A 229,612-nucleotide genomic window follows, 5' to 3' on the forward strand; every position below is an offset into this window, starting at 1 on the left:
GCTGAGGCAAGAGGTGCTGGTGGAGAGGTAAACACCCATCCAGGAGACACACGCATTAGGGCTTCCTATGTAGAAAGGCCAGAGGCCCCCCGGGTCCTGGGCTTCGGGTGGAGAGTTCCACGGCCAGGACAGGCCAGAAGCCCTGGGAGGGCCAAGGCTGGACTGTGGATAGCTGCCTCTTCCCTCCCCAAACCCCAGGCTCAGGCTTCACTCCTTGTGAGGTCCCAGGTGACACCACCTGTCTGTCAGGACACACCTCCATTTTTAAACACTCTGCTGAAGTTCCTGTCTGGCTCAGTGGGAGGTGGGATTACAACCTAGGAGTCCCTCCCTGCTGTGGGCTTTGGGGTGCTTGCTCCTTGCCCCACCACCACCAAGAGAGGAAGCTGAGAGTAAGAGATGGAACTGTGAAACTGGGCAACCGGGGCTTCCCAGACGCCAGGCCACGGACCTTGAATTTGGAAAGACTGGGGCCAGGAGGAGGGGGCTGGCCGCAGAGCGGGAACCGGGCTGTGCCGCGCTCCTCCAATCCCGCAGAGTGCTCCCAAGGAGAGGTGACCTCGAGCGAGAGGACTCCCCAGACTCTAGGCCTGCGGGGAGAAGCCACGGGTTTCCCCCGAGAGCGCCCGGGAGGGTGAAAGTCTGGAGGCGGGCGCTCGGGGCGCGGCCAGGGGCTCGGGGGTGGGGGTGGGGGCGCACTGGCGGGCCTGGCAGGCCTTTGGCTTTTTTTTTTTTCTTGTGCGAACTGCCGGGCAGATGGCTGGGCGGCTGGCTGGGGCCGGGGTCGGGCCCGCGGCGCTGCTGGCTCTGCGCGCTCTGCTGGCTGCCGCGCACCCACAGTGTCTGGACTTCAGGCCGCCCTTCCGGCCGCCGCAGCCGCTGAGCTTCTGCGCGCAGTATTCCTCCTTTGGCTGCTGCACCGCAGAGCAGGACGAGGCGCTGGCCCGGCGCTTCCGGGCTCTGGAGACCCGCATGGACGCCGGGGTGTGGGCGACTTGTGCCGGCTACGCGCTGGACCTGCTGTGCCAGGTGAGCGGGAGCGCGGCGCCGGGGGCACGCGGGCCACTGGTCGATGGGGGTGAGAGGTGGAAAGGCGGGGGCGGAGCGGGGATGGCATCCCCATAAGGGTCTCCCAAAAGGACTCAGGAGTGCGTCCCAGACTCTGAGGGGGTCGCTGGGGTTCAGGGGGGCCCTGGCATCCCCATAGGGGCATCCCCATAAGGACTCAGGGTGGGTCCCAGACTTTGAGGCGATGGCAACCCCACAGGTGCTAGGCTTAGGAGTAGATCTTGGACTTTGGAAGTGATGGCAGCACAGGGGCGAGGGTGAGGAGTGGGTCCCGGACTTTAGAGCTTTGGGGGTCCAAGAGGGAGTGATTTAGCACCAGGCAAGAAGACCGGGACAGCTCTTGTCATTCATTTGCTTTGGGCCTTTTAGGAGGCTCAGTTCCCCTCAGAGTCTTTCTTTTAAAGATTTATTTATTATGTATACAATGTTCTGTCTGTGTGTATACCTGCACGCCAGCAGGGGGAAAACCAGGTATCATTATAGATGGTTGTGAGCCACCATGTGGTTGCTGGGAATTGAACTCAGGACCTTTGGAAGAGCAGCTAGTGCTCTCAGCCCCCTCCCCTCAGAGTCTACAGACTCCTACTCTCTGGGACACCCTGGAAGCTGCCCCAGGGCCCCACCTCAGAGAGCCCTGTCTCTGTCAGGTACCGGGATGGATGAAGGCGGGATTGGAAGGGGATGCAGCTAAGATAAGGGGTGTGACTTTGTCAGCAGCCTTAGGACTGCCTGAGTGTCTCTCAGGGTCAGGGGTGGTGGTGAACCAGGGCCTGCAGTGCCCAAGGTCTTATAGTACCCCCCTTTCTGTTGTGCTGCTGGCCGCTGTCCCCTCTCACCTCCCCTCTGACGGTGGAGCCCTTAGGTCCACACCGAACTACCACTTTCCTTCTGTTGATGTGGACTATCTGACCGCTACCACTGGATCTGCCCGCCTGATCTGATTGCAGGAGCGCCAGCTAGACGCTCCAAGGCTGGCTCTAGACAGTGCAAAGTTCCTGTCCCAGCCAGCAGGGGGCAGCCTAGAGGACAGGACTAAAGGGGCTGACTTGGTTTGATACTACCGCCTCTCCTGACTGTGAACTTGAGAGCTTCACCGTTTGTCTTTCACTTATGTTGTCTTTAAAAGAGGGACCGATCTCCACCCCACATGTCATCCCATGGCGCATAAACGGCACAGGCAGAGTGGTTCAATTGGGGTTTGTAGGTAAATTCCTCTACTGTTTCCTTGCGGTCTTAGAGAGAGAGTGAGGGTCAGGGACCATTTCAGGAAACGTGGGAGCTTACCCAATGGTGACATGGCCCAGTGGTGGGTCAGGAGACCTGAACCACACTCAGTGCTCTAGGTGCTAGGGTCCAGGGGAGACCACGGTGCTCCAGGCTGTTCTGTTCATCTTGTAGTGGGTTCTACCCAGCCACCCCCAAAACTTTGCGCATCCCGAGAGAGCTAGAGGGTAAGCCACCCACCTCTCTTTCCATCCTGAAGGTCCACCTGAACAGCTCATTGGTCTCCCTGCAACATCCAGGCCAATAGCAGGGTCCCTACGCCCAGGCCATGCCTGCTTATAGGGTACTCACCATGTGCTAGGCCCAGCAGGGCGAAGGAGATGGACAGGACCAGGGAGCATGAAGGAGTCCTGAGGCTGTTTGCTGGCAGGAGGCACCTCTTTTTCCTTGGGAGCCTGCCCAAAATGGCCTGAGAACTCTGTGGCAGAACGTCTGCTCATACCTCCAGTGAGTTGTCTCTTGGGGTGACCTCATGTCTGAACTGAGCTTGCATCAGGCTGTCTGCCAAGGCTGTGGTGTGGTTCCCTTGAGGGGGCTCTGGGAGAGTGTGGGGGTGCCACCCTCACTGCCACCAATCCCAAGGACTGGAGCCTTGCCTACAGGTTTCTGTCAGTGATCATTCAAGCCTCACAGCTGTCTTGTGGAGGAGGCAGGAGGCTCTTTCCTGAGGCTTTGCCCTCCGCTGGGAAAATGTGTCAGGCAATGGTGGCACACAGCAACCTCAGCGTGGCTGACTTCTCGGTAGCTGGGTGCCTGAGTTCATCAGCAGGACTTACCTGAAGAGCAACCTGTGAGGGTGTTTAGCAGACATGTCCCCAGGGCCAGCGAGGAGTTGGTTCTGTGTTGCTGGACCCAGAGGCAGCTGGCAAGTCACAGTCTTAGCCTCAAAAGCCTCTCCATTCATTTCAGGAGACAGACAGACAGACAGGCAGGTGGACATGCAACCAAGAGACGATCCCAAGGTACCAGGGCAAGTAGCGAAAAGCCCTCAACAATCTGGTACAGCCTGGAAGAGTGACCATTGAGTTACTCCCTCAGGGTCCATTTTATTTGAACACTCACTGAGCAAACACATGGAGTCTCAGTTTATTGCTCCCAGCAACTCTTTGGCGTTCTTGTCCCCTTTTATAGATGGTGACATTGGTGCAGAGAGGTAAGGAGTTCGCCAAAGATCACACACAGAACACAAACTCTGGCTCCAAAGCCCTTCATGGAACCACCTCATAACACTGCCCCCTGCCCCGAAGCCAAACTGTGTGCTGGATCCTGGGGTGCCTGTCCTCCAGGGCCTCGCAGTCTGTGGGTGGACAAGCAGGCAAAGAGAAAATTGAGTCCTGGCCAGGCAGAGCAGTCAAGCCCTCCTCCCTTCTCCCCACCCCTCTGGTGAAGCAGAGGTGATGGCAGAAGAGGAGCATGGCTTCCCGGAGTAACAGACAACCAGGAGAAGAATATCTGTATGAGTCAGAGATAGAGTGTCATGGACACCGGAGGGGCAGGAGTCTGCCCTGGGAAAAGGAGGAAGGAGGAGACTTGTGGGGTGGGCCCTGCCTCGTGAATAGGAGTTTGCCAGCTGTGGAAGTGAGGGAGGAAGGAATGTCCCACAGAAGGAACACTGTGTACAAGACTCCTCTTTCCTGGTGGGGGTGGGGAGGGGTGGGGTGGGGTAGGTGAGATACCTTTGGGACTCAAGGCCATGAGTCATGACTGTCAGAGAGACTGGTCTTTGGCAACCTTGGGGCCGGCAGGTGGCAGGTGTCTTGTTCCCGTGGGTGTTTCACTGCCCACCGTACCTGGACATGAGGTCCGGTGACTGCCCACCCTCTCTGTCAGCAGCAACTAATGTTCCGTATTGTCATTTACTAACTCTGGGTGGCTCTGGTCTGAGCCCCACTTTCACATCATGTGTAAGGAAGAATAGGGAGAGCACGTGTAATGGACTGCTGGACTCAGTGGTCAGTATTCGGGTACATGCCAAGGTCCTCAGGAGGTCCCCAGAGCCCCTGTGCCGACGTTTTGGCTGAGTTTTAACAAGGAAAGGGCTATCAGGTCATGTCTTGTCTCTACTGTGTCTTTGGAGCCAAGGCCAGTGCCTGGTATGGTCTGTATCCATCAGAGACCAGTCTAGTGAAGCGTTGGAGAGAGCAGAAGGCTGGGGTGAGTCCCGCTCTGGCCAGTTCTGGGCGTGTGGTCACTGTTAGCCCCAGGTCCTCATCTATAACACTGGGGTCACAGTGACACTGCCCCATAGAGAGAGACGGAAGCCTGTGGGTACACAGTCCTCTCAGGTCTCCCCTTTGGCCACTGCTGGCCCAAAATAGCATCCAGAGGATCATGGGAGAGTGGGCCCTGCGTAGTCCAAGGTTTGGCCATCTGGCCTGGCACACACAGCGCAGAGCGGAGCATAGGAGATATGACACCTCAGACAGGGACGGTGACTGACAGCAGGGCCTCTTAGCTTGTCAGGTGGGACTCAGCCTACAGCAGCGGAGGGACCAGGGGCCGGGCCGGGGATGACTGAAGCTGTAAAGGGAGGGAGCCCTGGCCTGGAGGTCAGCTGTCCGCCTGCTTTCCAGCGAGGTCTCCTGCTACAGCCCAGCCTGGGTTCCTGGTGAGAGCAGGTGGCACAGCTGACATTGGCTGCTCTGTCTAGGAATTGCATCTCTAAGTCCTCTGGGGATCCAGAGCTGAGTAGCCCTGGGGCTTGGGGGAATGGCAGCAGGGGTCTGTCACCGCAGAGAGAAAAGCAACCACAGCGTGAAGGGGACTCCACAAGAGGGTTCTCAAGGAACTGGGTTTGTTTGTTTGTTTGTTTGTTTGTTTGTTCTGAGAGTTTTGCTGCAGGCAGGGCAGGGAGATGGTCTGGTAAGGGGTCATGTGACTTATTCCAACAAGACCAGCTTCAGGGTAGGACGGTCTGGGGCAGGGTGGAGGGTGGGCACATTAGCGGCCCCCACACTCCTGCTTGTGGTCACAGACTTGCTCCCTGAGGCGGTGACTTTCCTCTCATGTGGTATCATCGGGGGTCTGAGTGGGCTCTGCAGCACCCCACTAGTGGGGAAGCCTGCACGGCAGAAAAAGTGGTTACTTCTCCCTTCCGAGGGCAGAGCCAGCCGGGGAGAGGCCCCTGGAAGTCTTTCTGGTCTGGCAGCACCCAAGGAGATTCGCTAATCTCACAGAATTCTGAGCTGTAGCTCCAGTGAGGAGAGCTGCAGGGTCCCGCTGGGAGGAACTGAGTCTGAGGGCAGGATAGATGGGGTGTGTGTGTGGGGGTATCCTGGGAGACACAGGCCTGGGCTCAGCCCAAAGTCATGCAGGTGCTGTGCACGTGTTTGCTGTCTAGTTATGGAGATGGTAGGGCAGACGGGAGACCAGACCCAGACGCCACTAACCTGAGCACATCACTGAATAACACGGGAGCCCCCCCACCTCAGTCCACCCCCCCACCAGTGAAATAATCATAAACATTAAATGATAATCGATGTGCGAGTGTTTTGACACGGGGCACTGTGGTTGCCGAGGTAAAACAGTTTTCACTGTCCCCCCACTGTTTGCTGTGCCCTGGGTGCCCTGGGTTTATGTGAGGGTCTAGGATACAGCACTGAAGAAGAGCAGAAATTCTTGCCCTGACAGAACGCACACTCTGAAGAAGATAGGCATTAGGACTGAAGGCTCATGGTAAATGCTGGGGCTCTGATTTGCTAAGTAGTCAGAGGTCAGGAGCAATGGAGAGGAGGCCTGCAGGGGGACGGTCAGATCTCAGCAGGTGACCCTTGAGTGGGGACACAAGCTGAGCAGGCGTGAGCGCCCCTCCCAGCATCTCTGAGCCCTCCTGTCTCTGCAGGAATGCTCGCCCTACGCAGCCCACCTCTACGACGCGGAGGACCCGGCCACCCCCCTGCGGACAGTGCCTGGCCTGTGCGAGGATTACTGCCTCGACATGTGGCAGCCCTGCCGAGGCCTCTTCCGTTACCTCTCCCCTGACCGTGAACTCTGGGCCCTGGAGAGCAACCGGGCCAAATTATGCCGCTACCTGTCCCTAGAGGACACTGACTACTGCTTCCCAAGCCTGCTGGTCAACGAGAACCTGAACTCGAACCTGGGCCGCGTAGTGGCTGATGCCAAGGGCTGCCTGCAGCTGTGTCTGGAGGAGGTGGCCAACGGGCTTCGGAACCCCGTCGCCATGGTACACGCTGGGGACGGCAGCCACCGCTTCTTCGTGGCCGAGCAGGTGGGGCTGGTGTGGACCTACCTGCCCGACCGCTCGCGCCTGGAGAAGCCCTTCCTGAATGTGAGCCAGGCGGTGCTCACGTCACCCTGGGAAGGGGATGAGCGCGGCTTCCTCGGCCTTGCCTTCCACCCCCGCTACCCACGTCCCAGGAGGCTCTACGTCTACTACTCTGTGGGGGTTGGCTTCCGAGAGTGGATCCGTATCAGCGAGTTCAGAGTCTCGGAGGATGATGAGAACACCGTGGATCACAGCTCAGAGAGGTGGCTTCCCCGGAGCCCCAGCCCAGGGAGGGCCGCGTGGTCACGTGGGAGGCCGCGTGACCCACACTGCTGTGGCTGTGGGAGCCTGTCCGTCTTGAGTACTGTGACTATTCAACAGCCCCACACCGGGTGGGGTGGGCTGCTGAATCACTTGCTCTGGGGCCTGGAGAGCAATGATTTTGCAAAACAGGCACGACGCGGGGCCATGTCCGACCCCTGCTTCTGACCTCCTTAGGCCAGACGCTTCTCTGCTGTTCTGCCGCAGGCTCTGGAGAGTGATTTCATCTGACTCACACAACTGAATGAGGTCATAGCTCAGAGGGGGAAGTGACCTCTCAGGTCACACAGCTAGGAAGCATCCAAGCTGGAGCCCTGGTCTCTCTACAGAGGTGCATCCAAGGGCGTGCTGGGCTGTGGTCTCTGTCTGTCTGTCTGTCTGTCTCTATCGGCCTCTCTGTCTGTCTCTCTCTGCCTCTGTCTCTCTGCCTGTCTCTCTCTCTCTCCAGGGTCTTGTGTAGCCCAAGCTGGCCTGGAACCAGCCAAGACTGGTTCTCTGTCTTTACCTTTCAAGTACAGGAATTACAGGCATTGGTGACCATGTCCGGCTTTTACCCTATTTAAACTGCTCCTACCTCTAGGTCCCCAGTGCCTGCAGAACCTACTTGCTAATATTTATGTCCCAACTGTTTCAGAGGGGAGTTGACCTGGCTTGGTCACCCTGCTCCAGAGGCTCTCCCAGGCAGAAGCAGATACTGAAAATAAGAGTCTTGGCTGTTAAGAGTGTTGGAAGTGGGGCTGGAGAGATGGCTCAGCAATTGAGAGTACTGACTGCTCTTCCAGAGAACTGGTTCAATTCCCAGCAACCACATGGCAGCTCACAACTGTCTGTAACTCCAAGATCTGACACTCTCACACAGACATAAATGCAGGCAAAACGCTAATGCACATAAAATAAATATAATAAAGAAATAAAACTAAATCTTAAAAAAAAAAAAAAAAAGGACAGCCCGGGGAAGGTGGCATTGAGCCTGGACCACCGGAGAAAGTTGCCTCCTTCTATGGCTAGAGGGATCCAGGGAGAAATGAGGTGGTGCTGCATCCCCAGAATTGTGGGGTAGGAAGGTCTGGTTGGGGGGCGGGGAACATAACCAAAGCCATGGGGGAAGGGCAGAGATGTTGCCAGAAACACAAACAAAACACCAGCCCCACACCTGCCTCTCCTAATGCCCTCTATTGGCTGATACTGTTCAGCTGGCAAAGGACCATGGAAATGTAGTTCAGAGATGCTGCCTGCCCCTACCCCCAAGTAAAGAGCAAGTTAGAGCAACGCTAGGATCAGGTGTGTTGGTAAAACCATGTGCTGGATGAACCTGTGAACTGTTAACATTGACCTATAAAAAAAGAGAAACAACCCAAAACCATAGCATTGAGGTTAATAGACATCTGTCTCTGGCAGCCAGATTCAAAAAGAGAAGACAGAATTTTCATGATTACACCCAAGCCTGGGAGACTACTTCTCAATGGGAGAAGATTTATTCCATGGACCTGACAGAAGAGAGATGGAGGATGAAAGCATGTGTCTCCAATAGTGGCCTAAAAAGTGACTTGTGATAGAAACAGAAGTTGGAAATTGAGAGTGCTTGCTCCATGTCCTATAACTGCAGCAGGTAGGAAGTGGAGGCAATAAGATCAGGGGCATCAGGAGTTCAACGCCATTCTTGGCTACCTAGCATGTTCTAGGCTAGCGGAGCTACCAGAGACCCTGTCTTTAAAATATAAAATAAAATTGGGTGTGGTGGCACATTCCTTTAGTCCCAGCACTGTGGAGTCAGAGGCAGGTGGATTTCTGTGAGTTCAAGGCCACCTTGGTCTACATAGTGAGTTCCAGAGCATCCGGGGATATATAGGGAGATCATGCCTAAAAACAAACAAGCGACAAACAAGAAATCCTGGAGCTGAAGAGACAGCTCCATGGTAAAGAGCATCTCTGGCTCTTTTCTGGAGGTTCTGAGTTCAGTTTCCAGCACCCACATGGAACAGCTCATAACAGCCCATAAGTCCAGTGCCAGGGGCTCTGCTGCCCTCTTCCGGTACCAGGGCATCTGCATACACGTACACACAAGTAAAAAGAAAATAAATTACTAAAAAATCTTTAAAAACACAAAGTATTGCATGTTTTAGACAGGGCCTTCAATGAGGGTCCTCCAGGCACAGGACACAACACAGAGCTGGACTCGCTCACTCCGAGGGAGAAGTTGTCACGGTTGGCAGGTGGGCAGGGCCAGGAGTGAGCCATCATTGGTACCCAGGTCAGTTGTCAGTGTCTTCCCATGGCTGGAGGTGGGTGACCAGCAGTCTGAGCTGGCGTCTGTTTGGGGGACCCTGTGGGACTCTAGAAGGGTCACATGCATCTGCCTCACCACGGAAAAGAACCAGTCAAGACCTGCTTCTAATGACCTGGTCTCTCTGTGTCTGTTGTTTCTTTTGTTTATTCCTGCTTTGTTTTTATAAGGTTAGCGCAGTGGCAAGTCTTGTTGAACCTGGTTATTTTGGGAGTCTTTTTTTTTTTCCTATGTGAGGGGATTTAGTACAGAGACTTAACCATGTGGTAGGGAGAGGGCTACGGAAGGGAGAGCCGGTGACCTGAGAACTCCAGCTGCTGTATGTAGTTGCTGCTGGGGTGGAGGAGCCACCTGTGGGAGTCTGCGTGGCCACTCTTGTATCTCTGCGCCTGCTGCTTCTCAGGACACAGACTGGCAGTGTCTTCCTTCCTCTTGCCTTCCCCCGTCCATGACAAAGCCCTAATGGGAAGCCAGCTGTAGGCCTACAGTAAAGGTTTCCTCCAGTGGCAGTAAGAGGGCCCACTATCCCGAGAAGCTCATCCTAACGATCAAGGGTGCATGTCAAATGGGCTCTGGTCACCAGATGGGGTGTGGGAAACAGGATATAGTAATGGGGAAGTTGATGACCTTCCTTAGGGTACCAGGTTAGAAAGCAGTTGAGAAACACTAGCCAGAGTCCTGCTCCCAGTTCTGAGGCTGATGGCCTGTGTGCCCTGAAGTGGGTCATTCATCTAGGTCCTTCCTTGACACGGTGAAGTGGATCATCCCTAAAGGTCCTTGTGAAAATAAATAACACATTACAAGTGCTCTGGAGTCTTCCCCGCTGCCGTGTGGCGTCTAAAAAAACATTTTACTGCTATTTTGTGGTTACCGTTTTGAGTGTGTTTTTATTGAAGGGGAACTTGTCTCTGTCTAGGATAATCCTGGAGATTGAAGAACCAGCCTCTAACCACAATGGGGGCCAGCTGCTCTTTGGGGATGACGGCTACCTCTACATCTTTACGGGAGATGGCGGCATGGCAGGAGACCCCTTTGGGAAGTTTGGAAATGCGCAAAACAAGTACGCCCTGCTTTCGCTTGGCTGAGGCTTCTGTGTGCACACAGAGCTGCTTGAAGTGTTTCCGGAGGGCAAGCTTCCGTCCCCGCCCCACGGAGCAGGGTGGTGGCCTGCAGATAGCTGGGACCCCGGCTCAGTCACCTACCCCCATTGATTAGCGAGGACGATGGAGACTTGTCATGAGGAAAGGAGGTGCCAGCAGTTGCCAAGGGTCAGGCACAGTGCCCCTTGTCACAGACTCATTAGAGGTGGCAGCAGTGAGCGTTGGAAGATGGGGTTTTCTCCGAGGCGAACGCTGGCCTGTGGGCCTTGCTGGAGTCATAATAAATGGGGACAGGTGGAGGACAGGCTGGAGCAGAGTTTATTCCCATGAGAGACCCACACGCGGTCTCACCTTCACTTCTCTGTTTCCCGGTCTAAGCCAATGGCTCGGCCTCCTCCTCCTTCCACGTGTGTGAGCATGCGCATCGACATGCCTCAGGAAGCAAGTACACAGGGTAGTGCAGGAGGCCCAGACAGCCGTTCCCGTTCCTTTAGTGAATATTCGAAGCCTCTTTTGGTCCAGAAAGTAGCAATCGTGGGGATGTGTGGATTGCAGCTTGCGGCGTATGCATTCCGGTGGACAGTGAGAAACACCCCAGCTTTTCACTTTGCCCACGTTCTTGGAGCTGAAGCTGAGAAGCTAGATGAGGATTCGTGGATGATTGAGCAGACGTTCAAAGTGTCAGTTTGCTGTTGGGAGTTTCTGCCTGTAGATCCTGGAGCTGGATGTGGGGTGAAGATGGGGGCCTGGGGTGCCCGGCCCCGGGAATGAACCATTGCCACTGGTGTGCCTGTCACTGTGATGGGACACTTGTGAGGTGTTGCTAGTGAGGGAAACACTGGGTTCTAATGCTCCGTGTCAGTGACAGCTCCACAAATGTGAAACACCAGCGCAACAGCTCTGCTGGGCAGGCCGGAGGGTGGGCCAGCCCTCAAGTGCTAACAGAGAGGTGGCATTGGGTTGGCACAGCAGGCACCACCATGAAGAGTGTGCTCCCGGTCTGCTAACTCCAGGTATCTCCCAGAGAGCGGTTCGAAACCTTCTTAGTGCTGAGACCCTTTAATACAGTCCCTCATGTTGTGGTGACCCCCAACCATAAAATTGTTCCGTTGCTTCTTCATAACTGCTGTTTTGCTACTGTAATGAGCTCTAATGTGAACATCTGGTATCTGGGATATTTGATCGGAGAGTCCCCCAAAGGGGTCACGACTCACAGGTTGAGAACCACTGTTCTGTATGTTTCCCGTTGCGGACCACTGCGTTAATGGATCAGTGAAGCCGACAGCCACTTCCCCTTTCCCCACCCCCCACACGGAGCTGCCAGGAAGTTACAGCAGCACGCTGTCTCCCTTCCCCGCTAAACTTGGTACCCTTTGCTATATCTGCCTTTGATGGCCTGCGCTGGTTCAATGGCCCGACACCTAGTGGTGCTCCCACTGTGGGAGCACCCGGCTGGGTGAGAAAGACGTAAATACGAATTCTTTCTCTAGCACAATCGTCGCCTTACAGGACAGCTGTGAACAGCAGCACGCACGACATCAGGGCTTGGGATCGTGGAGTTCCATAAGCAGCTGTGGTGAAATGCTTGGGTTTCTAGGTACTTTGGAGTGACAAGCTGGGCGGCGGCGGCTTGTCGTAGCTCAGGTCTATAAAGGGCAGCTCTGACCTGAAAGGCAGGCGAGCTGTGAGGAGGCAGCGCAGCCCTAGGTGTTGGGTCAGGGCTTCCAGCCAGGCTTGCCGCAGTGAGCGCGCGAGACGGGAGGGTGTGCCCAGAGGCAGGTGGCCGAGCAGGGCTTGGGCTGAGCGAGCGAGCGGGGTGTGGGGTGTGGGGTGTGGGGTGCGCCTCCTCCTCGCCTCCTGCGCAGACCCATCCTAACCAGCCTGCGCTCTCCGCCCCGCTCGCAGGTCGGCGCTGCTGGGCAAGGTGCTTCGCCTCGACGTGGACCACAAGGAGCGCGGCCTGCCCTACGCGATCCCTCCGGATAACCCGTTCGTGGACGACCCGGGAGCGCGGCCCGAGGTCTATGCCCTGGGTGTGCGCAATATGTGGCGCTGCTCCTTCGACCGCGGAGACCCAAGGTCTGGCGCCGGCCGCGGGCGCCTGTTCTGCGGGGACGTGGGCCAGAACAAGTACGAGGAGGTGGACCTGGTGGAAAGGGGCCGCAACTACGGCTGGCGAGCTCGCGAGGGCTTCGAGTGCTACGACCGCAAGCTGTGCGCCAACGCCTCCCTCGGTGACCGCGCCCCTGGGGGCCTCCGAGCGGGCTCTGTCCGCTCCCCTCCCCCCCCAGCTAGACCTGCCCCTCCCCTCCCCAGCTCAGACCCTCGACACGATGTAGATCCAGCCCGACCCATCCCATCCTCTTGGGGACTCCCACCTCGGATCGGCATAACTCCAGAACCCCAAACCAAACCAACCTGCCATGCCCCGCTCCTCCCTGGGTGCGTAGACTGAGATCTGCTCCGTTTCTCTGGGGACTCCACCGAGTGGTCCCATAGGAGACCTCCCTCCTCCCTCCGTCCCGGGACACCCTACCACACTTCCTCATCTCCATCTAGTACTGTCCCTGCCTCTTTCATCTGACCGGCTTTCCCCACTCCAGACCCTCCCTTCAAAACCTGCCTGTACTTTAGGGGACCCTTCAAGCAATGCATTAGGCCCCTTCTCACAATACCCCCCCTAAAAATACGGTATGCCCCTTCCCTGTTCAGGCCATTTCACACCATCTCAGGGTGTGGCTCAGCGCGGCTTGCGAAGCGAAGCACAGGATGAACCCACTTTCTCATCTGCCCCTCAGATGATGTGCTGCCGATTTTCGCCTACCCGCACAAGCTGGGCAAATCAGTCACGGGGGGCTACGTGTACCGGGGTTGCGAGTACCCCAACCTCAACGGCCTCTACATATTTGGCGATTTCATGAGCGGGTAAGTGGTCTACATGGCCTATGCTCTCCCTGTCTGGTAAAAAGGAGAGTGTTTGTATGTGTGTGCTTAGGAGTGGGCCGGATCTCTTCCTTAGTGAGAAAGTCCCGGGCATTTTTAGAAGTGATCAGTAGAATGAGCAGGTACGTGCGAAGACGGTCAGGTGGATGGCGTGGATGGAAGCATGAATGACTGGGCCGGACAGGTGGACGAATGGACGAATGGGTGTGGGAATAACTGGATGGATGGGTAGACAGATGGAATCCCTTGTGCAATATACTAGCCGTGACCTCCTCTTCCTTTGCAGAAGACTGATGTCCCTCCGAGAGAACCCAGAGACAGGCCAGTGGAGGTACAGTGAGGTCTGCATGGGCCGTGGGCAGACCTGTGCCTTCCCAGGCCTCATCAACAACTACTACCCGCATATTATCTCCTTTGCAGAGGATGAGGCTGGTGAGCATCCAGAGATCCCCCCCACCTTCTCCCCAAGCTTGAGACTGTCACCACCAACCCTGGTCACTCCACTGGCCTCTGACGGGAAGGAAGCTTAAGCGGGAAATGACTTTCATGCTGGGGAAGGGCGTGTTCTGGGGCTGGGCTTTTCCTTGTGCCCTGGGATCTGTTCCTGAACTTCCCCTTTCTTATCTGGAAAATGGAAGTGGCCATCCTCCACCCCCACGGAGGAGTAGATGGGAGAGCTAGAGACATGGGTGCAAGTCCCGAGAGTCAGAAGGAAAGATGTGGAATATGGAAGGTAGGCAGGTCAGAGAGCAGCCGGGTTCCTGATGGCAAGTGTGCTTGAGCCGGTGAGGGAGCAGCTAATGCTGACTGCTGTTACCGTTCCAAAGCAGGCAGACAGCCTTCTGGCCTGTCACCGGACCTCACATTCCGGCCCCTCTTGGTTTTGATGCAGGGGACAGAGGGGGAAGGGAGGGGAGCAGGCTAGAATCCCACCCCAGCGTCCTGCCTTTGTCCTCGGCCCTGGGATTGTTCCTTGACAAAAGGCCAGGGGCCCCTAGCAGGCCTTGGTGCAGGCTTCTTGAAGTTTCCAGGCAACGCTCACCGCGGCCTTTGGAGGGGTATCCCCTGCAGGGCCCAGTGCCCAAAGCCCCTGGGGGGCCTAGTCTGGGAAACCTTTGTTGAAATGACAACCTCCCCACCTACCCCCACCCCACCCTCATTAGAATGTGAGTTTCCCAAAGGGCAGCCCCAGCTTCTGCCTCACCAAGGTCCTTAATCTCTCTGAGCCCTTGGAAGCCTTTTCTTTGGGTTCGGTAGGGGGTTAACACGATTTAGAAGTAGCGTCCCTCCTCCCTAGAGTCTAGGAGGAAAGTGCAGTTCTCAAGGGCCCTTCCTCAGTCCTTTGAGTGACACAGAGTGACAGAAAACCAGGAGGAGGCACATGTGAGCTGGCCAGTCCTGGATCATGAAAATACCAGCGCTGGCAGGCAAGGCATAACAGCTTCTCCTGGCTCCTGGCCATTTAGCTGTGTTTTGGACATATCTGACGATGTTAAAAAAAAAAAAAAAAACTCTGCTGCCCCAGTAACCTTAAGGGGCATTTGCAGCACAGAAACCAAGAGGACAGGGTCACCCAGGCAGCCCTGGCAGCTTGTGCATACACGGGCTGTGGGGGGACCAAGCTCTGAGACCGCCATGGCCGACAGACTAGGCCTGGTCGAACCCCATCTGAGCCGGGAGCAGGATAATGCTGGATGGAGCTGGGAGCCTCTATGGGGCTAGGTAGGATGAGAGGTCAGGGAGCTGTGCTGCCATGAATAGAGGCATGCTGAGGTGTTCGTCGGTGGGGTCGGGGCCTCCCTCTGAGCCTGAGGGGCCTGCCTACACTTTCTTGAGGTGGCACACACACTCATCGCCTTGTTCCCTGTTCAAAGGGGAGCTGTACTTCATGTCCACGGGTGTGCCTAGCGCCACAGCCGCACACGGGGTCATCTACAAAGTGATCGACCCCTCCAGGTGAGTCCCTGAACTCCCCCCTCCATCTTTCACCTCCTCCCACCTCCTCTTCCTGCCTCAGCTCTCGCTGTGAGGCCCTCTCCTTGGTTCAAGGCCCGCAGTGACTCCTGAGTACAAGCCCTCTCAGCTCCCCATGGCGCGAATGCTGAGATGAGTCACAGGCCGGGCCCTAACTGTTGGCAGCATGCACAGCAGGTAGAAACCCGTACCCTGTGGGTGCCTTCCTTCCCTGACTCACTTTCCCTCCTGACCCCCCTGGCCCTTCCTCCCTCATCATCACTTGGCTTTGGGATTGTCTGTCACGTGTCCAGACTCTCCAGGATGAAGGCTGTGTCTCCTCACCCTAGTCATACCCCTCAGGTCCCAGGAATGGCACAGAGCGACATGACATTAGGGTGTGGTTAATGAATGACTACTAATGGTCTTTGTAGAACCCATTCCTAGCTTATAAATTTTTGCTTCTCCGTCAGAGTAGCCAATCACCCTGAATGCCCAGACACTAGGTTTAGAGAAGTTCTAAAACACACACTGAACGTAAAAATTTGTTTTCCAGCCAGACACAGCAGTATACACTCGTAACCCCAGCAATTTAGGAGGCTGGGAAAGGAAGACTGCAAGTTTCAGGCCAGCTTCTGAGAGTTCTAGGCTAGCCTAGGGAATTTCCTAAGATCCAGTCTCAAATTAAAAGTGTGTGTGCGGGGCTGGAGAGATGGCTCAATGGTTAAGAGCACTGCCTGTTCTTCCAAAGGACCTGGGCTCATTTCCCAGCACCCACATGGCAGCTCGCAACTGTCTGTAATGCAAATTCCAAGGGATCTGACATCCTCACACTAATGCACATAAAATTAAATGAATTATTAAAAAGTGCATGTATGGGGGTAGTGTGTGTATCTGTGTATGCAATGTGTGTGGTATGGGTGTATGTAGGTATATGTGTTTGCATGTGGGGGTGCACATATGTGGCCAGGAGTTAACAAGGTTGAGTGTCTCCCTCTTCTGCTTATAGGTTGAGGCGGGGCCTTTCTCTTGAACCTTATAACGGGGTAGTCTGGCTAACCAGCTTGCTGCAGGGGCTCCCTGTCTCCACTTGGGATTACAAGCAGGTTATAACCCCAACTTGCCTTCCGTGGGTGCTGCCCAGCTCCGGTCCTCACTCCTGTGTATACCCTGAATCGCCTCCCTGGCTCCAGATTAGGGTGTCTCTATTGTGTATCTCTGATTGTCCTTAAGTTCTCTATACAGACCAGGCTGCCCTGAACTCAGAGATCCACCTGCCTCCTCCTCCCAAGTGCTGGGATTCAAGGTGTGTGCCATTATGCCTGGTCCATTGGCGTTTCTTTCAGTCTAGGCTGGCTTTGAACCCCTCAGGCTTCTGCCTCTAACTCCCAGATGCTGTCATGCCCAGTACATGCTCCTTCTTGATCTCAGAACCCCATATCTCATTTAATTAGCATGTTTTCATAGCTCCAGTGGTTTGCAGTCTCCAGCAGCAGCTTCTCAGACTTCTTGCTCCTCACATTGAGTGTGCGTTGTCTTAAATCATGACTTATGAAAGTACAGACTGACAATTAATGACATAATGTCTTATCACATAAGCACCGTCCCTCCCCTTATATGCCTCCATCTTGTTCCCCCTAAGGTCCCATCCACGTCTGTATCTGTAACCTCATACTTGGACCACAGTCAGCTTTTACCTCATTTGCTTGTCCCCGAGGAGTGTCATTGTCTGCACATGGCACCATCCCTCTGAAAAGGGTGCTGGTCACCGTCTGCAGGGTCACTCAGCCATTGTCATCTTTCATGGTTCTTGGAAGTAAAGGTTATTTTCACTTAAAAAACAAACACTGGGGCTGGAGAGTTGGCTTCATGGTTAAGAACACTGGCTGCTCTTCCAGAGGACCTGGGTTCAGTTCCTGGCTTCCACATGATGGCTCACAACCATGTGAAGCCAGTTTCAGGGACCGGACCAGATGCCCTTCTGCCCTCTGCTGGCACTGAGGTCATGTGGTGCACAGATGTACATATAGCAAAACATTTATACGTATAAAACAAAAACTTTTTTTAAAAATAAAAAAGTGCTTCCTTAAGGACCTGTCATTATGCTGAGCATCTCATTCCTGTCAGATGGCAACCTAGCTGCTTTCTGACCTTTGATTTTGCAACACCCTCTCCCTCTTGTCCCTATGTGTGGAGAAAGGACCTGGCAGGGCTTTGGTATTTTCTTGCTCAAAGTCCTGAGGCAGGCAGAAGTGGGTGGGGCTCCTCCCCTGTTCCCACGTTCTCCTCCATTTTATTTTTCTCTTTTGGAAGAAGTATGTCTCCTGACATCTATACCTCAGAGGCCTGGTAGCAGACATATGGAAAAGAAAGACAGGGAGGAAGGCCCAGGGGTCACAGCTCACTGCCTGAACAGAACCACTATGCGGTTTTGTGGTGTGGTATACAAAGATTTTTTTAAAAATATATATAATTTCCTTAAGAGAGACAACATCTCCCCTGCTTCCCAGATTTGCCTAAAACGCAGACTCAGTGAGAGGTCAGAGTAGAGATGGTCTCATCCCCAGCTTTGAGAAGTCTGTGTGCCTTGTAAGAGGTGTATGTCTCTTCCTGTGCCAAGTCTATCTGGGGGCGACCTCATCATGTGGCTATTTCAATTCCAGGCTGATGGAAACCCCATTGAAGTCCTGGACCCACGTGGGGCAGTCTTGGAACAGGGTCGGACCCATTCAAAGAATCACAGATCAACAGCCAAAAACTAATTAAGATGGAATTCTGGTCCTTGTGTTTCTGCAGGCTGGGGAAGGAGCCTGATGACACCCTGGCAACCTTTCTCAGCCTCTTTTCTCTGAACCACAGACCCCAAGACTGTACTGGGCCTGCTGCAGCCAGCTTCCCACGACACCTCTCTTCTGCCCACTACGTCTTTAAGCTTGCCTGACTATCTTCACGTTTCTTCCTGGCCTATGTATCACCAGAAACCCAGAAACCAGAAGCAGGGAGAGAGACTCTTAAAGGCCTGGGGTGGAAGGGTTGAGCAGGAATGGGGAAGTGCAAGAATGAGGTGAGCAAAGCGGTGAGGGGCTTCGGGGTAGTGTGGCAGGACTACGGTAGCTGGACTGTTGTCCCTGATCACACCTCTCTGGCCCCTACCCTCTTTGCCTCGCCAAAATGGAAGGAGACGGGGTGGAGGTGGGGGTGTGGTGTGAGAGTAGGGGATGCTCAAGGCTGCCTCCCAATTCTGATCTTCTGTGTGTGTGTGTGTTGGCAGACGGGCGCCTCCAGGGAAGTGTAAAATACACCCTGCTCAGGTGAAGGCAAAGAGCCGCCTCATCCCCTTTGTGCCCAAGGAAAGTGAGTATTTTCTACTGGAAAAGGGGGGCTCCCACTACCCCTCAGGTCAGCCCGAGGCTCCAGAGGGACCTAGAATGCTCTCACAGCCTCTACACCTAGGACCATGTCTGACACCTATGAGAGATGCAGTGTCAATGGAATATAAGCACAATGGGTCTTGTTTGACAGATCTAGGTCCAGGCAACCCCTGGATGTAGGGAGGCAACCCCAAGAGGGTACAAACAGAGGATAGCTGTGTCGGGCAAGGCATGCTCAAGGCTCTTGGGAGGACATCCATCTGTGAGTAAGGGGGTGGGAGCATTTGGGCTGGGTCTTCCATAGTTCCATTTTGTCCCTTTTGGCTTAGGACAGAGAGAGCCATGAGCAAACCCTGTGTTCTGAAGGTTATTCAAGGCTGTGAATGACTGTCTGGGCATGGAGTCTTGCAAAAGGGGAGCAGGGGCTGCTCCATTGGGTCCAGTCTAGGCACAAACAGTGGCTTGGTATAGTCAGATCTTTTGTATACCAAGAGATGAAGGAAATCCATATGTCTATCCATCTGCTCATCCATTCATCCACTTTCCATCCATTGGCCCATCAGTCATCCATTCACTCACAAATTCGCCCATCCATCTATTCACCCATCCATTCATCAATCCACCTATCACCATCCATGTACCTACTTGCCCAACCTTCCCATTCATCCATCCACTCATCCATTCATATACCAGTGTATCCATTCATTTATCCATCTACTCACTCAGAAATCCATCATCATCATCATTCATCTACCCATCCATGATTCATCTAGCCACCCATCCATCCAAACATCAACTCATCTATCCACCTATCCAGTCAAACAATCCATCCATCCATCCATCCATCCATCTAGAAAACCATTATCCATCCATCTAGTGATTCGTTCGTTCATCCTGCTATCGTCCGTCCAACAATCCATCTGTCTTAGAGTTTCTATTGCTTTGACAAAACACCACAATCCAAAGCAACAAAGTGTTTATTTTCATTTACAACTTGCAGGTCACAGTCCATCTCACTGAGAGAAATCAGGGCAGGAACTCAATGCAGGACCTAGAGGCAGGCACTGAAGCAGAGGCCATGAAAGAACACTGCTCACTGGCTTGTTTGCTCATGGCTTGCTCAGACTGCTTTTTTATATAACTGAGGACCACTCGCCCAGGGTTGGCACCACCCACAGGGGGATGGGCCGTTCCACATTACACATTAATCAAGAAAATGCCTCACAGACTTGCCAATCTCCCCTCCCCCTCCCCAAAGACAAGGTTTCTCTGTGTAGCCCTGGCTGTCCTGGAACTCATTCTGAAGGTTTTGCTAGCTTCATCTTCTATGTGGAAGTTGGCTTCTTCATGGAAAACAGAGGGCAGGAAGCAATGAGTCCTTTGCTCCTGTAAGCTGTCCCACTTCTCCCTTACTGTGCCCGAATTTCAGGGTCTTTCCACTTACTCCTAGAGGACACCTGGAAAAGCGTGGGCCAGTCCGCAGCAGCGGATTGGCCAGGTGCCTGCTTGCCAACCAGGGCTTCCTGACCGCCGAAGCTCCTGACACAGCACTAGGCTATCCTGCTCAGGGGTCAGGGTGATCCATCAGACACAGCTGGCTCCCAAGAGGCACCCTAATCTTAGGGTCTGAGTGGAGCCGGACTAGGCATCTTCCTTAGAATCTGTTTTCCCGGCACAGGCTGGGGATTGCGTGGATGGAGAGCAGAACTAGGCAGGACAGCCAGTTCCCTCTGACCCCTGGCCTTTCCTCTGTGCAGAGTTCATCCGGACGCCTGAGAGCACTCCTCGCCCCACAGCCCGCGCTCCCACCAAGGCGCCCCGCCGCAGGCGCCCCACGGCCGCTCCCCGAGCACCCACCCCGCGGCCCACAAAGCCCGCGAGGCCCACCCGGCGACCAGGGGCCCGAAAGGGAAACGGACGACGGCGGGGACGTCCGAGCACCGCGGTCCCCGCACCCCAGAACGGCTCGGTGCGCCTGGTACGGCCCGCGGGCCTGAGCCCCGGCCGCGGCCGCGTGGAAGTGTTCGTAGGCGGACAGTGGGGCACGGTGTGCGACGACGCCTGGGACACCAAGGCAGCCGCGGTGGTGTGTCGCCAGCTGGGCTTCGCGCACGCGGTGCGAGCAGCCAAGCGCGCCGAGTTCGGCGAGGGCCGCGCGCTGCCGATCCTGCTGGACGATGTTCGCTGCGCCGGCAGCGAGCGCAACCTGCTGGAGTGCGCGCACGCCGGCGTGGGCACGCATAACTGCAAGCACGAAGAGGACGCTGGCGTCGAGTGCAGCCACCAGGACCCGGACATGTAGCCTGGCCTCTGCCGCCTGGCTGTGCCACCCTGCGAGGATGGAGCCTGGGGTGGCCCCTTGGGTCTGCGGGCGCCTGGTGCAGCAGGCACCATGGTGAAGGGTCCAAGGTGTGGTTCATCTGGACGTGACCTCTGTGTCTGTGTGCGTGTGGGTGAACGTGTGGGTGAGCGTGTTGGTGTGTGTGTGTATGTGTGAGTGTGTGTGAGTGTGTGAGTGTGTGTGTGTGAGTGTGTGTGTGTGTGTGAGTGTGTGTGTGTGTGTGAGTGTGTGAGTGTGTGTGAGTGAGTGTGTGTGAGTGTGTGTGTGTGAGTGTGTGTGTGTGTGTGAGTGTGTGTGTGTGTGTGAGTGTGTGTGTGTGTGTGTGTGTGTGTGTGTGTTTGGTTGGTGAACGAGATCACTTACCTGCCAGCACTTTGGAGAGCGCGGGCAGGCACTGTTCAGGAACAGCACCCTGTAGGGAGGCTGGTTGCTTTACAGTGTCAGACTGAGGGAAGGAGCTGGCCAGCCCTCCCCCTGCCAGGGCCGAGTGACAGGCACCAGAACAGCAGAAGCGTGGCCTGAGAATCATGGCCAGAGTGCGAGCAGATAAGGCAGTCCAAGGCACCGCAGAAACGAACGGGCAGTTGGAGAGCCAAAGAAGGGTCTCAAAGGACCAGGAGGCTGTGGCCATTTGCTACCCACCAGGGATCAGGCTGAAAGGGATCAAGCAAGCACCCATGAGAAGCCATTTGACACTCCCTGCAGGCAGGCACCCCGGGGAGGCTGCTGGTTCCCCTCCATCATTGAAGCCTGACTCTCACCTATTCCTGTTGAGAGCCCTTAGGCTCACACTCTGCTCCCTTCAGCCTCTGAGTCCCAGGTGGGGATGCAGCATGGGGAGGGGCTCTCCTTTCTTCCTCTTCTGTCTCCATCACCTCCTAGGGGATCCTCAGATTCCTCAGCCCCCATCTGAGAGTAGCCTTTGGGGCCATCAAGACTACTCATTATGGCTGTGTCAACCACTTGACTATTCACAACCCTTCCCTCTCTCCTCTTATCCCCCCCCCCACATCCCCGGAAGCTGAGTTACAAGGTGAGGGGCCCCAAATGAAGAGGGTAGGGCCTGCTGCTTCTCTCCCTGCTCTGTAGGAAGAGGGAACAGTGTTAGGCCTCACCGGTGACTTTGTCTGGTGCCTGGAGCAAGTTCTGGATAGCTGTACTTAGTTAGCATCAGAGAGGGGCAGGGCTGGGGAAACAGATGAGTCACCGGTCAGGGAGAACAGGATGTGGCCCTTGTCTGGCAGCTATGGCCAGGACTCAGGGTGAGGCTCCTGACCCAAGCTTTGCAGGAAGAAGTCATCCCTGCGCCGAGTTCTGATCCGAACGGGCCTGAGTGGTGTTCCAGGCAGAGCAATGGGTGCGGCCTCGGGCTTGGTGACGTCTGCCCCTGTTCATTGCAGCTTCGGAGGGACCTTGAGGGTCACCCTGCCTGCTCTGCAACTCAGGAGGCTGGCTGTTCTCGGAAGTAAAAGAAAAATTACAGACAGCAAAGGAAAACATCTGGAGCAAAGCTGTGCAGCCACAATACTGGGAAGCCGGGGAGCCCGTGTCCTGTGTCTTCGCAGTGCAGTTCTTGGGGGGGGGGCAGAGTGTCTACACAGTCTATCCTGGTTATTGGCAGGAGGAGGAGGAAGAGGAGGAGGAAGTTCAGGTGTGAAGGACAGTGTGCTGAGCAGGTATGCTTGGGCTGGCAGGACTGGCTGAGAAGGTTCTTTCAACCTTGAGCTCCCAAAACACCTGTGTCCACCTCTTAACACATTAGACTAGAAGGCAGCGAGGGTTCTAGTCCTTGCTGTGTGGCCTGAGGTCGGCCAGTCACTTAACTTCTCTGAGCCTCATGGGGAAAATGGAGGTAGTCAATAGGACTTCTGAATAAAGAAAAATAAATAAATAAAAAATAAAGGTAGCATTCCAGATGCATTCCAGAATATGAATCTTCTGAACGGAAAGCTCGGTATTGATTTGGTGACATTGATGCTGGCAGCTGCCAGCTGTGTTAGGTAGGAAGGCATGCCACGTGGAGGGACTGGCATCAGGGTGGCGGAGGAAGAAACAGGCAAAATGAGAAAAGTGAGTCCCTGCAAGATGACACGGAGGACTCTAGCCTTCCAGCCTGGTGTCCGGCCTCTCACCCTCTTCTCGGTGAAGAACCAGCCTTTATGCAGAACTTGCTGCCTGCCAGGTTCTTCAGGTGTGTTAGCCCCCAACCCGATGCCCTCTCCCCCTGCATGTTCAACATCACCATCCCTCCGTCCCCACGGTGCCTGTAAACTGGTGTCCAGGGCTTTGGAGAACTGAGGCTCAGGTCTCAGTGGCTCCCCCGTCCCTCTTCTCCCTCAGGCAGTAGCTCCAGGTCCCCCTTTGCTACACCTCCCCAGTGGTGACTGCTGGGAAATGGCACCCTATGGGGGTTGTTCTGACTAGTTCTTACTCTAGCTTAACCCTAGCTAGCAGAGTCGTCTGAGAAGTGGGAACCCAGGCTGAGAAAATGCACCCACCAGATAGGCATGCAGGAAAGCCTGTCGGGCATTTTCTGGATTAATGATTGATGAGCGAGGGCCCAGCCCACTGTGGTGGTATCACCCCTGGGAGGGTGGTCCTGGATGGTATAAGAGAGCAGGCTGAGCAAACCACCGTGGGGGGGAAAGCAAGCTGCTGAGCAGTGTTCCTCCTTGGCCTCTACATCGGTTCTGTGTCCAGGCTCCTGATGTGAGTTCCTGCCCTGACTTCCCTTGGTGAGATGTAAGCTTAAACGGTTTCCCCCGAAGTCACATCTGGTCCTGGTTTCACCACAGCAACGTAAATCCTAACCAAGACAGGGAACATGTGGGAGCTTGCAGAAACTCCACACGGGCAGCAGGCCCCGTCTCCATGTTGACTCAGGTCTGGCAAGGGCCAGGGTTTGTTGTTTGAGTTCCTGTGTGATGGATGCTGTGACCTGAGGGCCACGCCGTGGGTTGCTGTCTGTGTTCTGTTGCCCAGTGGAAGCATGGGAGCCGTGGAGGCAATTCAAGTTTCCAGAAGCATATTAAAAGAGGAAAATATTTTTATGGCTGTGGTGCACACTTTTAACCCCAGCCCTCGGGAGGCAGAGGCATCTCTGAGTTCGAGGTGAGCCTGGTTTACAGGTCGAATTCCAGGACAGCCGAAGTGGCACAGAGAAAGCCAGACTTGAACACAACAAACAAAAATGTTATTTCATGTGTATTGGTGTTTTGTATGCACGCATGTGTGTGTACTACCTGTGTGCATGGTATCGCTGAGGCCAGAAGAGGGCAGGAGGGCCTCTGAAGCTGGGGTTACAGATGGTTATGAGCCACCATGTCGGTGCTGGGAATCAAACCTGGGTCCTCTAGAAGAGCCAGCCAATGCTCCTAACTGCCCACCCACCTCTCCGGTCGCCCCAGCGATGGTGTGATGGGATTGGGAGTCTGGCAGACCCCTGGTAGATCACTGGCCAGCTAGCCGAGGCTACTCGATGAAATTCCAGGCCATCAAGGGACCCTGTCTCAGGAAACAAGATGCTGAGAACTGAGAGCTGAGGCTGTCCTCTTGATCTCCAAATGCACGGGCACCCCACCACCACCACCACACAAAGGATCCGAGACTTTAAGGCAACTTCTGCTGGGCTGGAGAGATGCTGGGCTCCGCACTTGAGAGCCCTTACTGCCCAGTGACTGTGGCACAGGCCCCAGCGCCCAGCTAGCACGCCACCACCCTGTTCACACCTGGACCCACAGTGCCAGGAGGGAACAGAAGAGAGGACTGCCGGCCGTTGCTGGAGTCTAGCTGAGAAAATGTGAGTGCCAGGTTCAGGGAGAGACTCTGTCTCAAAGGAATAGGCGGTGAGAGTGATGGAGGACACCTGCTGCTCTTTTTTTGCTACACACACACACACACACACACACACACACACACACACTGGTGCTCACACACACGAATATACACATGCACAAATTCTGGCTATTAAATTTCTGAAATCCGGTGAGTATTTCACACACATGCTTATCCCAAATTGGACTATTCCCTTATCAAGTGGTAGTCTCATTCCGTCTGTGGCTACCCCATGGTACTAGTATGGTCCTGGTGTAGACCTCAGGGAAGGGCCAGGTGGCAGGCAGTGCGCTCTGCTGGCCATTGGCCACCTGCTCAGTGAGAGGGCAGTCGTCAGTGCTGACTCCTAGGGCCTTGGTGAGCAGCTTGTGTCTCACAATAACTACAGGAGAGTTAGTTAGGGGCACCACTGGGGACGGAGGGAGGCCTGTGAGCAAAGTGGCTGCGCCGTCTGGGCGTCCGGGGCAGGAACGCTAGTGACACGCCTCAGCCTGGAAGAGCGCAGACATGGTGGGGTGAGCTGGCCTTGCAGAGCTGGAGGTCACCAGTGTTGCCTGATGGGTCGGAGAATATTGTTACCTCCCCACTTCCTTAGCCTGTCCTGTGTGGCCCATCTCAGACCATGGCCAGAGTCACCCAGAAGCTGGCCTTGCCTCCAGGGGGTCTCCCCTCAGAATCTAGACAGTCAGGTGAGCTCCACTCGGCTTGGGGTGTCTACTAAGCTCAAGGTGGGGCTTCATAACTGGCCTCCTAAGATGACCGAGCATGCCGCTCTGCCCGCCCCGCCCCCCAAAACTGGTAATTGTTTTGTGTATTTACATACAAGCGTCTTTCCACTAAGCTAGATTTTTTAAGACAGTGTCTTAAGTTGCCCAGGCCGGCCTTGAACTCTCAAGGCCTAGAACTTTTTGAGACAGGGTCTCTATGTAGTCCCGGCCTGCTCTGCCTTCCGAGCGCTGAGATTCAAGGGGTGCCTCGCTCGGCTGGCCCAGCTAACCTAGAACTTTTGATCCTTCTTCCTGTGCGCACCACTATGCCCCTCGCCTTTTTTTTTTTTTTTTTTTTCTTTCTAGTCTCTAACTCACCTGAAAGGCTGCAGGAACCCTCACCCGTCTCGCAGCCTCATTCTCTTCCTCCACACCGGCCCCTCAGTTCAGGACCTTTCCCATATGGCTAAACTAGATTGGCTGACCTTTCTGTGCCCCCAAGTAGGGCCACCCGAGGTCCCGGCAGCACCTGCGACGGCCGCTCGCTACCACACGGGGGCGCGGTGGCAAGCCACGTCCCCCGGTGCCATTCAGAGGCCAGCGCCCGGCTGGACGCTTGGCTTCCTGACCTGCTCAGGCTGCGGTGGCCGCTCCAGGCCGAAATCAGGCCTCTTCGGCGTCGAGCACAGCTCCTAGAGCTCTTTCTCTGTCACCCCGCAGCTCACGCATCCTGCCCTGTCCTACCTGAGGGCTGGTCCTGTTATACCTGTAAATGTTTTCCTGTCTTTAGACCCCTCCAGGACTCCAAGGTGGGGTAGTCAGAAATCCAGCTTCCTCTGCGGTCTTCAGAACCCCCCACTCCCCAACCCCGGGCTCTTTATCTAGTCTAGGAGAGTGCGCATCTGGCATCCACTGCTGGCCACACTGACCGCCTCCCCCCGCCCCCCCAGCGCCTCCCCGGGATCTGAAACTCGGAAGTGAGACTCCTGCGGCGCGCTGTGCGCTGACACCAGATGAGAAGGCGAAGCACACCCCGGGACGGTGCTATGGACCATCACCCTCACTCAGGATCAGCGTTTCCCAGGGCCTGGGGGCTCCTGCATTCCGCTGGGATCTTGTCCGCCGCCTCCGGGCGGACGCTGGCGCACGGCAGGCGCATGGCAGGCGCACGGCTGGCGCAGGGCTTGCACCGACTGGCAGTGAAGGCGCAGCACGAGGACGTTGGGGATGATCAACTTTGGGGCGCTGGGGTTCCAGGGAGATGTTTGGGAACAATCAGCGTAAGAAAGGCGTTGGAGGGCCGGGATAGGGTGTTTAGAAGGTTTGCACGAGAAAGGAAAAGGCCTGGCACCGCACGCGGAGAGGCACTTGAAGGGACCAAAGGGGCGGAGCCGGCGGGCAGGATTTGCGCTGCAGCCGGGGCAGCGTGCGCTCAGGAAGCGAGGTTGCCAAGACAACGCGTTCTGGGCGGGGCCGACTTGGGGGCGGAGCCTGAGCTCAAGGGCGGAGAGAAGGGACCGGGTCTTGGAGGCTGAGCCGAAAGCGAGGCCGTGATTGGCGAACACCTCTTGCTCTGGGCGGGAACGGCGTGGAGGCTGGGGAGGGGCCTGAGGGAGGGCGTGGCTTTGCGGGGGCGGGTCCTGCAAGCTGGAGCCGGAGGCGGAGACGTGGTTGGCGGGTCCTCGTGCCCGGGGCGTGGTCGAGCCGGCGGGGGCGGAGCCGAGCGGCGGGGGCGGTGCTGGCGAGCGCGGGGCCTGGGGCCGAGGCGGCGCGCGGCGCTGACAGCTAGTCGGTCGCGGCCTCCGGCCCCCTTGGCACCCGGTGCCCACCCAGGCCGGGCCCGGAGCCATGAGCCCCGGGCTGCTCCTGCTCGGCAGTGCCGTCCTGCTCGCCTTCGGCCTCTGCTGCACCTTCGTGCATCGCGCTCGCAGCCGCTATGAGCACATCCCCGGGCCGCCGCGGCCCAGGTGAGCGGGGGTGGGGGCGGGGGCATGGCTGGGGCGCTCGATCGTGGGGGGGTTGGGGACCGCGTATGAGCCAGCGTCCGGGCCAAGGGTCCAGCCTGGTCTTGGTCGCGCGGCCAGCTCGAAGACGCAGGCCCGGAGAGGGGCGCTAACTATTCTTAGTAACAAATTACTCACAGCCGCAGCAGCAGCTGGGCGCCCACCGCGCTTGGCTGGGCCGCACAAATGTGACGGCAGCGACAGTCCTGTCAGGTAGGCGCTGTTGTTACCCCATCGTTCAGACCAGCAGACTGAGTCGCGCGAGGCGAAGTCACCTGCCCAAGGTCACACAGTTGGTAAGCCTAGATTTAAACCGAGGTCAGCCTGCTTTTAAAGTGGGCGCTGCTAACTTTAGGACTTGGACAGGACCTACGTGTCCAAGCACAGAACACTGCGCTTCCGTCACGTTTCCCAGTGTCTACGTTTCTGTCCTGGGACATTCCACTTGTCCTCAGTATTTCTAGTCCATTTTTGGCCCTTACCCACTTTACCAATGGCCCCCAATCAAAAACTAACATTTATTTATTTTTTCTTTTTCTTTCCTTGTTTGGAGACAAGGTGTCTCCACATAGCCCTAGCTGTCTTGGAACTCACTTTGTAGACCAGGCTGGCCTCAAACTCACAGAGGTCTTCTTGCCTCTGCCTCCTGAGTGCTGGGATTAAAGGGGTGTGCCACCATGGTGGGCAAAAGCTTCCTGAAGCTTAAGAGGAGATGTGTTATGGCAGTGTCCCAGGGGCTTCCCATCACTTTACAACTGAAAGACACAGTTCCACATGAACTTGCATGGCCTGCAAGGCCCCCGCTGAGTTCACAGGCCCACTCAATACCTGTCCCCTCTTGCCGCTTCTGCATCCTGGTGGTGGCCCCTAGCCTGCCGGTCCCTTGCATCCCTTCATTGGATCTCTCTGTTCCCTTTCTCAGGCCTGTGGAAGGTATCTTCTTGATCCCACAGCAAGCAGGCTGTCTCCAGTCACGCTGTGTGAAGGCCGCCCGGCCCTGGGCTGCTTGTAGCTGTGCCTCCTTCTTCCCACCTGTTGACTCTCCCCACGCCAGAATGTGTGCCCGAGGAGGGCGGAGCTGTTGTGTTTGCTTGTGTATCCCCGGTGCCTGGCATCTTACACGTTCACAACAAATGCTTGTTGAGTGAGAAAATAAACGTTAGTATTAGACACACTTTTAAGACCTCTGGACGAGAGCATTCTGGAAGGTACCTTCTTCAGCATGGCAGCCTGAATTCCGGTTTGTGGACTCAAGAGTGACCCCTGTGGCCGGTAGCATGGGGAGGCAACTCTTCCCTCCCCTTGTCTCTCTGCCCTTCCTATGCCCTCTTTTTGACCTTGGGGGGAGTCTCCCCGGGACCATTTTTGTCTTGCTTAGCACTTATGTCTTTCACTCCACCTCAATAGGCTTTCCTCCAGCCTACATGGCTTGACTGGACTGCTATCTCCTCAGAGAGGGGGCCGTTCTGTTGGACCCCTGAATGTATGTAGTCATCCCATAGATCCTTAAGTCGCTGCCACCTCCCGCTAGGTGTCTGTCTTGTCGGTGTTTTGCCCCTCAGAATCTGTCACAGGCACAGGTTCAGAGTCGGATGGTAGAGTATCCAGGTTCTGTTTCCAAGCCATCTATCCAGAGTTCAGAAATAAGCAAGCTTCTGCTGCTGTTCTGATAGTGGCTTCGGGCCTTTCAGACCTGCTTGGGCCTGTGTCTGGAGGAGGCAGAACTGAACTCTGTCTACCCTCTCTTTAAAAGATGATATAATGTGCACACTTTGAAATCTGCCTTCTGAGAGTGTTTAGCCGAGCCACAGAGTTGCATAACCATCATTAGTGGTTCCAGAACATCTCCATCACCCCTAGGAAGAAATCCTGTATCCGTTGTCTAGCACGCCCTGTCCGCCTGCCCCAGCGGCCCTAGTCTGCATCTGTCTCCATGGCTGGCCTGTACTGGACACTTTATGTAAACGGAGGCGTACAATCTGGGACCCTTTCTCTCTGCCGTTCACTTAGCATAGTGTTTCCTAGGGCCGTCTATGTAGCAATATGTTTCTGTCTTAGTCTGCTTCTATTGCTGTGATAAAACACCACGAGTGAAAGGAATTTGGGGAGAAAGGGGCGTACTTCACCTTGAGGGTTACAGTCCGTCATCTGGGGAAGGCAAGTGAGGAACTTGAAGCAGGGGTCCAGAGTTGGGAACTGAAGCAGAGACCATGGGGGGGGGGTGCTGCTTTGTGGTTTGCTCCCCACAGCCCGTTCAGCCTGCTTTCTTACACCACCCAGAACGCCTGCCTAGGGATGGCACCACCCACAGTGGGTGGGTCCCCCACATCGATCACTGACCAGGAAAATGCCCCCCCACAGGGCCTATAGGCTACTTTCGCTGGAGGCATTCTCTGAATTGAGTTTTTTTTTCTTCTCAGATGACCCTCGCTTGTGTTAAGTTGACAAAAGCCAAACAAACAGCTCTAGCAAGAACAATCTGTATCTCTCCTTCTATGCTCTCCCTCTCCATCTCTTACACCAGAGCATACCTGTGACTTACAGGTTGGTTGAGGACAGAGCCCTGTGAGGAAGCTGACCAGGCTCTTTGGTAATGCATAAATTCAAAGATTTTGGATTCCAAATGGGTTGGTGGTCAAATATAAAACTAAACAAAATGAAAGTTCTGGAACATCTAGCCCAAATGAGAAGCCCCGGCTCGCAAACTGACCGGCCACCCCAAGGCTGATGGGAAGGAAACCCGTGGAACAGTGTCAGTCCTTTGGTGTTCCAGAGCTGATCCAGCCTGCGAGGAGCCTGTGCCTGCAAGAGGCAGCTGCGGCACCCCCACCCTGCCCTCCATCCTCCTTGCTCTGCAGGAGGCCCTCCCCCAACCTGCCTTCTCCACTTCAAGTGCAGCATCCCACTGCTCTGATCTGTGCGAGGGCTGAAGACGTAAGCCCCGCATTCGGATCCTACACAAATGCTTTCTGCTTCTTTATTTCTCCCTTCCTGCTGTAAATGCCATGAGGCCCTGCTCTCCTGGGACTGTGCAGCAACACAACTTGACAATGAGGGGTCCTCTTTGACCTGATTTGTTATTCTTTTTTGGAGGGGATAGATATCTTGACGTTGTCTTTTGGATGGTCTGATGGAGGCAGTGTTAGCTTTTTTTTCTCCCCACTCAGACTTGCTGGTTCATGAGCTGTCTAGGATGGGGACTAGTCCACAAAACACAGACAGGGCTCAGTCGTGGGAGAGCCCCACTCCTGACCCTGGTGGGTGGTGCCATCCAGTGGGCTTTGAGTTCTCAGCTGAGCATTTGGTATCTCTGGCGCAGGACACACTCATGGGTCTTACCTGCACACACCTGTGGTGCACAGCCTGCTCCTCAACCCCTGTGGGGACATCCCTCTGGTGGTCTCACTGTGGCCCCTGCTCTTTTAGCGCCCAAATCCATAGAACCCTTGGATCCCCAGTTGGGCAGTCACTCTTATGGGAAAGTGGGTGTTCTGGCAAGTGCTGCCCTGCCTGCTCCCCATAGCCTGCCCTGCCTTATGTAATCTGTCACCAGGGCTATGACAAGTGGCCTCTGAGTGTGGGGTCCCAGTGCTCACCTTAATCTTTTTTTACCTGCTGTATCGGGGGCGGGGTCCTCCTGCTCGGCTTCTCTCTTGTGCCCCCTGCTGGTGCCAGAAGGAACAGCCCTTAGTTCCCTTCTCCGGTCTTCCCAGGTTGCTGTTGAGTCAGGTGTAGGCCCAGGAGGGGAAAGAGGACCCACGCTCACAGAGGTGACTCAAAACTGAGAACATTCACTTCCGTTCGTATAGTTCTAGGAGGGATGCATGTAGGATTCTGCGAGTACAGCCCGCAGTGCGTGGCGTCTGGAGCTCACCTTTCTCCAAGGCACCTTACCGGAAGTGACCCAAGTTGCCCTACACGTTCCTGCTCCAGTACATTCACCCACCCCCTCTCCAGGCGGTTTTCTTGCCTTCTCTCAGCCCGGATACCTCCCCCTCCAATCGCATGCTCAGTTTTTATTCTCGCCTCCTCCTTCCCCCAGCAAATAGAGCAACTGGGGAGAAATTCCTGCCCTGGCATCCGCTGCCACAGCTGCCCACCCCTACCCCCCAGCCCACGGGCTCCTTCCAGCTGCTCTTGCGTGTGGCCACTGATGCCTTGACCAAGGCCAGCCCGTCCCTCTGACACAGTGGCCCTGACCCTGCGGTACTTCCCCCCTGCCTACCCCACTGGTTTTCTTCTGTATCTCCCCCATCTTTATGTAACACTCTACACCAATCTCTGCCTTGAAAAAGCCCATCTCTCCTCCTCTTGTCCTCCCCCCCTCCAGCTTCTGCCCCCTGCAGCAAGCCCTTTAAGCAGACCCTGCCCATGGGACTCCAGTCTCCCTCCCACCAGCTTTTGAACTCACTCCCATCTAGTTTTGGCCTCTCTGCTCATGTTGCTGAAGCCAATGCCAGCCTCAGGTGCCAACCTTACAGCCCTAACCCACACCCCTGCCCTCAAACACTGGGGCATCTTCTCTGCTCCTACCTGGTGGCACCTACTCAGTGTCCTTTTTGCTTTGTGACCTTGTCATGATGCTCCAGCCCTTGAGCCCTCTTTTTCTGTTCCAATGCATCCCTATGGCTTCAGCTGGATACAGACTGGAACATGGCACCTCACTTTGAGCCCTCAGTCCTGTGTTTAGCATGGATTGTCCTCTGGACTCCTCTGATTCCCATTCAGTGGTTCTCAATCTTCCTAACGATGTGACCCTTTAATCCAGTTCCTCCTGTTGTGATGACTCCCCAACCATAAAATTATTTTCCTTGCTACTTCGTAACTGAACTTTTGCTTCTGTTATGAATCTTAATGTAAATATCTGATATGCAGGATGTCTCATATTCGACCCCTATGGGATTTGTGACCCACAGGTTGGTGAACCACTGCTGTAAGCCCTCCTTTTTGGTTCATTGGCTGGTACAAACTAGTGGGTCCAGCTGCCTATCTCGGCTGTTGGTCCTGTGACAAGAACAGCAAGCAGCTCATGGGATCAGGTTTGGGGATATGGATATAGAAAGAATTTAAGCCAAAAAGTGAGGAACCTTTGGGAAACTGAGGCACAGCTTCCCTTGTAACTCTTGGTGCTTGTGTGAGGAAGCAGGGCCATCAATGAGGCTCCTCTTTAAGGCAGAACCAGAGAAGGGTAAAGGCCTCTATGCTGAGCCGCTTGCTGACCCACACCTTCCACCTCGCTCTGTCTCCATCCCTGCTGACTCTGCCCTGCTCTGTTGCTCTTATCCTCTCATTCCCACTGGCCGATGCTGCCTTGGGCTGCCTTTACTTATAGTGGATAAGACTGATCTACGCAGGAGCAAGTCAGTTCTCTCTGCTTTGTTTACAACGCGCCGGTGACCTGCACCCCACCGAGGTCAAGGTCCACAGTGCCCTCCATCGTCCATCCTCGTACCTTGGTGACTCCACCTTGTGCCACGCTCTTTTCTAGCACCCTGCTTTCACACGTGCTCCTTCTTGCTGTCCAAGCACATACGTAGCTCAGGACCCTGGTACTTGCTGCTCCCCGCGTCAGGAGTGTTCTTCCCCCATAGATCTGTGGCCAGATCTGTCACAGCTTCTGTGTCCCAGATCATAAACCACCTCCATATGTGTGCATGTGTGTGTGTGTGTGTGTGTGTGTGTGTGTGTGTGGTGTGTAGTGTATACATGCATGTGCAGGTAGAGGACAGAGATGTTGGATGTCTTCTTTAACCACTTTATATCTTATTTCTTGAGACAAGGTCTTTCACTAAACCCACAGCTCACCGATTTGGCCACACTGGTAGCCAGTGAGCTCCATCTCCCTAGCATGGGGATTACAGGGTGTTCTGCCATGCCCCCCTCCCTTAACATTGGTGCTTGGAATTAGGACTCAGGCCCTCATGCTTGCATGGCAACTCCATTAACAACTGAATTATCTCTCAGCCCCTGAGCAGAAGGAATGTTCTTCATCTGTATTAAATGTCATCCCCACACACCTGTCCCTATTCCTCTACCACTCTGTCTGTCCATCACCGCCCCATCTCAGCTCTCTAGCCCGGGTTGGTTTCAAACTTTATGTAGTTGAGGATGGACTGACTTCTGATGCTCCTGCCTCCACCTCTCCATCCCGAGTCCTGGGATTACAGATGTGCGCTAGTTTATGTATCTAGTTTATACAGTTCTTGGGGGCAGAACCCAGGGCTTCACAGAGTTGGGCAAGCACCCTACCACCTGCGTCTCATCCCAGCCTCACTGGTTTTCCGTGTCACCTGATCCTCTGGAACTTATTTATTTACTTTCTTTGGGTCTGTCCCTGGGTCCGACGACCTAGAATAAATATTCCAGCTGTAACTTCCCTGCAACCCATTCAAGAGGCTTCAGAGCAAAGAGGGATAAAATGACACAGTGTGTGCATCAAGGTGACAGCAAGCAGGGGTACTTATGGCCTCTGCTCACACTGGAGACTGCGTGCCCTGTCCTGATGAGAAGTCGTGGGGCTCAGCCTAGTGCCTGATGTCCACTCCTGTCTCCACCCGCCCTAAAAACAATAATGGTTATTGTAGTGCGTGACCTAGCCAGGTGATGCTGGGGACCATGGGTATGGCGTAGCATGGGACCTGGCACATGGCTAACATCCTATGAGTGTCAGAGGCCACCGAGTCCTTCCTCAGAGCCAGCCACAGACCTCTGACCAAAGGGACAGAAGCGAGACCGCTCTCTAAGGAAGCATTCAGTACCCATCGGACCAAGCTTTGCACCGTTGGCATTTTGGCCTGCTGCCCTCAAACCAGCACCATGCCTCCCACCCCTTCAGCCTCAGTTCCCAAGAACATCTCCCCCAGTCCTGAGGAGGAGGGCACCCTTGAGGGTGACCGCTATCAGGCCTGACCCCTCTCTCTCTTCTAGCTTCCTTCTCGGACATCTCCCGTACTTTTGGAAAAAGGACGAAGCTTGTGGCCGTGTGCTCCAAGACGTGTTTTTGGATTGGTGAGTCCCAGCTTGTCTCTTGTTGTTCTTGCTCGGGCTCTCTCTTTAGGAGCCTCACTTTGTCTGACCCACCACGAGACTACCTTCACTCCCGGTGCTGCCTTCAGGCCCTCCCAGCTGGGTTCCCCCAGCACCGACCTTACCCAGGCCGCTCCTGCCTCTGCAGCTCCCCTGAGCACAGAGGCAGCTAAGGCAGCAGGAAGCCAAGATTTTCTGCTGACTAACCGAGGAGCCTTAGAGCAGCTGTGAGCATCTCCGAGCCTCAGTTTCCTCATCCACAAACTGGCTTGGAGTGCAGGTGACATTTATTGTCTGGAGTCTTATTTTCTAGCTTTAAAAAACACTTCAAAACATCTCATACTGTTTAATTCCTGGCACAAGTTTTTGTGGGCAGAGGAAAGGATTACAAGTCTTCTTTGATGGATGTGGAAAAGTGAGTTTGTTTAAGGGGGACTTAGCAAGGAGGTAACAACAAAGACAAGATACCCTCAACCCCCAGCCCAGGCCTCCTGAGCCCCAGAAGAAGTCCTTGTGTCTGCAGATGAGTACCTCTTGGAATGGGATGTGTCTGCTGCTCCTGACAGTGGGGACCTACAGAGCCAGGGATGATGGGATTCACACTTCGGGGAACTGACAGTCACTTTGGTCCCCAGGGCTAAGAAGTATGGTCCTGTTGTGAGAGTCAATGTCTTTCACAAAACCTCAGTCATCGTCACGAGTCCTGAATCAGTCAAGGTAAGAGATGGTTCATTGCCATCGGCTTCCCTTTCCCCGGCTGACACTGGTTCCAAGAGACTAGTGTTACCCTTCTAGCCAACCTCCTTTGAGTCCTGATGCATGAGAGGCTTTTCTGTGTCCTCCAACCACCATGGAGGTGTTTAATCTTCCCAGAAGTGGGGCTTGAGCACCCCACTGATACGAGGAGTATGGGCCATATTGGTACCAGGAACAGGCATACACTGTCTACAGGAATGGGCTCAAATCTGAACGCTGACCTGGGGCAACTGACTTCATTACTCTGAGCCTCAGTTTCGTTATCTTTTTATCTTTTTTTTTTAAAGATTTTATTTATTTATTTTATGCATTTATATTAGTGCTCTATCTGCATGTGCACCTGCATGCTAGAAAAGAGCAGTTCAGGGTATAGATGGTTGTAAGCCATCATGTGGTTGCTGGGAATTGAACTCAGGACCTCTGGAAGAGCAGACAGTGCTCTTAACCACTGAGCCTCCTAGTTTCATTATCTTTAAAGTAGAAATGACAGCCTCTTCCAGGGTGGCTTAAGATGGAGCTGAATTTATGTGGGTGAGTCCATGCCCGGCACACAGCAATACCTCAGTAGATGGTGCTGTTCCCACAGTGGTCTTGTGGGTGTGGCTGTCTGCATGCAGGGTGGATGTTGGTGACTCTGGGAGAGGCAAAGTATAACTCAGGATGTATGTGTGTGTGTGTATGTGTGTTTAAGATTTATCTTTATGTGTGCGTGTGTGTGTGTGTGTGTGTGTGTGTGTGTGTGTGTGTGTGTATCTGTATGTGGGAATGCACACGTGAGTGCGCGTGCCTGCAGAATCTAGAACAGGGCTTGTATCCCCTGGAGATGGAGTTACAGGCATTTGTGAGCAACCTGACTCTGGTGCTGGGAATTGAACTCAGGTCTTCTGTCGGACCTTAGCCTCTGAGTCATCTCTCCAGCCCAGGGTTAGTGGCTTTTGTTTTGTACTGCTCTGGTGATGCTGGGGATAAAATCCAAGGCCTGGGGTCTGGAAGAGTCCCAGCACCAAGCTCAACCCCAGCCCTAAACTAGAACATCATGGACACATCAGGAGGCAGGTAGGATAACCATAGCATCAACAACAAAGTTAAAAATCACTTGGAATATGAATTCATTAGAGGCAGGGTACACCTATAATCCTGGTACCCTGGAGACAGAGGCAGGGGTATCTCTATGAGTTCAAAGGCAGCCTGGCCCACAAAGTGAGTTCCAGGTCAGCAAGAGCTACATACAGAGTGAGACCCTGTATTTATGTATTTGTTTTCTCACTTCTCTAGAGAGTGCAGACTTGAGCTTGACAAGCGACTTGCTTGCAGATGAAGCTGGTCTTTTTCCAGCCTCGATGGGAGGTCTGTAGTGTAGGGTAGAACAGACTCCCCTCCAGCGCTGGGCCAGCCCCTCTGAGAGGGAACCTGAGGCCTCTCCTGAGGGCTTCATATCTGCGGTTGGTTTGTTCTGGCAAGGTCAACTTCCACCACTGTGGTGTGTGTGAACCCCAAGACACTCAGAGCCGCCGGATGCCCATCGTTTTGGGTATCTCAGGTTGTGCAGCATCACGCCGTGTTCACACAGCACTCAGGACCCAGCACAGAGGGGTTTTTTCCTACACATCGATCCCCTCCAGGATACTGGCCTAAAACTGCCAGCCTCCCGCAGTCTGCCTGGAGCCTGACCTCTCACTGCCCCACTTAACATGGCTGCTGGGCTATATCTAGGTCTCCTTTAGTGTCTTTGTCCTGGAATTGACTGGGTAGAAAGCTAGGATGGCCCTCGGTCACCACACCCTTCGTTGTCTTGCTTTTCAGTCCTTTTGGTCCACAGTCGTGCATGGCATGACTGAGCATCTGAGACAAGACACTTCAGACTTTCTCTTTTGCCCATTTGTGTGATTATTTGTGGCAGGAGAGTCCCTAGCTGTTAGTACCTCAGTTGTGGCATCAGCAGATGGGGCAGGAGGAAGAAGTAAGGTATGGGGGTTCATTCTCCCTCACCCCTGATGCTCAGCTCAATGGTCAGTAATGGAACCCCAGCATCTGGGACAGCAGGCTGTGGGAGACACATGCTGGTGGCAGCTCAGTGGTGGGGACTCTGGTTTAGCTGAGGAGGAGTCACAAACGTGAGGGACCTTTGAGAGGAGCGGGAAGGAAGGTGGCATTTGCTGTCATGGTCTTGGCTGGGTGGGGTGATGACAGAGCTTGGTTTATAAATTACAGTGTGGGGGAGCTCCCTGGGGTGACTTATGGATTTCCTTTCAGCTGAAAGCTTGGTGTGAGACCCCTGAGGCATAGCCCGCAGAAGGTAGTAGTCCTGGTTGTAGAGAAATTTCCAACTCCTTCCCAGGACTTCTAGGACCAAACTTAGTCTCTAACTGGGCCCCATGGCCTCTGCCATCCACCCCACTTGATACAACATGGCTGGGATGTTCCCTAGGCTCCGAACCTCCTTCAGGCTGGAACTGGCAGTCTCTCCTTTCATGTGGCCTCAGATTGCCTGGTTCAAACCCTGTGTCCACACAGACAATACCTTGCTTCAGTTTTGTTTTGTTTTGTCTTTTGACAGAGTCCAACAGGCTGACCTCAGACTTACTATGTAGCCAAGGATGACCTTGAACTTCTGATCTTCTTGCTTCCATCTGCATGTGCTGACATTGCTGGTGTCCACCACCATGCCCCCTCTGTACAGTGCTGGGGACAGATCCCGGGGCTTGTTGCTCATTAGGCAAACACTGTACAAACTCAGCGCCATCCCAGGTCCCTTGTGCTAGTTTTAAATCCTTGTTTTTCTATTTGCGTATGAGATAAGCATAAAACAGCATGCGTATCTGAGGTTTGATGGGGTAGGAAGGAAAGTGCAGGATGTTGGTGTGTCCTTGGCATTTATTGAGTACTTGCTGTGTACCAGGCACCATTTCAGCTCTCCTGCTGCAGAACTAACTTCCTCTTCACTACAACCTGGAACAGGCAGGCACCTTTAATCATCATCATTATACATGGACCAACAGGGCCAGAGGAAACTCATCCAGGGTGATGGAGTCAACAAATAAGGAGCAGGATGCTGAGCCCGGCTCAAGCCATTCTCTACTGGGCTAGACTGCTTTAGAGGCTGTTGGGTACCATTTATGTTGACATAGCCTTTGAGAGGCAAGATGGCCCTTCCTCTTTTGAGGATGGCTTGGAAGAGATGACAGTGAACCTATTCTGAGGGTCTCTGCTGCATCTCAAAGGCTTCACAGCACCACAGGCCTCTTTCATACTGCTTCAAAAGGCATGGTGTAGGCTCCCATGCCCATTGTGGCTGTGTGGTCATAGGACAGTCCCTCAGCACTTCTGGACCCCTTTCCACATCCCTATACAGACACGCTTCCTGGTATGTGGTCCTGTATCTGTTGCATTCCCTTTGGGGCTGACACTTGGCTAGTGCCAGTGTGCCGAGTACAACCTCTCATGTATTGTGTTGTTTTGGGGGGGATATTTAGAAGTTCCTGATGTCCACCAAGTACAACAAGGACTCCAAGATGTACCGTGCGATTCAGACTGTGTTTGGGGAGAGGTAAGGACCCGAGGAAGGAGGACTCCCCTGGGAACAGCACACGTGATGGCTGCCCTGTGCATGGTGGCCCCATTCTGGTCATTGGCATTTAACACTTCTTTCCTCTCTGGAAGCAGAGAGGGGCATGGAGGGCTTGTTGATGCTGGGACACAGGGTCACATCTATCTATCTATCTATCTATCTATCTATCTATCTATCTATCTATCTCTCTCTCTCTCTCTCTCTCTCTCTGTCTATCTATCTATCCATCCATCTATCTATCTATCATCTATTTAATTATATAAAAATGGCAGGTTTGTAGGATACACATGATGTTCTGAAACACACGTGCTAAATGGACATAACGTCACACTCACTATCTCATACACAGTGACATCTACGATCTGGCTACATCCACAAAATGAGGCAGCCATCACCCCACCTAGTCCCAGAGCCTTTTTCTCAACCCCAAGGTGCCCCCACACCCACTGAGCAGTCCCTCCTGCTCCCCACCTTCCTTCTGGCACCCAGTTCCTGTCTCTTGCAGACTGTTTGGCCAGGGCTTGGTGTCTGAGTGTGACTACGGGCGCTGGTACAAGCAGAGAAGAGTCATGGACTTGGCCTTCAGCCGCAGGTGAGCATGCTGGGATGGGATGGGGGCCCTGTCTGTACAGGGTAGTACTGGTTGAAGAGAGCTCTTTGATGGGGAGGCCACCTTCAGGGACTTCACCCAGCTGAAGGGAAATTTGGGGACATCAGAGGTCAAAAGGAAGAGCTGAGGGGGGGGCTATATGACTGGCTTGGGAACATTAAGGGCTGCATGACCCTAATGGCCAGAGGTGGGGACAAGGAGGAGTCCCTCCTATCCAAAACTGCCTCTCTCAGACTCTGGGTTTCATATTTTATTCACTTTATTTTTTAATTTTTGATGTTACCTTAATTTTTTAAATAACTCTTTTATTGAGTTGTATATCACATTCCATATACTTCACTCATTTAAAATGTATCATCTGACAAATTTTTGGTCTTCAAAGATTTGTGCCACCATCACTCCTTAATTCATATCATACTAACTCTGTCTGGATTATCAACATTCCACACACATGGACTGACACTGTATGTGATCCTTCAGAGTGATGTTTACTTCCTCTTTATTGTTGAACAATGTCCCGCTGCATGGCTACCGTATATATGTCATTTATTCAGTTAGTAGGCGTCGAGTTGTCTCCACTTTGGTGCTATCATGAACAGTGCCACCAGGACACATCAACACAGGCTTTCATGTGAGCACATGCCTTTGTTTCCCTTGGGCCTAAATGCCACTTATAGTCATGAGATAGCAGGCAGAGTTGTGCCTAACATTCTGAGGGAGGTAATGTTTTACTTAGATATAATTTCAGATTTATAGAAAAAATGTATTTTCTTGTGTTGATTTATTGTGGTTAGAACTATGATTTGATTAATAATTTTGTTTTCTGTCTGTCTGTATTCATTTTTATTGTGCCAGGCATGGTGGTGCATTTTATAACTCCAGCACCTGGGAGGCTAAGACAGGAAGACTACAAGTTCTAGGTTAGCCTGGGCTACATGACAAGACCCTGTCTCAAACAAACAAATAAACTGTATCCATATATATGTGTATATGAATCTCTATCTATAGATATTTGTCTGTGCAGATACATACATACATTTGCATTTGCTGTTCATCTATGATATGTGTATAGGTTTATGTAGTTTCCTTTTCTTGTTTTGTTTTTGTTTGTTTGTTTTCCAAGATAGGGTCCCACTACATAGCTCTGGCTATCCTGGAACTCACTATGTAGACCAGCATGGCTTCAACCTACCATGGTCTGTCTGCCTCTTCCTCCCAAGTGCCAGGTGGCACACTGTCTTTGAGCCTGGGCTTGTTTGTAGTCTGCTTGTGATGAGGTTTAGATCTGCCTTCTTATAGAATCACAGTGACATCCCACCCTCCTTCAAGAATCACATATCAAAAAAAAAAAAAAAAAATCACATCTCAGTGTGCATGCTGACAATCTGCCCCAGAGATGTTAACTTTGTTTAGGGGTCAGGGTGAGGGGTCAATCAGGGATTTTGGCTGTGAGATCACTCTAGAATGAATAATCTGTGGGTTCTGTGTAAACATTCACTCCTGAGCCATCCCTGTAGCCTCTTCTATAACCTCTCATCTTCTTCCTTCAATGCATCCTTCTCACCGCCCTGAATAGATATCAATAAAACTTAGACCTATCCAACCCTACTGCTTGGTAGACTTTAGTGGCTCACGAGGAAGGTCAGCCCCTCATCTCTAGTCTGCTCCTATCTTGCTAGCTTCTGGCACCCACCATTCTGTAGCTACCATGTTCTTTTTTTTATACTGTCTCAGTGTACTTTCTCTAGAAAATTCCTACTGCCTATTTGATACCCAGCTGAGATATCCCCTCCATATTCCCACCATAGTTCCTGCCACAGTCAGACAGGGCTGTCTCTCCCACCCATCTCTCTCTCTTGAGATCATGAGTTCCAGAAAGCAGAGAAACCCTTGTCCATAACTTCTGAGCCCACATAGCACCAGATACCCCACAAACTGTCAAAGAATGCCCATGAAAGATGTGAGGAATTGGTGGAGGAATTGAACTTACTGGAATACTGCCAAAGTAAGGATGGAAAGGAATAACAGTGGAGAGTGAGAGCCAGTTACATGAGCTAGCTGAGCTCTATGGTTCCTGCCTTCAGTTATGAGGAGAACACAGACAACAACCAGATGGTTCTAATCATGGGGTCATGACATCAGGATAGAGCCAGTAGGATGGCTCAGCCAGTGGAGACACTTGCCACCAAGCTTGATGACCTGAGTTCAGTTTCTAACTCATGTGTTAGGAGAGAACCAACTCCTGCAAGTTGAATCTTCCACAGTAAATATTGAAAGAGAGAGAGAGAAAGAGAGAGAGAGAGAGAGAGAGAGAGAGAGAGAGAGAGAGAGAAAGAGAGAGAGAGAGAGAAAGCTGGAGGACAGTCTTCATGACTCCTTACTGTGAAGAAGACCCACATCTGATTACTACTACTTTTGTTCCATGCTTCCCAAGGCATTTCAAAGTGTCTCTGGAGGCTGGGGAATGGCTTAGCAGGTCAAGTGCTTCCCATGAGAGCATGAAGACCAGAGTTTATGACCCCCAAGCTAGGTAGGCATGGAGGCCCGCCTGTAATCTCAGTGGATGGAAGATGGATGCAGGAAATCCATAGAGCAAGTTGGCTAGCTAGACTGGCTCAAGCAATGAGCTCTGGATTCAGTGAGAGAGCCCACAGGCGCACAGAAAGTAGAGAACAGTGGAAGAGGACCCCTCCATGCCAACCTCAGGAACCCTCCCCCCTCACTGGCACACACCTGCATGAGCACAGCCACATCTTCACATGTATGTGCTCATGAACCATCCCCTAACCTCTGAGTAAAGAAGGCTGCTGTTCTGAGACACACACAGCACAAAGTGTGCCATCCTGGCCCTCTCAGGTGGCAGCTCAATGGCTGGACATTCATTTGCATTTGGGGGAACTCTCTCACCAGATATTAAGGTCAGATGGCTATTTTATTGTAAACACCTACATTATCAAGCTGTAGGGAAGAGACTTTGGATAGCGAAAGCATTAAGAGGCTGAGTAAGCCCTAACTCAGCCATGAAGGAAAAATAGGAACTGCTAGTGACAGTCTCCAGCCATTCTTCACAGAAAGCCACCGCACACTCTAAACCAAACTGGGAAAGTACACTTCCACTTTCTACTTTTCTAGATTTTAGCTTTACCAGAAGAGCTTGGTCTATTCTTTCCAGAAAAGACTAGAGTGTTGGGACCAGCAAGATGGCTCAGTAGATAAAGGCACTTGCTGCCAAGCCTGGCAACTTGAGTCTGAGTCCTGGGATCCAGCTGGAATCAGAGAACCAGTTCCCACAGGTTGTCCCCCGACTTCCATGTGTGCACCTGTGCATGAATGCGTGGTCAGTGCACACACACACACATACATGATAAATAAACAGATAGATGCTGGAAACAGAAGATTCCTGGGCTGAGCCTGCACCTCATCCCCCTCCTTCCAGCAGCTTACAGCTGTGGCAAGAAAGTCAGCATTGGCCAGCCGCACACTGCCCAAATAGGTCACCTGCCTGTGACTGATAAAACAAACAAACAAAAAAAACCCAAAAACAAAAACAAAGAAACCAAAGTACCCAACCACCCAGTCACCGCATCCCTGCGGAGGGTGTGACCGATGAAGGTAAAACCCAGGTGTCAGCAGCATGTCTTGGTGCTTGAGAGAGAGTGTCCTAAGGACCATCTGGAATGTCCAGGCACTAGTGGGAGGGAGGATGGCAGAGAGACAGGTGCCCAACAGCTGGAGGTGGGCAGGAGCGTTGCTCTTTGAAGGAGGGTGCTTTGGCAGGCAGAAGTCATCAGGGGGCAGAGTCTGCTCCCACCGCCCTGCAGGGGTGGAGTTTTACCTCCCTAAGGGCAATAGTTGCTTCTGAGGTTTTGACTGTGGGGAGGTTGTGTGGAGGGGCCCTCACAGGGAAGGACAAGAGGACTTAGCTGGCCGCAGCCAGGGGAGAGCCATAGCAGCCAGGGAGGCCCCAGAGCAGTAGAGGAGGACAGGGAATCGCCTGTTTTCTTTCCAAATTTAGAAAAAAAAAAGTTCTCTTTGTTTCTCTTTTATACTTGTTGATGTTTTAAAAGCCTCCTATTTGGAAATAATTCCAACTTTCCAGATATATTTCAAGAATAGGAAAGTTTCCGGGCATGGTGGCGCACACTTAGAGTTGCAGCCCTCGGGGAGGCAGAGGCAGGCGGATCTCTGCGACTCTCTACCGAGAGAGTCCAGGACAGCCAAGGCTACACAGAGAATCCCTGCCTCAGAAAAAGAATGTAGGACAAAGGGGGGGTGGCCAGATGGCTCAGTGGTTAAGAGCACTGTGGCTCTTGCCGAGGACCTGGTTGTCCCCTGACCTCCACATGTGCACCCATGCAAATGTATGCCCATGCACAAGTACAAGCACCCACGTGACGGCTCACAAGTACCGAACTCCACTTTCCAGGGGATCTGAGGCTCTCCCCTGGTGTCCACTGGCACCTGGCATGCATTTGGCACACTTACATACGTGCGGACAGAACACATCAAACAAGGATTCAGGAGTCTTAAGAGAGCAGAGCGAACACTACCCATGTCCATTTCCCTCAGATTACTATCCAACATTCAAGCCAGAAACATTTTTCCCTGGTAAGAACTTGGGGGTTTTTGGAAAGTGTGCCATTCCCTGCCCTTCCTGCCTCCCGTGGTGGCTGGTTTTGAGTTTGGAGTGTGCCCTTCCATGCACCTTTCTAAATGCTGTGCCTGGGCATGTCTCAGCGCAGAGAACACGGTGGCCGAGCTTGGGAGCTAAGTTGCAGGTGGCATCTGGGGTCTCATTTCCACTTAGAATGGAATTAGACCACAGCATTAGACTTGGGCACTGGGACTGCTCAGGGACAGGAGCAAAATGGGAAACCAAAGTCTTCAAATGGTGGCGTGGCACAGGAGGGAAGGGGAGTTAAAGGTGCAAACAGAGGGGCATGGGCGGGGGAGCCAGGGCAGCTGTCGGGGACCCCAGAATTTCAGCATTGCCATGTCCCTTTGAAATCAGAATGGAGGCATCACAGTGTCAGAGCACCTACAAAACCATTAAGACGGGGCAAAGGGACAGTGTCTGCTCAGACCTAGGTTCAGCTGTTCTGACCTCAGTCTCAGTCTGGGGGTTGGTTTGGAAGGCAGGCAGGCTCCTCCTGCCTCACTGAGGCTGAACGAAGGGGACAGGGCGGCCAGCCAGTAGACGTCTGTACTGCTTTCCCAGCTCCTTGGTTAGCCTGATGGAGACGTTCAACGAGAAGGCGGAGCAGCTGGTGGAAATCCTAGAAGCCAAGGCTGACGGGCAGACACCGGTGTCCATGCAGGACATGCTGACCTATGCCACTATTGACATCCTGGCCAAGGTGATGGGTGGCACTAGCCGGTGGGGGCATGGGGTGGGGAAGCTGGGGCACAGGGGTTGAGGGTCCACTTCCCTCTTCTTCCTCCTGTAGCGTAGCTGCTCCTCTTCTGCTCTCTGCATTATTTCTATACTTTTTATCTCCTTGGTTATTAAAAGTGACCTAGCATGAGACTGGGGTTCTGACTCTGTCTCCAGAAATGGACTCCCGGAAGTATTGGGACTGGCTTTAGTTGGTCCACCTGGTCAAGGCAAAGGTGGATGTTCTCTGAGGACCCTCCTGTCTTCATCCCTTCTACACCCCTGTGGGGTATGGCTGGGCTGGTCACAGTAGACTTGGGAAACAGGAAGCACAAGGCCAGTCTGAAGGCAGCCAGTGGAGTCATGAACAGTGCCCTGGGCTGTGGGTGTGTGCCACCCCCCACCCCTGAGGAAGGCTGCAGCTCAGGGAGAAACAGCACCGGGCCAGGGAGGAGGCGAAAGCTCTGTCTGCTGAAGCCTCAGGACTTCCCATGGGGTCAGACTCTGCACGGATCACTGTCAGGCGTGGGTGACACAGAACGAGGCCCAGGTCTCCAACTGCATGCACCCGGCTCCGTGCTGTCCCCGTGTCTCTGGGCTTGACCTCAAGCTTCTTCCCCACAGGCAGCCTTTGGGATGGAGACCAGCATGCTGCTGGGCGCCCAGAAGCCCCTGTCCCAGGCGGTGAAGGTCATGCTGGAGGGCATCAGTGCGTCCCGGAACACCCTGGCGAAGGTACTGCCTGTTCCACCCCGTGACCACACCGTGGTTTGCCTCTGCCTGTGCTGAAGCACTGCCTTCAGCGACTTTTTCAGAGTGGGTTCTGTATGCCGGTGTGTCCAAGTGACTTCTGACTCAACATTTGCATGCCTTATCTGAGAGTGGAAGGACAAAATTAGAGTGGCTTACTGTAAGTCGGGAGTTAATTTTTGTCTTGTGTTGACCGATCCCCAAAGCAGGCATTCTAGGGTGCTATGATGACCTCACCATGTCAGATGTTCCTGGATTCTTCTGTCTTTGTGTTCCACTGTCCTCAGCACATCACCTCATTGTCATAAGATGGCTGTTGTAGCTCCAGCTATCACTTCCTTATTCCAGACATGAAGAAGAAGAAAGGGGAAAGGTGATTCCTGAGTCAATCTCCAGGTTCCCTTCTGTTCCTGGGGGCCTTCAGTCTCTGAGCTTGCAGCCCCCAACGCCACCCATTTTTTCAGCCATTGGTTCTACTTCACTTCCCTCTGGTCCCGACTTCTCCTCCTTTCCGAGCAGCCCTAACTGTCTCCCTCCTTTAGGGGCCCTTTCTTCCCAGTGCTGCATGGAGGTGGAAGGGCCTCTCTTCCCATCATTTCCAGGGATTTGGTGCAGGAGGGGGAAGCTCATGCTTGGACCCAGTGTGTCATCTTGTTCTGGTCTTCCTGGCTGCTTGATCTTTTCTAGAATTTTCTCACGTTCTCCCCAGCACGAGGCTGTGTGGATTTCCGGGTGGGGGCTGGGAAGGGAACTGGGGACCCTAAGGGCCGCCTTCAGCTGGGGCTCTCCTTCAGTTCATGCCAGGGAAGAGGAAGCAGCTGCGGGAGATCCGGGAGAGCATCCGCCTGCTGCGCCAGGTGGGGAAGGATTGGGTGCAGCGTCGCCGGGAGGCCCTGAAGAGGGGGGAAGACGTGCCTGCCGACATCCTCACGCAGATTCTCAAAGGTGCGGGATGAGGCGGGGGCACCCGGGAGCAGGCCTGGGAGTGCAGGCTCGGGATGCTCCTGCCCCAGTGTCCAACGCTTCTCACCGTTGGCTCTGCCTCTGGCTTCAGAGAAAATGACGCTCCACGAGCCGGGGGCCCCGGAGACGGGGCTGCCGTGGGGCTGAGCGTGTCCTTGCCTTTCAGCTGAAGAGGGAGCTCAGGATGACGAGGTCCTGCTGGACAACTTTGTCACCTTCTTCATTGCGGGTGCGTAGCTTGTGGTGTGGTTTGGCCCAAGCTTTGCTCTGGGTTCTCAAGCCTGGCCTAGCTCAGGGATTGCCTGAGCCTAGCTCCCCGTAGGGCCGGGGAGAAGAGAGCTTGTTTCCTTGCCTGTGACCCAGGCGGTGATTGGGTTGTTGGGGAAGCTGGCTCCTTCGGCTCAGGAGAGCTTGGCTGTAAATCTAGGCACCCCCATGTCAGGTTTGTTCAGATTTATTAGCTTGGTACAAATGTGTGCAAGAACGTTCATTCATTTGCACACCTCCTGAGTATCATTGCTCACCTAGAAAGCCCCTCCTTACCTTTAGCCATCCGGCAGATACCTCCTCCTCAGGGACCCCCTCAGCGATTGCCCGTCGAGCTTACTAGGCACAAGTAGAAGCCATCCTCAGGTCCAGAGACTTCCTTCTGCCTGCTTCTCCTGGTGTGAGGCTGTAGTTATCCGAGTTGATTGGCGAGGGCCTGCCCCACAGCTGTGAGGCCGCATGGCACGAACACCCTCGCTGCCCTGTGCAGCAGGGACCCGCACAGCTGCGACGAGATGAGCGAGGCTGGGAGGGCGCAGGTGAACGGTGGGGGATCGAGTCACGGTCTCATGGCAGAAGCGGACAGGCGTGTTCTGCTGGGCAGGGGCCTGCCACAGGGGTGGGATGTGTCCAGGTGGGCAGAAGCCCTCCTGAGACCATGTCAGGGCTGGACTGCAGAGTACCATCCCCACACAGGGTCAAAAGCATCTCCGAGGACTGGGGGCCAGCTCGGTTGGTGAACAGCTTGCAAAGCATGAGGAACTGAGTCGGATCACCTGAGTTGGGCACCCACGTAGAAAGGCCGGCAGTCACCTGATATCCCTGTGCAGAGAGTGAAGACAGGGCTCCCTGGGGCTCACTGGCCAGCCAGCTGGCCAGCCTCACCCAGTCAGTGAGCCACACATCAGTGAGAGGTCCTGCCTCAAAAAACAAGGCAGACGGCTCCCCCGGAATGACACCCGAGGATGACCTCTGGTCTGCCCAGACATGCACATACCCATGTGTGCCCCCACACATCCCTGCAAGCACGTTATTCTCCCACATACACACAAAACAGAAGAGTGAAAGTAAAACCACCCCCGAATGGATCCGGGTCCAGTGTGGGGCTCCCAGAGAGCCCAAGCCTCATGTCCCTGCTCTGCCAGCTGGGGCCGCTGCTGTTCTCTATGCTCTCCCCAATTCCCAGGGAGGACGAGCAAGCCTTCCCACCCTCACAGCCCATCCTTGGCCTGTGTGGAGCCATGGAGAGGTCTGCAGCTCACCACAGCTCAGGCAGCCCAGGGCCAGCCATCCTGGCCAATTCGGAGCTGTCCTGGCTGAGAGACCTGAGGAGCAGTTGACCTCCCCTCTCTGTGCCAGCTGTGTGAGGCGGTTGGCCTGTCACTGGTGGCTACCTTGCCTCTCTCAAATGCATGCGTGTGATTCGGTGCCTCTCCCCAGCCAAGTCACCCTTGAAGAGTTTTGGCCCTGTTGACTTGACATGCTGCCTGACCTCAGCTCACCCGAGAAGACCCCTGACCTTTTTGGTTGGGATGGTCTCCTGTCAGTCCCCATGACTGCAGGGGCACCTTCCTTCTTTGGACCTCGGGGGTGAAGAAGGCTTTGGGTGGGCACACAGAAGCCTGGAGCAGCACAGGGCCTTGGGCGCAAACCCTTCCAATTTCAAGCTCTTCCTAGCTTCAGCTTTTTTGAGACAAGGTCCCTGTGTAGAGCAGGCTGACCTAAAACTCAGAGAGATTCACCTGCCTCTGCCTCCTAAGTGCTGGGATTAAAGGTGCGCTCCACCACGCATGTCTCCTTGGCTTTCTTCCCAGTAAAATGGGGACAACTGCGTGGAGGATGGAAGGAACGGCTTTCAGAGCATCTAAGCAGAGGCTTGGGCAGGCTTGCTCACTCACTGGTTAGCAGAGGCCTTGCCAAGACAGACAGACCACCTCCTTCATATCTCAGCCACGGGAGGAGGGAAGCTGCGGGCTCTCAGATGCTACCGAGAACCCGGATTGCAAGGCAGGGTGTGGGCAGCCCCTGCAGTCCCACCCAGAGCTCTCCTTCCTCTTTTAGGTCACGAGACTTCTGCCAACCACCTGGCATTCACGGTGATGGAGCTGTCCCGCCAGCCAGAGATTGTGGCAAGGTATAAAGGTTTGCCCTCGGGAGTGACAAGGGGCTTTTCTGATGTCTTTCCACGAGCTACCTGTCCCCACCTGCCATGGCTGGGATCCTCCGGTGGACCCTGCTCCCCTTCATCCCAGAGACTTTGTCCTTGTTTCCTGTCCCAGGGGCCCTGCTCTCGGCTTTTCTCCTGGAGAACATGTTTCCTCTCCCACAGAAAAGCCACGTGGGATCCTTGATGTAGCTACCACCCTATCCTAGCACCCTACCCAACCCCCGCCGCCCTAGCTCAGCACTGTTTCCTCCAGGTGTTGGCCCCGAATCTTTGTCTGCTAGGAGACCAAGACTTGGGGACCAGCAAGAACTGCGGTCCCATCCCTCCCACTGTGCACAGAGCATCCCAACTGTGGCTGACCACCAGCCCTCGGCAGGACCGAGAAGGGTAGTGGGGGTGGGGGAATGGGACTCGGCACCTTAGCTGGTCAGATTCTAGCTGGCTTCCTTTGCTGGGCACCCTGAGGAGTGCCAGCAAGCAGACAGAGCCATGCACAGAGCCTTAGGAACTCTTGGGGAGGGGAACAAGCCTGTTAGAAGTATTGATGGTCACCAGCCCAAAGGGAAGAAATGAGAGTATAAAACAGCTTGTTGGGGAGTTGGAAGAGATAGCTCAGTGGTTAGGAGCACTGGCTGCTCTTCCAGAGGATCCGGGTTTGATCCAGCACCCACATGGCAGCCCACACCTGTCTGTAACTCTAATTCCAGGATATCCAATGCCCTCTCCTGACCTCCACAGGCATCGCATGCACGTGGTACAGAAACATACATTCAGGCAAAACATCAATATACTCAAAATTTTAAAAAGAGCTTACTGAATTTTAAATAAGCATAGATGTGTTGATATATACGTACATAGATATGCTAGAAATCCGCACTTTGTAGCAGCTTGAGGGGTTGCTCAGTGGCAGAGCACTTGCCTAGCTGTACAAGGCAGGTTCCATCCCAGACGCTGGGAAAATATGTCACATTTGAACTATTTTTAAGCTCAAAGTCCAAGGACACTAAGCGCATTGACACTGTGGTGCAAGCCTGGATACCACCTGACTCCAGGGCCCTTTTCATCCCGACTCAAAACACTGCCCGTTAGACAGCTGCCCTCTTTCAGCCTCCAGCGCACTGACCAATGTAGGTGCCCAGCGAGAAAAGCATCAGCGTGTGTCTGTCTGTGCCCGGGTCCCGTTAACTGCACAGCATCCTCAAGGCTCACGAATGTTGGAGCCCAGGTCAGAACTACCCTCCTTCTTTTTGAAAGTCTAGATCTGGCTCCATCATGCAGATAGAGGAGCCTTGGCTTCTCTGGACATGGTGACACTCAGGCAGCTTCTGTCCTTTGCTGCGCATCAGCGGCAGTGAATACGGGCATGCGCTGTGTCTTCAGTTACCACCTCCAGGGCTTGTGGCTTTACACACCGAGGTGGAATCACTGGGCAATGATTCTGATTCCAGTTCTGTGGGAGCTACACACTGCTTTCCACACGGTTCTACCGCTTTCTGTCCTGATCCACGGTACACTCATATCCCAGCCCCTCCCTGGCTCCACATTATTTGTCATTTTTCTGGCCTTTATATTTTATTTAATCCATATTATATATTTTTATAAATATATATTTACGTGTTATTTATTTATTTCCATTTCCTGCCATCCTGATGGGTGTAAAGTGGTCCAGATCCACGCAAAGGCTGCAGCCTCCTTGGGCCATTTCTGCTGGTGTTTCTGTCCATAGCTTTTTGTCAGTCCACTGTGCTGGGCATTCTCTCTTAAAGGCTATGTGGGGCATGTTCTTTTTCAATGTTGCTTCTGAGCAACAAGCCACAGCAGTGGGTATTTTAAGGTTCCAGGAACCTGGTTCCTAGGTGCTTTTGGATGTGGCCTGGCTGGGACGCAGCTGCCTTTGGCAAGCGGGCAGGCCGCTGTGCTGGTGGGAAGCCTGGGCCTTGCTTTTCCATCTCCCGTCCACTCGTTTCCTTAAAGTGCTGTGGGCGTGTGTTTCTCTCCAGGGCTCAGCTTCTCTGTCTTCCCTGGCAGGCTGCAGGCCGAGGTGGACGAGGTTGTGGGTTCCAAGCGGCACCTGGACTATGAGGATCTGGGGAGACTGCAGTACCTATCCCAGGTGTGCAGCCAGCGTGAGACAGCTCTGGGCAGATGTGGGGGGCGGCCTGCTGCCTCACCGGGCCCTGTTGGAGTCCAAGCTCCCCTGGACTCAATGGCAAGATGGAGATTTCCTCCCACCCCCTGTATATGGCCAGTGTTGGAAGGCAGCCCTTTAGCAAAGGGGGCTGAAATCGCACCTCCAGGCATGGCCCGCCTGGGTCCAAAGCTTTTCACCATCGCCATACAGCTGGCTCAGCATGCCCTTCCCACCCAGCCAAGAACAGGCCTCCCCTGAAGCTCCAGGAGGCCACCGTCCGGGAGGAGAGGGTCCCTGCCTTCTGGTCACACGGTTGCCCCTGTGTCCTGGATTCTGCCCTTCTTTAGACCTCAGTTCCTCCTTTGGTCACATGAGGGGTTGGACTCTATGGAAAGACTAATGTTCTGGGAATCTGGACCGCCCTGGGACAGGGTGTGTGGTCAGTGGGAATGGGATGGGGACAGAACACACTGCTACTGGCCTTGAGGTCTCATGACTTCCCATCATCTTCTTGCATGTCTTCTGCAGGTCCTCAAAGAGTCTCTGAGGCTGTACCCACCAGCATGGGGCACCTTTCGCCTGCTGGAGGAGGAGACCTTGATCGATGGGGTCAGAGTCCCCGGCAACACTCCTCTCCTGGTGCGTGGGGCCCTCGGGTGGGCTGGCCTGTTTGTTTCCGGGGTGGCCAGGCTGGGACTCTCGCTGAGGTCAGGGAAGCCATGGGCCTGTTACCATGATGACACTCGGTTTCCTGGCTGTCCTGTGTCTGCCTTAGTCTTCCTGTGACCGTGTCGGTTTCTGCTTCTCCTCTTTACAAATCCAGCAGACAGGTCTAGAAAGGAAGCATTCCCACACAGCCGCATACCTCGAGGCTTAGTCACTGTCCTGGGGCTCCAGAGCTGGCAGGAGGGAGATATGGGTGCTGCTCCTGATCCCATTTTTTTTTTTTCTGTTTTTATGTGAGTGTGCGCATTATGTGAGGGCACGCCCTTGTGGAGGGTACATGCATGTGCGTGGGCACATGTGTGTGGGATGTATGGATGAACATGGGTGCTCATGGATGTGAGAGTGTGAGGCCAATGTGAGGGTTCACCCTCGGTCTCCCCCCACCTTCCTCATGTGAGTCTCCTCCAAACTCAAACACAGACACGGCTAGGCTCTCTGACCAGCTTACTCTGGGGATTTTTGTCTCTGCCTTCTGAGGCTGGAGTTGCAGCCATGCCCACCCCACATTTTAAGTGGGCTTCGGGGCTCTGAACTCAGGTCCTCATGCTTCCATAGCAAGTGCTTTAACCACTGGGCCAGATCCCCCGTCCCAGCTCCTCACAGCCCGCCCTCCCACTGCCGGCCTCTCTCTTCTGCCCTCGACCTGTTGCATCCAGCTGGAAGGCGAGCAGTTCGGTGGTGCATGCTCCATCCCGCACTCCCGGGGCTCACGTTTGTAATGGCCTCCGAAGCCGCTCACCCATCTCTGTGCGCCACTCTCCCACCCCCATGTAATCACTGTCCTCGGTTCAGCACTTGCCGCTGCCTTGCCTCTGTCTGTGGGTGTGGGTGGAGCCCAATGCCCACGCCATGCCCGTGAGGCCATCTCTGCCAGGGCTATCAGGCATCCACAAGCACAGCAGAGCTGTCTACGAGCAGTGAAGAAGTGAGGAGCGAGGCAGGGTGAGGGTGTGCACAGGGCTTTGACTCTGGTCACCTGTGAGCCTGGTTCATCCCTGCACAGTAGTGGCTGATGGGTACAGAAGTCAGTCTGTTTGTGTGCATGGGACAGTGTTTAGCAACTACCTTAGATGCCCAGCTCAGCACCAGGCTGCTGTTTTCACAGGGAAGTGAGGGGAGTAGGCCCAGCATGGCCAGTGCCCGTGCCCAGTTAGCGGGCACATTGCTTTTCCAGGGCACATAGCCCTTGCACACTCAGGACCTGGAAGGTGTGCCAGCTCCCTCAGAAGGCACCTGGGGTTCAGGCGAAGGTGCCGTCCTAGGACAGTGGTGGGAGCCCCAGCTTCCCCAGCATCTGTCCTGAAAGCTGAAGTGAGCCTTAGGCGAAGGAGGGGCCAGCCTCCGCCCATCAGGAGGAAGGTGCCTCCGAGTACCAGGCCACTTAGTTGCTGGGCGACTTCAGGTAAGTCTCTGAGTCCTGTTATCTCATCTCAATACAGAGGTCACTGTGGCTGCTACTACAGGGCTGTGCCAGGCAAGCGGTGGTCCAGCACACCCGGATGGTCATGGCTGTCACAGTGTCCCCTGTCCTCTTTGAGGTTTTACAGGGGGGCAGTGGAATGTCACACTTATCTGAATAAGCGGAAGGGGACTGTGTTCCGTGTCACCCCTTGGGGGGCTGCAATGGGTTGGGAGGTGTGAGGGGAATGACCTAGGACCCAGAGACAACAGCTCCTTTGCCCGGCAGTTCAGCACCTACGTCATGGGGAGGATGGACACCCACTTTGAAGACCCACTGACTTTCAACCCTGACCGCTTCGGCCCTGGCGCACCTAAGTAAGTCCCTGCCTGAGCTGCTGTGATGGGCTCTGCGGGAGAAGCACCACCACAGAGGCTCCCTGCACCCACAGGAGCCATTTTTCTAGAGCCCTGAGTGAGGGTGTGTGTGTGTGTGAGGGGCATCACACTCAGAGACTCGGGTCACTTGCTGTCTTGGGCTCCTTTTCCGTTACTGGGATACATACTCTGAGAAAACTGCCTCAAGGGGGGAAGGCTTTAGTTCGGCTCACAGTTTGAGGGCACAGCCCATCACAGAAGCAGCAGGGTCCTGAGGCAGCTAGCATGTGGCTCCCTCAGCAAAGAAGCAGAGACAGGGTATGTTTATGCGAGCACTTTCCTCACTCTCTCCATCTTAGACAGCCCAGGATGCCCCGCGCAAAGAACAGGCCACACACTGGGCAGTTTCCCACTCAATGAACGCAATCAAGATAATGGCAGACAGGCATGCCTCCTCTCCGTTCCAGATTCTGCCAAGTTGATGATTAACACTAAGCGCCATACCTGCCCAAGGGCTGGAACCCAGAAGTTTGCCGAGGATGGCTTTGCCCCTGGGTCCAGCCTGGGGAGAGGAAGGACAGTGGTGTGGACATGCACGCTGTACCTTTTACTGACCCTGAAGGACCTCTTTCTCCCACAGGCCGAGGTTCACCTACTTTCCATTCTCCCTGGGCCACCGTTCCTGTATCGGGCAGCAGTTTGCTCAGGTAGGAGGTGTAGGGCCAAGGGAGGGGGAGGGGGAGAAACGCGTGCTGGGGGGGGTCGAGAGTGAGGCTTCGCACACCTGACAGGAGAACTAGAAAGGAGCGCCTATGCAATTCTGCCTCCCCACTGCCTCTCTCTCTCCCTGCGTGCCCTCCCTTTCCTACCCCCTTCATCGTGACTTCACTGCTTCCATTCCTTCCCCTCCCCCTCCTTCCTTCCTGCCCCACAGATGGAGGTGAAGGTCGTTATGGCCAAGCTGCTTCAGAGGATTGAGTTCCGGCTGGTGCCCGGGCAGCGCTTTGGGCTGCAGGAGCAGGCGACACTCAAGCCACTGGACCCAGTGCTGTGCACCCTGAGGCCCCGAGGCTGGCAGCCTGCACCCCCACCTCCACCCTGCTGAGCCCTGGGTACGGTCAGACTCCTTGGACCAGGGCCTCATGGCCCCCATCGCTGCCCATGGCCACCCACTGGCGCCCCTGACTCCTTTTCTGCCACCTTCCATGATGGCTCCTGGCGGGCCCTGTACCCTTGCCTGCTTCACACCCTCAGCGCTTCCTGTTGTCCACTGGCTTTTTAGCCCTCTGGCGGGCCCTGCCTGATCCCAGCTATCACCACCACCGTCATCTCTCCCGAATCTCTGAACTTCTGCACTGGCTACACCCTCAAAAGAGACACCCTAACTCTTGCTCACTCCCTAAAATCTTCAAGTGACACGTCCCCCAGGAAGCCCTCTTTGCTACCCACGGCCGGGCCAGGGTTCCTCCTCTGTGCTCCCTCGGTCACTTGTGCTACCTCTAACACACTGACCACACTGTATTGTGAATGTCTGCTCATGCGACCAGCTGCCCTGCCAGGCTGTGGGTGCCACAGGGCAGGGTCTGTGTGCACTTGGCCTCTGAGGCCCCTGTTGCTAGCTAGGGTCTGGACCAGAGTCCATGCCCAATAAACGTGTGTTGACTGCATGAATGAACGGCCGCCCGGGGCCATGATGCTCTCCTTTCTTCTGGGTGCAACATGGGATGATGAGGTTGATCCCCAAAGAGCCGTCTGCTTACCGAAGGTTCTAGAGAGGCCCAGACAATACCACTGATCAAGATGCCTGCCTGCCACCAGAACGACGGCCCTGCTTTGGGTCCCTATGTCTGCAGCAGGGTGCCGAGTGGCTCTGGGATTACAGAAGAGATCCTGGCATTAAGAACTTGATTTGAGAGGTGTGTGTGTGTGTGTGTGTTGATCCTTGGCCGTTTCTGTAAAAACTGTGGTTGAGCTGGACACCCACACCTACCTCACACCTGCCGACACCTGTATTATACCTACTGACCCAGTCAGAGGAGGCTCTTGTCAGCCCTGGGGTTTGGAGGTTGAGGAAGCCTTTCCTTTTATAGTCTGCCTGGCAGGCTGTGTGCTCTGGGCCAGCCCAGGGGGGTTGGTCCCAGCTCCTCATTTTTCACTGTGTCAGAGAAAAACTGCCCTTACCTCAGCAAGGCCCCTTCTCTACACTGGAGAAGCTGTAGAGCTGTGAGGACCTTTGATATACCCTGTCTTCCTTAGTCCTTGACTTAGCCTTGACTTTCCTCAGGAACAGATGAAGAAGCCAAGGCTTACGGAAGGAGGTGATTTGCTCTGCACAGTTGGGGCCTGGGGAGCATCTGGGAACAGGGGAGCATGTGTCCGGGTTCCTGGCCTGTCCCACCCTAGCCCAGGTTGTGTTGTACAAGTGCTTTGGTCTCAGCTCCTGGGTAGGGGGTTGGGAACACCTCTGGAGCTGCAGGCCAGGTCCCATCCCCCCTCCTGCCTCTCTCTTTCTGGTGCCCTAGCGAGGCTTGGGCAAAGTCACCCCTGACTTGTCATTGCCCCTACCAGCCCTTTCCCACAGCCACTTCGAAGGACTCTGTGTCTCATGTTGTCCTCAGCCCCGTCCTGCTTCTGCCCTACTACAGCCCCACCCCTGCCCGGGGCACCTCTGAAGCTCCCCAGCCTCTCCATGTCAGCTCCTGTTTTCTGCCATGGCTGGGCCTGACCCCCACAGGACAGCACCTCTCTCATCTGAAGGACCTGACTCTTCCAGGATTGTCAAGTTGCACACAATAGCATCCCCTGACTCAGACTGGCAATTGCCAAGCCTGAGTCTTCACATCTTCCTTGCCCCAAGTCCTCCCAGGGGACAGGATATGGAAAAGTCAAGGTCACAGTCATGATGGAGTCAGTTTGCACTAATGACCCTTCACACATGGTGGCCTGTACAGCAGGCCTGGGTTAGATCTCTATGCTGGAATCTAATGGATGGAAAGACAGGACGGGAAGAGCCCTCAGCCATGTCCTGTAGGGAGATGCCCTGCCAAGACCTCCTGAACCACTCTCTACCGCACAGTGGACCTTCTGGGAGGGATAGGGCTCTCAGTCCAGCAGAGGTCAAATCCTGACCCCTCTTGTCACCAGCTTTGGAACTTGCTTTTCAGTTTCCTCATCCAAAACAGAGGAAAGACAGCAGGACTCACTTCTCCAGGCTGCTGGTGCAACTAAGCGCGTTCATGCGTGGGGTGGAGCTTGGCACAGAGCCTGTGATTCCCTAGCTGCTGGCCGTTAGTAGTCTTTATTGCTTGCAGTCCCCAAAGGAGCCACATGGGGCCACCCTGGAGCAGCTCTGCAATGGCCTGATCACCCACTGCCAGGGTGCTCTCCGCCTTCCTCACCCTGCTGGGGGCCTGAGGCAGGGAGGTACCACGTCGGTCTCCTGCTGGTCATCAACCTGGCCCTCGATTTTCAATACGTCGCCTAGATATGGTCCTGGACTGTGGGATGCTTGGAAGGGTGAACCTTACATCAAGAGCCAGCTGAAATTCAGACCACAGATGGGAATCCCCGGCCAGGAATGTATAAAGGGGTGGCCGCAGGCTCTCTCATGCTGCCGTGCCATCCTCTCCAGGGGCAGTGGAGGGTCGCTGCCTCTCTGCTGGCCTCTAGGCAATGGTGACCTTTTCTGAAAGTTCCCTCCCTTGTAAACTTAGACACAAGAATGTGCGTGGGACAAGGGCTCTGAATATATACTCTCCTCCGGTAGGAAGCTTCCAGTATTTGCCTTCTTGGGTAGGCAACTTACACTCCTCCTTCCCCTAGACTTGAGACCCTTTAACAGTGATCGCTCCAGCTCCCAAGTGGACAGAGCGGCTCCCCAGCAAGAGGCATGCTGGGAATTCTTGCTGCTGCTGTGAGGTGGGGGACAAGGGGAGTAAGATCCTCCGAGAGAGCACAATCTAAAGGGAAGTTGAGGGTTCCCCTGGATGCTGGCTCACAAGTAAGCACCGCTTTGCTGTGTTCTGTTCCTGGCTGCAACAGGGGTATCCTGTCTTGCCAGGTGGCCAGCCAGGTTCCAGGGTCTAGCCTGGGTGCGGATGGGAGTCAGAGGAGCTATCTCTCCTTTCCACTCCCTCCTTAGGCCTTGGCTGGGGGGGGGGGGTTAGCCCAAGATTAGAGTATGTGGCCAAGCCCTTTGCTGGCCCGAGTACCAGGGCAAAGGCCTGTCTCTACGAGAGCGACCCCAGGGAAGGCATTAGCAGAGGCAGCCTCAGGGGTCTGTTGAGCCCACCAACATGGCATGTTTGGGTTCAGCCCCCCTGGAATGCGGGTAACGTCCCAGTTCCATAGATGCATCTTAAGGGAGTTTTCCTGTCCCAGAGCCCCAGGCAGAGTGAGGGCCTCAGTATTTAGGTGCTGTGTCCGTGTCCATCCTCTTCCTGCTTTCACCATGAGGTGTGCTAGGGTCCTAATCCAGATGCAAGGGCTTTGACCTGAGAAGCCACAGGCTGCTTCTTCTCCCACCAGGGACACTAGAATAGCTGGACTGGCCTGTTTGACCTAGAGCCTGGAGGACCCCCAGGAGTGTTTTACTTAGGTGCTTGGGCTGGGCCAGAGGGCTGGGTGTATGGAATTAATTTCCAGAACTGTGCTGGGGCACACAGGCGTGTGTGTGTGTGTGTGTGTGTGTGTGTGTACATGCCTGTGGATTTCCCATGTGCACATGCTTCCTGTGGTTGAGCCTCATACATGTAAACCCCTTGTATGTGAACCTATGTGTGTGTGAGCCCCATGGGTACATATTTGTGTCTGGGTCTCTCAGTATCTCTGTATGTCCTCACATGTGCTCTCTTTGCATATAAGACACATGTGAGTCTCCACAGATGTCTGTATGGCCACACGTGTGTGTCTCAGGTTGTGTGCATCTGGATGTGGCTGAGCCTATCCTAGCTGGAGGAGGCATCTGTTCAAATCAGAATTGGTGGAACCTATTGAGAAGCACCGTCCTGGGCTAGACCTCAGCTAGGCAGCCTTCCTCGCATGCCCAGCCCACAATTAGAGGCCAGGCCTCCTCCACAAGGCTTCCTGCTCAGGAAGCATAGCTCTGTCCAGTGCGGACGTGTGCCGGCCTTCAGGTCCCACCCACTGAGATGCCGGGGAGGCTGTGTATTCTCTCAGTCAAGGTCAAGAGAGAAAGGAGGAGATGCTGAATGCCTAAGGCCTGACAGGTCGGATGACCTGGAAGGGAGTGAGTGCCAGGAGGAAAGTGAGGGAGAGTGGGTAGAACGTGGGCCTCCTCTCTGACCATGTCACCCAGGCTGCAGGCCCCGGGCTGGGCCCCACTGATGTCTAGTAAATGACTAGCTCTTCGTACCATTTTCTCTTTCAAAAGCCCCAAACTTCTGCTAACATCTCTCATCCCACTTTCAGATCTGCCATTCTTGGGGTGCCGTGAGGTCTTTCTCACATCAGGCCCTTCTGCTCACCCCAACCCCTAGTCATTTCCTAGGTTTCTGCTGAACAGTTCCCCGTAGAATCCCCCGACTCCCTTGTCCCGCTTTCCTGACCTCAGCCTGTACACCTGCAGCAGCCTGGGCCCCGGGAGACTGTACAGAGCCCTTGGCACAGCCCTGGGCGTGGCCACCGTGCTGACCCCCAGGAACAGTTGTTGGAATTTGTACCAAGTGCTTGTGGGCTCTGAGAGCTGGTGGGCCCAAGAACAGTTAGCTGGAGATGGTCAGCTTCACACGAACTGGCAGAAGCCTGCCTGCACTCATGCAGGTGATCGCCTCACGTGCATATACACATTCTGTGCATTAAAGCACATGTATGTACACATATGCCTGATCACATGAAAGCACATACCCACATCATCGAATACATGCCCTACATACCCTCTGCCAAGCACACATACACACATATGCCCAGTCACCTGCTCACAAATTTCATACATGCAGTGGGCTTGTTTGCTGCTCTTACAGCACCAAGGGCAAGAAATCAAGTTGTTTTTTTTCCCTCCTAACACATGTTCCCACAATAAAGAAAACAGGAAGGGACTTGGAGCCAAGAACAGGAAGAGGAAGTGGCTGTACACAGGAGCCGACGCTGGGCTGTCTCTCTAGGGTGGGATGTGGAGTCAGAGAGCCGGCTCTGTGAAAGGAGGCAGAAGGCTCCTTGTGGCACTTTGGCAACCCCTGCCAGGGAGGCTATCAAGGTTAGGCACGGGCTTGTCCAGTCATCCTGAGGCCCTTATAGAGCTGGCATCAGACCCTCTCTGTGTGTCACCAGGCTCCTTCCAGCCCTGGTCCTGCAGTCTGCCCACCAGGACCGAAAGTGGAGCCTCCTCCCTAAGCCCGTTGTTTACCCATGCTGGGGCCTGCCTCATTCCTGACACCCCGGCTGGGACTGCAGCAATCTCTGGGCCCTTGTGTTGTCAAGGACTCAACCGTCCTGAAATGTGCTCCTGTGAAACGAGCCTGTCCCAGGAGCCCAGAGCAGCAGGTGAGAGCTGAGGCTGTGCACACCTCATGGCAGGGAATAGTGGGACTCTCCCGACCACTAGCCTGGCCTAGGGCCAGCTACACAAGAGGTGTCCATTAGTGCTTCTCCATGTGAAAGGAGAGGGGCACCAAAGCCACAAAACAGGGCAGGTCCCCAGGGGCAGGTCCGACTTCCCAACCTGCCCCTTCTAATGACCACTTCTTTTCTGCCAGCAACCTCCTAATGACCACTCCTTTCCTGGTCTCACCTCCCTGGGGACACAGGTGGTACCTACGGTGACTTTCTGCACACCCCAAACTGTGGGCCCCTGGTACCCTTAATTCCCACTGCCCTTACTTTTCTGCTGCTGTGACAGAACACCAGGACCAAGGCACCTCATAAAAGAAAGCATTTAACTTGGGGCTCACGGCGGCAGAGGGTGAGCGTTCGTGATCATACACAGCAAGGGAGCATGGCAGCAGACAGGTGGGCAGGCATGCTGCTGGAGCAGTAGCTGGGAGTTCACGCCTGATCCACAAGCACAAGGCAGAGCTAAGTGGGAATAACTCGGGCTTTTGAAAACTCGGAGCCCAGCCTCGGTGACACTCCTCCTCCAGTACGGGGGGCGTGTCCACTAATCCTTTCCAAACATGTCCGCCAACTGGGGACCAAGCATTCAAACAGATAAGCCTAAAGTGGGGCAGGGCATTCTTATTCAAACCACCTCAGCCCCAGAGCCAGGGTACCTCCCACCTCTGACTTCTCTCCAGCGCCCACCCTATTTGGCAAGTGCTAGGTAGTTTTGGCAGGGGTCAAGGAAGGAGAGGACTTGCAGGACAGAGGCGATGCAGACCTCATGGTTCTGCAGACAGCCCCAGAGGGTCTGGGTTGGCTTTCTCTTTTATCACTTAAAATTAAGGTCTTAGTTGGAAGGAACCCAGTATGGCCACCAGTGCTGGTTTGCTGGGACTGAGGACACTCCCAGGGTGCAGGCAGGACCTTTGGGGTAAAAAGTGCCGAGCAAACATGATAGCTAGTCACCCTCAAGGGACTCCACAGCTCTCTCTCCAGCCCATCCTGACGCTTGAACTTCCTTGGGATACCTAACCAGGCTGGCCAGCTTTGCTTGCATGCTTCCAATGGTGAAGAGCTCATTACTTTGCTCATCAAAGCAACGAGGAATAGACAAGGGAGCAGTGGGGACAAGGCACTGGCCACAGCGAGGTCAGAGTTTGGGGAGTGCTGTTCAGGGGCAGTGGAGGCACCGTGCCGGGGGGGGGGGGGGGGGGCGGCTGAGCTGTCTCTGGGCAGTTAGAGGAGAGGAGGTGGCAGGTGAGCAGGAGAGAGAACGGAGGGAAAGGGGAAATGCTTGGCATACAGAACAGCATCAAGCAGAACAGAAGACCCCGGACCTTTTGCAGAGTTTGAGTCCCTTTGCTAATCTCTGCTGTACAGCAGGCTGGTGCTGAGTGAGGGTGGGATCCAACTCTTCAGGCCTCCTTCCTCCCTTTTCTTGGGAAGGACTTCCTTTGAAACTTGGTGGCCTCAACTCTCTTTTCTAACTCTCAGAGCCAGGAGGCTCCAGAACCATTTTTTCTGAGGCTCATTGGCCCAGAAATGAGCCAGTATCTACTCCCTCCTCCAGGAAGTTTGCCTGGCTTCTCCTGCCTTGAATGCTTCCCTTCACAGGAAAATATACTTCCTGCCTGGACAGTGACGTCACTGTCAGCCTGTGCTGGGTACCCCAGCCACTCCCCTACTAGGGACTGACACCCCTTTCCTTTGCACCTGCTGGCTCACGTTCCCGGAATGGACACTGTAGCCAGACAACTCTTTCAGGGAAATATGGAAACATTCTCCATCTCTCCAACTAAGTTCCTTCCCAGAGCCACCCTACCCCCTTTTCTTTAAGCTGCTTTGCTTCGAGTATCTCACAATAGGAACAACTCCAGGTGATGTCCCTGGGAGCCCTGTCCCTACACTTGATCTGCCCTACTGCCTTGTGGGAGCCAGGGGGGGACTGAGTTGACTCTTGGTAAAGCATACAGCAGGCACATACTAAGTGCTTGCAGCTGTGTGTTCTCTCAGTTTGTGTCTCCTGTGTGAGCACGGAAGTCACGTCACTTCCAACACGTGTGGAGCAGAAAGCACCCTGTGCGTGTCCAGAAGTGTGGGTGCCCTTGGCTAAACAAAGGCAAGGCTTCCTATGCCTTGGAGACAGACAGCCTGGCTCCAGATCCTGGTTACACCCCTGAGGGCCGGTTTCCCTTTAGGGTCACTTAACCCTGCCTGTGACACGGACCTGATGCGGCTGTCTGGAAGGCAGAATGAAACAAGGGCCGCCGCGCTCTGCGTGCCTCCTGGTGCCAGCGCGCAGTCGCTGGCAGCATCCCTTGATATCCTCCTTCACTAAATGCCCATAAATGGGCCTGGCTTAGTAGGTGGGACCAGACACCAGGAGGGAGGGAACAGGCATTCCATAGTCTCCAGAGCTGGGTTTTCTAGGGACTGGTCCAGCACCCTGGGGTGCCGTGGCTTCTCAGGCAACATTCTGGGGCTGCTGAGGAGAGGCCCCAGGCAGGGGAGGGCAGTGCCTAGATTTATCCACCAATCGCACAGGTTCCTGGCACCCGGAGCACGCTCTTATCTGCCCAGCCCAACATGGGGAGGGGTGGCCAGGCTGGCTGAGGCAGGACACTGCCTAGGGGCCGGACACGGAGCAGTCCCAAGCCAGGCTGGGTGGGTGACGGCTGTTGAGGGCTCTGAGTGTCCCTGCCGGCTGGTGGCCAGCTGGCTGCCCATCTCCCCCACCATGTCGGACGGCGAGGGCCCCTCGGCTGGTGAGTGGCAGTGCTATATTTACCGGCCATGGCTCCGGTTGCAAAGGCAAGGCCTCCGGTCACCAAGGGCACCCGGCCCCCCACGGGCTGCAGGCAGCATTGCAGTGGGGACCCCTTTCCCTTAGCTGGATGCTTGGGAGCTGCAGCCCAGCACAGGCAGTTTGAGTTTCAAAGCTCAGCCCTGGTCGCACCCCCCTGATTTCCTCGCAGGCTTTAGCAGGAAGCTGTACCTCTAGCAAATTCTCAGCCGGGAGAAAGGACAGTGCTGACCACAGGGATCCAGCTGGGGGCCTGGGCTTCAAAGCGGGTGCAGGGTGCGTGGCCTTTGACACCAAATGTAACCGAAGGCATGTCAATATTAGCCTTGGGCACTCTCGTAGCTCAGGTTTCCTGGGATCCTCCGCTGGTTTGAGATCCGCTCCTGAGAACACCTCCCGGGCTGGAGGTGGCTGGGATACATGTGAGAGGAGATTCTGGGCCCTGCCCCCATGCCCTGACGTGTGGTGAGGGTCGGCTGTCTCAAATAGTGGGAACTGAGGAGCCCGTACTGTGGGACTCTGGAGTAAGTGGTCCAGGCTCCGATCTCCAATCTGTCACTTTCAGGTTGTGTGACATGGCTCAACTTCTCTGAGGTTCGGTGTTTTTGGGTGAGAATAAGACCGTGGCTATATACCTAACAGTCTGTGAAAACTGTGACAATGTACAAAGGATCTGCTGGTACCCATGACCACAGTGCTTCCCTTGAGACAGGATGAGTAGGTACCGGGGGGGCTGGTGCTCAGAGGCGCACACGGCCTGGGCATCTCCCCGAAGTGGTGTCCCTGGTAAGACACAACTCAGCTCTGGCCCATAGAGTCTTCATCCTAAACCCTCACCTTGGTGATTCTTAGGCGTTCACAGGCGTGCCAGGCTGTCCCAGGAGGCACTGTGATATCTGATGGACAGCCGGGGCCTGGCTCTGTGTGTGTGTCGGGAGAGAGACACGGGCAAAAGCAGCCCGACCTCTTCTGCTTCCACCGGGTGCCAGCAGAGCTGGCTGCCAAGCCTTGCTGCTGGGGCTGTGTAGGCCACCGGTGCCTGAGGAGCTGCCAGCAGCAGTCTCTGGCTGGCCAGGCCCCACACCTGACACAGACCCGGAATAGCTCTCTCCCCTGCACCGGGGACACAGCCCTCGTTTTAGCAGTTTGTAAGGCCACCCGTAGGTAGAGTATTTCAGGAAGGCTAAGACAATATTTAGCTTGCCAGGGTAATGTGTGGCGCTGAGAATACATGTTTGTGGGCCTGGGGGCCAGGACTGGTCCTCTCTACCCCTTCCTTGACTAGGAGAGGGGTACTGGGCTGGGGTCAGTTCTGGTTTGCTTTGTCCTGGCTCAGCAGAGGCACTGAGCAAGCACCTAGCGTCATTTTCCTGGTTGTAAAAACTGCAATATGGTGGAAGAAAGATAAACTTCCTTATATGAGCCTGACACAGGGCCTTATTTAAGAATATAAACAGGCCCCGCTGAGGAGGCTGAGGCAGAAGGATCTAAAGTCTGAGGCCAGCCTCAGCTACATAGAGAGACCCTGTCTCAAAAAACCAAAACAATAGGAAACCAAACCAAACCAAACACACCTTTCCCCAAATAACAACAAACAAACTGGCCTGCGGGTGCACCGTAGCGGGCTCTGTGCTGGAGTCTCCTGGAGTAAGTGGCCTGACATTCAGGTTTCCCTGGCACTCCAGCAACAGACTCAGGAAGCAGCAGTGGAATCTCCTGGTTGTCCCTAACCACACTCAGGGCCTGTGACAACAGTGTCAACATTCTGGAGACCTGTGAGCCCTTGGTCATAGCTCCACCATTTTTTCATCTATCCCAACGGGCTGGTGAAGGGGCTCTGCTCTTCCTGCAGGAATCCAAAACATGAGCAGTGTGAGGAGCTGTCAGAGAAGGAAGTGAAGGGACTGGGCATTTTGGAACTACTGTCTACTGCCTGGAGGCAAGTGGCATCAACTCTACTGTATAGCTAAGGAAACTGAAGTCCAGAGAGCACATGACATGCCCAAGGTCGTCCAGCTGCTATAGGCTCCAGCAGAGGCTTGAGCTTGGCTCCCACGTTCTCTCTGCTCAGTACCCAGGTTAGGTCCTTATTCCGGGAATGTCATCCTGCCTTTGGTCACACCCCCTTTTTAGAGATAGCTAGGTAGCTCATCACTGCCTCCAATCATCTGGAGCCTGTAAAAAAAAATGTGGTACCTTGTTAGGGCATCCGGAAAATTCCACCCAGAGCGGAGCACAGCAGGCGGCTCAGGCTCTGCGATTTATGGCCTTATGCCTGGGCAGGCAAGCCTGGAGGAGGCTAAGGTTACCCAGGAGTCAGCACTGTATTTATAGCAGGAAGTGCCAGCACACTGAAGGCACAGTCTTTTCGATGCCTGCGTTTTAGACGGGGCTCCACTTCCTGCACGCAGGGGAGACTCGGATGCACCACTTGACCCAGCAAAGCCTTAGCTTCATCACTGGTAAAATGGAGACTTGCCCCATCCTTCATGGGGTCTGCAGTTAACACCTCCTGGACATCTTAGCCCTGAGGGATTTCTTCCGTACATCCCGTCATTCCTGTGTCTGTCTTATGCCACCCAGTCCCTTTCGGTGGAAGGAGCATCCAGGCCTCTGGGCTATCAGTTTCTCTGTGGTTAGGAGGAAAATGAAGCAACCAGTCAACTGTGAGCCATAAGAACAGGCTGCTGCACTATCAGAGCAGTGACTGTGGTCAAACCAGACCAGGGTCCGAATCCCTGCTCTACCACTCAGTAGCTCTGTAGCCTTGGGCAAGTCACACACCTGACGGGTGAACATTTGTCCTGTTAGAGAATGTGGTGTATGTGTAGGGGGTAGTAACTGAGTGTGTGGAGGGGACAGGAACTGAGTGTGTGCCTGCCTTGTGAGTGACCTGTGACCTCCGTGTAGCTTCTTCCGGTTCCGCCGCAGTCCCGCATTCGTACCACGAGACATGGCCACTCTCCATCCGGCTGTTGGGGCTATTTGTTCTTGCAGCATCACCTCCCTTCACAGCCCTCTGCCTCAGCTAAGCAGCCTCGACCTCCTCACAGGCTCTCCTGATAACCCTACATCTTGAAGCCATCTCCCTCAGTTCAGCAGCATCTTCCTAAGAACAGGGCCTGAAGACACGGGGGGAGGGGGACCACCTCCCCCTCACTCGAGACAGGCACACCAGAGACCCGCCATCTTCCTCACCTCGGTCCCTCTGCAGGCACCGACACAGCCCGTACCCCGTCCTCATCCTGGCCCACTCTGTTCTTACTCATTTCTCCCCGGAGGCTGTCCCCCCTCCATCTGTGCTGCCCCGTGCTCCCGTGCGGCTGCGCCGACCTCCGGGGGCACGCCTGGCAGAGCCGTGCCCGCCTTGGATCCTGGCTTCAGAGAGGGACTGAACTAGCCTGGGGTACTCTGAGGACCTGAGCCAAGCTCTCTTGCCTCGTGCCCCTCGTGACACATGAGCATGCTGGCCCCAGAACAGCCAGAGAAGTGGTGAGATCTTCCTGTCCCCAAGGGTTGCAGATGGCCACACAGCCTGGGTGTGTCCTCCTCTGTGGCTGCTGACCGGCTGGTGGACACCCCGCATCAGAGACCATCACATCACAGAGAGGCCAGGGTCGTCGGGGCTTCACTTTAGGGTCTTGGGATGTGGTCGCATGACACTGTGGCCCTGGCCTGTGGCAGCCAGGCCATTATGATGGGACCACATGGTGGCAGAGTGGCTTGCCTCATGGTAGCCAGGAAGTAGAGGGTGTGGGGCGAGGGGATCTCCAGAGCCTGCTGCAGCGACCCACCCTCCTCTGGCTCACTTCCTAGGGACCCACCAGCCTGCTGACAGAACCTTGGACTAGAGGCCAGGATGAGACAGCAAGCTGCATTATTTCTCTGAATCTATTTTATTTATTTTACACGTATATGTGTGTAAGCCCGGGTGTGTGCTGTATGTCCGTGTGGTGATCAGGGGACAGCTTGTGGCAGTTGGTTCTCTCCTCCCACCCTGTGGGCTCCAGGAGTTATACACAGTTCATCAGGCTTGGGGGAAAACGACTTTACCCACTAATACACCCTTCCGGGCGTTGCCTGTGTTTTTATTTTTTCAGTGTGTGTGTGTGTGTGTGTGTGTGTGTGTGTGTGTTAGTGGTGGTGGTGTCAGGGGACAACGTGAAGGCATCAGCTCTCTTAGACTGTGTGGACTCTGGAGATCACGCTCGGCCTGTCAGCTGGGCAGCAAGTGCCTTTACCTCCCGAACCATCTCACCAGCCTCACTTCTCGTATCGTTAAAGGAAATAAAGTTCTTAGCATTTGGACCACAGGCTCCTTTCTTCTTGATATTGTACAGTTCAGGAAAGTCTTGGAACTGTTTGCTGGGCAGCTTTGACCTGTCAGTGTCCACCCAGGCAGTGTCTCAAACCTTTGTAGGTTGCATTTTTATTCGAGGTTGGCACTCATTCAAATGGCCTCTTGGTTTTCACCGGCTGCTCTGAAAGGTGGGACAGCCTGGGTTTGCGGCAGGAAACAAAAGGCAGTGGTTCACAGCAGTGAAGGTTTCTCATTCATACAGCATTCATTCCAGTCCAGTCCAGCCCAGACACAAAAGGGTCCCATACAGACCCACGTTTACAGAGCAGAGCCACCAGCATGGCCCTTCATATGGCCGCACAGGAAGTGACGGGCATGGCTGTTCTGGCATCTCATTGGCCAAAGCATGTCACGTGACATGTATAAAGGCAAGAGGGTCAGTGTTGTGTGAGTGAATGAGAGTAATGATCACCTCCTGTTGACTCTTCCTGCGTTAACATTTTTGGTAACTTTACAGTAATCCACGTTAATTATGAAAAGCTCATAGCGATATGTGTAAACTGGCCAGCAGACAGTCACGATGTAAGTCACGTGACTTTCAACGTGCAAATCACACAAAGCAAGGGGAGGGAATTTTCAAGCCGTCTTGCTCTCCCACAGACGCGAATTTGCACTTAAAAGCAAAAAATATCCACTCGTCTGTTCCCGGACACTTGGGCTGCTTCTGTCTCTTGGCTGTCTTCACGGCGCTGCCTGCGGTGCAGATGTCCCCGAACATACGGATTCCATTTCCCCAGGAGTGAGCTGTCTGGATCAGATGGCGAGCCTATTTTTAAGTTTTTGAGGAACCGGACTGATTTCCATGGCGGCTGGACTAGTTTATATTCCCACCAGCCTCGGATGAGGTCTCCTGCTCCTCTGTAGCCTTCCCGCTTTTTAAATGTGTTGTAGTGTGCATCTGGGTGTGCGCGTGTCTCTGTGTGCCTGCGTGTGCACAGGTGATGTGTGCCTGCGTGTGCACAGGTGATGTGTGCCTGCCTCTCTCTCTCTCTCTGTGTGTACAGATTGGGCACAGGAAAATGATGTATGTGTGTGGGTGTAGGGCGTGCTCCAGCACACATGTGAGCTCAGAGAACAGCTTGAGTCCATTCTTCCCGTTCACCTTTCCATGGGTTCTTGAGGTTGGGTCGGGGTTTTGGGCCTGCATGGCAAGCGTGTTTCTCCCGTGAAGTGGTCCCTCCTGCCATCATCTTCTAGACTCCAGCCATTCTAATGGGCACAAGGCGATGTATTACTGTGGCTTTAGTTTGTTCTGCTCTGGTGATTTCCGGTGCCCAGCGCATGTGCATGGACCTCATGGCTATCTGAGCATCCTCTGAGAAATGCCCGTCAGGTCTGGCTCCTCTCTTCATGGTTGGATTGTTCTGTTCCTAACTGTGGAGCTATTTTGAATTTCTTTCCTTTTTTGTTCATTTTTAATTTAGTCTTGTATAGTTTATGTTTCTGAGACAGGGTCTTACTGTGTAGCTCTGGCTTGGAACTCACTTTGTGAATGAGGCTGGCCTTAAACTCATAGATCTTTTCCTGCCTCTACCTCTGCAGTACTGGGATTAAAGAGATGTATTACCGCTCCTGATGGTTCATTTTTTTTTTTAATTTAATTTTGTTTTGTTTTCCAAGACAGGGTTTTTCTGTGTAGTCTTGGCTGTCCTGGACTTGCTTTGTAGACCAGGCTGGCCTCGAGCTCACAGACATCCACCTGCCTCTACCTCCCTGAGTGCTGGGATTACAGGTGTGCACCACCACACCTGGCTTAATTTATTATTATTTTTTTTAATGAGACAGGGTCTATACTGTAACCCAGGCTGGTCTGTAACTCAGTATGTAGCCCAAGCTAGTCCCAAAATCACTTGCCTCAGCCTACCTCATGCTGGGATTATAGGCATGAACTGTGACATTTGCCTTGACTTTCTTTCTTCTGAGATCTCTCTCTCTCTCCCCCCCCCTCTCTCTCTCTCTGTGTGTGTGTTTGTGTGGTGTGTACGCATGTACATGTGGCTGCCTAAGGTGGTCAGAAAGGGTTATCAGATCTCTTGGAGTTGGAGTTACAGAAGGTCGTGAGCTCCCTGATGTGGGTCCCCTGCGAGAGCTAGCTATGCTCTTAGCCCCTGGGATGGCTTTCCAGCCCGTTGAATTTCTTACGTGTCCTGCATGTTAATCCTTTGTTAGATGTATATAGGTCTTTGGGGACCCTCCCCTGACCTCTGAAGATCCCAGGCTCTAAGGGCTCTCAGGTTGTTACATGAAACGATGAGGTATTTGTGTGCCCATCCCCCGGAGTGCTTCACACCCACTCTCCGCGACTTCCTGGCACACTGCTGGTTAGGGGAGAAATGACCAGGTCGTCTGCACATGCCTAGTAGGTGAGACCTTAGGTCTAACGACGCAGCGCTTGTCAGCTCCGCCGTGATGGTTTGCTTTGGGGACACTCTGTTCCCCGTTGCCTGGGTCCACAGATGCAGCAGGCAGGGACACAGAGGGCTACAAGGCTTCCAAAGTCTTGTTTGCCTTCCCGGGGGTGCTCTCTCTGCCATGTCTATTGTTTCCTTTTGCTCTGCAGCAGCTTGTTCAGGGGGTAGAATCCTGTTTATCTACTTAACGCTTTTGTTATGTATGCTTTTGAGACATTATTAAAAAATCCCTACCCAAAACGCTGTGTACATTGGTGGTGGGCTGTTCCCATGGAATGTTAGTCAGCCATGAAAAAGGAGGAAACGTAGCCACCCGTGACAACATGGAATGGAGTTACATTACCTAACGTGATAAGGAGTCTAGCATCAAAGGACAAGTACTGCGTGATCTCACTGTCATGTGGAGTCTGGAAGCCTTGATCCCTAGATGTAGAATGTGGCGTGGTACTTACCCGCGGCTGGGGCAGGGAGGGGAAGGGGTGGGAGGACATGGACAAGGGAACAGAACCTTAGTGAGATATTCAAGATCTGTGGGACCCACAGTGACTGGCACTAAGGGTAGCCTACCACACACACGGAATACAAAGGAAGTGGGTGATAAGGGCTCTCGGTATTAAGTAGGCAGGCGAGGCAGCCTGTTGGGTCACCCAGCCACTCCTCAGTTACGGGCAGACTTCCGAGCAGTGTCATGCGGCATGCAGTGAATCACACACACACATACACACACACACACACACACACACACACACACACACACACATGACGCCGCTGGCTCGTTTTAGCTGAAAAGAAGAAATCAGAACAGAGACAGGCAGAGAGGTGAGTGCACATCTAGACAGCAGACCACGGGCTAGCCACAGAGGGACCAGACAGAGTTAATCTCAGACCTCTGGTCGCAGAATTGGGAGAAATAAATTCATGTTGTCGAGGAGAAAAGAAAAAGAAAAATTAATTTCGGAAAGATTTGGTTCCAGCACCAGCAAGGAGCTGCGCAGTTTTAGGAAACAGCTCTTGTTGGTCAAGAGCCTCACTTTACCGACATGTCTGCCTCCCCAGCTCTGAAAGCCTCTTTTGGTGTTCAGTTTTTTAGGTACAAAAGAGAGAGTGTGGCAGATGAGGTGTGACCCCAGGGAGCTCAGAAGGAAATGGTTAGAGGGAAATTGTGGGGCAGGTATTCGGAAGCTCCAGGGACAGTCTGTCTTGTGGCTCTGATGGACACGATTGCACACAGTCCGCATCGGAGCCAGGGTCCACAGTGACCACCTCTGCCAGCTGCTATGGCTACAGGCCTGGGGTGCCAGCACTGGGCAGGTAGCACAGAAAGACTAGGAGCTTGTGACCAGCCTGAGCTACTCAGAGTAAAACCCCGTTTCAACTAACTAGCTAACTAACTAACCAACTAGCCAACCAGCCTAACCTTGTTCTGATAGTGCATATACATGTAGCCAAACAGATTCAAATAAAATTTTATAGTTGACCAGAGGGCAGAGCATAACACACCTTGGTTCTTTCTTATTTGATTTAGTTTTCGTTTTTTGAGACAGAGTTTCTCTGTGTAACCCTGGCTGTCCTGGACTCGATTTGTAGACCAGGCTGGCCTCAAACTCACAGAAATCCACCTGCCTCTGCCTCCAGAGTGCTGGGATTAAAGGTGTGTGCCACCATGCCAAGCCTCTACACATCTTGTAACAAGAGAAGGCCTGGCTTCAATAAAGTACAGTTTGCAGGGCTGGGGAGATGGCTCAGTGGGAACAAGCACTTGCTCTTCAAGCATGAGGACTTGAGTGTGAATCCCCAGAGCCCATGTAAAAAGCAAGGCCTGGCTGTATGTCCCCGTAACCCCAACATTGCGGCTGGAGACAAGAGGATCATGGGAGTCGGCTGGATGACTAGCCTAGCAGAAATGGTGAACTCTGGTTCCACGAGAGACCTAGCTCTGGCCTCTGGATGTGTGTGCATCTGATACTGACACACACACACACACACACACACACACACACTCAGTTTTCAGACTACATGATGCTTATGAATACTTCATTAAGAATATATGATGTCACTGGAGATAGGGCTGGAATTGTAGTTGGGGCTGTGAGCTCTGCGCTTGGGACAGAATGTCTCTGCAGTCCTGCACTGGCCCTAATGTCTCTGCAGTCCCTAAGCTAGGGATCTTGCCTCATCATTTCCAGTGGGAAGATGTCAGGAATTGGTACAGTGGCCGCAGGCACCCTTCCAGGCCCCCCAGTCTGACTCTATGGGACTTGCCAAGCCTGTGCTATGAGCCCCCTGCTCCCCGCGTCCTTGTAAAGCCAGGCTTCTGAAGAGCCCTGGGTCTGAAGCTGGAGGCCTGGCCTGGGGCGGGCTTTGTCTTACCTCAGCCTGTCCGGACTCAGGTAAGTCTCTCCTCCAGAGAGCTTACCACAGCTCCTAGCCAGGAGCACAACATAAAGACAAATGCGTCTCTTCCCCCTGCCTGAGCCAGGGCCAGGGAGGTACCCGCAAGCCTCCAGCCACCTGCTGGAGCAGCCGGGGACTGCAGCAGGTCCCTGCTCTGCCCCTTACCCGGAGAAGGCTGAGCAATACCTGTGGCAGTGGGACAGGGCTGCAATGGTGGTGCCTGTGCCACCCCTCCCCCAAAACCCCAGGGCTCACAATTCCTCACAGAGGGAGGCACAAGTGGGACCACACTCCTGTCCTGTGTGCGCACGTGCCCTGCCTGGAGACATTCCTTCCCATCTGTGCTTGCTCATCCAGGTTGTCACAACCCCTTCAGGTGACACGTGTGCACAAGCTCAGACACCTGGGGTGAGCACAATTAGACAGACAGACAGACAGACAGACAGACAGCTAACATTTTCAGGAGAGAAAAACAAAAGCAACCAAAGCACCACCAACAACAAAAACCTGGGGCTGGTGACATAGTTGTAAGGGAAGTATCCGCCATGCTGGCATGGGGACCCGAGTTCTAGCCTCTAGACCCCTTCTGTCCCCCACTGTAGAATGCTGAGGACCCCAACTCTCCCAGAAATGTAGAGGAATTTTTAGAGGATGTTGAGCATTGTCCCAGCCCAAGTCTGTATCGGGGTGCAGCATCACGGGGGTGGGAGGTAGGGAGGCCAAGGGATGCCAGCCGTGGCTCACAGACAGCAGAATCTGAGGGGAGGGCGGGCTGCCTTCTAGGAATGGCCTGTGCTTCGTAGATAGTGGAGAAAGGCCATGGCTCACAGGCCAGGACACTCCAGGGACCCAAGAGCACCCCGTTTGTGTCTGTTGGCCACTCCTGTGTCAGTCAAACCCAGGTTTGCAGCGGATCAGGACTGACCAGGCAAGCTTATGGGCAGGCCTGGGATTTTCTTTACAGAAGGGCCTTGGGGAAAAGGCCAGTCCTGAGGATTCCTAAGAGGAGATGGGAGGACACGCCCAGCTCAGCACCCATGCTTCAAAGGCACCGAGCCTCTGTTCTGCCCTCTGGCAGACATCAGCCAGGTAGAGTGACGAGGCTGCAGGGCCCCGTGGGGACAGCGAGGCCTAGGGAAGTGGATCCCATGCCACAAAACCCCAGGTGGTGTTCCCTGTGCACATTTTGCCCGTTTTCTGTCTTTCCTAAAACTTGCCGAGCGTGTCTCGAAGGCGATGAGTCACAGTGACTCATAGTAAGTACCCTGCCCTTCACCTTGCCCGTTTTGCGGCTGCCACCTGCACCTAGCCCGTACTCAGTGGCGCGCCCACCTCTCTTTCTCCTCAGCCTCTGGCAGCCGGGTCTGCTTCCTGTTCCTGTGGGCTTGCACTCCGAACTGCCCACGTGTGTGCTGTTGGATGCTGAGATCTTAGGGCAGTTTCCAGGTTTGTTGTTGCAGCCAGAATCGTGACATCATTCCGCCTCTGTGCAAATTGCACTGTGTAGCTGACCCGTCCGCTAGCTGACGGCACCGGCTGCCACACCGGGCCGTGCTGAACCTTTAAGGACTCACCCTCCAGACTGTGGCTTCTGGGTACATGTTCTGTGTGCCACTAGCACTGTCTTGGCCCCGCGCTCCCACAGGATATTGTGTGTTCTGATCACTGTCATTCTGGGGAGGATGGGGTGTCATCCCCCTGTGGCACTGACTCTGGCTTCTCTGGTGGCTAAGGCTGCATTTCCTCAGATGCTCACTGGCCAGCCCTTTTTGGCTTTGTGACCTCAAGCCTCAGTTTGCCTACCTGTGTAAGGGGACAAGGACAGTATCTGCCTCCCAAGTTTATGCGATGGTCGGGTCCTGAGGCCAGATGCCCACCAGTGGCCATTGTTGCTTGGAGCTTCAGGCTGCATTAAAGTCCTTCTTTCAAAAGCTGATAGTAGTAGAGAGGGTCAAAGGGGAAGCCAGACACATGGAGGCATGTGTGTGTCCAAAACCCTATTAGAAAGGCCATCAGAGGAGGTGCTGATGGACGTGGCCCAGCCCTGGGTGAGCTTTTCCCAGCTTTGAAGTGCTGCCAGACTGTGGATGGGCAGGCCAAGACAGACACTCCCCGGCGGAATGCCGACGGGCCTGGCTGGCACCAGGCATCTGACAAGGGGAGCTGGTGTGTCCTTCTTATAAATAGTTTGGCCACCCGGGGACTTGCTACACTTGTGCTGCTCGCCGGAGGGCTCTGTAACCAGGAGCACCCTCCCTCCTGTGAGGATGGGCAGCTGTACCCTGTGTTGGGCGGGCTGATTGTGTAGCCGTAACCTGAGCCAGGTGGAGCCTGTCACAGTGGAAACCAATCCACATGGGAACAGCAAGCTTATTAGGAGGCTCCAGGGAACGGAACCAGGCAGGGAGGAGAGTCTCTGAGGGGGGCCTGGGCATTCACTGAGTCTATTCAGTTGAAGGGAAAGTGATACCCTAGGCAGAACTCCTGGCCCTGAGCCAGATGTTCGTAGATACAGCTGCAGACTCAGTGCCAGGCTCATTCTCTGTCCTGGTACTGTATTCTGGGCCAAAAGGGCCACAGGTGGAAAATAGGGAAGGGGGCAGGATGGAGGAACCAGACTGGCCTTAGCACTTGAGTTCTGCCGTGTGACCTATGACCTCTGTCGACAGTTGTCTTGTGTGCAAGGTGAGGCTGATGCCATCTGCTTTGGTTGAGAGGTGAACGGTTCGTATAGGCGCTTACACCCTAATGCTTGCTCTCCAGATGGTTGGCATCACTTTGGGAAGTCTTATGAGGGTGGGGCCTAGCCAGAAGAAGGAGGTTACCTTGAGGGTTAAAATCTAGTCCCGGCTTCTTGTCCCCTTAGTGATCGACCAAGATGTGAGCAAGCCACCTTAGGCTCTTGTTGCCATGGCTGTGAGCGGTCTAGCTTCTGCTCTCCCTCTGTTATGGACTATACCCTCTCAGCAAGCAAATGAAGCTTTCTTCCCTCCAGCTGCTTCTGTCACCAGTACGATGTCTTAGCAGATGGTCTACTCAAAAACAGAGCTGGAGAACTGGGTCCTTTTAGATCAGAGCCCCTAAAACCAGGGCGCCCCGTTTTATATGTGTGACCTGTTGAGACAGGGTCTCAGGAGAAACAGAAAGGAGAGGGGAAAATCAGAAAGGGGTCCCAGATGAAGTCACCCCACCACCACCACCAAGGCAGACGGTCAATAAATGTTTGCTGAATGTTTCCGTGCCAGCCTTATCCCAGAAGGAGCTGTGGGATGCAGATAGCATGAGCACCATGAAGCCGGAGACAAACAGCCAGCCTTTCACGGAGCCTGCAGGCATCAGGTAGATTCAGACCCCAGAATCGACCTTCCTCCTCACTGCTTCCGCACCTCTTACCCTTGCATGGATTGGCTGTGGCCCTGTGTCAGACTACAGCGAATGGAGGACAGAGAGGAAACTTCCCGAAGTTCTGAGGCTGGGGTCTGGAGTTAATGTCCCAGCGTTCAGACCCACCTGTTACAGGCCATCTGCCTCAGGGGAGAAGCCTGCCCATGTACCCTGCAGCTCCGATGGGCCCCTCCCCAGCTTGTTTCTGTGCCTGCCTCCTCTTTCCTGAGCCATCCTGGGACAGAGCCCACTAGGGAAGCTAACACAGTTGCAGTTTCCCTAAGGCTATGGCTGGGGACCCAGGAAGATATCCAGAGGGAGCTCACCTTCTTCCCTAGGTGGCATTGTCCCGGAGACAGCAGCCCCTCCTTGCCCACGACACTCCTTCCTTCTGGCTGCCTCTCCTCCCACTCTCCCTCGTAGCTGAAGGGCATCCTCACCCTGGTTCTACCCCACATCCCCCCACACTGCAGCAGAGTCTTTTTAGTTCTTCTTTGGGCACATAGGGGATGTTTCTACATTTGGAAACATTTTTCTTTTCTTTATTTTTTGTGTGTATATATGTACACATGTATACATATATATAGTGTATGTATGTGTTCACACGTGTGGGTGCACATGTAAGCATGTAGGCAGAGGCCTGAAGCCAAAGTTGAGAGTCTTCTTCAGCTCCTTTCTGCATTATCGATTGAGGCAGGGTCTATCAACAGAACCCACACCCCCATCTCAGGAAAGCTTTGGTGAATGAAGAACCAAGAAATTCCTGGGTGGCTGGGTACAGTGAGGCCTGTAGTCCCAGTTACTCAGAAGACTGAGGCAGGAGTATTTTCTTGGGCCCAGGAGTTCAAGGCCAAACTGGACAAGACAGTATCTAAAACAAAAACCATCTGAGGTAAATGACCTGGACTGTTTGGAATGAGAGAAGCACAACTGGCCTCCAAGTCTGCAGGCCCCACGTTCTCAGCCTCAGCCTTGCTGGCATCCAGACTGCTCTGAACAGTTAGCGACGCTTTGTTGTGGTTACTATAGGACACTTTCGCCTAACATTCACATTGTATTGAGTGTTAGAAACAACTTGGGGATGACTCAGGCAGCAAGGAAGACGGAGTGTGGGCTCTTTAACAACACTACCCTGATTCATGTGAGAGACTGTGGGGTACCTGGAACCCAGCGCCCTACCAACATGGAGGGACCCAGTATAAATGCTTTTTGCTGGCCACTAACAGCTCTGCCCTCTACATTCCCACCCTCCCCGAAAGGTCAGGCCCTTGAAGTAGGAAGCATCTGAGGCAGTTTAGTGCAGAGGTTGACCTGAGGCGCAGAGAAAGAAAGAGGCCCCTAGCCGGCAGTGTGACCTCAGGGCTGGGATTCTGCCGCCCTGCAGCCTCTGGAGCCTGAACCCTGGATGGCCTGTGAACTGCTGCTTGCTAGAGGCAATTGTCTCTGTCTTCCCTACCCCTGGGTCCTCTTTAGAGGGGTTGATTTACAGCCCTGAGAAAGCAGGGTCTGTGGGAGAGGATGCACAGGCCTGGTTCCAGGAAGGGTAGCAGCTGCTGCCCTTAAAACAAAACAACACACATTTTAGGGACCAAGGAGACAACTCAGTAATGTGCTCACTCCATAAGCATGAGGACATGAGTTGGGTCCCCAGAACCTATGTGGAAAGCTGGGCATGGAGACCAAACTGTAATCCCAGCTCTGGGAAGCCGGACGCAGGAAGAGTGCTGTAGCTGGCTGGCCACCATCCCAGCTCCGGGCTTGGTGAGTGACCCCGCCTCAAAAAAACAGGTGGGGAGCCATAGAGAAAGACACCTCATGTCAGCCTCAGGCCTCCATACAACATACTTATACATACACATACACGCACATACACAAGAACGCACAGTACGTTAAAATTCACATTTTAGGGCTCCTGAGCTATGTAAATGGGTAAAGACTTGAGTTTGATTCTTGGAACCCTCTTGACCTCCATGTGCACCCACTGTGACACCCCCCTCATAATAATAAAACAGTTAAATTAAAAAATTGCACCTTTTCAAATAGTGTTTTAAAAGAGTTAAGACTAAATAAAGAGATGAGCTTTAACATCGCACTCCAGGAAGCTGAAAGGCAGAGAGACACAGAGAGCACAGACAGTCCTGGCTTTGCCTCCCAGCTCTGTCACTTGTGGCCTCTGACTGAACCTAAGCCTCAGTTTCCCTGCTTGTATCTGGAGGCCTGTCTCAGGATAATCATGAGAAGGAAGCAGGAAGTACATGAGTGAGCTCATCACAGATAGAGGGGGGTCCACACACACACACACACACACACACACACACACACCCCAGTGCTCCCAGGGGCATGCCCAGCCCAGCCCAGTTTGTGACACTTCAGAGGCTAGAGTCTTCAAGGGGGAATTCTCCACTGGTGTTAAGCATGATCCCTCGAGCCTGGCACACTCCTCTCATGCTCTGCCTCTCTTCAGGAACTTCTAAAGCCTCAGGCCCAGCCCTGCTCCTCGCCCTCTGTGACCGCTAGGGTCAGCTGTCGACTTGACAGAACCTGGAATCAGCTGGGAAATGGGCCTCTAAGCACGCCTGTGAAGGATTATCTCGATTCCATTAGCTGACGTGGGAAGGCCAGTTTTAATTGTGAGGGGGCCACCTGGGCTGGGGTGCAGCCCATATAAAATGAGGACAGCGCGCTGCACACGGGCCTGCTTCCGCCTTTCTCCATGGGGTGGCCGGGGTGGCCAGGGTGTCCTCTTACGGCAGCAGGTAAGGGACATGGAACTGTTCAAGCAGCTGGGGCCGACAGACAGTTCTCATCTCCTGGCTGTGGCCAGCGAAGGCCCTTCTTGCTGGGCTGCCGGGTTACCCCAGGCTAGCTCTTCTTCCCTCTGCTTTCTCCTTTCCTGATGGTGGGGGGAGTCCTCCTTTGTGATAGCCCCTGAGAATCTGCATCTGTGGCTCCTGTCTGCTGTCCCCTACTAGATGACAGTGCCTGAGTGGTAGGGTCTGAGTCTCCCGCTCTCCCCGCGCCTGGCACACAGTAGGTTCAGAATTGTGAAGTCCACCCCTTGATCGTTCCTGTTCCTCCAAAGCCTTTCAGGAAGTTCCTAGAATGAGGAGTCCCCTGCAAGGCCCTTTGCTGGTACACAGCACCCCTCACCCCGGCTGTGGATGGTGTTTTTAGACAAGGACACTGAAGGGTGTGATGGGCAGTGGGGCTGCCAAGGTTCAGTTGCAGGGCTGTGGGGGGTAGGGGGCAGGCCACAGAGCTCTCTATTAAGTATCCCTATGAGGTCAGTGTCGGAGGCCCTCCTTAGCCTCCCTGCCACACTAGGGCCTCCCTGAGTAACAACATCCTTTCTCTGGACTTCTGCGGCCTGGCTTGTAAGTGGGAGGGAAGCCAAAATGGAGTCTCTAAAGTGCCCCAAGCCTGGGGGCGGGGAATCCCAGGGCGTGACCCTGTTCCTTGGTGTCCAGGCATTCCTGCCTGCCACCCCTGGAGACATGGCGTAGCTGTAGCTCCATGGCAGGCCGCAGCATCACCACCCTGGGGGAGCCCCCATCTCGCAACCCTGCCTCCTGCCACACCACAGGGCCATGCGTGATTCTGGACCGGAGTCCTTGTGGGCCCTGGGTGCTCTGTCAGACTTCTAGCTGTGGCCTGCCTGCTTTCTTGTACAGAAGAAGGAGGAAGGGCAATGGCCATAGCATGACCTTTAGGGCTCCCTTTGGTGGCTTTGCATTTTTGCTCTTTGCTGTGGACTTCCATTTGACTGGACTGTATTCAGGACAGAGGCGTGGGTGGGCATGAACTCACTCTTTCCTAATTCTTTTTCGTGGACAGATGACTCAGTTTGGCATAGCCCAGCCTGGGCAGAGCTGGCTGATTCACTGGCCAGTTGTGCAGCCTCACCAGCCTCAGTCTCCCTACCTGGCACTTGGGATCTGTAATACCTACTCCAAAAATTTCTGTCTAGACTTCCCCCGGCCATGCATATGAACCCCAGTATGCAGGAGGGGCCCGTCAAACCCCTGTGCCCTCTGAGCCAGCAGGCACCCGCCTCTAGGCCTTTGCAGGAAGGGACAGGTGGAAGAAAGCTGTAAATCTAACCGGCTGCAATCTCACTAATGGCCGATCTCCCTTTCCCGAGGAGGAGGAGGTCGCGCTTCCTGCACAGGGCCAGGAACAACAGGCCTTTGTCACCCTCCTTTCGGGAACAGGAGGGACCACACAAGCCAAGTCAGGTGTTGGCTCCTTATCTTTCCTGGCAAAGCAGAGCCTCTGGGCCAGGTCCCTGCTGGCAGCCGAAGGGAGGCATGAATAATATAGACGAGGTTGGCACTGGATTCCCAGTCGCCCTTCTGTGTTGTGAGCTGAGGAGGGGGTGAAGCAGAGAGAGGCAGCCTTGGGCAGCCTGAGAGTCTGAGGTCCGCAGCAGCTGAGGGCTGGGTGAGGTGTCTCTACTGAGGGTTACCCTGAAGCCACACCGCGGAGCTACATCTCTGATCCCGCAGGCTGTGACCTTGGGCCTCCTATTCTCGTCGGCAATACCCGCAGTGGTTGTGGCGAGCTGGGAGAGAGTTGGTGCAATGCCAGATGCAGGATAGGCGCCTGGCGGTGGGTGTGAACTGGTCACCCGTGAAGACCAAGTGGAAGCAGAGAAAGGGCTCAGCGCTGAACTGTGCTCGGCACAGGATGTTGCAGTGATGAGGAGACTTAGCTGTGCAGTCGTCCTCTGGCAAGTGCCGGAATGACACCCTAACCCTCGCCTGTTACCGTGCTGCCTACAAGGACCATCTTGGCCCTGGGATGGTTTCTAGGAACAAAGAATCAGGGAATGGAGTTGTGCTGGGGACAGCTTGGCGTACCAAGGAGCCTGTCAGCATGTTTGGGTCCTAGATTTGCGTACCAAAAGTCCCTGCCTATGCTGCCAGGAATGACAACCCCCAATGGCATCAGGGCCCTGGGGGTACCACACGGTGCCAATCACATCTGATCTGAGGGGTGCTGGGGTAGAAGAGTCAAGCAGTATGACCACATCAAGGAAGAAATCACAGGCTGGCAGTCCCTGCCTGGCCCTGATACGGGGTTGTGGGAGAGAGAAGGATGACCAGTCAGGCCACTCCGTCCAGCCCCGTTGTGAGTCACTGGCTGGCTGGAGGCCCGGTCCCAGGCTGAGGGAGGCCTGTGGCTGGACTTCCTGGGGTTAGCAGCTCATCATTACCCTCAGATTCCTGGTGGTTTGTGGCCCCTGGGAGTCAGAATGTAAGAACACAAAGTGGTTGGTTATGTAGTTTTAATCTGTGTAAAAATCCTAAGCACGTTTCTGAAGAGCGCCTGCTTCCTTGCCTTTCCCAGAACAAACCTGAAGCATTGAAGATGACTGGTCTAGGGAGCTTGTTAAAAAAATCACATTGAAGCCAGGTGTGATGCCAGCTTAGTCCCAACTACTATGAGGATGAACTAGGAAGACCTCTTGACCCTTAGAATTCAAGGCTCTCGTGGACAGCATGATGAGACCCTGTACCAAAAGAGTAATGACGGAAGGGACACATTCTGGAGTGGAGAGTCTAATGTCAGAGGCTGTCTGTCTCAAGTGCCGTTGGGCACTTCATTTCTAGAAATGATTTAAAATGTTTGTTTATTTTGTAGCATGTGTGTCCACTTGTAGGGGTGCTGGTCCTGACCTCCATGTGTGGAGGTCAGAGAACATCTTAAAGGAGTTGGGTCTCCCTTCCCACTTGATGGGAGCAGGGGACTGAGCCCAGACAGGCAAGGGCCCTCTCCCTGGCCCTTTCCAACCTTTGGTGGAGACTCCATTCCCCTTGCAAGTCGCTTCCTCAAGGTCCTACCAGAGTCTGCATGCCCAGAGACACACGTATGGTGGTGCTCGTCCACATCAGGTATGGGCATGCTTGTGCCCACATGAATGCTCAGGCATGTACTCGTACAAGCCGGACTAGCTGCGGGATTTGCAGACCCCTGTGTGAAATGAGCATGCGAAAGAACGCTAGAGGATTTCGCAGCACTGGTTCCTCAAACCAGCGGGGGCCTGAGGCTCAGCACAGGTCAATGAAACTGGATCCATGAACACAACCCTCAGAGACGAGTGTACACAGATGAGGAGGAATTCACACGAATGTGCACAAATACCCGCTCGTGCACACACACATGGAGAATTCTCACACACGCTCACAGGCCACAAGGGTTTTCAACATGTTCTTTCACTGGGCTGGGAAGTCTGCTGTTTAGCATTTAATGAGAAGAAATTCAGAGTCGAATCACATGTGAAACGCTTGTAGTGAGACTCAGCAGATGGAACACCCTGTGAATCATTGTCTTGGGTCCCATGTGTAAGGTTTTAATTGGGTTGTGACTAGTTTGGGAAAACTTTTAGGTTTCTTCCACTCCCGAAGCCAAATTCAACCGGTGCTAGTGCATCCACAGCCACGAAGCTTTCTCGATAGACTGTGGACTTAACAGTGTTTGTGAATGTTTGTCTCCTAAAGAAAGAAGAACCTACAGGGTAGCTCTCTCTCTCTCTCTCTCTCTCTCTCTCTCTCTCTCTCTCCCTCCCTCTCTCTCTCCCTCTCTTCCTAGGAGCAAGAAGGAAAGAAACTTAGGCAGGTACAAGGAAGGACCCATGTTTGGAGCCACAGTAAAAACATGTAAAAACGTGGCACACTCACTACCCCCGATGCTGGATTTAGGGAAGAAGGGGGTGGGGGGTGTCAGCAGATTCCTGGAACTGGTTGGTCATCCAGCCTAGCCAACCAGTAAGCTGTAGTTTCAGGGAGAGACCCTGTCTCAACAGATAAGGTCCAGAGCGTTCCAAGAAAGAAACCTTTGACAGTGTGCCAGCCTCGTGCGCAACTGCTGTGCAGATGTCGCCCATGCTCCACTATTTAGAAGCTCCAGGCACACTGCCTGGCATGGCCAATGGTAACGCTGCTCTATTTCTCCAGAGCCAAAGGGTCCTACTGACTGAGACTTATATATGTTCAAGGACACTAAGAGGAAACCCCCACTTTTGAACTCTAGCAGCAGCACAGAGAGGGACTCACTCCAGTCTCAAACAAGAACATCTCAGAGAGGCTGAGAGCCTCAGTCATCTGGATGGTGGAGAGACTGAGGTGGTGCCCTTGGTGGGTGCTGTGGTATCTGAGGCTGAACAGGGCTTATTTTCAGGCTCTGTTACCACGAAGAACATGGAATTCCACCCATCATCATGAGGGTTGCTTTGGGAGGAGAGGCTCAGCATCCCTCCCCCGCAAATGCTGCTCTTGAGCCCCCAGTTTGGATAGCCTTAGGGGTCCAAGGCCCACAGGGGAAGCTTCACTCTTTGGATCTCCCACATTTTAACACAGGCAGGCACACTTTGGGGAATTTTCTTCAAAATGAGTTTCTGAGCCCAAACGTGATGCTGAGGACTGGGGGTCTCTCTGAGGCTGGTCACACTCACACTGGTTCATTATGCAAGGAGCCTTCACAGTGGCAACTGGCCTTGGAAGGCAATGCGCTCATGAATATGCATAGGCTGGTCATCAATTATGCATTCTGTGTCTTCTCTGGGAGAGGCTGAGCAGGGCTGAATGATTTTTAGCCCCAGGCGACAGAAGGCTCACTCATGAGCCCATCCCTTCCTCCATCCCTGCCATCACAATGGACTTGAGGAGCGTGTTAAGTAAGGCCTGGACTCTGGCTTCTGAAGCCGGTGGGCTTTCCTTGGCTGTGGCTACACTGAAGGCCATGGGTGCCAGTATCATACCTGTATCTAATCACTTGATCTCACAGCAACCCACGGGTCACAGCTGCTACTGAGATGTGTGATTTACATGGTCTCCAAAGTAGAGCTTCTCTGGTAGAGGCATCCAGGCACCATGTCAGGGTGAGGCCCAGGTTCTAGCAGTATCAGAGGGAAATGATCAGATTCTCCTAATGCACATGCCTGTGGCTGGGAGAGGGGCCAGCAGTCGGACCTCTGCCTTCCTCTGTCCTTTCATATTTTAAGTCAAAGGTACCGAAGCACACAGACAGGACAGTATTCGACTGTGTTGGCTGTGTGGCATGCGTGGTGGGGGTGTGGCACTCCACAGTTGGGCCTTTCTCTTCCTGCTCATCTTTCTGCATTTCACTGACTTTTACGGTTCTATTGGGAGTGCAGGCCCAGGTGTCAGGTCTCAGTTCTTTGTAAGTCTCCTGGGTGGCTTCAACACCGGCACTGCTATTCACCATTGTGGGTGTGGGCACTCAGCTCTCCTTTCATTCAACCCCCCCAGGAACCTGGAGAGACCTGGTCCAGTACGTACAAACCAGGCTGTGCCCAGAGAGGGGAGGACAGGACTGTCTCATTTAGAAACCCAGCTTTGGGCTTCTTCTTCCACAGCAGGATTTCAGAAAGCTGCCTCCAGATGCTACCTGTCCTCTGGGATTAAGAGCCAAGGATTGGGCTCAGAGCTCTCTAGTGGGGGGTGGGGGGCTTCCAAACATGGGTAAGGAGCCAGATCTCTCCAGACGATTAGTTAAGCCGAGAGAAGAAGAATGAAAGCAGCTACAGACCCTGCACTTGGGATCTGTCCATCAAAGGGCTCCTCCCATTTCCTTCCCTCACTGTCATAGCCACATGCGGCTCTGTTGTTACTTATAGTCATAAGGACTATGGAACCTAAGTCAAACAAGGAGGCTCTCTGCATGCAACTGTCCCCTTCTGTCACGTCAGCCTTACTAAGCAGTCTGTTTGAGAGTTCAGAGGATGTGACTTTTCACCTCCCTCTACCATGTCTCCTTGGTAACCAGTGACCACTACTGCCTGGTCCTTCCTCGACCTGGCCTCCTATAGTATATACAATAGCCCTGTTCTCCCTAAGGGACCCTGAAGACAACCTGGGAGCCATCCTCGTCCCCAAACTCGTGTGAGAGCCTCCAGTGCTAGACTTAGTGCAAGTGAACTTCTCTCTGGACCAGAGTGTGCCTCACTAACCTATCGCGTGGCTGGGCAGCTAGGATCCCATGCTCAGTCAGCAAGTGTAAAGGTGGGCTCAAACATGGACCCTCACCACCCTCCTGTGTGGATTTCCCTTCTGCTCCCATAAAGCCAAGCAAAGCCAAGGAGCCACCAGGAGGCAGGGAGAAAGGAAATAAGAAGCTGTAGACAGGGCCAGAGCGCAAATAAACATTGACAAGGCTCCTGAGTGTTTTCTTCCCACCCGACCACCACCAAAGAGTTTTTGCAAACACTAACTCAGCTCCAAGTCAATGTGACACCACTGACCTAAAACCATTCACACGGGAGATTGCCGTGGTAGGATTTTGATTGATTTTTGTCAGGTATCGAGGGCTCGGCAGGCAGCACACTTTTGAGTGACCCAGAGGAAGGCAGGTGGATGGAGCAGGGGGGTAGGTGTCAAACCCTGGCTGGCAGTCTCCGTTGGATCACTGGGCCTGGCTGCCCTCTTCCAACACAGCCAAGCTGCCCAGAGTGAGTTTGGACAGGAGGCATATTGACCACAGCCACAGTCACCGCTAGCTTGGGCAAGGAAGTGACAGGGAGGCCACAGGATGAGCACAGAAAGTGACCTATGTCAGTTAAAACAGGCAAGAAACTCAGACGATTTGATGGTCACGTGGTCCAGCACCCAGCTTAGCCTGTGGAGGTGACATGACAGGAAAACCAACGACAATCAGAGAAAGACATGGAGGGAGAAATGACACATTCTGATCATGCTGGACAGACAGAACTTTATATAAATCCGCTCCACAAGGGAGCCTTGAACCAGACGGTGACCTTGACTGCCAACGTCTTCCTCTGTCTCACAGTGACAATAATAGCAGTGACCCGGCTGGGTTGTTTCTAAATTTATTTATCTCGTAAACTTTAAAAAATTACAGCACACGGAGTGTTGGTGTTAGAGCTGGTGATGGTCAGTGTTAGAGCTTCATGGATTTCACCAAGTGAGCTCACCTGGTGGGGGAAGGCTCCACGAGAGCTGCCAGCCAACAGGGAGGGGCTTAAGAGGCCCCGCCCCTAGCCCAGAAGCTGTGGGCCCCTGATGGCTGCTGGGGGAGGGAGTTTCCTTCATGGGTGTGGCCCATGGTAGGTTGCCAGTGCCCTAGTAGATGGTCCCACACAATGTACACATGAGGTGTGCAAACTGGATTCACTGTGTTATAAAGAAGAAGCAAAGAGGACGTGAAGTTGGGAGGGGGCTGTGGTAGGGGGGAGAGCTAAGGAGTTGGAGGAGCAGGAGGAGTGTGGAGGGTGAACATGATGAAAGTGCATTGTATACATGTATGAAATTCTCGAAAGGAACACACTAGTTTTAAACCTCTACATTATGGAATCTATCAGAAAAGAAAAAATACCACAGTGCCGGAAGCCCCTCATTTTCCACCAGTCGCCCCATCCCAGGGCGAACACGCTTGGCTTCTGACGTTAGCTTAGTTTTGCTCTTTGTAATGATGACAGCACATGTTGGTAAAGACCTAGAGCCGCTGAGCTCACATGAGTTGCTGATGAACTGTCTGCTGCTAAGGTCTCGTCGGGAGGTAGGGTTGTGTTTGAAGGCTCCATCCATTCTCTGTGGCTAATGAAAGTCCTGGAGTTTGTTGTAACAATGATTTTCTAAAGACGTGGCAAAAAGCATCGTAATGGCAGGCGTGTGTGTGCACATACACACATGGACCATGGACGGACAGACAGACAGATGGATGGACAGATGGAGAGACAGACATAGGAAACCAAAGAGTCTAGGGAGTGACGAAACTTGTACTTTGGTTTTGCTTTTTGCTGTCATGTTTAGTATTATAAAGTATCCCACTATTAACACAGAAAGATCTGAGGAAAACTCTCTTCTCTCTTTACCCCTCTCTATCTCTACTTATCTCTCTCTCTCCATCTTTCTCTCTCCCTCTCTGTGTCTGAGGAAGAATGCTTAAGTTTGTAGATGGATTTGGTTGAATCATTTCTGGGTCAAGTCAGTTTGTTTGTATTAAATAACAAAACAGTCTAAAATGTCAATAGAAACAGGTTGGTTTTTAGTATTTGTTTGTTGGCTTGCTTTCTTTTGTATTTTTGAGACTCACTGTGTAGTCCTGGCTGTCCTGGAACTCCCTGTGTAGACCAGGCTGGCCTCAAACTCTTAGAGAGCTGCCTGCCTCTGCCTCATAAGTGCCAGGCTTAAAGGTGTGCGCCCCCACACCTAGCAAGGCTTTTTCTTTTCATGGCTGCCTCTTCCGAGAGCCATCTTAATCCACTCTTAGAGAAGAGCCCCAGTGGCCTGTCGGTGGACTCTATTCTACCACACGGGTGACAGGAACATTTGGGCATGCAGTCTATTTAAAAACCAGAGCATGAACCAGGGCTGAGTAACATCCCTGGGTACAGTGTGTTCACATGTGTGTGTAGAGGGGCATGTGGAACGTGGGTAGAGAGACAGATCTAAGAGTGTACGCATTTGACACACACACACTTCCTCAGGCAACTGTGGTCGCAGCAGCAGACTCAAGGCGGTTTCTAGTTGGAAGCTAGCAACAGAAGAGACAAAGACCCAGTAGCTTCTTCTAGGATAGTACGCCCAGGAGGAAGTCCTGATGACAGCGCAGACCTCGGCAAGCACTCATGGTAGAGTTCCTCATCGTCAACCCCAGGAGTGTCTGAAGAAACACCCACAAAGTGCTTGAGAGATCCCCAGGACATGTGCTATCCTTCCTGACCACCGTCCAAGGCTCAGCTGTGAGGTTGTCTGAGTGATTTTACCATGGACAGCCTGTTCCTCAGCCTCTTCTCTCACAGCACCTGTGCGAAGTAAGCACGTGCCTGGGTGGCAAAGGGCAGGCTGTCAGGATAGGAGAGATGCTGGGAGGAGTCTGCCTCACGGCACCCCCATACTCCATTCTGCCATGGAAGGAGAGGATGGTTGGCTGCTGAGGATTGGGGCTCCTGAGGGGATGGAGGGTGCTGTGGGCCCAGCTTGGATGTCAGGGCCACCCGTGGTTTCTTACTTCTGTCAGAGAGTGCTGGAGGGGAGGCAGCCTGGAGTGGGGAAGGGAGGGCTGTAAAGGAGAGGGGCAGGGCAGATGGGCAGTTCTTATGGCTGCTTGTTTGCCGTGTGGCATTCTTCTTCTCCCCAATGCTTTCTGTGACCCCCACACGACCATTGAGCAAGGTAGCTTGGGCTTACGTCCTTGCAGACCCTCTCTGCCTCACCCATCCCTTCCTGATAGCACCGCACCCATGGGTTTGCCGTCCTCCCTGACATTTACAGCCAGGCACAGGCCCCCAGCACAGAGAAGCCAAGCAACTTCCCACAGGATTCTAGCTCCATGACTCTGCCTCTCCCAGGCTTCCCTCCTCTGCTCACCACCTAGGCCAACAGTCCAGGCTCTTCATGTTAGGGCGTTAGGCACTGGCTCAGAAGAGTCTCCACTGTCAACTGTGGCCACTTGGTTACAAGTGTACCCACTTGGTCCTTTCCCCCAGGGAAAGCAGAACATTGGCTGCCCCACTGAACGGCCATAATAAATAAATAAATGAATGAATGAATGAATGAATGAATACTGACGGGTCTTGCGTGAGACCCTCAGACTCTCCCTGGTCCATGCCATGATATGGCTGTTAAATCTGCCTACCAGAAAGCCAGATACATCAGAGCTTCTGGGTCCAGGAGAGGTGAGGCAAACTCTGCCTCAGAGCTGAGCCCCCAAACCTCCTGGCTAGGGCTGTGTGTGCCCCATCTCTGGGTAGGGTGCAGGAAGCCAGGGCTGTGTGCTCTGAGTTCCCTTCTGTCTGGCTTCAGAGCTTCTAGGTTGTCTCTTGAGCCACACTGCCCTCACTGTGACAAGAACAGCTGGGTTGTCACATGGAGTTCTAGGGGAGCCTTTCTCAGGCCTCCTGAGAACAAGAGAGTCCTCTGGCTAAGAGCATGAGTCTTAAGGAGGGAAGAGGGTGAGCCATGGCATTACCTAAGCTCTAGAGCCATGGCTCTCAACCTGTGGGTCTCAAACCCTTTCACAGGGGCCGCCTAAGGCCATCGGAAAACAGATGTTTACATTCTGATTCACAGCAGTAATGCAACTACAGTCATGAATTAGCAATGAAAATAATGGTATGGTTGGGTCGCTACCATATTAAACCATACTGAAGGGTCGCAGCATCGAGAACCACTGATAGAGTGTACCGCTTCTATATCAGAAGACCTGGCAGCGTTGCCTCTGGACCAGTCTGAAAGGACTGGTCTCTTGGGGAAAACACAAATGCTTATTTAAAAAAAAAAGAGCTGGTAGATGTCCCATGGTGAAGTCAAAGAGAAATGACCACATGTGCCTGTCCTGTGTTCTGCCCTGAAGTACATGTGTGGCCATGAAGGTGGTGTGTACACAAGAGCCTCAGAGCCCAGCTCCTAGAGAACAATTATGGATATGAAGGGGGCTGTGTCCATAATGTGAACCCCAGAGGCCAGCTGCTAGGGGAAACGTGAGGGAGAGGAAAATAAAAGAGAGCAGAACACCAGGAGGGAGGCTGAGCAGGGTACAGGCCCAGTCCCAGGATGCTAGGCTCACCTTGCTGCACTGACTAAGAACCAAGGCAGAGGGATGGGGTCCCAGGACTTGGTTCTCTCTTCCAGTGAAGCAAGATGGTCCAGCAGCCTGGAGCAAAGCTCCAAAGGAAATCAGTCCCATGGGGGAGGGGAGCCTGGAATCCGTTAGAGCCAACAGAACCAAAACTGAGGTGACTTCCAGGCTGTGTTTAACGTCTGGCGCGCCTTGCAGACTTTGGTGCATCCAATTATTCTGGAGAAATCCTGACCTGCTGGCCTGCCGATCAGCTCCCGGGGCCAGCAGATGCGGCTGATCCAAGCAACAGGCTTTGAGCACCAAGGCATTCTGTAGCACTTTCATGACACCCCCGCCTTGTGGAGCACGGGGAGTGGTGGATAGATGAGGGCTGAGGAGGGTCAGGGTAGATTCCTGGAGGGACATAGGATGTGCTGCTGAGGGCAGAGAGGGAGACGGTCACTGTGGCAAGATGGAGCAGGCATAAACTGCCACGTGAGTCACAGAAAATGCAGGGTGTGCTCTCTTAGGCCCAGGTACTGTGCTTGGAGAATAGAGACACACCTTGGGCCCAAGATTAGGGATGCCTCCTTACAACACATCCCCAAAGAATAAAGCCATGGGAAAGAATAAGAGGGGAGGTGGGTATGCCTTGAATTAAGTTGGTATAGTAGAAAGGGCGAAAAACCCAATGTCTGGTGTCTGTGTCCATCCAGGCTTTTACTGAGGTAGGTGTGGAAACTGCATGCTTCCCAGAATGGTAAGATTGCTGAGGGCAGAACCAACCAAGAAAGAAGTAATGAACCACACTGTCACTGCTAGTCTTGGTTTCAGTTAGTTGAAGACCATTCTGTGCAGCCGCGGTCTCAGGATGGGTGTTTGCTTTTAGCATTGGGGCTGGTTGAGGGCTCCTGCCCTTGGGTTGTCCTTAGCATACTTAACAAGCTTCAAACTGGAGGAATTATGTTACTGGGGACAGGCTTTGAGGCTTCAGAAGACTCTTGCCATTTTGAGTTCTGTGTGTGTGTGTGTCTTTGTGTGTAAGACAAGGACTTACTATGTAGCTCTGTCTGGCATTAAATTCATAGAGATCCTCCAGCCTCTGCTTCCGGAGTACTGGGGTTAAAGCCATGTATCACCATGCCCATATATATATATATATATATATATATTGTATATAATGTATGTGAACATGCCAGAAAAGGGCACCAGATCTCATCATAGATGGTTATAAGCTGACATGTGGTTGCTGGGAATTGAACTCAGGACCTTTGGAAGAACAGCTAGCACTCTTAACCTCTGAGCCATCTCTCCAGCCCAATTTGTAGAGGAATATTAATTCAGAACATGGCTGCTGGGCAAGAGATCACATCCAAAGACCTTCTAGGTCCCTGTGATCTGGCTGGAATACAAACAAGACTTTAATCCAGGAGACAGAGGCCAGCAGATCTGAGTTTAAGGCCAGCCTGGTATAGAGCAAGTTTCAGGTAAAGAAAAGCTTAGATATAGATGTGGTGGTACACACCTTTAATACCAAACAATAAAATTAAAGTTACTTTGTAGAAAGAAGAACCCATGTTTGAAAGTGTTATCTATTTGAGTGACAAAAACAGCGAGGAATCAGAGACAGACTTGGCAAAATAGGAAGGATATGCCCAACTCTAACGAGAAGAGAAGAAAGGGAAGCTGCTTAAGAGACAATACAGAAGAAGGGAACAGTTTTACTGGGACAGTAATAGAAAGTCAGGTTGCAGAAAAAGAATGCAGGTGAAGACGGAATGAGCCACAGAATAAGAAGAAGCCAGAAGGTTAGAGCAGATTGCTGGAGTTAGTTTGAGGCCAAGCAGAGCAACTCAGAGGCCAAGAGAAAATCCAGATTGAATAAGTCTATGGGAAGAGGACTTTGAGCCAGAACAGCTGAGTTGAACCAGCCAGCCCAGAGCTCAGTAAAAACAAGAAAGGGTGAGCTTATTCAGCAGTAAGTCTCAGAGGCTGAAAACATTCCAGGCCTAGGTTAGATTGTACCGAGGCTAGACGCTCTCAGGGCTAGGCAAAGGTTACAATTGAATCAGGCAAATGCAAGTTACTTTTACACTGACTGGTACATTTTTAAAGCAGCGTTGATGACTTCTTGATGAAATGCTTCCCCAACACCACCAAGCCTTTTGACCAAATGTTGCTTGAAAGATCTGTGACCTAGCTGGAAGTGGGTCCAAGCCCGTGTATAGACGTGCATAGCGATGTCTGAACGACTGTGTTATGTTTCTCTATTGGCAGTTCCCTTTTCACCCTCCCCACCTGTTTTTGAAACAGCATCTGATGTAGCCCAGGCTGACCTCAAACAGGCAGGCACCACTACTCCCAGTTTACGTGGTGTTAGGGATCAAACCCAGGGCCTTTTGTATGGAAGCACATATTCTCCAAACTGAGCTACATCCTCAGCCTTGATTAGTAGTTTCTTAGTGAGGTAAAATGCATAACGACACTGGCTAGCTTAACCATTTTTGAGTACACAGCGGAAATAAGCTTAGTGTGAGTAAGAAATTTCTCACTGGTATATAATCATTCTTACCACGGCTTTCCAGAACTGAGTTCATTTTGCAGAAGTGTGAACTCTGACCCCTTTAAACAACAACCACCCATCCCTTCAACACCCAGTCTCTGGTAATTAGTATCCTACTTTCTGTCCTTGACTTTAACCGTGTGAATATGTCACCTTTTACTCAAAGTGTGCCATCTTAGGGTTCATTTGTGTTGCAGCAAATGCTGCCAGGATCTGCCAAGGCTCCCTAGATTTCCCTCGTGCACAGGCCAGATGGCTGTGCCCACTCTTCCTCAATGGCTAGGTACTTGGGCAGTTCCCACCTTTGGCTACTGTGGAGTTACTGTGAACACACGTGGGAAATCTGTTTGCACGCCTGATTCTAGTTCTTTTGGGTATGTATCTGGAAGTGGAATTTCTGGTTCATATTAGACTTTTAGTTTTAATTACTCTGAGGAACTCAACTGATAACTTAAAAATCACACTTAGCTAGAAGCTTTGGGGAAGGGTTTATCAGCCACGGCTTCTGCTGGCCATTCCATCCCAACAACTCCTGCTCTGGAACTTCCCCTGCCCCCCAAACCAGGCTTCAACTCTTCACCACTGGGATTCTACTAGACAACATTAAATGTCCACCCAACTCAACATCAATAATTTGTTTCCCTTGGCAAGGAGTGATGTTTAAAATTTAATGGAGCCAGCAGATTTCCATAACTCTGTGTTGCCAAGCAGCAATCGCGCTAATAAATGGCCATGGCTTTTCTTGTAAGAAGCATTTGCATGGAGCGAGCAGGGCAGCCACTAATGCGGTGAGCCTGGTGCCGGCTCCTCCAGGAAGCGAAGGGCAATCCATCATCTCAGGGGTTTACTTTGAAAAGGCAGCACGTCCCCTGGGAGTCCCCACTTTCCAGAGGTCTCTCTCCCTGCTTCTGCTGATTCATATTCCCATAATTCCTCCAGTGCATAATATTTTCCCATCACCATGGTGACCGTGCGAGAAGAAGGCCTGGAGAGAAACTTCAGAGTTTACTTCATATTTCCACAGCCAAGCTTGGACTTCAGCAGAAAGTGGGCTCTGAGTTTAGAGTGCAAACAAGAGAGGTTCTGTAGCGGATCTTGCTACAGCTGAGCGGGATGGCAAGGCAGGACCCCTGCCTGGTAGCTGGGCCTGGTTCCAGTACTTTCCAGTCATTTTTGTTGGGTGAGGCACCCTTTCTGCACCTCAGTTCCTTTCCCTGTGAACCAGGATGGAGAATGGGAATCAGCTGAGAAAATGCAGGATGTTTGCAAATGATAGTCTTTCTCAAAATAACACAAAATCAAAGTAGTGGTAAAGGAGGCTTGGTCTCGCTTTACTGTTGTTTTCTTTCTTCCTTATGGCTTCCCTCTGCTCATTCACTTGCTCTCACATGCGCACACGCGCATGCACACACACACACTCACACACACACACACACACACACACACACCTGTGGCATCCTACGTGACAAGAACTCCACTTTAAATTTATTCTGAGGCTTCCATTGGGCCACACACACATGACTGTACAGACAGAAGTAAAGAAATTCTTGGGTTTGAATTTGGGTCCAGGACATGCTTGCCAAGTCCAGTTGGCACCAGGCTAGGGGTAGGGGCCAGACAACTGCATCAGGCAGGGGCTGGATCACCCTGATTTGAGGATACACTTTAGGGTTCCCAGTAACTGTGTCTTGGGTGAGGATAGGGACAGTCATCTCTGTAGGTGTGCATTTGGTGTAAGATCCATTCTGACACTGGACAAGGAAAAGGCTTGTCTTAGTAGTGAGGAAGTTTGGTCGTCTCAGCCCCGTGTTAAAGAAAGCCCGCACAAGGGCCTAAGGGTGGGTCACAGGTGGGGCCAAGTGGCAGAAAAAACCTTCTGTGTCATGGGGTGAGAACTCAAAAGGCTTGCAGAGTCTAAGCCAGAGAGGTGGTGTCTAGGGAGGGTTGTTTCAGTACTGTGGAGTTGATGGCACTGCCTTGGAAGAGGAGACTTCAAAACTTCAAAACTGCAGGAAAGAACTTGGGAGAGCCCCAGCTACACCTGGCTTTGGTGCACAGCTTTGCTCAGAGCATTAAAGCGGCAACACTGAATTTACTTACTTATTCTGAATGTGCCTGCATGTTTGCTATCATTTAATACCCTCAGGTGTCAGTCCTCAGTCACTACCCACATTTTTTGTTGTTTTGTTTTGAGACAAGGTATCCCATTGGTTGGGACCTCACCAGGCTAGCTAGGCTGGCCAGTTAGCAAGCCTCTGGGCCTGCCTCTGCAGCGTTGGGGTTATAGGCACAGGCCTATGACTGACTTCTCATTGTTTTTTACCTGGGTTATGGGGAATCAGACTTGGGTCCAAGCAGCTTAAAGTCCTCAATCTAAATGTGAAGACAGGGAAGCCAGCCAGGGAGTGGGAGGGACACTGGCATTCATGCCATCGTGTCTGATTCAGAGGACATGGGCTTCACTCCTTGATCCAGATCCACCCCCAACACGTTTCCCACAATTCCTTTCTTCCTCCTCTACTATTCTGAAACCTTCCCACCTCTCCCTCCACCTTCACTCAATTTGCTCTTTGCTCTGTCTGTTGAGTTGAAACAGCACCTATACTTTGTTTCTCCTCTCCCTCCCTTTCTGTCCCTCATCTTCTCTACTCCTCCCCTTTCTCTCCCTTCCCCTTTTCCCTTCCTTCTGCCCCTCCCTCTCCTCTCCTTTTCTTTCTGATTCCACACCTTTTACTCATCTCTCTTCTGGCTTGCTGTCATTTTCATTGATGTGGGGTCTATCCAGGGCTTCCTTTGACTTCAGACACTGCAATTTTGCTATGTTCACACGATTCTATATAAGAATTCAAATCAATGGCACTTAGTCTGTTCCTAGAGTTATATCAATATTTCAGTTCAAAACATCTCATTAACCCTAAACAGAAAAGCACTCTGGTGGTCAGCCACTCACTTCCTACTCCTGGCATCCACCAGCTCATCTCAAGTCTTTATGGATTTGCTGTTCTCAATGGCCCTGTGTATTCAGGTGTGAGTTAGCCTTCCCTCTCAGTAGGACAAAATAGCCAGTAAAAGTACCTTAAAAGAAGAGAGGTTTATGCTAAAATCTGTACATCTAAAGAAACTAATCAAGAGAGAGGACCCTGACTAAAATGCTCAATCCCCATCCCGAAAGGCAAAGAGGATGGACATCAGAAGAAGAAAACAGGAAACAACCTAGGAACCTGCCACAGAGGGCCTCTGAAAGGCTCTGCCCTGCAGACTATCAAAGCAGATGCTGAGACTTATGGCCAGAGTTGGGCAGAGTGCATGGAATCTTATGTAAGAAGTGGGAAATAGTAAGATCTGGAGAGGACAAGAACCCCACAAGAAGAGCAACAGAACCAGAAAATTTGAACACAGGGGTCTTCCCAGAGACTCATACTCCAACCAAGTACTAGGCATGGAGATAACCTAGAACCCCTGCACAGATGTAGCCCATGGCAGTTTAGTGTCCAAGTGAGTTACATAGTAATGGGAACAGGGACTGCCTCTGACATAATCTGATTGGCCTGCTCTTTGATCACCTCCCCCTGAGAGGGGAACAGCCTTACCAGGCCACAGAAGATGACAATGCAGCCATTCCTGATGTGATCTGATAGACTAAGATCAGAAGGAAGGAGAGGAGGACCTTCCCTTATCAGTGGACTTGGGGAGGGGCATGCGTGAAGAAGGGAGAGGGAGGGTGGGGCCGGGAGGGGAGGAGAAAGGGGCTTATGGGGGGATACAAAGTGAATAAAGTGTAATTAATAAAATTAAATGGAATTTAAAAAAAGAAGAGAGGTTTATTCTGGTTAAAGGAAACACAGTGTATTATCACAGAGAAGGCACGGAGGCTGTACTCCTGGTATTGTGGCCTAACACATCTCAGAGGATCAGGAGGCCAGGAGCTAGAGCTAAGGCCACAAACCCTAAGGCCTTGTATCTGCGAGCGTAGCCCATGCCCGGAAGGCTCCACAGCCTCTCAAAGCAGCTACAGGAGCAGAGTGTTCACACTTCTCAAGTACGAAGAACATCTGAACTGTGCCATGCCCCAAAAGGGAGTCAGGCTCCAAGAAGGGTTTCGTGTCTGCCTCCTTCTATTTTACGTAATGCTTAAACTTCGCCCAGGTTGTAGCTTATATCCATACTTCATCTTTATGGCTGAGCAATACTCCATTGCGTGGACACAATACATTTCGTTCACCCATTCACCAGATGGTAGGTATTTAGATTTTTTCCACTTTTGGGCTATTATGAACAATGATGACAACTAGTTCACTTTTGCATTTTGTACTTTTTGGTTGAGCTGTATTATATTCACATTGATTAGAGCATATTTTCTTTATCGTTACTGAGAACATTTGTTATAATAGCTACTTTAAAATTTTTGTCAAATAACCCAGTATCTGGGTCATTTTAGGATACGTGTGTGCCGCTTGAATTCTCCCTTAAAACTGAGTTGCATTTTTCTGCAGAGAGAGGAGGGAAAGAGTGGGAAGAGAGGAAGAGAGACAGAGAAACAGAGGTACAGAGACACACAGAGAGAGGCAGAGACAGAGATACAGAGAAAGACAGAGATAAGGAAAGACAGAGAAACAGGAACAGAGAGAGAGAATGCCACATATGTGGGTACTTGCAGAGGCCTGGGGAGGGTGTTGGAGCCCTAGCACTAGACAGGCTATTGTGAACCTGGGTCTTCTGAAGGAGCAAAGAGTGGTCTTGGCTGCTGAGCCATCTTTCCAGCCTCAAGTGTTGAAGTTTTTTCTTAGTTTAACTTGGTTAGGCTTAAACTTCAGACTCTGACCTCTGTGGTGGGTTGGGGCTCACATCTTGGTTAAGATTTTAATTTGTGTCAGAATGTGTGTGATCTGGGGATCTGCCAGAGGACCTAGCAGGACTCACCCTCAGGACCTGGGGCTGTGCTTCTCTGGCTCCACCCTTTCTTGGATCACCTCTCCTTCTCCTAGCAAATCCTCTTCCTCCAGGCTCCTCCTCCTTCCCCTGGCTCTTCATTCGCCTGGCTCCACCTCCTTCTCCTGGTTCCACTGGATGGAAGGACAGCAGATCATCTCTTGAAATTTTAGTTGCATCATGCCACAAACGGCCTTAAGAAAAAGTCTCAAAAATGATTCATTATGTGTAGGCTGATCCTCAGATATTTCTTTCTTCATTTTGAGGGTGTTTTTTGAGACAGGCTTTCTCTCTATATCCCTGACTGGCCTTGAACTCAGAAATCCACATGCCTCTGCCTCCTGAGTGCTGGGATTAAAGGCACACCTGTGTGCCTCAAAATTTTCTTAAAATTTATTATTTGATAAACACACATTTTGCTCATTTTGATCATTTTCACAGCCCCATTACTCCCTCTGACCCCCTCCTACTTCCATTGAACCTCCTCTTTCCATCAATTCCTGTTCCAGCTTTAATGCTGTTCTGTGGTAGTGGTGGGTGTTGTTTGCTTGGTTGGTTTTTTGCTTTGTTGTTTTGTTTTTGTGACTCAGTGTTAAGCAGGGTTGCCTGCATGAACACAGGAGAGGGAGGGTGTTTTTCAAAACACAGGTGTCTCACGCATGGCTACACCACTGAAGAAAATGATGTCCTCTCCTCCGCAGCCACAGTTACCTGCCCATAGTTCCTCATGGGGGGCTGAGGCCTTAGGGCACCCTTCCTGTCCGTGCGGGAATGTTGGCAGACCCCCTCTCATACAGGTCTGGTGCAGAGAAGCAGTTTCTGAGAATTCATGGATGCGCTGGCCAGGAGACAGCGCTACAGTGCGCTGTTCCCATTCTCCAGCTGTTCCCTCTTCCCAGATGTTCACTGAGCCCTAGATTGGGGCTTGGGGTGTTCCCTTATTATTTGGTCCAGAGTCTGGAATCCTGAGGGTACCTGTGGATGCACTTGTTCACAGCAGAAGCGGTACAAAGGCCTCTGACTTCACGTTTCTGCCTGTCTTCCTGGGTCTAGTCTGATATTTTTCTGCTCAGTTCCACGTATTTCGCACAGTAGCTGGTGCCTTCAGTCTCTGCTAAATGGATTTTATGGGCCATTAGTGGGTCACAACCTGTGTGTGACCCATGGCTCTCTGCAGCTTGATGGACAAGGGGCAGGTGCTCCTAACGAGGCCCTCACTGAATGAATAAAATGCCCTGTCTCCCCTCCCCACCCATGGCCCAGAAGGCTTCGCATTCCAAGCACGCTGGGTGCAGAATGGTCATGGGCTGTCCCGGAAACAGGGTGTTCCACTGTGTTGCCCATACCCCACCTTCCTCTGGGGCCTATAATGAGCAGAGCCCAAACTCACTCCGGGTTCATTCCTCAACTGGGACAATCCAAAGACTTTCGTAATATCTTGATTTCCCCACACATATTCTCTCTCTCTCTCTCTCTCTCTCTCTCTCTCTCTCTCTCTCTCTCACACACACACACACACACACACACACATACACACACACATATTCATTCAGAGAGGACAAAAGGCTGCCAGCTCCTTATTTTGCTGTTTAAACATGGGCATGCAGTAATGGTGCCTGCCACCTCTAGCCATGGTTTCCTAAATGAAAGGTTATTATTTTAAAAGTTTTATTACATTGCATTTATTTAGAGTGTGTGTGTGTGTGTTGGTGTGTGTGTATGTGTGTGTGCACACTTGTGCACTTTTGCCATAACGCACGTGTAGAAGTTAGAGGATAGCTTGTGGGAGCCAGGTCTCTCTTCCTTGTGGGTACAGGTTTGTCAGGCTTAGCAGCAGGTGCCTTTACCTGCTGGGCCATCTTGCTGGCCCAAGGAAGTTTATTTTGTCATTTCAAATGCCAGATAAACAAACTCAAAGGGAGTCCAAGCCCCTGAATGAAACACTTTTCCTTTCTTGACAAGCTTACCACATGTGTCCCTCACGACATCATGGACAGGCACCAGGAGCCCCCACCCGGCCAGCAGCCTAGGAGAAGCTTCCAGAGTCTCTGCATCAGGTCCATGGAGGGGGAGCATTGCTCAGGACTAAGCCACGGAAAACAAAGGGGTTCCAGATTTCCCCAGGGTAACTCTTCCTGCAGAGGCACGGGGCCTCACTTCCAGAGTCCTCTCTGCTCTGCACAATTCCCAGGCCACAGAGCTCATTTCACTAAGTGCAGCTGGCCCCTGAGGCAGGCCCATCTGCCCTACTTACCACCTCCCAGACACACAGGGTCTTGTGGCAGAGAGCAGGAGCCTGGATGGGAAGAGGAGCCGGCTGGCTGAGGTGACTGCCCGCCCCACCCGCCCAAGACCCTACCCTGTTTCTGGAACAGTCCTGGGGGTCTTCGGGTCCCATTAGAGCCTGCGTAATGGATAGCTTTACTGACGGCCAGGAGGGACATGAGATGCACACAGTCTGCTCATTGTCTGCTCTGCCTCCAGGCTCCCCTTGGAGGAGGGACAGCCGGGTGGCTCACACAGGGCTTGGTGCCTTTCTTCTGCTCCGAGAAGGTTGGGTGAGCATCTATGCGTAACTCCCACCCTCAGTCTGGACTTGTGTGGGGGCTGGGGGGCTGGGCTGGTGTGGGGACCTCTGAACTGTGCTTGGAGAAGGCAGGAAGAACCTGGTCAGGAGAAGCACCCCTGGCATGGCTCTAGGGGAGCCAGAATAGGAGGAAGAACAGAGTGTGTTAGCAGTGAGCAAGAGGGTGTGGGATGGCAGAGCAGAAGGTGAGAATTCTGGGGCCAGGGGACCCTCCCCAGTTCTCAGGATGGCTCTGGTCACAGAGATGGGAGGGCTGGTGACCATAGCCTTCATCCCTGTCCACACTCCTCACCAGGTATTCTTAGACACTCTTGGAACCCAGCAGGACCCAGTCTCAGCTATGGGTTCTGGTTGGCCATGATGGCTATGTAATATTCTGCGTTTGTTTATTGCCTCCCTTCCCCCCAAGGGTGCCTTTCTTTCTTGTACTCAGGCTTGCTCTCTTGAGACCCCTCAGGACCTACCCGCTATGCTCAGTAACTATGCATGGCTGGCATACTAGGGTACCCTGCCAGCACTACACTGCTGGTCCTAGAGAGAATGCTGCTCACTTTTAACAACCCCACGGGGATCCTGTGGAGGATGGGGGTGGGGCGGGGTTGCCCAGCTACACACCTGATGGACACTTTGCAGCCATGGCCATGGGTCCTGCTTGTTTGGGAGGCCACCAAGGGCATTGAGCAGGCTCCTGGGTGCTTTGCTACTCAGGGACAATCTTCTTTGTCCACTCGGGGGCCCTCCCTGGTAGGGCCAAAGCCGAAGATAGAAAAGACAGGGGGAGGGGAGGCTTGCGTCCTCTTGGAAATGAGTTAAGATTTTAATTGCAAATCTCGCAAACCCCACTGACAGCTTGACTTTAAGGGAAAAGACGAGCTAAATTTAAGTTAGCCAGTTAAAGAGCCAAAATGCTGTTTACTAATTAGCTAAAAATGGAAACTAGTCCAGTATTCATGAAGAGCTTTACTGGTTAAAGGGGTGGAGGGGCAGGGGGAGGCAGGGGGTGGGGAGCAGCTTTTTCTTTTCATTCTGTAAGCTACTGAGTACATTCTGTAGTCAGGTGTACATCTTCTGAGGGGGAACTGCCCAAGAGGTGAAGGCAGAGGAGTCACCGGCTTGATCAGGTGCGCCCTAGGTACTGGCAGTGTGGTCCAACTCTGACCATTCTCTGACACCTACAGAGCCTAAAGCAAGGTCACGGGACCATGAGATCCAGGTCCTGCGTGCTGAGAAGTTCAGGGAAGGCAGGAGATGTGCGGAGCAGGGGGAAAGAGGGCCTCTTAGGGTGAGTAGCATTTGAGAGGAGCCTTAAGAGATGGTGACTGGGAAAAGAGGGACAGAGGAAGGCCAAGTCCAGCTGTGAGATGGGAAATGGAGACAAAGACCAGCACGTGGCCCATTTTCCAGGCAGCTAGGCTGACGCATACCAGGCACGGTAAGTTCAGGTAGCCAAAGCCCCGCTGTGGTGGGCTCGCAGGCCCAGATCCCTCTTCATTTGGCCGGGAAGGGACTAGAGTTGAGCATTGACAGGCCAGCTTGCAGTGGAGAAGATAGATTGCCATAACTGGGCTATGTTCTTAATGCAACTAAATATAGCGTTAGAGACAGCAAGCTCTATCACCTATGGAAAAGGTACTGGGATGACCGGAAGGATTATGAAGCAAACACTTTGCACGCTCAGTTAGCACATAAAGAATGTGAATAGTCTCCCTAAGGCAGCATTTGGGAGAAAGAACATTCCCATAGCCTGTTTTTATGCTATAGTTTGTGTGTATTCTTCCAACTGAAACAGATGGGCTTTCTAAACGGCGCCTCTCTTTTTGAGAGTATGTTTTTTTTCCCTGCTGCTTTAAAACGGCACAAAAAAAATGTCCTACTATCGAAAATAAAGTCTTAGCAGGTGACACATCTATTCCCATACATAAGTGTGATACCTGGGTCTATGGTTCTATGAATCCAGACAACCACCTATTGGGGAAAAGGACATATAAAAAGATCAATGTACAGATTTTTTTTTTCTTATCAGCATTCTCTAAATAATACAGCTTCACGGTTCTTTATGTCACACTGACATTGGTAGGATGTGTCATTGGTAGGATGTGTCATTGGTAGGCTGGGGTCGGATGTCAGTGGTAGAGCACTTGCCTGGCATGCTGGGCTCACACCGTCAGCAGGTTGATAGGCACCAGTTCTGGGGAGCCCTGTGGCTCTCTGTTCAGGATTCCTGAGCATATGTGGGCTTTGGTGTTGGCAAGGGGTCTCGAGAGTGTCTCCTGCGTGTAACCAAGCAATGACCACGCACAGACTGTGTGCACTCAGCGCCCTTAACAGATGGAAGGAGAGAAACGATTGTCTCTATAAATGGAGGAAAAGCTAAATCCTGTGGTTCATTGGTGCGGAGTCCCCGAAATGTGTGTGTTTGAGCTCACTGTTGTCACATCTGTTGAAATCCTTGGGTTTCAAAGAAGAGATTGATTTTCTTATCTTATGTGTTTGGGTGTTTTGCCTGCATGGGTGTCTGGGCATCACATGTATGTCTGGTGTCCTCGGAAGCCAAAAGAGGGTGTTGGATCCCCTGGAACTTGAGTTACAGACAGTGGTAAGCTGCCGTGTAGCTGCTACGAATCAAATCTGGGACCTCTGGAAGAGCAGCCAGTGCTCTTAACCGCTGATGTGTCTCCAGCCCTTTGCCAGCTTTTAATTACTGCACCATGAACAATCCAGTGTTGATGGTGGTGATAAAATGGGTGTTGGGCTAAATAATGTTATCTATCTATCTATCTATCTATCTACTAATTATTAGCCCTATAATTATTATGGTGGTATTATTTAACCTGCTATCATAAGCAGATAAGACATAGACATCTGTGGGATTTTAAATTTGCATATTTACCTTGGGCAGGGCTGATGTCATACCTACACTGTCTCAATCACCTCTAAATCCATCTCCCAGTCCCCATCCAATGCCATACATCTTAACCGTTCCTATCTGGGCTACTTTCCATCCATAATTCTAAAAATATTTGTTTATATTTTTTTATCTTGGTTTTTTTTTTTTTGTTTTTGTTTTTTTTTTCATCCATGCCATCCTTGGGGTCCTTCCTCCTAGGCCACGTGGTTCCTTCTCCATGGTAACCTGTCATCGTGTCCTCCTGCCTCCTTTCTTCCCATGCGTTTGTTTCCCATGATTCTCTTGAACTTGAAGCCTGGGAACCTTAACCCTTCCTATCCCATTCTGCCCTGCCCAGGTATAGGCCATTTAATCAGCCATTCAGGTAGGTTTACGAAACAAGGACAGGTGTATCTAGGCAATAACTAGATCTCGAGGGCCAGCTGTTAGCATCCAAATACAAGCATCAGACCAACCTCCGACACAATGTAACGAAGGATGGTATCGCAGTGCCCAGCACATGAGTGATTTCCAGTTTATTGCCATTAGTGACCATTAGTAATACAGTCAGAGTGGGCCCCTCTGTTCTCACACATTGTTAGGCTAACTGCAGATTTGTTCTCCAGCCACCTGTCCTGCTGACACACATGCTTTTCACTAGAATGGCCAACACACAGGCGTGTTTACACACGGATGCATCGGGTGGGAATATTTACCACAGGGCCCCTTGGTCGAGAGCCCTTACCCACATGGTCGTATAACTTCATTCAAGTGAAGCTGAAAGCTGATGAGTTATCACAGACCTTAGAGTTTTGTGCCTCAGTGAGAAGTCTCAGAGATCTGTCACCGCGGCAGTTCTTCTTATTCAAACGAAAGAACAAGGTAGATGGTGCCGGGAGAACGACACCCAGGATTGACCTCTGACCTCCCTGCACCATGTTTGGACTCTATGTTCTACGGATGCCCTTTTCACCCTGATTCTGGACAGCTCCCCCAAGATGAGCAAACTCTCTAATCCCTAAGTGGATCTTTATTTTATTTTTTTTTTTTAAGCTTTCCTGATAGGAATCCAGATTTCTAGCAACTTCACTGCACTTTTCAAAACTCTGCTGCCGAGAGGCAGCCCGGGATGGCATTTTAACTACGTGAAAGTGAATATCAGTCATGTCTTCCAGCGTGGATAGATTCCCGGCCTGTCCACACCGGCTGGAGCAACCATACAGTTTACCATCCCCACCAGAATACTTCAACAAGGCACGAGGAGACCGCTGGCCCTTTGCCAGGACAGAGGCAGGGCCCCGGCTGTCCCAGGCTCACTGTGATGAACATGGCTCTGATATTAGCTGATTGTCTCAGCGGTCAGCCTGTCACATGCCGAGGGCTTCTGTGGAGCCTACAGGCAACACGGCGGAGCAGACAAATGAATGCTTTCTAGCTGAACTCGCCCCGTTGAGACACTGTAAGTTGAAGTTGAAGTTCACGCACGATGTGCTGCGGGGCCTGCATTATTGTACATGGGATATTTACATGTTGACAGCCCCTGGGTAAAAAAATAAATAAATAACTTAAAAAAAGAACAGGAGACCACCTGCAGGTCTGATGGGAAGGTTCGGCAGTTAAAAGTGCACACTGCTCTCGCAGAGGACCCAAGTTCACATCTACCTGTAACTCCAGCCCCAGGGTACACAACACCCTCTTTCAGCATGCGTTGGCATCTTCGCTCACGTACACAAACCCATACACGGGTGTACACATCCTTGAAGATAAAAATAAATCTTAAAAAAAAAAGAAAACAAGCTGCAGATTGCTTTTTAATTTTCCACTTCACTTCAGATATTTCAAAACATGCAAGTTTATTTGATGGATGCAAATCGTTAAGAACTTCTTTGAGTAAGTTTATCTGTGGGAATACGGTGGGTCAGCATTTTTGAACTGAGGCTGTGAGGCTGAGATGGGTGGTGGTAGAAAGGACTGTCTGTGTCTTGGTTGGTGCCTCTCTGACTCCCGACCCTGAGATTCCAAAGGAGTATAGAAGCCACCTCCATAAGATGGGCTGTGGGGGCAATACAGACTCAGGACACTTGGCCTCTGGACAGGAGCCGCCAAGGACTCAGAATGATGGCCTGCATATATAGTCCTTAGCTCTCTGGGTTGTTGTTTTTCCACTAAGGATGAAAATCCTAAACTGAAGGAGCATCCTGCAAGAGCCCATGAAAGGAGAGAGCTGTGGAGGGTCACTCAGTTGCCACCAACACAGTCTCTGGGTTTTGATGAACAGTCTTTAATTTCGTCAGATGGAATTACAGAAAACTGGAAAGGGAGAAAAAAAATTATCATTTACTAAAAAAAAAAAGGAAACATTGGATTCTGGAAAATACGAATGATACATTTTATATTAATATTGGTTCTGAGAAAAGCTTTCAACAGTTTTTTGAAGAGCTAGCGTGGAAATGCTTGGCAGGAAAGGTTGTCATTAAGAGCCAAACACGCCCATTTCCTCTTTTCATGGTCTTACCAGACTAGATCGACGAGGCTGGAGAGGCCTTTCTTGATGTCCTGTGGGTGCTATGGAGGCGACTGGGCTGGCTAAGAAGATATCAGGAGACTCCATCTTTCGCTGGACAAACCCATCAGAGTCTGGATAAACAGATCAGCAGGGAAGTGTCTAGGAGCCATCCCCACATTCTGCCCAGGGCTCTCCCTGCCCACCCCCTGCTCTGCTAGCATGCTTAAGGGTGACAAGAATGAAGGAGGCACCAGAAATTTTCTCACTCTGTATTCACTGCTGTCACAGGGCTGAGAGTTGAAGAGATTTTGGTTGGCTAAAATGATGGATGAAAACCAATAAAATGACATTTAGAGGGAATAAAGATTAATCCAGTCTTTGGATACAAATGAAATAAATTGGCTCAGCACAAGATTAAGAAAATCTGACATTAGTCATTTGAAAAAAAGACTGAGAGGTTTGTGATTGACCATGGGTTCATAGTAAGCCAACATCTATACCCTGTCTATATAATAATAATAATAATAATAATAATAATAACAATAATAACAACAATAATAATAATAAATAGTCAATGTGAACTTCAGTTACATCAATAAAGTCATAGCATCTTGGGTACTCAAGGGCAGTACCTGTCAGGGTCCTGTGAGGTTATCATGGTCTAGGGATGGGCCTCCATGATTGTAAGGAGTCTAGAAACTGTGGACCTGCTGTGTGTCTAGACCCACAAACAGAGATGTTATCCTGAAGAGATGTGTCCTCTCTTCCAGCATTTAAAAGCCTATTGTATGTGATGGAAAACTGTTCATTCATTCATCAGTATTTACAGATGGTCTATTTCACTTAACGTGGTGTCATGGTGAACCTTAGAAGCATATGCTCCAGGAGAGATGGACACAAGCCAGCATCCACTGAGCTCAGGGATGCACAAGCCATTGCGGGGATAGGCGGGATGTGCATGGGGATCCCCGCCCAGGCCTTGCTGAGGGGGTGGCCTTGTTGCTGATGGAAAAGGCAGATAGGCTCTCAGGACAGGGAGAGCTTGCTGGCAAAGTATTCAAGCGGATGGCATGACTGAAAGCTGTGACCAGGAGATCGTAGCTCGCATGGTGTGGCAGGATGTGTTAGATGCCAAACCTGCACTGACCCAAAGACTGCACCTCTCTTTTGGTTAGCCCTGGAGAATGGAGCAGACAGGGCAGATCACCACACATTTCTGAACACATAGAAGCTTCAGGTGTGATGCAGGCAGTCATAAACTAGAATAAAAGTGTCGATGAAGGATGTTTTGGCTAGGACGTCTAGGATAAAAAAATCTTTTTAATCGCTAGGACTGTTCGGTTTTGAAAGGAGCTGAGCATCCGTGTGTCCGGGAGGCTGGAGAACATCCGCTGCATTGTCAGGCAGGCAGGAAGCCACAGGTCGTTACTGATGCTCAGACCCACTCCATTTCTCACTTCAGAGAACATTTATCATGTGTGGGTATAATATATATTTACTTCCACTGTATCACGTACACATCATATATCGTTTTTGAGCCAGGATCTCCCCATGTGGCCCAGGATGACTTCAGCCTTGTGATTCTCCTGCCTCAGCCTCCAAAGTGTGGAGATTAGAACTGTGTCCCCACCATACTTGATTTATATCTTATATTTTAATATCGGGAGTGGGTGCTGGAGTCTGCAGACTAACCCTTGGCTTTGAGATTCTCTGATGACCTCCCGTACCACACAGGGTGACTTTATTGTCTGTGATTCTAGAGATTATAAGGCCAAGGTGAAGGTCAAGGTGTGGGCCGGGGTGCTTCCTCCGAGCACTGTGGAAGACGCTCCTCGTGGCCTGTAGATGCTGTGTTCTGTTTTCATGACCTTCCTTCCTTTCTTTTTCCTTTCTTTCTTTCTTTCTTTCTTTCTTTCTTTCTTTCTTTCTTTCTTTCTTTCTTTCTTTCTTTCTGAGGAGGTGAGGAGGGGTGGTAAATGTTCTCGTGTGTGTGTATGTGTGTGTGTGTGTGTGTGTGTGTGTGTGTGTGTTCGCTTGTGAATGTGCTTATGTAAACACATGGAGGCCAGAAAAGGGAACTGAGTATCAATGGACGTTGTTGTTTTGAGGCAAGAGCTCTCTGTGAGCCTGGAGCTCACAGTTTTTTGTTGTTGTTGTTTTGTTTGTTTGTTTGTTTTTAGTTATATTGGCAGCTATCCAGGCTTAGCAATCCTCTTCTCTCTGCCTCCCTCACTGCTGGGGTTTCAGGCGTGCATGGGACCATGCCTGTTTTTTTTGTTTTGTTTTGTTTTTTTATTTGTTGCTGGGATCTGAACTTTCCTCCTCATTCTTGCCTAGCAAGCACTCTTAACTGTCACGCCACATCTCCAGGCTGCTAGAACATTTTCATCATTCCAAACTGTAACTGTAACCCCAGTAAGCAGCAGCCCCCGAAGCCTCACACCCCAGTGCCTACCAATCCTTCCACCCCCTCGCTGATCCTGACGGCTCTAGGACAGTCATATAAGTGGAAGAACCCTTTGATCCCAAAGGGTTTAGTCACTCGGCACAATGTCCTCAAAGTTCAACTATGCGGCAGCAGGTGTCGGGATTCCTTTCCTTTTAGAGTTGAAATCATATCCCATCCCATGGATACCCTACATTTTGTTAATCCAGCCCATCACCAATGCATACTTGCGTTACCCCACCTTCTGGCTGTTGTACCTGTGCTAGCACGCATGTGGACACAAAATCCCCCCACGTCCCTGCTTCCAGTATATTCACAAAAGGGAAATTTCTGTTTCTTCTTCCTTTTTCTGGTGCCTGCTATGACCAGGTGACTTGGCGTCGTGGCCAGAGGTGATTTGGCCAGGGCTATGCTCTCTGTACAGTCTTACCCCTAAGTGTGGTGCCTGGCACTGGGCAGATATTTTTGGAGACTGTTAAGTGAAACAATGGGCATGCACAGCTCACATTTCGGGATGGTTTTTTTTCTTATTGTTTCTCTGTGAATAAAGGCTACAAAACACCCATTTTTCCTTTCTCCCTCTCTCTCTCTTGTTTCACACATCGCACAAATGCTGTCATTAATCCCACTGAGCACTGTGGTTACATTGTCCTGGTGAGTCTGCCTCATTAATTACAATGACAACATTTTCTGGGCTCAGGTCACAAATTATCTCAAAGTGACGTGGAATAAATAGTCTGTTAAAATGTTTGGGCACAAAAAAATCACACCATATCAATTAAGCCTTTAGAGGTTCTTCTCGAACATTTTAGATCCCTTTTTAAATGCTGTCTAGATTATACCTAATTGACTTAAAATGCATATCCTTCTAATTATTCTAAATTTTGCTTTTGTTTTTAGACCCAGATTTTATGATTGTGGGAAAACTGCAGCTGTTTAATCCCCGAGGTTAAGGGTGTAATCATGATCCTTACTGCCTCAAAAGTGAGAGGCCCGAGTTCTGAATGAACTCTTATTTGTAATTTCACTCTAGTGGAAATAATCTCCTGTAAGAAAATCTCCTGTTCTGGTTCGCCTCTTAACTGGGTGTATTTTTCTTTTCCCATTCCAGTTTTGTTTTGTTTTTTTTCCCATTCTTAGACTTTGGTTGTATCTACCAAATCACACAAAGCCACAAAGTACACCAAACCTGGGACAGTTAAAAAGAATCATCTTTAATACTTTATATATAATTACCATTTTCTTCCCATGTTTACACATCACCTTGTTTTCTCTCTGTATGTGAGTGTCTGCTTGTGCATTTGTGTGTGTGTGTGTGTGTATAAGTTCAGGACTGCAATTGCTATGGTGTGCTATAGAGGTCAGAAGACAACCTTGGGTGTAAGTTCTTGCTTTCACCTTGTTTGAAACAGTTTCTTTTTTATTTTTTCCTTTCTTTCTTTCTTCCTTTCTTGTTGTTTGTTTGGTTTGTTTCTCTGTATAGCACTGACTGTCCTAAAACTGGCTCTGTAGACCCTGGCCTTGAACTCAGAGATCTGCCTCCCTCTGTCTACCAAGTGCTGGGTTTAAAGGCGTGCACTGCAGTTTCTTTTTGTTGTTCACCACTGAACATGCCAGAGTAGCTGGCCCATTAACTCCCACATAGTGCCCGGGTCTGTCTCCCATCTCCTGTAGGAATGCTGGGATTACCAGTGGGAGCTACCACATCTAGTTCTACCTGGCCCTTGGGCATTCACCTCAGGCCCACTTGTGTGTAACCGGTGCTGTAACCACTGAGCCATCTTCCCAGGCCCACACTGCAGCTTTTTATAGCAGCTATCCTATAGGTCATAAAGTATTACTGAAAGCTAGAGGGGAGAAAGCACAAGGCTGGGAGGAGAGCATGGGAAAAGAGAGGTGTTAAATCTCTCCCTTCTGAAACTCCTTCCCTGTAGTAGCTGCTTCTTACAGATGAAGAGGACCCCCCCCCCACTCTGGTAGGGGACAGTGAGGACTCCTAACTGTCAATCACCCTTCCTTGGTCTCATTTCCCTTCCCACCTGTCTGGGACATGCACCTCCACATCCTTACCTGTGGTGTCCAGAAGCCCACCTTCTACCTTCCTCCCTACACTGCTTCTGAACAATGGGGCCGGTCACCTGAGACCTCTGCCACAGTGTGCATGGGTTTTTGTCCAGCCTGGTCCCCCTAGATGCTGCTTTATAGAGAACACAGGACAGTGCCAACCTCCTGGAAGCTCTGCCCTGACAGCTTCCTGAGGCCATTTCCTCTTCTGAGCTGCTGACTTCCTTGCTTGCTCTTTTAGCATTCCCTCCTCTCGGCCTCTCTGATACCAGCACCTCTCCAACTTTCTCCTTGGGAAGGCTCATTCATGATCTCTTTGCCAGTGTCTCCCAGTTCCATCACTACAACTGCCACGGAGTCCCTTTGCTGTCCTCACTTGACCTTCCTCATTCTTGTCCTATAGTTAATTTCCCTGCAGCCCATCCTCCATCTTTCCCCCCCACCCCCACCCCCACCCCCACTCTGACCAACTGTGCCCTTGGTGTCTCATTTGTGGAGCACTTAAGACACATTGAGCTGTTTGACAACTGGCTGTCCAGGTCACACCCAACCCCAGCCCTCCAACCCACCAATCCACAGGTCTGTCTGCCTGAACACTTGCTTTTGTCCATGCTCTCCAGGGTCCAGGCTTTTCTTCCCCTACAGGCTTCTTGTCTGGCCCTTTTCCCTCTGCCCAATCTCATTCCCCATGTGCCTGCAACATGAGCCCCCTCCTTCACATCCAGCCAAACCTCCTGGCCCGCCAGCAGGCCCTGCTCTTCTTTCTGGCATCATTGCCAGCATGGCCCTCCTTCACCCACCTTGCACACTTGAGTCAGCAGCATCTGGAGCCTTTCTGTCTCCACCCTCCAATACTTTCCACTAAATAACCTTGTTTTCTAAGTGTGGTCTCTCAGCTAGGACAGGACCAGGCAGACCCTTCCCTTCTACCTACAGCTTTAAGACAAACCCCATCCCTAGCCTTGTCAACTAATGGAGTGTGCATGTTGGCGGGGGGCGGGGTGGGGGAACACTTCCAGAAAGAGACTTCAGAGCCCCGGAGAGGTCAATACCTAAAACTTCAGAGTTTTACTTCTAGTGGACAGAGCCTACCCTTGGGTTAAGCCTTCCTTTCTCTCCTGCTTGCTCACTGGTCACCTTGGCAACATCTTTATTTCTGGCTGTGGGTAGTGAGATTCAAATCACCAACCAGCTACCACTTGTATGTATAGGCTGGGTGCGTTAATGAGGCTTGGGTTTGTTTCTTTCTTTGGCTGACATTCCCTTCCTCATAGTGAGCCCAGATCTCCGGGTCTGTAAGAAGTTAGCGTAAACTCACAGCGTCATATGGGGCTGGTCACAGGGGGAGGCGGGCGAGTAGCCTCTTTCTGCATCTTCCCCCCCCCGAGGGGGGGGCACAGTTTCTCCTGAAGTTACAAACCCTGAGCTGGAGAACATGCAGACCCGGATGGGACGCTCCTGGTTGGAAGCGGCCCTGAAGGAGGCGCTCTGCCAGAGGCAAGCGCCACTGAGGTCCATGTTTGGTGCTGCAGCTGCCCAGGGCGCAGGGAGAGCGCTTAGGGGACGGAGGGTGGGCAAGAGGTTCCCCGGGGTTCCGGGAAGAGCTGCAAGTGTCCCTTCCCTTCTCGCCCTTTGTCCCCGCGCCACCTCCGAGCATTCTGTCTGGAGATCCCAGGGGCAAGGACCAGGGAGGGGGTCAAGGGTGGGGACCCAGGCGGGACCCAGGCGCGCCCAGCTCTGCGCCCCGCCCGCCACGTCTCCTCCGGGCCACGCCACCGAGGCCGCCCCCTCGCGGGCAGCTCGGGCGCCGGGTGTTCGCTCTCGGCAGCAGCGGGCCCGGGTTGCCATGGTGACCGGCGGCAGCCACAGCAGGGCCGGCCCCAGCGCCAGCGCCGCGGCGGCTCGGCAGGGCGCAGTGTGTGGGTGAGCGCGGCCGGAGCGGGCGCGGCCCGGCCTCAGCATGGAGGACGGCTTCTCCAGCTATAGCAGCCTGTACGACACGTCCTCGCTGCTGCAATTCTGCAACGGTGAGCGCGGGCGGGCGGACGAGGGCACTGGGAGCGAGCGGCGAGGGCCAGGCCGGGCCGCGGGCGAGGCCGCGCCAAGTCGTCCCGGTTCCCGCCGGCGCATTGTGCTGGGGGCCGCGGGGCCGCGCTTCTACCCGGCTGCGGGCTCTCGGGCTCCCCGATGCCCACCCCCGGGGCTCCCGGAGCGGGCGGATCCGTGGTTCCCAGAGCCCCAGCGGATGCAGCGGGCGGAAAGCGCGCGCGGGAGCCCGGGAGCCGGGAGGGCCCCGGCAACCTCAGCGTTCCGGGACGTGTTGCTCTTTCGCTTCCAAACTCACATCTGTTTGGACAGTGTTGGATGCAGAACTCAGCAAACAAACAAATCAATGCTGGAACAAACCCTTTCAGGATGCACGCAGGGCTGGCTGCAGATGGACCTCCAGAATCCTTTGAGGGCCACTTGGATGGAGTCATCACGGTTTTTAAAGTGCTCCAGAGCTCGGCTGGACCTGGCTTAAAAGTGTTAGACCTTATTTAGTTTATGGGATAGTAGATTTTTTTTTCCGGTATGCGTGAGCATATATGCGGCAGTTTTTACAGGGAGAAGACATCCGTCGTTACCAATATGGCATCTTAAAAATATATAGAATCATGCATGCTGTAGAGATTTTTGTAGTCTCTCTAGAGGGGTTGAAAAAGATTTTCCACGGCGCTCTGCATATTTTCTCAGAACATGATGTGCGATAATTCGTGCACAAAAGTTGACCACACGATTTTTCTTTTGCATATTGGGAGTTACTGCTTTATCAGAAGTTTGCTAAAGGGTAAAATGTGGGTTTTACAGAATTTGCTGGAGTGCAGTCAGGATAAAATTTGAATCCCAGACCCTTGAACAACTGGGGAAATTTTACACAGCAGTTGTAATTGTCATCTAGGCAAGCATTTCTTGTAGTACCACCTGTTTGCAACCCGGAGCTGTCTCTGAGCATCTGAGCAGGAAAGAGGAACGGATGTGTTGATTCATTCATAGACTTTCTTTCATTCTTTGTCTGGTGGAGTTTGTCTCTCTCTCTTTTTTTTTTTAATAACTATGCTTAGGTTTTCCAGCTTTTGGTTTTCCTGTGGGGCAGATAGACTGTGTTTGGTACCCCTCTGACCACTGGGATACTCATGGGAATGTTTTTGCTGCCGGGTAGGTTGAATAGATTCTTCAATTAGCACTCTGAATAGTTCCCTTAATTGGCTGATAATCAATCATGTCTAAACAGCTACTTTTGCTGTCCAAGGTAGGTGCAACCTTCAGCATGGTTCTGGTGGAATTCTCCCTGTTGTTTGTGAAAGGCGTGAGGCTCAAAAGAATGATACCCAGGCACAAAGCCTTTGTGGATCCCACCTGTGGGCACATCACCGAGGGTTTGACACTGAGTATGAAAATGGGGACAGGGGTTTGATTAGGGCAGTCCTTTGGAGTGGGTGCCGGGTTTCTTCAGTAGCTCAGTCATGAAGTTGGCTTATGTGTAAGCGTTTTTGGTCTCTTGCCGTCTCTCAATGACAGCTTAGGGGTGTTGGGATGATATCTGGCTGGTGATGAAGATGCTGGAAGGAGGGTGAAAACCAGCACTTACATGCTGAAGAGGGCAACTTGACGAGAAGCAGCTTTAAAATAAAACAGTAATGGTACTTTAAAACAGCAAACGGCTGTTGAATTTGCTTCCCTCAAAGAGTTAACCCTGTGGTAATTAATTTTTGGAGTAACCTTAATGATGAAAGTTTAAAACCAAAGCGATTTGGGGGGACAGACATGGCTGCTATCCAGGGATGTCTTAGGCAACAGATGTGTTGCTCCGAGATTACTCAGTAAGTTTCCATTCAGCGAAAGTAGAAATGAATACCATTCGGTTGATTACGACGATGGTTCAGCTGAAGCAGCAGGTCACAGGGATGCCATCTCAGGGACGACTGAAGGAAGCACCGAGCATTTCATTAGCAGCCTGGGAGGAAAGTCCTCTTGCCTTTTACAGTAGGCATTTACATCACAATGGCCAGGTCCCAGCAGGATGAGCTGTGAACTCACACTTTTCTAATGTCCACCTCACCTCAGAGTGACAGGGATTCCAGAGTCTTAGCTGTCCTGTGTCATCCTCAGAGGAGGCAGCACACACTGGCCGGCTGGACGGTCACGTGACAAGATACAGGTGGGAGATGGCCCATCAATGAGAGATGCTCCCCTTGACAATGAGATTTCCTGCCCCCCCCGCCACACACCCCCACACACTCGGTTTCCAGGGTTTGCTAACTAGGAAGTTCTGAGGATTCCAGGCTCCTGAAGAGGCTGTCCCCCATCACTTAGGAGCCCACTCTCATTTAAGCTGAAATTTTGTACTTTTTTTTTCTTCTAAATATTTAGAATTTGTAAAGTGTATTAGAAATCTCAAACATGTGTGTATGCCTGTATGGGTGCAGACGTGTGTGTGTGTGTGTGTGTGTGTGTGTGTGTGTGTGAATAAATATATGGGTGCAGATGCATGTATGCCTGTGTGTGTATGGGGTAGGTGTGCATGTCTGTATGCACATATGTGGTAGGTACACACATCTGTGTATATGCATGTGAAAGGCAGAGGTTGGCATCTGGAGTCTCTATCACTCTTGGCCCCACTTTTGAGACAGGCTCTTTCTTACTGAGTCTGGGGCTTGCTGTCTTGGCTAGACTGGCCAGCTAGCAATCTTCTACCCCTTGGCTCTGGGCTGACAAGTGTGCGTCACTGCACCTGATTTTTATGTCAGTGCTGGGGATTCAAACTCAGGCCCTCATGCTTGCATGGTTTGCCCACTAAGCCATCTCCTTAGTCCCACAAACTGCTTTTCAATGTTGTAATGGAAACAGTATTGCCAGGCATGGTGGCGCACACCTTTAATCCTGGCACTCGCAGGCAGAGAGGCAGAGGCAGGCAGTCTGTGAGTTCGAGGCCAGTCTAATCTACAGATAGAGTCCAAGACAGCCAAGGCTACACAGAGAAACAAAAAACAAAAAACAAACCTGTTTTGAAAAGTGGACCATAGCTACCCTTTTAAAAAAAAGTTTTTATTTTGTACTGGAGTTTGTGTGTGTGTGTGTGTGTGTGTGTGTGTGTGTGTGTGTGTGTGTGTTTCTCTCTCTGTGTGTACACGTGCAGGCCAGACTATAACTTGGGGAAGTAGGTTCTCTCCTTCTACCGTGTGGGTATCTGGGAAGAAACTCAGGTTCTCAGCCTCGGAGACAAGCGCCTTTGCTCACTGAGCCATCTCATCCACTTTATTTCATTTTTATGATTGTGGGAAGTGAATGCTTTCAGCACACTGGGAAGTTTGCACAGTTAGCAGTCAGTGCACGTTGCCCTAGCCCCTGGCAACCGTTCATTTACTTCCTGTCTCTATAGATTCCAGGTATTTTAAAAGTACGTTTTAAGAGAAGATGCACTTTAATTGTGCACATGTGCATCTCTGTGTGGGGCCATGTGCACAGGAGTGCAGTGCCCGTGGGAGCCAGAGGCGCCAGATCCCTTGCGGCTGGATTTTTGCAAGAGTCTCTGAATTGTCTGACGCGAGCATTGGAGATCAAACTGGGGCCCTCCGCAAGTCCATGCTGTCAACTGCTAAGCCGTCATCTCAGCCCCCCAAACATGTTTTAATTGTCAAATATTAATTACGAATAGTTAAGGGCTTCATTAAGACTATGGTTTTTCTGTTATGGATGCTATACCAACACACACACCTCTGTGTGGACATATGTCCTTACTTTTCTCAGGCAGATAATTAGGCATAGAATTTCCAGGTCATGTGGTAACACTGAGTTTAATATTTTAATGAGCCTATTTGAATTTTCTGCAATATAAATATCAAGCTCTTTTTCTTACATTTGCTGATAAAGCAGTAAGATCCAAGAGAGAATGAAGTGGGAAGGAAATGGAATGTTCTTGCTTTGTACCTGTGGCTCCTTAGATACTTCTGTCTATCGGTGGACACTGCTTGGTTGTTTTCCTAGATGTTGAGAAAAACCTTATCAGGTCCCCTGTGGATCCTGTGTGGATGGACTATGTCTCTTGCCTTCCCCCGGTGGCCAGTGTCTCCCTTTCTTGCTAACGACCATGGCCAGGCAGACTTATTTGAATTGCCTGCTCCAATTTCAATATCACTGTGGGACGACCTTTCCAGATACTGGGAATAATTTTTTCTCATTTTGAAATGGGAATTGTTTTCACTGTTTGCTTGTTTGACTTCAGGTCTCACCCATGCAGCTCTTGCTGTCCTGGAACTCACTGTGTCCACCAGGATGGCCTTTGAACTCAGACATTTGCCTCCCTCTTCCTCCTGAGTGCTGGGATTAAAGGTGTGTACTGCTACATCCAGCTAGAAATTTGTTTTCATTTCCACGCGCTTCTCCTTTAAGAAGTAACAGTGATTTAATATAATATTTTTTAAAAACTTTTTTTTTTTTTGAGTCAGGGTTTTTCTGTCTAGCCTTGGCTGTCCTGGACTTTGTAGACCAGGCTGGCCTTGAACTCACAGAGATCTGCCTGCCTCTGCCTCCCTGAGTGCTGGGATTATAGGCATGTGCTACCACACCTGGCTCATATTTAAAAAAAAAAAAAAAAAAAAAGAATTACATTTCTATTTACTTATGTGTGAGTACGTTTGTGTTCACATGCATGAGTGTTGGGGCCCCTCTGCCATGGTGTGGGAATGAAGATCGCAGGGCAACATGCAAGAGCTGATTCTCTCCTTCCACTCTGTGGGTTCGGGGGGCTGAACTCAGGTCATCAGGCTTAATGACAGTGCCCTTTACTGACTGAGCGGCCTTGGCAGCTCCGTGATAATAATCTCAGCCTCTTCTGATGTCTGTGATACTGGTTGGTGGCTGTCTCTTCACTGTGTCTCTTCCTGGTCACATTTTCAAAATGACCAAGGCTTAAAAATTTTGCCTGGATCTAGTAACGTCTGAGGGAGCCATCTGGACGCTAAGAGGCATCTCCAAGCTCCTGACACACCCTGGTGTACCGTCATGCAGCGACACGGCTCTGATTTAGACGGACTGGGTTGGGTCGGTGGTGGCAAATCAAAAGGAAAAACCTTTTTGGGATAAGTGCAGAGTGAGCGCTCTGCCAGGGGAGGCTCCTAATTGCTGCCCAGGCCCTCCACCCAGGGAGGGCTCTGTAAGTGGACCGCAAGCATTTATGACATTGTAAACAAACCCAAGTGTTTGGGTGGGGAAAAAAATCCCCCAAACTGTGTTTCACTAATTAGTTATTATTTATATCTGGGATAACGAGGGTCCCTTACACCCATCCTTTTAAATTTAAAAGAAACAGTTGGGTGGGCTGCAGGTAAGAAAAGAGAAATAGCATCTTTGTTTCTGCTGTTAACAGTTTGTTCACGCCCTGAAGCTAGTAGTCGAAAAACTCGCATGCCTGACAACATGGAAAACTGCACTTCAGAGCCTTGCGTGCACTGAAGGCATCCTCTCCAGTGACTCAGAATCAGCTTTATTTTGTAATGAGGACATTTTCTTTAATGAACGATTAGCCCTCCTTAAAAAAAAAAAAAAAAAAAATCTAGGCTCAGCAGCACAGTCTGGTATTGGGGAAATGGTCCCAGTGCTTTCAGGGAGATGGCTGATAGGAAAGAGCAGACATCCACCGGACCCTCTCCATGCCCCGAGGTTGCAGGGATGGGAGCCCTCCCAGAGCCCTGACACCGTCCTGCTGGGAGCCGGGATCTTCCCCTGTGAACTGTCTTCAAGGCGGTCAGGTAGAGTGTGTTTCCTCTCCAGAACTGGTTCAGTGGGAGAAGTTCTTGTCTGTGTGCTTTTCTTCAGAAGCATGGTGTTTATTACTCATTCCGTCAGGTGGACGGTGGGTTACGCTCCCCCGTGGTCCTGGTGGGATGTGGGCAATCCGTTGTTGAATGCTGTGTGTGTGCGTGGTGAGCTTGAGGCCTGAGCCGGGGGACCCCATCTCCATACCTCACTACCTGCAAGAAAACGAAACCAGAAAGAGCAGGAGGGCACCTTCGGTTCTGTTTCCTCAGAACTGTGTCCTTTTTTAACAGCACTGTCCTGGGAGAACCCCATGGCTGCTGCGTGCTCCTGAGCTGGTGACAGGTGTCTCTCTTTATCCTGTTAGCTTTTTGGAAAGTGCTTAAACTCTTGGCCTTGAATAATGACTTTTGCAAAGGGGGGAATTTGAGACAGGGTTTTTCTGTGTAGCCTTGGCTGTCCTGGACTTGCTTTGTAGACCAGGCCCTCCTTGAACTCACAGAGATCCACCTGCCTCTGCCTCCCTGAGTGCTGAGATTACAGGAGTGCGCCACTACACCTGGCGGGAATAGTGACCCTTCCTGATGGGAGCAGTCTAGCCTATGATGTATGTGATGGCGGAAGGCCCAGAGCGTCACCACCAGAGCCACACATGCGCAGGCATGGACATGTACATAGATAACACACATGCACAGACATGGACATGTCCACACATAATACACACAAATCTGCACAGACGTGGACATGTGCACATATAACACACAAACATGCACAGACTTGTACATGTACACACATAACACATACATGTGCAGACATGTTCATGTGCAGACATAACACACACAACTATTATCTGCATCACACCTGTGCATGTGCACAGACATGGACTCGTACACACATAACAGGCACCCTGTAGTGTTACATGCATGGTCCCCCTAGACACAGAAGGCTCTTTGTTCCCAGCGGTGGCTGCCCCTCGCTCGGCTGCGGTAGCCGGGCCCTGCTGCATGTGCTCTGAAGGGCCTCCCTAACTCCCGGTCCTGCTCCAGCCTCAGCCCCTCGGTCCATTCCTTTGTGTATTTCACAGGAATGTGGAACCCCACTGTGCCCATTGTCCCACTGTTCCCAGGCCCCAGTGACCCGCTGGGCCCTCCTGCCCTGCCCTTTAGGAAGCCCTACTGTGTTCATGAGGGGCAGAGTGTCAACACTGTTTTCCGTCAACACTGTGGTCCTTAGTGACCACAGAAGGCCTGGCTGGGACGCTAGGGAACTGTGGGAGGGTGCTGCAGGTGTTGGGGTGTCAGGGTGGTCTCCTAAGGAAAGCCCGCTCACTGCTGACCAGTGGGGTGGAGGCAGGAAGGACTCCTCGGACCTGGGAAAGCTCCGGTAGAAAGGGTCTGTAGAGAGTAGGGGGCTTGCCATGAGGCCAGAGACTGGAGCGGAGCTAGACAGTGAGGGGATGCTGGTCAGGAAAACCTGAACAGGCTTTCAGTTTCTCTCTCTCTCTCTCTCTCTCTCTCTCTCTCTCTCTCTTTCTTTCTTAATAGAAATTTCTCTATTTTGCTCATACTGGCCTTGAACTCCCCACCCCACCCCCAAGGTGATCCTCCTGCCTCAGCCTGGGCAGTCACCTCTAGTGGAGAGATTTTTCAGCTCTAAAAGGTCACGATCGGGGAAGTGGAGAGGGTTGGCTGAAAGTGGCTATGGGAGCCTGAGGCTGAAATCCACGGGGAGGGACAGGACGGGTGGGAGAGAGAGAGAGAGAGAGAGAGGGTAAGGTCATCCGCACTGGGTAAAGGTCAGGGAGAGGGAGGCAGGCCGGCACCTGGGCTGTGCATGGCTCCTCTGAGGCAGACACAGGACACAGGAGGATGAGCTGAGAATGCAGTCTGTGAGGGACTTAGATGTGAAGCTCAGACACTGAGTGGCCCCAGGCGAAGGGGCCTGAATGGGAGCTGATACTTTGCCAGCCATGAGCCCAGACAGGAGTTAAATCTACCTCCTGGGCGAGCCCACCTCAAGAAGCACTAGAGCACCCATTCTGAGTGGCAGAGCCCATGGGGCAGCCTGCAGCCCCTCTATGTTTCTCGCTGGCACCCAGGGTCCTCCAGGGTGCACACTTAGGGCTCATCCACCCACCAGCACCTGGGATCCTCAGAGGGGAAGATGCCCTGCTTGACTTACACCCTTCCCAGCTTGGTTCCCAGGGTCTTCTTGGCATTTTAGCCTCTTGGCAGTGCCTGGCACAGGATGGGCTTCCGGAGAATGGCCACTGGGTCTATTCAGGGCTGTGTTGTCCGTGGGGGCGTATACACACCTGGAAACCCTCCCTCCCTGGAGAGCCCCTACACCTGGTCCCATGAGTGTGGGACAGAGACCTCCGAGCACCGTCATCCGGAACATCGCTAGCTGCTGGAGCGTTTGCAGAAAGCCTACGTTGGCTGACGGCCTTAGCGCCTTGTCTGACATAACAGAGCAGCTCTTGGTGAAGGCGGAATCTTTAGCAGGGAAAAGGACTTGGCTGAAACGCCCCCACCCCAGGGAAATTACATAACTAGAATTTTCGGTTCTTAAGGAAATTGCGCTCCGTCTGGGAAGCTGAGTTGGGGACTCTGTCCCGTTGCACCGTCTACGGGACGTTTTAGCCCAGTTGTGGGCATCACAGTTGGAAGGTCTCAGCAACAGCATTTAGTGGTGACTGCACGACACACCCATGCCAAAAACATGGCAGCCACTCCCCAGGGAGTGCAAAGACCTCACAGAGACATGACCACGGAGGCTGTCAGGGCTTCACGGGGGAAGAAGAGTGGGTGCACACTCACACCTCCCAAACACTGAAGTCTGCTTGCTGTGCTGCTCTTTCCTGTCTTGATCGTGCTCTGTCTAGTTGGCATCGTTTCGTGGTATAAAGATGCTTCACTTCGCCTCTTATGCCCAGTTATATCTAATGCCACAGAGGGGCCGTTTACCAAGCAGAGGTCTTGCATTTTGAGGGTAGGGACCGTGTGTCCGGCAGAGTGTGTGCACTCATGCGTGTGGTGGGTGTGTGTGGGGGGTTTACACTTTTGTGTGTTGCTATGTGATGTGTGTGTGTATGTTAGTGTGTGTGTATGCATGTATGTTATGTACGTGTTTGTATGTGTGGTGTGTGCATGCTTATCTATGTGTGTATATATATGTGTTTGTATGTGTGCATGACTGTTTATGTGTTTGTGTGTGGTATGTGTGCGTGAGTGCATGTGTGCGTGCGTGTGTGTGTGTGTGTGTGTGTGTGTGTGTGTGTGTGTTTAGATTTAGCAGGGCAGGAGAGAACAGCCCGCTTTCTCTGGAGTGTGCCTCTACGCATCCGAGTTTGCTTGTGCACTTTGCACATACTCTCTTTGCTGCTCTGATGTGGCCATGCTACCCGAATCCATTTTGGTTGGTGAGGAAACAGGCCCAGCACTTGTTTGCACACTTGCTCCAGGCAAGGCTCAGAGCTGCGGTTGAAGCCCACACACCTCGCTCCAGCTTCTGGGTTGGTGTGCAATGAAGCCGGTCAGGACACGGAATGGCTGTGGACACGAAGGGGGTGAGGACACAGTGTGAGCTGGGCCCAGCCGTGGGGAGCTGATACTCATATCAACTCAGCTCTGCTCGCTGAGTCCCCCCCACACACACACACATCGTGCTCCAGGCTGCCGTGGGCCTCTGCCAACCAGTGGCCATCACTGTGACGAACCCTTCCAGATTGTGAATCAAAACAACCTCTTTTTATAAGTCAACCAACATGGGATTGTATGTTTCGGTAAAAGTAAACCAGTGAAGACAACTGGGTTTTTTTGAGACAGGGTTTCTCTACGGAGCCTGGGCTGTCCTGGACTTGCTTTGTAGAACAGGCTGGCCTTGAACTCACAGACATCCTCCTACCTCTGCCCCCCTGAGTACTGGGATTATAGGTGCGGGCCACCGCCCCTGACTTGTTTGTTCTTAAACTATGCTTCATCTACAGTTTTAGAAATAGAAACCTTACTTATCTCTGAATTCTGAGCAGTCTTGCAGCGTGAGCCTTGGGACAGGGCCCAGGCTCGCCATCTTGCTCAGCTCTTCCATCTGCCTCGTTGACCTTTCCTCCCAGAAACCCTTGGGGCCGGCCATTTGTGCCACTGGGAGTTTCCAAGCATGGCTGACTGTGTCACACATATACCGTCTTACTGCAACCTTGTCCTAGCCCCTCTTGACGCTGCTCTCTCCTCATGCTTCAGAACCCACGGCACACTGTGGGAAGCCCTCCCGAGATGGAATCCGACATGGCTGACTTGGTGTCCACCCTGATCCAGCCAGACCAGGAGCTGCTGGAGGACAGGTGGCTAACTGGCTCGGCCGGGGTGAATCTTCTCAGAGTGGACATGCCTTCAGCATGCTTAGAAGGCTGTAGAATCCCTTGCTCTGTGGCAGAGCAAGCACTTGCCACGCGTGGCTTCCACACCCTGTCCCAAAGACACAAGAAAGAAGGGACAGACCGAGGCTCAGAGTGCTTGCCTAGTGTGTGTGATGCCCTTGGAGAACACCCTGTCTTGAGTGTGTCACTGCCGCTGTAGCCATGTACGGGAGCTTCCGTCCATCCATCTGTCACCTTTACTTCCCACTTTATTCTATTAACCTTCCGACCTTTCTCAGCCAGAGAAAAATGCAGTCATGGCAAAGTGCACATGCCATGGCATGGCCCGTCTAAACCACATTTGAATATGGCTCAGCGACACCAGGTCACTCGGGCCCAATCTGTCCGCAGGACTCTGCTTATCTTCTCTGCTATCTGTCCCCACTAGATAAGGCTCCTTTGTCCTCCCCGCCCCGGCCCCCCATGGTGGCCATTCTACTTGTGACTCTGACCACTGAGGAGCCTCAGGTGAGCACAGTCATGCACCATTGTCTTTTTGTAAATAGTTTGTTCCCCCCAGGATCCCTTTAAGGAACACCCGCCTCCTGAAGTCACGGATTCCAAACCAAGCGCCTAACTAATGATTGGCAGTCTAGCGTGGGGTGGGAGACAGACCCATGCATTCGGCTGTCACGTGACTCGGTTACGTGGACTGGCTCTCACACACTAGCGCACACACACACACACACACACTGAAGGCCCCTTTGCTCAGCCTGCTCAAGGCTGCGCTTTCACCTCTGGATTCTGAGTGGTAAATGAGCTCTATCTGCCAGGACGCTGGGGTGCTGGCTCTGGCACTGGCCTGTCCTGGCCAGCCATCCAGCAGCCGTAGAGGCTTCTTGGTTCAGCAGAGGAGAGACAGGCATCTGAGCTGGGCAGGGGTGTGGGGGCCAGACAGAGATCTTAGTAGTTTAGAGAGCTGATGAGGGGTGCATGTTTGCTAAAGAAATCCCGGAACATCTGCTTTCTGCTCCAGTAGCAAACATTCTCTCTGTGCTAGCTCAGATGCTAAGAAAGGAAACAGCAGATGTAGGACCTGGGACCAGGGAGGATCTGGCTGCGCTCTTGGAATATCTCTGAGTTTCTCTCTCTGTGTGTCTCTCTCTTTTCCCCCTTAAGATTGCTTTTGCACGTTTGGCATAATTTCCTGACACAAATGCCTGATTGGGGCTTCCAGTTTCCAGGGCCATTTAAAGAGATAAGCAGGCGTAAGCTACACGTGCCCCAAATGACTAATCCTTGGGAATTAGCATAAAAGGTGACGTGTTCTGTGTAGGACCTTCTCTGTGACTGACCACAGATAACTTTTCCTGGCCATGGAGATGGGGGCGTAGAGGGGATCAGACTCCATCCAGGCTTTGTCCTACCCCGCTGGGATGGCTATACGACCTGAGAGAACCCGTTGCTCTTTCCTCGACCCTTGGCTGGGTCGAGGGCCTGAAAGAGCAGACCCTATAGAGTCCAGGTGTGAAGAGTGGAACCTTCAGCTGGATGACTTGATAAAGACACCACCGCAAAGGCCGAGCGAGGCATGTGGGCAGCCAAAGGGTTAGAAAGGCGTCCATGCCTGGGGCAGAGGGCCCTTTCCAGACCTGATTCAGACAGGGCCATGCAGATGGAGGCCAGGGCAAGCTGACCCATGTGACCTCACATGGGGAAGCTGGGCTGTCAGTCTCCTGGCTTCATTTTCCCCCTCTCTCCACCTGCTGACTATACCTTGGAGAGGGGGAGGTTACCAGTGCTGAGCTTCACTGTCTAGAACGGAAATGTTGACTTGTCCATGTTCCCAGGCCCATAGGAGACTCGGAGGCCTTACCGTGTCCGGAGCTGTATGTGCCCAGAACGCCATGGCTCTGTGGAATCTGGGGGTTCGTGTGACCGTCCCCACTGCCCCGAGTGCTCCCCTCCCTGTTGATACTTGTAGCGTGAAAACCAGAATTGCAGTCACTCAGAAGGCTAAGCTGGCCTTAATATCGTGAGACGCAGAGGGAATCCTGAGTTAACTGTGCTCATCCTGTGACGGACTGATCTTCCTGATCACTTCGGAGTGGACTCGGCATGTCCAGCCAATGCTCACAGATCATACACACATGAACACATACGTGAACCTGGCAAGAAATAGCATGTACTATGTCGTTTATCTGTTTTTACTCAACATGACCTCCAAGTGCAGGCTAAGCGGTGTGTGCAGCATACAGACCATAATCTGTTCCGTTTCCGGAGGGATTTAGTGAGAGACGAGGACACAGTGTTACATAAGACGCTGTGTTCTTAGCCCAGGGGAGGGCTTGAGCAGTTCTTTGAATAAGGATGACACGCTTTCTTTCAACTAGTTTGCTAAGCTACAACTCCATGTAACTGCAGTGCAAAACAGTCTGCACTGCAGTGCACACGCGCCTGTACGTACACACACACACAGTTGTTTTCAAGATGGGTTCTATGTTGTCTGTGTTGGCCTCGAACTCCTGGGTTCAAGTCCTCCCACCTCAGCCTCCCAAGGGTCAGTGGCTAAAAGGACCTCAAATCTGTTTCACACTTAGCTTTTATAGCCAAACCCTACGGTGATTGAATACTGTTTCATCCCATTTCTCTCACAGACGGCCACTCGGATGTGTTTTCGGTAACTTAGCCAAGGCTGGGGAGTAAAGTCAATGATGGGTCACAAGTCCCCGTGTCCTGACCAAGATCCAGGAGACTCTTTGGACTGCCCCAAGCTGCCTTGGTCTTTGTGCTGTGCTTGCTCTGTGCATCTACATTTGTGTATTTGAGGGGAAACCCATGAGCCTGGTGGCCTTTGTCATCTCAAAGGGAGGCTGGTGCAGGAGGCTCGGGGGTGTGAGTACACAGCAAGGCACTGTCAGAGGGGGCGGAGGGAAGAAGAAAGAGAAAATATGATACAGAAAAATTGCATCTTTTATCCTGACAATTCAGGTAGGGATCCTCCCTCTTAGGCTCTGGAAATTTTTTTGGATTTTCAAGACAGGGTTTCTCTGTGTAGCCTTGGCTATTCTGAACTCGCTTTGTAGACCAGGCTGGAACTCACAGAGATCCGCCTGCCTCTGCCTGCCTGAGTGCTGGGATTACAGGTGCGTGCTACCGAGCCCGGCTCTGAAATTTTTTTTTTTTTTTTTTTAATAATAATGCTTTGTTTTAAGGTCACCAATATTCAAAATTCTGGATAAAACTTATGAAGTTATTTATAGACTCTCACTGTATTTTCTTCTCCTGTTCCTTGGCTCTGGGTGTGCAGGCTCAGCCGGCTGCCCCTGAGCTGCACCCCCACTGCTTTTGGTAGTTTTTATTCGAAGTCAGAGTCTCACCAAGATGCCAGGGTTGGTCTTGAACTTTCGATCTTACTGCCTCTGACTCCTTTTCTTGTGCTCAAGTCAGATGATGGTCAAACTTGACTTTGTCTTCAGACAACACCCTGGGGAGAGCGGAGTGTGGTTTTTCTGTCTTTGAGTCCTCTTCTCCATCTGGCCACTGTGTGAGGTATTTCCAGGCAGCGAGGCCATTGCTGACTTTAGGTTAGAGCAGCCCACACAGGGCAGGTCCAGGGCTTAGATGGAGGAGCCCTGCTCACACCCTGGGAACTTGTTGGAACCACCCACTTGCTGGGTCCCCTTGTTAAAGTCTCTACCTCCTATGGGGCATGGCTGCCGTATCCTGCCCTCCACCTAGGGCAGGGCTTCTCTCCCAGAGGCCTTCACTACATAACCAGCTTCTTGATTCCTCATTGCCCACTTTTCCGTCCTTTCCTCCCCTTCCCCCCCGACCCTCCCCCTTCCCTTCTCCCTCCCTTGCTGCTCCCAATAAACCTGCATTTATATAATAGAGCTTCATCTCTTCATTAGCTCACTCTGTTTTATTTAATCAGTCACTCCCCAGCCAAAGGCTCACCTCATACATCTTGAGTTCCGGCCCACAGCTCCAGAGTCAGGCTGGGTGTCCCTAAGCTGTGATTTCAGACTCAGAGAAATGAAGCATACGGTTTTCAAAGGTTTCTAGTGATCTCTCTTAGTTCAGTACTTCTGCTTGTCCATCATGGCATAGGGTTGGTTTGGCTTTGCTCTGTCTGTGGTGCTGGAGATGGCATCCAGAGAGCTGTTTGTGCAAACCAGTGTGTTCCTACCAAGCATGGTGGCATTGCATAGCCAAATGTGGGGTGTATGGGAAATGGGCAGCAGTAAAAGGTTTCTGAATGTACAACCACCCGATAGTAATTAAAAATCAAACTGGTGATGAACCCAAGGCATCTCTGGCCATGCCCACCAGTGAATGTCACACGGCTTCGCTTGGTTCTGAGTGCACACAGGAGCGCCCTGCATGCCCTCGCCAACATCGCCGGAGGCACCTCAGCTTGCATCGGAGTCTTTTTAGAAAGTACACGAAGCTTTCTGCTTTTACAGAGCTGCACCAGTTTATTAATGAAACACGAAGGCCTTCACTGGCCCCCTCCCATCACTCCTCAGCATGTAAGTGCAAATGCGTGTTTGTGTCACACTGTGCTTAAATGTTTGGCTTTTTAAAAAGTGTTCTCTGAGTTGCTGACTTGAATTTCATTAAAACAAAAATTATTCAATGAATTTTGGCTTAAGGCTAGGACAGAATGTCAAACCACTTCTGAAATGGCCCGGACATGCTGCTCCTGTTTTGTATGATATATTTATAAGAAGCGGCTCCCTCAGCATTGACAGTTATAAAATCAAAATATCAGGTAAGTCTGACAAGTGTTAAAAAGCTGGTTAACTTCCTGAAGTATCAAATTTTCAGCTAAAATTTTATTCTTTACGTAAAAATGAGCACGAGTATCTATCACGTTAGAATGCAAATTTATCTTTGCTTTAGATAAACGGTAAAAAATTGCATGTATGCCAAAGAATTGTTTGAAATAAATTTCTTCCTCAGCTGTCAGAAGGCAGAAGAGGGAACATCTCTATAAGCTTGAAGGCAGCCTAGTCTACATCACAAGTTCCAGGCCAGCCAAGGGTACATGGTGAGACCTTGTCTCAGAAAATAAATGCTTCTCTTCATGATTTACTGTCAGCAAAAGTTTGCTTTCTTTCCTCTTTTATAGCTGGATTTTCCTATATAAAATATAAATAAAAATATATTCTCATTATATACATATATATGTATATGTGTGTGTATATACATATATATATATTAAATCTCTAGTGACAAGGGACCTGGAGTGGGTGGAGTTTAAGGAGTCCTGCTTTATCTAGAACAGCCAGGTGCCTGGAAAGCCGAGCAGGAGCAGCCGATTTGCCAGGCTCATCCTGAGAGAGCAGAGTTCGGGAAGGTCTCACTGACTTTGCTAAATCCATCAGCCCCTTCCTTCCCTCTTGCTTTGTTCAGCAGGAATCTGTGTGTCCACTGTAAACAAAGCCTGGTGTGTGGCCTAAGGAGACGGGATGATTCTTCCCATCTGTCAGCCACACTCCGGAGCTTGGTGGGTGTGGCTCAGCATCCCCCCCCCCCCCCCGCCCAAATTCCTGCAAGGGGCAGGGATTGTATTTTCTACAAATGAGGAACCCTAGCGCTTGGGTGTCCCGGGCCATAGGCAGTTCTGTGCCTGCTGCCTTCCAAAGGCCCTGGAACACAAATGCTGATTTCAGCCTCCTATGGCCTTCTCAAAACTCAACCCCAAACTGATGGCTCTTTGTCACATACACAACCAGGACGGGCCACCTAAAGAGTCACCACCTAAAGAGTGTGCCATGCATTGGGGTTCCTATTTCTCCTAAGTCTGAAGGGAAGTAATCTGGGTGGTTGTTTTGTGAGCGGCAGCCTCCATCTGGTGGCCATGATTCACACACAGATTAATGCATGGTTAACGGTGGAGTGTTTACAATCGGCAGCGCTTCTACGTTCTCCACTCCCAAAGCGATGAGTGTGTGGGTGATGGGTGTGTTCATTAGATTTGATCACTCAACATTGTATGTATGTATATATCAAAGCGTCACAACTTACTCTGTTTATTGTTTAAAAATGAATTATTTATCGATTTAAAAATAATTCATTCAATTGCATGGAAAATTGTTTCCTAGTCTTGCTAGTCTTGTCTGTATTTCTTTCTTCCTTTTTTTTTTTTTTTTTTTTTTTTGAGACAGGGTCTCGTTATGTAGCCCTGGCTAGCCTGGAATTCACTATATAGATCAGGCTATCCTCAAACTCACAGAGATCTGCTTGCCTCTGCCTCTCCAGAGCTGGGACTTAAGACACATGCACTATCACACCCAGACAGTTTTCCTTTCTCTGTCCCTGTATTCAGATGTGTCTGTCCAAGGGCCTCTGATACCTGTTCCTCCTGTCTCACAGGGCTCCTCTCATATGCCAGCAGAGTGAACTTTACATGGCCAAAATGACTGTCATGTCCCTCAGCCGTGCAGTCTTAGGGACCAGCGTCATAGATGCACTGACCCCAGGGGTTCTCATGGGGCACACTGACACTCCCAGAAAACAGCCCCTGTTGCGTTCACTCACCTTAGAGAACCGTGTGCTCCCTCACTTGGGAGTGAACCAGAACTGCTCTTTGTTTTTGATACGATTGAGGGATGGATTGCATGAAATCTTGGCAGTTTAGGCCTACCAGTGCTGTTAGGTGCCTGGCAGCTGGGGCATCGGCTTGCTGCTTTAGTCACCACCTACAGTATGTGGGTGCCTGACTGAGGACATCCATGTGGCTGTGACGTTGTGACCCCCAGATAGGTGGCCATAGGCTGAGGCGTCCAGCCAGCAAGTGTTCCTGCGTCTAACTCACCTGCTGATTTCTTCCTTCAATCCTGTCCAGATGGTGGTTCCTTTCTGACGCACTGTGATTAGGACGTTCTGGTTTACAAACCATCTGCCCTTTGGACGAGCCACACAGCACTGAGGTGTCCGTCCTTTCCCGCCTAGCTATAAACCTCTCTGTGACCCCTCACGGCTGCATAATGCGCTTCCCAGCATGCCTCTGTCCCACTCTTCTCCCCACACAATCGACTCTACAGTCTGGGTCAGAGGGTCCCTCCCTGCAAAGAGACTCACAGCGCCAAGATTTAGGGGAGGTATTTGGAGGGCAGCCTTCTCTGAAGGGAGACCCAAAGCAGGAGTGTTAAGGGAATAGCTTAAGCCTTTGAACAGAAGCTCAGGATAAGTCTAGTCCCTGTGCCCAGCTTTAGTTTTACCCACTCTTCAGGTACACAAAGCCTGTGCTTTGTAAAACAAATCGTTCTTACATGGTTTTGCAGGAAAATGTTTCTGAGTTCAATGAATCTCTTCTCTGAAGCCTTGTTAATGAGGAGAGGTGGTGGCCCAAGGGATTGCAGACCCCCACCCACTGCCAAAAACAAAACAAAACAAAATTTTTCCATACCCAGCAAGCTCCAGAGCCTTTCTCCTCGGGGTGAACACATTGGGGTTGCCCTTTGAAAGGCGTACAGGCTTGACGCAGACTCCTCTCAGCTGCCTTTGCTTGAGGAGCAGTCCTGTTATCTGAGCAGGAGTATGGGGAGGGCCGAACAAGTTCCTCGTGCTTTGCAATGCCAGCCCTGTGGACTTGGTGTTTTTCAATGAGGGCACAACAAAGGCCAGCCATTTGGAAGGGGGACTGGCTTTTGGTTGAAGGGACAAAAATACAAGTGTCTCATCTTTCACATCATAGTCTTCAAGGCAAAATTTTAGATGTCCTGACCTATCTATTTATACAGAAAATACATGAAAATTACAGTTGCAGAAAAAGATTAAAAAAAAAAAAAACAGACAAAAGCAACTATCTTTACCTGTTAAAAAAAACAAAGAGATATGTCAGTTTTGTATACTATACAAATCTGAATCACATGACTTATGGAGGATTCCTTTGACTACAGTGGAATTAGGACCTGAGCTGAGAAAAGTTGAATTTTAGAAGTTTAGAGTCTGTGAGACATCACCTAAGGAACATGCATGACCTGGACCTAGGCCCCCTGCACACATGTGGCCACTGGGCAGCTTGGTCTTCATATGGGGTGCCTGGCACCCTGGTAGGGTGGCTATTTCTAACATGGCCTCTATTGCCTGTTTTTCGATCACTTCCCCCTGGCGGGGCTGCCTTGCCTGGCCTCAGGGGATGAAGATAAACTCAGCCCTGAAGTGATTTGAGGTGCTGGGGAGGGTTGGTATGGGGAGAGGGTGGCTTCCCTTTTCTGGGAGGAAAGGGAGATGGGAAGGGGGCAAACTGGGAGGAAAGGAGGGAGGCGGCACACTTGGGATGTCAAATAAATAAACTAAAATTAAAAAAAAAAGTTTAGGGTCTGAAGAGTTGGCTCAGGGGTTAAGAGCACTTGCAGAGGACCCAGGTTCAATTCCCAGCACCCACATGGAGGTTCACAGCTGTCTGAGGCTCCAGTCCCAGTGAATCTGATGCCCTCTTCTGATTGCCAAGGTGCCCAGGCATGCACATAGTACACCTATACACATGCAAGCAAATCACTCATTCATATAAAATAAAAAAAAGCTAATGTGTTTATGGATATATGTAGGTACTATGTATTTAGATAAAGCTTCACTGTATGACTCAGTCTAGGTCCTCTGCCTCCCCCTCCCACATGCTAGGAAAATAGACATGTACTACCAGAACCCATTTCAAGATTCCATTTCACTGACCGTGAGGTCACCGGTACCGGAGTCAGATGTCAGGGCACACCCTGTCTGCCAGGGAGACCCCTTCTCAGAGGCCTGAGGCTGTCCACTCCTGCACACGTCAGACGCATGTGTGGGACCTGGCCAGTAATGGGGCGAGGAGGGGCATGCAATGGCTTTCAGATGCTCTGTGGCTTTGTAACTTCTGAGAGTTGATCCTGTTCTTTTCCTCAAACAGGAAGAAATGAAAGGGATATGGGGTGTGACGGCATATATCTATAGTTCCAGTACTTGGGAGGATAAGGCTGGCTGATCATGAGTTCAGGATCAGCCCGGGTCATACAGTGAGACCTGTTCAAGAAAAACCAAAACCCAAATAAAGTAAGAGAAGAGATTTGGTGTCGGGGTTCATCACAGAAAGCAACCAGCCATCTGAAAGGAGGCTCAGTCGGTCCATTGCCATTAGAAAGCACCTTTAAGTAATTATAAAACTATAAAAATCAAGACTGAATTGGATTCAGGTGAGGACCAAAGGTGCTCAGACCCTGCAGAGGCTGATGCTCTATTGTCTCTGAGGCTATTGATTCCCCATTGTTCAAAGCGGTGTATCCTGTTCTGCATACACCATAGATTCCATTCCTCCTGACTGTGGCCTGCATCCTCAGCGCAGAAGGGCCAGCATGCATGTGAATCTCGGGGTGGGGGTGGTCACTAGCAGAGACAAATGCCCAGTGAGTGTGTGTGCCAAAATCAGGAACAACTCTGCAGCCCGGCCAGCTGAGAAGGCTCATTGCTGCGGGTGAGGCAGCTGGGAGTGACAGAACCAGGGTCCAAACGGGTTAGATCTAGCACTTTCTTTCAGCGTTCTGCCTCCCAGCTCAGCATTGCCCAACCACTCTGTCATTGGTGAGCCTGACTGGCCCCATGCCAAACCTGTGCACCCTTATTTGAGAGCGCAGCATACTTCTAGTCTAGAAGTGATTAGCAGCGGCTGATCCATTTCCCTCTATAAACAGTGCTTTCTTCTCATTTATCCTTGTTAAAATGACGGTAAGTAGATACTTCTTTTTAGATAGCCAAATTGCAGCCATCCCTACCACTCCCCACAGTCTGGAAGGATGCTTTTGACTGCCTGGCAGGCTTGGAGATTACGTCAAATAAGCCACCAGGGAACAGCAGAGGACAATTTCCAGGTTACTTTTTTGAGTTTTAAATGCTAATGAGATTTCTAGGGTGTCTGACAGTTTCTCTTTCTTCCTCATGATTTAATAGATCGTCACTTTGGGGAGCCTGGCATTGAGTGGGGAAGATGAGAGTTTTGTGTTATGTGGAGAGAGAGGGGTGGTCCTTTAGGGAGAGATGCCTGACAGTCTTAAGGCCAGACTTCACGAAGCAGCACCTGCAGTTGGATGGCTTCTGATGCTCCCAGCACAGATGTCAAAATGCCATTCCGCTTGTCCTCCTGCTAACCTTTTCCACTTAAACGGGGGAATACCCAAGGGCAGGAGGTCTGCCTGGGAATGCTTTTGCTGGAGTCTGACCCCAGTAACTGCAGGCCGCTTGGCACTCCTGTGGTGGAGATAAAGATGCAGGGACTTAGAGGCTCCTCTTCACCAGGTGACCTGTGGACCAGGTAAGAACCAGAGTGAAATGCTTGTCATTCCTGGTCCACAGGATTTCTCCTGATGCAGGCGGATGCCCCATCTGGCCCACGTTTGAAGGCTGTTTGCTGTGTTTGAGGTGAGGTTGAAAGCATAGGTTGGAATGGTGTTAATGGTGGGTGCCAAGTATGAGCTTCATGGTCTGGGGCCACAGTCAGTGTCTAAGAGCAGGAAGGGTTGTGAATCTTTTTTTAAAGGTTTATTTTATTTTTAAGTTTGTGTGCATGCGTGTGTTTGTGTCTGTCTGTCTGTAAACGTGTGTAGGTGTTGTGGGTATCTCTTAACTGCTGAGCTATCTCCACAGCCCTTTTTTTGAGACAGGTATTAAACCTGGGAATCTTGAGAGAAAACCCAGTTCCACAATTTTTGATCTAGTGTGAAGCAAGATGATGGATTCTGGCCATGACCATTTCAGGGTTCCCAGAAAATGGCGAAACCACAAGGCTACCATATTTTCCCTCAGGCTCAATCAGGGGCAAGCAGATATCCTGACATACTTCCTGCCTGCATCCTCACATCCAATCGGGCAAGCATGCATCCATCCTGACACACTTCCTGCCCATTGAGCTCCCACCGACAAGTGATCAGGCGCATCCAGAGCACTTGGGTCAAACAAAGTTGATCATGGGAGCGAAAACCTGAGGTTTGCTATCTCCCACAAACAATAGCCTCCACCACTCCATGAAGTACCTGTCCTTGGGCAAGTGAGGCCTACAGCTTAACTTTGGCCCTTACACAAGGTCCTCTGCAGCCCAGGCTGGCCTTGAGCTCACTGTAGAGCTGAGGATGGCCTTGATCTTCTGATTCTCCACTTGTACCGCTAGAGTTCTGGGATTGCACCACCCACCCCACCTGGTCTACTGGGTGCTTAGGATCAAACCTAGAGCTTTGTGCATGCTGGGCAAGCATGCTACCAACATCTCCAGCCCTTGTTTTTGTTTCTGTGTGTGTGTGTGGTGTGTGCATGACACGGAACATTGGTGGGGGTCAGAGGACAGCTTGAGGCAGTTGGTTTTCCTTCTACCACAGGGGATCCAGCAATCAAACACGGGTGGTTAGGTTCTGCAGCAAGCGTGCCTACCCCCTCTGCCGTCTCCCCGGCCCTCACTCATTCCTGAGAAGCTGATCGCAGAACTTTCTGGTAGGAATAACTGCAGTTTGCCCATCAGCCTATCTCCCGAGGGAAAGTCAGGCTTGCTGAGAGAGCTCTCACACCGGACGGCACTGGGTGCTGTTCCCATGTCGGTGGGCTTGAGGCGTTCCACAAGAGCTTGAACTTGAACAGGGTTGACATTCTGTGCAGCCTCGAGTCACCTGAGGTGAACTTTCATTTGACTGTGAGGAGGCCGCAGGGAAGACTGTAAGCACTTGGTGCCACAGCCCCGTGCCACCCACGGGCACTTCCGCCATCAGTTCAGATGCCAGCATGGTGGAACAGAAGATGATATCTTGGTGTTATTAGGAAAATGTTCTTGACCTTGCTCTTGACCCCTTCCTGAAGGGCCCTCGGGGCAGTGTAAGAGCTGGTGTGTTTAGAATTGCCACTCGGGAGGTTTACAGACGGTGACTTCATGTGGCACATTCCCGGGGATGACTTTACAACCCCACGTGCAGGAGCTTACGACACAAAACATGAACAGTGCCGTTCCCGATTTCTAGGGGCCCTGGCGGACTGTGGACAGGGTCCAGTAAATGGGTCTTATGACCGAGATAAGTACAGAAGACCCTGTGGGATTAGGGGGGCTCCCCAGCTCAGCTTGATCTTCAGGTGCTGCTGTTTGGGGAAGAATCTAACCGGAGCTGAGCCTGGAAGACCAGGAGTAGCTCTAAGTCAGGGACGGAAGGGGTGGGGTGGAGATGGGACAGCGGGGAAGCAGGAGAGGAGACAAAGCGCTCAGCAGTATGCAGTGTTGATGTTTATGATCGACAGGGTGTGGTGACTGATTTGATGATAATCATAAGAAATTGGGAATTAGCCAAAGCTGTATTTAGGTTTATACATTAATGACTAGCTGCTCAGGTTGTTATTCACACAGGGGTAAGGGGTCCTGGGAAGAAAAGTAGAAGCAAGGAAATCTGTTTAACATCATGTCTCACAGACACACACACACACACACACACACACACACACCTACAGCAGATTGGGCTCGAGGCCCCAGCACAGGTGATGGATGAGGTTGTGGACCTGCCAATTGGGGTCACAAAGGATGTGATGGCAGGTCAACAGGCTTAGAAGGAAAGGACACCTAAGCGCTGGGCCTTCCGTGTCCCTCCTACCTATAGGGAAGAACAGAGAAACTAAAACTCCTCAGGAAACCTTCAGAGGTGGCTCAGATGTGCACGCGGTAAGCCTGCCACTCCGTGGTGACCTCTATTTTTGGTCCTGGGTTAACTCCGTCTCTAAGTCTGTACAGGTTAGTTAAATGCCGATCGTGGTTCTACTTCTTCTCCCAGAGGAATAACTTTTTGTTGAGAAGAAGACATTTCTCTTTGCTATCTTTGCTTTCATAGTTACCAGAAGTCTCTCCTTTCTTCTTTTACTAAAAGCATGCTGGTATGCCTGCTGTGACATTGGATGGCCAGGGTAGGAGACACAGGCTCCAGTGAGAGCGGAAGAGAAGAGCTGAAGGCCTTAATTCCCACTGTAGGTTTGGGTGTCAGGGGACTGTCTGTTGGGTGCCCAACCCCAGTGACCCACATCTGCCAGCTAAGCCCTACCTGCTAAAGATCGCACACACACCCCAATAGTTCTGTGCTACTGGCTGGAGCCCACACATTCAAACGCTTGACTGTATGAGGAATGTTTCCGATTCAAAACACTGCAATCTGCCTCTGAATGTTTTCGCTTAGCTTTGCCTGGATGCCATCTTTTGTTATGGTTTTGTTTGTTTGTTGTTTTGCCCGAGTGAGGGTTAACACAGTTCTTCGTTTTATCAGTGTGTTCTGCCTTCACGATTCCCCGCGATAAGCTCTTCGGTGTGTGGTTCTTGCTTGCAGTCGGTGCCAGCGTGCTTCAAGTGCCTGCTCTGTACACTGCAGGGTGGAGGACAGCCAGGATCATGTGCTTCGCTCAGCACATGGCAGCTCGCAGGGCAAGGATTAGCGCAGGCGAGGAGGAAGGATCTGGACCTCGATGCCTCAGAGTTTTTCTGTTTAGTTGGTTGCTGGGCCTCAGCTGGTGCCACACGGGCAATACACATGCCCAAGAAGCAGAGGGCTCTTCCTCACTAACCTGATGTACTTCTGTGAGTTCCTAAGCGAGACTCACAGGCTTCTATCTCAGATAAGGATCTGGGGCAGCTCAGAACCCAAGCTGTGATTTTGCTTTGAGTGACCTCCAAGAAGGGTGATGTTCAAGCGTTGCATCTAAGGCGTTGGTGTGCAGTGGAGTGGAGTGGATGGATTTCAGGAGCTGGGAGGGCTGAGCAGAGAGAGCGGTGCGCTGGCAAGACACAGCGAGGCTGACCTCTCAGCCTCTTGTTACCAAGTCTAACCTGGTCTCTGACCAGGGACCACCTGCTGCAGGTGGTCACACTAGGAGGTGAAAGCAGAGGCTGGGTGCTGGGATTTCAGCCGTGGGCTACGCCCTGGGTTTATGCGGGGGCTGGGATTCAGCTCACAACTTATCCTTCCACAGCTTCTACCCACTGAGCCACCTCCCCAGCTTAGTCAGCGCTTCATGAGTGTGTCAGCGGGCGGCCCTGTTAGAAGAGGCTCATCATTCTTTTCGCCCAGATGCGCTAGCTGTGAGTCCAGTGTTGCGTGGCTCACCCAGGGTGATGGTACTTCAGGCCTTCGGGCTTCCAGAGCTTCACTGTTCACTGCAGGGGCCTCCTGTCCCCTCCAGCTGTAGGGATTCTACCCTGTGAGGAGATGACAAAACGGCATAGGGGCCCTATCTAAAACCCCTCAAGGCTGGTGTCTGCAAGCGCATTCCCATATGCTAATACGTGGGCTTTGTGATGCTTCTGTGGCTAACCACAAGCTGTTCGCAGGAAGAGGCTGTGTGGTGAGGTGGCTGGACCGCTCCCCCAGTGGGGGCAGGGAGGCCAGAAGGCAGGTCCCGGCGCAGCTTCAGAGCTGTCTGCTGACCGGTAGAATACCCGGCCATCAACAGACAGACGGCCTGGTGTGCGGAATGAAAAATATGGCTGCTCATTTTTGAACAAAGGCATTTTACAGCTCTTGTGTCTATGCAGAGAACACACTTCCTCCGCCTCACTTTTCTCAGGTCCGCCTCCTTCCAGGGCTGCTCCATCTCTTTCTTTTTTCTTCAAATTCCACCATGGCTCTAGCGTAATGGTACTTTGAACATTAACTGCAGAAACTATGTACGAGGATGCCGACTCACTTCGTGAATCCTGGTAAATGATGAATGGATACTTGGCATTCAGTTACCTGCACAACGGTAACCATATTTGTAAGGCATATGTCTTCCTTCTTCCTTCCTTCCTTTCTTCCTTCCTCCCTCCCTTCCTTTCTTTTCTTCCTTCCTTCCTTCCTTCCTTCCTTCCTTCCATCCTTCCTTCCTTCCTTCCTTCCTTCCTTCCTTCCTTTCTCTTTCTTTCTTTCTTTCTTTCTTTCTTTCTTTCTTTCTTTCTTTCTTTCTTTCTTTCTTTCTTTCTTTCTTCCTTCTTGAGACCGAGTCTCTCTATGTAGCTCTGGCTATCCTGGAGCTCACTATGTAGACCAAGCTAGCCTGGAACTCACAGAGATAAGCCTGACTGTGCTCCGTGAGCGTTGGGGTTAAACAAAACAAAAAAGAGAAAACATGAACATGCTTTACAACTATTTCTCTATTCTTTAATCTGTCTCCCTCATTCTCTGACCCCATCTTGTAGAGTCCCTTTTGGGCGAGGCATCTAGAGTCGGCTAGCATGGCACGTATGTCTGTTTTGAAATGTCCTTTGTTTTTATCTTTACTATCAGGAAAAGGCGGTTGAACTGTCCCAACTCTTCCACTCATGTCAGTGGTAGAGATGAGCTGTGTGGGACAGATCCTCAAGCCAGAGCACCTACCTTCTCCTGCATCTGTCTTTTCCCTTTGAGTTTATTACATTTTTATTTTCATGTCATTTGGCCCCTACTTTAGGCTGCTGAAGCCTCTCTCTAGCCTTTCTCTGTCCCAGCACCCCCTTCTTTGGCCTACTCTGCCTCACCAGACATGCTGGCTGTCACCAGGCCAATCCATCTGTGTTTTCTGGATCGGCACTGGGTGTCAGTGTGGTGACAAGTGTAGACTCCAGCGGCTCCTGGAGAGCTTTGCCTCCCAGAAGCAGACCAAGGTCCCTTTCCTTTCTGATTGAGACTCGTAATCTTGCCGTGCCTTTGAGTGTCAGCGTGAGGTCGGGGAGTCTGGCTCGTAATGCATAACTAACTTCATTTTATTAGCTGGATTTTTTTTTTCTTTGTAAAACTGGCATTTAGGAGACTCTGGTGGCAGCAGACAGGCCGCTTTTCCTATGCTTGTCCCCGTTCCTGGCCACAGAGGTGGCTACCTCCTGCATGGACAGTGTCAGTCTTGCTCTGGTCACACGGCAGCTTTTTCTCTGCTTGGCACCTTCTGCTGAGCATGGTGCCACGAGGCAGGAGAGCTGGAAGCAGAGCATCTCGGGCTCTGGGTTAGATCTTGCGAGGACTAGATGTGAGGCACCTTCTCAGAGCCTGAACCTTTATGACGCCAGGACATGGCTCCAAGCTGACAATGGTGTTCTTCATAGAAACAAATGCCTCAGTGCGTGTGCATGGACTGTGGGCTCCATGAGCACTGGGGGCCCATTGTGTCCTGTTACACGGATGTGCCGTGGACCTTGGTGTGCTGAGCCCTCTCTAGGTTTGGGGTAGAGAACAGGGAAGAAAACAAGCGGTGGGACTTACTCTCCAGTGCAGTGACTTTGCAGTAGACAGGAGCTTGTGTCCTGAAGATGCAAATATGGCGGCTGCAGGAATAAGTTCTCGAGTTTTAAAGTCCTACTGCAGGACAGCCTTGGGTGCAGCCGACAGGGCATCTGTGTTCTCCCTGTGCTCACACAGGGGTTGACACTGTTCCGGTGGCATGTCCCGGTTGCTCCAGGCTAAAAGCCACAGGCGTGGTTTATTTAGTAGTTCCTAGATGCCAAGGACCTTCGCAGTCAGGCTCTCAGATTCCCATTCTCCTCGACGGACTGTGTCCCCTGCCTTTTTTATTTTGTTTACTGGGTCTGGAAAGAGAATCCAGAGGCCCACACATGCTGGGCAGGCACTGTCTACCCCATCCTATTCCCTACTTTTCACCGAGGCGTGCTCCTGTCTGAAACAAGTTTTTAATGTGAAAGAGCCTTGACTTCATCCTTAATTGCTTTCCACGCACATCTAACTGGACCTCTCTCCTTGCGGCCCATAGCAAGGTTCTGAGAATGTAGCAGAAATATGCACACAAGAGATTGTAGCTAGTCATAAACTCAAGTCAATTTGGATTGAGTCTGTATAGGTGGCACACACACGCACACACACACACACGATTTGCTCCTCAAGTTTACATTAAATAAGGTGAATTCTTACAAGTTCGAACCACCCCTGGGGTGGAGCTATATGGCACAGGCAGCTGGCCACTGTATCGACTGAGCTGCTCTCCCACTTGAATGAAGTGTGCTTGTGTGCACAGACTCTTGGAAAGGGTCAAGACTCACGGTGTGGTATATGCATACCTCAGGGAGGCTGGCTACTCCCCCCTCAGTTCCCCATGGCTCCTGAATAGGAGCATTGTTGGCCCTGACCCACCAGGAGCAGATGCTTCCTTTGTTGAGTCTAGTGACACCATCAACACGTAATGGTAGGAACCATCCCGTGTGGACTCAGGAGACTGTTCTCTGGCATTCTCTTGGAAGAGATCTTCATGACCTTGTTTAACACCTGAAGACAAGGATGCGTCCTCTGCAGGTGTCAGGAGAACCCACTCCTGTCCGTGTTCTCCCCTCCCCTGTGCTACCTGCCACCTCTAGTCAGTCACCTTGGCTGTGGCGATCTTACAGTTCTGTCTGCTGACACAGGGCCACCGCCAGGTTCCACCCGTGTCCCTCCTGTGCAGCCTGTTCTGGAAGCTGCAGCCACATGCGGAAACAGCTTAGACTCACCCTTGGATCCACTGTCTCTCAGCGGTCACTGTCCCTTGCCATCTGATGCCCTGGGTTTTCAACACCATAGTCTGATAACAGTTCCTTTCAGCTATTTAAGATCGATTGTAAATCCAAACCCGGTTATCCCATCATGGCTCAAAGCAAAACTCAACGGCACTTAAAAACAACAAAAAAAGTACTTCCATGATATCAACAAAAGGAACAAAATGTTTTCTCTAAATGAAATGATCACAAAGAAAACAGTAGATACAAGTAAAGCTAAGTTCAAAGGGTCCTTTTTGTTTTGCTTTTGTTTTTGTTTCTTTTCAAAACCGGGTGTCACTATGTAGCTCTGGCTATCCTGGAGCTCACTATGTAGACCAGGCTGGCTTGGAACTCACTTTGTAGACCAGGCTGGCCTTGACCTCACAGGCATCTATCTGCCTCTGTCTGCCTGGGATTAAAGGCATGTGCCACCCTGCCTGACTTCAAACGGCTCATTGTTTGACAGGGACTTAGAGAGATAAATTCTACACGACAGACTCAGATTTCTTGTTCTTACAGGTATTCTGCAGCCAAGCCCGCACTCCCATCTCAGGATGCCTTATGCTGGGAAGCCAGTGAGCTTTGACCATCTAAGCTGCTTTTCTGATTTCTACAAGACAGGCTCTTCCAGGCAAAGGCATACTGTCTAAAACTTATCAGAACTATTAAGAAGATGGTTTTGAAGGTAATATAATACATTGAATAACAGGAGGCTGAGGTAGGTGGAACTCCATGAGTTCAAGGCCAGCCTTCTCTACACAAGGAGTGCCAGGACAGCCAAGGCTATGTGGTGAGAACCTGTCTGAAAAAATAAAACTAAAACCAAAAACTAAAGCAAACAAGAAGCCTTCGAGAGGCAAGATCTTGCCACATTGTCCAGGCTGGGCTCAAATGCTGTGACTCAAACGATCCCTCTGGCTTCGGATCCCCAGTAGCTGAGACTACAGACACACCCAGATGAGCAGTAACTTCTATTTTACTCATATTCCTGAAAGGTTTTGAAACATAGTGTCTAGGACCTTAACTTGACCCTTTTGGATCCTTTCTGTTCCTTGATCAGATGAACAAATGTGAAGACAAATTTAGGGAGTGAACATTTGCAGGAAGCTTTAGACCAAGTCCCCAGTCCTGGCCAAACGTTCACCATCATCCCAGGAAACCCTCTCCCTCCCTCATGCGTTTGTCTTTCTTTACGGTGGGATCGGGCATGACTGTCCATGTGTGTGTTAAAGGGCTCCGTCTTCCTCCGATTTTCTCCCACCCCAGTCCCTTTAGACCAGCTGTTCTCAACCTTCCTAACTCTTTAACACAGCCGTAAAATTATTTTCATTGCTACTTCATAACTGCAATGTAATTTTGCTACTGTTATGAATAGTAATATAAATTTTTGGGAGATAGAGGTTTACCGAAGGCATCATGACCCACATGATTGCTGTTTAGTGTCCTTGTGGCTGACCCAGCACACGGCAAACATTTCAGGGAACCCGATGCCGCCTTAGGAGAACTTTTTTAGCTTGATAGCAACAGTTAGGCAAAACGGTGTGAGAACAGGGGTCAAGATAAAAGAGCTAATAAATTTATCACACACTCCACTGCAGCTGTGCGGAAATGACATCATCAGTTTCCTTCTTTGATTTTTCAGGGGTGTGAACTCATGGAAACCTCGGTCGCTGCTTTTTTTTGTTTTGAAGCCCCGTTCTCTCCTCACCCCATTTGGACCTCGCTCTCGCCTGTCCCTGTGTCATTACTTTTGTCAGCCTTGTGCACTGAGGCAGTGTGGGAACCAGATGTCGCTCTCACATCTGTATTCCTGTGTTTCTGCTGCGGCCATCTGTTCATCAGTCTCTCTGTGCTATATCGAGGGAGCGTTAACAGTTATCTCCGCTCATCTGAGGCAGGGCAAGGCCTGAGAACATGCCACTGAGTTGAGCTGAAGCTTTGTTTGCTTTAAACGCTACACCATGTAGATCAGACGTGGTCACACATTGCTGCTTAGATTGAACCTTTTTTCCTGGCATCTGCTACACTGATCTGCAGCCCCTGCTTGGAAAAGCTCAGGTTACTGTCAGATGTGGGGTCTCTGCTGAAGCTCCTCATACAGACACTGACAGCATCTGTAAAGGGTTGCTGTGAAATCCTTTCATGGCTAATTGTACAATCATTAGCTCATGTGCTTCATGGTGACTGGTCTGAGGTACAGAACACACAGGTAAGTTTCTGTGAACTGACTTTCAGAATCCAAGGACAGCCCCAGCCCAATGATGAGCAGGACTCAGGGTCCAGACCAACTCAAGAGGCCTCTAGGCCTGGAGGGGTAAAGCTGAAATCCTTCAGCCTTTCCCCAGGGCTGTGTATCTCACAGGAAGATCATGTCCTTAAAGTGACAGACATTATGTCACTTCTCCATGCAAAGTGTCTTGTATTCCTTTTGCTATTAGGTCTCAGTACATAAAAAATACTTTTCTGTGAACAATGCATAATATAGAAAGTTAACTTTTATGAGATAGTTTTCTGAAGGTTAAGCAAAGCTTTCTTTTTCGTTATTGCATGTATGATTGGTTGTGAAATGTTAAAACTCAACAAGTGCTTTGTGTGTGTGTGTGTGTGTGTGTGTGTGTGTGTGTGTGTGTGTGTGTACATGTGTACATGGAGGCCAAAGGTTGACATTCTTTTCTGCTTTATATTTTGAGACAGTCTCTGCAATGGTTTGAATGAGAATGGCCCCCATAGTCTTATATATTTAAATATTTGGCTCCCAGTTGGTGGAACTCTTTGTAAAGGATTAGGAGGTGTGGCCTTGCTGGAGGAGGTGTGTCACTATGAGTGGGTTTTGTAGTTTTAAAAGCCCTTGCCAGATCCAATCTCTTTTTCTCTGCCTCTGGCTTGTGGATTGATGCAGTAGCTTGCCTGCCTGCCTGCCTGCTTTTGTCAGCCTTGTGCACTGCAGCAGTGTGGGAACCAGATGTCGCTCTCACATGTATTCCTGTGTTTCTGCTGCGGCCATCTGTTCATCAGTCTCTCTGTGCTATACTGAGGGAGCTGCCAGTCTTTCCACCATGGACTCATCCTCTGAAACTGTAAGCAAGCCCCCAATCAAATGCTTTCTTTTATAATTTGCCTTGGTCATGGTGTCTCTTCACAGCAGTAGAAACACAGCTAAGACAGTCTTGCATTGAACCTGGAGCTCACTGGTTGAACGAGGCTGTCTAGAGATGCACCTAGCTCCATCTCCCCAGCTAGGGATTGCAGATTCTGCTGTACCCCACTTTTACCTGGGTTCTAGGGATGCAAACTGAGGTCTTCATGCTTGCACAGCAAGAACTAGAATTAACCCTCTTCCTGGGTCCCTCCTCCCTGGACTTTTTTTTTTTTCTGAGAACTACCTGTCAGATATTTCAGCAAAGGTATAACTCTATCTTATGCAGTTCCTCATAGTTTTGGAGTGAGGGTTTGTCCTTTTGATAAGCAGCACATCTGATGGAGAACTTAGGGTTTATGACTGGCTTTGCAGCACCATGGCCTTTGAGGAGGTCTGGGAGAGCTGGAAGTTCCCGCCTACTCTCATCTGAGATGTGGTTGACAGCTCAGTGCAAGGATGTCCTTTAGGCAGAGACAAGGCATGGCGCCTCAGAAGCTTTGGTGTGAGGGCCAGTTGATAAAGGGTGAGCATCTTACGTGATAGAGACAGGCCCTAGGTTCATCTTTTAAGATTAATAAGGATACAGGGTGGTGGTGGTGGTACATGCCTGTAATCCCACACTCTGGGAGGCAGAGGCAGGTGGATCTCTGTGAGATCGAGGCCAGCTTGGTCTTCAGAGTGAGTTCCAGGGCAGCCAAGGCTACACAGAGAAACCTTGTCTCAGGAAAAACAACAGCAGCAGCAACAAAAAGATTAAGAAGGACAACATCCCCATTTTTTCGCCTTTTAAGTAGGATGAAACACATCTCAAAAATACTAAATAAATAAATGATAAGATGGAACACTGTCTCAGAAAACTTAGATCGATAGATAAATGGATATAGATAGATAAAAATAAGAAGAAACAGACAAGATACCCTAAGATCTTTTTATGCCATTTTTAATTATTATTATTATTTTTTTTTTACAGCTAGAAAAGTAATTGATTAAACTTAGTTTTTGTAATCATTGGTAGCTGCCTGGGAACAGAGGATAGGCGGAGAGAGCTATAGGGTTGTCTTTTTGTTTCTGGTGTCACAGAGCCTGTGTGGAGTCAGCAGAGTTGCACTGAGCTGGGTGGGAGAGACAGGCTGGTGTGGGAATGTGCTCACCCCTCTTGAGTCCTGCCGCTCTGCACGGCATTCAAGGGTGCACGTCATGTCAACCGCACTGTGTCGAGGCTGTCACCGTGGGCTGAGGAGAAGTGGTTGGTGCCGTCGGTCCGGGTGAGCTCATGGGCTGAGGGCTTCAGTCTGCAGGCTTCAGTCGCCGGAGTTCAGGCCACTGATGTCAGCAATGTCTCCGACGGACCGGGCTTCGCTTTTTGTTGAGATGACAATAACATTAGCAGCAGTGAGCCACACAGAGAGAGCGTTCCTAGCCTGAAAATTTAAAGTATAAAAGGCCGTGCAGTCTGAAACTGCTGGAGCATCAATGTGGTGAATTTTTAGATCTCAGATTGTTTGCCGCGGTCACGCCATAAAACACAAGCCTGAAAAACTTCAGAGCTGGAAACACACCCGGTCCAAACTATTTCAGATAAGGGACATTTCACCTTCATGGGACACATACTACCACTGTGTGAGCGTCTCCAGGCCATGGATGTATTAAGATTAGATGTTAGTGCACGTTGACTTTCATTCTCACGAGAGCACCAGACTTGGAAGAGTTGGGCCTGGAGTGGTTAAGTTCCTTGCCAGGGTTAATGATCAAGGTCAAGAAGCCTAGTGTGTGTGCCTGGACTGCACTCTCTCTACTGTACCTTGCTCCCTCTACACCCTCAGGGTTCCCACTCCTCATAGGAGTGAGAGAGGATCTTACGTCCTAGGCTGACCTTGAACTCGCTCTGTAGCCAAGCCCGACCCCCAACCCCTGATCCTCCTGCCTGCACCTCCTTAGTGCTTGGATTACACACATGGCCATCACACACGGTCTGTGCGGCGCTGGGGGTCAAACCCAGGGCGTCTCTCAGCAGCGTTTCTCAGAACCGTTGGCACAGTGCGAGGACATGCAAATGTGCAGCCTTGAGAACATCTGCTCTTGACCGAGGCTTACAGAGAAGCCACCTGCTCAGGCCTCACCCCTGTGGGCACAGTGCCAGCGTTCTGCGGAGTGGCTGCTGCCCGGAGACAGCCCTTCTACACTGGGAGAGACTTCCTCGCTGGGCCAGTTACACCCCACGCGGGGTAAGCAGAGCCCACGCCGCCCAGGTAAGGAGGTGACCCAGCCAGTGGGTTCCAGTCTTGAAACCCCAAGATGGGCTGGAGCTCGCTTAGTTGGGAGAGTGCTCCTCCAGCATTCACAGAGCCCTGGGTTTGACCCCCAGCACTGTTCAAATCACGTGTGATGGCCATGTCTGTAACCCAGCACTATCGAGGTGGAAGCAGGAGGATCAGGAGTTGAAGGTCATGTTTGCCTACGTGTCAAGTTCAAGGTTATCCTAGGCTACATAAGACCCTCTCTCAAAGACAAATAAACCCCAAAGCAAGGAACGAAAGTGTGGAGAAAGCCTGCTTTTTCCAACAACCCTTCTAACATTACAGGAAAAATGACTAATAGCACATGAAAACTTCCAAGTCCCTAAGATTTATTATTTTGAGATAGGGTTTCTCTGGCTGTCCTGGGCTCACTTTGTAGACCAGACTGGCCTCGAACACATAGAGATCCACCTGCCTCTGCCTCCCAAGTGCCAGGATTAAAAGTGTGGGCCATCACGCCCAGCTTAATATATAAAATAAAAAATACAATAAAGCAACTTTAGAAAAAGATTAGTTTTTATTTTCTGTATGAGTGCCGGCATGATACATGTGCCCTGTTGCATATCAGTATCTGAAGAGGTCAGAAGACGGCATCAGATCCTCTGAAACTGTAGTTAAAGGTGTCGGCGAGCCTGAACCCAGAGGTTCAGGTGTGGGGAACTGAACCCAGATCCTCTGGGAGAGCAGCAAGTGCTCTTAACCCCTGAGTTACCTCTCCAGCTTCTGGGCTCTGTTTTAATGACTCTCCTGGATAAATGTGCAGGAGGCACCAATTCTAAAATCCCTTTAAAGTAGATAGCTTTCAGTGGTTTTATCTGTGGCGCATCCTTGTCCAGCACAGTCTTCTTTGACAGAAATAAGAGAGAACGTTCCTTTTCAAGCTATAGGACCCGGTGATGTGTTTCCCTGTTGGCAACCACTGTGTGGGTCAGCTCTGGGTTATGCTGTTCTCTGTCTAATCTGCTTCCCCGGCTGTATTAAGGGGAAGACGAAGCCTCGAGTGCTGCCAAGCGGTCTCCCAGCCATTACCCGAGGAAACCAAGCTGTCACAGCTGAGCAGGATCTGAAAAGCGCACGGATTATCTCTCAGGGAAACCTCAGCAGGCTCAAAAGCAGAGAATCTCCTTAGAAGACGAGATGCTTCAGTTTTTATTTGTGTTCAGAGGTGGATATTGGGTGTTTTTCGGATTAAAAAAAATATTCAATTATACGTCTTCCTATACAAATTGGATGGTGTGGTTGAAAGTCTGATTTACGCATTTTTGCTCAAGTCTCAGCTGTCCATCCATCCGTCCACCCATCTACCCACCTATTGAGGATATAGCGGTGCTGTTTTCAATTGTGAATTTTAGACCGTCGTCACTCAGCAAGCCATTTCTGTCCTACTCCATGTGTGGAGATACACAGTTCACAGTACAAGTTTGGACCAAACAGGCTTCTGTACTGGGCTGGCTCAGACCCCATTCACAAGTTTGTGCATCTTGTCTAAACACTGTTGTCTGCATAAACAACCCAGAGAGGTCATAGCTGGTCTTTCTGTGTTAGCGTTCATTGACTATAACAGAAGACTTGAGACAATGAACTTCCAGAAAGATGGGGATTATTTAGCTCAGCGTTTGAAACTTCCTGTCCCTGCTTTCTTGGCCCGGCTGCTTTGGGGCTATGGTGACGCAGCATCCTTTGTGGGTGGAGCTCATAGTGGAGTGGACCACTCACTTCCCACCTCATGTCTGGGAAGCAAAAATGGAAAGGAATGGGGAAAAGGTCGAGGCCCCACAATCCTTTGCAAAGGCATGTGTCCAGTGACCTCAGAGGGTCTACCACACCCCAGCCCCAAAAGTTCTGTAGTGCCATCACCCTACCCCCTGAGGTTTAATGCCTGGGCCTCGGTAACAAGCTGTAACATTAGCCTTTCTACTTATAGAGCATATTGTTAATGAAATACTAATTCTTACCTGCACACACACACACACACACACACACACAAATACAAATGTTCAGAGAGAAAGAGCTGGGGCAGTGATGACTCACACCTTTAGTCCCAGCATTCCAGAGGCAGAGGCAGAGGCAGTCAGATCTCTGAGTTCGAGGCCAGCCAGGTCTACAGTGAATTCCAGGACAGCCAGGGCTACACAGAGAAACTCTATCTTGAAAACCCAACCAAACAACCAAACAACCAAATTCAGAAAGGGGCTAGAGACCCAAGTTCAGTTCCCAGCATACAGTGGGCTACTCAATGCTCGGAACTGCCTGTAATGCGGGTTCCAGGGCATCTGAGACCTTCTGCTGGCGCACATACACACCGACATACAGTTACGAGTAGAATGGACTTTTAAAACTATTGAGAGAGTACTCTAGAATTTTGAAAGAAATATTAGATTTGAGTTTACTCAACGTTGTACTAAGGTATTGATAATAACAGCCTATTTCTAGCATACATCTATGCATTAGCATGTGCAAATATATTCTAAATGAAGCAGAATTTGTCTACTGTGACAATAACCGTCTGAGATGGATGCTGGTGCTGTCCCTGCTTTTCTGGTGGAGAAACTGGGGTACCTAGTGAGGAGCAGAGCTGGGATCTGAAGGAATCTGGAATCCAGAGCCAGTACTCTTTGTAATGGAAATTCCACTGGAATTGCCTCCCCTGTTCATTGTGACACAGCTCTTTGCCTCTCTAATTTTAGTTACATGATACTGTTTTTTTTTTTTTTCCTGTTCATTTGCTTTCATCCTGCCTTTATCTTTGTATCTGAAGCGTGTCTTTTGGGCCATTGAGATGGGTCATCAACAGGACTCACATGGTAAAAGGAAGGACCAGCCCCAGGAAAGCTGTCTTCCGACTTCCACATGAATACCATGGCATATACAAGTGTGCTTATCCATATACATACAAATAAAAAAATTTTTAAAGCTCTAAGCCTTAAGGGGAGCTTAAGGTTAGGGTTTCGCTTAAGGTTTTTATTGCTATGACAAAACACTGTGCCCAAGGCAACTTTTAAAAGAAAGTTGAGGTAGCTGTTCCAGAGGGCGAGAGTCTGCGGTGTCTGGAGTGAAGGCGTGACAGCGGTGGCAGCGACAGCGGGTGGCTGGAGCAGCAGTTGAAGGCTCACTTCCTGATCCACAAGGCAGAGAGCACACTGGGAATGGCACTCAGCTCTTGACGCCTCAAAGCCCACCCCCCAGCGACACACCTCCAGCACAGCCACACCTCCTAATCCTTCCCAAACAGTTCCACCAGCTAGGAACCAAGTCCTCAAACATCTGAGCCTATGAGGCCATTCTCATTCACACCACCGCAGGGAAGGTGGCATGGTGGGAATGCCATCAGTGAGGAGGAGGTGAGAGAGACGAGGAAGGTCATGCAGAGCACGGTGGGGGCGACCAGGAGTCCGTACCTCTGTCACGGTGATGTCAAGGTGATGTCCATGGCTGTTACATAGGGGCTTGTTTACCAGACAGATCTGACCACTCGGTGATTTGGCCTTCAAAGAGTGGGACCTCGTTTCTCCAATATGTGCTAATTTGGGAGTGGCACTCTGCATCTGAAGCTTTGAGGGCTGTGTCTGAATTTCATGGAGCTGCCCTCTTGGTGCTGGCACTGTCGCCGTGATCTGGGTACATCTCCATCTGCTAGTACCACGTGGCCACGGTTTGGTGGGGAATCTTGGAGATCCAAAATGGATTTAGGCAGACCTGCTTTGGTTTCAAGAGGCTGAGCAGCTAGCACCCGGATGGGCAGTATGGGCCTCTGACCACAAGGTCCCAGTCAGCTAACACTGTTGGAGGAGGGCTAGAAGGGCAAGCAGAGAACTCCACACTATTGAGAACTTGAAGTAAACAGAGTCTGACCTCACTCACATCCCCGAGGGGCCCTGATACCACCGAATAAGCAAACAAATGGGTTTGCATGTAGATGTCAGTTCAAACATGGCAAGCTCATGGAGAGTGAGGTGCTGGTAATGGAATCAAGAGAAGAAATTCCATAAAGTAAACCGGCCCACGTGACTCTGCCAACAAGGCATTGTCTTAGGTCTGTAGACTGCATCACGTTCAAACAGTGTCCTGGTGCGTGTACAGATCTGGTTGTCACAGGGGAGGGGGTTTATTTCACTCTCCTGACGCTTCTCTTTGCTCTAGATGACAGCGCATCTGCCGCCAGCAGCATGGACGTATCAGACCGCATCGCCTCTCTGGAGCAGCGAGTCCAGATGCAGGAGGATGACATCCAGCTGCTCAAGTCTGCGCTGGCCGACGTGGTTCGGAGGCTGAACATCACGGAGGAGCAACAGGCTGTGCTGAACAGGAAAGGACCGACCAAAGGTGGGTACAATGTGGTGTCTGCAGCAGCATCAGAGATCCCTGCCCCTGCCCGGGTGACTCATCCCCAATCTGACCCCAAACCAAAATGCCCTTAGCCCTGCCCCACTAAACCAATCTCACAAAATTCAACTGCATTTGTTGGCATGCCTTTGGGGAAGCGGGGTTGTCCTGAGTGATGCTGAGGTGCACGTTTGAAGATGATACTTAGGTACTCTTTGAGTCAAGAAAGGGACTGTCCGGATGGACCACTGAGGACAGTTAAGGTTGCTGGGGCAGAGCGAGCTGACAGAGCTTCGGGCCCTGCTGGAGGGTCCGTCTGGAGGGTTTACTGTTATGTCTCATCTCTTCCTGTGCCCTCAGCTTTCATCGAGACACAACAAACTCATGTGGTGTGCAGCAGCCGCTCAGCTAATCTGGGTGTAGATGGGGGAGACTTCCCTTTAGAAAGCTGAGTGCACAGGCATCTAGCTGGCCTGTTTGCTCAGGGTGTACCTTTGGCTGCTTTGGGGACCCTTCTTGTACCCATGGGGATGTAGCCTGTCACAGAGGTCTGTACTAGTAGGTTTCTGCCCAATTCAAGCCATTATTTCCTGCCCCTCCCAGGACACGGCCTACAAAGGCAGTGCTCACGGTAAGTTACTCTGTAGTGACCATGCCTTCAAGTTTCAGAAACAAAAGGTGTCATAAAGCCTGTCACCACACACATGCATTGTCAGTGTCCTGACATTTCTGCCTGACACCTTCTGCCAGAGTTGGTTTTCTGGCTGTCCCATCCAGGCTGTGAGGTTCCTCAGGATAAAATACCCTGAGGTTGTATCGTATAAATGTCCCTTTAGAAATGCTTTTCTTGGCTGGGCATGGTGGTACGCACCTTTATTAATCTCAGCACTCTGGAAGTGGAGGCAGGTGGATCTCTGTGAATTCCAAGACCGTCAGGATGTCACTGAGAGATCCTGTCTCAAAAATAAAAACAGAAACAAAAACAAACCTTTTTTTCTTTCTTTTTTTTTTTTGCCATGGAGATAGCCTCGTTAGTGAGGTGCTTGCCATGCAAGTGTGAAGACCAAAAGATGGTGCTATTGGATGTGGGTTATAGTTATAGATGAGATAACTATAACCCACAAGTTATAGATGAGAACTATAACTTGTGGGTTATAGTTCTAGTGCCAGAGAGGGGGCAGTAGATGGGTTCCTGGGTCTTACTGATTGGCCTAGCCTTCTTGGCAAGCTTTAGGCCAGTGAGAGATCTAGTCTCAAAAACCAAGACGCATGAATTCACACACACATGTTCTCTATATGTCTCTGTCTGTTTTTTGTCTCTCTCTCTCCCTCTCTCTCTGTCGGCTTGGAGGCTTGGGTTGTCACTGAGTTGGGAGAAGGCCGTCTAACACTGACTCTTGTTGGGTTTGCTCAAGCATTGCCTTCTCTACTGCCTGGCTACGTCTCCACTCTGTGGAGAGGGAGCCATTCTTTGTCCTTCATGATACTAGAGGGCAGACCCACATCAGAGGCACATGCTTCCCTTGGCTTTCTATTTTGAACAATTCTTTCCGGTGATCTTTGCTTCTACATTCCAAAGTGGTTGGGGTGTTTCAGACCAGAAACCCGGTTACGTTAGATATTTGTGACCTACCCAACTTTCCACAAATAGATCTGGTGACGACTGTGTCCCAAAGGGTGCCTTAAACGAAGCTTTGGGTTTCTAAACTTTCCTTGTTTTTGAAGAGTAGGGGAAATAACAGACAGGGTTCAGCCAGGGTTTTTATTTTACTTGATGATGAGTGGGACATTTGATCGTTACAGAACCTGAGAGAAATGACTTTTTCAGTTATCTGATGCTTCGCTATACATTGCGTCTGTGAGTGAAAACAGCATCAGTTTGAAAGGTGGGAACTCACACTGGGGAATGAAAGGGAGTCAGGAAAGTGGGAGACATGTCCTGGGGGTTCTGTGGCCTACGCTATGTCATTTGGGGGTCGAGCTCTTAACTGAAGCTCTGGGCCCTGAGCCTGAAGTCTGCAGACAAGTGGGGCTGTGTCCTGGACTGTCGGAGAGCAGAAAAGGTGAGGTGATCAGCGGCATGCATGCCTTGGCCAGCTGCTCCACAGTCCTGCCTGGACTTCTCTGCTATGGTGGATGATAGCCTGGAACTGTGAGCTAAAATGAGCGCTTTCTCCACAAGCTGCTTTTTGTCAGGGTGTTTTGTTTTGTTTTGTTATCACAGCAGTAGAAGCCAAGATGTCGGCTACCTCATCTTCGAGCCTGCTGCGTGCCACACCCTTCGCCAAGGAGTTTCACTTCTTGTTCCTAACCCTCCCAGCGGCCTGCCAGGCAGGCACCGCCAGACTTATTTGATGAGGAACTTGAGGCTTAGAAAGGGTGTTGGCGTATCCACGGCTGATCCGAGCTGGTGGGGAGATCAGCCCTGTCGGCCTCAAGGGTCTCTGCCCTGTGTCCCTCTGAGACCCGGGTTTGCCGCTATCTCATCCTGGAGGGCGTTCCCACCTCAGTATTTGAGGTGCTCCCTTCATCTGAGAAATCCTTCTGTGTCATCCCTGCATTTACCCGGAGGAATGGTTAAGATGTGACTTCAAGACGTTTAACATTTTATGAGGCAGAAGGATCTCTTTTTGTTTTGTTTTGTTTGTTTTTCGAGACAGGGTTTCTCTGTGTAGCCTTGGCTGTCCTGGACTCACTCTGTAGACCAGGCTCGCCTCGAGCTCACAGAGATCCACCTGCCTCTGCCTCCCTGGGATTACAGGCAAGAGCCACCACGCCTGGCTAGAAGGATATCTTCTATCTTAGCGTACCCTGGAAATCATGAATTCATTTCTCCCAGTGATCAGGAGGTGGAAGCTGTGTTGATTCTTTTCTGAGATTTGCGTGGTGTGTGTGTGTGTGTGTGTGCACGTTTGGGTGTCAGGTATGTGTCTATCCTGGAATGCTTGCCTGGATTGTTCTCTGCCATACCTTTTAAAAATGATCCTATTCATATTCTTAAGTTTATGTGTAAATGTGTGTATGTCAGTGTGTGCTTTGTGCATTTGAGTGCAGCTGCCCAAAAAGGCCAAAAGACGAGCGTTGGGTACCCTGAGGCTGCAGTTAGCAGGCAGTTGGTGGTGAGCCACCCAACGTGGATGCTGGTAACTGACCTCAGGTCTTCAGAAAGAGTGGTGCATACTCTTAACCACTGAGCTGTCTCTCCACGTAGTGTTATTGAAATATAATGTGGGCTGATTGGCAAAAACAGGCATCTCTCCACATCTTTGGGGACTGGCTCAGGTCCCTCATATGTAATGGCAAAGTGCATTACGTAGAGCCCACTTGTGGTGAGAATTTCGGTTTCTTTAAAAGCATAAAAACATTATGGGAATATGTTTTTGTTTTCATCCCAGGTGTGGGATGTGGGGCCGCTTCAGGTTATCCACAGCAGCCGATTTGCCTTGTGCTTTAGCAGGGGCGTGATTTTGCCAGCTAAAGCTGGTTTACGATTGGCATGATGCAGACTCTTTAGAGGGTATATTAATGCTAGAGTCCCAAGAGGTGGGGGCTGCTGCTCCCCTGGCTGCCACTGTCTGCTGGATTGCTGGTTGCTGATTGCTGGTTGGAGATATCCCGACGACAAAGATCAAATCAGCCCCAAGGAACTTGACACCCCTAACCAGCAGGAAATAGTCTAATGATCTCAGTGCCCCGTTTCCCCTCTAAGCTTCTTTCTCTCCCACCTAGTTTTGGTGGGTTAGGAGGGAGAGGAGTGGCATAGGGAGGTAGGAAAAAGAACCCAATAAAGTAGCCAAAAGTCCAGTAACACCCACCCCCATCCTTCTTTACAGCTGAAATCCTCCTGTGTCACATGTGATACCTAGTATATTGTAAATGCTATGCGTCCTGTTGTTCAAGATATAATAGCAAGAAAAAAAAAAAACCAAACGACTTTTTAAAAACCATTATCTGTAAAAAAAAAAAAAAGAAAAAAGAAAAAGTATTCAAAAATTAAGAAGTGAAATTAGCATTTAGGGTTTTTTTTTCTTTGAAACTTATAAGTGATTATAAAGGCCCAAATAATGTTCATCTTTGACATACAGGTGGTTACTATCGCAGGAATGAAGGCTGCGGGGTTCTGGGTGGTGTTAATATGTCTGTGTGCATATGTAAACATTCACTAAACTGTTAAAAGTGATTAATATTCTCTTCTGTGGAAGCTGTAACTGCAAGAATGAAGAAAGCACAAATAATAAAGCATTAACTGGCCGTTTTTACCTAAAAAAAAAAAAAACCATTATCTGCCTTCAGTTGGAAGAGCCCACAGGCAATGAACCTGTAGAGTGGAGGTCCGTCCAACTCATGCTCCCTCTATGTGTGTGTGGGCTGGTGACAATGGTTGATGGAGCTGACCTGCTAGTGGGCAGCTGGCTGCATGCAGCATTCTTAGTGTGGACAGCTGGGTCTGCTCCTCTCCGTGCTTTGGGTCCTCCCCAGCCAGCACTTCCTGGAGTCACCACACTTACAGGCTCCCTTGGCTTCCACCTCCCCTTTAGGAGTGAGAGGTAGAGAATGACAGTAAAAGCTCAGGATATTTTTGCCTTTGTCTGATTCTGTGATGATCCATCAACATGGCACTGTCCATCTGCTTGGCGTTGCTGTGTCCCCAGGGCCTCTGGTCTTTTCTGGGTTCTGGTAACTGTTCGCTGCCTCAGCCCTTCAGGGATAGAAGTGGTGACAGTTTATTTCTGTCCCCAAGGGACGCAGTGTTCGGCCTGGGCTTCAGGGCTGGGTGTAGAGTGCATTAAAGCACATGGCTAGAGGGTGGGTGGGTGTGACTCCAGGGCAGTGTCAACCAAAAGCTGCCTTTGAGGAGTCTGCTGATACCTTGCATTAGTCAGGGTTCCCTAGAGGAACAGAACTGATAGGAGGAGTATCAGTTATATGTGGGAAAGGTGTTTATCAGAGTGGCCTACAGGCTGTGGACCAGTTCATCTAACAGCTGCCCACCAACAGAAAGTCCCAGGACCCAGAAGTGGTTCAGTTCACAAGGCTGGATGTCTCAGCTGGGATCCTGAAGAGGCAGACTACAATACCAGGGAAGAAGCAGACGTACTAGCCAGGCAAGAGCAAGCAGGCAAAGAGCAAAAGCTTCTTTTCTTCCATGTCCTCACACAGGCTGCCAGCAGGAGATGTGGCCCGGATTAAAGGTGGAGATTTTCACTTGATCCAGATTAAAAGTGGGTCTTTCCTCGGCCAGGGGTGTTAGAACGCTTCTTTAATCCCAGCACCTGGGGGGTAAAGGCAGGTGGATCTGAGTTTGAGGCCAGCCTGGTCTACAGAATGAGTCTGAAATGCACTGAGAAATCTTGTCTCAAGAAACAAAACAAAACAAAACAAAACAAAACAAAACAAAACAAAAAAAAAAAAACAAAACAAAACAGTGGGTCTTCCCACCTCTGCCGATTTAACAATAATAAGAGAAAATCTCTCACAGTTGTCCCCAGCCGCTTGGATTTTAGTTAATTCCAGATGTCAAGCTGACAACCAAGAACAGCCATCACACCTGATAGGAATCCCGGAGAAGGCCGTGACAGCTAGTATGGTAAAGACGAGAGGACAACCAAGGTTGACAGTGTCTTAGCCAGCTGTTCTCAGTGTGGTCCCCAAAACTACAGAACACTGACAGTGGGGGAGAGGTCGTCTCTGGCCCTCTCCCCTCCCCCTCCTCCAGATTTAGGGCAGTGCTGAAGCAAGCACACCCTCCAGGTCCTCTCACCCCCACCAAGTGGGCAGGATCAGGTGAAGCTAAGCAGCTGGCCACATTAGATCCCCAATCAAGAAACAGAGCATCAAGTACAGGCCACTCCTGAGCCCAACTTCTCTGCTGTTACACGGTCCAGGGTCCCAGCCAGGGGATGGTGCCACCCATAGTGGACAGCTCTTCCCACTTCCTGACAATCCCTTCAGGCATGCCCAGAATCAGGTGATTCCAGATTCTGTCAAGCTCACACTTAACACTAACCATCACGCTTGTGTGGGCTTCAGATTCATGTGTGCTCCAGGCAGTCCGTTTCTTTTTTATCACTGAGGCAGTCTGCTGTTGAATGGACCAGCTTGTTTATTTATCCATTTACCTATGGAAGGAAGGCCATCTTGGTTCCTTCTAGTCTTTGACAATTGTGACTAAAACTGCTATAAACATTTACATGCAGGTCTGTGTAGACATAAGTTTTCAGGCAATTAGGTAAATACTTAGTGTCAGAATGATTACCAGATCATATGGTAAGATTAAATTTAGCTTTGTAAGAAACTGCCAAACTTTATTTTAAAATAGCTGCACCATTTTTCACGCCCATTATCAATAAATGCGGGTTCCTGCGGCCCCCTTCCTGGCTTGCAATTGGTTTTGTTTTGGTTTTGGGATTTCAGCCATTCTAATGATGTATAGAGCTATTTCACTGTTGTTGTTTTACCTTGAATTCCCCAATAACAGTGATGTTAGCTATCTTTGCATGTGTTCACATTTGCCAAGATCTCTAGTGAGGTATCTTTTCTGATTGTTTGTCAATTTTTTTTTAATTGGGCTGTTTGTTTTCTTATTGTTGAATTTTCAGAGTCCTTATTATGCTCTGTACAAGTCCTTTATCAGACTCATAATTATCAGACACAGATTTTCTTCCGAGCTATAATTTGTGCTTCCATCTTCTTTAAATTTCTTTGGCACACTTGTAAAGTTCTTAATGAGGTTCACTTTGTCAATTTTCCCCACATCGGTCAAGCTTTTGATGTTTGTTAGTTTATTTTTTTTTTTATTTTATGTGTAAAGGTATTTTGTCCGCACGTACGTGTGTATGTACCACAAGTATGCCTGGTACCCAAGGAGGTCAGCAAAGGTATTGGACCGTTTGTAACTAGAGCTTCGGATGGGTGTGTGTAGATGTGGGCAATCGAATCCAAGCTCTCTGCAAGAGCAGCAAGTGCTCTTCACCTCCGAGCCATCTCTCCAGCCCCCTTCCCGCCATGATGGTTAGTTTTACCTGTCGACTTGCCGTGACTTAGAATCACCCGAGAAGAGAGCCTCAGTTGAGGAACTGTCTGGGTCAGGTTGGCCATGGCCGTGTCTGTGAGAGATCGTCCTCATCATCGATAGATGACGGGAGACCTGGTCCATTTGGGTATCACCATCTCCTAGGCAGTACGAGAGGATAACGCTGAGAGACAATGCAGAAGCCATGTTGGATCTGTTCCTTTCTCTCTGCCCTCTACTGTGATGTGCCAGGACTACTGTCTGCCTTAACTTCCCCTCAGTGATGGAATGTAGCCTGGAACTGTAAAGCAAATAAACACCTTCTTCATCCATGCTGCTTTTAGTCAGGATGTTCTATCACAGGAACAGAAACAAAAGTAGAACAGTGCCGTATCTTGAACCACAGCAGCTTCATTGAGTTAGGGGTGCAGCTTGGTTGGTCCAGTGCTTATATAGTTTGATTCTCATTAGTGTGTAAGCCTGACACAACAACGTACATCTGCCTGGGAGGCAGGGAGACCAGGAAGTTGAGGCAGTGCAGGCGGAGGAAAAGAGAGGGGGAGGAAGAGGAAGAAGAAGAGGAAGAACAGCTGAAGGAAGAGTAGGAACAGGAGGAGGAGGAGCAGGAGGAGGTCGCTGAGCCCTTCAGTGCTTGCTTCTAGAGATGTTCAGTTTTGTGCTTCCCATTGCTTCTGAGTTAATGTCTGTGTGGAGTGAAGGATGCTCTCTAGGGTCACTATTTACCATTGCTGAAACAGCCCCACCACTGGCCTTCGGACCCATGCCACTCCTGCTAGCTTTTAGAGTTGAAACCATCTCTGGGCAGCCTGCTGTGTGGCTCATTACTGCTGCTGTGGGTTAAGTCCTGACTTCGTACTCTGCTTCTCTTGCAGCGAGACCACTGGGGCAGACCCTGCCACTGAGAAGCACCGTCAACAATGGCACCGTGTTACCAAAGAAACCCAGCGCTTCCCTCCCCTCCCCCTCGGGGTCCAGGAAAGAAATGGCTGTGCCGGTAACCAAAAGGTAGGCTACTTGAAGGACTCCCCCGACTTCTCAAGGCAGAGATCTGGGGGTCTAGAAGGAGCACCTCTTTCTCACAAGGTGCTTGTGGGCTCATCCAAGCTGAGGCTTGTGGAATCCCAGACTTTGACGTGTTGTCATCCATGGAATGGTAACTCAGTTTCTCTGCTTTAGGTTTAAGGTAGGGCTTGTGAAGCCTCAGCCAAAACAGTGGTGTGGCCTTGTATTTCTACTTGCCGTTCTTTATAAAAACAACTGGGACTCCAGCCCACTTCCCTCCATGCAATATAGCAAAAATTCATATTTCCATAGCAACCTTTATGTTTTATTGGTATGATCTGGGTGAACTTTTAAATTGTGCCCAATGAACACAATGAACTATGATGTATCTGAAGACAACACAGATGTCTATTTTCAAGTTTTTGGTGACCTGTTGACTGTTGCATTTCAATGTTTTCTTTTATGATCAGTGTTAATTCTTAGACTGTAGAAAACGAATGCCCATGCATTTTTACAGTAGAGCTAACTTTAAAGAAATTCCTCTGAAACTCCACCTCATAGGTGTGCCATGAGAACATGAGAGCGGGCGGCGAAATGGTGCAATGGCTAAAACATTTTCTATGCAAGCAGCAAGCTCGAGTTCAGAGTTCAGATCCTCGGAGCCCATGTAAATGCTGGGTGGGCGTGGTGGCCAGCGTCTGGAAAGCAGAGACAGGAGCTGCCCAGAGCAAGCTGCTCAGCCAGACTAGCCTTGCCAGTGAGCTCCCAATTCAACCGAGAGGCCCTGCCCCAAGGGAGAAGGTGGAGAGCAACCAATGGAGACTCCTGATTTCAACCTCATGGCTCCACATGGATGTGTGCACACATATAAACACACATAGACACACAAACACACATACCACACCACACACATGCTACACACACACACACACACACACCATACCATACCACACACACAAATGCATCAAACACACACATCATACATACACACACCAAACACACATACATCACACCACACATACACACGCTAAACACACACACACACACACAAACACACTAAACACACATACCACACCACACCATACACTCAAATACATCAAACACACACACCACACACACACACATACACATACACCACACTACACACACAAACACACCTCACCACACACATATACATTATACATACACCCGAATTGTACATACACACACCTCATATACACACGACACCCCACATACACTATATGCCCCCAAGCACACACACCCATACACACAAGAACACCACAACAAACACAAACCACAACACACATTCAACACACATTCAACACACACAGACAACCCCCACACCCTCACCTCCATACCCCCACACCACACTTGCACACACCACATAAAGAACGCAGCAGCAGAACCTCTGGAGCTCACTGGAACACTAGCGGCCTTGGGGACAGGGAGGCTTTGGGGACGGCTGCTGCAGTGCTTGGAGGACCCTGTGGCTGTGGCTGCTGCGGCTGCTGCCTCTGTGCCTCAGGCGGGACTCTAGCCATCACCTTCACTTGTCTGTGTCCTCTAGTTTACTCTTGAGGTCCCTCCCAAGAAGGTGGTCGTGAACCCCAGCCATGTGGCCTGGGTCCGAGGCATGCCCTCATGAGGGGACGCTGTCTCGGCAGAGGTGGGGCGCCTGTGTGGCAGGTGCTGTCGTACGGCCCCCCACCCTACCCCCTTACCCCAGGAAACATGCCAGCATATGGGGGTGCCCCGTGGCTGGCCTGTATCTACTTTACTCCATTCGAGGTAACTGCTCTCTGGGACAGCCCTGACCGTCCCCCATCCCTCAGGTGAGACACAGAGGGGACCCAACAAGACACATGACACATTTTCTCGCCACCCCAGCTTGGTTTTCCATTGCTGGATGAAATGGCTCCAGGGAGAGCCACTTAAGAACACACTTCCAGGTTGCAGGCCTTGGAAAGTCGGGGCAGGACGCAAACCAGCCAGTCACAGCCACAGTCAAGAGCAGAGAGAGAATGAACGCAAGCACGCCTGCCAGGGCGGGCCCATGATAGGGTGAAGCGGCTCTTTCAGCCTGTTACAGAAAATCCCCCTCAGACCCGAACAGCGCAGGCAACTCCCCAGACTCTCTTCTTCACTTTGATTTTGATTGTGTCAAGTTGATAATTAAAACTGACCATCATGACCACTGACAGGTCCATGGGAGGTACCTGTGGGACCTGGGGAGAGAGCTTGGCCCTTGGGGGGCTCTGCTTTTGTTAGGGCCAATGGTGTCATCTGGCTGTCCCGAGTGTTGATAGGTGTTAACTGTAGAGAAAATAAGTACCATGTGAGCAACTTCCGGAAGTTGCTGGTGTTGGCAGCTGGGGTGTGTGCCGAGGTTTGGGGTCGGTGAGGTGAGGAAGAAGTGGGTCATAGTCAGATGAGGAGGAGTTGAAAGGAGGTCGAAGGTCACGAGGCCCAACTGATTTCACATCGTTTCTGTCAGGCCTAAAGCGGCTGTGTCAGTTCTGACCTTTGAAATATGTACAGAACTGATCAGACCATCACGCCCTTCACCAAGCAGAGTCTCCTCCAATTTCAGCCTGTGGAGTTTTGTACATGTTTTTTATCTTCTTGTGATTTTCAAGAAAATTGATTTTACAGTACTTTTTAAAACTTTAAAATGCTGTACTTAGCCACTTTATATCTTTCAACTCTCACTCCAATCATCCTTTTTGTTTTCCGTTTTTTGTTTGTTTATTTTGCTTTTTATATATAACCAACACAAAATGATCTTTGAGTTCTAACTGACATGACAGGATGTCAGTTACTCTTCGACTCTCAAGATGTTAGACCAACAAAATTGACTTTGTTCTGTTAAGTTTCAGGGCTTTGTCTGTTACCTTTTATTGTAAAAACAAACAAACAAACAAACAAAACCCACACAAACACCTAATGTTAAATTTGCCCCCTTAGCCTTTCGGCTGTGTAGTTCGTCAGTGTAGGTCCAGCTCTGGGATTAAATGTGTGGATAACTACAATGTTTTTATTACACTTTTATTTGTTTTTTAATTTATTTGTGTGACTGTGCCTGAGTGTGTGTGTATCATGTCATGGCCTGTTGGTGTCTGTCAAAGGATAACTTGGAGGAGTTGGTTTTTCTCTCCACCATGCGGGTCCCTAGGATGGAACTCTGGCCGTTAGGCTTGGAGGCAGGAACCTCCCCGAACTGTGCCATCTTGCTGGGCCTGTATCTCTTATGATTAGTGATGTACCTCATTTTCTCATATGGCTGTTGACCATTCGTACATCTTCAAAGAAGCCTATCCAACATGTATACTTGACATGTGTGTTAATTTTTTTCATATTTATGCTTCTTGAGACAACATCTTGCTCTATAGGCCAGGCTGTCCTGATACTTGTGGCTCTGCGGCCTCAGTTCCCGTAGCGTTGGGTGGACAGGTGTGCAAACCCACCTACCTGCATTTTACTTGGATTATGTTGTGGTTGTCATGAGACTGGGGAATCTCCTTATGTATCAAATAGTCACTGCTCACTAGGTGTCTGGCGTGCAGGTGTGCTCTGCCATTCCCTAGATCACTCTTCCCTTCTGTTGACCATTTGCTTTGACATCAAGAGCCTTTAAGGACATGCAGATTGCGGTCAGACTGTATTTGCTTTTGCTGTCTATTCAAGAAACCAACAGCAGAGTCCTGCGTTCTACGCCTTCTCCCCTGTATCAACTTTTAGGGGTGTCTAGGTGGTAGGTGTTAATTGAAGGTCATTAGTCACTTCTCAGTTAATTTTTAGATATCAGGTAAAGCAAAGGCCCGCCCTCATTCTTTTGCGTGTGTATTTCCAATGTCCCAGCATTCATTTGTTAAAGAGACTGTCTTTTGTCTGCTGTGTAGTCTTGACATCTTAATTGCCTGTATATGCGAGGGTTTGTTTCTGGATTCTCTCTTCTGAACCACTGGTCCCTGAAACTATCTTGGTTGCCAGCACTACGATGTCTTCATCACTGTGGGTCCATCCTCGGGAAGTGTGAGTCTCTATTCCCTCCCTCGCCCCCATCTTTGGTTTGTTCCAAGAGGTGTTGGTGATGGGGATTGGGATTCGGGGGTCTAAGATGAGCATTAGGACGCACTTTTTATTTCTGCAAGTCTGTGTCCCCGTTTGCCTTTCTGGGCTGTAATAAATGCCATAGGCAACCTGGCAGAGAAAGGGTTTATTTGACTTCCAGTCACAGGCCTTTATCAAAGGAAGCCGGGGCAGGAGTTTAAGGCAGGCACCTGGAGGCAGGAGCTGAAGCAGAGGCCGTGGAGGGGTACTGCTTACTGGCTTGCTCAGCCTGCTTCCTTATACAGCCCAGGACCAAGGCTGGCACTGCCCGTGGTGGGCTGGGCCCTCCCACATCAATCACTAATCAAAAACATACAGGCAAGCAGAGGGGTCACATGCCTTTAATCCCAGGCAGAGGCAGGTGGATCTCTGTGAGTTCAAGGCCAGCCTGGGCTACAGAGTGAATTCCAGAACAGCCAGGGCTACACAAAGAAACACTGTCTCAAAAATAAACAAACAGACAAACAAAAAAGAAAGAAAAGAAACAAAGAATCAAAATGCCTCAAATGTAGACATGCCCACTGGCCTGTCTGATGAAGACAACTCCTCACTTAAGGGTCCCTCTTCCCAGGTGACTAGTGTGGGTTAAGTTGACAAAAATACCCAGCACAACGGCCTTTGAAGTTTTGTAAGGGTTGCACTGAATCCATAGAGTGTTTTAAGTAATATGGCCACTGACTCTCTACTCTACAAGCTTGGATTAATATTTATTTATATTCTAATTAAAATTTATTTATATCTTAATTTTTTTTTCTTTTAGCAAAATTGTATGGTTTCATAGTGTGGATGTCTTTTACCTTCTAGGATAATTTTGCTCCTAAGTAGGTTGCCATTTTAAATGTTGTAATAAGTAAAAATGTTTTCTCCATTTCCTTTCAGATCATAAGGAAATACACCGACTTTTGGGTGTTGATTATTTAATCTTAAAATTTTGTTGAAATTGTTGAATGGTTTTGCCCCCATCCTGCACAGGTCTGGGGACTGACTAGATTGGGGATAGACACACATACACAGAAAATCTGGGTTCAGGTGGTCTCAGCCCTTGTACAGCAAGGCCTCATCTTTGTGGAAGCTTGAGGTGTCCTGTACAGCTCAACAAGGAGGCAGGATTATAGCACAAACACAGATGAACAAGGGAATGAGGTTATTACATACAGATAACCAAGGAATTGGGGTTCTCACGTACGGCTGAACAAGGAGGCAATTTAGCTAATTTTGGTAGGAGCAGTCTTCAGACTGTAAAAATCTGGAGAACAGAGCTGCAGTGAACCTGATCCTCCTTCACTGTCAACATGTGCACTTGGATCTGAGGAAGGCTCCGCCCTGTCACGGGGCTGAGACATTGAGGCCCTTGGCTTGTCTGTGTCTATGACGAGCCCTGTATCTTCACCCAGGACTGCACTCCCTCCCCACAGAGTTTGTGTGTGTGTGCTCTTTTAAGGTTTTGTAGGTATTGTTTTTGTTTTGTTTTGTTTACATGTTAGCACTTGCTGTCTGCAGAGGTGTGCTAATTCTTTTCCACTGTATACCGTCTATTTTTTTTTTCTTGTCTGATTGCTGTGGCAAGGATTTCTAGAACTATGTCAGATACTAGAGGCAACAGTGAACTTTGCTGTTCTTCTCCCACTCTGCAGAGAATGCTTTGAGCCTTCCGTCCTTGCATGTGCTAGCTGTGGTTTCTTGTGTGGCTTCTGCTGGGGGATGGGGCAGTATTTTGTTTCTGTTCCTAGTTCTTTGAATGTCTTTACCACGAAAGGTTTGTTGTGGGGGGGTGTTTTTTGTTTGTTTGTTTTGTTTTTTGATGCTTTTTCTTTTTAAAATTATTTTATTACATTTTATTTATTATTGTTTTGCAGGTGTGTGTGTGCATGCCACAGCATGCATGCAGAAGTTAGAGGACAGCTTGTAGGAATTTGTTTTCTCCTTCTACCATGTGGGTACCACACTTGGTCAAACTCGAGTTTTTAGGCCTAAATGGCAAACATCTTTACCCACTGAGCCACCTCCATGACCCACTGACCCTCAAAGGCTTTTTCTGCGCCAAGACTGTATGGTGTTTGTTCTTCATCGATTAACGTGGTTCTTACATTGTTTGATTTTCATCTGTTGAAACACCTTTGCATTCAAATTTTAAGCCCCAGTTGGCTCTGCTCAATCTCTTAAATATCTTGTTGAATTCAGTTTGCTGGTATTTTTGTTGAGAACTTTTCTTTTTAGTAGATTTTCATGAGGGATAATAGCCTTTTTCTTTCTGGTAGTGTATTTGTCTGGTACCAAAGTGATACGTGTTACATAGAATGAAGTCAGCGCTCTTCTGTCCCCTACAGTCCCAGAGAACTGATGCTAATTATTCTTTGGTTATTTGATAGGAGTCTCCAATGAAGCCAACTGGTCTTGGGCTTTTCCTTTTTCGGGAGGTGTTTTTATTGCTGTTCAGTCTCCTTGCTAATTATAGCTCTGTTCATATTTTTAATTTCTTTACAATTCATTCTTATTAGGTTATGTGTTTCTAGGATCATATCGACTCCCTTGAGGCTCTCCAATTTGCTAGCATGCAATTATTCACAGTAGTCTCCTATAATTCTTTATATTTCTGGGATGACATCAGTTGTAATGGTTATTCTTCATTCACCCTTTAACTGCTTAAACCTCCTCTCTTTTCCTCTCTTAGTTTTACTAAAGGTGTTGGGGTTCTGTTGATCTTTTTATGAAACCAGCTCCTGGTGTTTCAGCTTTTCCTTCCCATCCTTTCTCTGGTTTCTGTCCACGTCTGTGTTAGTTTTTATTGGTTCCTTCCTTCTGCCAACCCCCGGTTTTAAGCGTTCTTGTCTAGTTTGCAGAGGTGTGAGGTGAGGTGGCGGTTGGGTCTTTACCTGTGTTTCAGCCCAGAATGAAGGCTCCTGTGTAGTGAGGGCTGTCAGCAGTATTACCTTAAGAGGAGAAAAGGAAAAGAGAGGGAAGAAGTGGGGGGAATCACAGCTTGTATTCACCATGCTGTGTGCACGCATGTGTGAGGTGCAAGTATATGCGAGTGTGTGCTTGCGTGCGTGTGTGTGCATTAAAACATGCCCTCTCTGCCCTCTTTTTTTTTCTTTCCAACCTTTCCTTCCTACCCCCCCCCCCCCTTTTTTTTAGTACTGGCAATTATTGTGGTACTGGGAATTGATTATTGTGATACCAGGACCTCAAGAATGTTAGGCAATCACTCTACCACTGAGCTTCACTTCCAGCTAGGCTTTTCTTTTTCACTTCTACAAAGCAATCCATCCAATTCCCCATCTCTGCTGTTCTCAGCACAAAGCTTCAGGGTGGAAGTGTGTGGTCTTCTGGACTCAGAGCCGGGTGTGCAGCTCGCTGCGGCTCCTCCAGCTGCCACAGGCTTGCGTGGGTATGCAGACCATTCACCAGGGAGCTGGAGACAGGGACAGCCGCCTCTCGACGTTGTGGTGAAGCAGCTCTCATTAGGAAAGGTTTCTGACAGCAGCAAGAAGCCAGCCAGACGTAACTGAATGAGGAGGTTAAAACAGGGTGAATACAGGGCTCCATAAAGGCATCATGAAGATTGTCGTCGCCATCACAGCTCCAAATGAAGCAAGCTGGGACATCTTGGGGGGGGGGCATGCTGTGTGTGTGTGTTTTCAAGAGAAGACTCTGGGGTGGGGGTGGGGAGGTTAGCCGGGTACTTAAGGACAAAATCCCCTTTGGAAAGCGTCCAGCCCCAGCAGTCAAGCATTGTGTTGCCAATTAAAACTTAGTCTGGGCCTGGGCTCCCTGCTTTGGAATCCTTGGGAACAGGTTTTGTTTCTATTTGTCAGAGGAAAGAGGGCAGAAACATCCATGGAAGACATTGCAGGTCACACCTTGCTCTGTAGGCTTCTGAGGCCATCAATAATAGCGCAAGAAAGAGACAATGGCTCATTGTCTCAGCGAGTTAGCAGAGCAGGACAGGTTGGGGTAGGGGGTGTTAGAGCAGAGATCAAAAGAACAAAACTGGTACAGGCATCATTTTAACATCACTCTGTGCCAGTCTGAGACAGAAGAGTGAAGGAGCTGTTGCTTCCAAACAGCCAACTGCCCTTTGGGAAGACAGCCAGGCTGTTGGCTGTGTGACCTGGCAGAAGTCGTGACAGATACACACGCCACGCAAAGAGCCGAGAAACAAAAATCTGACTTCAGCTGATTTTTAAAAAACAATTATTTCTACACTGGGTATGGCAGCTCAACTCTGGCATCTCAGTTCTTGGGAGCCTGAGACAGTTGGATTGCCACCAACACCAAAGCAGTGGTGGTGGTAGAGGCCCGTCTATGACTTAACTCAGATGTTAAGAGCAACTGGCTGTTCTTCCAAAGGTCCTGAGTTCAATTCCCAGCAATGACATGGTGGCTCACAACCATCTATAGTGAGAGCGGATGGCCTTTTCTGGCCTGCAGGCACACATGCAGACAGAACACTGTATAAATAATAATAATAATAAATCTTAAAGAGTTCCAGGTCTATTGGACTGAGGGGTATGACCTGTTAATTCTAACTCAGATCCCATACAGTGGAAGAGTTAAACAAATTATGGGTTCTGCATATGTTGTCAGCAGCAAAGCAGAGAAGGGCAGGTTATGGTGTTGAGTGGGCAAACACCGAGTGGCCCATGTCTTTATCAGAAACCAAGCAGTTAGCGCCACACAGCACAGGAATATACACAAAGCAAATTAAAAAAAAAAAAACTTTTGAAAGGCGTGGTTTAATCTATATTTATCATGATGTGTTATATAATCTATATTTATAAATAATCTATATTTATCATGATGAGTGAGAAGAACATTTTTAATTTATTAAATTAATAATTATTAATTATTTAATTACTAATTTAATTATTAAATCAATAATTATTAATTATTTAATTACTAATTTAATTATTAAATCAGTCATCTCAGCCTATCAGAATTAGGTGTGTCATCATTTTCAGGACAAACAGCCCATCTGGCTCCCGGCCCTCCACAGCACTCAGCATCTCGTGGAAGCCAATGTCTGGTGTCTGTTGTGTGGGTCACAGTCTTCAATCCATCCTCAGAAACGCTCTGGTCCCAAGCGCTCTGTGTCAGAGCCCCACTAATTTTAAATGTTCAGGGCCTTTTATGAAATTTTGGGAAAAAAAAATTCTTGAGTTCAGATCACCTAATGACAGAAAGGCTGAGGCTTATTATCTCGTCACGAGAAAGAATGTCACACATCTCCACCTAGGAGATTTATTTTTCATGTCTGAGATTCAAATTGGCAAGAATTCTTCAATGCATATATAATGAAATACAAAAGGCCGCTTTCTCTTCAGACTTAGAAGTTGGGGGTCGGGTGTGGGGACAGAGTAGCAGATGGGGAGAAATGCCGAAAACACACAACCCCCCTCCTGCACCCCGAGATGAGCTGTGTTATTGTGAGGCCCAAGCTGGTACCCCTGCCATGGCCCAAATAAGGAGCACTGTTTTCGCTCGCTGTCCAGAGGGACTGTAAGAGCTTTGCTATTCCCCGCTGGCTATTAAAGGTAGCTTCCTGCAGGGAGTCACAGCCCTGCTCTCTCCCGCTGCCCTTGTCGCTGCAATGTCTTGAGGCTTTTGTTTTCTGTCCTTCAGTCTGAGCCCTCCGAAATCCTCTTTAATTCATAAGGGCTCCTGTTCTCAAAAGGAAACGTCTTATTTCATTTTTTTTTTCTACATATAGGACAAAGGTAACTTTTCTTCAAAAAGTTTAACATTTTGATGCAAATGTGGGCATGACAAGTGCCTGAAGGAGCCATGATGGATTATACCCAAGCTGTGTGCGCCAAACATGCTGGCTGCTCGTTCTGCTTGCAGCCTGCCATTGCCTGAGCTTATTACAACGCTTGCGCACTGGGGCTGGAGAGGTGGCTCAGTGGTTAAGAGCGTTGGCTGCTCTGGAAGAGGACCAGCATCCCCGTGGTACCTCACTCTGGTTTCAGGGGACCTGATACCTTCTTCCTGCCTCCACCAAACATTCATGTAGTATACACGTATATACACAGGCAAGCATTTATATGTATAAAATAAAATAAATAATCTAAAAAGCAAGATCCTTGCTCACATTTACACAATTATGTGTACTTTGAATTGATTAATGCCAAGATGAGGGCCCCTTAGATCTGTAATCCTAGATCCCCTCTCTCCAACACGGTGGCTTAATGGCCTCATCTGCGGCCTCCCATCACATACTGGATTTGTAGAAGCCCACTAGATCTGCAGAGCTGGTGTCCCTCAGAGTCCTGAGGGATCAGAGCCCCTCTGGTCTCCCTGTGGGGTGACTAGGGAAGCTTCCTGCAGGAAGGTCCTGGTTAAGTGACAAGTAGAGAGAGCACGGGCTGGAGTCGCTAGCTCAGCCACTCTCAGAAGCTCAGGCAGGTTGCTATATATCCCCAAATTTGTTCTCTCTGTCTGTAAAATGAGGGTGATGATACTCTACAGGGAATGTGTAGGATTTAAGTGGGATAATCTATGTAGCATGGCCAGTGTCCAGTTCCTGTTACCTGCTGTTCCCATCATCAACACCCTGCCGTTTCCTCCAGGCCTGGGTTGGGTTTGGTTAGCGTGTGCGTGTGCCTGTGCCATAGCCTGATAATAGAGGCGCTTTACTGTGCCGCAAGGGTGTCTTATTCAGTTCTTTAAATTGCTGTGAACTTTCCACGAACTCCCACAAGGACACTGCAGAGGCGACACGCTGGGCCTCTTCTTGCTGCTACAGTCTCCCGGTGCCCCTTTGGCGGCTCCCACAGGAGAGCTTCCAGTCCGTACTGGGTACTTGGCAGAAGTGACTCCATGAGCCTCAGCAGCTGATTTTCATCACGGAAGGATGGTAAACTCCAGGCCTAACAGTTTCTCTGATCTTTAGACTGTAATCCTAGGTTTTAGAAAAGCCATGTTGTTCTAAGACATGTCATTTCCTTGTCCCCAAATTGAGCATTCTAAAACAAAGCATGCGCATATGCACACACACACACACACACACACACACAGACAAATGAACAAACCACTGACCTTCGGGCACACCCATGCAGAGCCTCTGTGAGATGCCTGGTGCCGCAGATTCAAAGCTCCTCAGTCACCAGGAAGACCATGTGCAGCGCTCGTTTTTTAAACGAGTCCCTTAAAGCCTCTCCCAACCCCCAACCCTAGGTAGGAGAGAGAAGGTTAGTGGCGAGAGGGGGTGCAGACCCCTTACTTCTCCAAGCTGTTTAGAGTTGAAGTGGTCAATGTGTTCTTTTTGGGGTTCCACCAGTCTCCATCAATAGCAGAAGTAGCCAGCAGACTCCTCCAGGCGCCGCTGCACTGAAATGTTTCTCTCTGTCTCCTCCAAACTGCTGCATGGAAACAGTGCTCTCCGTCTGTCTCCAAGCCGCCACACTGTCCGTCTCCGGGCTCTCCAAACTGCCATGTGCCACACACCACCACCGAACGCCACCACCAAATACCACACTTTCTGGGCTCTCATATTTATCCTCAGAGCCCTAGACCACACCCCTCTCCATGCCACACAAGGAAGGCCGTTACCAGCTGGCAAAGACCACAACTCACAAGAGACAGTTCTCAGCTGTGGACAAACTCATGCCCAAACTAAAACCCCACACTTGGGATTAAAACAAAAACATATTTACATAACATAACTGAGTTTACAAAAAAGCCAAAATGTCCACTACAACCGTATGTGAAAATGATCATGGTCACGGTTACATTTGCGCACTCTGAGAATGCGGTGATTTTTCAAAAGCAAGCCCACTAGGTGACCTTTAAAATCATAACACAAGGTTCTTAGCTGAATGATGCGGAATTACCAAGAAAGAGGGTAGAAGGTGGGGCTGAGGAAGCAATAGACCAAGGGGCAAAAGAGTGGCAAGAAATAAGATGGATGAGTGACAGGAGCTCAGCAGGGGCTGCACGTCCTGGGGCACATGCGGGTGGCTTCTCCCTGGAGTTGGCCCCTAGCAGGGCCCTGCTGCCTTAGGTTCCCTGAGCTCCTGTGCACTACTTTGTGAGATTTGCTGGCTTGATTTCCCTGCATCGGGCATGTTTGTTGAAGCTCCTGAAATACATACAAACACACACAAACACATACATACACACACACACACTTCTCTGTACAGCGCTACCAAGTCCTCTGTCCTGTCTCTCCTACCTGATTCCACAACAGCTTTTCAACCTGCTGAGGACTCACTTTCCTGTAGGGGCTTTTCTCGTTTTCCTCCCTCTTTTCTGGCTCCCTTCCCTACATCTGTGGCCCTGTGACACCCTGATGGCCACCAGGTGAATAGATAGCCCTGTCCACACCATGGCAAGAGTCGCACACTTGTGAATGCAATCGCCAAGCTCCGTGTGTCCATCCGGATCAGCCCCTCTTCCCTTGGCACCTCCACCCCCAGTGGATGCCTCTTCCCTTCTCACAGAGGGCAGAGCACCCCAACTCTACCTGTAGCAGGAGCAGAGAATAAGGCTTCACTGTTTATCCATTTATTTTGTCCTTCTGGGTCTGGGTGAGGCTCTGCCGAGGATGCAGGGCTGACGGGTGGGGTGAGGTCTCAAGGTTGGCCCACAAGGAGGGTAAGGGCTCCCAGAGAAGCCTGTAACAGTCAGGTGCTGGTCTAGGTGAGTGTCGCTGCCTCATGACAGTACCGGAAGTCTGTTGACTGTCGAGCCACAGAAGGGGAAGTGGTTGCTCATGGGTTGTGACTAGGAGTCCATCGTGCATCAGGCTCCTTGAGGGCCTCTTCTCGGTGGCGGCCTGCCGCTTCTGGATGAGTCCTGGTGTGGTACTCAGAGATGAGAAGGCTCTTGTGAGCCCCCTTTATGAAGGCACTAACCTCATTCTTAAGGGCTCACATGCCCTCTTGACCTAATAAGCTCCTGAAGAACCTCACCTTCAGTACTGTGGCACAGAGGGGTCAGAGTTTTAGTGGGGCAAATTGGAGGATGCAAACATTCAGTCCATTGGATGCTCTGAGAGGTGACGCTCAGTCCTCACTGTCCCCTGGCTCTTTGTTTTATCTGTGGGATTTTTCTCTCTCTCTTCTCTCTCTCTCTGTCTCCACCTCTCTCTCTGTGTCTCTGTCACTCTCTGTCACTCTGTCTCTGTCTATCTCTGTATCTCTATGTCTCTCTGTGTCTGTGTCTGTCTGTCTATCTCTCTCTCTGTGTGTATGTATGTATGTATGTATGTATATTTTTTGAGTCAGTTCTCTGTGCAACATCCCTGGCTGTCCTGGAACTCACTTTGAGGACCAGGATGGCCTCTAACCCACAAAAATCCTCCTGTTTTTGCCTCCCAAGTGCTGTGTTCAGAGGTGTGTGCCACCACACCTGGCTGAAATCCCCATGTAATGATTGCTGTGAGTGACAACCATGTATGAGTGTCAGCGACTGAATGAGAGGGTCATGAAAATGTTGGCAAGAGTAAAAGTTTTCTGAATAACCAGCAGCCAAAAAAAAAAAAAAAAAAAAAAATTAACTCAAAATCAAGTGCACAGTGAATCAGAGGTTTCTGGCAGCACTGGCCCTTGCTGTGCTATGTGACTTTGCTGCCGCCTTGGCGCCACGCACACCAAATGCACGCTGCGCTGCGCACAGCACCATGCCTGCAGCGCCAGGACGCTTTGCTTGAAACACCTCCACTCAGGTTCCAGGCTATTCTAGGCCACGAGCTGTGGCGTTTCGCTATAAACAAAGTTCCCTGCTTCTGCGGATGCATAGTGGCTTAATCGGCACTCTTGTTCTCACTGTCCTTCCTTGGCAGGTCAGCGTCTATTGGGTTAGAATGTGTGAGTCTTTAAAATCGCTGTTTGGGTCTAGAGAGATGGGTCAGTGCTTAAGGGCACTTGAAGGATTTGCTCCCCAGTACCCACACTGAGTGGCTTCAACTTCCTGACCTCCAGCACCAGTGGACCCAGTGCCCTCTTCTGGCCTCCAGTGGCTACTGCACACATAGATGGACACACACTCCATGGCGCCTGCACATGTATGTGTGTGTGGACACGAGTGTGTGCACGTGTGCGTGTGTGATACTTCTGTCACTTTGTACTACCTATTTCTGTGAAGTAGAGTTCTTGTCACCAACGGTTACCCAACCAGAATATCAATGGACCCTGAAAACACGGAAGACGCTCTGCGCCCTATAGCGTCAGATACTCAGCCAACATTTAAATATGTCAAAGTAAACAGCCACATTGTTGACATGCAAATTGGCTATCATTTCAGTAAGGGGAAGATCACCTGTATACCAAAGAACTGTTTTAAAATAAACTTAGAGTTTATTAGTGGTAAGCGTTGCATGTGTGTGTCTCTTGTGAGTATCTATAAACTCAGGTTGGGGACAGTATCCCAGGCAAAGGCACAAGTAGGACATGTTCCCGAAGCCTGCCTTCGACTCTGTGGGGATAATTTTGACACACTCAAGCCCTTGCTCGTGCTCTCCCAGGCTTCCAACACTCCAGTCCTGCTCATCACATGTCCTCAAGCTGAGTACCTGTGTGGGCTCAGGCTGTAAATAAAGCTGGTTTGCCTGTGGTAGGTGCTGCTGCCATGACCTGTGCCCCCCGCACCATCTGCATTCGTCCCTGGCATGATTCTGGCTTGAGTTCTCCTGAGCCAGTGCTGTCGTTGCTCTAGTTACCCACTGCTGAGGGATGCCCTGTGCATTGCGGGGCAATCGACAGCGTCTTTGGCCTCTACCCACCACCCCCATAGCAGCCCCCTCCTCTGAGCTGTGGCCAGAAATGCCTCCAGACATGGCCAAATACGTCCTGGGGGACAGTGTCAACCCTGATTAAGCACCACTGATCTAGACTTGAAGTGCCCTCCAAGAGCAGGTTCATGACCTTCAAAGCCCTCCCACAGTATCTTGGGGGTGGGGGGGGTCTTTGGCTCAGTTTTCTCCATGACTCTGGACTGTACCGCTTGCCTCAGTCACAAAGGCACTGAGCAGGGGCATGGATTCCAGCTGACTGAGTGGGAGCCTTTTGATCTCCGTGGGAAGGATCTTGGATGATCCCTTTGTCTTTTAAATGTCTGCATAGCCTGAGTGTGTACCCTAGGCACCCTCAGTGCGCTCAGCAGTAGAAGGACAGTCACGCTATGGAGGCTTCGTTCTCATCTGCCTGCCCTTCCTGCAGCATCAATAGGACCAGCTCTTCTGAACGAGTGTCTCCTGGTGGCCGGAGGGAGAGCTCCGGGGACTCCAAAGGAAGCCGGAACCGCACAGGCTCCACCAGCAGCTCCTCCAGTGGTAAGAAGAACGAGAGGTAAGGAGCGCCCTGCCAGGCAGCGCCTTCCACCATTTTATTACCCAGGGGACAGCTTCACCCAGGGGACAGCTCGGAACATCCCTCTTGATGAGTCAAGCCCCCATCTCAGTGCTAGGCCTTCTGAGTTGCATTAATGGAAAAGAGGAGCAGCTGGCAGTCACAGGTCATGTCTGAGATGATGAAGAAGATGATGGTGAAGATGGTGATGATGATGATGATGAAGCAGTGTCTGAGAAATTAGCCTAGGGAGCAGATCTGAATTCCCCAGTGTGGTACTTCCTATCTCCAATACGCCTTCCCAAATTAATCTTGAAATTAATATTGCTGGAGTGTTTAAAGCTTGTCAGCAATATTTTCTGAGATGGACAGGCTGTTCTTTGACACTCACTCAGGGGCTGTTTTTAGTATGAAGCATCTTCTGTTCTGGGTTCCTGTCCTCCACTTACTCCTAACTCTGAAGTTCCTATGAGTTTAGCGAGTATCTGTAAAACGCAAAAGCTACTTTCCCGAGCCTGTTCTAAGAATGTGTTGGATTGGTGAGGTTCTTGTGCCTTTCTGCCTAGAGTGGGTTTGTTCTTGTTGATTATAGTTTCTCTGTTCAGCAGAGTCCAGAAAGGAGTCTCAGTTTCAGAGGTTAAGCTTGTTTCTGGATGTTCATGTAAGGAGATGGCTGAGTCAGAACACAGTTGGTTCCAAACTACAGGCTGCAAAGCTTCCAAGTTTGAAACTGTGTGCAGACTCAGTCTTGTAAGGGATGCTTAAACTATGTGTCAGTTTTAGCTCCTAAATGGATCTTTGTAAAAGAAGAAGAGGAAGAAGGGGTTGGAGGAAGTGGCAGAGGAGGAGGAGAAGGAAGAACAAGGAAGAGAAGGAGAAATGATAATGGGCCGCAGAGATGGCTGCTCTTTCAGAGGACATGGTTCGATTCCCAGCACCCATGTGGCAGCTCACAATACCCTGTAACTCCAGTTCTAGGACCTCTGACACCTTCTATCTGGGTGCTGTACACTCATGGTGCACAGACAAACATGCAAGCAAAACACCCAAACGCCTAAAATAAGACAAATTTTTAAAATACTGACAGCTCTTTATATGGTACAGTAAGGTGAGTTCACAGTCCACTGACAATTTCAGAAACCATTGCCTCATCTTCTCAGACTATTAGTGCCTCTTTGTAGGGGAAGATTATGCTAATCTTACATTAATCGGGTGGTAAGACCCTGGCAATGAGGCCAGGTGGCCACAGTGGTGGCAGAGTGTGCTGGCCCCAAGGCTGCTCCGAATGATTTCAGGCCAAGATTGGTGCTGATCTGAAATGTCTGTTTTGGCAGGTCTTATGAACATCTGATTTTTATCACGAATTTCCAGAAAGAATCTATGTTGTGTAAAGTCCAGACCTGTTTTATCCTTTAAATCCTATGGCTTTGCTTAATGTGCTGGGTAAATATTTCTACAAAAGATATTTACAAAGGGATTTTTTTGAGAAGTGCCACAGGAAGGAATTTTGATTTGGAAATGAGGGAATGGGAATGTTTGCAAATCATTTTCTAAAAATAATTCTGGCCACTGGCAGTGTCCACTTGAAGCCAAACCATCCATGTCATTGGAATGGAGTGACCACCCAGGCCAGCATGCTGCCAGGGGGCTAGGAGAGAACACTTGGGTTGCCTCTGGCACTGGTGCATACTTTGGGGAGCCTGTTAGGATAGCAGTAGGAGTGATAGGGTCAAGCTGGCAATATGGGCACTGCCTGGCCCAGGTCCCCACATTCTCCTTCCTCTCCCCACATAAGCAGCCTAGAGAGGGCTCCCTGTGGATTCTACCATGACTTCCAGAGGTGAAAACAGGCTGGCTCCTCCCCTCCCTGGGGCTGTCCCCCATCTGAAAATATTTGCCTGTTCAGTGCCTGTAGGCAGTGAGACTGAGTGGAAAGCACGTGAAAAGATCGGGACACCTTCACATTTAAGAGCCTTGGCTTTTCCTCTGGAATCTGACACTCTTGTGCCTCACCCTTTTGACTCTCACAGAGGTGCTAACTGGGAAGAAAATGCCCAATGGTGTACACAGTGCTCCATAAAGGGTCATCTATGTGGGGTGACAGAGCACAGGAGAATAGTGCATGAGGCATCCTGGAATTCTCAGCCATTTCCTCCTCGTGTGTAAAGTGAAGCTGACTGATGACTTCTGAAGTGGCTGCTCTTTCCTTTGGCTTGACAGGTTTAATTACATTTGTACAAATGACCGAGGCCATTGACTACAACCCAGATTCTGACAAGACCTAAGAACGGACGGCCCACGCCACAATCCTCCCAGCTGCCAGCCAGGCACCTGCAGCAGCACACTGACCGCAGAAGGGAGGACTTCCGGCTAGGGAGATTTTGATAATTTCTCCATGGTGGCTGGAGGCGCTCCCACTTCCTCTCAGGACACAGCCTTCGGCACATAAGTAGAAAGGCACTGATGTTGCCCAGAGAACTCGGGCTCTGCCCTGATCTGTGCACTCAAACCTCACACATCAGTAGCCGTAATGCTCAGGGTGTCACACCCCATGTACAAACAAACTATATGCAAGAACGCCACGCCAGGGTCTGTGTTCCTCAACAGTAGTGGGAGCAACCATAGGGCGCTTCTGTATGCATTATGTGACTCTTCGCTCTTGGGAAGAAAGTGTTTGTCAAATCCTGGGCACTCCCCAAATGTAGTCACTTTTTTAGAAGAGGTGTGCGTTTCTCTTTTATTAGGAGCTGTATTCGTTATCATGCCTCCTGTCTTCTGGCTCCCCTATCTCATTTTCTTTACAAGTGATCGGTGGAGTTGACAGTCCTTCTTGTGACTTTGTACAGCCTTCACCTACCATCTTAGACCGTTGAACATGTGAGAGCACGTTGCTTCTAAAGAGCCTCAGAACTGTAACAGCATTTAATCTCTACACTGACAACGCTTCCATTAGAGACAAAAGCAATGTAGGGCAATGTAATATTTTACTTTATGTAATATTCATGGCAAATGAATATTAATAATTACATAATGAGTCTTGTCACCACGAAGTACTTATTAAATTTAAATAGGGAGTCAGCAATAACATTCTGAAAGAATAGTGTGATGTAGCCAGCCAGTAAGGATTTTTTTTTAAACTTTAAGAGTTTTCTATCAGACAAATGGAGTTAGTTGTAAGTTTGTAAGCACAGTTTACATTAGATGTTACTGGACTGAGAAAGTGCTCCCACCATAGCCACCGGTAGAGATGTGTCAACTTCATAATCAAGACACTATGTGTCCAACTTCAACTTGTCCCAGGGGGCTGCTTTTGCAGAGTAGGAACTGTCTAGCTATCTGCTGGAAACGCAGAGTGTCAGTCTTTGGAGTCAACAAACTTGAAGGGAAAAACAACATATTCTCTCGGGCTCAGTGCCTGTCATGCTGAACAACCAGAACCCAGCGGGCAGCCCTGCTGCTCCACAGCAGGGTGAGACCAGCTGTGCCAGGCTTGCCTCCTTCCCAGAGCTGTAACAGGCTGTGGCTTTGGCCTCTGGCGGCTGCTTCCAGTTCCTAAAGGCCCAGTGTCCTCAGCCTGAGGTTCAAAGTTCTTCGGCTGGGGCTCCTCGTCCTCTCCTGGGTCCTGACTTCACAGCTCTCCAGCGTGCCTCTTCCATTTCTCAGAAGGATATTTTCCCCCCTCTCTTTTAGAGTTACAATATTTCACAAGTTATCTGTTTCTAAAATATCCCAAGAGGACTTCAAGGTCTCCTATAGTGTAAGTGGCAACTCAGGACACGCGGTCTACACTCCACATCCCTAACCACATCGCCTTTCGAGGGCACCCTGCAGGCCGTGTGGTTAATCTTGACATCACAGGCCCCTCCTTGGTTTGCTGTATAAGCACAGTCCTGCGTCAGCAGATAGACTAGTCCAGATGTGGGTCCCCACACATCCAGCCAAGTGTGCAGTGTGCTTTACACTGGCAGTACCAGGGTTTTCTTTAACGCACGAGCGCACGCACACGCACACACACGCACACACACACACACACACGCACACACACACACACACACTGTCTAGTAGACATGAGTTGAAAGGCTGTGTGTCACGTTTGCTTTCATGAGTTGAAAGGCTGTGTGTCACGTTTGCTTTCCACACATTCTCCTCACCAGCACAGTGGAAAGATTTTCTTCATCTGAACACCCCTACCAGGCAGCTGTGTGTGTGCGTGTGTGTGTGTGTGTGTGTGTGTGTGTGTGTGTGTGTGTGTGTGTGTTGGGAACTTTAAAAATAAAACCAGGGTTTCACCGATGTGTTTCAGGTTAGCCCACCTGGCCTGGCACTCACAGTCCTGCCTCAGCATTCCAAGTGCTGAGATTACAGAAATGTGCCACCCCATTCAAGCCCAACATGGTTTTTCTCAACCGCTCAGAGCAGCTCAGCATCTGGAACAATGCCAAGGCACCTAGTAGGCGCCTAGAAAACATTTGTTGAGCAAATATATGCTTCTCCATCTTAATGAGACGAGAACAGGTTAAAATGATGGAGCCTGACAGTCGCACGCAAGCTTCAAGCCCAGCTCTCCCACTCTTTGTTCTTTGATCCTAAAGTACTTTAACGGGGCAGGGAGTGGGGTGGGGGATAGATTCTTTAGCACAAAAATATTATCTACCTCACATATGTCACAAGGGTTGAATAAGTTCCCCTCCAGGCCATCCTCCACACTGGGCTGGCCTGCAGTTGTCACATGTAGCTATGATTAACATTGCTCTGTCTCAGGGTATCGGGGTCCATGTTTGCATGTGTTTGATCACAGATCTCCCTACAGCAAAAATGCCTCTCTTCTCGGGGACTGTCCTAGTTTTGTCTCTGTTCCTGTGATAAAAAGCAACTATTTCAGTTCACCATTCCAGGTTAGGGTCCGTCACTTTGGGAAAGTCCCCGTGACAGGAAGTTAAACACTTAGCGTCCACAGTAAGGAGTAGAGAATGTGGGGCAGGAGAGGCGGCTCAGTGGTTAGGAATGCTTTCTGGTCTGGGCAGTGGTGGCACACGCCTTTAGTCCCAGCACTTGGGAGGCAGAAGAAGACGGACCTCTGGATTTGAGGCCAGCCTGGTTTACAGAGTGAGTTCCAGGACAGCTACATAGAAAAACCCTGTCTCAAAAAACCTAAACCAAAAAACGAACAAACGCACAAAAAAGGAGAAAGAAAGAAAAAAAAAAAAAAGAATTTTCTGTTCTTGCTCAGGTTCATTCCTAGCACATACACTGGGGGTGGGGGCTCACAACCATCTGTACCCCCAGTTCCAGGGGATTCAACACTCTCTCCTGGCCTCTGTGTGTGCCAGACATGCATGTGGTACACAAGTATGCGTGTAAGCAAAACACTCATAATTTTTAAAAATTATGTTGAAAATAATTTTTAAAAAAAATGAAAAGGAAAGAAGAGCCGAGAGCTGTGCACGGTGGCACATGCCTGTAGTTCCAACACTCAGGGAGGCAGAGGCAGGAGGATCTCTGTGAGTTCAAAGCCAGCCTGGTCTACAAAGCGAGTCTAAAACAGCCGGGGCTACACAGTGAAACCCTGTTATGAAAAAGCAAAGCAAACCAAACCAAACCAAAAAGAGAATGAGCCCAGGCATGTTTGTATTCTCTCAAGCCTCTCTCCACATTAACATAGCTCATGGCAAATGGTGCTGCTCATATGGGCCACGTGAAAGGATTCATCTTCACAGGGCGTGCTGACAGCATGGTCACAGACTGGGGCCGGCCTCCTCAGTGGCAAACACAAACCAGCAGGGAAAGCAGGGAAAGGGTTTGGACAAACAGTTTGCTGAGAAAGACACAGTCCTGAACTGATAGAATGAGGCCCAACCCATCTTAAAGTACATCTTAAAGTCACTCGGAGAGGCCTCCCAGCACCTGCCTGTGCTGTGGTCTTCCCGCTGCTGCCGCAGAGTGGAGAAGGGGGTGACAGTGTTTGGACAGACTTCACCTCACCCGGAGAGGCTCACCCTTCTTCAGCCCCCACCTGAGGTTGGTGTTTTGCAGAATGCCTGTGTCTTGGGCTGCCTGTCTGTAACCCTCCTCCACCCCCAACTCCATTCCCACCCATGACCTCCCTGGGGCTCAAGGAGGTCAGAGACATTGTCTTTTCTCAGTCCCTGACCCTGCCGCACTTTGCAAAGTGCAAGGAACACAAAAACTGCCCAGCAAGCATTCCTCGAATGAATGAAATTACATAAAAACCTTAGAACCATTTAAGACACTGGTAAAGATCGCCACCTACAGGCTGACTAACACCACACTTTAGCCTTAGAGTTGGGTTCTGTGCTAGAGTAGAAGTCTCTGGTTCCTGAAAAGATGCTGAGCCTGATGGCCAACTGACAGGCAGAGTGCATGGAATCTTATGTAAGAAGTGGGAAATAGTAAGAGCTGGAGAGGACAGGAACTCCACCAGGAGAGCAACAGAACAAGAAAATTTGAACACAGGGAACTTCCCAGAGACTCATACTCCAACCAAGATTCATGGAGATAACCTAGAACCCCTGACAATGCAGCCACTTCTGATGAGAACTGATAGACTAAGATCAGAAAGAAGGAGAGGAGGACCTCCCCTATCAGTGGACATGGGGAGGGGCATCCATGTAGAAAGGGGGGGAGGGCGGGACCGGGAGGGGAGGAGGGAGGGGCTTATGGGGGGATACAAAATGAATAACGTATAATTTATAAAAGTTAAAAAAAAAAAAAGATGGTTTCACTCTTCAATCCCGGCAGCCATTTACCTCTTGACGGGTTTTAAATATTAGGTGCTGACAGTTGTTTAGTCATTTGGTTCTTTCTGTGACTCCAGAGATAGAGGAGGGCTCCAGAGATAGAGATACAAGTGGGTTCCTGTGGGTAAAATTGGCCAAGTGGGAAGCGATCAGTGGCAGTGCGCTGGCGCTTTGTCCTTTCTCTCACAGTCTGAGGTGGTTCTGTCCGCTCTGTGGTTGAAGGAGCAAAGCCTACGGAAGGGAAGATCTGTTCCCTTAAGTGCCACATACTTAAAGGAACACAAACGATAGCCTACGGAAGGGAAGATCTGTTCCCTTAAGTGCCACATAGCTTTGATTTAAAGGAACACAAACGATCCAGGACCCCTCCATGCCTCTTCCATGACCTTTGGCTTTGGTGCCCACCTTGTGCTTAGAAGCCATCGTCTCTTCTTTCCAGAGTCCTAGAGACCTAAGCATCCTTGAGGGTTTGAATTCTCCTGTGGACACTTGTCTATATCTCTGTGTGTGTGTGTGTGTGTGTTGTGTGTGTGTGTACTTACCAGCATTCACAGGTGTGCATACCAGAGGCTAAGACAATTGTCTTCCTCAGTCACTTCCGACCCGCCCTTTATTGACACTGAGTCTCACCCTGAACCCAGAGTTCACCCATTGCCTACGCTGGCTAGCCAGAGAGCCCCAGGATCCTCCTGTCTCTGTCCATCAGACACCTCCCCCACCAACACTAACCTTTCTCTGTGGGTACTAGGGATCTGAACCCAGGTCCTTGTGCACTTTATCAACTGAGGTACCTCCCCAGTACCTGCAAATGCATTTTCCTATTTCTGGAAACTGAGATCACTGATGTCAGGGTCCAAGGCTTCCGCATCCTTTTACCTGGGTGCTCCACATCACGATGAAAATAATCTGCTTCCTGTCTTTTGATTTCCTGTCTGGCTCCCGGATTCTGTTTATACACCCTTGGGAGGTTTGCCCTGCTGCCTTCTTTTTTTCCTAAGCTTTCCCTCTCTTGTCCTCACCCTGACTATAAGCCTAATACATAAGTGGCATAGAATCAGGACTCTTGCTTCTGTGGAGCACATAGATCATTGTCTGTCACTCATGCCCTGACAGTGGGGACAAGCTAGGGGAGCCACAGAAGGACAGCTATCCTAAGTCTGATATGGAGCTGAAGCCACCAAGCTGTATACTGGGGGGAGGAGGGAACCAAAAAACAAAACAGAAAGAAAGAAAGAAAGAAAGAAAGAAAGAAAGAAAGAAAGAAAGAAAGAAAGAAAGAAAAGATAGGAGGACAGGCCTCTCTCAAGGGGCAAGCCCGTGCTGCATTTTTGATAGGATGTTAGAAAGAAAACACCTGACTGGATGGAAAGAAGGAAGTCATCAAAAGCCGGAGGGGGCTAGGTGACAGGTCCAATTCCTAGAGGTCCTGACAAAGGGGAATTTTACACTCTCACATGCTCCTTTTCCATAGACCTTCAGGGAGCCCCCAAAACAGACAGACCTGAGTGGAATGTGGGTGGGTACACCAAGAGACTTTCTGAGGCACAGTGGGTCATCTGTGGTATGAGGTCAGAGGGGAATCCCCGAGAGAAGCAGCCTCCCAGGCCCTGTCAGCTGTCAGTCACCCTCTGTTCGGCACTGAAAGTGAACATTAAACAGGAGGAAGGTCCTGCACTCCTGGGCCTTTCTTTCCAGCGGAGAAGCAAAAGAAAATGTAGGGCTAAGAGTGCTATAGGCAAAATGACCCAGGATGGGGCAGGAGTGGGGAGTGTGGGCAGCAGGGCCTTCCGGAAGACTGCAGTGTTGGCTGGACATCCGAGATGGCCTCACGGGAAGTGGCCACGGGTGTAGACCCAGGCAGCAGCCCTTGTGTCATCTTCAGGGTTTAGAAACCTTCGGCAGCTGCAAACTCTGCTGTCCAGGTTTGAGGCAGGCTTCAGCCACGGTGCAAGCAGCAGCCACTCCACACAGGCAGGGGGTGGCCTAGCTGTCGAGGTGATGGGTAATCCCATTGATATAGCGTGGGCTGGAGGATGACCTCAGGTCAAGGTATTTTCTATTGTATTTCAAGTTCGGACTAAGGAAAAAAGAGGCAGCGTTGGCTCTGGGTTAGTAGAATGCCCGCCGTGCAGGATAATGTGCTGTCTGGTTTTATGTCAACCTGATGCAAGCCTGAGTCATTTGGGAAGAAGGAGCCTGGATGGAGAAAACGCCCCCACCAGATCCGGTGGGCAAGCCTGTGGGGCATTTTCTGGACTGATGATTGATGTGGGAGGATCCAGCTCCCTGTGGGCGGGGCCATCTCTGGCCTAGTGATCCTGGGTGCTGTAAGAACAGGACTGAGAAAACCATGGGGGACCAACCAGTAAGCAGCATCCTTCGCGACCTCTGCATCATCTCCTGCCTTCAGGTTCCTGCCCTGAGTTCCCTCAGTGATGAAGTGAAATCTCCGAGTTGGGTCACGGTGTTTCATCCTAGCAATAAAAATCCCAGCTGAAACACATAAAGAATTGGGTTCTGTGCAGGGGTTCTAGGTTATTTCCATGAATCGTCCTTGGTTAGCTCAGTGTCCAAGTGGGTTCCCTAGTAAGGGGAACAGGGGCTGTCTCTGACTACTCTGACATGAACTCAGTGGCCTGCTCTTTGATCACCTCCCTCTGAGGGGATGCAGCCTTACCAGGCCACAGAGGAAGACAATGCAGCCACTCCTGATGAGACCTGATAGGCTATGGTCAGATGGAAGGGGAGGAGGACCTCCCTTATCGGTGGACTGGGAGAGGGGCATGGAGGAGAAAAGGGAGGACAGGTGGGATTGGGAGGGAATGAGGGAAGGGGCTTCAGCGAGGATACAAAGTGAATAAACTGTAATTAATAAAAAAATTAATTTAAAAAATTGGGTTCTGGGTTTAGGTCTTTGAACTCATATAAAGAATTGGATGTGGTGGTTCTGTGCCTGTAATCATAGTATTAGGGAGGCCAGACACTAATAGACCCTGAAGCCCCTAGATCAATGAGTCTAGACAGACCAATGAGTTCAATGAGAGGCTCTGCCTCAGGGAAGAAGAAAAGGTGGAGAATGATCTAGAAAAGATACCTGACATTTGCCCTAGCCTCTACTCTCTCTCTCTCTCTCTCTCTCTCTCTCTCTCTCTCTCTCTCTCTCTCTCTCTCCTAGCTAACAAGTATGTGCACCCTACCACACACACACATGTATAGAAGAAGCAATATAAGAATATATCTATCTGCTTATGTTTTTGTTTTTTTTTTTAATTCAAGCAAGCAAAGATTGTGTTTCTAGCAGCATTTAAGGAGGGATTAAAGTGAGCCCACAGGGGTTGCATATCAGATATCCTGCATATCAGATATTCACATTAGCAAAATTATAGTTATGAAGTAGCAACAAACTAACTTTATGGTTGGGGTCAGCACAACTCGAAGAACTGTATGAAAGGGTTGCAGCATTAGGAAGGTTGAGAAGCGCTGGATTGAATCAACGTTGTTTCGTGTCTTCTGTTATGTTTCATAGCTTCAGGTGAGGGTTTGGGCGGTTGGTTGGTGGTGACGGGGGGGGGGGAGAACCAGGAAAGCCGAGCAATGCAGGACAGCTGGACTCCTCTGGCTGGGAGGCACAGAGCAGACCATGCTCCCGCTCTCCCTGAGTGTCTGGACGTGTCATTCTAGTCCAGTCTCTTGACGTTACCCATTAATGATCATGGTGTCCTCATAACTTGACCTCTGGGCCATCTCGGCAGCGCTGCCATGGGACCAAGCTTCCAGACGGTAGCCCTTTAGCTAAAACCAGAGCAGCCTCTAGGCTCTGGTCTACAAAGGAGATGGAACCAGCTCCCCCCTGGTGGCTGTCCTTCAGGGGGTCCCAATAAGAAGTGGCCCTGAGGCCATCATCTCTTCTTGTTTCTCTTCCGGTTTCTCCCCCTGGTTCTGCTTACCCTAAAAGTGACCTGGATCCAAGTGAGGCAATTGCTCCTGACCCTTCAGGGCTTTGGTTTCCCAGGTGCGGTCATAGTTTGTCTCTGTCAAGTGGCTGGCGCCTGGGGTGGCAAGGCTCAGCGGTACATCTCCTGTGAGGTGGCCTCTGTTTTACCATCACCCTACATCAGCTACCATCCAGGAGAGGTGCTCACAAAGTCCACGCCCACAGGCTCTTTCATCAGGACTTCAACACGTTAAAATTTTTTTAAACAGCGTCCACAGTATTAAGTTTCACTATGGCATTTTTCAAATAAAAAACTTTTATTTTTCAAAATAAAAGTTTTAAGTTAAATTTTATGTTATGTATTTGAGTATTTTGCCTGTGTGTACACCTGTGTACCGTGAAGAAAGGGGTGTTGGACCCTGTGGAACTGGACTTACAAATTATTTGACTTGCCATGTGGGTGCTGGGAACTGAACCTGGGTCCTCTGAAAGAACAGATGGTGTTCTTCATTGCTGAGCCATCTCCTCAGCCCACCTAGAACATGTTCATTAGTTATCCTTCTTCTCCTCCACTTTTCCCGGGCCCTCCTGCATTCCCAACTCCCCACGGCCCCCTTTCCACTTCTGCATTACATAGGTTTTATTGCCTTCCCTCACCCCTCATCTCCTCCTCCCCTCTTGGGTTTCCTTTCATATTTTATAGCTTATACCTACATAGACATACAGACAGGATCCGCATATGAGAGAACATGCGTGCTGGTTAGTTTTATGTCAACTTGATACAAGCTGAAGTCATCAGAGAGGAGGGAACCTCAGTAAGAGAATGCCTCCATTTGGCCGGGCTGTAGGCAAACCTGGAGGACATTTTCTTAGTGACTGATGTGGGAGGGACCAGAGCATTGTAGGTCAGGCCACCCTTGGGCTGGTGGTCCTAGTTATTTAAGATAGCCCATGAGGAGCAAGCCAGTAGATAGCAGCCCTCCATGCTCTCTGCATCAGCTCCTGCCTCCAGGTTCTTGCCCTGCTTGAGTTCTTGCCATGACTTCCCTCAGTCATGGATTGTTACCTGGAAGGGTAAGCTGAAGTAAACCCTTTCCTCTCCAAGCTGCTTTAGTCATGTATTTCATCACAGCGAGAGTAACCCCAACTAGAATGTGTGCTGCTTTTTTTTTTCTGAATCTGAGTTATCTCAGTTAATATAATATATTATAGATCTATCCATTTCCTATAAATTTCATTTTTCTTTGCAGCTGCATAAAATTCCATTGAGTGTCTGTATCACATTTTTATTCTTCAGTTGATGAGCGTATAGCAAGTTCCAGCCCTTCTGTTGATGGACACTTAGCTGGCTCCACCCCTTCTGTTGATGGGCATATGGCTGGCTCCACCCCCACCGTTATGGATAGTGCAGCCATAAGCATGAATTTGCAGGTTTCTCTGTGGCAGGAAATAGGACTCTGACCATTGTAAATAAGTTCCTTAAGTCTGAGAGAGAGAGAGCAGAAAAAGTTAAACCTAATGCATTCGCCAAGGCCATTCTCGCCTTGGCTAGCCAGCTGTTAGTCTTCAACCTATATTTGCTTTCCTTAAAGCACAACTTTGGTTAGAAATCAGGATTACAATCTCATTCACAATTAATTCTGAATATTTTTATATACCTGTGTTTCTTTTGCAGTGAAATTGGCCTTGTTTTCTTAGTTCATATTATTTACATACCACATGTAAGAAAATGGCTGTAGCATGTAGCTGTGGGGCTGGGAGGGGGCACACCCCAGGTGTGCTTTAGAAACTGCTTGGGGGTGCTTGGGAGGTGGCTCAGCTGGCACAACACTTACAGCGCATGAGTGGGGACTGGAGCTCAGTTCCAAAGGCGAGGTGGCTGTGGTGGTGCGCCTGTCAGCCCAGTGTGAGGGAGCTGGAGATGGGGGACTGTGGCACAAGCTGGCCAGCCATGCTGGGTGAAAGAGTGAGTGAGCTATAGGCTCAGTGGGAGACCCTGCCTCCATGTGTGAGGTGGAGAACAATCAAGAAAAAGCATGACAGTATCCTCAGACCTCCACATGAGCACACACACATGTATGTCCACACACATGCAAGCACACATCTATACATACACACACACCACAAGCACACAGACATGTGCAAAAATATGCTATACATACATGTAAATAAATACTGTTTTTATTTGGCTTATTTTCACAGCAAACCCAAGGAGCCTGCATTCAGTCCAGGTAAGTTCTGTTTCCTTGGACTTGGGGGCTGGGGGGCCTATAATTTAGACCTTGACTCAATGGTAAATAGAAAATGGTGGCCTCAGAGTCAGACCACGGGTACTCAGAAAACAGCTCTGGCATCTGTGGGGGCCACCAAGCAGCCACTGGCTGCTCAGATAACAGCAGCTCGCCAGTAAACTGGTAGAGACGAAACCTCTCCCTGACCCTTGTCACACCCACAGGGGCAGGTCAGTGAGGGTTAGAGCAGAAACTTCCCTGGTAAAGATGCCTCTGTCTTAGCCCTGCTCTGCCTACCTCTCCTGCCCTTCCCAAAGCTGTCCCAGCCTGTCCAAAACGCCTGCTCCCTTTCTGCCTCTAATTTCCTAAACTGCACACCAGTACTTCGTAGATAGCCATCCATATATCTCTCTAAGTCACATTTCATAAGAAAGCAGATGCTATGTTCTTTTTTAACGTATCAACTGAATTTTTATTTTTTTGTCTCTTTTTTTTTTTTTTTTTTTTGAGATAAGGTTTCTCTGTGTAGCCAGGCTGTCTGGCTTTGTAGACCAGGCTGGCCTCGAACTCACAGAGATCCACCTGCCTCTGCCTCCCGGAGTGCTGGGATTACAGGCATTTGCCACCATGCCCGGCTGTATCAATATAGTTAAAGCATGCAAAAAAAAAAAAAAAAAAAAAAAAAAAAAACTACAGGTGTGTAATTAAATAAATCATCTGATTTTAATTTTCTCAGTTCCCCCTCCCCCCCCGCCCTGGTGCAAAATAAAGACTAATCCGTGAAAATGTAATTACCACAAACCCACAAGCGTGCAACCTGAGCGTACATGTCAGGATGCCTGAAGTGTTCCCTCGTTCCCTTGTCCTCTGGGGGGGAGGGGAGCACGGCTGGCCGGTGGTCACCCCAGCAGACAGGCCGGCCACACCCGCCGTCTCTCTGTCTTAGCCCTTCAGTCTCCGAAACCCCAAGGGAAGCGCCGGGTGACGCACTGCAAAGGTAGGCAGAGCTTCCCAGCCCACAGCTCTCTGCACAGGGCTGCTGCCTGCGTCCAGGGACTGGGCTCCCACAGGCAGGGGCTTCCACGCATGAGGCTTCTGTGCTCTGTCACCTGGATGGGCTTCAGCACCGGGCTGGGATTTGGATTGCCGTTCCTCACTGGCTAGCTACAGATCTAAGAGGAGCTGAAGAGAGCTCTGGGGCAGCCCTGGAGGGTCCACTGTTTGGCATGAAGCCCCGAACTGCTGGCCTCCCCCCACTAGCACCTCTAGGTTTGGTGACTGTGTGTTGTGCTCCTAACACGTCTGAAAACAGCGTTGCTTCCCCGTGTTTGTGGTGACTGTAGATGTAGGCCATCTGCATTGACAGTGCCCAATGGCACACGGCTAAACATCGCTTTGGCCTGGCCAGAAATTTTTGATGGTGAGGTAAAGAGACGTTGGTCATAGGCCTTCCTCCCTGGCACCCATGTGGCTTCCATACTGCTCATACATGGACTCTCTGCCCCTTCATCTTTTGGAAATACCATTCTATGGGTATTAGTCCTAGCACCCTGCAGGATTGATTCACGTCTCACAGAGAGCTGGTGGGGTCTTTTCTAATCTCACTTTGAGCCCCATCGTTCCCACTTCCCTTTTCTCTAAGGTGGGGCTGGTGCCTTTACTTTTTAAGTCTCCATTTGTGATCGCCAATGAGTGAACAGAGACTTGGGTGAGGAGAGGAGGGAAGAGGCTCAGAAGAGAAGGGAGGGGAAGGGCTGGAGGTGAGGTCAGGAAAGACAGGGGGCAAGGTTCAGAGAGTTGCTCCTGGCCTGAGAGGAGAATCCTCGTGGGGTGGACATGAAGATGAGGTCAGTTAAAGAGGCAGGGTAGCTAGGGCTGCTAGACAGAGCGTAAGCAAGCAGGCAAAGGGCCACAACGAGGCAAGCATCAGATGAAGTGTTCTCCGGGCTCCTTGGATCGGCAGCAGCATGTGAGGTGACTTGAGGGAGCAGCGATGGCAGGCTCGGGTAGACCAGTCCAGATACAGCCAGGGAGGGTGGTGCCCATGGCAGGGACATCCCGACCATCACTGGGGCAGTGGCTGGAACAGCATGCATGGGAGTGAGCACCTTCACGGCTCTTACCAAAAAGTCGAGCTTCCTTAAACCCAGAGTGAGTCATGTCACGTGCACTGGGATCTGAATCGCATGCACGGGGTGACAGATAAATAAATGCTGCATGCGCTGTTTGAAAGCCTTTAGGCACTGAAGTGCTCTGATTGTCGCTCGATTCTGTCTGAGGTGGTTTTCTGTGGGTCTGGTGCAGGTTTTTCAGGCTGCCCCTGCCTGGCTTAGATACCACTGATCCTGGATTCTCCAATCTGTAAGGGCATCAGAACGGAGGGCCTGACCCCTAACTCTGCATAAGTTTGGGAGACATTTTCCCCCTCGTATTCTAGCCTTAAAACTCTAGTCAGAATACTGTGAGTGGGTTGGATTGGGGGGGTTGGGCAGAAGTTGCCTCAGGTCAGCACTTTTTAAAACATTTTTTTTTTTTTTTTTTTTTTTTTTTACTTTGGCTCTTTCATTTATTAGAATACCAGAAGTAATTTCAGGGGCCTAGGGAGATGGTTCAGCACCTAAGAGCACTTGCTGCTCTTACAGAGGATCCAGGCTCAGTTTCCAGGACCCACGTGGCAGCTCACAACCATCTACAACTCCAGTCCCAGGGGATCTGATGCCCTCTCTGGCCTCACACAGCAGGCATGCCCATGCTTCATAGAGTCATACACATAATAATAATGGACCTTCCAACTCAAAAACAAAGTTGTTTTAATAGAAATAGTCAGTCTAGAAAACTGCCCTTCCCCTCTCTCTCCTCCCCTCTCTCTCCCTTCTCACTGTCTTTCCCCTCTCTCTGTCTCTCCCCTCTTACTGTCTCTTCTCACACTCTTTTTCCCTCTCCTTCTCCTTCTCTGTTTCATCTTCTACTTTTTTTCCATTTTCTGTTTTTAGCTTCTCTCTAAGCATTTTTGTTTTAAATTTTTAAAACATTCACTTTTAAGATTTATTTATTTAGCTGGGCGGTGGTGGCACACACATTTAATCCCACCACTAGGAAGGCAGAGACGGGAGGATCTCTAAGTTCGAGGCCAGGCAAGTCTACAGAGTGAGTTCCAGGACAACCAGAGCTACACAGGGAAATCCTGTTTTAAAACTATATATTATTTAGTAATTTTATTGCATCCTTGAGTGCACTTCTGCTGACTTAGCATTCTTTGCATATGCAAAAACTGTACAATGTAAAAGATACATGGAAGCATATTTAACACGCATGTAACAAATCGATTTGACACTGAGATTACATATGTGCTGGACTCAGTAACAGACTTCAAGCATGTTTCTTCATTAGTTGTGATTCTTTGTGGTATGCTTTCTTCTGATGATAACATATCTACACCAAGATGCCACAGGGAATGTCTGTTGGACTCTAGTTCAGACCTTTTACAAATTCCCATGTGTGTTCTGAACTTGAGTGTGAAGCTCAAAGGTAATGACGACACAAACTTTTATTTCAAGATATTTAATGTGTTAGATTTTTATTTGAATGTGTGTGTCTCTGTGTGTGGGTATGTGCACATGTACACAAGCACCCGAGGATGCCAGTGGAGGGCAGCAGATCCCTTGGGTTGTTGTGAGCCATCTGATGTGGGTGCTAAAAATCCTACTTGGGTCCTCTGGAAGAACAGCGCACGCTCTTAACCCCTGAGCCGCCTCTCCAGGCCCTGTGTGTGGGGTTTTATCTCCTCGGGAACACTGATTGCAGAAGACACGGGGGGGGGGGAGGGCAGTGAGGTGCCTCTGCAGGTACAGCTGCTTACCCTGGCCTGACTGCCTGAGTTTGCTTCCCCGAGTCTTATGTGGTGGCAGGAGGGAACCAACCCCCACAAGCTGTTCTTCGACCATCAGTCACATGTTCAATGTGACCCCTGTACCAACCGACACATTAAATAAGTAAATGTATTAAAAAAATCTCACTGACATCTTCATTGTTTTTGTAGAAGAAGGATATGTAAAAATGTTTCTTCGAGGCCGCCCCGTCACCATGTACATGCCCAAAGACCAAGTGGATTCTTACAGTTTGGAAGCAAAAGCAGAATTGCCGACAAAGCGTCTGAAGCTGGAGTGGGTGTATCCTTTCCTCGCCGGCCAGATTGTCGGAGATGGCTCCTGGTGAAAGTTAAATCTTTTACTGGTAACTTTTTTTTTTAATCAGATTTTCAGGGCAAGTTCTCATGATTGAGGTTCCTGTTCAAATGCCACACCCACTGTCTTCCTGAAGCAACACAGGAATGATCATTGCACAGATGAATGGTTTTGGGGCCAGGGGAATAGGAGTTTATGGCCTTCCTGCCAATCTAAAAGAGCAGTTAAGTAGACAGACACAGAGAAGCAGCAAGCTTAGTGAAGATAATCAAAGCTGAGTAAAATTTAGGGCTCTAATGATCATGATAGAGCTGTTTGTTGCTCTGGCTTTTTTGAGACAGTCTTACAGTGTGGCCTTGCCTTTCACTCACAGCAATCCTTCTGCCTCAGTCTCCTGAATGCTAGGGTTGTAGGAATTAGCTGCCACCCCTCATAAGCACTGGTGGTCTTTCCCCGCCATTCATTGTGTATAGTTCATTTTCATTGTGGAAGGAGACAGCAGTAGTCCCTTCCCCTCTGCCAAGATTTTACACTCAAATATACAATGATTGTCTGCTGCTCACTGATTAATGTCATTAATGACATTAATGATGACAAACTCCAAGACACTGATTTAAACTGATGCTGCAGAGCCTCTCTCGACAAGAATTAACATTTAAGATTATGGAATCATACTCATGGAAATCAAAAGATTAGATGTTGGTTGGCCATCTATTTTAGCACATGCCATGGAAGGGAAATGCCTCCCCTTTAAATTGAGTAGTTTATGAAATCTAATCCAGAAAACATTATTCAAAGAAGGCTTCCTTATTTGTGTTTTAAATGACGTGAAACAACAATTTTTGCACCAAATAAATGGCAGTTTGGCCAGGATATATATATATATATATATATATATATATATATATATATATATATTCATATTCTTGCTGACCACTCACAACCTTATTTCCAGCTTGTAGGTATATATATATATATATATATATATATATATATATATATATAATTTTTTTTTTGCACTGAAGTTTAAGTGATGCTTTGCTTTCAGAAATACACATGTTAAAATTTTAACACTGGGTCAATGAGATGGCTCAGTGGCTAAAGTTCCTTGCTACCAAGACTAAAGACCTGAGTTCAATCCCCTAGACCCACTTGGTAGAAGGAGAGAACCAGCTCTTGCAAGTTTATCCTCTGACCTACACACACACACACACACACACTATAGCACCCACGCACGGGTGCTCGTGCGTGCACACAGAACGAATAAAATGTAACAAATTAAAATAAAATGCAGATAAGCGAGGCGGTGGTGGCACACACCTTTAAATCCCAGCACTGGGGAGTCAGAGGCTGACAGACCTCTGTGAGCTTGAGGTCAGCGTGGTCTACAGATCGAGTTCCAGGACAGCCAGAGTTACACAAAGAAACCCTGTCTCAACCACCCCACCTCCAAAAAACCCCTCCCCAAACCCACTGATAATTAACTCTAAAATGCTGGGGCAAGGTTACTTAATTCCTCAATTTGGGTGTCATTTGTATTCTTTGTAAGTACTTGTTTCGTTTTAAGTGATCTTTAATAAGAAAACAATATTTAGCTCTTAGAGTACAGATGGTAAGAGCAGACGCATGACTGACTCGATAGCTTCTGAAAACCAAACAAGTCTTCACGCCGTGAACAAGCAATAACATGTTCACGCGGACATGACATGGTGCGTAGCCAGACATACCCGTCATCCCAGAGCAAGGAGGCTGAGGCAGGAAGATCTGAGTTGAAGCTAGCCTGGGCTACACTGATCCCCTGTCTCAAGCATAGTGGCAGAGCACCTGCCAAGCATACAGAAGGCCCTGGGTTCGGTCCCCAATACAGCAAGATGATGCATTCATATTCTTGCTGACCACTCACAGCCTTATTTCCAGCTTCAGGTCTATTAGGCACGGAGTGTGTCATTTTGTTCGGCTCGAGGCAGGGTCTCATCACACAGGATGGCCCCCCTCGCCTGGACTCGCAGCCATCCGTTTGGGATTAAAATCGAGCACCACTACACCCCGCCTGGGTTTTCAGTTCAGTGTAGTTTAGGCTGGTAGGAATAGTGGCACGGTGTTTTTATGCCCGTTGAATAAGGCAGTGTCTTAAAGACAAACGGTTCTCGTCTTGACGAACGCTAAGCTACGGGTACCGGGGTCGGGACTGTCGCAATAACCTGTACCTGCTGCCGACCGGGGAGACCGTGTACTTCATCGCATCGGTCGTGGTGCTTTACAACGTGGAGGAGCAGCTGCAGAGGCACTACGCCGGCCACAGCGATGACGTCAAGTGGTGAGTCCTCACAGACAGGGTGTCAGGATGCCAGGATCCAGCCTCAGGCGGAAGAGTTCCTCAGCAGAGCACGGGAGTGGGTGGTGCTGGGCTCCGAAGCTTTCTTTTTTTTTTTTTTTAAGATTTATTTATTTATTTATGTAGACTGTGTTCTGCCTGTATGTACACCTGCAGGCCAGAAGAGGGCACCAGATCTCATTATAGATGGTTGTGAGCCACCATGTGGTCTCTGGGAATTGGACTCAAGACCTTTGGAAGAACAGCCAGTGCTCCTAACCTCTGAGCCATCTCTCCAGCCCCATCAGGAAGTTTTTTAGCACACCGAATGTTAAAGGCTTCAAATTGGGTCTTTAACTTTATAAGCATGCTCTGTGGTGTGCTTATGGCTGAGTCTGCCGTGCCTACAGTTCATTTATAGTTTAGTGACTGAATGGACAGGTGGTTTGTAGTCATCCTGGATCCCTGGCTAGTGATACAAATCTCACTGATGGAATATAAGGCTTTTTATTTTTCTAATTAACACACCCAAAAATGACGTGTAGGAAAGGGTGTCAACTAAATCGGTTGTTCTGAAAATGAAATGGTATTTTACCAACAAAGGATGCGTTTCCTTATGTCTGGAAGTTCCTGAGATGAAATGGGGATTCTGATAAATGAAACAGCTCTTGTTGGCTAAAGTAGCTGGGCTGTGTGGGAAACTTGGGGCAAGTCTGTAAAAAGCTAGGCGGTATGGATTTCTTCTGTTTAGACTTCTGGAGGATTGTAGTTGATCAAGGGCAAGTAAGGCTCACCTCTGCGGTGGAGGTGTCTGATAAATATCCTCCTTTCAGCCTAGCGGTCCATCCTGACAGGATCACCATAGCAACAGGACAAGTCGCAGGCACATCTAAGGATGGAAAGGTGAGGTTTGTTTATTGTCTTCCTGGTTTTGGTAAGAAATTGGCCACAGCCTCCTGAAAGCACTTTCAATGATGGCTCTTCCTGGTCAGTGCGGTTGCAGCATCTAGAAACTTCGTCCTCCCCAGGAGGTCTCACTACAAACTGGATGTGCCATCGTGACCTTAAGCCCCACCCCCGCCCCCAGCTCCTCCTAATTTCAGCAAATTTTTAAATAGCATTATCGCTGGCATAATCCCAGCATTTAGGAGCCAGAGCTGTGGGAGTTCAAGACCAGCCTGGGCCACATAGCAAGACACTGACTTTAAAAATAACAAATAGCAGTAACAACACATTTGAAACTGCAATGTCTTGCCAAAGAATCAAATAGTTCTTGAAATTATTCTCTCCATACATGATCAGCATGAAAATATAGCACTAGAACAAGCAGAGTTAAAATCACAAGGTACCCATATGTTATGGGAAATCCTTGACTGTGCGTGCCCACCAGCGGGTTGCGGGGCATGCCTGGGCTGATCACAGAGGCTGCTGGGAGCTTCAGAAAAGCTCTGCAAGTGCTTCAGCAAGACTTCAGCCTGGAGTATAAGGGAGGAGGAGAGGGAGCTAGTGGAGCCTAACAAATAGGACACTTCCATATTTGATTGGCTTGTCTTATCAAAACTCTTACAGCTTCTTAAACCCTTGTTTGTACAGCTTTGTCCTTGTGTAGAATATTGTATGAGACTAATCAGGACAGGGATGTTCATTTTTACCAACATATATCTACCCAGAAAACACAAACACTGTCTTCTCTGAGAAGATGCCTTTCATGATACAAAATTTTAATCATTAGTTTTTTGCTGTTTTCCATTAACATTCTACACCTGCAGAGAGTGAAATGACAGAAGCCAGGCTCCTGTTGTGTAAACTCACATAAACGGAACAGTTGTTCACATTATTTAAAAGAAAGGAAAAAAAAAGGAAGAAAGAAGCATTAAAGAGCTCTTTGACATTAGAAACAAACTGTTCCGCCCTCTAGTGGCAGGAAAGCATATCTGCATTCTGGCGTTGGACTTCGAATCCTTACTACAGAGGCAGAGAGACAGTTAAGGGGAGCTGATTTTTGACCCATGCAGAAACCCAGAGAGGCCACATGATCATGCCTGGTGCCTGGCTACTTGGAGACAAGACTGAACTAGGACAAGGTTCACCTGCCACCTGCCTCTGTGCTGGGCACAACGCCCACACCCTTTCACCATGATGAATCTGCTGATTGCGCTATGATGCTCTCGTTGGTGAAATGTCACTTCTAAATAAACAAGAGGAATGTCAGTTCCTCTGGTGTGGCTGTTGGAGAGTGGCTAGTCAAAGTTTAAAAGTTAGTCGCCTTCTCCTAAAGCCTCAGTTGCTCCAGGGGCCCAGGGTCTCCTTAATTGGGAATAGTTTAGTTACACCCAGGGGTGGACTCCTCAAATTTGGAAAAAGACCTCTTGATTGGCAAAGCTGAAGTCACTGTCAAAATAATTCGACAGTTCCAAGGTAAAGGGAAGTGACTGGCTGGCAATCACCATGACGGCCATGTTCTTTTCAAACAGCAACTGCCGCCCCACGTGCGCATCTGGGACTCCGTGACGCTGAACACGCTGCACGTCATCGGAATAGGCTTTTTCGACCGGGCTGTCACCTGCATCGCATTCTCAAAATCTGTAAGTGTGAGGATGGACAGGGACACACTTCCAGACAAGCATTTCTAGCCCCACGGCGTCCAGCCTTTCTCTAGGCATGCTGGTCCAACAGACCCATACTGACGCCACTTCATTTGGGAGACCTAAGTTCATGCTTGCTCGTCCACGTGCATGTTCACATTAAGCACGCCTGCTTGCTTACTCCCATAGTGCTTTGCTCTGCATATAGTCCTACAGGAGCCATGTGCCCGGCCAGAAAAGCCAGCCGCAAAAACAAGGGGTGAATGGTCTTTATCTCAGCCGTAATGGGCAGGTTATGTGTGTTGGGGGTGGCATGTGTGAGCAGCTGTGCACGATGGGGGTGGGCATGCAGACGTGGGCATGCAGAGACACCTCACCTGTTGTCCCTCACCTTGTTTTTGAGGGTGTCTCTCACCGAGGCCCGGGGCTGTCTGCTTAAGCCAGGGTAGTTGGCCGGAAAGCTCTAAGGATCCGCCTGCCTCAGCTTCCCCAGTGTTGCCACACCACCAGAACCCAGCTGTGGGTGCTGGGGATCAAGCTCGGGTCCTCACACTCGAGCGCCAGGCTCCTTGCCAACTGAGCTCTTCACCGAGCCTTGTAATGAGCCCGCCTTACCAAAAAGTAAAATAATTGCCAGGCGCACATGCCTTTAACCCCAACACTGGGGAGGCAGAGGCAGGCGGATCTCTGTGAATTCAAGGCCAGCCTGGTCTACAGAGCTAGTTCTAGGACATCGAGGGCTACACAGAGAAACCCTGCTTGGAAAAAAAAATAAAAACAAGAGTAAGGTCGATGACCATGTTGAATCCTGTTTGTCCCACTTTACTTTAACACTCAGGCTTCTCATGACTCGCTTTTGTCTTGGCAGAACGGAGGAAGCCACCTCTGTGCTGTGGACGACTCCAACGATCACGTGCTGTCTGTGTGGGACTGGCAGAAAGAAGAGAGACTGGCTGATGTGAAGGTATGGCCCAAGCCGTTCACAGGGGCTATGCCTTGGCCCTCAGCCCTGTCCCAGCAGGCTGGAGGCCCACCGTCCCCACCCTGGGAACAAGCCTTCCCTTCACATTTCTTCCTTCCCTCATGAGTCCCCTGCCTAAGACCAGCTATGGCATTTCCTGTCTCCCAGGGTCCACGGAATTTTTTTTCTTCCTTATTTTCTAGTGACAACCCTTATTTTAATTCCTTCAGTCACGTGTTTGCTCATTTTCGTTCACTCGGCAAACCCGGGTGGCCACTGTGTGCTGGGCTGCCACCCGTGACGGAGTGCTGGGTACCTGCCAGTCTCGGCGGCTGTGGTGCAGGTGGCTGCCAGCACTGGGGTCACGAGTCTGCCTCGGATCACCTTTGCTTAGAATGTTGAACTGGCACTCCTGTAGCTCCCCTGCGGTTTCGTTCTGCCGAGGCCACCCCTGGATTTCTATTTTTACAGAACCCTCTTCTCATTCCCCCTCTTGGCCTTGGTTAACCTGACTTATCCATGCCTAGAGAAGCCATCAGTCAGCCTTAGGCTTGCTCAGACAGCCTTGCCACCTGTGGGTTGCCCTCAGGCAGCCGGAGCTACCGAGCTCTCTGTCCAGCGTCTGCGATGTAGACCTGTGTTCTAATCAGATGTTTCCTGGCCCAGCATTCCCTGTCTTCTGATGCTGCCCGAGGGGATGGTATGGTGTTCGCCCTGTGTGCCAGGTTAGAAGCAGCCGGAGACAAAGGACCAGCCAGGATTGAGAACACAGAACTGAATCAGCACACAGAAGCAAGAGTCAGGGCCAGGCATGACAAACCGGGCCATCAGGCCTGGAAGCGCTGAAGTGGCCAGTCTTATGCCACTTCATGAGACCCCGAATGAGCCCTGAGCCTCAGGCAGCGTTCCAGAAACAAGAGAACCCCTGGGGACTGAGGGCGCTGCAGTGAGGCAGGATAGGGCAGTTGGAGGGCATGCAGAGTCCTGGGTCTGTCCTAGGGATCCCGGTCACTGGGAAGGGGGTAGGCGGTGAGATACCGCCCGAGGAGTGATCCCACTGCTCAGCCAGTCTCCGAGCCGTCTGCTCTGTGCTGCCTGACATCCAGCTTTCAGCCATAGGGGGATAAAGGGGAAAACAGTCAGCAGCCGGAATAACAGTGCAAGATGAAGTCAGTGGGGCTTGAGAGGCCCAGCGCCCTGCTTGAGCAGCTTTGGTAAGCCTTGGAAGAGTCCTGTGGCATTTGATTCTCTGTTTGGTTTTGTTTCTCGTTTTCTTAAAGTGTTCGAATGAAGCGGTTTTCGCCGCGGATTTCCACCCCACAGACACCAATATCATCGTCACCTGCGGGAAGTCACACCTCTACTTTTGGACCCTCGAAGGAAATTCCCTCAACAAGAAGCAAGGGTTGTTTGAGGTAAACTGCGCCTTTTGTTCCGTCTTCCAGTGTGGCACCTGTGAGGGGCTGGGTTTTAAGAGAGCGTGGAGACAGCTGAGGCTTAGCATTTGTTTTAGTGACAAGCATGAAGGTGTAGAAAAACTGGTGCTCCCTCGGAGTACCCCATGCAGTTGGGAAACGCCCTGTGTCTTGAGGCTCTCCCTGGTAATAAAATGAAAAGGGAGGTCAGAGCCCCCTGGTAGGGCACCTGGCTGCTAGGGAGTGGCACCCTGGAGTCTCGAAGGCTGGCGGAGACTCAGTGTGCCCTGTCCATCATTCTGAAAGCCTGACAGCATGCTCCATCCCTCGCGCCCCCTTACCACCACCCTGCTTGAACTGTCTGCAGCCAACAGAAATCTCAGCGGCTAACCAGGAGGCACAAGTTTCCTGCCAGCACATAAAACAGAAGGGCCCCAAAGGTGACTGCAGAGGCGGACACCGCTCCTCTGGGGTTCTGTGGGGTCTTCGGTAAACAAATACTCACTTGCTGCGTTCCACAGAAACAAGAGAAGCCAAAGTTTGTCCTTTGCGTGACGTTTTCTGAAAACGGTGACACCATTACCGGAGACTCAAGCGGCAACATCTTGGTGTGGGGAAAAGGTAACAAGCAATTGCCCTAGAGCCGTTTGATGCTTTTTGGTAATGTAACTAAGGCGCTGGAGGTGATGTTTATAGAAATGAGCTGATGGTGTCATGTACAGGATGACCACTAAGTTGCCCGTTACACAGGTGTGTTTGTGTGTGTGCTTTTAATGAAACCATCAAGCTAGGATGGAAGGAAACTGGGGAATGTTAAGAGTCGTTGACTTTGCAGATACCATTTGTAAAAGGCTCTTTAAGGCCAGGATACCATGATGGAGCTAGTCACTTTGCTAAGAGAGCAATTAGCAAATTATTGTTGTTATTATCATCATCATCATCATTATTATTGGTTTTTCAAAAGACAGCCTTGGCTGTCCTGGTCTCACTTTGTAGACCAGGCTGGTTTTGAACTCAGCTCGATCTGCCTGCCCCTGCCTCCCTGAATGCTGGGATTACAGGCCTGCGCCACCACACCCAGCTTGCAATTAGTGGATTATAATGCAGAAGTTATTAATGGCTATACAGCTGTGACGTATGTGGGTAGATTTTCTGATCCACATAGCGTGTGACAGATATTGCTGGAGTGCTACAAGTACTGATCCCTTCGAGACCCATGTTTACAGGGCAGATCTGAACCCCCTACAGTTAGAGAAGGGAGAATGTCACTCAGAGGCGAGGAGTCAGTTGAGTCATGAGAATTCATGGTTGGGCCTGAGAATGGAGGGGGACACAGACTCCCCACTGTAACTTCAGAACAACAAGGTGACTTCTGTTCCCTTCTGTTCTTGATACCTGCTGCAGCGGTGCTCACAGCTCCTTAGGAGAGCCTTGCAGGGTAGGCAGTAAGCCCACTCCACAGAGCGGGTTGCTGACACAGCCCGCTCGAGAGAAGGCAGAGAGCACACGAGGAGGAGTCCATGTTCTTAGCCACACAGCTCCCATGACACGGTGCTCTTCTCTGTTACAGGTCGACCCGGTTCATGCATGCTGGGACAGACTGAGAATGTCAAAGATCTGAGTCCTTGCTAGCAATGTTCTATAATGTGATAACTCAACGTAACACCTTTAAAACAAACCGAGACGGGGCCCGGTGATGGTCCGAGGCCTAGCCTTTTGATTCTGTCCCTGTTAACGGTGCTTTTCCTGGCGTGTTTAGGTACAAATCGGATAAGCTACGCAGTCCAAGGGGCCCACGAGGGTGGCATTTTTGCACTCTGTATGTTGAGAGATGGCACGTTGGTGTCAGGAGGAGGGAAGGACCGGAGGCTCATTTCCTGGAACGGAAACTATCAAAAACTTCACAAAACAGAGGTAAACCACCACGAGGGGCCTGCGCCTGTTTCTGTGATGTCTGCTTACTGTTTGGATTAGCTCAGAGTTTTGAAAAAAAGATTGATAAATTTTTATGGGAGACAGCAATCTCAATTAGCATACAGTGTGTACACAAGTAAAATAAAGCAGGATTTGAGGCCACCCAGCTCTTCCTGTTTGGAGCGTTGTTTTAGGAGAAGCAGTCTTCATTTTCCACAGCTCCCTCACGAACACTTGGACATAGATAAGCCTACACACTTGGACCACTAGATAAGCCTCTCTCCTTTCTCCTGTGCTCAGCACACTGCTTGCGTATAGCTCACTGTGAACCGTGTGTTGGTCCCCTGCTTTAGTCACACCTCTCAGCCGAGGGCTTGCATGCCTTCTGACACATCCAGTCCTCCAAGGTTCATTTCTCCACCTACGACCTGGAGAGCAGCTCGCCTTCCCACGGGAGGCAGAGATGCCGGGCACCCGGCAGCCTCCCTGAGTTTTCTCCCCGTGGCTTCCAGTTACCATGAGGCAGGTTGTGGTTACTGGTTACTACGAGGCAGGTTGTGACGTCAGCATCAGTGTGAGGGGCAGCGCTCCATCCCTAGCATGCGACGCACGTTCAGGATCCCTCCAGCTTCCGAGCCGCACATTGCGTGTGTGTGGCACTGTTCGGGGCAGTATGGAGTTGTCGTTGTCATGGTTTCTTACCAGAGAAAAGCTTTCCTCTGAGCCTTTTGGCATGAGCAGGCCCATCCCTTTCCATGATGATTTGGTATTACGTCTTTATTTATGTATTTTATATGTTAGAGTGTGTGTGTGATGTGTGTCATATGCACATGTGTGTGTGCATGCACTCATGAGCCCTCATGCACATACTTGTGGAGACCAGAAGAGGATGTCAGGTGTCTGCTCTAACACTCTTTACCTGAGTTCCTTGAGACAGGGCTGCTCAGTGAGCATGGAGCCAGGCTGGGAGCTAGCAAGTCCCACCCTCGCCCCTGCTGGCACCATAGGTGTGTACAGAGATCTGCACTCAGGCCCTAGTGTTTGTGTGGTGTGTCCTCTTACCCAGGGAGCATCTCCCCAGCCACCCATGAGGACTTTAATCTTGGTAAATATATATATATATATATATATATGCTCTTATTATAGTATAAATACATATATATTTATCATACACACACACACACACACACACACACACACAGTCCAGGATGACCTTAAGCTCATTGCATAGCCCAGGCTAGCCTCAAACTCACAGTGATATTCTTGCTTCAGCCTTCTGATTTCTGGGTGCCTATGTCAAAAGATCATGGGTAAATTTCAAAGGTGTGCAGTTTTTGTTTTCCACGTCTGTCTCATTAAGACTCAGCACCCCAGAGGCAGAGGCAAAGGCAGGAGGTGAGTATGAGGCCAACCTGATCTACATAGAGAGTTGTAGGACAGCCAGGACTATATAGAGAGAAGACCCTGTCTCAACACACACACACACACACACACACACACACACAAAGCAAAACAAAAAGAAGAGAAAGGAGGAAGAAGAGGAATGAATAGCGGCTGGACAGATGTCTCAGAGATTAAGAGCACCTGTGGCCCCTGCAGAGGACCCAGGTTACGTTCCCAGCACCCTGCACTGTGGCTCAAACCATGTAGCCCCAGCTGGAGAGAATCTGACGTCCTCTCCTGGTGTTCATAGGCATACATGCGATGTACATACACACATACATATAGACAAACATCCATATATATATATATATATATATATATATATATAATAAAATAAATAAATCTTTGAATGAAAAGAAGCAAAGACAATATGGACAGTTATTCTGCGAGGTTCATGTGAGAGAAAGCATTTTATAAGTAACAAGTGAGGTGAGAGTGTATTGTCAGCTGGGAAATTACCATGATGTTGTAATATGCTCTATTAGATGAGGGGAGAAGAGCTATACATATTGATAGTACTGACTGATTTGGAGATTTGCAAAGATCTAAGAACACATCATTGGACGAACCTGCTCAGCTTATCACTGGATAGAGCATTTGGAAGCCCTGGGGAAGTTATCTAGTTTAATCTCTGTTCCTTAATTGAGCAGAACTTTGGGTCCCAGCATCAGACGTAGACCTGTGGGGGTGGGGCACCCACATCGCTCTGAGAAGCTCTGCGTTTGTCTGTCTCACTGAACTGTGGGGTGTGGTCCCTTCCTTAGCATTACTCTGCGTTCATCATTAAGCTTGATGATGAAACTGTGCTGGAAAATCACCAGCAGCAGGAGGGGGCTGGAGAGATGGCTCAGCGGTTGAGAGCGCTGTCTGCTCTTCCAGAGGTCCCGAGTTCAGTTCCTGGCAACCACATAGTGCCTCCAGAGTGCTGGGGTTAAAGGTGTGCACCACCACTACCCAGCTAGGATCCTGTTTGTGAAAACCAGTTCTACACAGACATCACCACGTGTCCAAATTAGACACAGCTTTCCTAAGTCCCAGCTTTCCTAAGTCTTTGTTTCCAGTTTTTTGTGATGGGTAAATTCTTGGATTTTTGGCTTGATTTGGGTGTTTTGTTTTGGGGGGTGTTGTTTGTTTGCTGTTGCTTTTGCTGTTGTGGTTGCTGTTGTTGCTCCTGCTTTCTTTTCCCTTTGATCCTCAATGTGAACAGGCAGCCCCCTTTCTCCTGGCATCTTAAGATCTTGATCACACGTGTGCCATTCCACACCACTGGCATCTCAGAGGAGAGTAAAGCCAGGAGGGGGCCAGGACATGACGCATGCTGAGTTAAGTTCAGTAACAACAGTTCTGAACAACTATGACGGTTTTGTAATAAGATTAGATCAGCGTTTGGGGGAATGTGCTGTGCACCACAGTCCTGGGCATTCGTATGTTACGCTGTAAGGAAAGTACCGGACCCTCTTCTGAAATCTTGGATGATCTCACTCACCTTCAGCAGCTCTGCCACACAGAATGTCATTTCTTTTTTTCTTTATAACTTTTCTTTTTTATAAGAGAGTTTGAGCTTTGAATGTGTGTGTGTGTATGTTTACGTGTGTGAGTGCACAATCACACCTGTGCATGCATGAGGAAGCCAGATGTCGACTTTTGGTGCCATTCCTCAGGAGCCACCACTTTATTCTTTGAGGCAGCATCTCACTGAGCTGTGGGGCTTGCTGACAGCGAGCCCCCGGCATCTGTCCACCTCCACCCTCCCAATGCTCCCAGTGCAGCAGGCTCTTTTCTTTCTTTCTTTTTTGTTCTTTGGTTTGGTTTGGTTTTTTGAGACAGGGTTTCCCTGTGTAGCCCTGTCCTGGAACTCAGTCTGTAGACCAAGCTGGCCTTGAACTCAAAGATCTGCCTGCCTCTCCCAAGTGCTGGAATTAAAGGTGTGCACCATCACCACCTGGCCACATCTGGCATTTTTCCTGGGTTCCAGAGACCAAACTCTGGCCCTCAAGCTTGCCTAGCAAGCACTTAGCAGCTCTTATCAACTGCCGAGGCAGAATGAGAAGTGTAAGTGTTCCCCAAACCTCCTTCATGGTGCTTGTTGATAAGCACGGGGTGCGTGGGGTCGGGAGGCTCTCGGAACGTGCCTGGCAAGAAGAGTTCACTCTGCTAAAGTGAAGTGTGTTCTTCACTATAGAAAGAAGGCTGGGGCCGCTGGGCCAGGGCCTGTCACGAGGCCTCCAGGCCTAGCATGGTGAGACGCGTCTCCCCGACCCCCGCGACCACAGTCTCTACCTGTAGTGCGTGTGTTGGCAGAGACTCAAGAAAAGGCAATGACTGAGCTGGTGTGGTGGCACGTGCCTGGATGCCCAGTGCTTAGGAAGCTGAGGTGGGAGCACTAGGAGTTTGAGGCTAGCCTGGGTTACAGAGTGAGAGTCTATGTTAAAAAAAAAAAAAAAAAAAAAAAAGAACGGTGATAAAGCTTGGGAGACAGAGCTCTCAGTCTGCTAATCTGCATAGTAAGTTCAGGGCCAGCCTGATCTATATAGTGATTCTCTCTCTCTTTCTCTCTCTTTCTTTCTCTCTGTCTGTATGTCTCTCTCTGTGTCTGTCTCTGTCTCTCTCTCCCTCTCCTCTCTTACTACTCTCTCTCTCTCTCAAAAAAAAAAGCCAAATTGAATGAAATCTTAAATCTTTATTTTCTTCGTGTGACTCTTTCCCAACAGATTCCTGAGCAGTTTGGCCCAATACGGACAGTGGCGGAGGGGAAGGGCACTGCCATCTTAATAGGTACAACTAGAAACTTCGTCCTGCAGGGCACCTTGTCGGGGGAGTTCGCACCCATCACTCAGGTATCGTCAGCGTGGCGAGTGCCATGCTCTTGCATTTCGCCCTTAATGCAGAGGCACTGGAAGGTGGGGGGGGAGGGGGAAGCTCGCCCCTGAGTTTCCCAGTGAGGTGGCCTTCCACCTCAGAGTTGTGTTTGGGGTCATGACTAAGCTTGGGAGAAAGAGCCAAGAGGAGACAGTTATTCAGGCATCTCGCGGGCTCCTCTGCAATCCATCTGAGTCCCTGTGTCTTGATTCTTTGTAGGGTCACACTGATGAGCTCTGGGGGCTGGCCATCCATGCCTCCAAACCTCAGTTCTTGACCTGTGGGCATGACAGGCATGCCACTCTCTGGGACGCTGTCAGTCACCGGCCAGTCTGGGACAAAATCATAGAGGTGAGAATGCTCGCTACATTTCTTGTTTTCTGGTAAAAACTCACCTGGGGTGGTTTTTTTTTTTTTTTTTTTTTTTTTTTGCATGAGATTAACAGTGATAAAAAGATGTCCAAAGGTGATCTTTTTCTCTTTTAAAAATTACATGGCTTTCAAGAATGCCTCAGGGGGTCTCAGCCTATCACTCTGAACAGCAGCGGCACCATTTGCTAGTTAGGGTTTCCAAATGGAGCGGTCAGTTCCTGACAGCAGAGTCGTAACTGGCCCAAGCACTGAGAAAGCTCTGTGAACAGCCTGTGTTCCAGGATGGCACGTCCTACCCAGAGGTACAAGCCACACTGAGAATGCGCAGTCCGGCTTATCCCTCTCTGGCGTGTGGCGGCAAAGACAAAGCATTTGTTTTGAACGTTACAGAGGAAACACGGCCGTCCCCTGTGTGGAAATCAGGCTTGCTTTCCTGAGCTGTTGGCACACCAGGCCAGTCCTCACAGCTGCCCCCACACACCCTGGGGTTGAGGAATGTTAGCTTTGCTCTGACTCTGTCAGTGATCAGGAAAACAGGGAATGGAAGGGCTGAGTTACTTGTAAAGGTCACTAAGGTAGTAATTGGGGGCTGGAGGGCTGCTCAGGGGCTGAGAAGCACTGAGGGCTCAAGCTCAGTTCCCAGCACCCACACAACAACCCACCATCTGTAATTCCAGTTCCACGCTATCTTTTTCCGGCCTCTGGGGGTATCGGGCATGCATACTTATACAGTTACATACCTGCAAACAAAACACTTATGTACATAAAAAAGTAAGTGGCCTGCCTGCCCGGCTCAGACTGACTCCTACACCCAGCCTGTGTGAACACACCCACACCCCAGCGGACCCCAGGCAGTCTTGGTTGGTTACTTGTGCCCTAACAACACACACCCTGGATAAGGAAACAGCACTTGTATAGTACCCTGGATAATCCCTTTATTCCCTGCAAAGCTGCCAGCCTTTCTGAGGGCCAGGGACCAGGACTGGTTCCCCTGTCTTCCACTTTCAGAGAAGGCCTGGCGGGGGGGGGGGGGGCATCAGCGAGAGGTCCGGATGTACAAACTATGGCCCAGAAGAAGGGCACTTACCTGTCTGCGTCTTGCCATTACTGAGGATAGGATAGACTCCAAGATCAGATAGAGAAATTGTGCAGGGACAGGTGTCTACTGTGATTGAAACGCGACATGGATCCGAGTGGGGCTGCATTGTCTTCTTGTGGGGAGAAAAGGGGCTCTTCAAGCACAGCCATGCGGCCTCAGAAGAGTGCTGCACGGGTGTGGTCCCGTTGTGTCTGGCCAGCTATTTACACTTCCTTTAAAATGTTTTAGGATCCAGCTCAGTCCTCCGGTTTTCATCCTTCAGGATCTGTGGTTGCCGTGGGGACACTGACTGGGAGGTAAGCCCCCCCCCAGCACAGCCTATGCTTTCCGAGCTGTGGAGAGTGCCTCCCCAGGGGCAGGGGCAGGGGCATGCCAGCTTTGGCTGCATCTTCTCAGCACCAGTCATTTACTGAGAGCTAAGTCCAAAACTCAAAAGCGAAACAGTCCTTCCCATTTGAAGCCTTGAGGAAAGCCGTGGATCTGTCAACATGGCTCCTCCCCAGTCTCATCCATCCTTAGTCACCCGGTCTGCCTGCAGCTCCAGAGGCTCTGGAGGGCACCCAGAAACCCACACTGGAGAAGTAGTTCTCAACCTGTGGGTCATGACCCCAAAATGGCCATCGGGAAAACACAGAGATTTATATCACGATTCATCATTTTGGTCACAGGACCAAAATTCCACAGCATGAGAAACTATATTGAAGGGTCACAGCATAAGGAAAGTTGGGGACCACTGCCTTAGATAGAGCCTGTGGCAGGAACCCCAATTTTCAGCGTGGGCAAGAAAGCATTCCAAAGCACGTGTAACAAGTGCCCAGATCCTGGGCCCCGTTGCAGACTGGACTCCCTGTTATCACTTCCTCAAACACACTGTGCCTGCTCCCGGCTTCTCCAGCAGTGCGTCTGTGTGCCAGTTATGGAGCACTCTGAGCTGTCTTTCTTGTCTGGGAGTTACGGTAGCACCACCAGCGACTGATGGCTGAAAAAGCCACGTACGTGGGGGCAGAGCTTGGCTGTGCTTCCGTGTTGTCTGACTCACTAGAGCAGCCCCCAGGGGATGTGGCCCAGGCCCCCTGCTGGATGTTTGGAACTGTGGTCATTGCGGAACTCCACACAACCCAGCTAGCTCTCTCTCCGCACGCATGCCTGTGACTTACCGGAGTAATTCCGGCTAGTGAGAGGTGAGCATCGGTGACTAAGAGTGAGACGGATCCGCTGTGACTGGAGGCATCTGTACAGATGGTTTTGTGTCGAAGCATCTGGTTGTGCTTGACTCCCCCCCACCACACACACACACCTAGATGAAGTGAGTTAATGGCAAAATGTAAAACTTATGAATCTTTTTTTTTTTCCTGGATTTTTCCATTCAGTATTTTCAGGCTTGAAGCTGGTGAAGGGCAAGTGAAAGCACAGAGAGCAAAAGCCTGGATGAGAAGGGGCGGAGTCTATCACAGCTCCAGGCATATGCTCCCTCTTTTTGTCCCTTCCCAAAAAGTGGACCATTCAGATTCTGCCTTTCTACCTGCGGGGTTTAGAGAGACAAGTGCTAATAAGCAATAGCAGCGGTGTCTTAACATTCCTTCTGCAAAACGCTTGCAGGGGAGGAGCCGAGAGGTGGCTCAGCGGTTAAGAACACATACTGCTCTTGCAGAGGACCCAGATTTGTCTCCCAAACCCCTATCTGGCAGCTCACAACCATGTGTAACTCCATCTCCAGGGAGATCTGGCACCCTCTGCTGGCTCCCTCTGGTACTGCACTCGTGTACAAAAACAACAACAACAAAAAAAAAACCCACACAGGCTCACACCTGTACACATGATTTTCTTTTTATTAAAAAAGAAAAGCTCTCAGTTACATACACAGGAACACAGGGACTCGCCCACACATATACACACCATCTTCTGTTTAACTCTCTGTGAGACACCAAAGCTTTAATTCAGTAGAGCGGGCCAGATAGGGTCCACCTTCCTGCTGACAAAGGACATGTGAAAGCATTCGAAGGCCATGTAACCTAGAATGAAATAAATGGCACGTGTGACCTAATCTCCTACCGTTCTGTCTACTCCTCCTCCATCTCTGGTCCCCGGACCAGATACAAGCTAACCCCAGACCATGTGGCATATGTGAGGTAAATGGTTGTCACAGATCCAAGAAATCCCAGCTGGAAGCAACATAAAAGTTCTATGAAGCTTCCCCCAGCCCCGGACATAAATGCAGTTATGTAGCTAGATCCCGAATGGTAGAGAGCACAGCAGTATCTCTGTATCTGTCGTCCAGGTCCGAGACCACAGCAGCCTGGAGTCACAGCTGTAGCAGGGGACCATCATCATTTGGATGCTTAACACCCTGTTTTTCTGCTCCCTGGCTAGTCCTGGGAGCCTCGATTAGTCCCAGTACAGTAGGGAGCCCCTTGCCTCTCCAAGCCATGCTCCGAGATCCTCCTCACCTGGGACCAGAGTCCTGGGACAGCCACCTCATGCCCACGCCTCTGCTGCACCTCTGACCACAGGCCCTGGGAGCCACCTTCCTGCTCAAGGCTCTCCTGCCTCCCACATGCAAACAAGCCTCTGAGAAAGCCGTCAGTGCTAAGTTCTGAAGAGCTTCGGGAGGCTGTCAGTGTGCTGTATCTTTCTGTAGGGAAAGCTGATATGGGGGGTTTATTGAATAAGAGCCCGTCGGGTCACAGGCTTCTGTTGCTGGAATAGCCTTGGCTTCACCAAACAGCTTACCATGCATTTCTCCTGTTGACGACAGGTGGTTTGTGTTTGACACGGAAACAAAGGACTTGGTCACCGTCCACACAGATGGAAATGAGCAGCTGTCAGTGATGCGTTATTCACCAGGTCAGACACAGCTTTCAGATTCTCACAAATAATGTGATTTTGTACAAGAGACAAGTTGACAGCCTTCTTCCAAAGGAAACTTAAGCATGCGGTTTGTAGGGTTCGCCTTCCTCCTTTGTGTCACTGTGCACCTATGTGTTTTAACTTTGTATTACAAGTCTCTCCCTTTCTCTCTCCCCCTCTCTCTCCCTTCCACCTTTTCTCTCTCTCTCCCCCCCCCTTTGCTTTTTGAAGGCAGGATTTCCCTGTGTAGCCCTCACTATGTAGACTCACAGAGATCCAGCTGCTGCTGCCTCCCGAGTACTAGGATTGAAGGCGTGCAGTGCCACACTCGGCTTGTCTTACAGAAAGCTCAACCACAGAATTAGACGGGGTGTCAGGCTCCCCCTCGTTACCAGGCTCAGAAGTAATCACTCTGGTGCCTTCATGCCCGTCTAAGACGCATGCCCACTACACACGTGTAGCTCAAAGGTTCATGGGGCTCAGGGGATGGCTCCAGCCACAGTGTGGGCCGTGCAAACACGAGTTCCAACAATCTATCTCGTTTTGATAAATTTATATTTATTCTTCTAGATTTATTCTTGTTAATTTTATGTTATTGCAAATGAAAATTTTCTGAATTTTATTTTCAGATGGTTGGTTATTAGTATATGGCAATAAAGTTGAATTTCACCTATGGCTCTTATATACTTTTTTTTGTTTTTGTTTTTTCGAGACAGGGTTTCTCTGTGTGTATCCTTGGCTGTCCTGGACTCACTTTGTAGACCAGGCTGGCCTTAAACTCACAGAGATCCGCCTGCCTCTGCCTCCCTGAGTGCTGGGATTAAAGGCATGTGCCACCATACACAGCTCTACACTCACCTTTCTAAACTCTAATGAGTTTTGAAGAGGTAGGGGGTGCCATGTACACATATGTATGTGTATGTATGTGTTGTTTGTATGTGTACATGTATGGTTTGTATGTGTTGATGTGTGTGGTTTTGTGTGCATATGGTTCGAGTATGTCTGTGGTGTGTACAGTTTGTGTGATGGATATATGTGGTGGTATGTGTGTATACGTTTGTGTGGTTTGTATATATGTTTATGTATGTGTGTGGTGTGTGTGTGTGTGTGTGTGTGTATGTATGGTTGCGTGGATGTATGTGGTGTTTGGGTGTGGAATGTGCATGTGTACTTGTGTGGTTTATGTATGTGCATGTAGTATGTGCATGATTTATGTATGTGCATGTGGTATGTATATTTGAGTGGGTATGTTTTTACATCCGTGTGTGTGTGTGTGTGTGTGTGATTTCTGTATGTGTGTACTGTGGTGTACATGTATGGCTTATGTGTATGTGTGTGTATAGCTCCTGGGATTTTCCTTATCCAATGTTAGGTCACCCGTAAATGAAAAGTTTGCTTTCCGTTCGGATCCGGGTGTCTTTACCTCTTTCACTGCACAGATGGCTCCTCCAGTAAAATGCTGGCAGGGCTGGCCAGGACGGCTCTCTCGTTTGGCTATCAGTATTTCATCATTAGGGACAGAGATGCCATTTATCATGAGGGCATTCCCTACTGCCCTGATTGTTCTCAGCAAAGTAAGTGTTGGGATTTGTGACACACTTTTCTACATCTGTTAAGATGAAGAATTTGGGGAAAAAATGAGCCTTGTGTGGTCATTTTTAAAGTCCATCACTTGGGAGGCAGAAGTAGGAGGATCTCTGTGAATTCAAGCCCAGCCAGGTCTACAGAGTGGGTTCCAGGACAGTCAGGGATAGGGAGACCCTATCTTAAAAAAAAAAAAAGTGAAGAATCTGGATTTGTTCTTTTTAAAATGTGACATATCAATTTTCCAACGTTCAGCCAACTTCACGTTTCTGTAACAAGTACTCTTTTGATTGCAGTGCTTCCCATCTTTTCTGTGTTGTGACTATCTTGTAGAGGGTTATGCTTTCAAGTTTGTGGGAAATGTTGGTCTGCAGTGTTACCGTGATGCCTCCACTAGGAAAGTGCTATTGGCCTCATAGAGAAGGGGGAGGCACATCATCCTGTTTTGTCATCATGGTAGGGAGCATGGCGGCAAGCAGGCAGGCACAGGGGCAGTAGCTGAGAGCTACATCCTCATCTGCAGGCAGAGAGGAGGGTGAGAGGGGATGAGAGTGAGAGGAGTAGTGGGAGAGAGAGACTGGTCTGGCATGGGTGGGCCTGGCATGAGCTTTTGAAACCCCAAAGCCCACCCCCAGTGACATACCTCCTCCAACAAGGCCACACCTCCTAATCCTAATGCTTTCAAACAGCGCTACCCCCTGATGACTACACATTCAAACCTAGGAGCTTATGGGGGCCATTTATTAAAACTACCGCAGTGACCACAGAGGGGTGGGCGGGTGGCTGTGGCTTCCGGCGTCAGCTCTGGAAGCCGGCGTGATCTCGGGCAAGTTGCTGTACCATCCAGCTTAGTTCGACTCCTAAAATGCGGGGCTGGAGACTTCTGCCTCAGAGTTGTCACAGGGTTGAGCGGGTTAGTGTGGAGAACGTTTCGACAGCCCTGGCCCCTAAGCTGACCCTGGGAAAGTGACAGTTACGAAGCAGCGGTTGTCAGTGCAGAGGGCTGTGGTCACGTGCAACTGTTTAAATTATCTACAATTTATACCAGTCAACACACAGGAGGTGTAAACTGAGGTGGAAAAAAAAAACTAACCTGCCAGCTCGGCGAGGTAGCTTTATTTTCTGAACTGTATATAAAATGTCAAAACATCTATTTACAAGCCCGATTCCACAACTAAGCTGCTAGCGCTTTAGAGAGCTTTCTATCTACCCTGTCGGTCCACCTTTCTCTTGAGCTCCTCCAAACCAAAGGGGGCTCCTTAGCTCTTTCCTTGAATTCTGCCTGTGTCCTACCAGCTGCTTCTGCCTTGTTCCCACAAGCCCAGAGACGGGGTCACTATCTCTTACCCGGAACTCCTCCAAAAAAGCTCTTCAAAACCAAGAGAGAGAGAGATCCATCAAAGGTCCAATTGCTTATAAAAGGACTCTCTAGCTCCTCCCCTACCCCCTTGCCAGGCTGAACCGTGTCACCGCCATGCTGGGGTGAGGGTTGGTGGGAGGGTTCCTAGCCACGTCAGCAGGGACCGAACCATGTCACCACCACAGTGAGGCCGTTCAAGGCCACCCAGCTGACTTTGCCTTGGGTCGTAGAGCAAAGACCACAAGACCTTTCCCAAGCAGCTTGCCCTAGGACAGGCAGGAACTTCCCATTCCTTAGCAGTCTTGCCTTTGGAGGCTTTTAGAGGCATACCCCAGCTGCAGCTCTCCCAGACTCACGTAACTGCACCTGACACACACAGTATCTTGGCTCTTGGGTTTTGTTAACAATTAGGTTTTCTACACACAATGATCAGATAAATATCCTGTAACAATCACGATCAGATGGAGTCAGTACAGGGACACTGGCTTTTCTGCAGTAGCAGAGCCAGCAGTGTGGACGGTCTGTCTGCCCAGCATCCCAGCTTTGTAGTATTCTTTATATTTCCCCTTCCTTCTCCAGCAAATATGCTTCCCCTTTCTCCCTTTGGGCACTCAAACTTCTTAGGCCGTTTCAACCTTGACTTCCTCCCCATTTTGCCAGGACATCCTAAAATACCAATTCCTGGCCCCAGGCCAGGCCACCCTATGCAGTCCTCCTAGGGGGAGAGAACTTGGTGAAGAGCTGGGGTGTGCCAGTGGCTACCAGCCACTTTCCAGAGGCTGTCTAGTGAGCCAGGCTAAGGGCTGTGACAGGTGGCTTGTGAGGGCTGCATGGACAGGGATGGATGGACAGCAAGAACAAGGGCTTGCCTGCAGCCAGTCCTTAACCATTGTGCCTCACTTCATTCTCAGCTCTTCTCCCAAAAACTTGAGGTCACCTCTCTGTTTCTTCCTATCTTTTGTCCTGGTCTTGCTCAGGAAACACTGGAATTTCTGGATTTATCTCCGGGCTTTGTTTCTTCTTGTTCTAGTTCTCCGCTATCAGCAGCTTCAGCTACTTCTGCTGGTCAGCTCTGGGAAGGGCTCTGCCACCCTTACCCAAAGCTCTTTGCTTGGCATCCCAGCACCAGCACTGAGTCCAGCAGCCTAGACTTCCCTGGCACAGGGTCTGGAGAGATAGTTTTGTGGTTAAGAGCCCTAGCTGCTCTAGCAAAGGATCTGGGTTCATTTCCAAGCACCCACATGACAGCTTATCAGCATCTGTAACTCCAGTTCCAAGGGTTCTGATGCCCCCTTCTGGCCTCCTCGGGCACTGCATGTACAGAGTGTGCACAAATACAAACTTACACGTGGACAAAATACATGCACAAAAATTAACTTTTAGAAATTATATCTTAAATATTTGAAAAGGAAAACTTTTACCAGTCTCCATAACCATGGTTTTATGAGTATTTTTCAAATGAGGGCACTGAAAGCAGTATAGGATGCATTGGGAACAGTTCATTAACCGTTCTACGTGGCCGGAATCTGTAGTGGCAAATAGCGTTTTCTCTAGTGATGGATCCACTGGTGACGTCACATTTGCAACCTGCCCTGTCTCTGCAGATGGGAACTTCCTAGCGATAGGCTCCCACGACAACAGCATCTACATATACGGAGTCGGTGACAACGGGAGGAAATACACTCGAGTTGGCAAGTGCTCCGTACGTTTTTCCGCTTCCTGGGGACGCTCCCGTGCTCATTTCATTAGTGTGGTGTGGTGTCTGCCGAGTTCAGAGAGGCAAGAGAGATTTACCCGGTGTTCTCCTCTCCCAGGGTCATTCCAGCTTCATCACCCACCTGGACTGGTCCATGAACTCACAATTCCTGGTGTCAAACTCCGGGGACTATGAGATCCTTTACTGTGAGTAAGAGGGCAGCACGACGCGGCTTGTCTGGGTTTGAGTTACACGCTGCGAGACTCCCATGGGCCTCCGTGGGATGAGGCCCTCTCCATCCCTCGTGTGTCCTCTGTGATTCGGGGGCGTTGGCCTCACAGCCCCTTGGAGCCTTCCTGTGCCCAAAGACCAGCTTTGAGCGACGTGGGGGAGGGCCTTGCTAAAGGGCAGAGGCCCGTCCTGGGGAAGAAGCCGATGAGCCCTGCGCAGAGGTCCTGGAGGGGGACAACCTCACAGTCACAGTAGGAGTGGCCCTGGTGAGGGTACCCCCCAAACAGGCAGGGACTACGGAGGCCCCCCCCCACTTGAGTGGACGGAAGCTCTCAGACCCTCTCCATCTTTCCTCAGCCTATCTCCGGCTCCTCTCTGTGCCTAAGCGGGACCTGGGAGGAGGCAGGACGCTAACAGCAGTGTCTGCTGAGTGCCTGCTGTGTGCTGCGCTCTGAGTGAAATGAAGTGGGGATCACAGGATGTGAGAGCATTCTGGTCTCCACCCATGGGGCTTTATTTAGGGTGCACAGTGCTCTTTGCCTTCCCTTTCTCACGATCCACAGTCTTTTCTGACACTTTCAGGCTCATCCCCTTTCATAAATAAAGAAATTTTGTGAATAAAGGTTCAGATGCCAGTGAAGGGCCAAAAGCCAGTGTGTAGAGAGGAAGTTACACTCCCCTGAGGCTGTTGCTCACTTGTTAAGGAGCCTGGGAAAGGCAGGGAAGAGAGGCAGCAAGTTCCAGGAGGAAGCTCCCTCCTTCTTGGGTCCTGCCTGACGCAGGCTCACAAGCAGGCTCATAAGCAGGCTCACAAGCAGGCCGACGCTGTGGGGATGGGCCCGTGTCTAGAACCCACCCAGATACAGGCCCCGGCACTGTATCTGTTAGTGAGATTTGCTTGGGGAACAGACACACCACCCTGGAGGCCTTGCAGAGACTGGCTTCCATGTACTTCCATTCCTGCCTCACAGCTGAAGAGGCTAAGGGATGTGCATGCATGCATCCGTTTGTCTATGTGTTTGTCTGCATGTCTATGTCTATGTGCCTGTATGTATGTCTTTCTCTGTGTGTGTGTCCGTGTATGTCTGTCTTTCTCTGAGTAGCTGTGTGTGTGTGTGTGTGTATGTGTGTGTGTCTGTCTGTCTGTCTGTCTGTCTGTCTGTCTGCTGGAAGGGGGTTAAACAGTGTAGAGGCAGGGCAGGGTTCAGGCCTATAATGAGAACACTGAGCAACGGGAGGCTAGGGACCAGAGACTGGTCACAGGTGGAGAAGGACACGAAGCACTGAAAGGCAGCCCCTCTTGAGATTCCCCCATTCCCTGACAAACTGACCACTGCGCGCACGGTTCCCATGGGTGGGAGGGTGGGTGGTCCTGATGGGGGCGTGGTTCTGAGGACCCTGCCTGGTCCCAGGGAGAGCTGGAGCCTCAGACGAGAAGTCACAAAGTTGTTTGCTTCTTCCAGGGGTTCCGTCCGCCTGTAAGCAGGTCGTGAGTGTGGAAACCACGAGGGACATCGAGTGGGCCACCTACACCTGCACCTTGGGGTTCCACGTCTTCGGTAGGGGTCCACATGTCACTGGCCTTGGACATGGAATGTGTTCTAATGTCTGAGATCACACCAGCTCATCTCTAAGGATTTATTCACTTTTAATTGTTTATTGGTGTGAGTGTTTTTCTGCATGCATGTCTGTGCACCGTGAGTGTGCAGTGCCTCGTGGAAACCAGAAGAGGGCATTGGATCCCTTTGGTACTAGAGTTACCCATAGTTGTTAGCTGTCATGTAGGTGCTGGGACTCGAACCCTGGCTCTTAACTGCTTAGCCATCGGTCCAGCCCCACCACCTTCAGTCCTGTCCATTTAGCTTTGTGCCTGCCTGGGACCGTGATACACACTCTCCTCAGCTCCTGCTCAGGCCAGGTGAGAGGGATGAGGAGGGATTAACCCTCCCCAAGGCACAGGACGGTCCTCCCTGCCCCTCCTCCTGGGCTTATGTGGGTGGTGGTGTATCCATGTGAACCATACGGCACTTGATTGGCTTTTTGCTCGTTGCAATTCTTCTGTTCTTCTATTCTTAGTCTAAAATGTTCACTTCCTTCAGAGTTCCTCTTAGGAATACATTCTCAGATAGCCTCAAACAAGCTGTTAAAATGAGCAGTTGGGAATCAGTAGGCTGATAGGAATTCCCAAGTTCCCCCTTGTGGCAGCTTTCTATTTTCCTGGCGTTGCGTGTCAGGCCCCCAAGGTTGACACCAGGGCTGCCCACTGAAGAGCTGGCACACACCCAGCCCTCTGATATGCGAAGTTCTCAACCCAGGACACAGTGCCCCTCCCTCCAGGTGCCCCTCCCTGCTTATGGGGCTGTGAGGTTTAGTGACGCAGGGCTTCTCAAGGCTGACCCTGCAGAGACCAGATAGAGCCAGACAGAGGCAGGAAATGAACATTCTCACGGGCCTTGTCTCTAAAGCCCAGACCCTGGGTGTTTGTTTGTTTGTTTGTTTGTTTGTTTGTTTTGGGGGGATCTTGGTGACCAGCTTCTGTGCGTTGTGTTCTGCGGTTTCCAGTACTATCTGTGCTCTGTTTCAGGAGTGTGGCCGGAGGGCTCGGATGGCACGGACATCAATGCCGTCTGCCGCGCCCACGAGAGAAAGCTCCTGTCCACGGGCGATGACTTTGGGAAGGTGCACCTCTTCGCGTACCCCTGCTCACAATTCAGGGTAAGGGCTCAGCGTCCGCCACTTTTCTTACGGGGCGTGGACTGGCGGTCTGACCTGTTCGAAAACCAGATGAAAACAGACTGTGGGTGAGGGCTGCCACCATACAACCCTGCCAACATGCTGCCTGAGCACCTCTCAGGGTCCCCACTACCCTCGGGGCGACCTCAGCCAGACCCGGCCTACAAACCTATTTTATGTGGTATGTCTACCTCTGCAGCTACATGGGCTTCACCCTCCCCGTCTCCCCGTCACTGCAGCCCTGCTGAGCTCACCAACCCCATGCCTACATTGCTTTCCTGGACCTCTGTGAATCTGAGCATCTTTCAGCCAGAAGCCCACGGTCCTTACCCCAACAGCTTCTTAATCCCACCCTAGGGTCTGCCCAGGGTGCGACCCTCTGACACTGCCAGTACTTGATGTTAGGTCTCTCAAGCGCTTGCTTCTGTCCCAGGGCCTTCTTTCCGCATGCCTCCCGAGTCTTGCGCCCAAAGAGGGTGCATGGACAAGAGCAGCATGCAAGGGGAGAGTGTAGCGGGGTTATGAGCCGATGGAGAATTCAAGCATCTCCTGGGGCCACCGTCAGCTCTGTGTAAGCGTTCCTCCCTGCCACACTTTTGCAGGCTCCAAGCCACATCTACAGCGGACACAGCAGCCACGTCACCAACGTCGACTTCCTCTGCGAAGACAGCCACCTCATCTCCACGGGTGGGAAAGACACGAGCATCATGCAGTGGCGGGTCATTTAGTGCCCACCGGATCCCTGGGAGCAGATCGTGCCCAAGGAGAAGACGGACTCGCGTTCCGCTTGGTCACTGTGATTTCTGTCTTGTCTACAAACTGTTAACAAACCTCAGGAAAACTGTCCCACTACCGGTTACCTTAGTTGGGGAGCCAGCGTGAGTCACACCAGAGAAGCAGTCTCATGTCCGCTTGTGTCATAGAGTGCAGGATAGAGTGCATGTTGGGTAAAGAAAATTCCCAAGGTTTACATGGCAGTGGCATCAACAGAAGGGACTGGTGTGTCCTTTGGTGTGTCCTTATAGTCACTTTTCTATGAACTCTTCAAAAAACGGTCACAGAATGCCTTTTAAAATATTGTATATAGTCTTCACTGTTTCACTTGCTGTCAGATATTTATGATCATGAAGTACGGAACTGGGGTCGTCGCTGACTAACTGGTCCTAAAAGGATGAGTCACAGAACTGATTTGCCCAGCTGAATCAGGAATGCAAATACCAGACTCCCCTTGGTCATGTAACTAGAGAGCTCATTAACTCCTCCCTTTGGGAGGCTGGTGGGAAAGGGGCTGTGTTCTCCCTGGATAGGCAGTTTTTACTACAGACCCCCTGGGCTTCGGTGGGGTGGACGGGTGCTTCCCCGCTCTGGTTAGACTGTCCTGCCTGGGGACGCAGCCAGCTTCTTTGGCACCTCCACAAATTGTACCCCAAGTCTCTGTTCGGGTGCCCTGATTAATGGCGAGACATATAGCCACCTCCCTCTGTGTGTTAATGGCATTGTTGTCCTCGTATAGAGTTTAGCAGCTTGTGATAAAAGGCCTGAGGCAGGACCTTGCTGCGTGTGCTCTGGACACTGGACATTTGTACCCGACAACCAAGTACATCAAGTCGGAGAGGGACCCTCTTCGGTATGGCTGCATCCTGTGGTGTACAGCATCTCTGAGGCTCTGGGTGCTAAGGCAGCTTCCTTTCCTGACTTGGTGCACGGAGAGCGCACAGCATATGGACTGAAACTCTGCTCCAATGACTAGAACGTAGGTGGTCTGAAAGTGTCAAGAAGGCCTTACCCATTGTGTGACAGATTGAATTGATTGTTTACATTGGGGACTGTATCTCGGATCTTTAACTAGAAGAATCACAAACAGACTGAAGGACAAATGATGGATTTTTTTTTAACTCATTTAAGCAAGTAAGTGAATTGAGTTATTTGAACTCTCTAGCACTGGTTGTTTAGAGTGGCTGATGAAGGACAACATGAAGACAGTGCCCTCGCCACCACTAGCCTGCTGTGAAAGGGCAGAGCACCAGAAAATAACATGACTCAAGATGAAGCTGTTTGTATGTATCCGTATCAAATATATTGTATAATGAAATAAAACCTGGAAAGTGGACTTCTTACTGACCTGTGTTTCTGAAAGCAAATAAGTTAAAATATTTACTGTTAGATGCTCACAGCACATCCTGACCCCACCAGAGGCGCCCTCTCCCTGGTCCCTTCTGTTTTGCGCACAGCACTGAAGCCTTCATCAGACAAAATGACCCTAAAGGATTTGGCCTAATGGTCTTGCCCCCTTGTCTGTTTCTTTGGCTGTGTAAATATTTGCAATAGCGACTTTTAAATGATAGTTGAAGGGATAATCAGATACCAAGGAAGGGAAAGAGATCCATGACAGCTTGCATAGTGGCTCCTTTGACATTACCATGACAAAATGCCTGACAGAAATCACCTCAGGGAGGGAGGATGTGGCTTAGGTTATGATGTCAGAGGCTTCGGGCCACTGTCACTTGGCCCCGGGCGTTTGGGGAGAATGTCATGGTGAAGGGAGGAGATGGAGAAGCATCTTCACTGTCTGGTAGTGAGGAAAGAGAGCAGGCAGGAAGAGGCCAGAGACCACAGACAGCCAAGGGCCCACCCTCAGTGACGGCTGCCTCTAGTGAGGCTGCACCTGCCAAAGTTCCCAGAAACCCCTACAATAGCCACAACAACTGGGACCAAGCACTCGAGGTCTACAGAAGGCATTTCACATACAAACCCAAGCAACTGATAAATCAAGAGGAGATACGTATGTGCGCATGCTCGTATTTAGGAAATGTACTTACATAATATTATTCTATATTTTATTAGCTATGAAGACAGTGATAATAGTATATTTTATTAAGCCAACCATTAATTACAACATTAAATATAATATAGTAATTGTTCATAAGAAGTTTTGAATAGCCAGGCAGTAGTGGCACATGCCTTTAATCCCAGCACTCAGGAGGCAAAGGTGGAGCTCTGTGAGTTCAAGGCTAGCCTGGTCTATAGAATGAGTTCCAAGGCAACCACAGCTTAAAAGAGAGAGAGAGAGAGAGAGAGAGAGAGAGAGAGAGAGAAACCCTGTCTCAAAAAACAAGTATTAAATAGCAATAGTGCTATTTAATACTTGGTAGCATATTTAAATGGTTCAGTGTTAGCCAGTATTTGCTCATTATTCATATAGTACACAATGATGGTTTACCACTGCTCACGCCATTCTGCAGCCAGGGAGCAAACTTGTCTCTGCTTGTATTCAGGAAGCTGGAGAGAAGGATGTAATTAAGAGTCTCTGCAACGCAGACGTAAGAACAAATTTGTTTTCTAGGCTTAAAAAACAAGTAGGTGTCTTAGCAGCCATGCGTTGCAAACTGTAGCGGTATTTAGCATCTCTTCAAACTTGGGTTAAACCTAGTTCTTCCCGCTTACCTGGACAGCTCCCACTGGCAAATGCATTCCGCCACCTAGTGGCAAGAAAGCAGAACACAGCTCCTCTTTTCCGCTTTCAGCACCTTGCGGAGAAGGAGAAAAGGTAATCTCTTACTCCTGCTGAATAGCCTCTGTGCTGCCTGGGGACACAACCTGGCCGCTCAGGGGAGCCTTCAACATTTCCTGGAAGACCCTCTGACATCTCTGTAGCCTTCGGAACTGGGAAAAGGCCTCATGTTTAAGGAGTGACTTCCTCCTTTGAGGGTCCCCCATCTGAGGCTGGGGTTTGGGTGCTGCTGGGCAGGAACTGAGGTAACACACTCTGACTCCCTTGCATGGAGGCTCACTTCTCTTCATGTTTGTGCCTTACTCCTGATGCCAGCTTTTTCTGGCCACCTGACTGAGGTGGCCTACCCTCTTTTGCCTTTGGAAATTTCAGCCAGGGGCCGCAGATCCAGGGAGCACAGGTGAGGGCTCTCGGTGTGGCTTGGGATGAGTCAGAAATGATCCACTCTCCGCTCTTCCCTTCTGGAGGGAACATGGTGTGACCGGCAGATCAAGTCCCCCGCCCCCAAGAAGTCTTCCCTCCCAGCGTCTTTTAAAATGTTTTTTAAATTGTTATTATACAAACCATGACCTACCCACGTGGAGGTCAAAGCACAGCTGGAGGGATTCAGTTCTCTTCTTTTATTCTGTGTGTTCTGGGCATTGACCTGGGCTCACCAGGCTTGCCAGCAAGCATCTTTGTTCCCAATGAGCCTTCTCGCTAGCCTGTCTATTTAAGATTTCCAGCTCCTGACCTTGGATGTTTGTAATGTTCGTGAGGGAGTCTGCACGGTGTCCTGGGAGCCTTTTGTAACCTGAACCTTGGTCTATGGAGCCTTCGAAATGCCTTATCTGGACCTTGGCTCAAGGGTTCAACACCTAGTTTGGTCCTCAGTGCTGCCGTGGCCAGCCCTAGACGCCTTCTTTGTGCATCCGCGTGGTACGTTCCTCCCTCTCTACCCTCCGTACTGAGGGATGGGACCAGACAGACATGTTATGGTGTGGACACTCCTAGAATGGGCCAGCAGCAGAGCGGGACGCCCTCTGCTCCGCTTCCCAGCCACATCTGGACCTGTCCTTCTCAACGGCCCAGCAGCCCTCAGAGGGGTAAATGGAGCAGAGGGTTGGAGGATCAGAAACACTTCCCCGGGGCTTCTCGGCGGCGGATGGCATGGCTAAGGGAAGAATGTCAACTCTCTCAAGCCCTGTCCTGCAGTCCTACCCAAGCCTTCCCAAAAGCACCTGCTGGAGCCAGTACTACAAGAAGGGTAGAGGTACTGCCTGCTTTGTGCAGTCTGCAGTGAGCAGAATGACAGCTGCCTAGCCAAGGCCTGGACACTTGTGTGACTAGAAAGTTGGCCATTTCCCCAGCTGGAGCTCTGGACATTTTCCCTCCCAACACTGACCGGTACTCCACATATACCGTCCAGGTAAATAATGGTACAGGATATGTTTAATTATTGTGATGGTTACTGTTGATTATCAACTTGCTTGGCGGGGGTCTTGAAGCACCATGGAAACAAATCTCTGGACCACATCTATTAGGGATTATCTAGATTAGGTTAATTAGGCAAGAAGATTCATTTTAACGGTGGGACGCCCCATTCCATGGGTTGGGATCTTGAACCGAATTAAAAAGAGCGAGTGAGCTGAGCAGCTTCTTCACCATGACTTCCTGACCAAGCCCTTAAACTATGAACAGAAATAGAGAGATAGGTAGATAGATAGATAACCTTCCTTTCTTAACTTGCTCTGGTGGCAACAAAAACAAGTAACAGATACTCTCAAAGGAGCTTTAGCATAAAGAGGAAGAGGAAGTCTGCATCCATCCTTCGTCCTTACCTCCCCAGCACTGGCTGGAAATGGACAGGTGTGTGAGAGCTTTCCTGGGCCTCCATAGTTCCCATCAACTTCTTTAGGGCTTTGGCAATGGAACAGGATCCTAGACAAGGAACAATCCTCTCTTCTTGTTCCTGCTGGTAGGTTAGTTACCATGGCAATAGGGTTGGCAAAATAGAAGACCCTAGAAAAAATTTGGTGATATCATTTCTGCTTATAACATAGCATGCCAGCTACTCCCCAACTCCCAAACCTGGAGTTCAATGTCTCCAGGCCATGGAAGGCTGATGTCACATACTCTGTGATTTTTTTTTTTTTGGACGAATGAGTTTCTATGTTTTTAAGATTACCAGAAGACTCTCAGATCATGGCTACTAAAAAGGAGAGTGGGTCTAGCCCCGCCCACTGCCCAGCTTCCCATGTGACCCCATCACTCCCACAGTGGTCCTCTGTTTTCATGTGGTTCATTTTATTCTAGTATACACAGAAGTAGTGGCTTGGATACAGCATGTCTGCTCATTGTCTGCATTTGCAGCTAGCCGTGGGAGGAGCCAGACACGTACTGTGCTCCTGACCTTTGTGCTCTGGCGGTCACCCTGTCCTTGCCTTTAGTCACGGCTGGTTTGTACATGGCATTGGCCAACTTGAAAGCATCCTCAGAAACTGACTTTTCTTTCATCCTGTTCACCTGCCTCCCCGGGAAGAGGGAGAACTAGAGCTGAGGCATTAGTGGGAAGCAGGGGAAGAATTTCCAGCCTGCTTGGGGCAGATAGACAGAAAGATACGGGGTTCAGGATAGCCAAGCAGCCACCGAATAGGTCCAGAGAGAATGCTGTCTGCCCATCCATTTTCCCCCCTCTTCCTTCCTGTCTCCCTCAGGCTGGGAGTACCCCCTGTCACAGTGATTGGAGATGGTGACAAAGGCAGAAAGTACCAGAGAGGCAGGTGAGCAGGAATGGGGCTGAGCCTAGCCCTTGAATGACCTCGAGCAGCCAGGGTAGGGGAGAAAGGGGAGCCTAAAGCTTGCAGCCATTTGGGGACACCTCAAGCCCCGAGGCATACCAAACACCCAGCCCGTTCTTCAGCCATGCTGCCAGCCCATAAATGAAGCTTCATCTAGATCCCTTTGGTTAGCAACAGTGAGTTTTTGTTTTGTTTTTTATTTTCTTTGTTTTTCAGTGATGAAAAGCTCCAGGACTCCAACTCAGGGCGGTGCAGTGCTGAGTGAGCAGCTCCCACCGTGCAGCCCAGCTCTCATTCAGATTAGAAGCAAAGCCTTGGGGAATGGAGATTTCCCCAAGGTCAGTGTGACCTTCTCAGGGATAGTACCAACTGCCCTGTTTGCTTCTTTTGATAAAATAAGAGTACTGTGCCTTTAAATGATAAAATTGTATATTCTTATTATAGCAAAACTCAAAAAGAGACTCAGCTGTTCCTACCACCCCAAAATAGCACAATTGCTTCTTAGTCTATGTCCTTCCTATACTTTCACTCTTTTAGTCAATTTTTAGATATATTTATCTGGTTGACATTTTGCATGTATCAAGCTAAATAAATTTATAGGGATTTTTTTCATTATGATTTATTATAAATAACTCATGTATAAACAATGATCAATACTATGTGACCTTGACCAATTCTCCCACATTGATGATGATGGTGACGGTGGTGACATTGGTAGCAATAATGCTGGCAGTGATGGTGATAATGTAACAGTGATGGTAATGATAGTGGACCTAGTGATAAGGATGGCATTGGTAGTGATAATGAGAGTGGTGGTGATGATGATGGTGGTGGTGGTAGTGATACTGATGATAATGGTGGTGATAACTGATGATAAGGTGATGGTGATGATGATAGCAGTGAGGACTATAATGATAATGGTGATAGTGATTTTAGTGATAATGATGATGAGGGTAGTGGTTGATGGTGACAATGATAATGGTGATAGTGATGTTAATGGTGACGATGATGGTAGTGGTGATGATGATGGTAGTGGTGATGGTGCTGATGACAGTAATAAGAACTATAATGATAATGATGATAATGGTGATGTTTTGATGGTGATGGTAGTTGGTGGGTGATGTTGATGATGGTGATAATGGTGACAGTGTTGATGGTGATGATGGTGATGTTGATGATGGTAATGCTGACGATGGTGATGGCGTTGATGGTGATGGTGATGTTGATGATGGTGATGCTGATGGTGATGTTGGTAGGGATGATAGTGATGATACTGCTGCTGACGGTATATGGCAATGCCAGATAGAAGAAAAGAAACACAAACTCTTGGTGTGGTTTACCAAAGAGTGGCCCTGATTTATTCGGAAGAGTTTTGGCCTCTTGTGTTCTAATCTGCGAGAGTGGTCTAAGAAGAGTTTAATATAAAAAATAAAAGCAGGGGAAGTCCTGAACAAAGGCACCCTCTCCACACATTAAACATACAGCAAACACGGTAATGAAAAGGAATGGGGAACTTTGGTCTCTGTCTTCTACTGAAGTTTCTCCACCATGCTGGGGTGCTGGCATTGCGTTCAGTGCCTCACTGCTTTCAGCACACGGGCTCAGGCCCGCTCAACGCCTTGCCCCCAAACACACAAAATTTCCTGAATCAGGGGTGTAACTTGGTCACAAAGGATAAATAGGGATCATGGTGCAAGTGAGGCTGCACTCAGGAGTTAATCACATTGGCAGTTCAAAGTACAGTAAGATTGATTGTCCTGTTTTCTTAGAGGCCAGTTAATCCTGAACAGGTTGAATGTGCAGTATGTGAGCACAGCGTTATACGAGATCTCAAAGCACCGCACCAACTTGGTTCCAGGCTGGGTGAGAGCTTGATTTATACAGGCAAAGCTTGAACCGTGTCTCTCCGAGAAGCCAGTCCCACAGTGATGATGATAGTGGTGATGATGATTAAGGTGATGAGGATATAGTGGTGAAGACTGCGATAAAAAAAACAATAGCGGTCACTCTTACTGACTCCATTCCCCACAGTGCGCTCTCCCTGAGCAGCTTTCACTATCATCTTACCAGGCTCAGATTTTTCCCTCTATGAGGAATGGCTTTCAGAGCCCTCACCCACAGGGCTCTGCTGTCCTTCCCCCTTTCCCCCACCACCCTGGGCTATTGCACCAGCTCCCAGGACCCCAGTGACCTCTTCAGCCTTGGCAAGGCCAGCAGCAGCATCTTCAGCTGAGTCTGCCTCCTTCACTTCAAACCCAGATAGTCAGCCCCACATGCCACTGCACCATCACTCCTCTACTGCCACAAGCCGTCATGTCCCTGAATTAACCATTCCCTCTTCCCTGGAGCCCTCCTCTCTGCCGCCCAATCCAGGAATGCCTGCCTCTCAGACACTCTTTCTGACCCACTGCATATATTAGCAAGCTGCCAATCACAGTGACTTGCAAGCACCTACTCCAGGTGACACAGGGGGCTGTGCTCACAGACTCCAGCACTTTCAACAACCCAAAGAACTGGCTTATTACCACAATTACTTGCAAACCCCCCCCAGAGAGGCTAGTTAACTTGCTGAAAGTCACATAGCAAAGAGGCACAATCTTAACCTCCATAGTCACCTTTCAGGGATCGACCTCACAACTCTGATGCTCCCAAGACATGAGGATTCCATCTCACAAGGAGCCATGGCACGTGGTTCCACAAGGTACTATCCCCGCCCTGGTTTATGCCTATGGCTATCACTGCTGGTGCTGCTGTAGTCATGTTAGTCGTTGTCCATGCATTCCAAGGAAGCTTTTCTGTCTCTCAGTCTGACCAGGTCACACCCTGGCATGTCTTAGTGCTCAGGAAAACAAGCGCTTCACGCTGTGTCCAGACTTGCTTAGCAGCTGTGTCTCTCTCCAGGACTGTGTCTCTCCGTGTCCACCTGTCTTAGTGAGGGTTTCTACTGCTGTGAGGAGACACCATGAGCACGCTAACTCTTACAAGGGAAAACATTTCATTGGGGATGGCTTACAGTTCATTAGTCATCATGGTGGGAAGCATGGCAGAGTGTAGGTAGATGCGGTGCGGGAGAAGGAGCTGACAGTTCTACAACCAGACCTGTAGGCAGCTGGAAGGGGAACTGGCTTGAGCTTCTGAGACCTTAAAGCCCACCCCCACAGTGACACATTTCCTCCAACGAGGCCACACCTACTCCAAGAAGGCCACACCTCCTCCTAATAGTGCCTCTCCCTATGGACCTATTGGGAGGCCATTTTTACTCAAACCACCATACCAGCCCTGAGCTTCCAATTGTCCCCACCACAGCACCCTCTCTGTCACCACCCAGTCTTCACTTGTCCAGTATTTTTCCTCCTGTCACCCCTAGCCAGCCATCACTTTCATAGTCATGCAGAGTCACTGTCTGAGGGAGCTGTGCCTTCAGTGTCAGATCCCGCCCGTGGCCCGCCTCTGCCAATGTATTCCCCTTACCCCACTAACTTGTTTCCAGCCCCTGTCTGTAAGATCAGGATCACATTCACCCTGCCTGCCCCCACCACCTGTTGCAGTTGGTACTCAGTACCCTCAGGTGTAGTGAACCTCAGGGAACACACAAATAGGCATTTGAACTTGTCTTGCACCCTGAGACCTCTTCCTGATTCTGGAGTCTTCCGGTGGCAAGGAGACTGTAGTCAACAGCTTTGTCCTTTGGGCTTAGCTCAAAATCATGAACTTTTGTTTCTTGGGGGCAAAGGCCCAGGGGTAGAGTCACCCAGTTAAAGGATGTCTCCTGACACCAGTTGAAAAAAAAAAAAAAGAATTCCAAAATTATAGAGGAAACGTGGTAGACTTTTTCACTTTTAGCAAATGACTCCTTCATTCCCTTTAAAGTGTCTTCCTGGCGGAAGGCGCCCAGAGCTATTTTTTACCTAAAGGCTGTAAACCTCCTCATTCTCAAAGGAGAGAGTGAGCAAGTGCAACGAAGCTCTCTGCAAGCCTGACCAGCCAGGGCCCCAATGGGGCCGGAGCCCTTGCCTATTTCTAGGTCATTCAGAAAAAGTAAGTTTAAATTATGTTCCAAACTAAGACATGGTTTTGAGAGAGGAGCTAAGTATTGTGGGAAATGTGAATGAACCGTGCCAACTTTTCTATCAAAGGGTCAAATAAAATAAAGGGATCTCTATCTTCACAGAAATTAGCGTAAAGACGCCATCTGGCAGAAGCTCTCCCCTGTCTTCCCAAGTCAACATTTTTCCAAGATCAAAGTGAGGCGGCACAAAGCTCCCAAAAGCTACTCTGTGCTTTACCAACTGCACTGCCTGAAGTTAGCCAGTCCCCTGAGAGTGTGAGCTGAACTCTGAACTCACAGGGTGAGGCCCAGGGCCCCTGCGCTAACACAGGTGGGAGGCCCTGCTGATTGAGTGCAGCTATTGCCCTTCTGCAGAAGACTTCACCCTCACTGCAATTATGTGGTCGTTTTCTTGAGACTCCCAGATGCATCTCTAACAGCTGGACATCTTTTTTTTTTTTTTTTCCTGTTGTTAGTCCAAGAGAGTGCCTCACTATGTAGCTCTCAGTGTCCCAAAACTCACTATGTAGACCAGACTGGCCTTGAATTTAGAGATCTGCCTGCTCCTGCCTCCCGTGCTAGGATTAAAGGTGTGTGCCACCACGCCTGGCTGGGAACAGCTGTAAAAGTCTAAGAAACCAGGAAGCAAAAACAAGGAACTTCGGGAGAAGGTCAGAGTGGGGTGAGTTTGGGGGTTGGGGTCATTAAGCTTTCAAAGTTTATACACAGTCACAGCTTTCTGAGTCTTCTAATTTACTGCTTAGAGGCCGCCAGAGGGCTGAGGAAACAAGATTTCAGGATGTGAAGGTGGGTATTTCTAATAATGGAGCCTCCTCCTGTTGCTGAGCCCCTGAACTCATGGAGAGGTGAGGGTGAGTCTGATCTGCCTCAGCAGCGCCCCCTATCTTCTGTGGTGTGTTAAGGTCTTTGAGTCTTAGGTGGTCTGGTCCATCTACTTGGAATTTGTATCAGATTTTTGCCTGTTCTCTTTGCATTAGATCCTGGGTCTTCTCAGCCACTGTGTTCATAGGTTCCAGCCCATAAACTTGGTATCTCTCCATGTCCTGGTTCTCCGAGGAACCCTCATAAGCACGGATCCCTTCTTCAGACAAAATCCTACAGGAAAATCTACCCTGTGTGTGGTCATTGCTGCTCTAGCTGAAGCAGCCAGAAGGCCAATGTGACCCAGAAACACTCCCCTGTGCTTGTCCTGCTGGCACCCCATCCTCCCCCCAACTCTGGCTGCTTCCAGCTGTCCTTCTAGAGTCTAAAGGCTACTGCCGTAAAAGTACCTCTGGAGGAAACAGATGCCCAGGAGGGAAGGGCCTTCACAACCTTGCTTGCCCATCTCAGGATGACTCTTTAGTGTCCTTCTATCAGAGACACTTAGCTGATTTTGCTAAAACAGTGCCAACTCCTCACTTGGGCCCAAAGCTAAGTACAAGCACAATGAAAGCCTGGCTTCTGTGCCTGCATTTTGCCTTCTGTCTCCTTTCCTCTGGGTTGCCCACTTACCTCTTCATGTAGGCATGCTAACCACTCAAGTAGGGCCTCTGTAGAAAGCAGTGATTCCAAACTCATCTCATCCTCCCTTTCATGGCGGAAGCCACAGAGAGATCAGAGTACCTGCCATATCTGACTGTCTGCTTTTTACAGGGTCCAGTTCCAGACTCTGTACAGGGTAGCAGAGCAAAAGCGCAGGGCACCAGAGATCGAGAAGGGGCTGGTTTTGTTCTTTTACCACAACTGTCTTCCAGGAACTAACCAGGATGTTGGAAGAACTCTTTAGTTCTTTTCAAGAACAGCAACCCCTGTGACCTAAGGACCTCCCAGGAGGCCTCATCTCTTAAAGTGCCCCCCCACAACATGGCCACCCTAAAGACCAATACATATGTGGTTCATACATATCAGAACAGATTACATCCAAACCACAGCAGCCTTAAAATTTGCAGTGGGGGTTTACAAGTATAACCCCTGGGTCCTTGTACTCACAAAATTCCTCTAAACAGTGAGAAGATGACAAAGAGAGGGTCAGCGGGAGTGACCACAGAAGTCAGGTCTGGGTGCTTCTTAAGGAAGACAAACCTGTAGTAGCCTTTGAACATGCTCTCTGCCTGTGGGTGGAGTCAAGGCGTGTGGGCAGCATCTAACATGTGGGCAGGTGAGGGACACAGTTTCTCCAAACCTCCACGCCACCCTTGGGTCAGACGTCTGCAGAACTGTACGGTTACAACGTGCTGTTTGCCCTGCCCAGGCCCATTTATTAGTTTACTATGTGTTTTCTGTGTTAGCAACAGGACACTGAATCAGACTGGCCCTTGGGTTTCTCATTGCAGCCTTAGAGCTAGAAGCTTAGCAACAAGTTCCGAGTTTTGGTTTTTTTGTTTATTTGCTTTTTCAACTTTACTGAGCTAAAATTTTTGTCTTAGCAAGCTCACCTGGTAAAAGCACGTACTTGGTGGTTTTAGCATATTCTAGAATGTGCCACTGTCACTGTGGCACATTCATCTCTCCAAAGAAACCTCATTTGCTAGGACTGCCATGACAACATACCACAGACGTGTGATTAAACAACAGCTGCCCATTTTTTTCACGGTTCTGTGGCCTGGAAGTACAAATAAAGGTACTGGCACTGTTGTGTGTGTCATAGGCTCATGTGTTTGGACACTTGGTCCCAAGCTGGAAGACTGCGGAATCTAGAAGTCTTGCTTGCAGGTGGAAGCGGGTCACTGGGGATGAGCCTTGAGGTTCCACAGCTCCATCCTTCTACTAGCTTTCAACAACGCAGGAGCCAAGAGAATGTCACCAGGCAGCACTGGAAACATCTCACCTGCCTACCTAACATTGCCACTGCTTATTTGAAAAGAATTCCTTGACTTATGACTTTGTTTTACAGCTCTAAATATTTTAATTTTATGTGTATTGGCGTTTGTTGTCTGCATGTATGTCTGTATGTGAGGGTCTCAGTTCCCCTGAAACTGGAGTTACAGACATTCGTGAGCTACGGCATGGGTGCTAGGAATTGAACCCCTGTCTTCTGGAAGGGCAGCCAGTACTTTTAATCTCTGAGCTATCTCTCCAACCCTGTTTTGCAACTCTTACACACTTCTTAAAACTGTTACAATGTTGGAGCATGGTATTTGGGGAAACCTGAATCTGTGTTCCTGGGCCACTGTCACTCATATTTGGCTCCAGAATAAACTCTTTCTTATTCCCTTCGAGATGATAGCTTTGTTTTTGAGCCGACAACAGAAAAGCATGCCAACTTTTATTCTAGAACAGTATCTCTTCTGTTCTTTTTATTATTATTATTATTTTGCTGATTCTAATTTACTTTTAACTTTTTTTTTGTCTTCTTGGTTTTTTTTTTTTTTTTTTTTTTGAGACTGGGTTTCTCTGTGTAGCCTTGGCAGTCTTGGACTCACTTTGTAGAGCAGGCTGGCCCTGAACTCAGAGATCCACCTGCCTCTGCCTCCCTGAGCACTGAGAACACAGGTGTGCCACTACACCTGGCTCGGCTAGGAAGAAGTCTTTCTTATACTCAGGTTGCCCTCCTTCAGTGTCTTCTTGATTTGGCTGGTAAGCCGGCTCTGCGGGTAAAGGCATTGGTTTACTGCACATGAGTTAGATACTAATTTGCAGCCTTCAGCTCTATGGAAATCAGCATTAATCTACTCGAAAGGAGCAGAGATCTGTGGCCCAGGGACTCCCTCTGAGGTCCCATGCACTGGACATTAAGTTCCCAAAACATACTGTTTAGCAGACACGTTGAAACACCCTGACAAGACTCCTCCAGAGCTTCTGGCCAGTCTGTCCCAGGAATGTAACTGGCTTTATCTTCTTAAATGTGGGAACCTTCAGCTTAGCTCCTGGCAGGACTGCAATAGCCATTCCTCAAAGCCCACGGCTCCTGAAGTCCAGTTAACTTAAGGTCCCCTCCCATCCCGTCCCACCCAGCCAGCTTCCCTTGAAGTGTTCTCTGTCTTGGTATCTGCTCAAGCAGGGCTGCAGGGCCCTGGTGTTGAAATTGCCCCCCTTTCCCCAACCCACCCCAAGCTGTGCAACATGAATGTAAGGAGAATCACCTGAGAAGCTGAGGCACTCCATCGAGAGGAGGCAAAGTAGAAACCAGAGGCTCAGCTCACATTTCGAAGGCAAAATGGACCAAAGATGATTTTTCCTTCTTGCCAGATCGAACACAGCAACCTTCGCCAGTTTTTCCTGCCAACTACTGCAAGTACTTCCACAGATAAGGCGATAGGCATTATGGGAAAGGGAAACCGACGGTCCCCACACCACTCAGTGAATTCATAAAATTAGCACTTCAGGTCCTAAGGCGGTCTCTCCAATCTGTTTTTCCATCAGAGGGCTCCACGAGCAGCAGGAAGGGCTGGGGGAAGACAGGCAGGGGCCACTCCCATCCTCTGCTGCATCCTGCCTCTCCGTGTAGGATGCTGATCTTTGTCTAAACCAGCCCCAGCATGCCTGCAGAGGTGGAGGCCCCACATTTAATGCCATACATAGCTCAAACCTCTCCGAGTTCCTCATCCAATAGATGGGGATCCCAAAGCCCACGTTCCTGGCTGCTGAGGATTAGTTGAGGCGCCAAGGTCAGTAGGAACCGAACTCAAAAGACTTTCCCACAATGCTCAATCACGCCCACCTGACCTTCCCCTGTGCCCTTACAGCCAGTCATTTGAAACTAATGTCTATTTAGCGAAGCCAAATGAAGGCTTTATTTCTCGGAAGTAGACCAGTTTATGTTTTCCACTCTTCTGATACAAAATATTACAAAAAGTCAACATTTTATGAAACATGTGACCTGAAAAAGATTTCTTTCTAGAGGCCACCAGTCCTTGGATTCAAAAATGGGTTTCTAACCTGGGGTAATCCCAGCACTCAGGGACAAACGAGAGTAGGAGGGCTATAACTTCAGGCAGTGCTAACAGTACAAGGAAGCCGTT

The 229,612-nt window shown here is 50.6% G+C and overlaps 3 protein-coding genes and 1 long non-coding RNA gene across 17 annotated transcripts; 3 read left to right on the forward strand and 1 right to left on the reverse strand.

The window, feature by feature from the left end:
- Positions 1 to 322: 322 nt before the first annotated feature.
- Hhipl1 (HHIP like 1) lies at positions 323 to 23,924 on the forward strand. Of its 2 annotated transcripts, XM_021664182.2 has the most exons (9): positions 323 to 1,029; positions 6,194 to 6,840; positions 10,099 to 10,242; positions 12,188 to 12,516; positions 13,081 to 13,207; positions 13,512 to 13,657; positions 15,100 to 15,181; positions 18,450 to 18,532; positions 20,307 to 23,924. In XM_021664182.2, the coding sequence occupies exons 1-9, from the start codon at positions 757 to 759 to the stop codon at positions 20,849 to 20,851; spliced, it is 2,376 nt and encodes a 791-aa protein (XP_021519857.2). In that variant the 5' UTR covers positions 323 to 756; the 3' UTR covers positions 20,852 to 23,924. The 2 variants fall into 2 exon arrangements, with proteins under 2 accessions (XP_021519857.2, XP_021519858.2); XM_021664183.2 differs by lacking the exon at positions 18,450 to 18,532 and having other exon boundaries at positions 20,307 to 20,469.
- A 3,224-nt stretch (positions 23,925 to 27,148) lies between these two features.
- Positions 27,149 to 55,215, forward strand: LOC110566352 (cholesterol 24-hydroxylase). Its single transcript, XM_021664184.2, has 15 exons — positions 27,149 to 27,398; positions 34,362 to 34,442; positions 35,096 to 35,177; positions 38,690 to 38,763; positions 39,290 to 39,376; positions 44,613 to 44,751; positions 45,393 to 45,503; positions 46,313 to 46,463; positions 46,648 to 46,710; positions 48,810 to 48,882; positions 50,944 to 51,028; positions 51,575 to 51,685; positions 53,460 to 53,548; positions 54,189 to 54,255; positions 54,483 to 55,215. Exons 1-15 carry the CDS (start codon positions 27,280 to 27,282, stop codon positions 54,651 to 54,653), a joined length of 1,503 nt encoding a protein of 500 aa, XP_021519859.1. The 5' UTR covers positions 27,149 to 27,279; the 3' UTR covers positions 54,654 to 55,215.
- A 7,450-nt stretch (positions 55,216 to 62,665) lies between these two features.
- Eml1 (EMAP like 1) lies at positions 62,666 to 216,419 on the forward strand. Of its 13 annotated transcripts, XM_060388149.1 has the most exons (24): positions 98,755 to 98,815; positions 98,974 to 99,047; positions 148,174 to 148,356; positions 156,262 to 156,394; positions 171,661 to 171,789; positions 184,684 to 184,712; positions 185,659 to 185,709; positions 188,752 to 188,881; positions 191,064 to 191,213; positions 192,044 to 192,113; positions 193,685 to 193,795; positions 194,664 to 194,759; positions 196,037 to 196,171; positions 196,693 to 196,792; positions 197,931 to 198,085; positions 202,240 to 202,365; positions 202,607 to 202,738; positions 204,087 to 204,154; positions 206,614 to 206,702; positions 211,254 to 211,351; positions 211,464 to 211,551; positions 213,040 to 213,135; positions 214,161 to 214,291; positions 214,912 to 216,419. In XM_060388149.1, the coding sequence occupies exons 1-24, from the start codon at positions 98,790 to 98,792 to the stop codon at positions 215,035 to 215,037; spliced, it is 2,526 nt and encodes an 841-aa protein (XP_060244132.1). In that variant the 5' UTR covers positions 98,755 to 98,789; the 3' UTR covers positions 215,038 to 216,419. The 13 variants fall into 13 exon arrangements, with proteins under 13 accessions (XP_060244138.1, XP_060244136.1, XP_060244139.1 ...); XM_060388153.1 differs by lacking the exons at positions 98,755 to 98,815; positions 98,974 to 99,047 and adding an exon at positions 62,740 to 62,868; XM_060388156.1 differs by lacking the exon at positions 98,974 to 99,047 and having other exon boundaries at positions 98,688 to 98,815.
- On the reverse strand, positions 90,524 to 99,013 carry LOC132655299 (uncharacterized). Its single transcript, XR_009593079.1, has 3 exons — positions 98,849 to 99,013; positions 96,481 to 96,623; positions 90,524 to 92,774 (listed from the first exon to the last, which is right to left on the reverse strand). It is a non-coding gene; the product is annotated as an uncharacterized LOC132655299 (long non-coding RNA).
- Positions 216,420 to 229,612: the final 13,193 nt, after the last annotated feature.

This window comes from Meriones unguiculatus, chromosome 7 (genome assembly GCF_030254825.1).
Source record: "Meriones unguiculatus strain TT.TT164.6M chromosome 7, Bangor_MerUng_6.1, whole genome shotgun sequence".
Lineage (NCBI taxonomy): Eukaryota > Metazoa > Chordata > Mammalia > Rodentia > Muridae > Meriones > Meriones unguiculatus.

Excerpts from the sequence above, each read along its gene's own strand:
- Hhipl1 (XM_021664182.2), top strand. The coding sequence starts at position 757 with ATGGCTGGGCGGCTGGCTGGGGCCGGGGTCGGGCCCGCGGCGCTGCTG. Across the intron at positions 6,841-10,098 it reads GTGGATCACAGCTCAGAGAG|GATAATCCTGGAGATTGAAG; the intron begins GTGGCTTCCCCG and ends GTCTCTGTCTAG. Across the intron at positions 10,243-12,187 it reads TTTGGAAATGCGCAAAACAA|GTCGGCGCTGCTGGGCAAGG; the intron begins GTACGCCCTGCT and ends CCCCGCTCGCAG.
- Eml1 (XM_060388149.1), top strand. The coding sequence starts at position 98,790 with ATGGGAAGAGGAGCCGGCTGGCTGAG. Across the intron at positions 188,882-191,063 it reads CGTCTGAAGCTGGAGTGGGT|CTACGGGTACCGGGGTCGGG; the intron begins GTATCCTTTCCT and ends ACGAACGCTAAG. Across the intron at positions 192,114-193,684 it reads GCACATCTAAGGATGGAAAG|CAACTGCCGCCCCACGTGCG; the intron begins GTGAGGTTTGTT and ends CTTTTCAAACAG.
- LOC110566352 (XM_021664184.2), top strand. The coding sequence starts at position 27,280 with ATGAGCCCCGGGCTGCTCCTGCTCGGCAGTGCCGTCCTGCTCGCCTTC. Across the intron at positions 35,178-38,689 it reads CGAGTCCTGAATCAGTCAAG|AAGTTCCTGATGTCCACCAA; the intron begins GTAAGAGATGGT and ends GGGGATATTTAG. Across the intron at positions 45,504-46,312 it reads CCCGGAACACCCTGGCGAAG|TTCATGCCAGGGAAGAGGAA; the intron begins GTACTGCCTGTT and ends GCTCTCCTTCAG.